General features: G+C 42.8%; 2 protein-coding genes across 4 annotated transcripts; one reads left to right on the top strand and one right to left on the bottom strand.

Annotated features, from left to right (window-relative positions):
* Positions 1-109,373: 109,373 nt before the first annotated feature.
* On the bottom strand, positions 109,374-248,862 carry TRMT11 (tRNA methyltransferase 11 homolog). 3 transcript variants are annotated; one of them, XM_073627208.1, is made up of 13 exons: positions 248,737-248,862; positions 243,997-244,062; positions 235,470-235,543; positions 212,532-212,613; positions 212,363-212,455; positions 208,162-208,296; positions 190,709-190,865; positions 165,565-165,645; positions 161,383-161,547; positions 152,205-152,274; positions 143,240-143,371; positions 135,233-135,353; positions 109,374-112,935 (listed from the first exon to the last, which is right to left on the bottom strand). In XM_073627208.1, the coding sequence occupies exons 1-13, from the start codon at positions 248,818-248,820 to the stop codon at positions 112,735-112,737; spliced, it is 1,461 nt and encodes a 486-aa protein (XP_073483309.1). In that variant the 5' UTR covers positions 248,821-248,862; the 3' UTR covers positions 109,374-112,734. The 3 variants fall into 3 exon arrangements, with proteins under 3 accessions (XP_073483309.1, XP_073483310.1, XP_073483311.1); XM_073627209.1 differs by lacking the exons at positions 243,997-244,062; positions 248,737-248,862 and adding an exon at positions 236,145-237,452; XM_073627210.1 differs by lacking the exons at positions 212,363-212,455; positions 212,532-212,613; positions 235,470-235,543; positions 243,997-244,062; positions 248,737-248,862 and having other exon boundaries at positions 208,166-208,296.
* Positions 248,844-272,083, top strand: HINT3 (histidine triad nucleotide binding protein 3). Its single transcript, XM_073627211.1, has 5 exons — positions 248,844-249,076; positions 255,482-255,596; positions 261,408-261,477; positions 266,815-266,941; positions 271,007-272,083. The coding sequence occupies exons 1-5, from the start codon at positions 248,969-248,971 to the stop codon at positions 271,052-271,054; spliced, it is 468 nt and encodes a 155-aa protein (XP_073483312.1). The 5' UTR covers positions 248,844-248,968; the 3' UTR covers positions 271,055-272,083.
* The last annotated feature ends 16,275 nt before the right edge of the window (positions 272,084-288,358 follow it).

The raw sequence follows: 288,358 nt of genomic DNA, 5'->3' as shown, positions 1-288,358 counted from the left end.
TTGTTGCCAGGTGCAAATTCAATTATGCAGAAAAATGTGCAATGGTAGGTCCCTTCTTTACTGAATCTCATTTGATTCATGAATGTCTTCGTTTCAACAATCATTGTGGATCAGTTAGCGTTGCAGCACTCTCATCTGGATGAGCTCAATGGAAAATTAAAATACTTTCAAATGAAAATACATATTGATCCAGCTGCAAAGCCAGTCATGTAACTATGCAGTAGAATTCCATTCTAAGTAAGGTGAAAAGTTTCCACAGAACTGGAAAACCTTGGAGTGGTGGTTTTGATTGCATGCATTACTGGGTTCACGCGATGGATAGCACCAGTGGTCTCCAGAAGTGGACATGTGACAAGCCAACACTGCCATCATCAGGAGAGATCATGTCACCTTAACTACTTTTATTCATGACCTGAGTCATTCTAGAAAAATGTCAAAATTGAAATTTCAAAAAAGTCTGCTATACATTATCCAGAAAAAAATTATGGTTTGCTATTAAATATATATATATATAGATATATACTGTATATCTATATATATATCTCTCTATATATATATATGTAAGAGAGAAAAGTGATCAAATAATGAAACCAGGTGCTGTCCTCTAAAACTTTATCATCTTAGCCTGGCCATAGACAGAATCATGGAATCCAGAGTCATGGATAAAGAGACATCTGCCTGCCCTTGGACAAATAAAAGTGTTGCTAGAACCTGTCTTAGTTTTGGTTGATGGATATTCAGAACATATACAGTATTTATCATCTTTGCCTCTTCTCTTTAAAAGAAAAAAGGACTGGGTCCACTCATTGGGACATCTTACATCAAAGTAACCTGAGCGATAATGAACAAGTTCAGAACGTGAAGACACTTGCCACCATTTCCTGGAAGTTCAGAAAGGCCAGACACTTTAAACATTTCACAGGGAATGACTCTAGATGAAATGTGACCATTAGACTGACGTATGTGTGACCCTTCTCTATATCCAGGTGTATTCAGGAAATATGACAGTTTTGAGTGTGATTGTTATGTTTGGGCCTGTCTTATGCCGCGTACACACGGTCGGACTTTCCGGCATACTTGGTCCGGCGGACCAGAGTGTGCCGGACAATCCGCCCGTGTGTGGGCGGCGGCGGACTTTTCCGGCGGACTTCTTCCCAAAAGCCCGCCGGACCTAGATTTGAAACAAGTTTTAAATCTTTCCGTAGGACTCAGTTTCGGGCGGAAAGTCCGCTCGTGTGTTGGTCTGACGGAAAGCCCGCTCGTGTGTAGGCTGGTCCGACGGACCAGATACGACGCGAGGGCAGGGTATTGCATCTCGCGCTCTCTGCAATAGGAAAAACAAATCTTCCTATTGCGGTGAGCGCGGTGCATGCCAGGCCCTTAGGTCTGGTATGGATTATAAAGGGAACCCCGCTACGCCGAAAAAACGCCCCCCTAAAATCCATACCAGACCCCCGATCCGAGCACGCAGCCTGGCCGGTCAGGAAAGGGGGTGGGGACGAGCGAGCGCCCCCCCCCTCCTGAACCGTACCAGGCCGCATGCCCTCAACATGGGGGGTGGGTGCTTTGGGGGAGGGGGGCGCCCTGCGGGGCCCCCCCACCCCAAAGCACCTTGTCCCCATGTTGATGAGGACAAGGGCCTCTTCCCGACAACCCTGGCCGTTGGTTGTCGGGGTCTGCGGGCGGGGGGCTTATCGGAATCCGGGAGCCCCTTTTAATAAGGGGGCCCCCAGATCCCGGCCCCCCACCCTATGTGAATGAGTATGGGGTACATGGTACCCCTACCCATTCACCTAGGGAAAAAGTGTAAGTAATAAAACACACTACACAGGTTTTTAAAATATTTTATTAAACAGCTCCGGGGGGGGATCTTCCTCCGGCTTCGGGGGTCTTCTTCCGGCTTCGGGGGTCCCTCCGCTTCATCTTCTCCCGGCGTCCGGTTGGTTCTTCTCCGCTCTCTTCTCCCGGTGTTCCTGTTCTTCGGCCGGCTCCTCTGCTGTCTTCAGGTAGCTCTCTTGCCAGCAGAGATCCGGACTTCTGGGCCTCTGGGCTTCTTGTCTTCTCTTCCCCAGATGTTGACACGACGCTCTCTCCGGCTGGACTGCTCTCCGAGGGCTGCGTTGTGACTTATATAGGCGGAGACCCCGCCCCCTTTTGATGTCACAGTCCCTGGGCATGCCAGAGTGTGCCGGACAATCCGCCCGTGTGTGGGCGGCGGCGGACTTTTCCGGCGGACTTCTTCCCAAAAGCCCGCCGGACCTAGATTTGAAACAAGTTTTAAATCTTTCCGTAGGACTCAGTTTCGGGCGGAAAGTCCGCTCGTGTGTTGGTCTGACGGAAAGCCCGCTCGTGTGTAGGCTGGTCCGACGGACCAGATACGACGCGAGGGCAGGGTATTGCATCTCGCGCTCTCTGCAATAGGAAAAACAAATCTTCCTATTGCGGTGAGCGCGGTGCATGCCAGGCCCTTAGGTCTGGTATGGATTATAAAGGGAACCCCGCTACGCCGAAAAAACGCCCCCCTAAAATCCATACCAGACCCCCGATCCGAGCACGCAGCCTGGCCGGTCAGGAAAGGGGGTGGGGACGAGCGAGCGCCCCCCCCCCTCCTGAACCGTACCAGGCCGCATGCCCTCAACATGGGGGGTGGGTGCTTTGGGGGAGGGGGGCGCCCTGCGGGGCCCCCCCACCCCAAAGCACCTTGTCCCCATGTTGATGAGGACAAGGGCCTCTTCCTGACAACCCTGGCCGTTGGTTGTCGGGGTCTGCGGGCGGGGGGCTTATCGGAATCCGGGAGCCCCTTTTAATAAGGGGGCCCCCAGATCCCGGCCCCCCACCCTATGTGAATGAGTATGGGGTACATGGTACCCCTACCCATTCACCTAGGGAAAAAGTGTAAGTAATAAAACACACTACACAGGTTTTTAAAATATTTTATTAAACAGCTCCGGGGGGGGATCTTCCTCCGGCTTCGGGGGTCTTCTTCCGGCTTCGGGGGTCCCTCCGCTTCATCTTCTCCCGGCGTCCGGTTGGTTCTTCTCCGCTCTCTTCTCCCGGTGTTCCTGTTCTTCGGCCGGCTCCTCTGCTGTCTTCAGGTAGCTCTCTTGCCAGCAGAGATCCGGACTTCTGGGCCTCTGGGCTTCTTGTCTTCTCTTCCCCAGATGTTGACACGACGCTCTCTCCGGCTGGACTGCTCTCCGAGGGCTGCGTTGTGACTTATATAGGCGGAGACCCCGCCCCCTTTTGATGTCACAGTCCCTGGGCATGCTGGGACTGTGACGTTTTAGGGGGCGTGGTCAACATCACCCAGTGACCACGCCCCCTAAAACGTCACAGTCCCAGCATGCCCAGGGACTGTGACATCAAAAGGGGGCGGGGTCTCCGCCTATATAAGTCACAACGCAGCCCTCGGAGAGCAGTCCAGCCGGAGAGAGCGTCGTGTCAACATCTGGGGAAGAGAAGACAAGAAGCCCAGAAGCCCAGAAGTCCGGACCTCTGCTGGCAAGAGAGCTACCTGAAGACAGCAGAGGAGCCGGCCGAAGAACAGGAACACCGGGAGAAGAGAGCGGAGAAGAACCAACCGGACGCCGGGAGAAGATGAAGCGGAGGGACCCCCGAAGCCGGAAGAAGACCCCCGAAGCCGGAGGAAGATCCCCCCCCGGAGCTGTTTAATAAAATATTTTAAAAACCTGTGTAGTGTGTTTTATTACTTACACTTTTTCCCTAGGTGAATGGGTAGGGGTACCATGTACCCCATACTCATTCACATAGGGTGGGGGGCCGGGATCTGGGGGCCCCCTTATTAAAAGGGGCTCCCGGATTCCGATAAGCCCCCCGCCCGCAGACCCCGACAACCAACGGCCAGGGTTGTCGGGAAGAGGCCCTTGTCCTCATCAACATGGGGACAAGGTGCTTTGGGGTGGGGGGGCCCCGCAGGGCGCCCCCCTCCCCCAAAGCACCCACCCCCCATGTTGAGGGCATGCGGCCTGGTACGGTTCAGGAGGGGGGGGCGCTCGCTCGTCCCCACCCCCTTTCCTGACCGGCCAGGCTGCGTGCTCGGATCGGGGGTCTGGTATGGATTTTAGGGGGGACCCCACGCCGTTCTTTCGGCGTCCCTTTATAATCCATACCAGACCTAAGGGCCTGGTATGACCCGCGACGGGGCTCGCAAGGTGTCAATCTCGCCGATAAAAGCGGCAAGATTGACATCCTTTGCTAGTCCCGTCGCACCTGAGTCACGTTCAAAATGAACGGACTTGTCCGTGTGTGGGCAAGTCCGTTCATTCTGAAAGTCCGCCGGAACTCCGGCGAAAGTCCGTCGGAAAGACGTGCGGACTTAGCCCGCCGGAAAGTCCGGGCGTGTGTGGGCAAGTCCGTCCGTTTTAAAGTCCGGCGCACCTGGCGGACAAAGTCCGTCGGAAAGTGTGCCGGACCAAGTAGGATAGAAAGTCCGACCGTGTGTACGCGGCATTACTTTTATATTCATTCACTCTGGTACAGAAGGTCTCAGAACAACAGGTTACTTGCAACCTTTAAATTCTATTGACCAACTTAGCCTGGAACACAGAATACACAGAAAAGATGCTGGAGTGAAAAATAAAAAAGGTCATACTCCTCATGACCACTATGCTCAAAAAAAAAAAGGTCATACTCCTCATGACCACTATGCTCAAAAAAAAGGTCAAACATTACAAACAAGACAGTTAAAGTAAACCTTGTAATATGAGGGCTGCTGTTGCTGACCTTTTGAGAATGCTAATTATTTAGCTGTTAAACTTCAATACCTTCTGAATTACTTATAACACATATACAGTTCAAGAAAATCACTCAACTCCTAAACTGCACTGCATTTTCAGGCCAATGTCTTAAAACATTGAAACAAGAGACTCAATATGACAGTCAGGTAAGTAGAAGTCTCAAAAGCAGCAACCAGCAATGGCAGCATTCATAGTTCACGTGTGAAACTTTTTTATTTACATGCAAAGCAAACCATGATAAATGTAAATTGATAGACAAGCTTGCATAAGAAGCGGCAGATCAACACAAGAAGTCATTCTCTCCTCAAAGTTAAACAAGGACAGTTTTTGATTAGCACAGAAGAAAAGAACTAAGTGGAACTCTACTGGTACCAATTTCAAAAGAACATGACTAGAAGCAGGTACTAGAACCTAAAGCTGTATCAAGAATATCAGTAAATAAACCCAACCTAAAACCCAACCTAAAGGAAATTAAAGTTGCTCACCCTAACAATGTACCATGAAACCTGCATAAAGTTCCTACACTACTTCCGGTTCCTATTCCTTTGTTACTACAGGAACAAGAAGAATGGCTTTTTTTAATCAATCTAAGAAAAAGGTGACTTATCCAGATGTTGGGGCTGACAAAGAATTGGCATTCCTAATGATGTAGTTAAAGTGATAACTCTTACAGCACTTAAACACTTTTTTTTTAATATCTGCCTTTGCTAAATGTTGCTGAATTGCATAGTCCTCTGTAAGTTGAGCTGCTAAGGGAAAATATAGCTCTCGGCCACATCAAAACGATGTCTATTACAGACACCATTGTTGGCATTGTGCCTACACCCCCTTTCTGTGCTCAGCCATGATTGAGGCCTGATGGCCGAAATGTGTTGGCGTTTTTGACTGTTATTCACCTGCACTAATAAAACAATGTTTTACTTCCACTGCTTCCTCCAATGCTGTCGACTTCCATGGCACCAGCTTTTATCCCTGTTTTGGAACTCTCTGTGCTGTGCCATTCACAAAGTACAGCCTGTGATAACATTATGGCCATCATTGGTTGTTTTTTTTTCTTAAATTGCACTAAGGCTGTATTATGTAGCTATTCAAACAGTGTTGAAGCTGAACTCCAGGTATGATTGCATAGTTACTTTGGTTCAGTTTGGACCTTAGAAGTATGCATATCTAATACCTGAAGGACCACTGTGGAATCTGGAAATCACTGTAGTAGTCAGGGTTACTACAATGATTGCAGCCATCTTCCAGGTCTGGTGCCAAGCAGATGCCTCACTACATACTGACCAAAGGGGGGCGCTTGTTTGGCACTCTCACACCACTTGTCACCATTCACAGAACTTGAACACAAGGCATTCTTCTGATTGGACGAGGTGCGGAGGAGGGGGTGGTGACATCACGATCTCCACCTCATTCATTGAGAAAATACAAAGCGTTCTGTGAATGGCAGTGGTGCCAAGTGAGTGATCCCCTATGGTCAGCATGCAGTGGGCAGCCGCTCAGCACAGGACCCAGAAGATCACAGTAATCACTGTGGAAGCACCAACTACTACAGTGATTTCCAGTTTCCACAGCCGTCCCTCAGGTATGAAATATGCATACATTGGTCCAAAGCTGATCATTCCTGAGGTTCAGCTTTATATTTAGCAATTCCACAGAGTAGATTTGCTATAACTGTTATTTATTTCAATGTATTATACAGAAATTGCACTCAGCATCTTTGTTGGAATTCCAGTGCTACTGAATAGATGCTCCAGCTAAATTTAGTCAGGGAATGTTTGCTTGCATGATAGCTTTTATATAGCAATGCATATCACTAGCTATAAATCACAAAAATATCTTGATACAGATGTGATTCCATGGGGGACTGAAAACAGTGATTTAATAGACTTGTAGTGATTTTCACAGCCTTGTCTATGCTGTATGTTAACAGATGCTGAACTCATGACCACATTATTACTGGAGAAATATTAAAAAAATGTATTTACAATTCCATAATTGGAGATGGGTCTTCTTCAGGGCCCCCTAATATCAGCTTCTAGCAGTATAAAATGCCATCTGAAACTCATTTTAAAATGTATCTTTTGGCATTGTCCCTGATTTCCAGTTTTTACTGCCAGCTGTATTGTTCAGTTTCCTTTATTTTCCTTTATTTTCTTCTTCTTCAAGAAACAGCTTGTATGCATACAGTGCATCCGGAAAGTATTCACATCGCTTCACTTTTTCTACATTTTGTTACCTTGTTTCCCCGAAAATAAGACCTAGCATGATTGTCGGTGATGGCTGCAATATAAGCCCTACCCCCCCAAATAAAACCTAGTTAAAGTCCTTGTAGGTCTTATTTTCAGGGTAGGTCTTATTTTCGGGGAAACAGGGTAAGGCTTATTTGGGGGGTAGGGCTTATATTGCAGCCATCACTGACAATCACTCTAGATCTTATTTTCGGGGAAACAGGGTATGTTACAGCCTTATCCCAAAATGGATTAAATTCATTATATTCCTCAAACTTTTACAAGCAATACCCCATAATGACAACGTGAAAGAAGTTTGTTTGAAATCTTTGCACATTTCTAAAAAAAAAGAAAATCACATGTACATAAGTATTCACAGCCTTTGCTCAATACTTTGTTGAAGCACCTTTGGCACCAATTACAGCCTCAAGTCTTTTTGAGCTTGGCACCTATTTTTGTGCAGTTTCTCCCATTCTTCTTTGAAGGACCATTTTCAGATCTCTCCAGAGGTGTTCAATCGGGTTTCAAGTCTGGGCTCTGGCTGGGACACTCACGGACATTCACAGAGTTGTCCCATAGTCACCCCTTTGTTATCTTGGCTGTGTGCTCAGGGTCGTTGTGCTGTTGGAGAATGAACCAGCCTGAGGTCCAGAGTGCTCTGGAGCAGGTTTTCATCAAGGATTTCTCTGTATATTGCGACATTCATCTTTCCCTTGATCATGACTAGTCTCCCAGTTCCTGCCACTGAAAAACATCCCCACAGCATGATGCTGCCAACACAATTCTTCACTGTAGGGATGGTATTGGCCAGGTGATGAGCGGTGCCTGGTTTGCTCCAGACACAACACTTGCTTGTTTTATCAGACCAGAGAATTTTGTTTTTCGTGGTCTGAGAGTCCTTTAGGTGCCTTTTGGCAAACTCCAGGCATGCTGTCATGTGCCTTTTACTTAGGAGTGGCTTCCGTCTGGCCACTCTACCATACAGGTCTGATTGGTGGAGTGCTGCAGGGATGGTTGTTCTGATCACAAAAAAACCATCATAGATAGTATCTCACCCCCGTACAAATGCACAAATTTGCAAACCTAGACCATGACTAATGTTGGAGGGACTGTTCACTCAAGGGCTTCCTAATCCATATTCTATGGGAATGTCCATACATCTATCCCTTCTGGAGAAAAGTATTCTCCTTGATATCAGATATCACAGGTATTATTTCCAAACCCGCTCCATCCCTAGCCATCCTAATAGGAATAGAATCCTTCCCACGCAAATTCAGAACACTAATAATAGATATTCTGTTTGCAGCCAGATTACTTATAATGCGCAAATGGAGAAGTTCCTTAATCCCTAACATCTTGGATGTTAAAATTCAACTGAATCTAATTATAGAATACAAATTCACCTCTGCCTTACAAACAGGGCTGTCTTTAATATTGATTGGACCCTGGGCAAAAATTTTCTTGGGCCCCTCCATGCAGTTTTGCTCTCCACCTGCTATGAGACATACAATAAACAGCAGCAAGATGCAAAATCTGTTTACTGAATCAGATCAGACAGTGATTGCAATTGGTTGCCAGAGGTTACAGTGTATCATTACTGCTCACTGACTGGTTGCTAGAGGTTACAGCAAACATTTCGGCTTACTGATTAGTTGCTAGAGGTTACAGCACATGATTTCTGCTTGTTGATTGGTTGCTAGAGATTACTGTGCTCCAATCTGCTCACTGATTGGTTACTGCACATCATTACTGCTTACTGATTGGTTGCTAGAGGTTACAGCACATCATCTCCTCACTGCCTGCACACCATGGACTGGGCAGGTTAGGGGGCCCATTAATAGACAGAAAACGCCTAGGGATCCTAGGACTCCTGGGATCAGTGGCAGTGCTGGGGGTAGGGGAGGGTGTAATCAATGGCAATGCTGATTTTTTTACCGACTACCAATATAAAGAGGAGTTTCAACACTGGCCACCAATGTAATAGGGGTTTACACTGACCACTAACGTAATAGGGGTTTACACTGACCACTAATGTAACAGAAGCATTCACAGTAACCACCAATGTAAGGGGGGACATTGACATTCACCCTGGCCACTAATGTGAATGAAAGGCCTCTACACCAAGCACCAATGTAATGAGAAGATTTACATTGACCACCAATGTAACTGAGACATTTAGCCTGCGTTCACATTTGTGTGTGTTGGGAACACATGCAAAATTGCTTTCCTGACACCACAGAAACGTGTTGCCCTTTAGCAGATATACAGCAGTGCCATTATTTGTTAATAACACCCTTACGCATCTGCTGACATGTGCCTTGGCACCGTGTGATTTTGAAAAAAAGTTTGGGACTTTCTTCCGCATTTGTAGCGCATAGAGCAGCCCATTGAAATGAATGGGCTGCCCTACACGCGACCTACATCTTTACCCTGTCAGTACACCTTTGCATCCTAAAACCCATGCTAACCTCTGCACCCCAAATCTCCCCTATCCTCTCCACTCAAATCCCCCTCCCCTTTAACTCTACCTGCCTTCTCTGCTCATCTTTGCACCAACCTCCTTACCTCCATGCATCCCCTCCTTGCTCACCTGTGCACCCCAAACTGTAATTCCTTCTCTGCCTACCTCTGCACACCCCACACTACCCTCCCCCCCCACTAATTTGCTTACCTTTGCAGAACAGGCTGATGGTAGGCTTAGTGACCACAGTTGTAGGCAGGACTTTCAAGCATGTCCCTTTATCTCCCCAGTGGGTAGCATTCAGTATAGGTGATGGTGGATATGACCTCAGGGGGGCATGATATACATATGAATACCACCTCTGTTTACATAGAATGCTGCCAGTCTGCCACTATTTACATATGAATGCTGCTGCTAATTACATATCAATTCTGGTATTTACATGTAAACACAGGGTCTGCAGGTGAGTCATCTGTACTCAATAATCGGGCAGAGCTGGGCAGCATTAGTAACAGACCTTCATACTGAGATATCAGGACACAGCATGAGACTAAAACCTTAAGGGATGAGGGAATTTACACTGGGATAGTTGGCAAGTATGAGGCAGCTGCTTTGGGCCCCGCAACAATGACAGGGCCCAGAGCAGCTGCCCCTTTTGCCCTGCCTTAAAGACGGCCCTGCTTACAAAACAACAACCTTGCAAAGTACACCAACTCCTGGAAGCCTTGGCTGAACATCCAAGGGTGATTGAGGGTTATACTTTCCACCTTTTTCTTTTTTTTATAATTCATACTCTGCAATCTTTTGCGACTGAGTTTGTTCAGACTGAAATAACAGACTGTATTTTATTATTCGTTCATGTATGTACACCTGTTATCTATAGTACAACAATTTGTTTCTTTCCCTGTAAATGGAAATCCTAATAAAAATCATCTTGGAAAAAAAAATTATTAAATGGTAAGAGTTGGACATTATCAATAGATTTTGCTAATGGATTATATAATGGCATATAATATTTGTATATGCATTAAATGTTTGTTTATCTTGTAATTTATGTCTTGTTAATGTACCTCCATTGATCTCTTGAGGTCGCACCAATAGGAGGCTACAAAACACATTGGGTTTACTAAAGGTAAATAGATTGTGCACTTTGCAAAATGCAGTTGCACCAGAGCTTAGTAAAGGAAGTAAAGCTTCACTTTGCAAAGAATACCCAATCACATGCTAGGAAAATTGAAAAAAAATGCATTTTTGCTTTGACATGATTGGATGATGGAAGTCACCAGAGCGTCTGCTCATTTACTAAGCTCTGGAGCAACTGCACTTGCAGAGTACAACTGCATTTTGCAAAGTGCACAGTCTATTTGCCTTTAGTAACTCAACCCCATTGAGTCAAGTCTACCCTGATTCAATAGGATGATTTCATTGGGATGATCTCTTGTTATATCTCTTTTGTTGAGTAATTACAAGATATGTATATGAAAATGGTTATATGCCATATGTAAGGAGAGGCATTGATGGAGGTGAGATATTACTGTTTAAACTAAACATAAAGTTTTTTATATGCTTCAGGCATTTTATTCTATTATTTTAATGGAAATATGCAATAAATGGTTATTTTAATCAAGTTGTGATTTGTGTACTTGGTGCCTTAAAAATCTGTATTCTTTTTAAATAATGTATTTATTTTACAATGCTTATTACTAACTGAAAACTAATCATGGCACATGTATGCTACAGTCATTGGTTTTTGAAAACATGAATATTTTCCAGCCAGGTGCTTATAAAGATCATAATCTCCCACAGTCTGCCTAGACTGCCCGAATAACCTTTTAGAAGAAACACTGCATTTGAAAACGTACCTCTTATTTAATGTATGTGTAATAAATTTCTACAGATGGACATTACACCTTTATATGGTTGTATTACATCCTTTTTGGCATTACTTTATCTAGCTGTGAACTATTGATGGCCATGTTCCAGACAGCAAGGTTTCATTAAACATTCTACTTGACATTGGTTATTTTACAAATTACATCCTATTTGTATTCATTTTAAAGTTTTAATACAAAATATTGTATCAATTAGATGAAAGGGTGAGAATATGACTGTACGATAAAAAAGTAAGATTCTGTGTGTGTGGTAGGATTACCTTGGATACACTAGTTAAGACAGTAGTTATTAGCAATAGCAGACATCTTGTAGAATAAAACAGTGGTAGCTGCAATTTGTATGTCATACAATATTTGTGCAACTGTTTATATATTAATCTATATTTTCAATAAGTATTTTTCAATTAATTTTAGTGCACATAAACACAATATAATTCCTGAATTTGCTGCAGCTGGGTTTGTTTTAACCATTTCCCGGATGTATCAAAGAGCTCAAGCCGTTAGGCCACCCATTTTTAATATTTTAGATATATATGGAATTACGTGTAAGTTAGGGATGGGCGAACGGTTCGGCCCGAGTGTAAGTTCGGGCCGAATTTTGGTTGTTCGGATGTTCGGGCAAGCACCGAACAATATGCGGTGATCGGGGGGAAATTCGAAAGCCGCCAGAACACCATTAAAGTCTATAGGACAAGAACATGAAAAATCAAAAGTGCTAATTTTAAAGGCTTATTATTATTATTATTATTATTATTATTATTATGGCTTATTAAGTTATTGTCATAAAAAGTGTTTGGGGACCTGGGTCCTGCCCAGGTCCCCAAACATGTATCAATATGCACATGTATCAATGCAAAAATATTTTTTGAAAACTGACGTTTTTTTTTGGGAGCAGTGATTTTTTTAAATGCTTGAAGTGAAACAATAAAAATGAAATATTCCTTTAAATATCGTGCCTGGGGGGTGTCTATAGTATGCCTGTAAAGTGGCACATTTTTCCCGTGTTTAGAACAGTACCACAGCAAAATGACATTTCTAAAGGAAAAATTATCATTTAAAACTGATCGCGGCTGTAATGAATTGTCGGGTCTCGGCACTATAGATAAAACTCATTTAAAAAAAGAGCATGGGATCCCCCCCCGTCCATTACCAGACCCTTTGGGTCTGGTATGAATATTAAGGGGAACCCCGAACCAAAATGTAAAAAAAAAATTGCATAGGGGTCCCCCTAAAATCCATACCAGGCCCTTCGGGTCTGATATGGAAATTAAGGGGAACCCTGCACCAATTTTTTTTTTTAAATGGCGTAGGGGTCCCCCCAAAATCCATACCAGACCCTTCAGGTCTGTTATGGATTTTAAGGGGAACCCTGCACCATTTTTTTTTTAAATGGCGTAGGGGCCCCCCCAGAATCCATACCAGACCCATATCCAAGCATGCAACCTGGCAGGCTGCAGGAAAAGAGAGGGGACAAGAGAGCGCCCTCCCAAACTGTACCAGGCCACATGCCCTCAAAATGGGGAGGGTGCTTTGGGGTAGCCCCCCAAAGCACCTTGTCCCCATGTTGATGGGGACAAGGGCCTCATCCCCACAACCCTTGCCCGATGGTTGTGGGGGTCTGCGGGCGGGGGGCTTATCAGAATCTGGAAGCCCCCTTTTAACAAGAGGACCTCAGATCCCGGCCTCCCCCCTGTGTGAAATGGTAATGGGTACAAGTACCCCTACCTTTCACAAAAAAAGTGTCAAAAATGTTAAAAAACAACAAAACACAGCTTGGGACAAGTCCTATTAAAAAAAAAATGTCCCACGATGTCCATTCATCTTCTTCTCTCATGCCGCCCGGACCGAAAAAAAAAAAAAATCCGCCACTGACCGCCTCCATGGGAGGCTCCTGCCATCTGACACATCTTGGCTTGTGACAGCTCTTTTATAACTGAGGGCAGGGCCACCCAGTGACCCCGCCCCCTCTGAAGCCAGGGACTTCCCCATGGCTTCCCTGTGGTGTCAGAGGGAGTGGGGGTCACCCTTTTAGGTAACCGGGTTGCCCCGCCCCCCTCTGAGCCACGGGGAAGCCATGGGGAAGTCTCCAGGTGGCCCCCGACCTCAGTTATATAAGAACTGTCACAAGCCAAGACGCGTCAGATGGCGGGAGCCTCCCATGGGGTCGGGTCGGTGGCGGATTTTTTTTTCTTTTTCAGACTTCGACAATGGACATCGTGAGACATTTTTATTTTTTAATAAAGGACTTGTCCCAAGCTGTGTTTTGTCGTTTTTAACATTTTTTGACACTTTTTTTGTAAAAGGGTAGGGGTACTTGTACCCGTTACCGTTTCACACGGGGGGAGGCTGGGATCTAGGGGTCCCCTTGTTAAAGGGGGCTTCCAGATTTCGATAAGCCCCCTGCCTGCAGACCCCCACAACCATCGGGCAAGGGTTGTGGGGATGAAGCCCTTGTCCCCATCAACATTGGGACAAGGTGCTTTGGGGGGCTGCCCCAAAGCACCCTCCCCATGTTGAGGGCATGTGGCCTGGTATGGTTCAGGAGGGGGGGTGCTCTCTTGCTCCCCCTCTTTTCCTGCGGCCTGCCAGGTTGTGTGCTCAAATAAGGGTCTGGTATGGATTTTGGGGGGGAACCCTATGCCAATTTTTTTTTAAATTTGGCACAGGGTTCCCCTTAATTTCCATATCAGACCCAAAGAGCCTGGTATGGATTTTAGGGGGACCCCCACGCAATTTTTTTTTCAATTTTGGTTCGGGGTTCCCCTTAATATTCATACCAGACCCAAAGGGCCTGGTAATGGACTGGGGGGGGATCCCATGCTCTTTTTTTCAATGAGTTTTATCTATATTGCCGAGACCCGACAATTCATTACAGCCGCGATCAGTTTTAAATGACAATTTTTTCTTTAGAAATGTGATTTTGCTGTGGTACTGTTCTAAACACTGGAAAAATGTGCCATTTTACAGGCATACTATAGACACCCCTCAGGTACGATATTTAAAGGAATATTTCATTTTTATTGTTTCACGTTAAGCATTAAAAAAATCACTGCTCCCGAAAAAACGGCCATTTAAAAAAAAAAAAATTTGCATTGATACATGTCCCCTGGGGCAGGACACAGGTCCCCAAACACTTTTTATGACAGTAACTTGCATATAAGCCTTTAAAATTAGCACTTTTGATTATTCATGTTTGTGTCCCATAGACTTTAATGGTGTTTGTGTGTTCTGCTAAATTTTTTGCCTGTTCGGCATGTTCTGGTGCGAATCGAACCGGGGGGTGTTCGGCTCATCCCTAGTGTAAGTTAGTCCCTGTCTTATTACAAACCATGACCGCTGTAACAACAAGATCTCACTGTCATATTTTTCAGCCCTTTTTTTGTCAATGTGGGACTTTTTAGGTGTTTCCTGTCCATCTTTAGGTGTTCCGGCATTTCTCGTTGCATTCTGCATTGTTGCGCCCTACCTATGGTGTATTTTTTCTGTTATTGCATTACACTGTGTTGTTTTTCATGTTTTGATGTATGCTGACATGCTCTGAATACACTGTTCTGCCCTCCTGTTTAGTTAGTTCAGTCCTAGCAAGACCCTCCCTGCTTTCTTCCATGTTCCCTCAGCCAGCTAGTCATTGTAAGGCGAAGGTATAGAAAGTCATGGGGTTTGCTTTACTAAAAGGCAAATAGACTGTGCACTCTACAAATGCAGTTGCACTCTGTGAATGCAGTTGCTCCAGACCTTAGTAAATGAGGTAAAGCTTCACTTTACAGAGAAAACCAAAAAAAAAGCATGCACATGATTGGATAATGGACGTCAGCAGAGCTTCCCCCTCATGAAGCTTTGGAGAAACTGCATTTATAAAGTGCACAGTTTATTTTCCTTTAGTAAACCACCTCCATTGCCTTCTTACATTTGAAAAGACTGGGAAAAAACCTGTGCACTGCACTTATCTAGGTAAAATTGTTTTGGATTCAATGTCTGTGTCTGCTAAGCTGCTTGTGGATTTTACCGAGTCAGCAAGTGGCCATACTGTCCACATAGACCAGTTCTAGGGGGTATGTCTTTGCATATTTTAGCATTTTAAAGAGAACATGCATAATATAAAATAAATAAATAACTCTGACAATAAGAGCAAGTATTCAGGAACACCGTGGGATTTTAACAGTAGATCCCTAAAAGATAGAAGCAATTGTAATATGTTTTGGATTTCCAGCATCTACCGAAAACTGAAATATCAGTTTTGGGTGGAATGTTCTTTGTAGTTTTTTTAATGCAGAAATTTGTTGTATATTACTAATGGTGTGCAATAATAATAATAATCAGGATGGGAGTCTTGAACACAGGTCAGACTTTTCAAAGTTTTTGCTGTCTGAAGACCCCTGTTTGAACTCTTCTTTTGACACCTGTTACTCTATTCATAATAAACAGGGGTTAGCGCTTAATTCAAGCATTTTCCCCAACTAAGAAAAGGCAGACAACCTCCCCCACATTCAATATGTGGAATTCTATTCACAGCCATGTGTCTGCTGCTTATGTCTTCCAGCTCATCTTCCTATGCAACAGAATAGTTAGAAATCATTCTTAGCTAAAGTGTTTTTCTACAATCATTTTTATTAAAGAGATTAAATAAAAGCATAAGAAATGTGCAAAATATGAAAATCACAAATAGATTAATTGAAAATGTATTCCATGAACAGTAACATTTATTTTTTGGGAATATATAATCGTTTTTTTTAAACATTTTTACACTTCTTTATTATGGTCATAACAACATAAAATAATATTTTATCTTTTATATTAGTAAGGTGAATATAAAATATTTCATGTGAATAGTATGCAGTCTTTTACCCTGCCAGCATATGCAGCTCTGGGCTACCTTCATTTCTGTGTCCATCTATCATGTGCTGAAGAAAGCTGGTTTATTATAGAGATTGATAGGTCAATATGAAATTTATTCATGGATCTGATTACCATAGAATAGTGACTCAAGGGTTCATAAAGGTTTGTTGAGAGACAGCTGTGTCTGAAAGGGAGCTACTTCTACTGTGTTTTCTCTTTAGCTAACCCATATTGCTTTGAGAATGCTTAACATATATTAAATAGTTGTTTGTAAAGCAATTATTGCATTTATTTATTAACTGCTTTCTGTATTGTATTGAGTATACAGCTTGTATAACAGTGTAAATTTGCTGTCCCCTCAAAATAACTCAACACACAGCCATTAATGTCTAAACCGCTGGCAACAAAAGTGAGTACACCCCTAAGTGAAAATGTACAAATAGGGCCCAATAAGGAAATTTCCCTCCCCAGTTTCATGTGATTCATTAGTGTTACAAGGTCTCAGGTGTGAATGGGGAGCAGGTGTGTTAAATTTGGTGTTATCGCTCTCATTCTCTCACACTGGTCACTGGAAGTTCAACAAGGCACCTCATGGCAAAGAACTCTCTGAGTATCTGAAAAAAAGAATTGCTGCTCTACATAAAGATGGCCTAGGCTATAAGAAGATTGCCAAGACCCTGAAACTGAGCTGCAGCACGGTGGCCAAGACTATACAGCGGTTTAACAGGACATGTTCCACTCAGAACAGGCCTCGCAATGGTCGACCAAAGAGGTTGAGTGCATGTGCTCAGCGTCATATCCAAAGGTTGTCTTTGGGAAATAGACGTATAAGTGCTGCCAGCATTGCTGCAGAGGTTGAAGGGTGGGAGGTCAGCCTGTCAGTGCTCAGACCATACGCCACACACTGCATCAAATTGGTCTGCATGGCTGTCGTCCCAGAAGGAAGCCTCTTCTAAAGATGATACACAAGAAGGCCAGAAAACAGTTTGCTGAAGACAAGCAGACTAAGGACATGAATTACTGGAACCTGTGGTCTGATAAGACCAAGATAAACTTATTTGGTTCAGATGGTGTCAAGTGTGTGGCGGCAACCAGGTGAGGAATACAAAGAAGTGTGTCTTGCCTACAGTCAAACATGGTGGTGGGAGTGTCATGGTCTGGGGCTGCATGATTGCTGCTGGCACTGGAGAGTTGCAGTTCATTGACGGAACCATGAATGTCAACATGTACTGTGACATACTGAAGCGGAGCATGATCCCCTCCCGTCGGAGACTTGGCCGCAGGGCAGTATTCCAACATGATAACAACCTCAAACACACCTCCAAGATGACCACTGCCTTGCTAAAGAAGCTGAGGGTAAAGGTGATGGACTGGCCAAGCAAGTCTCCAGACCTAAACCCTATTGAGTATCTGTGGGGAATCCTCAAATGGAAGGTGGAGGATCGCAAGGTCTCTAACATCCACCAGCTCCTTGATGTCGTCATGGAGGAGTGGAAGAAGACTCCAGTGGCAACCTGTGAAGCTCTGGTGAACTCAAAAAGCGTTAAGGCAGCGCTGAAAAATAATGGTGGCCACACAAATTATTTACACTTTGGGCCCAATTTGGACATTTTCACTTAGGGGTGTACTCACTTTTGTTGCCAGCGGTCTAGACATTAATGGCTGTGTGTTGAGTTATTTTGACGGGACAGCAAATTTACACTGTTATACAAGCTGTACACTCGCTACTTTACATTGTAGCAAAGTGTCATTTCTTCAGTGTTGTCACATGAAAAGATATAATAAAATATTTACAAAAATGTGAGGGGTGTACTCACTTTCGTGAGATACTGTATATATATATATATATATATATATATATATATATATATATATATATATATATATACTTTATATTGTTTACAGTATTTACACACACATTAACTTTAATGGTATCCCAGTCTTAGTCCGTAGGGTTCAATATTGAGTGAGCCCACCCTTTGCAGCTACAAAGTTTAGGAGTATTTCTATGGAAATGTTTGACCATTCTTCCAGAAGCGCATTTGTGAGGTCAGGCACTGATGTTGGACGAGAAGGCCTGGCTCGCAGTCTCCACTCTAATTCATTCCAAAAGTGTTCTATCGGGTTGAGGTCAGGACTCTGTGCAGGTCAGTCAAGTTCCTCCACCCCAAACTCACTCATCCATATCTTTATGGACTTTACTTTGTGCACTGGTCATGTTGGAACAGGAAGGGGCCATCCCCAAACTGTGCCCACAAAGTTGGGAGTATGAAATTGTATAAAATGTATTGGTATGCTGACACCTTAAGAGTTCTCTTCACTGGCACTAAGGGGCCAAGCCCAACTGCCGAAAAACAACCCTACACTATAATCCCGCCTCCACCAAATGATTTGGACCAGTGCACAAAGACTGGGATGCCATTAAAGTTCATGTGCGTGTAAAGGCAGGCGTCACAATACTTTAGACAATATAGTGTATATAGCAGCTACAGGTTACAACATAAAAAAGACATTTTAAATAAAAAAAAAATAAAAAACATGTTAAAATGCCTCCGTCCCCCTGTGTTAACATGCAAATGCGCTCATAGGTCCCACATGCATATGTAAAGGTAATCACACCACACATGTGAGGTATTGCCCCAAGCGTCAGAGCAAGAGCTATAGTTCTAGCACCAAAACTGAGAGGTTTATGTACTAACTAAGACGAATGTCAGCCCATCCTGTTGAAAAGGTGGATATTCAGCCTGTGTGTACTTAGCTTAACTTTAAACTGGTAACCTGTCAAGGCTTTTGAAGCATCACCTATGGATAATTTAATGTACTGGTAACCTGTAAAGGCTTCTGAAGCATCATCTATGGATAATTTAATGTACTGTAGCCTGTCTTCCTCATCTTTAATATTTTACCAAAAATTAGGCACTATATTGTGGTTGTGTTCCCTAGAATTCATTAAAGTGTATCTTTTCCAAAAAAATAGCATTTCAAAAACCGCTGCACGAATATATCTAGAGCCTCTACTTCAAAAATATATAATGTTTGGGGGTAAGTAATTTTATAGCAAAAAAATGATGATTTTTAGGTGTATGAGATAAAACATTAGAATTGGCCTGGGGGTCAAGTGGTTAACAAAGATCAATTTGGTAAATTTTCTCTGCACACTGTGTCACAGTGATTGAGAAAAAAGAAAAAAAACATTTGCAAGCTGCATAAAAGAGCAGGGCTTGTGGCCTTGGGGTGTGGCCTGTTTGTGCTTGCGACTTACGGTGCTACATTTTCTGTGCCTATAGGCTCCCAAGATTGAACTCTAGCCCTGCAGGCGCACCACAGTAAGCAACAAGTAGAATATGTATCCAAACAAAAGAAACAAAAAAACACATTAGCGTCATAAAGGCATTTTTTTCTATGAAGGCCTCAGAAAGTAGGCTGCAAATGACTTCCTTCTGAGTAAACCCTTATGCACACTAACCCTAAGATATATTTTGGTAGAAATAACAGTTTACATATATGTAGTTCAACTTTGTATTTAGCTGTTGTATTTAGCTGCTGAGCTGCACTTTAATAGTCATAATGAATCTATAAGAGCTAAGAGTCAAAGCAAATGGTAAATTTAATCCATATCCAGATTGCAAAACTTTCTGTCACTCACGAAGTGCACTGTGTATTTTAAAATACATACCAGATGTAATGCATATTAACCTATTCTTGTCTTGTCCTCCAAAATCTCATACTGCATACTAGTTTTCAGTTATAGGATCTCATTTATCAAAGAAGTTATTTTTATAGCTGCCCAGCAAGCCTTTTTAAATGAAAGAAAAAAAAAAAAAAGAAGTTGATAAGGGTGCTTTGTAATTAAATTGTAAAGCTAAAAAACTAAAGTGGGTTTATTATAAGAACACACACTTCACATGAACTACTACTTGTGCTTCTAGCTCTGGGCAAGTCGGGCAGCAGACCAAGGCAAAGGCAACTTACCTTAGATCGAAGCTGTTGCAGCGGTCCCCGCACACCGCTGTGACCAGTGACATGTCTCCCGGAGTTATTTCCAGGTTCGCGGGCTCCGGCCCTGTGATTGGCTGCAGCTGTGATGATGTCACTCCCGCGCATCTGCTGGTCACGGTGCGGCTACTAAAGTAACGGCACGAGCAGGCCGTTTCTTCAGTGTGCATGTGCCGTTGACGTCGGCACATGGGGATACAGTGAATATCTCCAAATTTAGGAGATATTCACGGTACCTACAGGTAGGCCTTATTATAGGCTTACTTGTAGTGAAAAGTGGTGTAACACGGTTTACAACCACTTTAAAAACATTGTTCCTATTTAAAATGTGTAACATTTTGTGTAGAGAAGTAGCCATATTTGCATCACTGGGTGTTATTTAATAACACTGCAGCACTAGGGTCATCGGTTCAAATCCCAACCATGGCTACCTGCCTGGAGTTTGCATGTTCTCCCTGTGCCTGTGTGGGTTTCCTCACACACTCCAAAGACATGCTGGTAGGTTAATTATGGCGTCACTAAGGTGGGGCCTGAGGGGGCCATGACCCCCCAATATTATAGTGTGCCCCCCAAGTATAATTTATTAAAACGACCGGCGCCACAGCTATCCGACTGACTCGTCACTTGTCACAAGCCGCTGACTCGAGGAAGTCGGGGCTAGGTGACATCACGTGATAGCCCGCCGGCCGCCGCTGTTGTTTATGGGAGTTGTAGTGCACGGCGGCGGTGGGTGCGCGCTGAAGTTCCCTGCTCCAGGTGGGTGGAGTCTGGAGAACAGCGCAGCCAGCCTGAGATAGCTACAACTCCTGAATGCAGCAGTTGGATCTCTTGGAGTTGGACAGTGGACACACGTGGCTGGCCTGGGTGCGCCACTGGGGGCTGCAATACACTGTTCACGCACCAGAAGTTGACCCCAGGAGACAGGAGCATCACCCACCCCCCCAGGACTGGAGGAGGCCATGCAAGGAGGAGGACCTGTCCTGCTGGCATCTGCCGATTCGGCCCATAGCTGTGGTGAGAGATCCTGACACCCAGCTGACCCCCACATGATCATCCCATCTATCTCCCCCCATACACCTCATTTATCCTGCCCCAGTGCCCATGGCCTGTGAATCCTGCTCGGAGCTGACCGCAGACCTGTGGGTCCTGCTGGCCATGGCCTACAGGCCAGCGGCCAGCAGGACCCATAGGCCATGGCCAGCTCCCAGCAGGACCCACAGGTCAGTGGCCAGCACGAACCACAGGTCCGCAGCCAGCTCCCAGCAGGACCCATAAGCTGTGGGTCCTGCTGGGAGCTGGCTGCGGACCTGTGGGTTCTGCTAGCTGCTGGCCTGTGGGGCCTGTTGGCCCCTAGCCCAGGGTGACCAGAAGTCTCCAGTATCCAGGGACAGTCCCTGAACTGAGGACACTGTCCCCGGACAAAGTCTGTCCCCGCAATCCTACCATGGGTCCCACTGGGCTGCCTCAGAGAGGAAGGGGGGCGAGCCCCACCGGATTACACAGATCTCTTCCTTACACGGCACGGTCATTATGTGTAATCATAGGAACCCGTCCAGGAGGCGGAACTTCGTATGGCAGCGGCTGCCTGGTAAGTGGGAGATCCCCACTCTGTGTAATCTGTCGGGGCGCGCCCCCCCCTTCCCTCTCCTCTCTCTAATCACCATGCACTGGTGAGGCTGCATTGATGGGCACTGATCAGGCTGCACTGATGTACACTGGTGAGTCTGCATTGATGGGCACTGATCAGGCTGCATTGATCTACACTGGTGAGGTTGCATTTATGGGCACTGATGAGGCTGCGCTGATGGGCACCGGTGAGGCTGCAAAAATAGGCACTGGTGAGGCTGCATTGATGGGCACTGATGAGGCTGCGCTAATGGGTACTGGTGAGGCTGCATTGATGGGCACTGATGAGGCTGCATTGATGACCTCTGGAGTGCATTCTATTCTATGTATATAAATTGCGGTTGATGGTTGGCCCCCCTACTTTTGTCCCTGTCCCCCCATGTGCCCCCCCTAAATATGAAAGCTGGTGACGCCACTGATTGGATCCTGTCTAAATTGGCCCTAGTATGTGCATGTATGAATGTGAGTTAGGGACTTAAGAATGTATGTGTAAAGCACTACATAAATTGACAGTGCTATAAAGGTACCTGTAAGAAATAAATAACAAATACCATGCACAGCTGCACCATTTTAGTAAATCCCCCCTACTGTGCCTAAATATCTACAAAACTGGATGTGAATTAAAGGGGTTCAAATTAAATGATACATTAAAAATCTATTGAAATTTGGGCTGAGGGTAGCCCTTGCAGCACAGCAAAAAAAGTTAATTTTAAACGTTGGTGAAAATTGTCAACTGTACAGTGACTGCATCCAATCAGATGCCAAACTGTCTGTCTAAATACAATAGCCAGCCCTACAGATTGCACCATCTATACTGTTAAGCGTAGATGGGAGAATCAAGTAATTTATTTTGTTCAGCTCATGGGGCGAAACAAGAGAAATCTAGCAATGTACAGCTAGCCTGAAATCAGCTTACATTCTGTCTGAGCTCAATAAGTTCATGTTAGGAAACTGCATTACAGGCTAGGAGAAATATGTGTTAAAGGACAATCTTTTTTAATACACCATAGCCTCCTATTACCTTCCATCATTTTTTTTAAACTCATTTGCAGATAAAACTATAGGGCATGTATGTAAAGCAGTGAATCAGACATTTACCAGATATTCAAATGGATATTCCAGGTGCATGTATTTTAAATGGCAGTGATTGGTTCACCATCAGTGAATGTTTAGTGAAAGTCACATTTACTGCTCTATACACATGTGTGATCACCATCCCTATAATGAAGAAGAACCTGTGACAGTTCATTTAATTGCTTTTGCCGTATTTTGTGAAATGTGTCCACTGTGCTTTTTTTTTTTTTAAACAAAAATGATTTTCTATATGATGGCCTCATTGTCTGGACAACATGAGTATTTGGGAATCTGATACAGAGCATGACCTTTTCCCATTAAAGTAAACGAAGCATTCTCTCAACAAGTAGTGGACATTTATCTCCAGGAAGAAGAAGGTGATACTGAAAGAATTCTGCTGGCCTTGTGCAAGAGGCTCCTCATGAACCTCCATTTCCCACGCTGTAAAATCAGCATCTTGCAGGGGCGGCTTAGCAGCCTACTTGAAATGTTGTGACTCCTTTATCCTCACCTTGTCACAGCTTCACTGAGTGACAGGCCAGGCTGTGAATAGTCAGTTATCTCTACACAAATGCTGTGTCAACATGGTTCTAATTTTCAAATTTGGCCAGACTTCAGAAAGGTGATTTAACCTAGCAAAATATTTCATTTTATATAAGCATCTCTAATAGTCAGTCTGCAAACAGCACTTGCATTTTCATTGTGTATAGAGTGATAGACATAATGCATGCCTATGCATTTCCTAAAAAGGGACTCCATTAGTCATTATTTGCATCTAGGCAAGCCATATAATATCACTGCAGTTTCAATATCAACTCTGGAAAAACACTTTTGTATAGTGTCCTCATAGCTATAACTAATTTCTAAATTTCTTCTTCATGCCTATCATCTTATAAGGACCTAGAACACACCTAGTATATTATAGAATACTTCCCAGCAGACCACACATCCACAAGTGTAGCTGATCAGACTTGCTGTCAGTTTGACAGCTGAGGTCCCAATCTCTCTATCAAATCTGCTATATGTATCAATTTTTAGCACTGATTAGCATAAACAGGCATTTCTAAACTCTAAACAAATACAGGTAGATTCTAGTTAGCCTTGGTTCTCAGGAGTAGCTTATTGTATATAGTAAAACCTTGGATTGCGAGCATAATTCGCTCAAGAAACATACTTGTAATTCAAAGCATTCGTATATCAAAGAAAATTTCCCCATAAAAAATAATGGAAACTCAGATGATTCGTTCCACAACCATTTATTCATAAGTCCTTCACTTTATAGTCCATATAAAAAAATTATAGCAATGTGATAGGTTATGTAACCATAAAATGTCCATCCACAAATGGCAGCCTCCACAAGGGGATTAGAAGAAAAATCCAGCAAGAGCTACAGAGTATAAAAGAGAAGAGAGACGCCTCTAAGTGTAGCAATATGGTTACATTTAATGAAGGAAAAACATTTAGCAACTCACATGGTTGACGATTAAAAGAGGCACATCTAAGTATGCAGGCATCTGGGGTAAGGCTGTCCACATAGACAATCCTCCGCACCACCGGCTCTCACTGCTGTCAGTCTGCAATCATTACCAGGAAGACTACCCTGCGGTAGAGCGATCTGAAAGTGAGGCTTGAATCGCTCGTGGAGCACAGCATGGAAGGATGATGTTGATGGCAGTGAGGAGGATGGTCTCCGTGACTTTCGTCCTCAACACTCCACAGAAACTGCTCTCCTAAAACTAACAAACGATCGACACTATTCTGTACTCATACTCCTGGACCCCTCTGCTGCCTTTGATAGGGTTGACCACCCCCTTCTCAAAAAAAAACTCCACGCCTTTGGTCTCCGTGACTGTACTCTTTGCTGGTTCTCTTCCTATTTATCCAACCGCACCTTTAGCGTTTCTTACAACTCTACTTCCTCCTCTCCTCCTCCTTTCTCTGTTGGGGTCCCTCAAGGTTCTGTTCTTGGACCTCTCCTATTTTCAATCTACACCTCCTCCCTGGGTCAGCTGATTGCCTCCAATGGCTTCCAATACCACCTCTACGCTGACAACACCCAAATCTATTTTTCTACCTCTCAGCTCACTCCCTCTGTCTCCTCACGTATCACTAATTTACTATTAGATATATCAGTCTGGATGTCACACCACTTCCTCACTCAATCTATCCAAAACCAAAGCTATAATTTTTCCTCCCCCATATGCCCCTTTCCCTTCTCCTGATCTCTCTCAAAATCGATGGCATAACTATAAGCTCATCCAAGTTTGCCAAGGTTCTAGGTGTAGTCCTGGACTCTGAACTCTCCTTTAAGCACCACGTCCAATCACTGTCCAAATCTTGCCACCTCAACCTCCGCAACATCTCCAAAATATGCCCCTCTCTAACCAATGTCACAACAAAGCTCTTAATTCACTCGCTGGTCATCTTTCACCTCGACTACTGCAACTCCCTTCTCATTGACTTACCTCTACATAGTCTATCACCTCTTCAATCCATCATGAATGCTGCTGCCAGACTCATCCAGCCTTACCAATCGCTCTGTGTCTGCTACCCCTCTCTGTCAATCCCTCCACTGGCTTCTGCTCATCCAGCAAATTAAATTCAAAATACTAACAACTACTTACAAAGGCATCCACAATTTAGCCCCCAGCTTCATCACTAGCCTAGTCTCTAAATATCAACCTACTCGTTCTCTTCGTTCCTCTCAAGACCTCCTGCTATCTAGCTCCCTCGTCACCTCCTCCCATGCTCACCTCCAGGACTTTTCCAGAGCCTCTCCAATCCTATGGAACTCCCTATCCCTCGGGGGGTGAGGTATATTTTATATATATATATATATATATATATATATATATATATATATATATATACATACAGTATATATATATATATATATATATATATATATATATATATATATATAGCATTGTGTAAATTGATTTTCATTTTCTCCATCAGCTCCTGCCCCCACCCACACACACAGTTACTACCTTTTGTTCCACTTGACCCTCCCTTCTAGATTGTAAGCTCTAACAAGCAGGGCCCTCCGATCCCTCCTGTATTGATTTGTATTGTAAGTGTACTGTCTGCTCTCATGTTGTAAAGTGCTGCGCAAACTGTTGGTGCTATATAAATCCTGTATAATAATAATAATGTGGACTGCGTTTACCCTGGATGCCTGCATACTTAGATATTGTTGGTTTCATCATCTATGTGAGTTGGTAAGGCTCGGTTCACACATGGGCGGCACGACTTGCAGGTCGCCTCAGCGAGGCGACCTGCAAACGACTGCGGGGCGACTTGCGAGACGACTTCTGCATAGAAGTCTATGCAAGTCGCCCCAAGTCGCCCCCAAAGTAATACAGGAACCTTTTTCTAAGTCGGAGCGACTTGCGTCGCTCCAATTAGAACGGTTCCATAGCACAGAACGGGAGGCGACTTGTCAGGCGACTAGGTCGCCTGACAAGTCGCCCCAGTGTGAACCGAGCCTAAATGTTGTACCTTCATTAAATGTAACAATATTGCTACGTTTAGAGGCACCTCTCTTCTCTTTTATACTCAGTTGTGACGTGATGCTACTTGTATATCAAGACAGCACTCGTTTATCAAGTCAAAATTTATAAAAAAAATTTGCTTGTCATGCAAAACACTCTCAGACCAAGTTACTCTCAATCCAACTTTTTAATGTATATATTTTTTGTTTACAGGAGTTGCTTGAGGCTGAACTCCTGCTGACATAAAATGAATATCCCAAGAATAGTGGGGGAAAAAAAGCTTTTACAGCATTGTTCACCATCAATCCAGAACTATCCTCCACAGTAATTTTTGATTGCCACTAGATATTTTCAAATGAATGGGCTTCTTTAACACATTTCTGAGGAAAGTCTGGTGAGGGAGGGTTCAGTAGCAACAGCGAGCTGGCTAAGTGATATTGACGCAGAAGAGAACATATGTTGCTAGCACACCATGGATCCCTAACACATAGTCTAATGCCTTGTACACACCATCAGATAATCGGATGATAAAAATTTGCTTTCGGATTGATCGCACGATAGTCTGAGTGTTAGTACACAGCTTTTCACAGCTGATCACGACAGTCCGTCCAACAATATCCGAAGGGACTAACACAAAACTTTGCTTGGACGATAGCCCAGCAAACGACAATTGTTTTATCAGTACAGTATGCGTTCTCTAAAAATAAACAAACACCACACGTGATCGGAAACATGAAAATAACCCAGAAGGAGATGGGAGAACAATACGAACGGAAATAGCTAAAAGTCGTGGCAGACACAGGGGTCACACGTATTTGACATCATTTCCAATACGTAGATATGCAAACAGGAAGGTTTTCCAGAAGCGTACGACAAAAATCGTACATTTCATAGAGCGCATTTTGCATCGTTGTATTCGATATTAGTATTATGCAACAAAATACAAACAATAAGTTGTACGATTATCTGATCGTGTGTACGAGGCATAAACATTTGCTGAATGAATCTAATCACAATCAGTATCAGTGGGCAGAGAATTCACCAGGTTTATGTAAATAATTTTAGAAACACAATTAACCATATCATGCTTGACAGTAGGTATGTAACTCTCAATAAAATTAAACTGTCCTGGTGGAATGAACCTTCTTTTAAATTTAAATAGAACCTGTAAGAGTTAAGACTTACTGGGGGGGGGGGGGGGGCAGGGGGGTCGGGGGTGAGGTATATTATATATATATATATATATATATATATATATACATACAGTATATATATATATATATATATATATATATATATATATATAGCATTGTGTAAATTGATGGTGCTATATATAATTACCCTCCATAAAAACGGATCACTGGCACCAGCAGTAGCAGCAGTCATATTGCCTCTGATGTGCAGGGTCTAATGTCTGTTGAAGGGTTCTTAGTTGAGCATTTGCAGCCAGATCAGATGAAGATAACTGCTTCTTCTTATGGATGTTAACCATTTGACCTCCGGAAGGTTTTACCCTCCCTCGTGACCGGACCATTTTTTGCTATTCAGCACTGTGCTACTTTAAGTGACAATTGTGCGGTCATGCAACATCGATTGCAAATGAAATTGATACAATTTTTTTCACACAAGTAGAGCTTTCTTTTGATGGTATTTGATCACGACTGGGTTTTTTATTTTTTTACTTTCTAATGCCGCGTACACACGGTCGGACTTTTCGGCTACAAAAGTCCGACAGCCCGTCCGACAGACTTTCGGCGGACTTTTGGCGGACTTGTGGCAGACTTTCTAACGAACGGACTTGCCTACATACGATCACACAAAAGTCCGACGGATTCGTACGTGATGACGTACACCGGACTAAAATAAGGAAGTTGATAGCCAGTAGCCAATAGCTGCCCTAGCGTGGGTTTTTGTCCGTCGGACTAGCATACAGACGAGCGGATTTCTGGGTCCGGCGTAGTTACGACGTAAAGATATGAAGCATGTTTCAAATCTAAAGTCCGTCAGATTTGCGGCTGGAAAAGTCAGCTGAAAGTCCGGGGAAGCCCACACACGATCGGAATGTCAGCCGGCTTTAGTCCGTCGGCGTCCGTCGGACTTTTGTAGACGAAAAGTCCAACCGTGTGTACGCGGCATTACATTTAGAAAATCAAATTTCTTCATGAATTTAGGCCAACATGTATTCTGCTAAAGGGTCTTTGGTAAAAGAAAATCCTAAGAACTGTATATTGATTGGAATGCATGAAAGTTATAGCATCTACAAACTATGATATACAGTGGAAACGGAAAGTATTCAGACCCCCTTAAATTTTTCACTCTTTGTTATATTGCAGCCATTTGCTAAAATCATTTAAGTTAATTTTTTTCCTCATTAATGTACACACAGCACCCCATATTGACAGAAAAACACAGAATTGTTGACATTTTTGCAGAATTATTAAAAAAGAAAAACTGAAATATCACATGGTCCTAAGTATTCAGACCCTTTGCTGTGACACTCATATAATAATGAAATTAAAAATAAAAATAAAAATAATCAAAAACTTGCACTGAGGAGAGGCTTCCGTCGGGCCACTCTGCCATAAAGCCTCGACTGGTGGAGGGCTGCAGTGATGTGCTGTCCATTTCTTCTGATTATCCTTGAGATGGTTCTACACCTTCATTTGAGTCCAGCTGTGTTTGATTATACTGATTAGACTTGATTAGGAAAGCCACACACCTGTCTATATAAGACCTTACAGCTCACAGTGCATGTCAGAGCAAATGAGAATCGTGAGGTCAAAGGAACTTCCTGAAGAGCTCAGAGACAGAATTGTGGCAAGGCACAGATCTGGCCAAGGTTACAAAAAAAATTCTGATGCACTTAAGGTTCCTAAGAGCACAGTGGCCTCCATAATCCTTAAACGGAAGATGTTTGGGACGACTAGAACCCATCCTAGAGCTGGCCGTCCAGCCAAACTGACCTATCGGGGGAGAAGAGCCTTGGTAAGAGAGGTAAAGAAGAACCCACTGTGGCTGAGCTCCAGAGATGCAGTCGGGATATGGGAGAAAGTTGTAGAAAGTCAACCATCACTGCAGCCCTCCACCAGTCGAGGCTTTATGGCAGAGTGGCCCGACGGAACCCTCTCCTCAGTGCAAGTTTTTGATTATTTTTATTTTTATTTTTAATTTCATTATTATTTTATTTATTATTTTTTTATTTTTATTTTTATTTTTATTATTTTTTTATATTTATTTTTATTTTATTTATATTAATTTTAGTTTTAGTTTTCTCCCATATGCTAATTTTATATTGGATTCCTATTAGGCAAATTATGTTGATGATGCGAGACGTATTTATCAATTTGTCTATGTTTTTTAAGTGTTTTTTATATACAACTTGAATGTTGTGTTTATATTTTTAACAATAAAGTTTTTTGGTGTTGCAACAGGATATGATGAATCAGGACAAAGTGGGTGATACACATCCACTAGCCTTGATTGGCTGTCACTTCTTTCATCCCCTTCTTGGGAGGAGTTTTACACACCATATATATCTCAACATCCGTGGGCTGGATGTTATGTCTTTGATAACGCCCTGGAGGAGGGGCGAAATGCGTCGACGCAACATCCGTCTCACATCCAACCAGTGACGCTTCTTCCTGTTCCCGTGGAACGCACGCTTACAGCGGCGATCGCAGAAGTTTTTCTGATATGCCTGATTGCAACCCTGAATCTTGTGAGTAGCACTGTGATGCGCAAGTGATCTCTTTCTCCACAATACTTCACCATATTGTTTTTCCTTGTCTTTTGGGTTTGATTTGATGGTCTACGCCTCCAAGCTTTTATCCCACCTACCACGATTTTAAGCCATCCTTATTGCATTACATCAGAGTCATCTAACTGCAGTGCTCCAGGTGACTGATTGTCAGCATAGGTTAAAGAGATGCTATTTTCCAGTGGGGTCGCTACCAAGAATCTTGCACAGTAGTTCAGCTTATGGCACCTATCTGGGATCAATCACTGTCATTTTATTAATAATTTATGTCAGCACATAAATTTATATATTGTTTTTATATATTCGGGACCAATCATTGTCACTTTAGCAATTGTCTTTTGCCAGCACTTAATATTTAATATTTTTAAAATGTATGTATTCATGATCATAAGATCATCGCACAGTGCACTTTTTATCTAGTATCACATTTATGGTTGTAGTATTTATTTTATTTTGCCAGCGCTGTATGTATTTGTTTTTTATCTCAGTGCAAGACACATGAAAGTCCGCATGGAGTTTGCTAAAAAACACCTAAAGGACTCCAAGATGGTGAGAAATAAGATTCTCTGGTCTGATGAGATCAAGATAGAACTTTTTGGCTTTAATTCTAAGAGGTATGTGTGGAGAAAACCAGGCACTGCTCATCCCCTGTCCAATACAGTCCCAACAGTGAAGCATGGTGGTGGCAGCATCATGCTGTGGGGGTGTTTTTCAGCTGCAGGGACAGGGTGACTGGTTGCAATCGAGGGAAAGATGAATGCCGCCAAGTACAGGGATATCCTGGACGAAAACTTTCTCCAGAGTGCTCAGGACCTCAGACTGGGCCGAAGGTTTACCTTCCAACAAGACAATGACCCAAAGCACACAGCTAAAATAACGAAGGAGTGGCTTCACAACAACTCTGTGACTGTACATGAATGGCCCAGCCAGAGCCCTGACTTAAACCCAATTGAGCATCTCTGGAGAGACCTAAAAATGGCTGTCCACCAACGTTTACCATCCAACCTGACAGAACTGGAGAGGATCTGCAAGGAGGAATGGCAGAGGATCCCCAAATACAGGTGTGAAAAACTTGTTGCATCTTTCCCAAAAAGACTCATGGCTGTATTAGATCAAAAGGGTGCTTCTACTAAATACTGAACAAAGGGTCTGAATACTTAGGACCATGTGATATTTCAGTTTTCCTTTTTTAATAAATCTACAAAAATGTCAACAATCCTGTGTTTTTCTGTCAATATGAGGAAAAAAATGAACTTTAAATGATTTTAGCAAATGGCTGCAGTATAACAAAGAGTGAAAAATTGAAGGGGGTCTGAATACTTTCCGTCCCCACTGTATATACTGGAATTTTTTTTTTTATACTAGTAATGATGGTGATGGGCGACTTATAGTGGGACTGTGATAGTGTGGCGGCCAATCTAACACTAGCTGACGCTGGCTGGGGGGTACACTAACTGACTAACTGACACTGACATCAATAGTGACACTACTACAGTGATCAGTGCTAATACTATACACTGTTAATGTACTAATGTGTGCCTAACAATGTGTAATGTGTGTAATATGTGCTGCTTTTACTAAGCGATCTTGTTGTTTTTTTTAAAAACAACAAGATCGCCTGTCAGTGTACAGAGATCTCTTTCGTGAATGACGAAGATGATCAGTGGGTCCCAGCAATCAATCATTGGCTGATCGGCTTATGCTGTAACAAATCACAGCATTGTTAGGGCAGTGGGTGCGCACGCCTTACCCGGAAGGGCTGATCAAATACCAGATACGTGATCCAGCGCTCAGCGGCTGCCCTGCCGCAGTAAATGTACGTGGGGCGTTCGCTAAGCGGTTAATCCATGGGTGGGTATGGGATTTCCACCTGGGTTTATATATTTATTTTTATTAATTTATTTCAAGGTTCAGTTCAGCCAAGGATATACTTTCCCTTCTTGGGGTAATTCTGGTTCAGCTGCTTGAATTTGTCATGTTTTAATTTTTTTAGTTCTGCTGCTATCTCGTTTTTGATTCTCACAGCAAAGGTACTTCTTTGTCTCCGTCCTGGGTCTTATCCTGAATTGAGAGCTGAAGTGCAGCTAGCAAATACAGTGGTTAATTTATCACCAAAAGCCACCACAGCTGGTGAGTATGAACTCTTATCTTAGAGAAATAGTTTTAGTCCTATATCTTGTTTATAAAAATTAGCTTAGTAGTAGTATTTAGGTTTGAAAGATCACTCAAAATCAGTATTTTTTATTGCACAACCTGTGACTCTGGGGTTGGTTTACTCAAGGCAAATAGGCAGTTCACTTTACCTATTTTGCCACTTTGCCTCACTGGCTGCAGTGAGTTTTGCCTTTGGAAGATCAACCCCAAAGTTCCAACAGGTCCACCCACTACAGGCTCCCTGCAAAAGTCTTTTGTATTTAGATTACATTTGCTTATCTGGGAGTTTCATTAAATCCAGTGTGGCTAAAGCTAGAATTCTCCTCAGGTGTTTCTTGACTGCAGCCTCTCATCACATGATTTTTTGGTATATAGTATTTCCTCCATCCTCCTCCATTGTGTCTAGGTGATGCTGCAATGAACGCAGATAGTTCAGTAGTTGAGCCTTGAAACATACGGATCCTGCATTTTCAGTAGCTGTATAGTAGAACATCCAGGTGGACAAGATGATAGTGGAAAGTAATAACCAAACAGCTAAATAGTCTGTGTCCTGTAAATATGTTTAACTCCAGAATGTTCATATTTGACTAAACTTGACATTTAACCAGTTTGCTATTTTCTTTGTAGTGCTAGTAAATTGTCCACAAAAACAGAACATTCTGACACTAAAATGTGCTATGTGTACCGCATACTTATGGGACTATAAACATGCCAAATGTTCACTGACTTCTTGCCCAGTCTTATAATTAGTTTACTGACTACACTGGTTTGTTGGATATATCTTTTTAAATTTATCAGTATTACAAAAATATGTTTCTTCTACCAAGCAAACTGGTTTCTATTACAGTGCTGTTATCTGTCTGCAGAGCAGTGCAGAAGAATGCCAGAGCGGGAGAAATTTGTGGCTGGGAGATACTTTTTCTTCTTTAGCAAGACATGTAAAGATGTGTGGTCTGGTGCACTAAAAATGCTTGTCTGGAATTTTTCAAAAATACAATAGTAAAGTCTTTTAGGCTTCATCCAATCTGGAGTAAATATATTTTCTAAAATTAGGACAAGAACTCTGCCCCTCCTTTACTGGTGAGCAGTACTGTATTTCGAGAGAAGGCTTTCTCCTGCCATCCCTTCAGCACCAGTGAAGCAGCAAACCGAAAGCCAAAGTGAACCCGGGGCCAGGCTATGGACATTCAACAATTTATATATTTTTAACAGCAGTACATGAGCTTAAAATCAATTCTTCACTGACCTCTGTAGCTGTAGACACTGTAGAGCATTTCATCCTCAATGTTTACATCAAAAGTACTATTCTTAGCAGGTCATCTCACCCTGCCTCCCTCCCAGACCATATACTCTACATTTACATGAAAAATTAGAAAGATAGAAAGCTGATGAGTCATTGCTGGTAAGGGGAGAACAGGGGGAGGTTAGCTGCTTGAAAGAACAACTTAAAATACTTTATTGCTACTGCTGAGAATTTCTCTCTCTTTCTTAATATAGACCTATGATAAGAAAAAAAAGAGAGAAACAAGTAAGATATTGAGATATGTAAAAATGGTTCTATATCCTGCATATAGGACCTGTTGCTGTGACCATATAATCAGTGTTAGATTGGTCAGGAGAGAGAATGGGAGGGTGGCCTGGAGAAGAGGTAGTTCGTTATTTGCTTGTTTGGTTAAATGTTTGGAGCCATGGAGAGAAACAAAAGGTGTTGAGAGTTTGATTTTGTTCTCTTTTGGAAAGAGTTTTCTTGATGTAGCACCACCATTTGGATATGAAACCTATAGATAAAGAATGAAGGTTTATCTCTGCGTTGAGTCTTTCATTTGGGTATACATATTGAATTGTTGCTCTGATGTCTGTGATGGTAGGAGCATAGAGAAATGTCCACTTCTTTATGATAGCGCGCCTAGCATCTAGCAGAAAGACACGTGTCCATTTAGACCCCACAGAGTGGATTTTGGAATGATGGTGGATAAGAGGATCTTCATATCCAAATAGAAGAAATAGGGGATCATTGAGAGGCAAGGTTTGAAAAATTGACTGAATGCATACTCTTACCTGTTTCCAAAAGTATCTAATAAAATAACAGGACCATAGCCAACATGTTAGAGAAGGTTTGGGTTGTCCACATTTAGGGCAGTGGGATGTAGTGTTGGCGAGACTAGAGTCCTTGGTAACACAGAAGAAAACATAAGTCTGGTGCAAAATTTTGAACTGTATTTCTGCCTATTCAATTTTTTACCACTGAGGTTGTAGTAGCCATTGTAGTAGCCTTTCAGTAAGTTTTCCACTAGGTTGTCAGTGGGAAAGTCTTTGGCACATTTAAAGACTTTTGATCCCTCTAATGTTTTAGTGAACATCCACAAGACATGGGTATATACAGCTGGTATAGACGTGGAGCTGCAGTTCAGAAAGATATCAAGAGGTTAGATTTTAAGTCTTTATTTATGACCTTTTGCATCCTTTCCAAAAACTACTACTTTAGCATGGAGGGAGGTTGAATTCCTGAGATAGTATCTAAAAAGTTTTCAGACGAAGACTGTCCTTCGCAAATAGAGAAAGTACCTTACATAGGCCTGCGGTGTTCCATTCCTGAAAATCTCAATATTCAGAGCCTTGTGTTACATTGGATTGTTTTGTAATTGACTATAGTGGGAAATATGTGGAGAAAGACCCATAGCTTGCCTAGTTTCCCTCCGTGCAATGGCTTTTGTTTGTTTTTTTTTTCTTCTGGTAATCCTGCCATTATCACACTTAATTTTCTAGCTTGACAACAGCACTTACTTATTTTACCAAATCTGTAGAGGAACAGTGTTGTTACGCTAGAACAGAACTTATGTTTCAACCGCAGAATATCCTCTCTCCTGCTCTCCATAACATATAGGGGATACATAGTTCACTAACTAGAAGTTGTAAGAAAATCAGTTTAATTGTATATTTAGCAGACCAAAAGGCAGCAAATAGGCAGCAAATAAGTTCATTGTTAGTGGCTTATATACATGTAGCACCCTGATGTTTAGGCAGGGTTGCTCCTAAATTTACCTGCCAGGTGTAGCTACCTTGGCTCATTGTTAGGGATCAATTGAGTTCCCCTGCCTCAACAACTATCCCAGGACCCAGCGCATCTGTCGCTCCTCGAGGCCGTGGGGAAAAGAGTACCGGAGCCGGGTAAGCCTGCCAGGAGTGAAAGCAGTGTGCCTGTAGGGGAGGTGATGCCTGTGGCCATTAAGGGGGATGACGCAGTTGTGCCAGTTAAGGCAAGTGCCAATCGAAATTATATCCCGGCCAAAGAGTGTTCTACCATAATAAATTCAGACATTCAGTCTGATGGGTTTCCAAAGGTAGAGTGACAGTGATGAGGAGCATTAGCTAAAAAAGTGAATCAATAACGTGTCAAATTATTAAACGAAAAATATTGTAAAAAAGTGTACACAATAATAAATTCATATATCCATAAAAATCACCGGGCAAAAGTGTACACAATAATAAATTCATATATCCATAAAAAACACAGGGCAGATGATATTGAAATATTGTTAGTCTCTAAACCACATTAACCAAAGAAAATGTCCAAAAAAAGCAAAAATGTAAAAAAGGAGATCCAATGTGTGACTGGGTGGACAAGGAGGAGTTAAAATCCCATCAATTAAGTTCACAAAGCTCTCACCTTCATCTATGTTAGGTTAGCATATGATGATGATTTTAGGTCCGTTATGGTTATGTTGTACCAGCCTCTACCACCAGGGGATCCTCCGTGCCCTCATAAGCAACAATGTAATTGTCTGTAGTGTCAGCATATATCCATAAACATAAATGTCATCCGTTATATTAGTCTCTTCCACCAGGGGGTCCTCTATTACATCAAACAGATCTCTCACATAACACTGCGCATCCACATCTTCTCCTAGCCTCGTATCCTCCGCAGAGTGGGGGGGGGGAGAGGGGTGGAGATAAACAAGGGTGGGAGAGAGAGAGAAAGCCCCAATAGTGTAGTAGGTTAAAATAAACAAATTTTATTTTTTAGAGGTTAAAAAATGGACTCTTACATTTGTGAATTAAAAAACAAGCATAAACAATTGCTAAGGCGTCTGAACGCCGCTCTCACATTACTTCCGGTATCGCTCAGTCTACGGCCACGCCCTACGCGTTACGTCATCACGTGACTTCTTCAGGGAAATCATCATCATATGCTAACCTAACATAGATGAAGGTGAGAGCTTTGTGAACTTAATTGATGGGATTTTAACTCCTCCTTGTCCACCCAGTCACACATTGGATCTCCTTTTTTAAATTTTTGCTTTTTTTGGACATTTTCTTTGGTTAATGTGGTTTAGAGACTAACAATATTTCAATATCATCTGCCCTGTGTTTTTTATGGATATATGAATTTATTATTGTGTACACTTTTGCCCGGTGATTTTTATGGATATATGAATTTATTATTATGTACACTTTTTTACAATATTTTTCGTTTAAATAATTTGACACGTTATTGATTCACTTTTTTAGCTAATAGTCTTTACACTGTAGCGCGGAATCACTTTTCAATTATTATTTATGGAGAGTGGATTGTGATACACTGTAGATTCTGCTGCAGGCAGTTTTTGTTTAATTATTTGAACACACTATAATGCACTATATGCACTTTGGTATTTGATCACGTTGAGATAAGTTTTTATTAAGTTGATATATTCACCATATATTGTAGTAGCGCGAAGGCTTCATAGTTCCACACAGTGATGAGGAGCAAATGAGTGATATGGAAGAGGATGGAGTTCCCTCTATTGCTGCCGCTAATGTGATTTTCTGAAACTGTCACCCAAGGTGGCCAAAAGATATTCCTCCGTGCTACACACCTGGGGCTACGGCCGTAAAATCAATCTGGACAGTGTGGTTATATGTAGGCTAGACAGGAAAGACTTTAAAAGCTTTATCACTACGGTGAATACTAAGGGAGAGTCCTTAATATTGCCGATCCCGGTTACTACTGGTGAATTCCATGACGATGCATATGTTCTTTACCCCTGTGGATTAAAAATATATGTTGCGTGATGTTAAGGACGCTATGCTGGGAGCCACTTCACACTCACATACAAGTTGTTGCTAGTGGAGAACATTCCTGAGGGCTGTACTGCTAGGATTGTGCTGGACTGAATGCTGCTGGAAGATACAGGGAGTGCCCACCTGAGCCACATTGGCTAGGTTTGAAGTTGTTGGGTGCTTCACCCTGAAAAGTGACCTGTGATCTTTCGCAGGTTGTTGTTTCTTCAAATGAGGAAGGAAATCTTCTCAGTCCCTGGCTGTCATACAGGCAGATTGAGGATATCGTTGCAAGGGGACCTATGTCCCAAAGTGTGGTCCCTTGCACCATGGCCTGGCTGTTTGCTATCTGAATGCAGCTGTGTCTCCTTGTCCCCGGAGTTGTCCCTAAAAAAGAAGGGAAACTGCTGGGAAGTGTTGTTCGCCCCAAGTGAAAAAAATTGATGGACTATGACATGTCAAGGACACTGGGGAGGTGTGTAGCTGGTTAGGTGGGATGAGCTGTGGCAAAGGGGCAAATTCTTACCATCCATGTGAATAATGGACTAAATTCATGCATCAGGACTGTTCTCTTGATATAAAAGTATTATGAGGGGTCTAGATAGGATAGTTCAATTCTAGTGAGGTATAGTAGAAATTGCCCGCATCCCTGATATGGAACACAAAAAACAAAAGGAGACCCTCTGGTGGTAATTTGAAGGGCAATGACTCCAAATAGGCATATGCAAAATAAGTAAAATTGAATTGTTTAATATTGCAAAATATAAAATATAAGACACAGCATTGAATATGTCAGACAAGATACAGAAGTGCTTTAATTTATTTAATTTAAATCACTCTTGTACTAATAGACAGAGTGATACCCAACGCGTTTCGAGGTCATGCGTTATTCCTCTTCATCAGGAGCAAGTGGTATGGGTGTCTATGATATCATGTAGAAGCAGGTGTCTTGATATGTCACATCAAGAGTTTAAAGGCAAGGAGATATGGCTGTGCTGGCCCTGCAGCACCCAGAAGAAACTGGAGACGAGAGCGGCTGCCCTGAAAGACGACCAAAAGGGGGGGGGCAAGGAAGAGAAAACCCAACCCAAGAGGAGGACCCACACCAGGGATCAAGTAGGCAGAAATCTCAGTCAATGGGTGCGCAAATAAAAAAATGGAGTAATTCCAAGATGGAGGATCCAGAGACCAAAAAGTGGGAATCTTTCTATTGGCCTGGCTTATTTAGAAACAGCGTGGAATGTTGCAGGCAAAACAATGTCCACTGAAAAGGAACCTGGGTGGTCACCTTTGTATATGCCAATAGTGGGATATACCATATAGACTGCCTTTAACATGGATGTCCCAAGATCTTGGAAGGTTTGCTCCAGAAAGCCAGCAAACAAAAATGAAAAAAAGTATTTTGATTAGTTAAAAAGGGGGTGGCATTCTCTGCTGAGAATGGGGCCAACTTTCATTATGTATAGGATATAACTGCATTATAGGGTGTACTTATACTGCTATGCTGTTCTCAACTGAGGACAATTCCAAACCACTTAATCACGTATGTACATATTGCGCCATATTATTATAGGATAGGATGCATTTGCATTGCTGTTTATTTCTCTTTCAGGTGTTGCTGCATCAGTACATCTTCCTTGGACAAGGAGAGACATGGATTCAACCTGATGACAACACTAACCCTTTTATACCCTCTTATCATTGTATATATATTAGATAGATAGGAAAAAAAGTCATTGCTTATGTACATAATTTTTTTTATCTATCTGTCATATATGACCTACCATTTCTCATGTGTCTGATAATCATGTTTGTTTCATGTAGTACGCCACACGTACTGTTGTCATTGTTATTCTTTCCTTGTTTCCCCACCCATCCCAGTTTTTGTCAAGACTTTCGGTATCAGGCTCATTTTTTTCTACAAGTTTTTTGCAAACTTCGAGATGTAGTTTTTAGGCAGGGAGAGGATATAGCACCCTGATGTTTAGGAAGGGTTGCTCCTAAATTTACCTGCCAGGTGTAGTTACCTTGGCTCATTGTTAGGGATCAATTGAGTTCACCCTAAGTCTGGAATTGCTGCACTTCTCTCTTCTGCCGCTATGCAAAGCAAGGACAGATTAGGAGTATATGGGGTATCTCAGCCAATGGGCTGAGAGTCAGGTAATCAGGGTTCTGTGCCCCCTGGACGGCTGTCTGGGTGGACATGTGTTGTACTGCCCTGGCTGCTAGGCCAGAGTTTGGGCCTATCCCGGGCACATCTGGCTGCTAGGCTGTCTGAGGGCCTATCCAGAAGCAAGAGAGCAGCATAGGGTTGGGATTGCAGCTTGAAGTCTAATTGCTGGCCAGAGAACCTGTCATGGTCGGTGGTAGAGGGGAAGCTGTCTCCACTAAGGGACCAACCACCTTATTACCAGGGAACACAGTGAGTAGCTGAAGCAAGTACCGGAGCAGTATTCTCACCAACCGGGGATGGTGAAGAATTGGGAAACTTCAGCAGGTGTCATGCCAGTGACCCAACCAGCGGAGGTGGCGCTTGCAGAGCAGCCTTGTGTGTCAAGCCAGGGACCGAGCAAGCCAGTGGGGTGACACTTGAAAAGTATCTGAAGTGCCAAGCTAGGGACCCAGCAGAGAAGCAGGGGTGACGCTTTGAGGAAGATAATACAGTGAAGATTGGAAGAGCTCATGGCATTCAGGGGCAGTGAATCAGCAAGTCTAGAGAGGGACAGACTGGGTGCTCAATGGGTTGAGAACCTGCAAGAATTGATTGTAGAAAAGTAGAGGAATTCATTACAACTTGTGTTAGGAAATGTTCTAAGAATGTTGCCATAGGTGACAGCATTCCTACACATGCAGAGGTGGTGTCTTGCTGGATGCTTTTCCCTGCATAGCTGTCTAGAAGTCTCGGAGTCTGCCAATTAACATTGCAACGACCTAATGGTGTCCTTGCCCTAAACCCTTTCTCCCACAGTTCTGTTCAAGAGAAATAAAATCTCTTTGCATTCAAGAAGTGTCTAGCGCCCATGAATCTATCTTGCATTACACCCACTATGCCTTGTAACCCACTCTACACAGAAGGATGTCAGCAGCTCTTGGCCCTGGAGGTTCTCATTAGACTAAAGAAGGCCTGGGATCTTGCTACACACACTTTAGAAGTTACTGAATAAGATTCTCGGGTTATTCATTGTTTTGTACTTTATTGATCTTTTATTCAGATTGTTTCCATGTGGATGAAAACATGTATCTCAAATCCTTAACTGACACATTTTTATATCAATATGGCAATTGCTTATGGGAGTATCCCTCAGTGTCTGGTTACTGGTTTAAGGTTGCCAGCAAACACTTAATCTTGCCAGTGAACACACCAGTTAAAGAAATGATTGGCAATTCGAAACATAGGTTTATTAATGGACTTTTGTTTTCAAATAAAATATATTCTAGCAGAAAATAAATCTGTCATTGAAAAAATATAACTGACTCCAAACTAATTCAGTTCTCCAATTATGTGCAATAGTAATAAAAAGGTGTACCCAAACACCAAATAAAACACAAAGCCTTTATTACATAAACGTCCCAAAGTGCATGTTGTAGCATTATAAACCCTATCCACAATATTTCCCTTTTCTTCAAATATATCATTCTTCAAATAACACAGTTCTCCACATCATTGATCAGCCAAGAGTTGAGGCAGGAATAATCATCGACTAAATTAAAAATCCTGCGAATATTGGAGGTCTGCTCACAGGAAGTATCAGCAGTCCTCCCAGAGGTTCATTATCAAATGTACAGCTGACTTTACCCAGTCTCACTTCTTCCATATGTTTCAGCCAGTTGCATACTATAAGTTTAAACATTCACATATTGTTTGATAAAAAATGTCTTTGCCATATATCACAGTATATCTTTTATAGCTAGTCAACTTTTTCCTTTAATCAAATATGATGCACCCGTGAAAATCATTATAGACACCCAAAGCTGCTTTAATTACAAAGAATCCAACAACATATTCAAAGATGCGCTGGGAACATCTAAACTTCCATGTATAGTCAGATGAAGGAAAACTTCTAATAAGCTCAATAGCTCTGTCAAGGCCACTCCCACACTACAAGGATTCCTTCAATGGGCACCCAATAGTAGCTGAAACCGTAGAAATACAGAAGCACCAGACCAAAACCAGATAAAAGACTCTGAAAAAATGTTATTTGTTAGTTAACAAACCCATATAAAATCAGCAAACGCAGTTTGGGTCAACACCACTCCCCCTTCATCAGAGTTCAACACAGAATAAAACTTGGATGAACTCAGAGAACACTGTGACTTCACAGATCTCTATTAGAATGAATAATCAACTCTCCATATGGAGTAGCAATTTGACAGGAGTCGATGAGCAGAAATTACAGAGAGGGTAGGGGAAGGTGATCTATCCGTATTAAAGTCATATTTAGGCTACAGGCTGCCTTGGCACTCCTGAAATAGAAATGAAATGACAGGTGTTTGTACAAGATCCAGTAATTCTATTATGTGACTAGTTTAGTAAAAACTACTGATAACATGATTTGTTGGAGTTAGGATCTTGTCTGCTTTATACTCATAGCTACTTCTTAAAGTGGAACTAAACCTTTCTATCCTTTACAGCCAAGAAGCTGCCTTCTTAGCCTCACTTTAATCTGCAGTTGCCATGGTGTTGAACATGTGATCGGTTATGACAGCAGGCATTTGATGGCTTGCCCGTTCAGTTTAGAGCACAAGCAACTGCAACAGTTATTATTTACAGCATGCCTTGAATGTAACTGTTTTGGGAACAATGGAACTAAACCCTCCACTCCTATACAGCCAAGGAATCTGCCCTCTTAGCCTCTGTTTGATCTGCATTGGCCATGGTGCAGTGATCAGTTATGACACCAGTAGCTTGATGAATTGACAGTTCAGTCGAGAACTAACATAAGCAAACTAGCTACTATAACAGATATCATTCAAGGCACGCCCTAAATGTAACTGGACTCTGAACTCTCCTTTAAGCCCCATGTTCAATCACTGTCCAAATCTTGCCACCTCAACCTCCGCAACATCTCCAAAATACGCCCCTTTCTAACCAATGACACAACAAAGCTCTTAATTCACTCCCTGGTCATCTCTCGCCTCAACTATTGTAACTCTCTTCTCACTGGCTTACCTCTACATAGGTTATCCCCCCTCCATCATGAATGCTGCTGCCAGACTCATCCACCTTACCAATCGTTCTGTGTCTGCTACTCCTCTCGGCCAATCCCTCCACTGGCTTCTGCTCACCCAACAAATTCAATTCAAAATACTAACAACTTCTTACAAAGCCATCCACAACTCTACCCCCAGCTATATCACTAGCCTAGTCTCTAAATACCAACCTTTTCGTTCTCTTCGTTACTCTCAAGACCTCCTGCTCTTTAGCTCCCTCGTCACCTCCTACCATACTCGCCTCCAGGAATTCTCCAATCCTATGGAACGCCTTACCCCAATCCGTCTGGTTATCTCCTACTCTATTAGCTTATAGATGATCCCTGAAAACACTTCTCTTCAGAGAAGCCTACCCTACCCACACCTAACTACTGTATTTCCGGAAGGTATAGGCTCCGCCCCCCTGCCTCCAGCACTTAACTCATATACATTTGAGCCCACCTACAGCCTCTGCGTTCTTCTTTTTTCCTCCTATGCGCAGGACCTAGGTGTGCTCCTCTTCCTGGCTGGTCTAAAGGGCTGGCCGTCCGTCCATGTGTGTGGATTAGGCTGGACGCAGTCCCTGGTGTCTCGGCTAAATGACCCATAATCCAGGGAGCCCCGCTGCTGGTCCTTGGGCGGCTTTTATCATGGCTAACAGCCTTGTCTAGGGTCCGCTGGGTCCATGTAAAGTGGGCAGCAGTGTTGGCAGAGTCTCCCCTATGCACGCGCACCCTCTCTGTGCCTGTGTTTACGGTCGGATGACGGAGGTTGGCTGAGCTAAAATTGAAAAAGCTTTGTATCCAAATGAATGCTGCATTGCTGGGTATTGTTGTGCCTTGCTCCCTGTAGCCACTATGCATATTCTGAGACCTTCCACAGGTAATACTCTGCATAACAGGTACAAAAAGTAATACTTTGTCTGTTCACACATGGCAATAACTTGCTGGTGGCTTCTCATGTTTGCTTTACTATTGTGCCATTGTGCCAACCCCCTCAAAAGACCAGCATTTCCAGAGAAGGTAGAGGAGTCACCTGTGGATGACTACTGGAGCCAGCTATGGCCTGTTGAGATATGGGATATCCTTTTATATTTCTATGTGTTCTCCAGTTTTTCACAAAAAAAAAGGGAGGGGGAGCATGTTTATGATGTCTACAATTCCCTTGGTTTGTGTACATTGCAGAATATTATTGTAATTCTGTTGCAAATTCCTACCTTTTTGTTGCTGTTCTTAACAATCTTTTTCATTATGTCCTGATTCCTGGCAGGGCAAGGTTAGCTCATTAACCACCTGGTGAATCAGGGCTGTAGATGGAGGCTTCAGTGGTTAACCCTTTAGGATTTGTTACTAAGCAAACAACTTTACTGCATTTAATTATTTCTATGAGCTGGTTTGTTAAATGGCACGCAAAACCCTGTGGAAAGGTTATCTATTGGTAATTACCAGTCTCAGAGCAAACAGCCCTTTTCAGGCTCTTCAATAAAGAAGACGTGGATGACATGGCTGTATGAGTCTTTTACATGGTTATATGTTCTGGCACAGACCAGTCTAAAACCTCGTACACACGATCAGATTTTTCACATGAAAACCTCGGACTTTTGTCCAAAGGGCATCCGTCAGGAACTTGTCTTGCATACAAACGGCAAGGAATTGCCGGTCAACAAACTTGAATGTAGTGACGTACTACATGGTTTTTCAGCTCTTTAGCGCCACCTTTGGGCTCCTTCTGCTAATTTTGTGTTAGTAGAAGTTTGGTGAGTGTTGATTCGCTCTTTTCATTTCTCGCTTTTCAGTTCGTTTCTGAATGGTCATTCGTCAACCAGCCATGTTTTGGAATCGGAGGAGATAACGTGTTATTTATTATTGGCCATATTGACCCAAGTCCAGTCCAGGAACAGGAGGAGGAGGATTTCTTGGACCAAAAATTGGTTGCTTTATTAATTGTGACCAAATATGTCAAATGCCTTTGCTGCGGGAGCTTCAGGAGAATAATCCAGATGATTTTCGGAATTACCGTATCTCCATATGACGGACCCCTGCTTAAGAAGCAGGACACATGCATGAGGCTTTTATTTTATTTTTTGGTTGAATAATGATTTGATTTGGTATATTTTCTATATTTTTGCATGCATAGAATACACTTTTTTGTTAAGTTCTATTGGCAGATAGCATGTCTAATTTTATTTTTGTTTTCTTTTTTTAATGCACAATAAAAAAATTGTGTAGAATAATACTTGGCTATGTGTTTTACTTCAAATGACAGTTTGGGAGTAGGCAGTTATATTTTAAAAAATACAATGTAAAATTAACAAGGGACACCAACATAATTGCATCTTTGATCTTAAAAACTACGAGATAATGGTGTTGTGGTAACTTGCACCAAAAAAAAAAAAAAAATAACAAGCATAATAATAATATTATTCTTGATATCACTAGAAAAAAAAAGCCTTTGAACATTTGTTTGCAATAACTCCATCATTATCACCAGCAGAGCAGCTTCATTATTATCCCATTAAAGAAGAAGAGAATGTGCGCTGCCTTTCGAGATTTCATAATTTGCCGCGTCACGAATGTTAATTCTCCATTACAAATGCTAGTTTACAAGACCGACCGCTTCTGGCTCATCCTTGCTTCCGAGCATGCGTGTTTGTACTTTGGACTTTTGTCCGACGGACTTGTGTACACACGCTCGGAAAATCCGACAACAGACATTTGTCCGTGGAAAATTTTAAAGCCTGCCATCCAAAATTGGTCCGCAGAAAATCCGACAACAATTGTCCGATGGAGCGTACAAACAGTCGGATTTTCTGCCAACAGCCTGTCAACACACAATTCCCGCCGGAAAATCCAATCATCTGAATGAGGCTTAATAGCCTTCCCAGGCAAATCAGCCTCTTCAGACTCTCCAAAGGGGAAGATGTGGAGAAACATGACTAGGGTTGCCACCTCATCCCTTTAAAACCGAACACATAATGATTACACAGGTTCTGTGGCTGATTAAGATGGTACTTATACACACTTGGTGCCTTATCTGAATTAAATTAGCCTCAGAACCTGTGTAATTCATATGTGTTTGGGTTTAAAGGGATGAAGTGGCAACCCTAAACATGACTGTGTGAATCTTGCTTTGATTAAGAAACCAGAGATGAGGATGATGATGATACCTAACAGGTTGTCTTATTTATTAAACAAGTGGCCAATACACTCAAAGGAGTTATTCCCACCCTGTGAAAGGGTTAAATTCTCTGACAAGGAGCAGTCTCATAGCTTTCCCAAGCAAAACATCCCTCTTCAGACTCTATAAAAGGAATACACGAATGGGCATGACAGTATGTATCCCACTGGCTCAAGCAGCCAGGGATAAGGATAACACCTAATAGGATGTCACATTCAATAAACACATTGCCAATACGCTCTAAAGGAGTGGTTTCTGCTCACCCTTTGAAAGGGTTATCTGCTCTGGCAATGAGACTCTGCCTAGCCATACCAGGTGAAACAGCCCATTTTCCAAATTTTCGGATGGACATGACAGCATGTATTCCACTGGCTCAAGCAGCCAGGGATAAGGATGACACCTAAAAGGATGTCACATTCAATAAACACATTGTCAATATAGTCTAAAGGAGTGGTTTCTGCTCACCCTTTGAAAGGGTTATCTGCTCTGGCAATGAGAAGCTGCCTAGCCATACCAGGTGAAACAGCTCATTTTCCGAATTTCTGGATGGACATGACTGCATAAATTCTGCTTTATTCAAGCAACCAAGGATAAAGATGAAGACACCTAACAGTTTGTCACATTCATTAAGCCTGTGGTCAATACACTCTAAAGGAGTGTTTCCACCCACCCTGTGAAAGGGTTACCGAGCAGTCTCCAAGCCTTCTCAGGCAAACAATCTGCTTCAGATTCTTCCAAAGAGAAGACAGACGAACATGACTGAAAGAATGTTGCTGTGTTCAAGCAACCTAGGATAAAGATGACGATGACACCTAGCTGGTTGTCACATTCATTAAGCATGTGGTCAATACACTCTAAAGGAGTCATTTCCACTCATTCTGTGAAGGGGTCATATATGGTGCCAATGAGTAGTCTCAGAACCTCCTCAGGCAAATTAACTCTCACTCCAGAGAGTTTAGCTTCTGTATTTCTGGCTGGGATTCCAGGAAAAACTGGAAAGCCAATGCATAAACCAAGAAGTAAGTAAAGAGTTCCATGTCAGGATGCTTTTTGTTATTTTGGGATTGTGACACCCATACATGCCTTAGGGACACTATGTGGCTCCTCTGTGGACATAGGTACGGATTTCCCTTAAGGCAAGCATTTTAGACCATATTTGCAGATCTTTCATCCTTCACATCTCAGATTGAGCCATAGAAATTGCCTCGCTCCAGCAGCTTAGGTAGGCTCAGTTTAACTTTTGCTCGTTCAAGTCGGGTTTCTGGACCAGTGGCCTAAACTTGTGGTTGAAGAAACTAAATCGTTTGCAATGTCTTTCCCTTCTGACGACCTAGTAGCTGGTGGTGCAGTCAGACACCAGCAAAGTAGTAGGGGAGCCCTACTTCAAGAGCAATGGGCTCAGGGCCAATGGTCTTTTTCAAGGGTCCAAGATGGTGTCCAACGTCCTGGAGTTGAGAGCAGCATTTCAGGCTCCTAGCCTTTGGTCACCTCATCCGGGGTAAACCTGTCCCGGTAAAGTAGTACAGCGCAACGACTGTGGCCTACATCTGGAAAGAAGGCTCATTCTCTCCCTTCTGAAGGAGGTTTCTCTAATTCTAGAATCTGCCAAAGGCAATCTTCTGCAGCTATCTGCGGCCTATGTGCCTGGTCAGAAGAATCTTCAGGCAAACTTTTTGTCCAGGACAAGTCTGGACGACAATAAATGGTCCAGACTACTGTGAGTCTTTCGAGAACTAACAGAGCTTGGTATTTTTTTTCCAGAGGTAGACCGCTCACATCCCCAGTCAACACCAAGTTGCTAAAGTTCCATTCCAGGGCCCAGAATCCGCAAGCAATCGAGGGGAGGTGCTGACCGCAAAGTGTTTGTATATTCTCTTTTTATTGGTATAGGTTATTCAGGTTAAACAGCCTTGTAAATTATTACATTTTTACAAAAGTTGGTATCTCCGCCTTACATTTTCAATACATTAATCTATATTAGACATACTATCCCTCATCACAAAACCTGAAAAGAAAAATTCAAAGTTTAGTAGATAATTAAATAAATCCCATAACCACCCCTCCCTCCCCCCTTCTTTCTCTCTCTCTTTCCCTCCCCCCCCACCCCCCATGCATCCACCTTCATGACTCCTCTTAACACTCTGATGATTTTTTAAACTCTAGCCACCTCTCCCATACATTGTTATATGTTTCCATGGAGTCTTCACTTCCATGTATTGTTTCTTCTATTGATCTCAACCAATCTATTTTTACTCTCCATTCTTTCATTGAGGGGGGATCAGGAGTTCTCCACACTCTTGGGATCAGGCTTTTGGTTGCATTCAGAAGGTGGGGTACCAAGGTATTCTTGTATTGAGCTACTGCCCTATCCGTATCATGGAACAGACATATCTAAGGCTCTTTCCGAACATGCTCTCCTGTTATTTGGTAAATGTTATCTATGATCCTTTCCCAATAAGGCTGGATCTTCACGCAGTCCCACCATAGGTGTGCAAAGGTCCCCAGGGCGCCACATCCCCTCCAGCATGTTGGTGAGGTCTCTACACTATACTTCTGTACTATTTGCGGGACAACATACCGTCTCGCCATCAGTTTATAACACATTTCTATTGTCTTAATATCCCTAGAGGTAGAGCACGCTACCCTAAGAATCTTACACCTATGTTCCTAGTCCCGCAGGTCACCTATTTCCTCTTCCCATTTTCCCAAATAGGGTGGGTATTTAGGTTCTGTTTCTTCTACCAATATTTTAGATATTTTAGATATACTCTGGCCCAAGCATCCCGGGAAAGAGAGTAGCCTCTCCATAGGCCTTATATTACCTCTTCCCTGTAGTGGCTGGGGGAGTGTCTGTGAAAAGTGCTGTATTTGTGCATATCTCCATCTATCTAGTGGTCTATTTCCCCATTTTTGTGTTAATTTAGAGAAAGTGCATAAGCTATTTCCTGTCATTACATCTTGTAAAGTTATGTCACCCTTCTTTGCCCATCTAATAAAATACATGTGCTCATCTTTCCCAGGTTTAAAATAATTTGTGTCTAGTAAAGAAATTAAAGGGGAGTTATAATGCCAGTGATATAATCTACTCAAACCATGCCATATCCTAAAAGTATTTTTTGTTAGTGGATTTGTGCTGTTTGATAATTTGCGATATTGATGTGGGATCCACACCCTTTTCCCTAAGTCTACTTTGCTTTGGGCTTTTTCAATATTCACCCACCCTTTACCGTCTTTATCATGTATCCAACCTGTTATCCGTGAAATAATAATTGCCTGGTAATATTTTTTAAAATCCGGTGCTGATAATCCCCCTAATTGTTTCCCCTTTACAAGTGTTGCATATGAGATTCTAGGGTGTTTGTGCCTCTATATATATTTTATTACTAGAGTTCTTAATTTCGCCAAGAAATCTTCTGGGACTCTTATTGGGATCATTTGGAATATGCATGTTTATTTGGGCAGGATGAACATTTTTAAAGCATTGATCCTCCCTAACCACGAGAGGGGTTTGTGTCTCAGATAGTTTAGTTGGTCTTTGACCTTATTCAGTATAGGGATATAGTTAGCCGCATAGAGAGTTGACAATGATGCTGTAAGTTTTACGCCCAAATAGCCAAGCTCTTCTCTACACCAAACGAAAGGAAATGTAGGTTGAATTGCCTGCTGTTCTTCTTTTGACGTAGTTATGTTTAGAATCTCTGACTTTGATGTATTTATTTTAAAATTTGTCATCTTCCCGTATCTACTCAGTTCCTTTATTACGATTGGTATTGTTGTCCTGGGGTTTGTGATATAAAATAGTATATCATCTGCGTATGCAGCTACCTTATATTCCTTATCACCTACTCTTACTCCTCTTATGTCGGTATTTTCCCAGATCACGACTAGCAGGGGTTCCAATGCAAGTACAAATAGCATTGGTGAAAGGGAGCAGCCCTGTCCTGTACCGTTAAACAGTTCCAGGGAGGGAGAGAGACTTCCATTTATTTTTATTTTAGCTGTTGAGTGATAGTAAAATGCGGATATCCATCGCATCATCCTTTCCTTTATTCCCAAATGCCTCATTGTTCCCATCATGAAGCCCCAGACGACTCTGTCGAAAGCCTTTTCGGCATCTATCGACAGTAGTACGACCGGGTCCCCACTCTCTCTAGCCTCATGTATCAGGCACAGGGATTTAAGACTGTTGTCTTTCCCTTCCCTCCCTGTTACAAACCCCACCTGATCGCTGTGAACCCATCGAGGCAGAAGTGGTTTTAATCTTCCCGCTATTATTTTTGCAAAGATAGATTTATGTCAGTGTTTAGCAATGATATTGGTCTATAGCTCTCCGGTTCCCTTGGGTCCTTGCCCTCTTTTAAAATCAGAGTAATATAGGCCATCAATGCCTCTTCCCGAAGATTTTCCCCTTCTGGTGGAGTGTTCAAGTAATCACATAGTTTAGGGGCCAGTAGCTTTTGTAACCTCTTATAGTACCTAATAGAATACCCATCGGGGCCAGGACTCTTCCCCGTTGCCATATTGTCAGGAAATGATCCATCCGCTGGTAATATCTGTTATTTGGCACGCAGTACTGAGGTCCACCAGCAGGTGTCTCCTGGCAGTTTGCAACTGTCAGGAGAGCTTTTCTCTGTTAATGTTATGTCATCTTTGGGCCGCAGTACTGGCGTCCACCAGCGGATGGATCCTGGGAGTGTGGAGCAGACAGTACCTCCTACAATCAGGTGTCACTTGAGGCCAATTACAGGCCTATAAATAACCAGCAAGCACTCACATGTTTGCCTTGATTTCTTCATTGCCTCCTGACCTGCTAGCGATCTGATCCTGTGCCCTGAACCTGATCCTGTTTCCCTGTCCAGATCCTTATCCTGCCCCACCTGTTACCTTGCATCCCTGCCTGCAGTCTGATCCGTCCATCCATCCATCCTCTCCCTGTCCTGTGTTCTAACCCCATCTGCTGATCTCCCTGTGTATGACCTTGGCCTGGCTTACGTTTATGTCTCTGGAAACATCCCCTGTCCATCTGCTGATCTGCTGTGTATGACCCTGGCCTGGCTATTGTTTATGATCCTGGCATTTCCCATTTATTGTACTTATCTGTCTGTTGTTATTTGTGGGTCTCTGTCTGTGGTTGGTTATTGCACTGTGTCATATTGGAGTTGGTTGTTCTATATTACTCACTTACTTTAATAAATTATTATATTTTCACTTATTTACGTTTGGGTGTTCTCTGTCGCAGATCACACAGTTCCGGTCACACCTGTTCATGACCCATATCCTTAATTGCTCTTAGGACGTCTTCCCATGTTATTGGGGCATCTAACAGCTCCAATTCCTCTTCAGGGACCACTGGAAGGTCAAGCCCCTGCAGGTACTCTGGGATTGCTTCCTTACTCCCTCTGTTTTCTTCTGTCTGTTCCACATTATACAGCTGACTATAATAATAATGGAAAACCCCTGCTATTTCAGGAGATGAATGCACTATTTACCCTTACATATTTTGGATTTTAGCTATAAAAGATGCAGGTTTTTTTCTCCTTTACTGCCCTTGTTAACCATTTCCCAGGTTTATTGCCCCACTGGTGTTTCTCTTTATCCACTATATGAAAGGCCCGTTTCTTCTCCTGCTCTATTTGTACTACCAGTTCTTCTTTTTTGTTCTTAAGTTCTACCCTCTCTGAGATGCCCTTGGGTCTCGTCTGTTGTTCTAATTAATGTATCTCTTTACGGAGATTAGTGATCTTTTTTCCCTTTTCCTTTTTTTCCCTGTCCCAATGCTTATTAGAATACCCCTTATATAGACTTTGTGGGTCTCCCACAGGGTGCCCTTAGAGATTTCTGATGTGTCGTTTATAAGAAAAAATTCCTCCAACTCCTGTTCTATTCGCCTATTCACCTCAGAGTCTTGGATCAAGGAATCATTCAATTTCCACATCCTACCCGTGGGAGGGCCTGATGTTACCTCCAGTCGTACTATTACTGGGGCATGGTTGGATAAAGAGATGTTTTTTATTTCCGTTTCTTTGAGTGAGGGAAGCAGTTGATGCTCTATCAGTACATAGTCTATTCTAGAGAATGTCCCATGTACTGATGAATAGGATGTGTAGTCACGGGCTTCTGGATGTCTAATTCTACAGACATCCACAAGCTGATGCTCTAATAGTAGCTTCCTTATTCTATTCTGTCTCGGAGCTGACAATCGGGGAAGGCTTGCCGTGGTATCTACTTGTGGGTCTATGCACATATTGAGATCTCCTGCGACTATCAGTTTCCCCTCCTTAAATTCTGACAGTTTTCCCAAGGTTTTCCTCAAAAACCTATCTGGGTCTCTATTTGGAGAATAGATATTTGCAAGAGTACACTCCATGTTAAACAGTTTCCCCTTTATGAAAAGAAATCTCCCGTCTTGGTCAGCCAACTGCTCCCTTATTACAAACAGTGTATTCCTGTCGAAACCTATTGTCACCCCCCGTGAGTAACTTGATGTTGAGTCTCCATAGAACCATGTAGGGAAGAGCCATGAAGATAGCCTACACCCCGAGGCATGTGAGATATATGTCTCCTGAAGGCAAGCCACATTCGCCCCATAATACTGTAGTTCCTTATTTACTATAAACTTTTTCCTTGGGGTACTTGAGCCTCTCACATTATATGTTACTAAATTCAGTGTAGTCATAGTTCATATTGGATATGGCTACCTCCCCTCCCCCCGTGGGGATCCAAGTGTCCCCACCAGGAGAGAGGTAGATAGAGGGGAAAAGAAAAGGGAGAGAGAGAGACCCGAAAAAAAAAAACACAACCCCCCTGCCCCCCTCCCCCCCAACTTCTCCCCCCTTCCAGTACTCCTCTCTGTTAGGGGGTGAACAAATTCCATATTTGCTCCGTGTATGGGTACAGCGGCATCTATATTGATGTTGTTTGGTCGCCATACCTTCTAAGGGGAAACAGCTCTCCAGTTGCCGACCCCCCCACCAGCCCCCCACCCCCCTCCACCCAACCATCCATCCATTTTCTCTTCCATTCTTTCTCCCTTTTTTTTCCCTTTTTTCCCCTCACTCCTTCCGGAGTGAGGACGATAATCACACTCTACCCCTCCCCCCCCGTCTGCGTATCCAGTGCATATTACTAAAAGGTACCACTACTCCATTATTCTCCTCCCAGCCCGGCAAGGCCGGAGGAGGGAGGTCCAGTTTACTGCAAAAGTCTGGGAGATTTTCAGGAATCTCAGAACTGCACTGCGACCGTCCCTTTTCCCTTTGAGACAAGCTGGGAATCCCCATTGGTATGGTACATTTAATGCCCGCATTTGTTCTGTTAATGGTTTAAGGAGTCTTCTTCTTGCCAACATTTCTCCCGATAAATCTGAGAATACTTGCACTTCAGTTCCTTCATACGAGATTCCAGCCATCTTCAGGATATTTTCTATAATTTTAGCTTTCTCTTCATAATAGTGGAACCTTACTATTACGTCTCTTGGATTGTCGTCTGCCTTGGGTTGATATCTTGTGATTCTATGGACTCTGTCCAGCTTCAATGTTTCAACTTCCTCTCTCCTTAACATGGGGTTAAACAAATCCTGCATCACTTTACTTAATTCATCATTTTTATATTTCTCTGCTATTCCTCTTATCCTCAGGTTTTTTCTTCAGCTTCTATTTTCTTGGTCCTCGATTTTATATAGGAGCAACCTATTCGTTGTTTGGAGGGATTCCATTTGCACATTTATTTCCACCAGTTTTTGGTCATATTTATCCATTCTCTCCTCTATTTCTTCTACTCGACCGAGAACCTGCCCAATATCTGCTCTCACTGCTGCTATATCCCCTTTCAATGATATTTCAACTTTAGATAGTGTCTCGGTCAGCATCTCTTTAATTTGGTTTCGATTTGCTTGGGCCACGTCTGGCCCTAGGTCCTCTTCAATCCCAGGGAACGTCCCTCCTTTCCTCTTCTGGTCCCCATTAGGTGTCTTAGCGCCTCCTTGGGAGCTTTCCCCCGCATTTCTTGACCGTGTGACAGACGTGTAATTAGTTTTACCCACTTTAGTCTCTTCAGCTGTCACTTTGGGTTTACCAGCCCCGGCCCGTGTTGCAGTTGCCTGTCTAGGGCTACTGTGCCCATTCTCCACCAGGCTCGTATCTACAGTCATAAACCTCTGAATACCCCCTGGGCTAACAGCAGGTGGGCCCCCTTTTGCTGTTTTGCTTGATTTCCCCCTCATTGTGATTATCTCTACCTTGACAAAATTCCTGTTAAGATAGGGGTTGGGATTTCTCCACCGAAGTACCTTCACTGAATAATTACCGGTAGGTGGTGTTCATCCACATAGATTATCCGTGGGCCATTATGCTTTTAAGATCCTTGGTAGAATTTGTAGAATATGTAGCAATAATTATTCATGGAGAATAGCAATACATATTACCCCCACCAAACTTCGGACCCAGTAAAGAGTAGAAGAAGTAGGTAATCCTTCGGTTCTCAGCCCCAGTTATACTTAACATGTAGCCATATTTCTCATCCACCTTCTAGTAATATTATTCCCCCCAGAAAAAAAGGGAAGGAAGCTGTATTTGTCATTAAATGATGGCAATCTTCAAAAAACAAAACAAAACACCACATCCTTTTATAGCAGGTAAAGCAGGTAGGTGTCCACAATCCTCCACCCACACAAAGCTAAATTGAGTGACAAATTGATTGACAAAGATAATGGTGGTTATTAGCAGCCAGCAATAGCTTTGCTAGGGGGGAAAAAAATGTTGCCAGAGAATCGCAGCACATATCAGTCAATGGTGTTCACAATGGAATGACTGCTGGAGGTACTCCTCAATCATTGCTGGTAATAGCAGTTATTAATGAGAGTTTCCAGCAATTAGAAGCGCTTTATCTGTAATAGGCAGAGACTGGAGCAGCAATTTAACAGGTAAGATCAGATCCCTCAGCACCTTTATAATCAGTCATTTAAGAAACCAAAGGGATTTTCCAGAAATAGGGGCATTTAGCCTCTTGCTAAAGAATACAAACCAGCAATTTGTGAAAAACAGGACCAGATAGCCCATCAATAGTTAGCGATTAGCAAGCGGATAAGCAGGTAGCAGCGATTTTTTGAAGTTCTAGGCACATAAATGTTTCACTGTATAAGTGAAAGTACCGTACTTATCTGCAGCAGGCAATAGCAGGAGCAGCAACTTGCAAAAGAAAATCAGGTCACTCAGAAGCATTTAATCACAGTTATTTAAACAGTCATTTAAGAATCCATGAAGATTTCCAATGGTTAAAGGCACTTAGGTAGTTAGCCATAGCAGGTCATGTCAGAAGCAACAGATTGCAGATAGCTCAGCAGCATTTAGCAAGCAGACAATCAGATGTCAGGTGTCAGTTATTTTCCCATGCAGTTTTAAGCAGACAGATCGCTTAGTATGTTATTTGTATTTCAGCTTTTACATTACCGCATCCTCTCAGCCGATGGGGAGGTGAAGGGGGGGCAGCCGCCCAGCATCCATGTCCTTTCTGGGTCTGTACCTGCGTCCCATGCCCTTGGTTTTCCTTCATACAATGAGAGGTACTGTGCTGCCAGTTGGAGTCAAGATGATAGAGAGAGAGCCATGAGGCTCAAAAATGGGAGAGAGAGCTCTCTGACTCGTTCAGACCTTTTATACTTCAATCATACAGTGTTCAGACCCAACCCCATTGCTGACCCATCTGGACCTTTGATGAATCGCAATATTTACGGGGCAGTCCTACTCAATGTATTATATTACTGTCCGTCCTGCTTTATTGGACTCTAGGGGCAGCATTGTCCATGTATCATGTCTATGTATCCTGGTCAATCTTCAATGCCTTTGATCTCTGTAACCCACCTTCATCAATCATCCTGCCAGCCATGGCCCTGCATGGTTGCATAGTGTTATCACACAAGATAGATTAGAGCCAAGCTTTTGTTCAGTCTTTGCTTCTTTCAGATGAATAATCTGATATGCTACCAAGCTTTAATGTGCAACTTGTTACGTTCCAAACAGCCCCCAAGAAAACTAAGGCTTGGTTGTATCAACCCGAAAGAAATTCCAGAAATATGATAATAAATCATGTTGCCTTCCAACAGACACCACTTTGTGCCTAAAGGGCGCATATCACCCTTCTTCAGACACGGCTCCTATGGAACTGTCCATAACTGTCTTAACGCGTTGTGCTTCCCAACATGTCTCCAAACCAGTTCCTATGGAACAGTCTATGACTGTCTTAACGTGTTGCGCTTCTCAACATGTGCTTCAGAAACAGCTCCTATGGAACAGTCCATAACGGTCCTAACGTGTTGTGCTAACCAACATGTGTCGCTTTGCCACTGAGTGACACACCACCATCATTCTTCCACAACATTCTGTGTCTTCTCCTTTCTGGTATTTTCATGACGGGGTGCATTACAGGCAAGGGGTGTCCATTCACTCACCATTCACCAGCACAGACTCAGAGGCACATATTAACCAGCTGCTAGATACAGAGTCTCGGGGAGGGCCTTACTCACCCATATTACTGACCTAAAATACACATGTGTCACACTATAGCATAACATAAATCAACCCATTACCATAATATATACATATATATGTGACCCATCAAATTACGCATCCCGCTCCCAACCTCCTATAACCCTTTACTGTAAATACGGGTCAGGATTAGGCAGGCTTGCTCACAATGGCCTTTCCTACCACAATTTTGGCACGTCAGCGGTATCTTAGGGCTCTGAATTGGCAGCAAAGCCTCTAACTTGTACGAAGAGACCCTACCGTCAATTCGTCCCTCAACTTGCAAATTTTGAGTCCAACACATATAAACCTGAAACAATGACAAATCACAACATTCCATCCCTGTGCCAGAGACCATGCCCAGGGTACACCATGCATCTCTACCTACTGTTAGGTTCATAGAACATCCTAGTTCCATGACTAACGTTACATTGGTATCCCTTAGAACAAAGAAACAAACTTTCATATGTCCCAAATAATATACCAGCGTTCCCTTCCCAGCAATGTTCTCCCCATCCAGAACACCGAGTGAGGCATCTTCCCAACATTTTTCGTTCACCGCCGTGTATTGACCTGGTACACAGAGGACATCATGGTTATGCTCCCGACAGAAAGAAATATCAACCTGCCTCCAGCTTCCATCCTCACTGATCACATGTGTGTAATTTAGCCTCAGATGCAACAAGGTAGAATCCCCAGTCAGTAAGCCCATTGATGCCACCAAATATACAGACCAAGTCTGCACTTCTGTATATGGGACCAATGAGGCAGCATAACACCTTTCACAATCCAAACTAGCACAGCCCATCCAGGCATTCGACCACCACTTTGGATTAGTGTAAGCGATGTGTAATCGATGTTTCACCTGGCACCCTCTAGTCTGGCCAACAGACACCTTATTATGCATAAGTGCCTCCTCCTGGGTACCTGCACCATATTAATTCAGTTATGTCAATATATGTCACACATTAAAAACATTTCCTTCTTTCAATTCCTCCCTCCAACAAAAAATAACAAACATATTTTACATTTCTTGTTGTGAAGGATTGGATAGATTATATTCCTTCCCCAACCTCCAACCCATTGTACTTGTATTCACAGTAAGTTTGCATTCCTAAATGACAGGAGAGACTCCGGCAAAATGTTTCACAAGTCTCGTTGCTGGGCAAAGTCTTTCAGATTTAGCATTAGCGCTAAATTGTCCATAAGAAAAGAAACCTTATATTGCAAGTATTAATCTGAATCTTTTAGTTTGTCCCTTCTTTCCTGAATGTTTATCAGAACAAATTTGCGGTGTGGTATGGCACAAACTGCCAACCAGATGAACATCTTTCATCTCTGTTCCAGAAACCTCTCCAATCTCGCTCCACCAGGATTCTGGAAGTGAAAAACAAGAGCAGAATCAAATTCTTATCCACAATATCTGGTCGCTTGCTATGTTTACTTATAGTTCCCTCCTTGGAACCCAGGAACCTAGCATTCCTGGCTTCTACAACTTTGAACAAATAATCAAAACAACCATGATTTCTTTAGGATGAACCCACTCTAAAATGGATCCCCATGGTAAGAGCAAAAAAAATAAAAAATGAACGTCAATGTTGCTTTTCAAAAATTCTCAATTAAAACGCTAAAAAAAAACAATGCATTTATCTATACCTTAAGGCCTATGCACTAACTTCTCTTTCAACAAAGCCTAAACCTTTTGGAACTTTTTCCACCTTAATGAAAATAAAAACAAAGAAAAAAAAATGAACTCCAGCGGCTAGAATGGCTTCTTACCAACTCTTGTCTTAAACAAAATGTATTCAGCTGCTAACTGAGAACATATCCAATGACCCCTCTTTCAGGTGGACTAAGCCCAATTGAAATAAATATTGAAATTGCAATTAAAGCTGCAATTGGAATAACTTCTAAACTAAATATTATATATATCCGAGGGTGGTCATAGATACTCTCTATTTATTCAATATATATTAACTTGTCTATTCCTATAGTTAGCTAGTTTATTAAAACTCTGATCACATGTGACTGTTGATATTACAATAATATAAGGTTAGGTATGAAAACAAACACACTGCTTAATAAAACAATGTCTTATTTATTTCCCAAGAAAATAGGAAAACGCTAACATGAAAATACTATAGAAAGATATTACACAGCATATAACAAAAGAACATATAACACAAGAACATCAAAGATACTTATCGCACGGTCTCCTCAGCTGGGCTCAAGATGATAGAGAGAGAGCCATGAGGCTCAAAAATGGTAGAGCGAGAGCTCTCTGACTCGTTCAGCCCTTTTTATACTTCAATCATACACCGTTCTGACCCAACCCCATTGCCAGCCTATCTGGACCTTTGATGAATCACAGTATTTACAGGACAGTCCTACTCAATGTATTATATTACTGTCCGTTCTGCCATATTGGCCTCTAGGGGCAGCATTGTCCTAGTATCCTGGTCAATCTTCAATGCCTTTGATCTCTGTAACCCACCTTCATCAATCATCCTGCCATTCATGGCCCTCTTTGAAGCTCGCTTGCATAGTGTTATCACACCAGATGGATAGGTGCCAAGCTTTTGTTCAGCCTTTGCTTCTTTTAGATGAATAATCTGATATGCTACCAAGCTTTGATGTGCAACTTGTTACATTCCAAACAGCTCCTAAGAAAACTAAGGCTTGGTTGTGTCAACCAGAAAAAAAAAACTCCAGAAATAAGATATTAAATCATATTGCCTTTCAACAGGGTGGTACTCATGCCAATGCTCAAATTTTGTGCCTAAACTGACCTTAAGAGTCCATATCACACAAGAGGTTGCCCTCCTACGTTCCTTTTGGGGATTACTCAAGAAATTAGCCCAACGGATGTGAGCCAAGCTATAAAATGTTTAATCAAGGCGACTTCTGCCATCAGGAAGTTGGAGCATCTGTTTGTCATCCCAGGTGGAACACATAATGATTTTACGGCTTCCAGCAAGATTATTGCTCTTGGTTGGTAAAGCTCATCTCCTTGGCCTACAAGTTGAAAGGGTTGGCTGTACCAGGAGAATCACGGCACTCTTCACTGGAAGGGTCTCGACTTTGAGAGTGGCAGCAGGCCGAGTGTCTGAAACCATCTGCAAGGCAGCTACATGGGCATCAAAATATTCACATTCATGGCTTAAGACAGTTGAGTTTGGCAGAGGCATCCTGGCTTCTGTTTTTTTTAGTCAGAATACCACCCAGCTTGGTAAGACTAGTTACAGAACACAGAGGCTGAAGGTGGGCTCAAATTTATATGAGTTAAGTCCTGGAGGCATGGGGGGGCCGAGCCTATACCCAGCTGTGCTGCCACGGAGCTCATCAGGAAAGAAAAATTACGGTAAGTATTTGAATTCAATTTTCAGTTTTTCATTTTCTCCATCACCTCATCCCTCACAGCTATTACCTTTTGTTCCACTTGACCCACCCTCTAGGTTGTAAGCTCTAACGAGCAGGGCCCTCTGATTATTCCTGTATTGATTTGTATTGTAACTGTACTGTCTTGCCCCATGTACTGTCTGTCTTGCGCTGCGTAAACTGTTGGCGCTATAAAATCCTGAATAATAATAATAATAATTGTTTTGGGAAATAGTTGAATCATGAGTTTAGATCCACTTTGAATTGATGGGGTGATTTAACTGTACGGACCATCAGACAAAAGAAATTAGAGATAGTTGAACTTAATCCTCTAAACATCTTCTGCACCGCCTTTTTTTCCCCTACAGTTTCTTTGATGAATTTAACTACAAATTTACAGAAGTGGGCAGAAGAAAAAAATAAAATAAGTGTCACAAACTGCAAATGTCAGTGCTACCTCCTCTAGCCCCACTGTCCAAGGCACTGCCCCCCTGAATGGTATTATGACAAATTTAGCCTTGGCCTACACCAAGGTTTCTATCATTTCTCTAACTGACAGAACTACTTAGCGTACATGTAGAACAGTGCTATTTTTTCACTTGTGAAAAGTCTTTTTGCATATAAGGATATTGAATGCACAGAAGAAAGGCGTTCTGATATCATGCTGCATCCTATATAACTTAATTCAGTCTGAGAACTGTAGCTGGCTTCTTGCATGTTCCAATTGTATAAGTCAGTACCACTATTGTAAGTAAGATTTGTAGTATATGTATGCCATACAGGTATGCGTATTTTAATGACTACTTTCTGTTGCACTGGCCTGACAACTGTACTAATTTCTATTATCAAATGATAGACCCCAGAGGTTTGTAAAAGAGCTCTCCACTTATCAGCTGTGTTCCACATTGTAAACATGTGTTCCCTTTTGGGCCTGGCTTAACAGATTTCCAGGTGGTTCCTGCTTGTAAAAAGGAGACTCAGACTGTGGGCGGCCCATTTTAACAGCCCACAGCTGCTATAAAACTCTTTTTATTAAACTAAGACCTCTTCTCACTTGTTTGATAATTTATATACACTAAACAAAAGTGCCTTCGGTTACCACGGCTGTATAACACATTAGCACAGACGTTATAACATTCATATTCGGTATTACTTAACAATCAAAAGAAATCTCAAGGAATACATCACCACTGACCTTAATACATTTTCCAAAAAGAATAAAATTTGCAGAAAATACATACATTTTATCCTGAGTGGTTAGCAGAACAGTTTTCCTTCAAGCTGCTATAGAATCAGAACTGATGGGGTTACATAGGTACCTCTTTGTTTTGTGTAGGAAAATGTAGGTCGGTAGCTGTAAAGTAAACCTGAGCAAAAACCATTGGCAAATAAAAGATGGCACCACAATCTGCTAGTAAAAAAATACTGCTGATTTTAATTTTAGTTCATTCACTATGCCCCCCAAATTTGCTTAGCAAGCAGCGCCCCACCCAGGGAAGGACTGGGCCAAAGAGAGGCATTTATATATATATATATATATATACATATGTATATATATATATATATATATATATATATATATATATATATATATATATACATATATACTCTGCATCCAGTGTAGCCTTTATCTACAGTGCATTCTGTGGTGTACTGTTTCTAATACACTTCAGGCGGTGTACACAGTATCTAATACAGTGTAGTGTGGTGTTGCAAAACAAGAAATACATCATGTCCAGAAGGCCACCAAGGAGAGGCAGACAGTCACAGGCCACTAAAAGAGGGCAAGCATCCTCTGTGTCTACAGTCAACAGTGGTGGTCGTGGACATGATGCATTATGTGCAGGTGGCCATGGGGTGCGTTTGTCCTTTTATTGAGCCACAACACGAAGAAGAGTTGGTGGAGTGGATAACAAAGCCATCCTCATCCCCCTAATCCTCTGTCACCCAGGCTCAGAGTAGTTTGCCTTCCAATGTAGCTGCCAAAGTGTCCTGTACCCCAGCTGCAGCATACTGACAAGTTTGCTCCAGTGACGAGGAGGGAGGGGATGATGAGGTCACTGACTGTACTTGGGTGCCTGAGAGAAGAATGGAGGAGGAGGAAGCCCAACTCCAAGGAGGCAGGATGCCCTCTAGGGGGCAGCTTAAGGGCAGCCATCCTATTGCATAACACTGCAAAGCTCCATAGGTGCAGGGGGCTGCTGACTCCCTGCTGACTTTTAAAGTCCCTGAAGGACTTTAAAAGTTTCTTGGTGTGGGCCTTTTTTGACATGTGTGCAGCAGATCGCACCGTTGCTGTTTGCAACCTATGTCTGAAGCGGATCAAGCGTGGCCAGAACAGCAGCCGATTGGGCACCACATGCTTGACCAGACATATGACGACCTGCCATGCAGTCTGTTGGCAACAGCACTTGAAAGACCCACATCAAAGAAAAAGGCGGACTTCTCATTGCTCCTCATCTGGGATCTCCAACCCTACTATACCTCCAGTCCTCTCAAAAACCTGCACTGAGAGGAATGAAGGTATAGCAATAGGTGTCCCAAGTACTTGCATCCAATCTGCTAGCAGTACACCACTACTTGATTTTAGCAGGCAAATTTCCCTACCCCAGTTGCTGAATCGTAAAAAGAAATTCTGTCCCAGTCATAAACATGCTCAGCATCTAAATGCTAGCTTGGCCAAATTGCTAGCACTGCAACTTCTGCCTTTTCAGCTGGTAGACTGCCCCCTTTCGTGAATTTGTGAAATGTGCTGTACCTCAGTGGCAGGTTCCATGGGCAGGGACATTACCTTTCCTTCACGGCGCATTGGGTAACTCTGCTGACAGCTGGGAAGGATGCAGGACAGGATTTAGTGTTGTTGGAGCTTGTTCTGCCACCACGCCTCCAAAATGCTAGTGGTGATTCTGCCACAGCTCTCTCCTCCACCCCTCCTCTTCTTCTTCCTCTATGGCCTTTTCTGCAGATTTGTCCTCTGAACCAGTGATGCTCCATAAATGTTCAAGGGGCTACGCAAGCAGTCAGGCTAAAAGATGGCATGCGGTGTTTGAGTTGGTCTGGCTAGGGGACAGGAGCCACACTGGGGTAGAGATTCTGTCAGCTCTGCAGGAGCAGGCTCAGAGGTGGTTGACGCCATGAGAGCTTCAGCCAGGAATGGTTGTATGCGACAATGGCACCAACCTTCTCTTCGCCCTCCGACAGGGACACATGTTCCATGTTTGGCACATGTCCTAAATTTGGTGGTGCAGCGGTTCTTCAGCAGGTACCCAGGCTTAGAGGATCTCCTGAGGCAGGCCAGAAAAATCTGTGGTAATTTCTACAATGCCAGTGCTTGGCTGGCTGACATTCCAAGGGAATGCATCCTGCCCACCAACCACCTCATTTGTGACATGCCCTCCAGGTGGAACTCAACGTTGGCAATACTGCAGCAGCTGCCCACACAGCAGAGGGCCATCAATGAGTACGTGTGCAAGTATGGCACCAGGACAGGGTCAGGGGGAGCTTGGCTTCTTTTCGCCATGCCAGTGGCTACTGATCAAGGATGCATGCACTGTCCTGGCACCATTGGAGGAGGCCACAAGGATGGTGAGCAACGACAATGCATGCATCAGTGACACTGTCCCTCTAGTCCTCCTGTTGGAGCACACACTTCGTGGAATCATGGACAGGGCACTTGGGGCAGAACAGCAGGAGGAAGCGGAGGACTTCCTTACCTCTCCAGGCTCCTTTTATCCAGATAGCATTGCTGCGGGCCCGCCAAACACACAGGAAAAAGAGGAGGAGGAGGAGGATTGTGTCAGCATAGATTTAGAAGATAACACTCAGCAGCAGTCTTCAAGGGATGGTTTTTGGTTCCCAGAAACCCAAGGAGTTGTACGTAGCTGGGAGGAGGTAGTTGCATGTGATCCTTAGTGACCCAGAGGACTTAGAATCGAATGCCTCTGCAAACTTACGCTGCATGGCCTCCCTGATTCTGCAATACCTTCGAAAAGGACCCTAGGATTCGTGGTATCAAAGAAAGGGATCGTTACTGGCTGGCAACCCTTCTTGATTCACATTACAAGGGTAAGGTTACAGAACTCATCCTGCCTTCGCAGAGGGAGCAGAGTATGAAACATCTTCAGGAGGCCTTGAAGAAAGGTTTGTGCAGCACATTTCCAGACCCTGGGAGGTTACAATTTCCTGGTGTTGGACAACGTGTTGCTGAGGCTTCGTTCAGTCAGAGGAAGAGTGGTGGAGAAGGTGGCCGGCTGACTGATGCCTTTAGACTATTTTTCAGTCCTCAGCGCCAAGGTCTGATCGGTTCAAGCAACCATCGCCAGCGTCTGCAATATATGGTGCAGGAATATCTAGGGGCAAGAGCAGACTTGGAGACCTTTCCAACAGAGCATCCAGTGGGTTAATGGGTCTTGAGAATGGACCACTGGCCAGAACTTGCTCAATATGCAATTGAGCTACTGGCCTGTCCTGCATCCAGCGTGCTTTCTGAATGCACATTCAGGGCTACTGGAGGGTTTGTAATGGATCAAAGAGTGCGCCAGTCCACAGATTCAGTTGATACCCTCACATTCATAAAAATGAATAAGTCTTGGGTCAGCAGCTATCAAGCACCTGATGCTGATGTAACTGATTGAATTTGCTATTATAACTATTAATATTATTTAAGGTACTTATTTAGCGCCAATTTACACAGCACTTTACATATATACGTTGTACATTCACATCGGTCCCTACCCTCAAAAAGCTTAAATCTAAGGTCCTAACTCACATTCATATACTAGGGTCAATTTGGACAGTAGCCAATTAACCTACCAGCATGTGTTTGGAGTGTGGGAGGAAACCAGAGTACACGCAGGAAACCCATGCAGGCACAGGGAGAACATGCAAACTCCAGGCAGGTAGTGTTGTGGTTGGGATTCAAAACCAGTGACCCCTTTTTACTGCTAGGCGACAGCGCTACCCACTACACCACTGTGCCGCCCGATGTGGAATCACTTGAAGACTGCCTATGCTGACTATCCTATTCCTCCTCAATCTTGATGATGCTAGCTTCCAACAATATTTTTGGTTTAGGGCACCACCACCACCACCCAAGGCCCAATTTTTCTTCCCCTGTTTAACAGGGGCATGTAATTACAGTTTTTGATCTAATATTTCAGAGCAGGGCCCATTCCTGTACCCAACAAGAGTATCTGTGAGGGGTTACAGTGTTGTGGCACCACCCCCACCCAAGGCCCAATTTTTCTGCCCCTGCTTAACAGGGGCATGTAATTACAATTGTTGATATAATATTTCTCAGCAGAGCTCGTTCCTGCGCCCAACAAGAGTATCTGTGAGGGGTTACAGTGTTGTGGCACCACCACCCAAGGCCCAATTTTTCTGCCCCTATTTAACAGGGGAATGTAATTAAATTTTTTGATATAATATTTCACAGCAGGGCCCGTTCCTGCACCCAACAAGAGTATCTGTGAGGTGTTACAGTGTTGTGGCACCACAACCACCCAAGGCCCAATTTTTCTGCCCCTGTTTAACAAGGGTAACTGTGAGGGCTTACAGTGTTCTGGTACCACCAACACCTAAGGTCCAATTTTCTGCAGTATATAGAGCAGGCCCTGTAGTATATATACTGCTGTTCAGAGTATATAGTGCTTGGGGGCCTGGGGGAACACCACGCCATTTTTTAAAATTTGGTTGCAGGGTTCCCCTGAATATCCATACCAGACCTGAAGGGCCTGGTATGGATTTTGGTGGGGGGGACATCCACGCCATTTTTTTTGTGGAATTTTGGTATTTATAGCTATATTGCCGGGATCTGACAATACATTACACCCGCGAACAGTTTTAAATTACATTTTTTCCTTTAGAAATGTCATTTTGCTGTGGCACTGTTATAAACAAGGGAAAGATGCGTTATTTTACAGGATTACTAAGGACACCCCCCAGGCACGATATTTAAAGGAATATTTCATTTTTATTGTATGGTAAAGATACCGCGCTAGCAAAAACAGTGGCAAGAAGCAGCAGCATACAGTGCGATAACACCAAGAATTTAAGAGATATAGAAAGCTGCGCTAAAAATTAGACTCCGTAATAAATGACATCAAGGATAACAAATGTCCATTGGGAGCATAAAACAACACCACAGTGTGCAAATAAAAATAGTGTGCCCAACCACCGTAGCTGTTGATTCAACTTACCAGACGGCAAGCTTAGAAAGGCAAATGGCTTTAGCCCAGCCAAGGCCTTTAAGCTTGCTAATGATCCCGGTGTTCGGATGGCGGGGGGTAGATCTCTAGGCTCACTTGCGGTATCCACGTATCCACATACTCAATGGAAAACCCAGGTAGCTCAGAAGAAAAGAAGACTGGCCATAGTGTGATATCTTCCGGCAAATCAAAAGCACCTCCTCCCTCTTTATTGTTTTACTTTAAGCATTATTAAAATCACTGCTCCTGAAAAAACTGCCATTTTTAAAACTTTTTTTGCATTCATACATGTCCCCTGGGGCAGGACCCGAGTCCCCAAACACTTTTCATGGCAATAACTTGCATATAACCTTTAAAATGAGCACGTTTGATTTTTCATGTTCGTGTCCCATAGACAAGTTTTCGCATGTTTGCACATGTTTGCCTGTTAGCATGTTCTGCTGTGAACCGAACCGAGGAGGGTGTTCGTTTCATCCCTACCCAACATAAGTATTTCATAAGAAACCTATTTTGTATTGTAAATTCCATACCAACATTTGCCTAAATATCCAACACTGACTTTTTATTAACCTGAAGTGCATTAAACATTACTCATGTTCATATATCAACTGATGTGTTGGTAAAAGGAAAGAAAGAACAGTTCAGTTTTTAGAAATCATGTGCTAATACTAACAAAAGGCTGAATTGAAAAAGATTTTCATTTTTATAATAGAAAGTATAAAATTTGTGAACAGCAAAGGATTGGCTCTCCATATACACTAAAGGCTTGAATATTACGTTTATAGATTGGCACACAAAGCTGAGGGTAACTCATTGCAATTTAACTGTACAATCTCCTCTGGATTTAGCATCAATTAGGGTGTTAGTCCTGGATAAAAATGATGTGATTGCATAGGAAGGCCTTCACACTATATATACCGTAGTTAATGATAAATATATTGGATATTGTATTACGATTATTCAATCAAAATGTAAGATGTGTGGCCAGCTGAACTCCAAACACAGCTAAATAGAAATTTCAAATACACATATGCGATCTGCATTATCTGCCAAAATATTTACAATTAGGTTGAGCCATTCTTGTTGTTTAGGCACCCTACCATATCAAGGTCAAAGTATAACTTTTTTTTTTAGTTTTGGAGAGTGGAGTGGAATTACAACACCTGTCAGTTTTTATTGATGTCTGTGCTCCCTTTAAGTAGCTTCACTCTCTTTATTTGTCCTGTTTACCATTATTATTGAAGGTGAAAGTAAAAGAAAATCCCAAATTTTGGGTTGTCCCCAGAAAAGTAATAGTAGGGAAATCTTCTAATGGGGACACTAGTTCTGGTGACCTGGGGGTCCCCAAGTAATTCCCTTAATTTGCCGGGATTTCCTCTCACTTCCTGCTTGGCTATGGTACAGGAAGTGAAGTTAAATCTCCGCAATGGGACACAGATGGCGAAAAAAAACCTGACAGGGGTTATATCCCTCCTTTGCTCTATCCAAAATGAAAAAACAAGTTTTGCCTATAGTTCTACTTTAAGATTGGGTTGTTCTAAACCAGCCCTCCTCCAGTTTGCTGACTGGGTAATGAGGAGCAGCAGCAAACTGATGTGGTCATCTCTCTGATCTCTCCTCCAGTTAGTGTATTCATGAAAGGAAACTGACAGAACTGTGTATTGCAGTACCGCCTGATTAGCTCAGTTTGCCACTTTTTCCATTCTTAGCCAGGTACCATAGGAGATTGATATTAAAGTTCTCATAATAGATATACATATTGAAAATAAATAAATAATAATAACTGGAGTAAAAGGTGCAGGTTCTTAATGCCATGGGCCCACAAGAAATGTGTTAAATGATACCAAGCAGAGGAAGGGGTGCGATTGAACATTTTTTTAAATTAACATACGTGTTTGAATTTGGCCCATCTCTACCCTAGTAAACTCTTCCTGCTCAACCTCCTGAATAATGCCTAAAAGGCAACATTTAGGGTCTAGCGGGATGTTTACCCGAAACATCATTTTCAAAGTTTCCAGCACTCTCTTCCAATAGAGCTGCAGTTTGGGAAAGCGCCACAATAAGTGAATCAAATCCATGTGATCTCTCTTCATCGAGCACAACAAGGATCCCCAATCCAGGCCATTTTTATTATCTTTAAAATATAAGCAACAGTTTTTCTCCTTGTTACACTTTCTTTGCTTTACTTTATGACATATCAAAGACATGCATATACAGTTGTGCTCATAAGTTTACATACCCTGGCAGAATTTTATTTCTTGGCCATTTTTCAGGAAATATGAATGATAACACAAAAACTTTTCTTTCACTCATGGTTAGTATTTGGCTGAAGCCATTTATTATCAATCAACTGTGTTTACTCTTTTTATATCATAATGGCAACAGAAACTAGCCAAATGACTCTGATCAAAAGTTTACACACCCCAGTTCTTAATCGTGTATTGCCCCTTTAACATCAATGACAACTTGAAGTCTTTTGTGGTATTTGTGGTATTTGTGGTATTTGTGGATGAGGCTCTTTATCTTCTCAGATAGTAAAGCTGCCCATTCCTCTGGGCAAAAAGCCTCCAGTTCCTGTAAATTTTTGGGCTGTCTTGCATGACACTCCAGAACCTCCATTTTATTCTGCTGTAGCCAATGACAGGTCAACTTGAACTTGTGTTTTGGATCATTGTCATGGTGGAATGTCCAAGAACGTCCCATGCGCAGCTTCCTGGCTGATGAATGCAAATGTTCCTCTAGTATTTTTTGATAACATACTGCATTCATCTTGCCATCAATTTTGACCAAATTGCCTGTGCCTTGGTAGCTCACACATCCCCAAAACATCAGCGATCCACCTCCATGTTTCACAGCAGGAATGGTGTACCTTTCATCATAGGCCTTGTTGACTCCTCTCCAAATGTAGCGTTTATGATTAAAATATACAATGTCATGTGAGCCTCCACTAACTATAATTGAAATATAAGACCAATAATTACTCTTTGAATCATCTGCAAGCGTTAAACATGTCTCATACAGCACGCAAGAATAAACAAATCAAATATGTACGCTGAGCTATCAAAAATATAAGCATAAAATGCTAGTGGGTAAAATACTGTGGAATAATGAATATCCACTATAAAGTGATATTAGTGCAATGCATAAAAGGCATATACAAACATATCATGTGATAAATAAAACCGTTTAAGTAAAGTGACAGTGTGCATTCATGTGAAAAAATATCTGTATGTTTAAAACATAAAAGTCCACAGGGTCGTGAATAACAACTGATCAAAAAAACTCAAAAATAAAAATAAAAGGAAAAAGAAAAAAGAAAAGAAATGGAAGTGCTTCTGTGTGCTGTGCAAAATTCAAACTATGTCAATCCATAAGTGCTCCAAAATCCATGCGATTTAGTAAATGCTGTGTAGGTGATCCAAAAGCAAGATGCTGTGTTCTCACTCAGGTGCTCCCCCCTAGGTATTGAACGCTCACCTTAGAGCGAGCGACCTTGCTGTTAAGCTCGTTCAATACACCCATTAGAACCACTTCTGGGTTTAGCAGTACAGTGGGGATGGAAAATATTCAGACCCCCTTAAATTTTTCACTCTTTGTTATATTGCAGCCATTTGCTAAAATCATTTAAGTTCATTTTTTCCTCATTAATGTACACACAGCACCCCATATTGACAGAAAAAACAGAATTGTTGACATTTTTGCAGATTTATTAAAAAAGAAAAACTGAAATATCACATGGTCCTAAGTATTCAGACCCTTTGCTCAGTATTTAGTAGAAGCACCCTTTTGATCTAATACAGCCATGAGTCTTTTTGGGAAAGATACAAGTTTTTCACACTTGGATTTGGGGATCCTCTGCCATTCCTCCTTGCAGATCCTCTCCAGTTCTGTCAGGTTGGATGGTAAACGTTGATAGACAGCCATTTTTAGGTCTATATAGAGATGCTCAATAGGGTTTAAGTCAGGGCTCTGGCTGGGCCATTCAAGAACAGTCACGGAGTTGTTGTGAAGCCACTCCTTCATTATTTTAGCTGTGTGCTTAGGGTCATTGTCTTGTTGGAAGGTAAACTTTTGGCTCAGTCTGAGGTCCTGAGCACTCTGGAAAAGGTTTTGTCCAGGATATCCCTGTTCTCGGCCGCATTCATCTTTCCCTCAATTGCAACCAGCTGTCCTGTCCATGCAGCTGAAAAACACCCCCACAGCATGATTCTGCCACCACCATGCTTCACTGTTGGGACTGTATTGGACAGGTGATGAGCAGTGCCTGGTTTTCTCCACACATACCACTTAGAATTAAGGTCAAAAAGTTCTATCTTGGTCTCATCAGACCAGAGTATCTTATTTCTTACCATCTTGGAGTCCTTCAGGTGTTTTTTAGCAAACTCCATGTGGGCTTTCATGTGTCTTGCACTGAGGAGAGGCTTCCGTCGGGCCACTCTCTCATAAAGCCCCAACTGGTGGAGGGCTGCAGTGATGGTTGACTTTCTACAACTTTCTCCCATCTCCCGACTGCATCTCTGGAGCTCAGCCACAGTGATCTTTGGGTTCTTCTTTACCTCTCTCACCAAGGCTCTTCTCTCCCGATAGCTCAGTTTGGCCGGACGGCCAGCTCTAGGAAGGGTTCTGATCGTCCCAAACGTCTTCCATTTAAGGATTATGGAGGCCACTGTGCTCTTAGGAACCTTAAGTGCAGCAGAAATTTTTCTGTAACCTTGGCCAGATCTGTGCCTTGCCACAATTCTGTCTCTGAGCTCTTCTGGCAGTTCCTTTGACCTCATGATTCTCATTTGCTCTGACATGCACTGTGAGCTGTAAGGTCCTATATAAACAGGTGTGTGGCTTTCCTAATCAAGTCCAATCAGTATAATCAAACACAGCTGGACTCAAATGAAGGTGTAGAACTATCTCAAGGATGTTTAGAAGAAATGGACAGCACCTGAGTTAAAGCGGGGGTCCACCTATCTATCTTTTTTTTTTTTGAGTTTATTCACAAACTTTTCTTCTCAGCATTACATTACTCACATATTGTGTGTAATATGTCCGCCTGTGTCAGATTTCGTCGGAAAGAATAACTTATATTATTCACTGCAGGCGGTTTCCATCTTCATTGTGGGCATTTGAAGCCCACAAGCATTTATTTCCTGGATGTGGTGAATGCTGTGCTCCCAGCATTCACTGCTCGTTCCTGCACATGCTCAGTGGCATCCTGGGAAGCCTGAGACTAGCTCCCAGGAGTCTGGGAGAGGCTAGAAACACGCCTACTCCCACGGGAGGAGAACCAGGAAGTGCAAAGAAGAATAGAAAAATAAAAGGTAATTACGGCGATTAAAATTTTTTTAAACGGCATGTCAGCATCTAGGCAAGGAAGAGAATACATACAGATATTGTTCAAAATTTGGGTGGAACCCCGCTTTAAATATATGAGTGTCACAGCAAAGGGTCTGAATACTTAGGGCCATGTGATATTTCAGTTTTTCTTTTTGAATAAATCTGCAAAAAAGTTTTTTTCTGTCCATATGGGGTGCATACAGTAAAAAATCACACACAGGGTACTCACAATAGCCAGGCACGTCAGTGTGCCACTCAATATCAAACGTAAATGGGTGGGAAAATCCGGCCGATAATGGGATGGTTTGCTGATCGTTCCTGGCAGATCCTCTGCCAAACGTACCGTTCTGTACCCCCCCAATGCATGTCGATACAAGGGGTTTCCGTATCTTCCTCCCCCCCGAGGAAGATACGGAAACCCCTTGTATCAACACGTGTTGGGGAGGGGTACAGGATGGTACGTTTGGCAGAGGATCTGCCAGGAACGATCAGCACACCATCCCGTTATCGGCCGGATTTTCCCACCCATTTACATTTGATATAGAGTGGCGCACTGACGCGCCTGGCTATTCTGAGTACCCTGTGTGTGATTTTTTTACTGTGTTTCATTAAATTGTTTAACCACTTGAGCCCCGGACCATTATGCTGCCTAAGGACCAGAGGTCTTTTTCCAATTTGGCACTGCGTTGCTTTAACTGCTAATTGCGCGGTCATGCAATGCTGTACCCAAACGAAATTTGCGTCCTTTTCTTCCCACAAATAGAGCTTTCTTTTGATGGTATTTGATCACCTCTGCAGTTTTTATTTTTTGCGCTATAAACGGAAAAAGACAGAAAATTTTGAAAAAAAATGATATTTTCTACTTTTTGTTATAAAAAAAAATCCAATAAACTAAATTTTAGTCATACATTTAGGCCAAAATGTATTCGGCCACATGTCTTTGGTAAAAAAAATGTCAATAAGCATATATTTATTGGTTTGTGCAAAAGTTATAGCGTCTACAAACTAGGGTACATTTTCTGTAATTTACACAGCTTTTAGTTTATGACTGCCTATGTCATTTCTTGAGGTGCTAAAATGGCAGGGCAGTACAAACCCCCCCCAAATGACCCCATTTTGGAAAGTAGACACCCCAAGGAAATTGCTGAGAGGCATGTTGAACCCATTGAATATTTATTTTTTTTGTCCCAAGTGATTGAATAATGACAAAAAAAAAAAAAATATTTACAAAAAGTTGTCACTAAATGACATATTGCTCACACAGGCCATGGGCCTATGTGGAATTGCACCCCAAAATACATTTAGCTGCTTCTCCTGAGTATGGGGATACCACATGTGTGAGACTTTTTGGGAGCTTAGCCGCGTACGGGGCCCCGAAAACCAAGCACCGCCTTCAGGATTTCTAAGGGTGTAAATTTTTGATTTCACTCTTCACTGCCTATCACAGTTTCGGAGGCCATGGAATGCCCAGGTGGCACAAAACCCCCCCAAATGACCCCATTTTGGAAAGTAGACACCCCAAGCTATTTGCTGAGAGGCATATTGAGTCCATGGAATATTTTATATTTTGACACAAGTTGCGGGAAAGTGACACTTTTTTTTTTTTTTTTTGCACAAAGTTGTCACTAAATGATATATTGCTCACACAGGCCATGGGCATATGTGGAATTGCACCCCAAAATACATTTAGCTGCTTCTCCTGAGTATGGGGATACCACATGTGTGGGACTTTTTGGGAGCCTAGCCGCGTACGGGGCCCCGAAAACCAATCACCGCCTTCAGGATTTCTAAGGGTGTAAATTTTTGATTTCACTCTTCACTGCCTATCACAGTTTCGGAGGCCATGGAATGCCCAGGTGGCACAAAACCCCCCCAAATGACCCCATTTTGGAAAGTAGACACCCCAAGCTATTTGCTGAGAGGCATGGTGAGTATTTTGCAGCTCTCATTTGTTTTTGAAAATGAAGAAAGACAAGAAAAAACTTTTTTTTTTTCTTTTTTCAATTTTCAAAACTTTGTGACAAAAAGTGAGGTCTGCAAAATACTCACTATACCTCTCAGCAAATAGCTTGGGGTGTCTACTTTCCAAAATGGGGTCATTTGGGGGGTTTTGTGCCACCTGGGCTTTCCATGGCCTCCGAAACTGTGATAGGCAGTGAAGAGTGAAATCAAAAATTCACGCCCTTAGAAAGCCTGAAGGCGGTGCTTGGTTTTCAGGGTCCCATACGCGGCTAGGCTCCCACAAAGTCTCACACGTGTGGTATCCCCGTACTCAGGAGAAGCAGCAGAATGTATTTTGGGGTGTAATTTCACATATTCCCATGGCATGTTTGAGCAATATATCATTTAGTGACAACTTTGTGCAAAAAAAAAAAAAAAATTTGTCTCTTTCCCGCAACTTGTGTCGCAATATAAAATATTCCATGGACTCGACATGCCTCTCAGCAAATAGCTTGGGGTGTCTACTTTCCAAAATGGGGTCATTTGGGGGGGTTTTGAACTGTCCTGGCATTTTATGCACAACATTTAGAAGCTTATGTCACACATCACTCACTCTTCTAACCACTTGAAGACAAAGCCCTTTCTGACACTTTTTGTTTACATGAAAAAGATATTTTTTTTTCCAAAAAAATTACTTTGAACCCCCAAACATTATATATTTTTTTAAAGCAAATGCCCTACAGATTTAAATGGTGGGTGTTTCATTTTTTTTTTTCACACAGTATTTGCGCAGCGATTTTTCAAACGCATTTTTTGGGGAAAAAAACACACTTTTTTAAATTTTAATGCAAAAACACACTATATTGCCCAAATGTTTGATGAAATAAAAAAGATGATCTTAGGCCGAGTACATGGATACCAAACATGACATGCTTTAAAATTGCGCACAAACGTGCAGTGGCAACAAAATAAATACATTTTTAAAAGCTTTTAAAAGCCTTTACAGGTTACCACTTTAGATTTACAGAGGAGGTCTACTGCAAAAATTACTGCCCTCGATCTGACCTTCGCGGCGATACCTCACATGCATGGTGCAATTGCTGTTTACATTTGACGACAGACCGCCGCTTGCGTTCGCCTTAGCGCGAGAGCAGGGGGCGACAGGGGTGCTTTTTTTTTTTTTTTTTTTTTTTTTTTTTCTTTATTATTTTTTTGCTTTTTTATCTTATTTTTAAACTGTTCCTTTCATTTTTTTTTTTTAAATCATTTTTATTGTTATCTCGGGGAATGTAAATATCCCCTATGATAGCAATAGGTAGTGACAGGTACTCTTTTTTGAAAAAATTGGGGTCTATTAGACCCTAGATCTCTCCTCTGCCCTCAAAGCATCTGATGACACCAAGATCGGTGTGATAAAATGCTTCCCCAATTTCCCAATGGCGCTATTTACATCTGGCGAAATCTAAGTCATAAAATGCTCGTAGCTTCCGGTTTCTTAGGCCATAGAGATGTTTGGAGCCACTCTGGTCTCTGATCAGCTCTATGGTCAGCTGGCTGAATCACCGGCTGCATTCTCAGGTTCCCTGTTGAGACAGGAGAGCCAGAGAAAAACACGGAAGACGGTGGGGGGGGGGGGCATTCCCTCCCACGGCTTGTAAAAGCAGTCTAGAGGCTAATTAGCCACTAGGATTGCTTTTACATGAAAGCCGACCGCTGGCTGAAAAGAATGATACCAAGATGATACCTAAACCTGCAGGCATCATTCTGGTATAACCATTCAAAGTCGTGAATGGCGTACCTGAAGACAAAAAAATGGTTAACAATAAAGCACAGTAAACGGTAAAGTATAAATAATTACATACCTGAAAAACAAACATGATAAAACATAATAACAATAAAACATTGCAGAATAGAATACAGTAAAAAAGAGCAGAACAAGAGAGAGAGAATAGAGAGAGAGAGAACAATAAAACGACAACTATTTTTTTTTATTTTATATATTTTTTTTTTTTTTTACACTTTTTTTGTAACTAACTTTTATAACGGTAACCGGTTCCAGGTTCGGGTCTCTCAAAATGTGATGGCATCTTGGGAGACCCTGTGAAAGTGTGCCTAGTCTGTGCAATGCTGTACCCTACACTAATACTCAACTAGTGAATGGTAGCGTTCAAAACATTCACCAATGCAAAGACCAGGATTGTCAGGACAGGAGGGACAATAATAGCGGGTGTCACGCCTATATACGCGCTTGCTGCAGACACAACATCTTTTTTGGGGGGCGTTGGGTAGGGGTACTCGGGAGGACATAAAGAAAATGCCTCTCTTGCAGCCGACTGCATTTGGTAGGGGATATGAATGGGGGAAGTACGGGCGCTGCAGAAGTGGTGGGTTCCCAATTAGGATTGGCGAATGCAGCAGGAAGGGCACTATGGGCACGACGGGCCTGTGTTTGTCTTCTTGGTGGCAGCGCGACACTACTTGTGCTTGCCACCTCACCAGCTTGAACTGCACTTATGGGACTCGCCACGTCACCAAGTGTTACTGCAGTGCTGGTTTGACTACGACCGGGGTGTACTAGGCCGCTGGTGCTTGCCAGTTCACCAAAACGCTACCAAAAAAACTGTTAGCGATCGCAGGGATCAGGCCTGACTCTGCGAATGCTGCAGTTTAGTTTAGTGTTTTGTAAGTGACAGTGATCGATCGATACTGCACTTGGGTGGGCTGGGCCGGGCGGAGGGGCAAAATGCAGGTGCTAGCAGGTATCTGGGCTGATCCCGCTAACACTGCGTTTTTGGGAACCCTAAACTGCTGGGGACGCTAGTATAGATCTGATCGGATCAGATATTGATCCGTTCAGATACTATACCACTAAGGGAGGCGTATGCTGCATGCGTGGGTGTTAGCGGTACTGGCGCTAATCTGACGCTGCTTGGGGCTGGTGCTTGCCAGTTCACCAAAATACTACCAAAAAAACTGTTAGCGATCGCAGGGATCAGGCCTGACTCTGCGAACGCTGCAGTTATGCATTTAGTGTTTTGTAAGTGTCAGTGATCGATCGATACTGCACTTGGGTGGGCTGGGCTGGGCCGGGCGGAGGGGCAAAACGCAGGTGCTAGCAGGTATCTGGGCTGATCCCGCTAACACTGTGTTTTTGGGAACCCTAAACTGCTGGGGACGCTAGTATAGATCTGATTAGATCAGATATTGATCCGATCAGATACTATACCACTAAGGGAGGCGTATGCTGCGTGCGTGGGTGTTAGCGGTACTGGCGCTAATCTGACGCTGCCTGGGGCGACGCATATCACCGCCGGGCGATCAGGGGGCTAAACCTTTATTCGGTAATAAACGGTGGGTGCCCTCACACTAAAAAAAATAAACAAACTAACCAGCGTCACCCGTAACAGTTATACGGTGATCAGTGGTGAAAGGGTTAACTAGGGGGCCATCAAGGGGTTAAAACATTTATTAGATAGTATATGGGGGTCCCTGTCGCTATAAAACGCTGACGGCGAACCTAAATATTTACCTCACTAACTAGCATCACCAGCGACACTAATACAGCGATCAGAAAAATGATCGCTTAGCGACACTGGTGACAGGGGGTGATCAAGGGGTTAAAACTTTATTAGGGGGGGTTAAGGGGGTATCCTAGACCTAAAGGGGGGTAATATTCACTGTCCCAACACTGTAACTGTCACAAACTGACACCAATGCAGTAATCAGAAAAAAAAAAAAAAAAAAAAACTGCTGGTGTCAGTTTGTGACAGGGAGGGGGGGGTGATTGGGGGGCGATTGGGGGGGGGGGGGATCGGGGTGTTTTGTGTGCCTGGCATGTTCTACTGTGTGTGTAGTGTTAGTGCACTCACAGTGATGTCTTCTCTCCTCGGCGCTGCAACGGAATACCGAGCCGAGGAGAGATGACATAATTTCCTTTGCTGCTGTTTAGCATACAGCAGCAAAGGAAGTTATCTGATTGGCCGGCGGCGATCGCGAGGGGGGGCCACGAACGGATGGCCTCCCCCTCACCTCCGATCGCCGGGGGACCAAAGTCGACCGCCTCGGGCACCGGGGGGGGGGTCCGATCGGACCCCCCACCCGCGGAAGGCAAATCACGTATATATATATATATATATATATATATATATATATATGTGATTTTGCCTGTCCGTGCCACCTTGCCGACGTAAATCGGCGTGAGGCGGTCGTCAAGTGGTTAAACATACTATTCCATGAAGTCCTCCTTTCTCTATTGATATACCGAGGCATAATGGTGACCAATCCAGGATTCCGGATATACTGCTGAACCCAGAAGTGGTTCTAATGCATGTATTGACCGAGTTTAACAGCAAGGTCGCACGCTCTAAGGTGAGCGCTCAATACCTAGGGGGAGCACCTGAGTGAGAACACAGCATCTTGCTATTGGATCATCCACACAGCATTTACTGAATCGCATGGATTTTGGAGCACTCATGGATTGACATAGTATGAATTTTGCACAGCACACAGAAGCACTTCCATTTCTTTTCTTTTTTTCTTTTTTCTTTTCTTTTTCTTTTTGAGTTTTTTGGATCAATTATTTTTCACGATCCTGTGGACTTTTATGTTTTAAACATACAGATATTTTTCACATGAATGTACACTGTCACTTTACTTAAACGGTTTTATTTATCACATGATATGTTTGTATATGCCTTTTATGCATTTCCCTAATATCACTTTATAGTGGATATTCATTATTCCACAGTATTTTACCCACAAGCATTTTATGCTTATATTTTTGATAGCGCAGCGTACATATATTTGATTTATAGCGTTTATGGTTGTGGCCAAAAAGCTAAATTTAGGTCTCATTGCTCCAAATGACTTTGTGCCAGAAGGTTTGAGGCTTGTCTCTGTGCTGTTTGGCGTATTATAAGCGGGATATTTTGTGGCATTTGCGTAGTAATGGCTTTCTTCTGGCAACTCGACCATGCAGCCCATCTTTCTTAAAGTGCCTCCTTATTGTGCATCTTGAAACAGCCACACCACATGTTTTCAGAGAGTCCTGTATTTCACCTGAAGTTATTTGTGGGTTTTTCTTGTCATCCCAAACAATTTTCCTGGCAGTTGTGGCTGAAATCTTAGTTGGTCTACCTGACCATGGTTTGGTTGCAACAGAACCCCTCATTTTCCACTTCTTGATTAGAGTCTGAACACTGCTGATTGGCATTCTCAATTTCTTGGATGTCTGTTTATATCCCTTTCCTGTTTTGCACAGTTCAACTACCTTTTCCTGCAGATCCTTTGACATTTTTTTTTGCTTTCCCCGTGACTAAGAATCCAGAAACGTCAGTGCAGCACTGGATAAAAGATGCAAGAGTCTGTCAGGAGTCCAGAAACTCATTGACCTTTTATACACACACTAATTACAAGCAAACAGATTACAGGTGAGGATGGTTACCTTTAATAGCCATTCAAACCCCTTTGTGCCAACTTGTGTGCATGTTATCAGGCCAAAATCTCCAGGGTATGTAAACTTTTGATCAGGGTCATTTGGGTAGCTTCTGTTGCCATTATGATTTGAAAAGAGTAAACATAGTTGATTGATAATAAATGGCTTCAGCCAAACACTAATCATGAGTGAAAGAAAAGTTTTTGTGTTTTTTTTCTCTGAAAAAAGGGCCTGAAAAAAAAGGCCAAGAATTCATAAATTCTGCCAGGATATGTAAACTTATGAGCACAACTGTATACATGAGACAACTGCTTTTAATTCCAATGCTTTTCAGGAGGAGTGAAGCATTGGGTTGTAAGGGTACCAACACATTTGTCCATGTTTGTAAGTGAATACCTTCTGTTTTCACTGTAAACTTTTTAGGAATAATTGTAAATGCACAGACGTGTTCCAGGTTCTAAATTATTGTCATGCAGTCAAATATGATACTTCTAGAAGGCCATTTTTATGCATTTTGGCTTTGTGTATGCCATTACAAGGGAATGCTTATTTGCAACTGGTCAAATAAGGACATTTTTTCAGAATGAACCTTTGATCATGGTTGTCAAACTAAATTTTGGGCAGCTCATTTCTATGGAGCAAAAGAAACAATGTGCCAGGTTCATGGTGAGTTTTCCAGCCGACTGTTTAGGTTAAACAGAGTGAGCTGATCATTTTAATTACCCCTGCTAGAGTTAAAGTGTAAGTAAACCCCCCTATTGTTTTCAGCCAAGGAAGCTGCCATCTTTGCCTCTGTTTAATCTAGAACTGCCATGATGCTTCATATGTGATCAGTTATAACACCAGCCATTGCATGGTTTGACAGTTTGGTTGAGAGCACAACCAATGGGAGTGTTACATTTCTGGCACATGGGTTTACTTCCGCTTTAAGTATTTGTCTCATCAATGTAAACTGACACCGTCTGCTGGAGAGCTTGTGCTTATTGAAAACAACAGACTTGCTGGCTGGATCACTAGATGAAAAATACTTAACACTAGCAGGGGTGATTAAAATGATCAGCCTTTATTTATTCATGCAAAACAGGTTAACACAGGAGGCTCAATACAGCCTACAGAAGATCTTTATGGTCAAAACCACCATCAGCTGAGGCCTGAAAGTCCACCTTGCAAAATTTGAAGTGGAATTCCAGCTTAACGCCAAATTCTCCTTTGCTGTGTTGCCTACTCCTCAGTTGGACTAATTTTGGATGTCCCTGAATTGTTTCATCCTGTGTCCCTTAATGTACGATTAAGAAAACAGGATTTTTAGGTACCAAAAAATCATTTTCTTGGAGTACAGTGATGCCGCATACACACGAGCAGACTTCTCGTCGGACTGAACTCCAAAGGACTTTTCGATGGAGTTCCGACGGAGTTTTAACAAAACGGACTTGCCTACACACGATTACACCAAAGTCGGATTGTTTCGAACATGATGACGTACGACCTGACTAGAATAAGGAAGTTGATAGCCAGTAGCCAATAGCTACCTTCTTGAAGAAAATGGTTAATGATGGAACTGACCATTTTGAGTTTCTTTCACCAAAACATTCCTAACATTATGATATTGCATTATATGTATGGCTAGCATTAGAATTTGTTGTTGTGTTTGTGAATTTAGTGAATTTAGTGGAGAATCCTTCAACACCAAGGTAGGCATTAGTATGTATACAGAGGTGCACTGAATGTTCAAATTATAACTGCAGAAGCATATATAATTTTACATATAGTTTGCTTAACATCTCCCACTACACACAACAAAAGCATACTGCAGTTAGGCACCAACATTTTGGAGGTCTTATTTTGGGCTGGTCTAATTGTCATTGGCATTTTTTTTTTTTACCTGTCTACCGGGCTAGGTAAAACCCTTTAGATCAGTGGTCTCCAAACTGTGGCTCAGGGGCTCGATGCAGCCCTTTGCTTGTCTTTATCCTTGGCCCTTGGGGCACTATTCCTCTCACTAACACCAACAATGGGGATAATACCTGCCTCTGGCACCAACAATGGGACATTATCTTCCCACTGACACCAATAAAATATCCTTATCTTCAGATTGGCCACCTGAGGCCACTGCAGCCACACATGCAAGCCCAAAGTTTTGCAGCACAAATCGCATGTAAAGAGGCTGTAGTGCCACCCACATACACTGTGGGAAGCTTGACAAAATTGACTGCAATGAATCCTCTGACAATTATACAGATAAAGTATTTTTTCTATTTAAGCACAGTTGTCATGTTTCTTCAATATCATTAGCAGTTCTCTGGTTAGACATGTTGAATGCAGTGTAACTAATCTGCATGCTTTTTCTAAATTGGTCACTCGGAAAGTGTTATATACCCAAAGGATTAGCATAACAGCCAGGCAAATACAATTTTCAGAAGGCCAGCAATGGCAGTCCTTGTATTTCTCTTATAAAAGGTGTTTATTAACAGATTTGGATGGAGATATTCTTTATATGTATTTTCCTCACCAGTCATGTATTTCACTATCCTATAACAAAGAGGCAAATGTTTCAGCTTTTATACTGGCACAAATTGTAGCCCGATGATAGTAATATGCATAAATAAAAAATCATAGGAAGAGTGCAGACTAGGTGCATCAAGTGGTTCTAATCTGCTGCTCACTTCCGTGTTTAAAGTATTGCTAGAAACAATGTCAATAAATTTAAAATCTTTAGATCATGTCGTATTGTGTTCATCATCTGTTATCTTTTGAGCTTCAGTTCACTCTGTTTAACCTAAACAGTCGGCAGGAAAACTCACCATGAACCTGACACATTGTTTCTATTGCTTCATAGAAATGACCTGCCAAAAATTTAGTTTGACAACCATGATCAAAGGTTCACTCTGAAAAAATGTCCTTATTTGACCAGTTGCAAATATGCATTCCCTTGTAATGGCATACTCACAATGTTACAGTGATCCATCAAAGCCAAAATGCATAAAAAAGACCTTCCAGAAGTATCGTATTTGAATTCATGATAATAATTAAGAACCTGGAACACGTCAGTGCATTCACAATTATTTCTTAAAAGTTTATAGGGAAAACAGAAAGTATTCACTTACAAACATGAACAAATGTGTTGGTACCCTTACAGCCCAATGTTTAATTCCTCCCGAAAAGCATTGAAATTAAAGGCAGTTGTCTCATGTATACATGCATGCCTTTGATATGTCATAAAGTAAAGCAAAGAAAGTGTAACAAAAGGAGAAAAATTGTTGCTTATGTTCTAAAGATAATAAAAATGGCCTGGATTGAGGATCCTTTTTAGTGCTCGATGAGAGATCACGGGGATTTGATTCACTTATTGTGGCGCTGTCCCAAACTGAAGCTCCTTTGGAAGAGAGTGCTGGACACTTTGAAAATGGTGTTTCAGGTAAACATCCCGCTAGACCCTAAATGTTGCCTGTTAGGCATTATTCGGTAGATTGGGCAGGAACAATGTCTGTTATTTTCTTGGATGTCCCTGATTCCTCATTGGTGTTAGCCTTTGCTGGAGGAATGTTAGACAAAAATGTATAAGTGCTTTACTGTTGTGTTATTACATGCTTACTGAAGATTGTATTTAATGTCCTGGAATGCCGTATTCCTATTTATTCAATAAACTTCTCTCGATTTAAAGAAAAAATGGCCTGGACAGATGCTGGTACCCCTAGAAATTACTATGAATAATTAGATCACAGTGATATTTCAAACAGTTTTCTTTAATTAGGATCACTTCTCCAACCGTGTAATCAGTCAATCACCAATTTAACAATTTAAATAGAGAAAAACAGTCACTCTGATGTTTGGTATCATTGTGTGCACACCACACTTAACATGGTCCAGAGAAAGCACAGAAGAGACTTCTCTGAGGAAATCAGAAAGAAAATTATAGACCAGCATGACAAAAATAAAGGCTTTAAGGCATCTTCAAGCAGCTTGATGTTTCTGTGACTATAGCTGCAAACTTTATTAGGAAGTTCAAGGTCCATGAGAGTGTAGTCAACTTCCCTGGGCATGACTGCAAGAGGAAAACTAACCCCAGAATGTGCAGAAGGATAGTATGACTGGTAGACAAGCAACCAAGGAAAAGTAATACAAGCTGAATTCCAAGGTACATCAATGTCCAATTGCATCATTTGTTGTTTTTTGATTGCAAGACCTAGGAGGAATCCACTATTAGAAAAAGAAACTAGGGACCCTAATCAAACATAAATAGAAATTTGGGACTCGCTCAAATATTCTTCTGGCCAGTGGTGGCTGGTGCTCAAAATTGGGGGGGGGCAAGACCGTCACAAACTAACATCACCCTAAGACTCTGCTGGCCATTAGGGGCTTCCTGTTTGGAGAATGAAGATTGGAGAATGAATATTCATTCGCTATTTTCACACAAGTGGGTGTGCTCTGGGCGCAGTGTTCTGCTTCCCGAACCCACCCTTTTTAAAGCCTATTATAGCCTCTGGCTCTATTCACGTGCTTACAAAAAAACCTTTGAATCCATGTGTTCGGTGCCCTGCATGTAGATTAGTATATTAGAATAGAAAGCCTAAAAAGGGAACTAATATAGCCATCATATCTATGAATTGGTAAGCTGCAATGTAATACATGTTTGTTTTTGGGTTTAATACTCCATTAATTTATAGGATTAAGGAGCCCTTCTGTGTTTTTGGAGCTTGGAACTGAGATGCCAGGTAGGACTCTGGAGTATACAGTATCTCACACAAGTGAGTACACCTCTCACATTTTTGTAAATATCGTATTATACCTTTTTATGTGACATCACTGAAGAAATTATACTTTGCTACACTGTAAAGTAGTGAGTGTACAGCTTGTATAACAGTGTAAATTTTCTGTCCCCTCAAAATAACTCAACACACAGCCATTAATGTCTAAACCGCTGGCAACAAAAGTGAGTACACCCCTAAGTGAAAATGTCCAAATTGGGCCCAATTAGCCATTTTCCCTCCCCTGTGTCATGTGACTCAGTGTTACAAGGTCTCAGGTGTGAATGGGGAGCAGGTGTGTCAAATTTGGTGTTATTTCTCTCACTCTCTCATACTGGTCACTGGAAGTTCAACATGGCACCTCATGGCAAAGAACTCTGAAAAAAAGAATTGTTGCTCTACATAAAGATGGCCTAGGCTAAAGGAAGATTGCCAAGACCCCGAAACTGAGCTGCAGCATGGTGGCCAAGACCATACAGTGGTTTAACAGGACAGGTTGGACTCAGAACAGGTCTCACCATGGTTGACCAAGGAAGTTGAGTGCAGGTGCTCAGCGTCATATCCAGAGGTTGTCTTTGGGAAATAGACGTATGAGTGCTGCTAGCATTGCTGCAGAGTTTGAAAGGGTGGGTGGTCAGCCTGTCAGTGCTCAGACCATACGCCGCACACTGCATCAAACTGGTCTACATGGTTGTCATCCCAGAAGGAAAGATGATGCACAAGAAAGCCCCCAAACAGTTTGTTGAAGACAAGCAGACTAAGGACATGGGTTACTGGAACCATGTCCTGTGATCTGATGAGACCAAGATAAATTTTATTTGGTTCAGATGGTGTTAACCATGTGTAGCGGCAACCAGGTGAGGAGTACAGACAAGTGTGTCTTGCCTACAGTCAAGCATGGTGGTGGGAGTGTCATGGTCTGGGGCTGCATGAGTGCTGCCAGCACTAGGGAGCTACAGTTCATTGAGGGAACCATGAATGCCAACATGTACTGTGACATACTGAAGCAGAGCATGATCCCCTCTCTTCGGAGACTGGGCCGCAGGGCAGTATTTCAACATGATAAGGACCCCAAACACAGCTCCAAGACAACCACTGCCTTGTTAAAGAAGCTAAGGGTAAAGGTGATGGACTGGCCAAGCATGTCTCCAGACCTAAACCCTATTGAGCATCTGTGGGGTATCCTAAAATGGAGCGCAAGGTCTCTCACATCCACCAGCTCCGTGATGTTGTCATGGAGGAGTGGAAGTGGACTCCAGTGGCAACCTGTGAAGCTCTGGTGAACTCCATGCCCAAGAGAGTTAAGGCAGTGCTGCAAAATAATGGTGGCCACACAAAATATTGACATTTTTGGCCCAAATTGGACATTTCATGTAGGGGTGTACTCACGTTTGTTGCCAGCGGTTAATACATTAATGGCTGTGTGTTGAGTTATTTTTTAAGGGGACAGAAAATTTACACTGTTATACAAGCTATACACTCACTACTTAACCTTGTAGCAAAGTTTAATTTCACATGAAAAGACATAATAAAATATTTTCAAAAATGAGAGGGGTGTACTCACTTTTTTGAGATACTGTGTCTTTTCCCTTTGATGGCATGGTGTATGGGTTTTATTGATATTTAAAGAAGTTTTAGGATCAAGCTGTGTGGATATTTTTGCATATTCACAAATTCATGTAAGCAATGCACAGTTTGTATATTAACCCCTTCGTGCCCTAAGGGTAAAACAAATCTTCATGCCTAAGCACAATATTGCAACTTTGACATGTGTTAGTAAAACTGTACATACAGTATCATCACAACTACTTTGTGCATCCAGGTGGATTATACCACTTTTTTAAAGCACAAATTGGGCTTTCATTTGGTGGTAAATGGTAATGGATATCTCCTGATTTTTTTTTATTATTATAAATAGAAAGCTGACCCAATTTTTTTTAATTAAGCTGTATATTTCTTGCTACTACCATAACCTTCTACCAAAGATCAACCCAAAATAAATGCTCCTGTTTCTGATGATCGCAGCGATACCACATATGTGTAAGTTAGTTGTTGTTTGTTCCCGTAATACAGCCTAGAAACAATTGTGCACCTTTTGCTTTTTTTATCCTACCACCTTACATTTTTTTTGCCGTCGTTGGCCTGTTGGTTTGGGAGGGATTTTATCGGGAAAGTGGCGTTCGGAGAGTCGACTTAGAACATCTGATCGGATATTTTCTGGTGGGCTGTTCGGGAATGTAAGGGCAGTGAAAACTTCCTCCTGGTAGCCAAGGAAGCGTTTGGGGTTTTGGGTGGAGTTACGATAAATGACATATGAATTGTAGATGGCCAAATGAAAAAAATAAATTGCGACTTTCTTATACCAATGGTATGTCCGTCTTGTAGCAAGGTACGGTTCCAGCATCTGGTCATTCAAGTCGACTCCCCCCATAAACAAATTAAAATCATAGATGCATTTAGGTTTCTGTATGGGGCCATTTCTTCTGGGGATTTCCATGAAGGTATCATCGTGGATTGAAGACAACATGTACACATCTCTTTTGTCTCTCCACTTCACTGCCAAAATCTCATTGTTTCGTAGACTTGCCGTTTCTCCTTTTCTCAATTTCTTATTGACCAGACTTTGAGGAAAGCCCTTCCGGTTCTTTTTAACGGTACCACATGCAGGCGTCTTCTTCCGATGAAGGTTGTGGAACAGGGGCAGAGATGTGTAGAAGTTGTCTACAAACAGGTGGTAGCCTTTCTCCAGTAGGGGGTATGTGAGGTCCCAAACAATTTTCCCGCTTGATCCCAAGTAGTCTGGGCAATTAGGGGGTTGCAGCTGGGAGTCCTTCCCTTCGTTTACTTTGAAGGCATACAAGTAACCTGTGACTTGGTCACATAATTTGTATACCTTCAACCCATAGTGGGCCCTTTTACTGGGAATATATTGTTTTATTTTAAGCCAGCCACTAAACTTAACAAGGGACTCATCCACACATATGTTTTTGTCCGGGGTAAACAGCAGGGGGAATAGTGCAGAAAAATAATTTAAAAGTGGCAGAATTTTGAAAAGTCTGTCATAGTTGGGGTCATTTCGGGGAGGGCACTGGGTATTGTCATTGAAATGAAGAAACCTCAATATCATGAGGTATCTGTTTCTGGGCATTACCTTGGAGAATACTGGCATGTGGTGGAGGGGGTGGGTTGACCAATAGGACAGCAAAGTGTTTTTTTTTGTGAGTCCCATGTTAAATGTGAGCCCTAAAAAAACCTTCAACTCCTCCACCGTTAGGTCTCTCCACTCATAGGGATGGGCACAGTAGGACGTTGGATTATTCAAAATGAATTGCTGTGCATAAAGGTTGCACTGGGCCACAATATTTGACAGCATGTCCTCGGTAAAAATTAAATTAAAAAAATCTATTGGGGAAAAATTCTCCGTGTTCACCTGGACTCCTGGCTGGGCAGTGAAAGGGGGAATGTTGGCTTCTCCTAAATTAGGAGGAAGTCACAAGGGGTTCTGCAGGGCATAGGGAAGGCTGGCATGGGTCCTTGGCCTTTCTTGCCGAGGCACTGCGGTGCTGGTGGATGGCACTGCGGTGCTGGTCGATGGGACTGCGGTGCTGGTGGATGGGACTGCCGTGCTGGTGGATGGCACTGCGGTGCTGGTAGATGCCACTGCCTCCCCACCAGAACGCCTTCGTTTGGCGGGCCGAATCTCTTCCTCCTCTGAGTCACTCAGTGTTCCACTACTGAGGACTGGCTCATAATTTATGTCCGACTCAGAATCGGAGTCGGAAAGGGAATCCGAAAAAGAGAGCTTCCCGTTGCTCTGGTCGGCCTGGGACAGTATTTGGTACACCTCCTTGGCGGAAAAGCTTCTTTTGGACATGGTTGCTAAGCCTGCATTGATGGGCACTGATGAGGTGGCACTGATGAGCACAGATGGGCACTGAGGTGGCACAGAGGGGCACTGATGAGGTGGAACAGATGTGCACTGATGAGGTGGAACAGATGTGCACTGATGAGGTGGAACAGATGTGCAGATGTGCACTGATGAGGCGGCACTGGTGGGCACTGATGAGGCGGCACAGGTGGGCACTGATGAGGCGGCACAGGTGGGCACTGATGAGGCGCAACAGGTGGGCACTGATGAGGTGGAACAGATGTGCACTGAGATGGCACAGATGCGCACTGATGAGGTAGCACAGATGTGCACTGATGAGGTGGCACAGCTGGGCACTGATGGGACGGCACAGATGGGGCGGCACAGATGGGGCGGCACAGATGGAGCGGCACAGATGGAGCGGCACAGATGGAGCGGCACAGATGGGGCGGCACAGATGGGCACTGATGAGGCGGCACAGATGTGCACTGATTGCACAGATGTGCACTGAGGCAGCACAGATGGGCACTGATTGGCACAGGTGGGCACTGATGAGGTGGCACAGGTGGGCACTGATGAGGTGGCACAGGTGGGCACTGATTTTGCAGATGTGCAGCTGGACACTGATCACCGATGGGCAGACAGGTGGGCACTGATTGGCACAGGTGGGCACCGATTGGCACAGGTGGGCACCGATTGGCACTGTACTGATGGGGCACTGTACTGATGGGGCACTGTACTGATGGGCACTGTACTGATGGGCACTGTGGGCACTGTAGGCACAATAAAATGCACATTAAAACACTCACAGATCGCTGACAGATCTCTCTCTCCTCACACGCTGTCTCTGTGTGAGGAGAGAGAGCCTGCAATGAGAGATGTTCTCAAATGTTTACATTTGAGGTCATCGCTCATTGGCCATGGCAATCGCGCTGTAAATGGCCACTGTGATTGGCCATTTACAGCGATCTGTGATTGGCTGTGTCCAAGGGACACGGCCAACACAGAATTTCCCCGTTGCGTGCTCGTGAGCGCGCACGGGGAGCGAGGAAAGGGGAGGCCGTCATATGACGGCCTCCCGGGAATTGACATCCGCGCTGTAGCCGTCATTCGGCTACGGCCGGATGTCAGGTGGCTAGGGTATCTGCTAAAAAATATATATATAATGTTTGGGGGTTCTGAGTAATTTTCTAGCAAAAAAATGATTTTTACATGTAGGAGAGAAATGTCAGAATTTGCGCGGTATGGAAGTGGATAAGGACCTGTGTGTGTCTAAGACAATGAGTGGGATAACCATGACAGTGGGAAGTTAGTCCAAGCAGAGACTTCTGGCAGCCCATCTCTGGCCATGAGAAAACCCTTACCCATCCAGCCACCCATTGAAGAGCTTTATTTATTTCTTTAGAACAATCATCTATAGATAATATTTCTTTTTTTTTTTTTTTTTGTTTCTTTTTTCAGCATTCCATTTTTATTGAAAATTTTAAATTTACATAACAAACAAACAAAAAAAAAAAAAAAAAAGGAGAAAAAAAGAAAGAAAAGACAAGCATTAATCTCATCCAATGGGTGCCCAAAAAAACAAAAAAAAACAAAAAATCCACATATATATATATATATACATACATATATATACATACATATACATACACACACACACATATACATACATACATAAATATAAACATAAACACATACATATATTTATATATATAAATACCACATTACGATAATATATAAAACATAAAACAAAGATATACCAACACACTGAAGGGGTCTCTGAAAAGAGAAGAGAAGAAAAAAAAAAAAAAAAATCATAAACAAACAAGGGAGAGAGACAACCCCTGATCATACTCCAGATCCGTGATGGCGGACCCCGGGACCCCAGACACTCCCCTACCCTCCCCACACTCAAGGGAGGCATGGTCCCAAAACATCCCCTGCACCAAGTTCTGCCACCACCGCCCAAGACCATATATCCCTAAACCCTAATAGGGATATCCCTGCCTTATTTTCTTTCATTAATTTAGAAAAATAAAATATATAATTTCCTACTCCCTTTCTTCAACTCCCACAGTAATATTAGCTATAATCACACAAAACACACACACACAGACACAACACAGAAAAAAAAAATGAAGAGAAAAAAAAAAGAGACCGTAATGTTCTGATTAAATACACTACCCGAAGTAGTTACTCAAACCAGGATCGCCTCACTCAAAACACCTCTCCACCAGTTTCATATCCTACCTCCAAACCACATACAGATTCCGTAGTTCAGGGGACTCCCTTAGCACTTTCCAAGGAAGCCAAGTTTGACGACATTGTTCGTACGTGTCCAATTCCTGTGATAGAAGAGTCTCCATCCTCTCAACATGGTCCATCTCTAGAATCCAATCAGTCAACGATGGAGCATGTGCTGACCGCCAGTGGCGCGGTATTACTGCCCTTGCAGCTGTCAACCAGTGTCTTAAAAGGCCTTTTTTAATGCTTTTGTACGAGCCAGGTAAGATGGATAACAAAGTAATTTGAGGTATGTTGGGAATAGTCACCCCAGTTGCACGGGTATGAAGCTGCAGTATCATGTCCCAAAAATTATGTACCGAAGGACATTCCCACCAAATATGTAATAAAGAACCTTTGGCAGAATGACAGCGCCAACACAGGTCTGAAACATTTGGATATATCCGGTGAAGCAACAACGGACACCTATACCACCGAGAGAGAAGCTTAAAATTCGTCTTGTGGGCCTTGATTGCTAATGACATACTATGTGTAAGAATAAATGCTTTTTCCCATTCCTCTGGCTTAATTTCAACATTCAAGTCCATTTTCCACTTATTTGTGAACTCCGGGAGACATGTATGGAGTCTAAGAATAAGAACCCCATACACTGCAGACAGAATATGTTCTGGTGTATTTTGTTGCAACAGAAGAGACTCAAAGGTATCTGGTTCTCTATTAAACACATCTATAGAAGGAAAAGAAGAAAGAAAAGACGTTATTTGCCGATATTCCAACCAATGTTTAATTGATTGTTGCTGAGTAGGGATCAAATTTGAACGCAATGGGAGATCTCCCTGATAAATAATTTGGGATATTCGACGATTTGACTCCTTACTCCATACCAGAAAATGTCTCCGTGCCATTGCCGGTAAGAACCCTGGGTTACCAAACAGGGGTGTCATTAATCCCACTTTAGACGAAAGTCCTAATTGGGTTTGTAGTTTATCCCAGGTACGCAATAAATGTGCTGTAAGAAAGGATACCGAGGAAGGTGGGCCCCGGGCAGAGATATCTAACCAGGGAAGCGCCTGGAGATCCAAGGGAGCAATTGACTGTTCTATGTGTACCCATTGTTTAAGATGGGAGTGATGGAACCAATTTACTAGTCTAGTTAACACTGCTGCAGCGTGGTAGTAATATAGGTTGGGTGCCCCTGCGCCCCCCTTTGTTTTGGGGAGAGATAAAATTCTCCTTTGCAATCTAGGTCTATTACATCCCCAGATAAACCTTGTAAAGGTAGATTGTAGAATGGTAAAAAAGGAACGGGGGACCGCTATAGGTATGGTTTGGAAAAGGTAGAGAAAGCGTGGTATTATATCCATTTTTAATATATTGATCCTCATAAACCATGAGTAATGGGCTCGCTCGTATTTCTTAATGTCCTGTATTGTACGCTGCATAAGAGGATAATAATTTTCCATATATAGCTTAGTAAGATCTTGTGGAATTTTTATGCCCAAGTATTGAAGTGTCAAAGTACAGATCTTGAATGGGAAATTATTCCCTAGAGCTTGAACTTGACGTGGTGATAGAGAGACATTAAGAATTTCTGATTTGGACAAATTTCTTTAAAATTGCTCAGAGCTCCAAAACGCTGAAATTCATACAGAATAGATGGCATGGAGACATGTGGGTTGGTAATAAAGAGTAGCAGATCGTCAGCAAATACTGCCAGCTTCACCTCCTGTCCGTCTAATGGTATGCCTGAGATACAAGGATTTTGTCTGAGAGCAGTTACCAAATGTTCCATTACTAAAACAAACAGGATGGGAGACAGCGGACATCCCTGACGTGTACCATTTTGAATAGGAGAGTTAGGGGATAATAATTGATTAATCCGTATTCTTGCTCTTGGCTTGGTATAGAGTGCCATCATTTTTCTTAACAGAATTGGTCCTAATCCTATTTGAGTCAAAGTTTGTTCCAAAAACGGCCACCCAACACGGTCAAATGCCTTCTCAGCATCCACAGAGAGAAGGCAAGCTGGTATCTTTGCTGATTGGGTATATTCGATGAGTAAAAGGGATTTAAGCGTGTTATCGCGTGCTTCTCTCCCCTGTACAAACCCAACTTGGTCTGTATGTACCAAATTGGGAATATGGGATTGAAGACGTGAGGCAATCAATTTGGCATATATCTTGATATCTACCCCAATTAAGGATATAGGACGATAACTAGAACACAAGTTTAAATCCTTATCAGGTTTAGGAAGTAGTGAGATGTGCGCTTCTAATGTCTGGGGTACAAGCCCATTAATATCAGATATGCTATTAAACACTCGAAGCATAAATGGTGTAATAGAATCCTTGTAGGTCTTATAAAATTTCGATGTAAAACCATCGGGGCCGGGACTTTTACCTGATGGTGCATTCTTAATCACTTCCAGTAATTCCTCGAGTAAAAACGGGGAATCCAAAGAATTCCCACTATTTTCATCTAATATTGGTATAGCAGTTTCGGACACATATTCCTGTATACAACGACCAAGAGAGTCTGGGTCGCAGGATGATGGGGGAGTTAGATTGTACAACGCTGTGAAATAATCACAGAATGCCTTTTGAAGAAGGATTGGATCTGAAGTAATTTCTCCAGATGGTAACGCAATGCTAGGTATAAAAGTTACTGGGGGTCGGGGATGCAAAGACCTTGAAAGTGATCTCCCAGCCTTGTCTCCAAACCGGTACTTTCCCAGGGCATATCTATATTGACTTTTACAGTGGGAAACCTCCAAAGACTGCAGCAAAGATGATCGTACCAAAGATATATCAGCCAATAGCTCCGGAGTTGGGGTCTTTTTGTGTGAGATCTCCAACACCCGAAGTTTTGACAGGTCGTCCTGTATGGTTGCTGATCTTTCTTTTTTTAAGCAAGCTCCATGTTGGATAAATAGTCCTCTTACTACTGCTTTCAAGGCCTCCCACTGTATAGGTAATGGGGTCTCATCATGTTCATGGTCAGCGATAAAATTCTTAATCGCTGCCAAAACTGCCTGATGACATAATGGATCTTGCATAAGGGTTTCGTTTAAACGCCATGACCAATCAAACCGTGGGATCTGGGGAGTTTGTACTGTCAAAAAAAGAGGAGAGTGATCAGACCAAATGAAAGACCCAATGTCCATTATGGGGTTCCATCCCAATAGTTGTGTTCCCGTGAAAAAATAATCTAGCCTACAATAGGATTGGTGGACTGGGGAATAGTATGTATAGTCCCGCTTTTTAGGATTTAAAGTACGCCATAAGTCCAGCAATCGGTGTCCAAACAACTCTTTTTTCAGGGCTCTCAACCGACTGTAGGAGATATTTGATCGCTGAGAGGAGGTGTCCAGTTGGGGTTCTAGAACCATATTAAAATCTCCTCCTACAAGGATTGTACCTTCTGCAAATTCTGTCAAGAGATGAAGATATTTTGTAATTGCCGTTACTTGATCATAATTAGGAATATAGAAATTGGCGATTGTATAAACTCTATTCCACAGCCTGAGTTTGAGAAAAAGATGCCGGCCATTGGGGTCAGTCACATGCTCCAAGACCGATACTGGTAAACGTTTATGGATAGCGATGGAGACTCCCCTACTCCTGGACGAGGACAAGGTACTATGAAACCAACTTGAATAGTATCTTCGTGAGCATGCTGGGATACAATTTTCTTTAAAATGGGTCTCTTGGAAAAGTATAATATCTACCCTAGCTTTATGTAGAGCATATAAAATTTGACCTCTTTTTGATTGCTTATTGATACCCTTAACGTTATATGAACAGAGTTTCAATGAAACTGGCGAAGATTGGTCGTCATTTCCTGGCTTGTGAAGAAGAGAAAAAAAAAAAAGAAAGGAGGGAAAAAAAGGTGAAAGAAAGGGACAAAAAAATAAAATAATGAGAGAGGTAACTCTCTCTTTGGATCTGGTCCGATACCAAATCCAACAAAAAAATTAAATTAGTATGCTTTACAAAAAGTATAGCACACCACCATAACTAGAAAAACACAAACAAAAAAAAAAAAACAAAAAAACAAAACAAAAACAAAACACACCTCAAACCAATCCCTACCAGAGGGCTGGTATACCTACGAGGGGGAAGTGGATACACACAGAGAAGGTCTCCAAGTGAGACCCAAGAGAAAAACCTGCTTTTATTGCGATCTATAATATATAGGAAAATAAACGCAAACTATTTCTGCACTCTAAAGAAGATGAAGGAAAGAAAAAAAAAAAATATTGGTACTCATACCTTTTATAGGGTGTACCTCTCCGCCCCCGAATTCCCTTATCCCTAAACCTACTTGTACACACGCCACGCGTATCCTACACCTATACGCCACTATTTGTCATAATGTGGTGACACCATCAGGGCAACAGGTTGATAAATACACAACAAACATTAATTGCCTACCTAATGCCTATCCCTCCTCCCCACCTACGAAAACTCATACTGCAGCTGCGTATTGTGCATCTAAAGTCTCTCTCCCTTCCCTTACCTCCTCCCCAAGTACAGCTACATCTCAGGAGGGGAGTCCACCGTCGTGGGGGGGAGGAGGAGGGGGAGATGGGGAAGAAGAAAAAAAAAAAAACCCAAAACCCGTTCCTATAGGGGAGAGTAAAGAAATTGGCACCAATACATTCTATACGATATGCCTTTCTCCCCCTCTTTGATCCCCATATCGATATGTATATGAGTGCTCACTAGTGGGCACCCTACAGCTACAGGCTCACATATCCGCACGGTCATGCATACTCAACTGGAGTCCCAGGAGCCATCACCACCGGTAGACTGATTCCACAAACATTTATTTGTCGTGTGCAGGCGGCATGGTCAGAGAAACATGTTATAAAAGCACTACAAATGCCATCCATCTACATATTACCCATTCCGACCCGCCACGCATGACAAATAGCCATATTGCAGCACAATTTTGTACACCACTTCCCCAAAAAAAAAAAAAAGGAATAGTGCTATATATATACACATTTATCCTGGCTATAATTGAGCTGATATATCTTTTTAGGATATCCACATCCAAAACTTTAATAAAATTCCTTACTCTTCTCCCCCCAGGTGCAACCTATCCCTCAAAAGTGGCGCACCCCACCCTGCTGGAGGGAGAGAGGAGAATGGGAGAAAAAAAAAAAAAAAAGATAATGCTCAGGGTGGGGGAGGCCGGTATTTTCTTCCTTCTAATAATATCAGGAACCTATCATCTGCATCCCTGATAGAAAAACTTCTGACAAATATCATCAGATGTCATTTAGCATAGATATATATTCCATACAAATATGCATATATAAACACATATATACCTCAATATTTAATCGCTGGCACAGTATATAATACAAAGGCATATTTTAATCAGGAATTGATAAAGGAGAGAAAAAAAAAAAAAGGAGGGGGGGGTGGAGGAAACAAGCAACAAAAAGTTTGTAGAAAAAGTCCACCAATGTTATTGCTACTGAAAACCTTTGATTAGGCTATGGGGGGGGAGGTTCCTGATCTGCCGGGGTATTTCCCCAATACAGGGGCTCGACGCCCTTCACCCCGAAACAAAGAATATGACTGTGGCCACTCCAACGGTGGGAGCTCTGGTAGCTCCAAGGCTGTTACTACTGCTGGGATATCCGATGGACCACGGATACTTAACCACTTTCCCTCCTTCCGGATCTGTAGTTGAAATGGAAAGTTCCATCGATAAGAAATAATTCGGTTTTGTAACAAAACCAGGAGAGGTTTTTCATTTATTCATATTTCATAAATTATTAGGGCCCTTTCACAGGGTTTTCCGATCAGGTCTGCAGATCATGGACCTTATTGGAAGCTTCATGCAGCTCTATTGGCAGACAGATATAAAAGGTACACTCACATTCCTTTGAGTCTGTCCAGGTTCATAAAAAAGAAAACAAAAAGGACTGCCTCCTTTTCTAGACCTAAATGTGACATATTGGAGGTAGCCTGACGTAAAGGTACATTGGAGTCCATTTACATCCAGTTGCCCATAGAGCTATCGTGAGTCCATCCATGTCCAATGGAGAACACACAAACTGAACAAGCCATGGATGTAAAAAAAACTAACATCCGTCGCATTCAGCTGTGATTCAGCGGGGAATGCTTACAGATCCTCTGCTTATTGGGGAGGACCAAACTCTTTGTGATAGAGCCCTAGATCTGCATTGTTCTCTGGTGCCCCCTCTGGGTGACAAGACAGGTTGTCTGTCCCGAATATAATCAGCTGCTGTACCCTTCAAAAAGACCCTGCTGCTATATCAGAAGTGTCTAGGTCCCCAGGCTCTTGGACACCCAAAGAAGGACCCTTTTCCTCTGTAAAGAAGATGGAAAGCTCTCGCTCATTTAGTTATTTTGGCATTTACAATTTAACTACTTGCCGACCGCTGCAGGCCAATATACATCAGCACAATGGCAGCAGTGGGCAAATGGGCATACCTGTACGTCCCCGTTAATTGTCAGGGTTAGCGGGTGCAGGCGGCTGCCGCCTACAGCGTGACTGTGCCCGCGGGACAGACGGACTCGATGTCTGCCGGTCTCCTGGCAATCGTGTCACGGAGCCGCAGAACAGGGAAGTGCCTATGTAAACAAGGCATTTCCCCGTTCTGCCTTGTGATATGACAGAGATCACTGCTCCCTGTCATCGAACACACTTAACCCCTTCATCGCTTCCCTGCCAGTGTCATTTACACAGTAATCAGTGCATTTTTATAGCACCGATTGCTGTATAAATGACAATGATCCCAAAAATGTGTAAAAAGTGTCCGCCATAATGTTGCAGTCACGATAAAAATTGCAGATCGCCGCCATTACTAATAAAAAAATGTATAATTTTTTTTTTACCAAAAATATGTAGAAGAATACATATCGGCCTAAACTGAGGAAAATATTTTTTTTGATATATTTTTGGGGGATATTTATTATAGCAAAAAGTTAAAAATATTGCGTTTTTTTCAAAAGTGTTTTTGTTTATAGCGCAAAAAATAAAAATCGCAGGTGATCAAATACCACCAAAAGAAAGCTCTATTTGTAGTAAAAAAAAGGACATCTATTTTTTTTGGGTGCAACATCGCACGACCGCGCAATTGTCAGTTAACCACTTGCCGACCGCCGCACGACGATGTACGTCGACAGAGCGGCACGGGCAGGCAAAAGGACTTACAGGTACGTCCTTGCCTGCCCGCGAGTGGGGGGTCCGATCGGACCCCCCCCCCGGTGCCTGCGGCGGTCGGCAAATCTCCCCCGGCGATCGGTGGTGAGGGGGAGGCCATCCATTCGTGGCCCCCCCCTCGCGATCGCTCCCAGCCAATGGGATCATTTCCCTGCCTCTGTATTGTACACAGAGGCAGAGGAAATGATGTAATCTCTCCTCGGCTCGGTAATTTCCGTTCCGGCCCGAGGAGAGAAGACAGGTATGTGAGTGCACCAACACTACACACACAGTAGAACATGCCAGGCACACTAAACACCCCGATCCCCCCCCGATCGCCCCCCGACCCCCCCCCCAATCACCCCCCCCCCCCCGTCACAAACTGACACCAAGCAGGTTTTTTTTTTTTTTTTTTTTTCTGATTACTGTATTGGTGTCAGTTTGTGACAGTTACAGTGTTAGGGCAGTGAGTGTTAGGCCCCCTTTAGGTCTAGGATTGCACAGACTAGGACACACTTTCACAGGGTCTCCCAAGATGCCATCGCATTTTGAGAGACCCGAACCTGGAACCGGTTACAGTTATAAAAGTTACAGTTACAAAAAAAGTGTAAAAAAAAAAAAAAAAAAAAACAAACAAAAATATAAAATAAAAAATAATAGTTGTCGTTTTATTGTTCTCTCTCTATTCTCTCTCTCTCTATTCTCTCTATTGTTCTGCTCTTTTTTACTGTATTCTATTCTGCAATGTTTTATTGTTATCATGTTTTATCATGTTTGCTTTTCAGGTATGCAATTTTTTATACTTTACCGTTTACTGTGCTTTATTGTTAACCATTTTTTTGTCTTCAGGTACACCATTCACGACTTTGAGTGGTTATACCAGAATGATGCTTGCAGGTTTAGGTATCATCTTGGTATCATTCTTTTCAGCCAGCGGTCGGCTTTCATGTAAAAGCAATCCTAGCGGCTAATTAGCCTCTAGACTGCTTTTACAAGCAGTGGGAGAGAATGCCCCCCCCCCCACCGTCTTCCGTGTTTTTCTCTGGCTCTCCTGTCTCAACAGGGAACCTGAGAATGCAGCCGGTGATTCAGCCAGCTGACCATAGAGCTGATCAGAGACCAGAGTGGCTCCAAACATCTCTATGGCCTAAGAAACCGGAAGCTACGAGCATTTTATGACTTAGATTTCGCCGGATGTAAAGAGCGCCATTGGGAAATTGGGGAAGCATTTTATCACACCGATCTTGGTGTGGTCAGATGCTTTGAGGGCAGAGGAGAAATCTAGGGTCTAATAGACCCCAATTTTTTCAAAAAAGAGTACCTGTCACTACCTATTGCTATCATAGGGGATATTTACATTCCCTGAGATAACAATAAAAATGATTAAAAAAAAAAAAAAAATGAAAGGAACAGTTTTAAAATAAGATAAAAAAGCAAAAAAATAATAAAGAAATAAAAAAAAAAAAAAAAAAAAAAAGCACCCCTGTCCCCCCTGCTCTCGCGCTAAGGCGAACGCAAGCATCGGTCTGGCGTCAAATGTAAACAGCAATTGCACCATGCATGTGAGGTATCGCCGCGAAGGTCAGATCGAGGGCAGTAATTTTAGCAGTAGACCTCCTCTGTAAATCTAAAGTGGTAACCTGTAAAGGCTTTTAAAGGCTTTTAAAAATGTATTTATTTTGTTGCCACTGCACGTTTGTGCGCAATTGTAAAGCATGTCATGTTTGGTATCCATGTACTCAGCCTAAGATCATCTTTTTTATTTCATCAAACATTTGGGCAATATAGTGTGTTTTAGTGCATTAAAATGTAAAAAAGTGTGTTTTTTTCCCCAAAAAATGCGTTTGAAAAATCGCTGCGCAAATACTGTGTGAAAAAAAAAAATGAAACACCCACCATTTTAATCTGTAGGGCATTTGCTTTAAAAAAATATATAATGTGTGGGGGTTCAAAGTAATTTTCTTGCAAAAAAAAAAAATTTTTTCATGTAATCAAAAAGTGTCAGAAAGGGCTTTGTCTTCAAGTGGTTAGAAGAGTGGGTGATGTGTGACATAAGCTTCTAAATGTTGTGCATAAAATGCCAGGACAGTTCAAACCCCCCCCCAAATGACCCCATTTTGGAAAGTAGACACCCCAAGCTATTTGCTGAGAGGCATGTCGAGTCCATGGAATATTTTATATTGTGACACAAGTTGCGGGAAAGAGACAAATTTTTTTTTTTTTTTTTTTTTTTTTTTGCACAAAGTTGTCACTAAATGATATATTGCTCAAACATGCCATGGGAATATGTGAAATTACACCCCAAAATACATTCTGCTGCTTCTCCTGAGTACGGGGATACCACATGTGTGAGACTTTTTGGGAGCCTAGCCGCGTATGGGACCCCGAAAACCAAGCACCGCCTTCAGGCTTTCTAAGGGCGTAAATTTTTTATTTCACTCTTCACTGCCTATCACAGTCTCGGAGGCCATGGAATGCCCAGGTGGCACAAAACCCCCCCAAATGACCCCATTTTGGAAAGTAGACACCCAAAGCTATTTGCTGAGCGGTATAGTGAGTATTTTGCAGACCTCACTTTTTGTCACAAAGTTTTGAAAATTAAAAAAAGAAAAAAAAAAATTTTTTTTTTGTCTTTCTTCATTTTCAAAAACAAATGAGAGCTGCAAAATACTCACCATGCCTCTCAGCAAATAGCTTGGGGTGTCTACTTTCCAAAATGGGGTCATTTGGGGGGGGTTTGTGCCACCTGGGCATTCCATGACCTCCGAAACTGTGATAGGCAGTGAAGAGTGAAATCAAAAATGTACACCCTTAGAAATCCTGAAGGCGGTGATTGGTTTTCGGGGGCCCGTACGCGGCTAGGCTCCCAAAAAGTCCCACACATGTGGTATCCCCGTACTCAAGAGAAGCAGCAGAATGTATTTTGGGGTGCAATTCCACATATGCCCATGACCTGTGTGAGCAATATATCATTTAGTGACAACTTTGTGCAAAAAAATAAATAAATAAATAAATAAATTGTCACTTTCCCGCAACTTGTGTCAAAATATAAAATATTCCATGGACTCAACATGCCTCTCAGCAAATAGCTTGGGGTGTCTACTTTCCAAAATGGGGTCATTTGGGGGGGGTTTGTGCCATCTGGGCATTTTATGGCCTTCAAAACTGTGATAGGTAGTGAGGAGTAAAATCAAAAATGTACGCCCTTAGAAATCCTGAAGGCAGTGATTGGTTTTCGAGGCCCCGTATGTGGCTAGGCTCCCAAAAAGTCCCACACATGTGGTATCCCCATACTCAGGAGAAGCAGCTAAATGTATTTTGGGGTGCAATTCCACATATGCCCATGGCCTGTGTGAGCAATATATCATTTAGTGACAACTTTTTGTAATTTTATTTATTTATTTATTTTTTTGTCATTATTCAATCACTTGGGACAAAAAAAATGAATATTCAATGGGCTCAACATGCCTCTCAGCAATTTCCTTGGGGTGTTTACTTTCCAAAATGGGGTCATTTGGGGGGGTTTTGTACTGCCCTGCCATTTTAGCACCTCAAGAAACGACATAGGCAGTCATAAATTAAAGGCTGTGTAAATTCCAGAAAATGTACCCTAGTTTGTAGGCGCTATAACTTTTGCGCAAACCAATAAATATACACTTATTGACATTTTTTTTACCAAAGACATGTGGCCAAATACATTTTGGCCTAAATGTATGACTAAAATTGAGTTTATTGGATTTTTTTTAGAACAAAAAGTAGAAAATATCATTTTTTTTCAAAATTTTTGGTCTTTTTCCGTGTATAGCGCAAAAAATAAAAATGGCAGAGGTGATCAAATACCATCAAAAGAAAGCTCTATTTGTGGGAAGAAAAGGACGCAAATTTCGTTTGGGTACAGCATTGCATGACCGCGCAATTAGCAGTTAAAGCGACGCAGTGCCAAATTGGAAAAAGTGCTCTGGTCAGGAAGGGGGTAAATCCTTCCGGGGCTGAAGTGGTTAAAGAGACGCAGTGCCGAATCGCAAAAAGTGCTCTGGTCAGGAAGGGGGTAAAATCTTCCGGGGCTGAAGCGGTTAATATATTTTTTTATTTTTCTTAAATTTTTTAGCTGGTTGGTTAGTTAGTTGTGTAGGGGTGAGTTGTGTTGTGCTTGGAGTCCAGTGTTAATACTGTGGCACAACAGGGATACAAACAATGGACACTGGCTTCAGAGTGCACAAACTATGGTATATACTGTATCGGTCAGAGAGTGTATATATCTGCCAGGACAGTACAAATACCCCAAATGACCCCTTTTTGGAAAGTAGGCAGTCCCAGGTATTTAGTAAAAGGCATGGCGAGTTTTCTGAAGTTGTTATTTTTTGTCGCTATTTTTTTTGAAAATTAAGAAATTAAAATAGTTTTTTTCACAATTTTTCTTTTTACATATGGTCACCAGTGCTGTACAGCATCATCATATGACTGGTGTGGCGGTGATCAGGGACACTGACTGATGACAGTATGTAAAAAAAAAACAAAACAAACAATTATGAATTTTTTTTTGCATACTGTGACCATAGTAACTGTACTATGGAGAGGTGATCAGGTTTTTTCTTTTTTCTTTTTTTTACACACTGATTGCTTATGACAGTGAATATCACTGCTATAAATAAACATGTTTTTTCTGAATGAAATCCATTCATTCAGTGTTTACTATTGTGATTAGCTGTGACTGGCCACAGCTAATCACACGGTACAGATTAGCTGTGATTTGCCTTGTTTGTGCCATGTGATTACTGTGTCCAATCACAGAGAACAACACAATAGTACACAATAAATGGCATGAATGAAAGCCATACACTGTGTACAACTGTCATGTGATTTGCTGCGATTGGTCACAGCAATCACATGGTACCGGCAGTGGGTGGGTACACTGATTTGTCATCTGTTGTGTCTGGTGGACACAGCGGGTGACAGATCACGCCGCAGCACGACCCATGGGATGTGCGTGAGGCATGTTCTGGGGAGCATGTCATGTGACGTCCACCCAGAATGAGAGAGCTGTTAAAGTATTTTATAAAGCTGGCCATAGATGGAGCGAATCGTGGCTGCTTCAGCAGAGACTGCCCAAGATTTAATCCATCTATAGGCAGGCTGATTGTAGCCAAGTCGATCCATCAATCCACTTGGGTACAACCAGCATGTTGGATTTTTAGCATGCAATTATTGCTGCTAGCAATAATCACTGTGTTCTCCTAGCAGGGATAGCTCCCAGCCAGGAGAGCACAAAAGTTCCACTGACTGTGTTGATGGGGTAATCTAGCGTGGTTGCAGGAAAGAAAATTGCATATTTTTGGCTTGCTCAAGACTCTCTTTACTGTTAAACTTAACTGTTAAAAGCAATGCATTGCTTGTGGCTGTGACTGATATGTTATCTTTTTAGGTTTGCAGCCACACAAACATACATTGTGAGAAGGAGCAGTAAAGTAAAATCAATGTGCAGCATTGCCAAACAGGAAGCAAATCTAGCGGAGTATGTAATGAGCAAATATGACTGACAGGTAAAGTGAAAAACAATAAAAATGGGTGGAATATATTAGGCAGCAAGTGAACATGTTGTTCCTGAATCTGATGTGTTGAAAGCAGAAAAAATGGGCAAGCATAAGGATTTCAGCAACCTTGACAAGGGCCGAATTGTAATAGCTGGATGACTGGGTTATATATATATATATATCCCAGCTTAGTGCAGCTACAGGCCATTAGTATGTCTGGAAGGCCAAGAAGGAGAGGCAGACAGTCACAAGCCAATAAGAGAGGGCAAGCAGGCTCTGTGTCTAGTGCTGGTCGTGGAGACGGTGCATCCTCATCAGCACGTGGCCATGGGACACGCTTGGCCTTTTTTTCGGCAGCTGGCCATGTTGAGCCGCAACATGCGGAAGACTTGGTCGAGTGGATGACCAAGCCGTCCTCATCCTCCTCATCCTCTCTCACCCATGCCCAGGGTACTTTGTCTGGCAAAGCAGCGGCCTCTTCCCTCAGCTCAATGTCATCAGTGACTCCTTCCCTAGCCCCACCATGTCCTCCTGAGGAGTCCCTTGAACTGTTTGACCACAGTGTTGGGTACATGCTCCAGGAGGATGCCCAGCGTTTGGAAGGCTCTGATGATGATACTGAGCTCGATGAAGGCAGTAACACGAGCACGGACAGAGGGGGTGCCCAAGAAGGACAGCAATCTGGCAGTCATGCTCCCCTGCTGCAGCATACTGCCAGGTTTGCTCCAGTGATGAGGAGGGAGGGGATGATGAGGTCACTGACTCAACGTGGGTGCCTGATAGGAGAGAGGAGGAGGAGGAGGAGGAGGAGGCGGCACATCACCAACGAGGCAGGATGCCCTCCAGGGGCCAGCCTAAGGGCAGCACATTGACTGCATCACACCCCAAAGCTCCACATGTGCAGGACGCTGCAGTCTCTGCGCGTTATTCAAAAAGTTCTTTGGTGTGGGCCTTTTTTGAGACGAGTGCATCAGATCGCACCGCTGCTATTTGCAACATATGTCTCAAGCGTATCTCGCGTGGCCAAAACATCTCCCGCTTGGGTACCACATGCTTGACCAGACATATGTTGACCTGCCATGCAGTTCGTTGGCAAGCGTATCTAAAAGACCCACACCAAAGAACAAAGAGGACCTCTGCTTGCTCCTCATCAGCTGAGATTTCCAACCCCACTAGACCTTCAGTCCTCTCTGAGACCTGCACTGAGAGGAATGAAGGTGTAGAATTAGGTGTGTCACAGCCACGTACTTGTGGGCAATCTGATTTTGGTACACCGACGTCAGATTGTACCAGGCAAATTTCCCTGCCCCAGCTGCTGCACCGCCGAAAGAAGTTTGCTCCCAGCCATCCACATGCCCAACGGTTGAATGCTAGCTTGGCAAAATTGCTAGCACTTCAACTGCTGCCTTTTCAGTTGGTAGACTCTGCCCCCTTCCGTGAGTTTGTGGAAGGTGCGGTTCCTCAGTGGCAGGTACCCAAACGCCACTTTTTCTCACGGAAGGCGATTCCGGCTCTCTACCAGCATGTGGAAGGCAATGTCCATGCCTCGCTGGACAGGGCGGTCAGCGGTAAGGTGCATATTACCGCTGACTCATGGTCCAGCAGGCATGGACAGGGACGTTACCTAAGTTTCACGGCGCATTGGGTGACTCTGCTGGCAGCTGGGAAGGATGCAGGACAAGGTGCAGTAGTGTTGGAGGTTGTTCCGCCACCACGCCTCCAAAATGCTAATGATTGTGACACACCTCTCTCCTCCACCCCCTCCTCTTCTTCTTCCTCCATGGCCTCTTCCTCGGAACCAGCGGTGCTCCGTAGTCGTTCAAGGGGCTACGCAAGTACGCAGGCCAAAAGATGCCATGCGGTGCTTGAGCTGGTGTGCTTGGGGGACAGGAGCCACACTGGGGCAGAGGTTCTGTCAGCTCTGCAGGGGCAGGTTCAGAGGTGGTTGACGCCACGCCAACTTAAGGCAGGAATGGTGGTTTGCGACAATGGCACCAACCTCCTCTCTGCCCTCTGACAGGGACAAATGACCCATGTGCCCTGTATGGCTCACGTCCTTAACTTGGTGGTGCAGCGGTTCTTGGGCAGGTACCCGGGCTTACAGGATGTCCTGAGGCAGGCCAGGAAAGTCTGTGTGTATTTCCGCCGGTCATATAATGCCAGTGCTCGGCTGACGGACCTCCAAAAGGAGTTTAACCTGCCCAAGAACCGCCTAATCTGTGACATGCCCACCAAGTGGAACTCAACGTTGGCCATGCTGCAGCGGCTGCACATGCAGCAGAGGGCCATCAATGAGTACCTGTGCGACTATGGCACCAGGACAGGGTCAGGGGAGCTTGGTTTTTTTTCCCCACGCCAGTGGGCCATGATCAGGGATGCATGCACTGTCCTGTCACCATTTGAGGAGGCCACGAGGATGGTGAGCAGTGACAGTGCATGCATCAGTGACACTGTCCCCCTTGTCCACCTGTTGGAGCACACGCTGCATGGAATAATGGACAGGGCACTTGAGGCAGAACAGAGGCAGGAAGAGGAGGACTTCCTTAGCTCTCAAGGCCCCCTTTATCCAGACAGTGTTCCTGCGTGCCCGCCGATCACACAGGAAGAGGACGAGGAGGAAGAGGAGGAGGAGGAGGAGGAAGATTGTGTCAGTATGGAGGTGGAGCCTGGCACTCAGCATCAGCAGCAGTCTTTAAGGGATCAGTCCCAAGAAACACATGGACTTGTACGTGGCTGGGAGGAGGTGGCTGCGGACCATGTCGTCCTTAGTGACCCAGAGGACTCCGGACCGAATGCCTCAGCAAACCTACGCTGCATGGCCTCCCTGATCCTGCAAAGCCTGCGTAAGGATCCTCGTATTCGTGGTATCAAGGAGAAGGACCAATACTGGCTGGCAACCCTCCTTGATCCACGTTACAAGGGTATGGTTGCGGACCTTATCTTGCCATCTTCGGGAGGCCTTGCAGAAAGGTCTGTGCAACGCGTTCCCAGAGACTGGGAGGTTACAAACTCCTGTTTCTGGACAACGTGTTGCTGAGGCTTCGGTCAGTCAAAGAAGGAGCGGTGGAGAAGGTGGCTGTCTGACCGATGCGTTCAGACAATTTTTTGGTCCGCAGCCCCAAGGTATGATCGGTTCCAGCAACCATCGCCAGCGTCTGTTTTACATGGTGCAGGAATACCTAGGGGCAAGATCAGACTTGGACACCTTTCCCACCGAAAATCCTCTGGGTTACTGGGTCTTGAGGATGGATCACTGGCCAGAGCTTGCACAGTATGCAATTGAGCTACTGGCCTGTCCTGCATCCAGCGTTCTTTCGGAACGCACATTCAGTGCTGCTGGAGGCGTGGTAACCGATCACAGGGTGCGTCTGTCCACTGACTCGGTCGATCGACTGACCTTCATAAAAATGAATGAGTCTTGGATCACCACCAGCTACCAAGCACCTGATGCTGATGTAACCGAATAATTTTTTTTGAAATCTCAGATCCCTTCAAAGACTACCTATGCTGATGCTGAGTGACTATCCCTGAGTAATTATCCTCTTCCTCCTCAATCATCACGCTGATAGCTTGTAAGAACATTTTTGGTTCTGGGTGCCACCACCAGTGCCTAAGGCACAATTTTTCAGCCCCTGTTTAACAGGGGTGTGTAATTACGATTTTTGATGTAATACTTTGCAGCAGGGCTCGTTCCTGCATTCCAACTAGAGTGTCTGTGAGGGGTTGCAGTGTTGTGGCACCAGCACCAGTGCCTAAGGCCTAATTTTTCAGCTCCTGTTCAACAGGGGCATGTAATTACAATTCTTGATCTAATATTTCACAGCAGAGCCCTGTGAGGGCTTACAGTGTTGTGGCCACAGCAACACCTAAGGCCCAAATTTCTGCTGAGTATATAGGGCAGGACCCTACTTTCAAACAACTAACTTACAAACGACTCCTACTTGCAAACGGAAGGAGACAACAGGAAGTGAGAATAAATCTACCCCTAGGAAGGGAAATTCTCTCCTGTAAGAGTTAATATGGGAAAAACATTTCTCCTTTCCACTGATGCTTTCCAATCCATTGGGACAAAAAGTGAGGTGAAATCTTCTGAAGAGGAGGAAAGACAGCAAAACAAATGTCACAGGGGTGATAACCCTTCCCTATGTTTTCCAAAAAGCTTAAAAAAGATTTTTTGGCTGGAGCTAAACACGTTAAAAATGTACCCGTTCAAAATTACAAAGAGATTCTACTTAACAACAAACCTACAGCCTGTATACTGCTGTTCAGAGTATATAGGGCCTGGTGGCCCCACACCTTTCCTTATTTTAATTTGGGTGCGGGGTTCCCCTTAATATCCATACAAGACCCAAAGGGCCTGGTAATGGACTGGGGGGTACCCATGCCATGTTGGAAAAGAGACTGGGGAAATTGGCGCTGCCCTACTCTAATAAATTTGCCCAAACCTTACAAATAATGCATATATATGTGAAACAAAAAACAAAAAACAAAAAAAAAAAAGGGGGGTACTATTGTGAATGACTTACCCCTACATATGTGCTAAAATTATAATAGCGTAGAAAGATATTTAAATATTTCTTAAACGTGAACGTGTGACTCCTCTGTGTATCTTAAATAAATATCAAATTGTGCAGATTTGATTAAAAAATGCTCCACCTCTATTACAACGTTCAAAAAGTGTCAATCAAATACCGCAAAATTAGGGGTTACCATTAGTCATGTGGGGATCTCCTCATAATCCCCATGGCCATAGTAACAAAAGTGCACTGTGCAAAAAATGAAACAAGGTACATTAAACTAATAATTGCTAGATTACATATAGACTCAATTCATAAGAGCAAAACCATAGGAGCATAAGTCCGAACTTTAGTATTCATGTAAAAAGTCCAAAAAGATGCATTTGTGAAATGAAAAACCAAACCAAGGAAAAAACTCTTAATAAAATCTTATTTAAAAAAGGAATATTTAGGTGCGTCAGGATTAATAATGCATTCCCAGCTATCCAGGGGGTGATATTCGGTGACTTCTGTGCATACAGGAACTGGTGACTTCAAGTGCTCCCCCCCGTGCTCCCCCACTCACCGGATTCCGTCACCCTCAAAGGGGTATTAGGCAAGAGAGTGGGTGCCTCAGGATGGCTGCTGCTGTAGGGTGTCCTTCTCCCGTTCTGATTATTCGTTCATAGATCCCTCCTTCTGTGCTGATGGTAAAGTTTCCCTTATCTGCATCTGGATGTTATCACTAATTACCACCTCCGTGCTGTTTGAGACTCTTTAGACCTCTTGATTATCTTGTCATCAACATCTGTTATTACCATCACCATAACAACATTGATGCCAAAGAACTGGGTCATAATCCTCCGAATTATGTCAAATCGAACATAGGAGCATGCATGCCCGAGATGTGCGTGATCATAAACTGTAGGCCCACAGCTATACCACGTGGCTGCAGCCGCTGAGTGCAGTATAAGTCTTATGCTAAAACCACAGGTGAGCTTTTTTTTTTTTTACCTTTTGCTCAGCAGAATGTATTTTGGGGTGTAATTCTTGGTTTGTACATGCTGTGTTAGAAGCCTGGAGGTGCTACTTGTATGTTGGGCCTCTGTATGTGGCCAGGTAGTGGAAAAGTCTCACACATGGGGTATCGCCATACTCAGGACGAGTAGCAGAATGTATTTTGGGGTGTCATTTTGGCTATGTACATGCTATGTGTAAGAAAGATCTTCTAAATTGACAACTTTGTGAGAAAAAAAATAGGTTTTCATTTTCTTTCCACATTTTCCAAAAACTTGTGGAAAGAAATGACATGTTCAAAAGACTCATTATGCCTCATAGAATATACATTGGGTTGTTTTCTTTCCAAAATGGGGTCATTTTGTGGATAATTCAATTGTCCTGGTGCTCCAGGGCCTTCAAAAATGTGATAGGTACTCAGGAAATGAAATGTGTAATTTATGCCTTTAGAACGCCTGATGGTGCTATATGGATGTTGGGCCTCTGTATGTGGCCAGGCTGTGGAAAAGTCTCACACATGGGGTATCACCATACTCAGGACGAGTAGCAGAATGTATTTTGGGGTGTCATTTTGGCTATGTGCATGCTATGTGTTAGAAAGATCTTCTAAATTGACAACTTTGTGAGAAAATAATAGGTTTTTATTTTCTTTACACATTTTTCAAAAACTTGTGGAAAGAAATGACATGTTCAAAAGACTCATTATGCCTCATAGAATATACATTGGGTTGTTTTCTTTCCAAAATGGGGTCATTTTGTGGGTAATTCCATTGTCCTGGTGCTCCAAGGCCTTCAAAAATGTGATAGGTACTCAGAAAATGAAATGTGTAATTTATGCCTTTAGAACGCCTGATGGTGCTATATGGATGTTGGGCCTCTGTATGTGGCCAGGCTGTGGAAAAGTCTCACACATGGGGTATCGCCATACTCAGGACGAATAGCAGAATGTATTTTGGGGTGTAATTGCAATTATGCCTGCACCGTGTGTGAGAAATAACTTGTAAATATGACAATTTAGTGAAGAAAAAAAAATCTATATTTCTTAATTTTCCAAAGCATTGTGGGGAAAAAATTTCAACTTCAAAAAATTCACTATGCCTCTTACTAAATACCTCAGACTGTCTTCTTTCCAAAAAGGGGTCTTTTGGGGGGTTATTGTACTGTCCTGACATTTTAGGGCCTCAAGAAATGAGATCAGTGCATTAGGCCATCAGTGCATTAGGATTGATACATTTTCAATAATGCGTAGCATGGCTTGTAGACTCTATAACTTTCACACAAACCAATGATCATACAATTATCAGGATTTTTTTTTTACCAAAGACATGTGGTAGAATACATTTTTGCCTAAATTTTCGACAAAATTTAATTTTTTTGGTTTCTTTTAAAAGAGAAAGTAGAACATTTTGGTTTTTTTTCAAAATATTCGCTCTTTTTTCGCTTATATCACAAAAAATAAAAAATGAAGTGGTGAATAAATACCACCAAAAGAAAGCTCTATTTGTGTGAACAAAATGATAAAAATGTCATTTGGGTACAGTGTAGCATGACTGAGTAATTGTCATTCAAAGTGAGAGAGCACTGAAAGCTGAAAATTGGTCTGGGAAGGAAGGGGGTGAAAGTGCCCAGTATTGAGGTGGTTAAAGTATCTGCTGCTGATGGCTTGGTGCTAAATACCACAACATAGCTCCAGAGGTCTAGTTCATACCTTGACGAGTTATGGTGGGTGGTCAAAATGTTATGGTTGATTATACATAGAAACAAGGTTTTTAAAACTGTAATGATACACATAAAATCATTTACATCAAACCAATTTATTTCACATTTATTAAAAAAAAAGACATATTTAAAATACAATACATTCGTTAAGATTTTCTATTTACAATTTATTATATGCTCAAAATGCAAGGTCAGCTTTAATGCGTGATGTTTAATGGGAGTTTATCAAGGCAAAAAACACCTGTAGAATCTTCAGATATAAGTTACCAATCTATCAACTAAAGGGATGCTTACAATTCCTTGGAAATGAAGGTCAGCCTGTTCAATATGCTGAGGGACATCACTGCACTGGAACAATGCCTGAGAATCAGATAATGGCAGCTTCCATTTGACACTTGAAACACAGATATTTTGATTTGAGAGATTCCCTTTCAGAAAACAATTTAAAAACTACCTTTATTAAATGTCAAACATAAAAAAAAATGTTTCAGATTACAAAAATCAAAGTATCAATCTGTATTTTATTTTTACATGCCAGCATGCAGGATCTCAAATGCAGGCAGTATCAGGTCACTATGTAGGTCATACGGTCACTTTGCACATTTCACATTTGGTTTCTCATTCTCTTCCAGTTTATACAATTTTAAGTACCAAATGTATCGGGCTTCCAGAGTGCACTGGGTAGTTGACTAATACTGGAGTCATCAGTTCACTTCAGTCCCACACTTTTCTTGTCCTTTTCACCTACTGTGTGCTGGACTAGTGTAATAGGAACCAACGCCCTACTAACCGCAGAACTAACTTTTAGTGATTCATCTTTATGGTTAGCTGCCCCAGTGTGACAAGGTAAAATCAGCAAAGTATTACCTCTGAAGAAAAATAGAAGAACACAAAAGTCTAAACACAGCTTCGGTTTCAAAGAAAGTGTTTCAGTGTCAACGTAAGTAAAATCCCACACCTTGTTTTGACTCCACAAAAAAAATTGTAATGAAAGAAAAAAAAAAACCAACATAAACTCAGTTGTCTTCAGAGAGACAGATTTTAGGAATGTAAAAACAAATGAAAAGGAACAGATGAGCTTCAGATGTGGACAGGCTCAACTGAATACCATAGCCTTCCAAGCCTTAGTCAGTCCTTTGGGCTTAACATAACTGGCCTGGGTCAGACCAATAACAAACCACAAAGGGCCCTTTGCATGCAACACTATTGTAGGAAGACAAAGCAAGATTGTGTGTGTTTTATGTGTATCAATTACAAACAAAAACAAATGAAAGCAATCTCTCTAATGAGGGACACTTCATCACCCTTACATGTTGAGAACAAATTCCAGAGGTCCGAGACTGAAAAGCAAACAGTACAACTTCCTTCTGTGAAAGACAGACGCAGCAGCCAGTGAGCTCCAGCTCTGTGGCCACTTAGCAGTGCTAATTCCTATTAAAAAGATCATAAATACACATCGCAGGTTTATATACAATAAAAAAGGCAAATGTAAACCAGAAACCTCAGAGCTCTCAAAACCACCATGAAATGTTGTTTCTTTGCTGTTACCTTAACCCCTTGGTAGCCCTTAGTAGGAGTCAGTGCAGATACTTTAGATTCAAAGGCAGGTGTCAGGGTCTTGTACTGCACATACTGCTATTCTTTATTCTTTTTACGATTCTTTGCTGTTATATTTATTAAGCAACCTCCAAAGGCTTACCATAACTAATGTACAGAACTCTATACAAATTACTGGTATCAGTCCAGCTTCTTCAAAATAATGATGATGATGATGATGAAAGAAATAGATGAAAATATCAGTAGTTAAAAATTTGACCTAGACATTAAAGTGTATTTCCACTTTGCAATCAACTTTGAGAAACCCCCACAATATGTTTACTTTGTGTTCACACAGCATACCTAGAAAAAATTTTAAAAATATTTCTCACCTAAGACTGCTTTCACACTGAGGCACTTTGCAGGCGCTAAAGTGCTAAAAATAGCGCCTGCAAAGCGCCCCGAAAGAGTCGCTCAATGCACTCCAGTGTGAAAGCCCCGAGGGCTTTCACAATGGAGCGGTGCGCTTGCAAGGTGGTCAAGAAAGTCCTGCAAGCCGCATCTTTGGAGCGCTGTAGGAGCGGTGTACTTACCGCTCCTAAAGCGCCCCTTCCCATTGAAAACAATGGGGCAGCGCTGCAAACCCACCCGCTAAGCGCCGCTGCAGGGCGGTTTTAACCCTTTTTCGGCCGCTAGCGGGGGTTTAAAATCGCCCTGCTAGTGCCGCTAAAACAACGGTAAAGCGGCACTCTATTTAGCGCCCCTGTACCACCAGCGCCCGTATGCCTCAGTGTGAAAGTACCTTATAGTTTCTTTGGAGTAGGTTTCCACAGCACACTCTGCAAAATAGTTTAAAATGTGCAATTAAGGGACAGATGTAGGGATAGTTTTTTTTAGGTGCATAACATACAATTTATCAAAATTGGAGAAAGAGGATGGAGCAATGGTGCATGGCATCCAATCAGCTTCCATCTTTCATTTTTAAAGCTTACCCTTACAGTTGCTCCACATTCTCCAGTTTTGGTAAATTCTCCAAATGTACTACCGAAGGTCTTTAACTTTGTTAGGGCAGACGGTGTGTACATCTAGTTTAGAACTGATAATGAGCTCTGCCAGCACAGTACAGACAAGGTTAGTTATAATAAACTCCCCAGGCCCCTCCTTAACATTACATAGAAGGTGAAAGCTAGATAGTATTTTTATACGGAACTTTATGCTAGGAATGAAAATCGGTGAACAGGTAGGATTTTTTAATGTAGAAGAGACATGCTTTGCATTAAAGCTACTTACCTGCCTGTCTGATCCTGTACATTAAGCTGCGCAAGCGCAGCAATGCTGAATGTGACGAAGCATGAATATGCGTGGGAGTGACGTCATCAAGACCAGGAAGCCAGCTGCCCGATGATGTCAGCGGCAGGCAAGGAGTTCCTGGGATGACGCATCGCTGGATTCACAGCGAGTATAGTTTCCATTTAAGTAAAAAGGTATGCAGTCATTTTAAATATATTTTAAGTTATGTTATGTGAATGGGAACATGTAACAAATATAAAGTAGGTGTTATTCCAATTTACCTGCAAAAGTGGAATATACTTTAAGTCTATTGAGAGGTAAATAAACACATTCAGTATGTGAACTGCACACAACTGTCAAATCTTTTACATTAAAAAAAAATTCTGGGAATTCCATAATGTTTAGCTTCTGTCACTTGCTAAGCAATTATCTTTCTACAGCACAAAAAAAAAAGCATTAAAAAAGTTTACATTTGTCACAGAACAGAGTAATATTCCCTTAATACTGCACTGTGTGCCAATCCAGCTGACAGTAAGAGTTCTATACATATCAGTCAGGAATGTCAAGTCACTGACTATATCATTGAGCTTTTCCTGCACTTAATTTTTTTTTTTTTATGGGTTGGTCGATTGCCGTTTGGTAGCATTATGTGTCACTTGGGTAGATCTGCAATCTGTGGAATTCTCTCCCACTTTGGCTTTTTCTTCTCTTGCAATTCTCTTTGTTAATCCACTAAAATACTTTTCACGGAAAGAGTTGTGGCCATGATATGGTAAATACTGTTCATCCAAAAGATGAGCACGCTGATCTTGTTCCTGTAAGAGAAAAATAAATGTGTAAAAATGCATATAATATAAGGCCTCTTTCAAACTGGGGCGGCGTCGGCGTTAAAGCGCCGCCATTGTTAGCGGCGCTTTACCGTCGGTATTCGGCCGCTAGCGGGGCGGGACTTTTTTTCCCATCCTGCCAGCGCACCACTCCAGTGTGAAAGCCCTCGGGGCTTTCACACTGGAGACAAAGCAGCGGCACTTTCGGGTCGGTTTGCAGGCGCTATTATTAGCGCATTAGCGCCTGCAAACCGCTCCAGTGTGAAAGGGCCCTTACACAGTGAAACAAAACAAGTTCCAATTTTTCACAAGCAGGGCATATGGTATATCCTGGTTTTTATCCTGGTTTTTAAGAATGCAAATGAAAGACCTCCAAACTAGATCTTCTGCAAAACAGTCTACTAAAATGCTCACAGGACACATAATTTGAAGTATTTTTAGTTTTAAGATGTACTGTATTTAAATTCTAAAATACTCTGGAAGAATTACATAGATGAGCTAACGCTATCTCATGCAAGCCAACATTCATGACAACATAGATTGAAGGTTACTGAAAGACAAGTTCAAGTTGGATATGTCATATGTAGGAAAATGTCATTTCACTAGTAATCAAAGAGACTATGTTTTTATTTTTTTTTAAAGATATTTTTATTGGGTTTAAAGACAAACCAACATACAAAAAAAAAAACCTTTGTTCATTGGTATATAACAACAGGCAGTACACTCTTTCAGTTAATAAACAAATGGCAATGCACCTATCACGTGTGATTAATAACCATTTCCGGACCAGCCGCCGCAGTTATACTGCGGCAGGTTGGCTCCCCTGGGCGAACCACCGTAACTCTACGTCGGCCCTTTAAGACATGGACTTTAAGTATGCCCGGAGCCGATGCGAGTGCCCGGCGGGAACCCACAAACACTCGTGACAGAGAGAGAACCGGGATCTTGTGTGTAAACACACATCCCCCCTGCAGTTAGAACACATCTAGGGAACACAGTTAACCCCTTGATCGCCCCCTAGTGTTAACCCCTTCCCTGTCAGTGACATTTATACAGTAAATCAGTACATTTTTATGGCACTGATCGCTGTATAATTGTCAATGGTCTCAAAAATGTGTCAAAAGTGTCCAATTTGTCCGCCGCAATATTATAGTCCTGATAAAAATCGCAGATCACCGCCATTACTAGTATATATAAAAAAAAAATAATAAAAATGCCATAAATCTATCCCCTAGTTTGTAGACACTATAACTTTTGCGCAAACCAATCAATATACGCTTATTGCGATTTATTTATTAAAAAAAATGTAGAATACATATCGGCCCTAAACTGAGGAAGAAAATTTGTTTGTTTTTTTTTTTTTTTTAATTGGGATATTTGTTATATCAAAAAGTAAAAAAAATTGTGTTTTTTTCAAAATTGTCACTCTTCTTTTGTTTATAGTGCAAAAAATAAAAACCGCAGAGGTGATCAAACACCACCAAAAAAAAGCTCTATTTGTGGGGAAAAAAAGGATGTCAATTTTGTTTGGGTACAACGTCGCACGACCGCGCAATTGTCAGTTAAAGCAACGCAGTGCTGTATCGCGAAAAATGGCCTGGTCATTGAGCAGCCAAATCTTCTGGGTTGAAGTGGTTAATTGCAGTACAGGAATCGATCATATTATCAGTGTGAACTTCCTAGAGCAACAGTGGAGATCAGCACCATGAAGTTCGCAGCATGACCAGGAATTAACATTAAAAAGTATTCACTCTGGGGTAAGGGTCAGAGGACTAGCTATCCATCTACCCCAGATTTTGTGGAATGTCTTATTCCGTTTCCGGAGTTCAAATGTAGGTTTCTATAGTGGTATAGAATCATTAACTTTAACCAGAGGGATTTCAGAGGGGTCTGTGTTCCCTTCCAAGACATCAAGATAGTTTTTTTAACATAGAAATACAGAATGCGGAGTAGTCTCTTAGCATGTGACGATATGTGTAACTCACCAAAGATGCCTAGAAGGCAGTTCTTGGAATGAACAATATTCGGGAAACTCATCGCTGAGGAAATGAAGAAGCCTACCTCTGCCCAGAAGTCTTGGACATGACCAGAAACCACTGGACATGACCAGAAACAGTGTAGGAAGTCAGCGGTTCGGCCACAGCCTCGGAAGCACCCAGCTGAGGGTATGTTAGTCCCATTTTATATAACCTAGCTGGAGTAAGGTGTGAGTGATGAAAGATTTTGATGTGTATAATTCGGTCCATAGATGAGAGAACTGAGGTTATGTACATATCACTAAATTCGGACCAGTCATCATCCGTGAGGGAAATGTCCATAGAGGTCCATTTCGTCTGAGCCTTACGGAATCTAGGATTAAAATCAGTCATGAGGGCAGCATAGTAAGTGGAGACAAGTTTAGTGGGGTCAGGGTGTCTTAGCAGTTTCTCCAGTGGGGGTGTAATTGAAGGGTCATCTAAAGAACCAAACTGGGCACGAGCAGCATGTCGAAGCTGATAATAATAGAACAGGTAGGAGCGTGGTAGGTCAAAGTCAATGCGTAGTTGATAGAAAGATTTAAAGCCCTGTGCATTGTATAATTGACATAAGCATTTAACCCCCTCAGAGTACCAGCGATTGGGATCGGGTAGGGAGTACAGTTGCTGCAAATTGGGATTGAACCACAGAGGGTTATTGGGGGAGGTAGACCAGGAATGTTTAGATATCTTTGAAACAATGGAGCAAAATAATGAAAGCCAGGTAGCCAATATGGATGTGCCGGGACGAGCTGGGACCCGGCCTCTATAGATAATGTTATGGAGGGTCTTTAAGGAAGAGGCAATGGCTCCCTTAGTAGTAGTACATGCATTCGCTGCAACCGGGTGCAGCCAATCACGAATATGGACCAGCTGAGATCCTAGATAGTATAGATAAAAGTTAGGAAATGCCAAACTTGCCAGATGTGTCGGAAAAGAGACTATTTACACCTAAATTGTTATAGCCTCAGTTAGCAACAAAGTAAAGTATTTCAAAATAAGAATCAGTATTTGTCAATATGCCTGAAATTGAAAATTGGGCTAAACAAATATTCTGCAAATATAAGAGGCATGTGTAATATTATTTAAATCTTGGTATCCTTTGTGTCTTTCTTTCAGTTCTTTGAAGTAATTTGGAATGAACCTCCTGCACTTTGATCTGAGAAGTTTCTCTTAATAAAGATCGGTCACTGCTGCTCACTTTCCTTGTGCAGTGTGACAGGTCTTATATCCTTCCCCTATAGATTTCTGCAGGCAGCCTGCTTTAGGTGGAACTGCTATGTTCCATCCACAGTTCTCTCAATACAGGTGTAGCACCCTCCTAGTTAGGCTGCTAGGTAAATTGAGTTTTAGCTCTTTCTGTAATCAGGGGAGCAGAGATTGTTTGGTCTGGTCTGGTCAATGTTTCAAAGGCTGCGAGTTTGATTGCTTCCGCCTAGCTCTAGAAGAAGCTTTGAGGTTTGTCTCTGTGATGTTTGGCGTATTGTAAAAGAAATACTTTGTGGCATTTGCGTAGTAATGGTCTTCTTTTGGCAACTTGACCATGCAGCCCATCTTTCTTCAGGTGCCTCCTTATTGTGCATCTTGAAACAGCCACACCACATGTTTTCAGAGAGTCCTGTATTTCACCTGAAGTTATTTGTGGGTTTTTCTTTGCATCCCAAACTATTTTCCTGGCAGTTGTGGCTGAAATTTTAGTTGTTCTACCTTACCCTGGTTTGGTTTCAGTTTGAACACTGCTGTTTGGGGCGGCACAGTGGTGTAGTGGGTAGCACTCTCGCCTAGCAGTAAAAAGGGTCGCTGGTTCGTATCCCAACAACAACACTACCTGCCTGGAGTTTGCATGTTCTCCCTGTGCCTGTGTGCGTTTCCTCCAGGCACTCCGGTTTCCTCCCACACTCCAAAGACATGCTGGTAGGTTAATTGGCTTCTCTCCAAAATTGGCCCTAGTATATAAATGTAAGTTGGGGACCTTGGATTGTGGGCTCCTTGAGGGTAGGGACCGATGTGAGTGTGCGATGTATGTGTGGAGTGCTGCGTAAATTGACGGCACTATATGGGTACCTTAAATAAATACGAATAATTGTAGACACGCACCCACACTCACTCAGGTTGAACTGGATGGACTGGTGTCTTTATTCAACCTTACTAACCATGTAACTGCTGATTGGCATTCTCAATTCCTTGGATATTTTTTATATCTCTTTCCTGTTTTATACAGTTCAACTACCTTTTCAATTCTTTTGCTTTCCCCATAAATCAGAATCCAGAAACGTCAGTGCAGCACTGGATGAAAGATGCAAGGGTCTGTCAGGAGTCCAGAAACTCATTGACCTTTTATACACACACACACACACTAATTACAAGCAAACAGATCACAGGTGAGGATGGTCTTTAATAGCAATTCAAAACCCTTTGTGTCAACTTGTGTGCATGTTATCAGGCCAAAATCACAAGGTTTCTGTTGCCATTATGATTTAAAAAGAGTAAACACAGTTGATTGATAATAAATGGCCTCAGCCAAACACAAACCATGAGTGAAAGAAAGGTTTTTGTGTTATCATTCGTATTCTCTGAAAAATGACCAAAAAATCATAAATTCTGCCAGGGTATGTAAACTTATGAGCACAACTGTATATATATCTCTCTCTATATATAAAACAAAATATCAAAGACCATCCTAAAATTAGCCACTTGTCTTAATACAACTCTTATTTCACTAGGTACTAAGAAAACCCTAAAAGCATGGCAAAAACTTGCTCTGCTTTGGTGTTCACGCAAATGAGATCTAGTGGAGAAAAATGTATTACGGGTAGAGATTAATATGCAAAAAATTACACTTACCAGTTAATTTGATATTAAAGTTTGTTATTTTTAAATAAAAAAAAAATTAAACATGATATACTTACCTGCTCTGTGCAGTGGCTTTGCACAGAGCAGCCCAGATCCTCCTCTTCACTGGTCCCTCGTCGGCGCTCCTGCCCCCTCCCTCCTGCCCCCACAGCAAACAGTTTGCTATGGAGGCACCCCAGCCGAGCTGCTGCTCGTTGTGTCCATTCAGACACTGAGCCCGTAGTTCGGCCCCGTCCCCTCCCTCTCCTCATTGACTCATCCAGCCATTGAGGAGGAAGAGTCCCGGGCAGCCATGAGGCTCATGCAACATCGCTGGATCGAGAGGGGTTCAGGTATTAGGGGGGCTGCTGCACATAGGTTTTTTTTTCTTAATGCATAGAATGCATTAAGATAAATAAAACCTTCTGACTTTACAAGCACTTATGCCCCGTACACACGATCGGAATTTTCGTCGGAAAAACCATCCAAGGTTTTTCCGACGGAAATTCCGATCATGTGTACGGGGCATAAGTGCTTGTAAAGTCAGAAGGTTTTTTTATCTTAATGCATACTATGCATTAAGAAAAGAAACCTGTGTGCAGCAGCCCCCCTAATACTTACCTTCCGCTCAAGCTTGCCTTGCATACACACGGTCACACAAAAGTTCTCTGAACTTTTGACCGTCAAGAACGCGGTGACGTACAACACTACGACGAGCAGAGAAAATGAAGTTCAATGCTTCCGAGCATGCGTCGAATTGTTTCTGAGCATGCGTAGGAATTTTGTGCGTCGGAATTGTTATAGATGATCGGAATTTCCACTAGGAACTTTTTCCGTCTGAAAAATAGAGAACCTGCTCTGGCGGAAATCCTGCCAGCAAAAGTCCGATGGAGCATACACATGGACGAAATTTCCGACCAAAAGCTCACATCGGACTTTTGCTGGCGGAATTTCCAATCGTGTGTACGGGGCATTTGAGTCACACTACTGTAGTAAAGATTTTCCACCATCAAATCTTGTAGCTATATAGTATTTTGTAAAAGTTTCCCAATGACATTTAAATGTTTGACACAAAATGGCCTAAGGCAGTTCTACAAAACTGTTTTTGAGGGCCATGAGGCTTGTACAGCATTCAACTTCCTCTGCCAACTAACTGTACATGGGCCAACAAATACTAATACAGCCTGGCAGGAAAATTGAATAATTTGTGGACCACATTGGTGACAACCCTGCAGGGTTCCCTGAATAGCATTTGGCACCTTTTAGGCTGCCAATATCTGTTCAAGGTGACCATTATCATACATAGCCAAATATGGAGATCAGGCTGTATCAAGCAAAAAAAAAGTGCTTTGAGTGACAATCTCTGCACATGCTTGGGAAGTAGTATCCCAGATAATGAACTGGGATTGTACACCCCAACGCGGCCCTGAAATACAGGCCAGAAGACTGACAGCACACTATCAAAACAGCAAATATGATAATCATCTTATACACAAGATCTCAATCATGTTTCTCCCCAAACCACTGAGTATTTAAGTTTTAAGGGGAGCTCCCTGATTTCTGATCTGATACTTAAAAGAAAATACATCTTTTTTATTACAATCTTATTCTGTGGCGATAATTCCATGGTGTGCACAAAGGATCTCTATGTGTCAGGGCTCTGTAAATAAGATAATAATCTCTGTCTTATAGTGGGAAAATAAGTACCAGGTGTGAGGAGACAGGAACCACTTCAGCTAACAATCTACAGCAGACAGAAATATATACGATCCCTTGTTTAAAGTTGGTATAATTGGGAGCAAACAGACAAGAAATGGTCCAAAGTAAACTGTTGTTTTCAATAAAAGTTTTTTTAGATTATAAAGGGTCATGAAACTCTTAGAACCCAACAGACATAATTCCCTATTTAGTGGAATAAGAGAAAGTTGGAAACGAAGTCTTGAATAACGGTTTTATCCTGCAGTCAAATCAACAACTCTGAAATTAGAGAGTGTGAGGGAGGAACACTGCTGGAAGCCAACTCCAAAGTGTGTCTAAAGATTTGGATCTTGACAAAAGACAGACGAGAAAGTTTCTACACTAAGTAAATGGTTTCCAAACAATCTGGTGCTAACAAATGTTTAAACCTACTGCTGTTAAAGTAGTGCAGTCAATTACCAGTGGAGTCACACAAATCTCACTTATTTTTAAAGCCAGATTAAATTGTGGCAATATTAAAAAGTTAATGCCTTCTTAGGTACTGATAAAAAAAAAAATTAAAAAGAAATCTGCAATGCCGAAGCATTACAGCAAAAAATTAAATCTGAAATTGAACTGAGCAATGGTGACCACTCAGAGAGAATCCCAATCTAATAAGTAACAGTATAATTGCTCATGTGTGAAACCCACTATTTACTGAAAAGCTGTAAGGCAGTGGTTCTCAACTCCTATCCTCATGACCCACTAACAGGCCAGATTTTAAGTATTACCTTGGGGAGATGCAGACTAGACTACTGAAATCACTTAGCAGCAAATGATATCACCTGAGGACCGGAGTTGAGAACCACTGCTGTATGGTGTAGGGACTAAGCCCACGTGCAGAGCCCGCCAGGAAGTCGGCACTGCGCTAATCACAGGCAGTGAAACATTGTCCTGATGCGCAGCTGTAGAGATCGGGAAATGTCTCACTGCCTGTGATTAGAGCAGCGCAGTGCCGACTTCCTGGTGGGCTCTGCACGTGGGCTGCACGAACACACCGGAGCTCATCCTTAGTAGGGACAGACCTAATACAACGAAATACAATATTTGACTGTGTTACAAGTGACTGGGCTATTAATAGAGAAGACTATAATGTGCACAACTGATCAGCCCATTTTTCAGGTGATCAGAACTGTGGATTAAAGTCCAATGTCTATATGGTGATACAAAATATGTATAGTTCAGAAAAGGACTTTATTTCGTTGTATTAAAGTGGTTGTAAAGGCTGAAGGTTTTTTACCTTCACCTTGTGCTGCTCCCCTCACAGCCCCACCTAATACTCACCTGAGCCCCCTCTTGATCCAGTGATGTACACGAGTATCTCGGCTGTCCCAGGACTCCCTCTCCTCAATCACAGCCAGTAAGCCAATGAGGACAGAGCGGGGGAGGGGGCCGAACCAAGGCTCTATGTGTCATAAGGACACAGAGCAGGGCTCGGGAGTGAGCACGCACCAGTGCCCCCATAGCAAGCGGCTTACTATGGAATGCTGGTCAAGGGGGAGGAGCCAGGAGCACCAGTAGGGGACTCAAGAAGAATCAGATCGGAATGCTCTGTACAGAACTACTGCACAGAGCAGGTAAGTATGACATGTTTGTTTTTGTTTTTAAAAGCCGAACCTTTAATACCACTTTAAGCTTAAAATGCTTTTAGTTAGGTTGATTGGAGACCCAGAAGACCTATGGTTGCTATATGTTCAGTCTTTAGGATGCTGGATACTAAAGGGAAGGGTAGTATAAATTCCTTCTCCTTTCAATGTCTTTAGTAAGGTGCCCCAGGATTTTGCTTCATCTCATCAGTCTGGCATCCACTGTCAAAATTATCCATTGTAATAAATAGTATTTATCTGAAAGCAAAAGTACTGGAGTAACTAGAGGGCAGAGAGCTTTAGGTATACCAGAAGAGAAACCCTCCTTTCCAGAGGATTATCTTTTTCAAACTGGACACAATGTCTACCCGAAGACTGGCTGATTGAAAAAAAAAAACTATGCGTGCGTACCCAGCTTTAGACTGGCTTGTATCTCCTCCGATTTCTGCTGAATCCACCAAAAATTCGAGCCAAGGGGAGCCCTATCAACACTACTTGGCTTAAGAAACTTTGACAGAGTCGGTTAGGAAATTGCCAGCCAAACAATGACTGTATAATCAGATGCAGTCACTGTTCAGGTATTCGGACAGTCACTGGTACTGCAAATTCAAGTGATTTATCTTGTTCAGCCATGAAAATGTACACGTGTATGGCTAGCTACACAATAGCATAGACAGAAGGCAGATGAGCAGGACTTGTGCAGATAAAGAGATTTTAAAAACAAAGTCATTTTCAGACAGGTAGACATAGTAATGCATGGTACACACAGACTGTATGTGAATGGCACGGGCAGGTGCAAAGTTCAATACATTTCACATGTATAATCCAAGACATACGTGATTAAACTTTCTTGATTAAACCAGGTATGTACTGCAGAGTCCTGAGCTACAGTGCTAAGTAGTGTGCAATAGGTAGGTGATGAAGGCTGAAGACTTATCAGTACAGGTGTAAAACCACCAGGACAACTTTTCGGAACCTCTTTTGGTAAGAAAATCCTTTCTGTGCATCTTGAGTTTTGTTTCAGAACTTGAGAAGACAATATTCAGTGATCTGGACTCTAGTGGAGATCACAGCAGTGTCTGAACTGAGGCTGTTATTAAACACATTTTCCCAGAGAAACAGTCTGTTCACAAAAGACAAACTATGGACTGTTTAACACATTTACCAATAAAAAGCAGTTTGGACAAAGTGTGTCTATTATATAATGCAGAAACATCAAAGCCTGATTCCAAAAGACCAGAAAGACTCTATACACTTAAAAAGGGGAAAAAAATAATGATTTCTAAATATGGCAGAATTGAACTAAACTTTTCCCCCGGCTTTACGCAGCGCTTTATACATATATTGTACATTCACATAAGTACCTGCTCTCAAGGAGCTTACAGTCTCAGGTCCCTAACTCACATTCATACATACACATACCAGGAACAATTTATACAGGATCCATTTAACCTACCAGCATGTCTTTGGAGTGGGTGAGGAAACTCACACAGAAACAGGGAGGACATGCAAACTCCAGGCAGGTAGTGAATAAAAGGGAATTAGTGCCACAGAACCTGCTGAATAATTGTGGATTTCAGCTGAGTGCTGCTACTCAGTCCTCAATCTTAGACCCCATTCACACAGGGACGACTTGTCAGGCGACCTAGTCGCCTGACAAGTCGCCTCCCGTTCTGTACTATGGAGCCGTTCTAAGGGGAGCGACGCAAGTCGCTCCGACTTAGAAAAAGGTTCCTGTACGACTTCGGGGGCGATTTGGGGCGACTTGCATAGACTTCTTCAGAAGTCGTTTTGCAAGTCGCCCGGGCATTCGTTTGCAGGTCGCCTCGCTGAGGCGACCTGCAAGTCGTGTTGCCCCTGTGTGAATGGGGTCTTAGTGAATCATTAGTAGGAAATCAAAATGAACAAAAAATAGCGTAAATCTATAGAAATTCCACAATTGTATAAACCATTTTTAAAATCAACAATGATGGACTCCTAAATATTATATATATCTATCTGAGAAGATAAAGAGCCTCATCCGCAAATACCACCAAAAGACTTCAAGCTGTCATTGATGTTAAAGGGGGCAATACACGGTATTAAGAACTGGGGTATGTAAACTTTTGATTAGGGTAATTTGACAAGTTTCTGTTGCCATTAGAAATTAAAAAGAGTAAACATAGTTGCTTTTAATATACTGTCTAAAATGCTAGTTTGGCTGCTGTGCTGAACCTTATACTGCTGCATGCTTCTCTTTATATTGCAGTTTGCCAAAACTTGGCTCTTGACATTTGACATGATAACCTCACTGAAACTTGTTAATTTTTTTTTTCCCTTGAACAAAAGTTTTTATTAAACAATTTGTGCATACACATTAAGCTTGCATATTATATGTACGATACATCCATCATATGAGGATCGACATATGCATTACAGATACAGTGTAGGTTTCAAACTATTTTTTAATAGTAAAATTTCCATCAGGGTAAAAACGTTGAGCTCTTCATAATAAAGGAGATGTAATGTAAACATACTTTGGATTATATTTTTCCAAAGAATCATACTATTTTCATGTGCAGGTTTCTGATTCTTGTAGCCAGCAGTCCCAGATTTTATTGTACTTAGCTGGGCATCCCCTATTAATGTATAAGAATTTCTTGTAAGGTAGGGTAGTGTTTACGTCCACCTTCTAATCTACAAAGTTGGGAGGTAAAGGTCTCATCCATTGTCTAGCAATAATTTTCCTGGCCGAGAACAAAGTTTCATGGAGGAATATCTTTTGTGTATTTATCAATAGAATCGGGAAATATCCAGAGTAGGCACTGTTTCGGGTCTAGGGCAAGAGCGGAACCCATGGTGTAATGTAGAAAGGCTACAATCTGTTTCTAAAGGCCTTGTATTTTGGGGCAGGCCCAAATTATGTGGAAAAACATGCCCGCCTCTTGGTTGCACATAAAGCAAGAGGTAGACCGGCCACGGTTATATCTAGCCAATCTCAGGGGAGTGAGATATGCTCGATGGAGTATATAAATTTGGGATAGTCTATCTGAGAGCTTGGGAGACACAGCCTTGCAGGAATCCAGTGCCTCTTCCCATTCCTCATCCCCCATTGGTCCTACCTCCCTCTCCCAAGGGTGTTTAAGATCATACGCTAGTTTGGTAGAAGCAGGAGTAGAAAGCATACTGTAAAAAATCAATATCAATTTTTGGGGGTCTGTGCTTTTAACTACTGCCATAATGGCATTGGGGGTAGGTTGTGGAAGGGATTATGGAAATTGTGATTGGACAGCATGTCGGACCTGTAAAAATCTGAAAAACGTGGTTCTGAATGAATGAAAAATTTATAAAGCGCTGCAAATGCGAACTGAATCGCCTCAAGGCCCTAAATGCATTTGGTGTTGTCAGCTTCTAGAAGAGGAAGGTCTTGAGTTTTTTCCTGAAAGCCAGGTGGTTTTCTTCCATGCGGATGTGGGTCGGAAGTGCGTTCCATAGCCGAGGTCCTTGGACTACGAATCTTCGTTCTCCCTTTGCTTTGTAACGGTATTTGGGAATGAGAAGGAGGTTTTGGTTAGATGATGGAAGATTGCGATTGGGTAGTGTTTTATTTTCTCTCGAAGGTATTGAGGCGCGTTTCCTTGTATGCATTTGTGGGTGAGGCAGAGGGTCTTGAATGTGATCCGATTCTTTACGGTTAGCCAATGTAGGTTCCTTAGGGATGGGGAAATTGACTCCCAGGGTTTTTTTCCTATTAACAGTCTTGCTGCCGTGTTTTGGATGACCTGTAGGCGTGCAAGCTGATATTGGGGTAATCCTATGTAGAGCGAGTTAGCGTAATCGAGCCTGGAATTGATGATTGTTCCAACTACTGCTGCTTTGTCCTCTTCTGGGATGAAGGGTTTAAGTCTACGTAACAGGCAGAGGAGATGGTGAGATCCGCTAACTACCGATCCTATTTGTGCATCCATTGTCATTTCTGAGTCAAAGATAACTCCGAGGCTTTTGGCTTTGGTGCTCGGAGAGATGGTTTGTCCTAAGATGGTGGGAGGTGTCCACGGAGTCTTGTTTTTGGCATTTTGGTTAGCGTGTAGGACAGTTGTTCTCAACTCCTGTCCTCAGGGCCCACTAACAGGCCAGGTTTGCAAGATAACTGAAATACAACACAGGTGATATCATTTGCTGCTCAGTGATTGCAATATTCTAGTCTCCATCTCCCCCAAGGTAATACTTAAAATCTGGCCTGTTAGTGGGCCCTGAGGACAAGAGTTGAGAACCACTGGTGTAGGAGAAGAAGTTCTGTTTTTGAACCGTTGAGTTTGAGGGAGCTAATGGTCATCCAGTCATCTATCAGAGTAAGGCATTTCTCTAATTGCTGATGGTGGTCTTTTTGTCCGGTGATGCGAAGGTACAGTTGGGTGTAATCAGCGTATGAGTGGAAGCAGAGGTCCGATTTTCTGATGATTTTGAGGAGTGGGCGGATGTAGATGTTGAATAGGACTGGTGACAAGGGTGAACCTTACGGGACTCCACAGGATATTGTGCGGGTTTCAGAGGTGAATGCTCCCAGTCTCACTGTCTGAGAGCGATTCTCTAAGAAGGATGCAAACCATTTTAGACCAGAATCTGTGACTCCTGCTACTTCTGTGAGGCGGACGAGTAGAGTATTATGGTCCACTGTATCAAATGCTGCACTGAGGTCTAATAGTACCAGGAGACATGATTCTCCGTCTTCTGCTGCTTCCAGGGCATCGTCCCCTATTTTGAGAAGTGCTGTTTCTGTACCATGCCCTGGGCGAAAGCCTGATTGCAGAAGATCCAGGAGTTGGTGTGTGTCCAGGTGGCGCTGTAGCTGTTGTACTACTGCTTTCTCCATAATCTTGGAAATGGTGTTGAGGCTTGTTATCAGTCTGCGGTAGTTAGGGTCCTTAGGGTCGAGATTGGGTTTCTTTAGTAGGGGTTTGACGATACCTTGCTTGAGGGTGGTTGGCACAATCCCCTCTTTGAATGACTGATTTATGAGGTGTGTTATGAAGCGTGAATTCGTCACAAAGTGCGTCATAGGTCTTATGCCTCATACACACGATCGGATTTTGTTGGCCAACAAAACCGTGGAATTTTGTTCGAAGAGTGTTGGCTCAAACTTGTCTTGCATACACACGGTCGCACAAATGTTGGCCAACAATTACGAATGTAGTGACGTACTACATGGTTTTTCAGCTCTTTAGCGCCACCCTTTGGGCTCCTTCTGCAAATTTCGTGTTAGTAGAAGTTTGGTGAGTGTTGATTTGCGCTTTTCTTTTCGCATTTTTCATTTAGCGATTTTCAGTTTGCACTTTTCAGTTCGTTCCTGAACGGCCGTTCGTCAACAAGACATGTTGCACAATCGGAGGAGATAACATGTTATTCATTGCTGGCCTTGGAGTTATTGCTTTGACATTATTTTTTTGGTTGAATAATGATTTGATTTGGTATATCTTTGGATGCACTTTTTGGTTAAATTCTATTGGCAGATAGCATGTCTAATTTTATTTGTTTTCTTTTTTTAATGCACAATAAAAACATTGTGTAGAATAATACTTGGCTATGTGTTTTACTTTAAATGACAGTTTGGGAGTAGGCAGTTACATTTAAAAAAATACAATGTAAAATTTACAAGGGACACCAACATAGTATCTTTGATCTTAAAAACTACAGGATAATGGTGTTGTGGTAACTTGCCCAAATAAAAAGAAAAAGAAAACATAATAATATTATTCTTGATATCACTAGAAAAAAAAAAGCCTTTGAAACTTTGTTTGCAATAACTCCATCAGTATCACCAGCAAAGCAGAAGTCCAACAACACACATTTGTTGGCTGAAAATGTGAAAACATGCTAGCCAACATTTGGTTGTCCGACGGATGGAGCATACACACGGTTGGATTGTCCGCCAATAGCCTGACATCCAACATTTCCCGTCGGAAAGTCTGATCGTGTGTACGGGGCTTGAAGCTTTCCATCTGACAGCAGGTGGTATAAGTAATATATTCCCTGAGTGCTCCAAACCCCTGCATTCTGTAGCTGGAAGAATTCAGAGAGAAGTTTGTTATGCCATAGTGGAGTATGATCATTATATTGTGGTATCCCTAGTTTGTTCAAAGCGAGGTCCCATATGCGCCTATTATAATGATACAATAGGGTCTGTCTCCCCCTGATTCTGCTCCCCTGCAACCTACTGCTATCACACCCATCGGATCCCAAGTGTGCCACACCCAGGCTGGGCACAATAGGGTACCAAATCTGTCACTATTGGTTTTGTAGTATAGGTTAAAATCAGGTAAGGCTGTGCCCCCCAGGTCTGTTGAGTTCTTAAGCGTTTGCCAAGCAAGTTTAGGGTAGCCTGGATCCTTTCCTGGTTTTGTATAAGGACTATTGTTGCCTCTCTCATGGAAGGGGGTAGTGTGAAGGTCTCGAAAAAGTGGTTATATAAGGCTAGCAATTTAGGGGTAAGTATCTCACTGAATTGGGAATAGAATTCAAGGGGTAAACCATCCGAACCCAGAGATTCGGACCTGGCAAAACTAGCTATTGCAGTCACTATTTCATCGGTGGTGAGAAGTGACTCTAGGAGGACTACCTGGTTGCTTAACAATTGAGGAAAGGTAACGCTCTCTAGGAAGAGGTTCATCGGTTCTAATTCTGTAGAAACTGTTGACGTGTACAATCCAGCAAAAAAATCTCTGAACATAGATGTTACACTGGGTGGGTCTGTGATCTGTTGACGCCCAGGGCCATAGAGAGAAATAACAACTGGGGGGCTGTCTTCACTATGTACTAAGTATGCCAACAGTTTGCCAGTCTTCTCCCCGTGTTCGAACAACTTTTGTTTAGCGAAAAATCGTTTTTGTCTTGCTCTCTCAAATTGTAGCTGGTTCACCACTCTAGTATGTAGTTTGAGTTGGTCTGCCTTTGCGGGGATGGGTTAAAGGCATATTCCTGTTCTGTGGAGGACAACTCCGCCACCGCCTTATCAAAGGCACCAGCAGAGTCTGCCTTGATGCTATTAATGTGTGAGATCAGAGATGTGCAAGTGTGTAGTTTAAAGGAGTCTCAAACTGCCGATGGGGAAGCAGAATGATCATTCTCTGCAAAGTATAACCTCTATTTATTCATAATCTCTTAATCCTCTGGCAGTAAAGAGAGCCAGAATGGTGCCAGGATCATGGTGGTTTGTCAATGGGGATACTTAAAGTAATTCAGTAAGGGCTATGGTCTGATAGTAGTAATGTAGTACTTTGTAGTAATGTAAAAAAGGAATGGGGCAGTAAGAAACAGAGTGGCAATGAGGAAAGACAATTGGGCAGTGGTAGGGGACAAACAGCCATAGAATCCTGGGCTAGAAAGGTGAAAATTTGAATTTTGTGAAATTATTTCCCAAATAACCCTAAACACTAGAGATTTGTGCATGGGCAAGATGTGAAGGGCATAGGCATTCTATTTAACTAGACAACTATGGATCTAAAAAAGTTATAAACTGTTTAATTGTAGTGTAATTGCTAGTAATGAGAAGCTTCCTGCTTTAAGATGATGAAAATTTTAGGGATGCTTCACACAATATGAAAAAAGGACATAAAAAAATGTCACATATCTGATATAAGCAGCATCCTAATCCAAAGATCCAACTTTGACAGTGTGAACTGTACTGCACTGCTAACAAGTGTACAGAAGGCTGGAATCACAGAAAAAAAAGTGCTTGTGCTCCAAAACTACAGAGCACAGCTGTATCTGTGTGCAGGAACCAAAAGGAAGTCATTCATAGCTCCAAGTACCCCTTAGCAGAGCGTGCAATGTAAAGTTCTGGTGTCAATGTGAAAATTATCTGCAAAACATCTGCTCTGTGAATTAGAAGCACCTGCCTGTTTGCCTGCCAAGGAGCAGTAAGTCATTTGTCTCTGTGCTTCGGTCAGGTGCTGTAATCCAAACTCTTGAAACCACAAATAGATGCTTGGATAAACAGCCAAAATTGCAAAAAAAAAAAGAAAATATTGGACTGAAGAAGCGGGATTGCATGCAGTGCTCAAGGGGTTAATGAGCAATAAACTACCAAATGTGGCTATTCTAAAAAGATGCTTCATTTAAAACCTGCTTGTGGATTACAAACAAAAACCAGAAAGAAAACAAACATATGCCAAGGGTTTAAAGTAGGGGAAAAAACAGAGCAAACCTTTTGTTTGTGCCAAAGTCAACACTGTTGATCTGAGGAGTAACAAGCACAATTTGTTATGTTAATGCTAGGGCTGTTTATCATTCTTGTTCTTGTTTTATCCAAGCACTGCCTGAGATTTGGTCGCTTGTTGTGCACATCATAGATTCTTATGACCTTGTAGTGGCTTCCCTCAAGCTGTGATGTTTTGACAAACCAAGTATAAACCACAGATGGTTAGATCCATGCATTATGAACACATTTAGGCCACATCCTGGAAATGCAACCATTTAGGACAAACAGAAGGAGAAAAATCAAATTTTTGATGTCAGTTCTGTCGCTAACTATCAGCAGTTAAAGGGGACCTAGCTACAGAGATATGTTTTGTGATAAGGGCTTGCATGCCAAGTAAGGTGTAATTGGAATGCTTGCAATGATTTACTAACTTTCCCCTGACAGTGCCTTCACCTTTATATTATGTCAACCCCATCATAGTTGCAGGGTCAGAATCTTTTTTCTGGAATGAGTTGCTGTCTCAGAGGGGGCAGTCATGTTAAAGCGGCTTTCTGCACAGTAGCTTGGTTCCTAGCTGAGTGTATATGTACACAGCCCCATGCTGCTAAAAAGTTACAATGGAGGAAAAGTTTGGGTGAGTAATCACTAGTGAACACTTAACAAATGCTTCCTCCTGCCTGCAGCAGACATCATTCTGCCAAAATACTCCTCTTAGGTCGATGCACACTTGATTTGAACTCAAGGACTAGCAATTAAAGCATAGAAGATAAAATTATATGGTTTGTATATATTGCAACATGTCATGTAGACTTGTAAAGTTATGTTAGGTCCAAGAACGGTGCATCTTCCAAAGACACTGAGCACATATGAATAATAATGTTTTGTCAGGCCATCTACATTCAATAATACAGCTCATTGTTTTCTATGAATGCATATGTTTGCCTGTGGATGAGTTTTAGAATAGAATGTAATGCTTCACAACATTTTGAACCTTAAAAGAGAAGTATAGGAAAGAATTTTTTTTTTAATCATACTTACCTAGGTGGATGCAGCAAAAGATTGCCGCTCCAATCTCTCAAATCCGTATCAAGAAACCCGCCCTAATGGAACTCACAGGTGCTGGCTCTGCACAAGCTTGAGGAAAGAGAAAAATATCCTGGACGGCCGCACACCATAGAAGACATCTTTATTGATATGAAGAAATAAAATCCAAATGCAGTCACCTCATGTACAGGGAGGAACAGGAAAGATAGCTAACATGTTTCACGCCCCATCATGGCGCTTATTCATAGCTATGAATTAGCGCCATGATGGGGCATGAAACATGTTAGCTATCTTTCCTGTTCCTCCCTGTACATGAGGTGACTGCATTTGGATTTTATTTCTTCATATCAATAAAGATGTCTTCTATGGTGTGCGGCCGTCCAGGATATTTTTCTCTTTCCTCTAGGTGGATGCAGCCCCCCTGCCGGGTCTAACAGAGAAACGAGTGATCAAACACCTCCGCTCTCACAGCTACGTGAGCAGAAAGCTGGTGACTGTCAGTCACCACTCACTAGAGTGCTGGGTTGTGTAGGGGGTGGGAGTGTCCGGCTCAGGCTCTCAGCGGCTCGCTAAGGGGCTGAGCCGGGTGGCGGTCCAGGCATGTGGGCGGATCCTGACCATATGATCGCCATTTTTCCCCGAGCCTGGACCGGCTCTGTGACGTCAGCCGATAGCGAGCTTCACAGGAGTGCAGAACGAACTGCAATAATGTGAGCAACAGGAAAAGTATAGCCAAGCAAGCTTTGGCTGTACTTCTCCTTTAACCAGAAAATGAAGCGTGTCATAAAAAAGTTCCTGTGTCTGAGTCAAGTGTCCCAGGGCACATGTAAAGGTAAGTTTATAAAAATGTTTATTGTGATTGGAGATCTATAAGCAGACTAACTGGTTTTCTCTTCTGTTCATTTACTTTACATTTGGTTAATTGATAAAAAGATAAAACTATTAACACTTCTATTTTGGAAAGTGTTTCTTAACTTACAGATCATTTTTACACCTGCCTAAAACTTTTGCACAGTACTGTACATATACATAGGCTAAATCTGACAGATCTGTACTATTAAAAACTCTGCATTTATTTCCATTTTATCCATCATTTCAGCATTAAAGGTTAACTTCTGAGATCTTTCATCCACTAAACGAGTTCTAATTCTAAAATTATTAAATAAATATAGTAAAAACTAAAACGATTTACCTAAAGTGTAGCTTTTATTGACATTAAATATCTACCTGAATATATTTCTGACATATCACTGTATAGAGGAGCAATATAATAATAATAAAAAAAAGAGGCGTAAAGTGTATCTACTATGGTCAAAATTTTTTAAAATATAAAATGATTTCCACATTGAATCTATCCTACATCTATTAATCCGAATGAAATCCTACTTTGCAAAGAGCCCCACACATTTATTTGATTCCTTGATTTCTGTGATACGTATTCACTATGCCTTGTGAATATGTGCTGCTGTCTGAACTACAGAGGCGGTGAAAAGGTAGAGTTTCAGGAGGCACAGTCAGTACAGAAAATACACTTTACCACTTCAAGGCAGCAAGGTACAATGGGATATGTAGTTCTTAGAGATCAAAAGCAAACCAAAGGAATGAGCAGAGGAAAAGCTACAAAGCATGCATGGAATTCAGGAAGTTGTGGAAAGAGATGGCCAGCAATTTTACAAATAAGCTTATCTTGGATTGCCAAAAAATAACTATTGTTTGTACTGCAATGCTGATGTTATAAAATGTAGGTGTATGCTGTGACTTTGAGTGTTTTGAATTTCCCTCAATTAGCCCCATGGGCTAAAGGACAGAGATCCATTGATTCACCCATTCATGCTAGGCAGCATAGATAAAGGATTGTCAGCTGCTAGTTATTGCATTTAGCAGGCGCTGTTAAACTCCTGAACAGTGCTTGCATCTGACTGTACGCTCCTTTGACAGAATTGAATTGAAAATTCAACTTTTGTTAGGTGGGGAAAAGGAAGGAAATCACAGACTCAGATGTTGCTGTCCCACAGAACCTGGGCTTCAACAGCCATCCTGTTAAAGCCAGTGCCTGAGAAACAGGACAGTAAATCAGCCCTTGGGGCAGAAGATCCTGACAATCTGGGAGAGTCCAGAGCATTGCCAGAATTCCCTTCATTTTGATCCTACAGAGCAGACAAGGGAGACATGTTTGGAGACAAAAGGCATACAATTAGTATGTACTGATACCACTGAGCCATCAGACCATCCACTGCTTCCACGAGAAGGATCCCTGTACCTGTATACAAACATGTCTAGTTTTTTCTTGAACCTGGAGGCCAGGAGATCCACGTCCAGTTTCCCCCATGACACAAGTCCTGGAACATCTTTGGGTGGTGAAGCCACTTTCCTGGGTCCATGCACTGCTGGCTGAGGAAATCTGCCTGCTGATCATCTAGTTCTGCCCAAGACAGGATCTTCTACACCTCAACAGCCACAGCGAGACTTCTGGGGGGCCTCGTGGTTGATGTATGTCACAGCCATGGTTTTGTCCAACGGCCCTTCCAACAGGGTGATCCATTGCTGAAAATCCCAGAATGTTTATCAGGAGAAGTAATTCCTACTATGACGAAGGCACCTACACTGACTCATCCAGACTGACAGGCTGCTGTCTGTTAAAGCAGTAGTAAACTGCAATTATTTACTTTCAATTATTTTAACCTGCAAGGCAACATTATAATGTGCTAGTACTAGCACATTATGTGAAACTTAACTTAGAAGCAGGGCTTCCATCTTCACCCGTCTTCCTTCTGGACAGTTTGTGGACTTCAGGTGTGTGAGTGGCAAGACGGGTGGCCATTCCTTCAGAGCGCATGCGCTGGTGATGTCCCCGGCTGCATGTACAGTAAATATCTCCTAAATGGTGCACATTTAGGAGATATTTACAGTACCTATAGGTAAGCCTTATTATTACCAGTGATCCAAAGCAGCTACTGAGACAAGCTGCTTTGGATGAAAGAGCATGCTAAGTCGTCGTTGTTAGTCACTGACCCTACCTTCGGGACTCTATGGCAGTGCATATTTTCCATCCCTCCAGGAGAAATATTGAGGATCTTTTTCCATATGCTGGGCTGATTAACGGATATACTATTGGATGATAACAAGGCTGAACCCTCTACGGATGATATCTTATCCCTCCTGATAGACACAGGGACGTGTGGAGACCAGAAGTGATTTTGATCTCTATCACTTGAGATCCAGATTCTCTGGTAAAAGGTGTGAGTTGATGTGGGGAACGATCTTGTATGAGCACCCTGACACTTTTTGTTTTGCTTGTTTTGCACATTTAATCACTGGGATACCTGTCATCTAAACGGACTGTAATTTCTTGGATCATGTGTTCATGTATCATGTTGATGGACTCTTAGAACTATTAGAAGGTGTGCTACAAGCAGTCCTGGAATTCCCCAAGTGTCTACAATTCTACAGGTTGCAGCGATGGTGCATTAAAGGAGAAGTATATGTATTCGTTTTGCATTCCTGTGACCTGTTTTCAGCAGAGAGCGGCTCAGCCTCAGCCTCGAACCGCAGAGCAGAGAGACATCAGCTCTCTGGTCACGGAGCTGTCAGAACCGAGCGACCGGCAGTGTTTGATCACTCGGTTCTCAGTGTAGAGGCGCCGGGGGACAGATGCATTATTGAACCGATGCTCAATCCACCTAGGTAAGTATAATATTGAAGAAAAAACCCAACCCCATACTTCTCTTTTAAGGCAATATACAGGCTCAGGGTAAGTAAGAGGCATGCTCAAATACTCATAAAACCGAGACAGCTAGTAGCATGTGAGGATCAGATGGCCAGAGGTGACCACAAGGAAGAAGGAAGGAAGCAAAGATTAAATGTGCACATTTCCCTTTGCAGCAGAAGATAGTTCCTCAAAGCAATATGGTTGGAAAAAAGTGAAGAGAGAATGCACAACACTCCACCCAGTGGATCACAACAGAACTTCCACAAAGTAAAACCCTTCTGAGAAGAAAATGCCAGAAATGATGAACAATGTAATGCATTTCTAGGCTATTGCACATTCCTTGAGATTGGGGTAGCTCTATATATTGTAGATTTGGGCTTATTGATTATTTACTTTAATGTGCCAAGCCCAGCCCTCTGATACAACTAATTGTATAGTTAAATTGTAAAAATAATTTTGAACAACTATAATGTGAGTGGCACAGTGGCTGGAGTTTGCATGTTCTCCCTGTGCCTGTGTGGGTTTCCTCCAACACTCCAAACACATGCTGGTAGGTTAATTGGCTCCTGTCTAAATACGCCCCACTATGTGAACGCATGAATGTGAGTTAGGGACCTAAGATTGTAAGCTCCTTGAGGGCAGGGACTGATGTGAATGTACGATATATATGTAAAGTGTTGCGGAAATTGTTGACGCTTTGTAAGTACTTGTAATAAATAAAATAAATAAATAATGTAAGTGAAGCATAAAATGGTTGTTTTGACATGGTCTTTGATGTTACAAGTGTCTTAATTTTAAATGTTTTTAAACTGACTTGAACCAAAAATGTGAAGTGAACTAAAAAATGTTTGATAGTGTTGGATGAAAATTGGAATTTATCTTTATCTTGATGTACTGTATATTGTTTTGTGGCCCGATTAGCTTTTAAATTTATATACCCTTTAACAAAAGATTTTAAAATTGATCTGTATTCTGTTTACTGGCAGAAATACAGTCTGGAAAAGAGCAGTGACAGAATGTAACTGTTGATATATGAAAAGGAGAAATTTGGTTTCCTGCTGTTAAATGGCACACAGTATGATGTCATACAGAAAGTGAGACAAATGCAAACATGCTGAATGGCTGATTCTGACACAGGTAAAAATATATCCCTACTCTGGCTTCTGCTCTGTCTCAGCACCCTTACCTCAAACTCCTTCACCTTTTCCATTGTTATGAGGCGGCGAGACGTGTGGCTGGAAAGCATCTGTTCACAGTTGCTAATAAGTTTCAAGCATGGGTGCCGAGGTACAGCCTCGTCTGTATACCTAAAAGAAATAAAGCAGAACTTTAAAAATTGGGCAATGAACCATAAGTATTAGCCTTTCAAGAGCATTTCAGAGGCCGTTCAAACCAACATTCCATTGTGTTTTACATATCATTAGGATGATTTACTACATCAAGTACATATTGTGAAAAGGGCAGGCTCAGCTAAGGAAACTGGCAACAAATAAGAAATGCGCCACAGAGTGGTAACTTTATGGTCAGTACCCAGAAGAAAAATTCTACATCAAGTGTCACAAAACTGATATTTAAATAATTATATTCTACATATATTGAAAAAATACTTAAACACGTCCACAATAAATGCTGTAAGTATAATATATCTGTTGCAGTTGGTTATGTGCAGAAAGAATGGAAACACATCTGTCAGTTAATCAGCCTACTGTACGTACAATCTATTCTGACCTAATAGCAGTAAACATTTCAAACGCTTCCCAGAAATGCTTGTACTTACAGATGTAACTCAGACGTCTCTCTTAGCTTGGGTCCAATGAGCAAATTTTGGTAGTGCAATGGCAATACTAAAATTGCCTCAGATTAATTCTGCTAGTAATTAGCAACAGATTGCTAAACATAGGATACAATGGACTGTACAGTGTAGGAACAATTTGCGCAAGTGATCGCTAAAACAGATAAGGCAACCATAAAATTCATTTAGAGGCTACATCAGGAAAATCTAATGAATCTGTCTGCAATCAAAAAGCCTGGAAATGCAATATGATGAATGAATCACAAGAACACATGCATCTCTCTCTCTCTCATTACTATTAACTATTCCTGCTATCTAATACAATTTCCTGTTATGCATGTCTGATTTGTATGGGACAGAGCCATTAAAACAGGAACAAAAGGGCTTCTGTTTCCCATAACAACCAATAAGGTTAATAATAAAATGGCACTGGGACTCCAGTTGTAGAGTTGCACAGCATACACTATATTACCAAAAGTATTAGGACACAAGTGATTCAACCCCTTCTATGATGCGATTATTAGTTTGAACTATTTGGGACTTCTGTTCATGGGTCATCCCAGGCATAGGACTTGCCACCAGCATTGCTTGTGGTCTCCCTTTCACCATTAGTGATTTATTCCGCACAGTGACTTTGTATGCAGACAGCTTGATAGAGTGAAGGTTTTGGATCCTCCTGTCAGATCCTCTGTCTAGGACAGGGGTCCTCAAACTTTTTAGACAGGGGGCCAGTTCACGGTCCCTCAGACTGTTGGGGGGCCGCACTATAGTTTAAAAAAAATATGAACTAATTCCTAAATTCCTATGCACACATCTTTTTTGTAGTGCAAAAGAATAAAAGAATGAATAATAAATAATAATATATATATAGGGGATGGACAGGGGGACAGAAGGATGGACAGGGGGACAGTGGGATGGACAGAGGGGTGGACAGGGGGACAGAGGGACAGAGGGGTGGACAGGGGGACAGTGGGGTGGACAGGGGGACAGAGGGATGGACAGGGGGACAGAAGGATGGACAGGGGGACAGAGGGGGGGACAGGGGGACAGAGGGGCGGACAGGGGGACAGAGGGGCGGACAGGGGGACAGTGGGGTGAACAGAGGGGGGGACAGTGGGGTGGACAGGGGGACAGTGGGATGGACAGAGGGGTGGACAGGGGGACAGTGGGATGGACAGGGGGACAGAGGGATGGACAGAGGGATGGACAGGGGGACAGAGGGATGGACAGGGGGACAGAGGGATGGACAGGGGGACAGTGGGATGGACAGGGGGACAGTGGGATGGACAGGGGGACAGAGGGGTGGACAGGGGGGTGGACAGAGGGGTGGACAGAGGGAGAGAGGGGTGGACAGAGGGGTGGACAGGGGGACAGAGGGGTGGACAGGGGGACAGTGGGGTGGACAGGGGGACAGTGGGGTGGACAGAGGGGTGGACAGGGGGACAGTGGGGTGGACAGGGGGACAGTGGGGGGGACAGGAGGACAGAGGGGGGGACAGGGGGACAATGGGACAGAGGGGTGGACAGGGGGACAGAGGGGTGGACAGGGGGACAGTGGGGTGGACAGGGGGACAGAGGGGTGGACAGAGGGGGGACAGTGGGGTGGACAGGGGGACAGAGGGGTGGACAGGGGGACAGTGGGGTGGACAGGGGGACAGTGGGGTGGACAGGGGGACAGTGGGGGGGACAGAGGGGTGGACAGGGGGACAGTGGGGTGGACAGGGGGACAGTGGGACAGTGGGGTCCTCACTTGTTCGTAGGCTGTTGCTTGAAGCCTCCGCTCTCGCTGTCACTCTTCGCGCCTCCTGTCTCCGTGCGGGACTGTGCTGGGAACTACACTTCCCAGCATGCAGCGCGGCACACGGAGCCCTCCATTACTGGTGTGGGGGAGGAGGCTTGAGCGGAGCGGATATGCTCCCTGCCGAAGCCGAGCCGACCTGGCCCCGGCCCGAGCCTGGATTGTCGGGAATCCGGCCCTGGGTGGATTGGGCCGGATAAATGTCCTCGGCGGGCCGCATGTGGCCCGTGGGCTGTAGTTTGAGGACCCCTGGTCTAGGAGAACAAGGGGCAGCAAGGTAGATTGTAAGCTCTAATGAGCAGGGCCCTCTGATTCCTCCTGTTTTGAATTGTATTGTACTTGTATTGTCTGCCCTAATGTTGTAAAGCGCTGCGTAAACTGTCGGCGCTATATAAATCCTGTATAATAATAATAATAAATAGTACCATCATCAAATCTTACTCCAATTCTCTTTAGTTTAGTGCAGTTAGAGGCAGCATTGCCTTAGATCTCACACTGCAGATTTATAGCTAGCATGCTGTAAGTACAGGAGTGCACGGAAACTACAGACAACTGTTACCTGCAGTAACATACCAGTCAACTTTAAACTTTCAACATCCTTACACTTTCTGAATACAAGAGGTGAAAAAGCAGAAAACGTTATGGATTCATCAAGCAAGAATTTCCCTTTTTTTCCTTTTTCCACAAAAAATGACCTCAGTTTAAATAGATGTATTAATTCTTTTAGAGCCTAAATAAAACAAGTACTATGAGATGGCAGTCGCAGGCTTAAGAGAACTATTAGGCTTCTAATTAATTTTACATTTCACACAGAGGAATTTCTGGTTATGAGAAGTGTAAAATATCTCCAAATAGGACATGTTTGTAGCCTTTCCTCGCTGTGTCATAATACTGTCTGCTCTCTGGATTTGCTCAGTGCACGTTCTCAGCATCCCATATCCAAACTGATTTCTAACTCTCAGCAATAAACCAGAACAAGTACCTAATCCCTTTATCCAATACTTGTCAAACAATATTAACTTCTAAAAGCTGTTGAAAATGAGTGTTTGGTTTCAAAATATAGCAACTTGTCACAGGGTGAAGTTCATGGATAAAAAATTTAACCGCTGCCAGGTTTAAAATTAAAGGAGCAAGACTCTACCCCTCATATTGTTAATTACCATTGAACTGTGCTCTTTAAATGTTTCCAAGTACTGAGCGGATGATGCTTATGTTGTCAGTGCTGCAGGTATACTATGTATACAACTCCACATGTGTACTGTAAAGGAAAGTTAAAGTGATACTAAACAGAGAAGTGTAATTTGCCATAATTCATTCACATTAATCATATATTTCATGCAACTGTATTTTGTTCTTGTTTTTTTTAAATCCTCTAAGTCACACGATATTTCCCTGTTCTTTTGCATCTGCAGGGAAAGATTTTTGGGAGGGGCTTCTATTACTCTGCTGATGTATGTTCTCCGCAGCTTGAGTCTGTGTCTGGCCAGCCCTGATTGGTGCTGTGCCAGTCACATGACTTTAAAAAAAAATTAGAATATAAATATCAACTGTTTTATAGCGCACTATAAATCTTTAATGAACATCAAAATGTGTATTATTTGTGCATTAATATTATGTAGGTGAAGTCAGAGTTGATTGATACTAGCCTTCATTTTTTTCAGATGGCATCTGCATTCAAGGCTCTTTTTTACTTTAAAGGTATTAGCAATTACATTTTCTATATTTAAAAGAAAAGTTCTGGAATTTTTTTTTTTTTTAAAGAATCATATTTACCTAGGTCAGGGGTGTCCAAACTTTTTTGAAAGAGGGCCAGATTTGATGAAGTGAACGTGCGTAAGGGCCGACCATATTGCCTGACATTCTTTGAATCATTAAAATTTGGTCTAATGCCCCGTACACACGGTCGGATTTTCCGATGGAAAATGTCCGATCGGAGCGTGTTGTCGGAAATTCCGACCGTGTGTAGGCTCCATCGGACATTTTCCATCGGATTTTCCGACACACAAAGTTTGAGAGCAGGATATAAAATTTTTCGACAACAAAATCCGTAGTCGGAAATTCCGATCGTGTGTACACAAATCCGACGGACAAAGTGCCACGCATGCTCAGAATAAATAAAGAGATGAAAGCTATTGGCCACTGCCCCGTTTATAGTCCCGACGTACGTGTTTTACGTCACCGTGTTTAGAATGATCGGATTTTCCGACAACTTTGTGTGACCGTGTGTATGTAAGACAAGTTTGAGCCAACATCCGTCGGAAAAAATCCTAGGATTTTGTTGTCGGAATGTCCGATCAATGTCCGACCGTGTGTACGGGGCATTAGTGTGTTCGTCCGAGCACTCATACACTGCCCAACAAGAATTCTCTTGCCTTTGGGGCTGTGTGTGGTGAAAAGATGAGCTTGGCGTGATATTTGGCTATACCGTATTTATCGGCGTATAACACGCACCTTCACTTTAAGAGGGAAGTTTCAGGAAAAAAACTTAAATTTTAAATAAAGTACTGTGAAGCAAAATAAGGGTCGGTGCCCATCTGCAGCACCACCGTTGCCATGAATGCAGACCCACCGTTGCCATGAATGCAGACCCACCATTGCCATGAATGCAGCCTCACTATTGCCATGCCTTACTATTGCCATGCCTTACCATTGTCAGGAATGCAGCACCCCCATTGCCAGGAATGCAGCACCCTCATTTCCAGGAATGCAGCACCCACATTGCCAGGAATGCAGCACCCCCATTGTCAGGAATGCAGAATCACCATTGCCATCAGTTCAGCTTGACTGATGCACATCTGCAACCTCGGATGGGACAGGGAGGGGGCGGGACGAGCGCCAACAGATTACATAGAGCAGAATCTGTTTTCTCGGTGGCCTCTTTAATACTAAAGTCCCGCCTCCTATGATGGACGGTACAGTCATCCAATGGCAGCGCATGAGACGAGACTTCCTATTACAGAGGCCGCCATGCAAACAGGAAATTCACCTGTATGTACAGCACTTGTCGTCTCCCTGTCCCCGCCAAGGCAGCCAGCATGTATATCTTTTGTGGCCCCCGGCGCTCGGGGATTCGTTGGGGGCCACAAAAGATATAAATGTCCAAATCACCAGGCGGACCATTTGAAACCGGAACGTGGGCCGCAATTGGCCCGTGGGCCGGACTTTGGACATGCCTGACCTAGGTGGATGCAGCATCAGTCTGATGCTGCATTTGTCTCCCACCAGCTCTATGACTGAGAACCGAGCAATCAAACAGTGCTGATCACTCGGGTCTCAGTGCTCCGTGAGTCCGGTCTGTCAGTCACTGCTGCCTGCTTTGCCATCCTCCCCCCCGCGCTTACTGGAGTGCTGGGCTGGGAAGCGGCTGGCCCAGGCTCTCAGCAGCTCACTGAGAGGCTGAGCCAGGTGCTGGTCCAGGGTTCTGGGCAGATCCTGATCATATGGTCGTGATCTTTCCCCAACCGGGACTGGCTCTGTGAGTGCGGAGGGATTAGAACGCTTGTCCGTTTTTATTGCTGTCTGTGCCCCTGTTAAGTAGATTCACCCTCTCTATTTGTCCTGTTTACCATTATCATTGAAAGTGAAAGTAAAAGAAAACCCCACATTTTGGGCTGCCCACAAAAAAGTAATAGAGGGGAAATCTTCCAATGGGCACACTAGTTCTGGTGCACTGGGGGTCCCCAAGCAATTCCCTTAATTTCCAGTAATTTCCTCTCACTTCCTGTTTGGTTATAGGACAGGAGGTGAAGGGAAATCTCCAGAATGGGACACAAATAAAAAAAAAATTGACAGGGGTATAATCCTCCCCTGCTCTATCCAAAATGGAAAACAAAAAATGTGCCTATAGTCCTACTTTAAGGACTAGCATTCTTTATCAAACAAAGCCGTTTATACCAGTAGCGCACATCATAAACAGCGCAGAGCAGGAAAACCTCTACAGATTTGCTTCAGCATGGTTATGGCCAGCCAGAAGTTTCATCATATTTATGACATTTATACAGGCAAGCCAGGGATACTTTGTGTGTCAGGGTGTAACCTAAAACAGGAAGTGCAGGGAAATCTCCTCAGCTAAAAAGACCACAATTCTACACCTGATAGAGCTTCAAACCCTTCTCAGCTCTTTCCAAATTTAAAAAACAATAGGCCAGAGGATTGTTTTAAAGCTGGTAATAAATTGTACAGTATGAGATCAAGTGGGTATACCTCACAAATAATTTTAGAAACATGATCAGAAGAGACATTAGCTTGCTCAGTGATACCACAAAGGAAATAGTCTATAACAGGGAAATGCAATTAGCGGACGTCCAGCTGTTGCAGAACTACAACTCCCATGAGGCATAGCAAGACTCTGACAGCCAAAAGCATGACACAAAGAGGCAGAGGCATGATGGGACTTGTAGTCCTTGTAGGACTTGCAACAGCTGGAGGTCCGCTAATTGCATATCCCTGGTCAATAAGAATGTTTGTCTATTAGTTATACTTATAGCAGTTCTTAAAGGTCCACTATATCTAAAACTGGCAAGCCAGTTTGTTTGGTTGGTGGTAAAATGAACCAAGTGCTAACTCCTTATACCTCATGGCTTCCAGTTGTGAGGTACAGTCATGCTCACCAAGATGGATTCTACATAATTCAAACAAACTTGGAAAATCAGCCACAGGAGAAGGACACCTTTGTTATGGTCTTTTGGGGGAGGCACAAACTTCTGTGAGGAAATTGTATCCCTGGTGTTACTGAGAGCTATGCAAGAAATACATGGATAATTTAACCCCCCAGCATCCTTCTGAAATACATTTGGGACTTGAAATGCAGCATTTACAACAAAGTTTACTCTGTGACATTTCTTTAAACTATCAGTGGCAAATATATGGTTAACTACTGTACTAAAGCTGCACTGCAAAGCCTCACTATAACTGGGATGTCTACAGAAATACATACACACGCTGAAATTTCTATTTCACTGCACAAGGGTTACTATCGGAAGAATGTTAAAAATTCAGACACAACAATGATGTTAATGTGAGATTAAACAAATAATCTTTGTAGTTTGATGTTATCTTTCAGACAGAGATGATTATCGCTTCTCGCTAAAACACAGCCTGCCTTTCGCTTATGGTGCGCATAATATTGTTTGCTTGGTGAAAATCATATTTAGAGGCTCAGCCTAAAGGATAATAAAAAGAAGCAGGTGCATTGCTAATGATATTCTACCATCCACTGGTGCATAAGTCTACAGTAAGGAATTATCTTCTAAGAATTCAGATATTTTGGACAAATTATATTGGCTGACTCCCACAAATTAATGCATTTTATTATGAATGCTTTTCTATACAGTTTAAAATATTCTTTTATCTGTCAAATGTAACAAAAATCAAATATTGGCAAGAAAATGCACTGTTTACACTGGCACCCTTCAATAGAATAGTATATCTGAACAATAAATACTAAAATATAGTTCTCTATTCCTGCCAATAATAAAATTATTTTGCTATACGTATTTTAAAGCCATCAGAACACGCATCATAGCACAGAAATGCTGCAATCGTATTAAAAGGCACACAACTACAATCAAAATATAACTCAACATAGAGAGTTGAAACACTTACTCTGGACGGTACACAGGTAACCAATAAACTAATCTTCCTCCTATAACAAGAAACTCAGCTGCAAAGTTCAACAGGTCCAAGAAGATATCACTCAGATGATAATTTAATTGAACAGGAACGTGACCTTCAGGGCTGAAAGACACAGAATTTGGTGTGTAGTATTTTAGTATAGAATATTCACAAATACTATTGTACAGTACATGTAAACAACTTGCATCAAGTGTATTACTACTACATCCTATATATAACATATCTAAAAAACAAAAAGGAAAAGGCAAAGGAACTTTAGTTGAGATTCCTACTACTGAATTCTCTTCTGAAGATGTTGGACACAGTCCATTGCATTGCAGCTGCTAAGCCCTATAAACACATAGACAATCACATATTTGTATGCGATAAGCATCATATCACAGGCTGAACTGTGTTCTAAAATACACAGTGGGGGTTATTTATAAAAGGCAAATCCACTTTGCACTACAAGTGCAAACTACAAGTGCAAAGTGCACTTGGAAGTGCAGTCGCTGTAAATCTGAGGGGTAGATCTGAAATTAGGGGAAGCTTTGCTGATTTTCTTAGCCAATCATGTGCAAGCTAAAATGCTGTTTTGTTATTTTCCTTGCATGTCCCCCTCGGATCTACGACTGCACTTCCTAATGCACTTTCAGTGCAATTTCAAGTGCACTTTACACTTGTAGTTTGCAATTGTAGTGCAAAGTGGATTTGCCTTTCGTAAATAACCCCCAATACCTCATATGTAGATTCCATATGTATATACACTATATTGTCAAAAGTATTGTGACGCCTGCCTTTACACACACACACACACACACACACACACACACACACACACACACACACACACACACACACACACACACACACACACACACACACACACACACGAACTTTATTGACATCCCAGTCTTCGCCTGCAGGGTTCAATATTAAGTTGGCCCACTCTTTGCAGCTATAACAGCATCTCTTCTGGGAAGGCTGTCTACGAGGTTTAGGAGTGTGTCTATGGGAATGTTTGACCATTCTTTCAGAAGCGCATCTGTGAGGTCAGGTGCTGATGTTGGACGAGAAGACCTAGCTCGCAGTCTCCACTCTAATTCATCCCAAAGGTATTCTATCGGGTTAAGGTCAGGACTCTGTGCAGGCCAGTCAAGTCCCTTCACACCAAACTTGCTCATCCATGTCTTTATGGACCTTGCTTTGTGCACTGGTGTGCAGTCATGTTGGAACAGGAAGGGGCCATCCCCAAACTGTTCCCACAAAGTTGGGAGCATGAAATTGTCCAGAATGTCTTGGTATGCTGACGCCTTAAGAGCTCCCTTCATTGGAACTAAGGGGTCAAGCCCAACCCCTGAAAAACAACCCCACACCAATTTCCCCCCCCACCAAATGATTTGGACCAGAGCACAAAGCAAGGTCCATTAAGACATGGATGAGCAAGTTTGGGGTGGAGGAGCTTGACTGGCCTGCACAGAGTCCTGACCTCAACCTGATAGAACATTTTTGGGCTGTATTAGAGTGGATATTGCGAGCCAAGCATTCTCGTCCAACATCAGTGCCATTATTGATAGAATAAATTGGGTCATGGATTCTTTGCCAAAATTGGCATTTTTATCTTGTCATTGTATTATGACCCACACTTGCAGGACAACAGATAAACCACCCCAGTGTTTTACAGTATATAATGTTTAGAAATAAAAATGTCCTCATTGGGCAAAATAAAGCGGTAATAATTACTGACATATTGACAAGAACTACATGCACCACACTTAAAAAAGCCTGCCCAGCCTACAAGTTATTTGAACTTTCTTAAGTCAAAGCCGTAAACAATGAGAATACACTGCACGTCCCTACCTCTGCACCATGGTCCTGGGGGTATTGGGAGCACCCAAAAGGTGAAAACATTATGCATCAAAATAAATGCCAGATGCTCCAGCACAAACTCATTGTATTCCCATTGTTCATTGCTTCTCTGGCAAAGTTCAAAGAACTTGTAGGCCTTTGAAAAGAGAGATGATACTATCAAGGGCTTCAATGTCTAGCACTAGCAACCAGGTTGGAAAATAGATATACCCTCAATATTCCTGTGCTACATATATTCCAAAATTGACAAAAATGATGGTGGCTATAGAAAGCAGATCGCAGGATAGCCAAATCAAAGATTGTGTATAGGTGTCCCCATTCTACAAAAAATAGACTAGTAAAAAGCCAATACTCTAAGGGAGGGACAGAGTTATTGGCAATATATCAATGATTGTAATTGCTCTGTTTTGTCCAATCATGAAGCTCTTAATCCTAAAATGATCCATCTTAAGCATCATTGATAGCATCAGATTGTATCCATTCTGACTCCAGAAGTGGCCAATTTGATAAGCGAATATTACAAAGTGGATTGTCATATTGTGTAATCACATCAAAACCGTGCTGTGCAATATACAAAAAAAAATTTCATACATACAGAGAGGGAAAAAAGTATTTGATCCCCTGCTGATTTTGTACGTTTGCCCACTGACAAAGAAATGATCAGTCTAAAATTTTAATGGTAGGTTAATCTTAACAGTGAGAGACAGAACAACAACAAACATATCCAGAAAATTGCATTTCAAAAAAGTAATTCATTGATTTGCATTTTAACGAGAGAAAGAAGTATTTGACCCCTTCGCAAAACATGACTTAGTACTTGGTGGCAAAACCCTTATTGGAAATCATAGAGGTCAGATGTTTCTTGTTGGCCACCAGGTTTGCACACATCTCAGGAAGGATTTTGCCCCACTCCTCCAGTCGAACCTTCAGCTCCCTCCACATATTTTCTATGGGATTAAGGTCTGGAGACTGGCTAGGTCACACGAGGACATTAATGTGATTCTTCTTGAGCCACTGCTTTGTTGCCGTGTGTTTTGGGTCATTGTCATGCTGGAAGACCCATCCACGACCCATTTTCAATGCCCTGGCCGAGGGAAGGAGGTGCACTCCCAAGATTTGACAGTACATGGCCCCGTCCATCGTCCCTTTGATGCGGTGAAGTTGTCCTGTCCTCTTAGCAGAAAAACACCCCCAAAGCATAATGTTTCCATCTCCATGTTTGACTGTGGGGATGGTGTTCTTGGGGTCATAGGCAGCATTCCTCCTCCTACAAACACAGCGAGTTGATGCCAAAGAGCTTGATTTTGATCTCATCTGACCACAACACTTTCACCCAGTTCTCATCTGAATCATTCAGATGTTCATTAGCAAACTTCAGACGGGTCTGTACATGTGCTTTCTTGAGCAGGGGGACCTTGCGAGCACTGCACGATTCCAGTCCTTCACGGCGTAGTGTGGTACCACTTGTTTTCTTGGGGACTATGGTCTCAGCTGCCCTGAGATTATTGACAAGATTCTCCCATGTAGTTCTGGGCTGATTCCTCACCGTTCTCATGATCATTGAAACTCCACAAGGTGAGACCTTGCATGGAGCCCCAGACCGAGAGAGATTGACAATTATTTTGTGTTTCTTCCATAATCACACCAACTATTGTCACCCTCTCACCAAGCTGCTTGGCGATGGTCTTGTAGCCCATTCCAGCCTTGTGTAGGTTTACAATCTTGTTCCTGACATCCTTGGACAGCTCTTTGGACTTGGCCATGGTGGAGAGATTGGAATCTGTTTGATTGCTTTTGTGGACAGGTATATTTTATATAGGTAACAAGCTGAGATTAGAAGCACTCCCTTTGAGAGAGCGCTCCTAATCTCAGCTCGTTACCTGTATACAAGACACCTGGGAGCCAGAAATCGCTCTGATTGATAGGGAATCAAATACATTTTTCACTCATTAAAATGCAAATCCATTTAGAACTTTTTTGAAATTCATTTTTCTGGATATTTGTGTTGTTATTCTGTTGCTCACTGTTAAGAAAAAAACTACCATTAAAATTATAGACTGATTATTTCTTTGTCAGTGGGCAAACATAAAAAATCAGCAGGGGATCAAATACTTTTTCTTTCACCGTAGTAAGATCATAGAAGGTGGAAGAAGTATGTAATTCTAAAGTCAATTAAATTTAGGTCCTGTGCATAATGCTCAGAGAGAGGTCTAAACTGTTTCCAGCACGGCAATAAAGATTCATGAAAACCCTGTACTCTAACATGCTTATTCGAAATTGGATTTTTGTACTCGCAATTAAATTCTTTTACTGTGAGTCGTCCAATGAGGGACACAACTCTTTCACCTTTAGGTTACAGTATATTGAGGCACCAAGGGGGGTCGGGCAGTGGCAAACAAAAAACTGCAGTCATAGGAGGGGATAACTCTGATCATAAGCCTGATCATAAACTCAGGGGGTTGTCCCTCAAGGGATTTTGCAGTAGCTAAAAATAATCCTATTTTCTTCCATTGAGAAACACAGGAAGTAATTCACCTTTGGGGCATCCAAAAGCAGTCCAACTGAGGGGTGGGCAACACAGCAAACAAACACTAACAGGATCTATTAAAAAAACAACAAACTGGGCACTGCTTGCAGTTCAAAAAGCCTGCCACCTAAAATACCTTACACCCACAGGTGAAGTCGGATAAAGCAACAACATCCACCCGGTGTCAACAGAAGACTAGGTAGCTGCCTTTCAAATCGGAGAAACAGTTAATGCCAAACACCCAAGAAGCACTCACAGATCTAGTAGAGTGTACACTGACAGGAAAGGGTGTAATCCACTGCTTGAAACCATGAGCTTGAATGATGGTATGTCCAAGTCATTTATAGATGGTGCAAAAGTCTGTGTATCTTTAGAGATGACAAAAAGGGAATTTTAGTCTTTGTAAAAAAAAATAGTAGTAGCTGAAAGTTAGACTCTCACAGCCTGAACCCCATCCTGATAATGGAGGGAAATTCCTGGTTAATGTGAAAGGCAGACACTACCTTGTACAAAAAGGAAATCCTTGCAGGACAAGGCCGCTAGTTCAGACATTTGCCTCGCAGAGCCAATGGCTACAAGGAACACCATATTATAGGAGAGATTCGAGAGAGATACTGGGTTCAACAAGGTGGTTTCTGAAGAGCAGAGAGAACCAGATTATGATTCTACAATGTAACATGAGAACGAACCAGGAGATCTGCATAAGAGACTTCCCAAAATAAGGTGTGGAGTTAAAATGGTATTAAACCCAAAACCAAAATGTATTATACTGCAGCTTACCAGTCATTAGATGCGGTGGCTGCATCAGTTTTATTTTCTTTGGCTTTTTCCACCTCTGTTTTCACTTGGTGATCTGGCCAGTAACACAATGCATGTATTAGTGAGACACAACTCTGGATGAAGGCACACAGGAGGCACATCAGGCAGCAGCATTGTCAGTCTGGGGGGAGGGCAGTGTTAAATATTTTAGCAAATTAAGATACACTAAAAAATGGAAGCCAAACTCCAGCTCACACTTTATAAGCAGTTACAGGAAACATTTTTTCTATTCCCATTTGGGGTAAAGGTTTTTGCATGAATAAATAAAAGCTGATAATTTTAACACCCCTATCAGTGATAAGTGGTTTGTCTAATCAATGTAAACTGATACATTCCGCTGGAGAGCTTGAGCTTGTGAAAAACAACAGACTTGCTGACTGGATCACCGATAAAAATATAAGAAAGGAAGTCTAAAAATAGAAACTAAAACAGCCATCACATCTAAGATTTGGTAAGCCTGCAATGTAATAAATGATTGCTTTTGGGTTTATTACTGCTTTAAAGGAGGCTAAGGAGTGAGAGGCCAATGGTCTCCGAAACAAGAAAGGAACAGAAGAAACCTGACCTTTGATGCTGACAAATACTAGCCTAAACCCAGCTGTGGAAATGAGAATTTGTCCGATTGAGAAACTCCTAGAGGGGAAGCCCCGAGACTTACACCAAGTGAAATATGCATTTCATGTCCAATAATAGACCTTTCAAGAAGTAAACTTCTAGCTTTTAACATTGTAGGAATCACTGATGGCCCTGTCTCTCAGAACCTGGGCTTCAACAGCCATGATGTTAAAGCCAGGGACTGTGAAGCAAGATGGTAAATCGATCCTTGAGAGAGAAGATTCAGATGATCTAAAGCCCACGGTCCATCCGCCAGGGGTCTGACAAGGTCAGAGTACAACAACCACCTGTGCCAAGCCAGAGAAATGAAAATGTCTGGAATGCCCTCCACCTTGATCCTGCAAAGCAGACAAGAAAGGACTTTTAGGAGAGGAAAGTCAGAGATAAGTGTGCCAATTCTATGGAGTTGCCAGAGTTCCACAGCTTCTGCTATAGGATCCCTGCAGGCAAACCTGTTCAGTTTTGTTGAACCTGCAGACCAGGAGGTCCTCATCTGATGTCCATGGCCTGGTACACAGGTCTAGAACACCTTTCAGTCCTGGTACCACTCTCCTGTGTCCAGTGAGGAAACCTGCCTATCAATTGTTTACACCTGGACAGTACATGTCCGACAAGGTTGGAAGTTTAAGTTTTGTCCATGACAGGATCAACTCTACTCTTATTGTATGAAGACTTGGGTTCCTCCATTAAGGTTGCTATATGCCACTTCCTTGATGTTATCTGACTGGATCCATGTTGGATGATCCTCCATGATCCTCCAGCATGTTGGTCCAATGTGATCACAAAATAAAAACAAAAATGGGCAACAAGGAGGATGCTGAAAGCGCTTTCAGCATCCTCCTTGTTGCCCATTTTTGTTTTTATTTTGTGATCACATTTTTATTGTAACCAGGCTTTTTTTAGAAATAAAAAACCCACCGTGCTTATCTACACTATGTGGAGCCCGTTTATTTTTTCTCCACATACTATCTGAGAGAAAATCCAGCTCCCACTTCAGTCGCATGCGAGACGCACCACCTCTTCTGATCCGTATCTTGGATATCCTTTTGTGAGGACCTACCTGGTGACCCCGGGAGATCCATGCAGAGTCTGACCTAGAACGTTTCCAGAGTCGTGATGTCCGCTTCCAGGCCCTGAGAGGCTATCCGCTCGAGTGGTTCCCTGTCGCTGACATGGGAATCCAATGCATCTGGTAAGAGTTTCTTACACACTATTTCTATCAAGATTTATGCAGTTGCTGGATACAGTTCCCCTGGAAGATTCAAAGATCTATCTGTGTTTGAACATTTGCTGCTGTACACATTTACTTACCATTCCCAGTGGGACACTTTACATATATTTTTTATTCATTTTTTATTCACTTATTGGACTTTATATATCCATGTGGTTAGACCTATGAGTCATTTTTTGATATGGACACTATTTATTAAGTTTATATTTTTCTAGCTGTTTCCCTGATTGGGGACTTTTCTCACAATTTATGCGCTACATTTTCCCTTCACAGTTTTGGTTTGGTTGTTGTCACTTCGTATGTAGCTGCTTTTTATTATTATTTTTATATTTTATTTTTTTTTAGCGCAGTGTATATATCTAATTAATTTTGCACCAGAATCAGACATAGTCTCAGCAGCTGATGGCTCACATACCCTGGACAGATCAGATAGAGAATGTGCAGGGAAAGGCAGGGAGTACATTTGTGGCCTAAGTGATCAAAGTCAGCAAATAACTGGGTGATTTGGAACATAAAACTATTGCAATCCTGTAGTAAAAATCTCAGCTGAGCCAGCCACACCAGACAGGGCAAACACTGTAAAGACAGAACTTACTCTAGGAGCAGATGGCAAAATGAACTGAGGCTGGAAACATTGGCTGCATCAGTAGGTGCAACACAAGCAGCACCAGAGGAACTGCTCCAAAGGCTCAGGGTACAAGGCAAAGTCTTGGGTATTTAAGAAACCTGAACAATTGGTAACAGGTGAGGGTCAGACATCTGAAGGTACCCAAAGTCACAATGGGCAGGCAGCAAAATGGATTAAGTATGGAAGTTCCTCATAGCTCTTTGCAAAAGCAGTAGCAGGAGATGCTTCCTCTATGCTGTATGGTGCGAAAGAGAGCACATGCGCACAACATTCCACCCAGAGCATGACAACAGAACTCCACAGAGTAAACCCCTTTTCTACTGGAAACCAGAGGAAAATAGGGTGTCAAGCAACCTTTGTACATGAGGTGGCTTCCAGTGCTCAGGCCTCATTCACACCAGCATACGTAAGAGTATACCCATGTGATGTGTCAACTGGGACTCAACAACTGCACAGACACAGCTGCTGTTTCCCAACTGACATCCATGTGGGTGTGGGTCCCTGAACAGTGTGTGTTCAGGGACTCACACCTGCACCCACACGAATGTCAAGGCAAATAGAATGAAAAGAAAATTTTGTTTTTTGGTACTCTTTGTAAAATCTTTTTCTCAAGTACAACAGAGAACACATAATTTCATATATAAAACTATAAAAATGGTTGCATTAGCAGATGTTAGCTGTGGATTTATGGTTCGGCAGGCTATACTGCAATTTGTTACATTAAATCTAAATCTAATACATGTTTGCCCTTTTTTGTTGGTGTCCTCTCATTTTAGGTAACTGCTCTTGAGATCCCACATGTTATGCAGTAGAGTCCTGTGTTCAATGAAGGCTGAGAGAAAACCCTTTGCTCCAGTAGTTCACTGAGAACATAGATTCCTATCCTTTGATAGATTCTTTTTATGTTGCTGGCCACAGTCAGGAGAATGTTATAGAAGGTTGTAATTCCTTGTGCCTTTTATGTCAACTTGTGCTGTTTTAAGAGAGAACAAACCTACCAGATTATTTCCCACGGAACGCAATAGATAGATTCAAGTGTCATCACTTGTACATGAAAACTATACAGACAAGAAATGCTATTTATAAATTAGAGGACTTAACTGATTTGCCTTACGCTCACATTAGTCACAAAGGCAAAGCTGGGTTAAAACTCATAGCAAAACACAGAAACAAAGATAATATCACACTAAGCCTATCTCCACTTGTAGACTACACAAACATAGTGAAAGGAACCCGCTCATCAGTCTTGGTAAATTAGGGAACTTACTACTGTTCCGTCTTCATGATTTCCTTCTGTGTGCCGGTTTTTCTCGTAGACTCTCGAATGCCATAAGGAGCTACACATGGAAAAAAGAATTACAATTATTCTGCCAATAGCACGTAAGAGGTTTATTTACAAAGCTCGATCATGATTTCTGTCAGACCCTACTGCTCCGATTTTCTCTTTTTCTCTTATTGAAATTAAGTTAAAGTCTTTGATTTTCTGTCAGCATCTGAAGTCAAGGTCATGCTTCGGCCAGACATCAGCCCCCACAAGAGACAGGCTCCTTAAACGGTGAACAGCCCCAGCTGTTATACAGACTTATCCCTATTATATCTCCCACCAGCACCATTTAATATAAGTGACTTCATCAGATAAAAACATCATCCAAGGATTGGCTCATAACAGGTGTGCACAAGACTCATTTATACTGTTCTACATAGACCGTCATCTCAGCTCAGTGAGAACATATGGTCAGGTGCTTAACTGTATCAACACCTTTTTACTTCCCATACAAATATTAGCCATTGCTAAGGCATTCAAAGCAGTCATTTTTGGCGACTATTGTTAATAGCTGTAGCTGGCCAACATTCTGGGCAAAATCAACTCTCTTGCTATGCAAAGTTTTGACACATCACTTAGATCTCAGCTACGCAGTTGTTTAGTCTATGTAACAATTTTACACATTTAAGAGTCAGATGGCATCACAATATTGAGGGAAACTTAGATTAGGTAATTAATAATTAAGCCTTTAGTTGCTAGAATATTACTAAAATAATTTATTGTGTGCAATTCAGAAGCCAAATTAAACTAGGTCTCGGTTTAGTTATCTAAGACCTAAGGACTAGCTATCTATTTTATTGTCCTATATATATATATATATATATATATATATATATATATATATATATATACATATATACACACACACACACACACACACACAGTGAGGGGAAAAAAGTATTTGATCCCCTGCTGATTTTGTACGTTAGCCCACTGACAGAGAAATGATCAGTTTATAAGTTTAATGGTAGGTTTATTTTAACAGTGAGAGACAGGAAAACAACAAAAATATCCAGAAAAAACGTATTTCAAAAAAGTTATAAATTGATATGCATTTTAATGAGTGAAATGAGTATTTGATCCCCTCCCAAATCAGCAAGATTTCTGGCTCCCAGGTGTCGTCTATACAGGAGCTGAGATTAGGAGCACTCTCTTAAAAAGAGTGCTCCTAATCTCAGCTTGCTACCTGTATAAAAGACACCTGTCCACAGAAGGAATCAGTCAATCAGATTCCAATCTCTCCACCATGGCCAAGACCAAAGAGCTGTCCAAGGACGTCAGGGACAAGATTGTAGACCTACACAAGGCTGGAATGGGCTACAAGACCAGACGCCAGACAGCTTGGTGAGAGGGTAACAACAGTTGATGCGATTTTTCGGAAATGGAAGAAACACAAAATAACTGTCAATCTCTCTTGGTCTGGGGCTTCATGCAAGGCCTCACCTCGTGGAGTTTCAATGATCATGAGAACGGTGAGGAATCTCACCAGAACTACATGGGAGAATATTGTCAATGATCTCAAGTCAGCTGGGACCATAGTCACCAAGAAAACAATTGGTAACACACTACGCCGTGCAGGACTGAAATCCTGTAGCACCCGCAAGGTCCCCCTGCTCAAGAAAGCACATGTACAGACCTGTCTGAAGTTCGCTAATGGACATCTGAATGATTCACAGCAGAACTGGGTGAAAGTTTTGTGGTCAGATGAGACCAAAATTAAGCTCTTTGGCATCAACTCAACTCGCCGTGTTTGGAGGAGGAGGAATGCTGCCTATGACCCCAAGAACACCATCCCCACCAAACATGGAGGTGGAAACATTATGCTTTGGGGGTGTTTTTCTGCTAAGGGAACAGGACAACTTCACCGCATCAAAGGGACGATGGACGGGGCCATGTGCCATCAAATCTTGGGTGAGAGCCTCCTTCCCCTAGACAGGGCATTGAAAATGGGTCTTGGATGGGTATTCCAGCATGACAATGACCCAAAACAGACGGCCAAGGCAACAAAAAAGTGGCTCAAGAAGAAGCACATTAAGGTCCTGGAGTGGCCTAGCCAGTCTCTAGACCTTAACCTCATAGAAAATATGTGGAGGGAGCTGAAGGTTCGAGTTATCAAACATCAGATGACACTGCTGCACACAGGAAGTGAGGTGGGAACCTTTGTATCCAGCTGACCACAGATGCTGTTTGTTTTCAGCTTAAATGTAAGTTATTATTTTTTAATAAATACCTATTTTGAAATTACTAGAGTGGAACAAATGAGGAGGAGCAGGTCAGAGAAGGCCACCGTGTATACCCCAGCATATAGGGGAAGGTGAAATTTGAGCTAGTAAGAGAGGTCAAACTTAGAGGTGAGCGCATTAGTTAAGAGGTGGTGGGGATCACTGAAGCACAAGCACGTTTTTGATTACCGATTATTATTTATATGGTCTCACTTATGAACTGCTTATAAGGATTTTTCAATGTATGCTGTGATACTGTGTTTTTGCAATTATGCCATTTTGCTGCGATTTTTTCACATTACACATTGTTTCACATTTATTTGCACTGTTATTATTTAGGAACCAGTTTGATTTTATATATATGTATATATATATTCACTCATATATATACACTATTCACTAAGGACAATAAGGAGGAAGATTTCATATTTTGTTTCACTTATGTTTGGTAATATTATGGACTCACTTATTAATTGCATAAACATGTTGCACTTTTAAGGACCTTTTCAGTTTTAAGCAGTTTTATTGTGTGATTGTGATTTTGCCATTTTGCCATTTTGTTGCGATTTTTTTCAAAGTACACATTTTGTTTCACATTTTTACTTATATTTGTGTATTTACTTATATTGTTTACCAAGGATGAAGGTTTCAGATTTTTTTGCACTTTATACTTTAACACAATTTTTATTGACACCACTAATGGCACTAGGCGCAACAACAGCATACTCTCATCATTATCAAGTTACCAAACATCAGTCTCGAAACCTTAATGACTTGGAGAGGATCTGCAAAGAGGAGTGTGACAAAATCCCTCCTGAGATGTGTGCAAACCTGGTGGCCAACTACAAGAAATATCTGACCTCTGTGATTGCCAACAAGGGTTTTGCCACCAAGTACCAAGTCATGTTTTGTGAAGGGGTCAAATACTTATTTCACTCATTAAAATGCAAATCAATTTATAACTTTTTTTGAAATGCGTTTTTCTGGATATGTTTGTTGTTCTGTCTCTCACTGTTAAGATAAACCTACCATTAAAATTATAGACTGATCATTTCTTTGTCAGTGGGCAAACATACAAAAAATACTTTTGGATCCGGGTGCACTGCAAAGACTGCAACGCATACACATCAAAAAAGAGAGCGGCACCCAAGGGTCTTGAAAAGGTGAACGCACGATGATGGTTTAATTTGCCATGTCGACGAGGCGCAAGCTGAGGAAGACAAGCTTGTGCCTTGTCAAAACAAACCGCCATCGTGCGGTCACCTTTTTAAGACCCGTAGGTGCCGCGCTCTTTTTTGGTTTATATACACATATATATTTACAGTTGTGCTCATAAGTTTACATACCCTGAGAATTTATGATTTCTTGGCCATTTTTCAGAGAATATGAATAACACAAAAAAATGTTTCACTCATGGTTAATGTTTGGCTGAAGCCATTTATTGTTAATCAACTTTGTTTACTCTTTTTAAATCATAATGACATCAGAAGCTACCAAAATGATCCTGATCAAAAGTTTACATACCCTGGTGATTTTGGACTGATAACATGCACACAAGTTGACACAAAGGGGTTTGAATGGCTATTAAATGTAACCATCCTCACCTGTGATCTGTTTGCTTGTAATTAGTGTGTGTGTATAAAAGGTCAATGAGTTTCTGGACTCCTGACAGACCATTGCATCTTTCATCCAGTGCTGCACTGACGTTTCTGGATTCTGAGTCGTGGGGAAAGCAAAAGAATTGTCAAAGGATCTGCGGGAAAAGGTAGTTGAACTGTATAAAAAGATATCCAAGGAATTGAGAATGCCAATCAGCAGTGTTCAAACTCTAATCAATAAGTGGAAAATGAGGGGTTCTGTTGAAACCAAACCACTGTCAGGTAGACCAACTAAAATTTCAGCCACAACTGCCAGGAAAATTGTTCGGGATGCAAAGAAAAACCCACAAATAACTTCAGGTGAAATACAGGACTCTCTGAAAACATGTGGTCTGGCTGTTTCAAGATGCACAATAAGGAGGCGCTTGAAGAAAGATGGGCTGCATGGTCGTGTTGCCAGAAGAAAGCCATTACTACGCAAATGCCACAAAGTATCCCGCTTACAATACGCCAAACAGCACAGAGACAAGCCTCAAACCTTCTGGCACAAAGTCATTTGGAGTAATGAGACCAAAATTGAGCTTTTTGGCCACGACCATAAACGCTACATTTGAAGGACAGTCAACAAGGCCTATGATGAAAGGTGCACCATTCCTACTGTGAAAACACGGTGGTGGATCACTGATGTTTTGGGGATGTGTGAGCTACAAAAGGCACAAGAAATTTGGTCAAAATTGATGGCAAGATGAATGCAGTATGTTATCAAAAAGTACTGGAGGAACATTTGCATTCATCAGCCAGGAAGCTGCGCGTGGGACGTACTTGGACATTCCAACATGACAATGATCCAAAACACAAGGCCAAGTCGACCTGTCATTGGCTATAGCAGAATAAAGTGAAGGTTCTGGAGTGGTCATCTCAGTCTCCTGACCTCAATATCATTAAGCCACTCTGGGGAGATCTCAAAACGTGCAGTTCATGCAAGAAAGCCCAAGAATTTACAGGAACTGGAGGCTTTTTGCCAAGAGGAATGGGCAGCTTTACCATCTGAGAAGAGCCTCATCCACAAATACCACAAAAGACTTCAAGCTGTCATTGATGTTAAAGGGGGCAATACACTGTATTAAGAACTGGGGTATGTAAACTTTTGATCAGGGTCATTTGGGTAGTTTCTGTTGTCATTATGGTTTAAAAAGAGTAAACACAGTTGATTGATAATAAATGGCTTCAGCCAAACACTAACCACGAGTGAAAGAAAAGTTTTTGTGTTATCATTCATATTCTCTGAAAAATGGCCAAGAAATCATAAATTCTGCCAGGGTATGTAAGCTTATGAGCACAACTGTATATTATCTGACTGCCTCAAGTGAAGTTGCTGTTGTCCCAGACAGGGTACCACAAAACCCACAATGTATATAACCTTGAAGGAATGTCATCCAGGATACAAAAATCCAGGATACAAAAATGCAATTGATTCTAGTGTCCATCCAAAAGAAATGGCAGGTCTTACATGCAGGCAGTCCAAAATTTGGGATGAAGGGTGGGAGCTTAGTGCTGACATGCACAGCAAGGAGCATTGCAACAGAGTGCATTCCCAAAAACCAGAAATGTGTCCTACTGGCTGCAAGGGTCTTACTGTATATATGCAAGGCTGCACTTCCTCTTTGGCCCATCCTGCAAAGGATTGGTTATGTTTTTTCTGGATTGAGTGGTATTATCCAACCACTGAAAAAAATTATTGATTGACAAACGTCAACCTTTTTGTTTTAGCATTATCCCCCCCATTTGTAGGATACCAACTATTTTCTTTCCAAACTGCTTGAGATTTAACAGATTGTGCTTTGGCCACTATGGACATCAGGCACACTCCAGGTGCAGCAAGCTAATGCAGGTATAAAATAATAATGGAATGTTTAAAACTGTATAAGTGAATATGTTCCAAACACATTCCTGGTTTACTCTACAATGTATACTATCCTATATACTAGGATACACATAAACAGTGTTAAGCACATGTTTCATACCTGCTGTGGGACTACAGCAACGATCAAAGAAACAGGGAGGCTGTCTCTTACCTGTCCATGTCCCTGTACAGAGTCCAGGCTTTGCCCGTCAAGGTGGGTGTACCCCCAAACAGGTCTTAAGGGTCAGGTTTCCATAGGGATGGACCATGGCCCTGGACCTGTATAGAACCCTGAAACTACAAACATTGCACCAAGTGCCAAGTTGAGCATCCATGCAGGATGCAGTGCCCAAAGCAACATTACAGGCCACCCCCAAGGTTTTTCTGAGGTTGCACAATTCCTGATGCACTGGTTATATTGTTATATTATTGTATTGTAACTGTACTGTCTGCCCTCATGTTGTAAAGTGCTGCACAAACTGTTGGCGCTATATAAATGTATTATAATAATAATAATATTAGAAGAGAGTGAAAGAGTTGATTGAAGAGGTGATTGAAGAACCCGAAGATAAAACAATAAACTAGTTAAGCTAAGAGTGATTTCTCCAAATGGGAGCCGAGGTTCATCACTTTAGGATACTAGGAAAAAACGAAGGACTCACGCAGTGGGTTAGGGTTATAAGTGAGGCACCTGGGTATTGTCCTCAAAAGCCTGTCAGTGTCTAATCACCTGAAGGTATCAGCCTATTGACCACTCTATTCTTTCATTTTGTATTTATGTTTGGTCAAGCATCGCCTATAGAATTGTATACATAACCACGGTTTTCAGTAGAAAATATTTTTCTTCATTGTATTTTATCTATATTAATATCAGTTACTTATATACAAATATCCCATAATGAAGCAGAATCAATGCAGCAAAATACTTTTTTACAAGGCATCCAGTCATGTTCCTTCGCAGAGTTTATTCTGCAAAGCCTTGAGTTTGCTTTAGAAAGTTACTACTTCAAATTTGAGCATACCTTTATAAAAACTAAATTTGGCGGTACAAAAAGGGTGAATTCCATGGCTCCCGCTCAGGCTAACCTTTTTATGGGTCTTCGTGATGAGGGATATGTTTTTTGTTCATCTATTTATCAGGATTTTGAACAAGCATAGTACTGATGCATAGTTATTTACAGTATCTGGAGGGCTCTGCCACTGAGTTTGAAGCATTTTTACATTTTCTGAATTCTTTACCAACTCATATTTAGTTTTTTCTAGAAGCTCTGTGTTTTTTCTGGACTTGTCTATGTCTGTTGGTGAGAATGGTAAAATCTCCACAAATTTATACTGAAAACCTACAAGCAGAAATACCATCCCTCACTTTTCTAGGGATTATCCTAAATACCTTAGAGAAAATCTCCCTATTTCCCAATCCATTCACATACTAAGGGATTTGTTGTGATCCCAAACAGAGAACTAATAAGGAACAGATTTTTGGAGATGGGTTACTGTTGCCATATTCTGGATCATGCACTAACTAAACTTTACAATAGGTGAGAATACAATTTAACATATAGAAACCATCAAAAGCATTCCTTTTTTAAAGACACACAGTTTCCCTTTGGAATATATTAAAAAATCACCGGCAGACATGGACATATCCTTACTGGTGGTAGGGATTTGTGCCCTGAGGTTAAGCAGCCTCATTTACATACTTACAACAGCAGTAAGATTTTACAAGACCTGCTCATTAGAGTGGATCACAAAGAAAAATATAACAAAACATCCCTTAAGGTTTTTCTGAAAAAAAGGATTTTACAGATGTTTTAACTGTAATATCTTGATTCGAGGCCCTTCTTGTATGCACCCTCATGAAGGACACAAATACCTCCTCAACAATAAATTTAATTGCATTACTGAATTTTGCATATCTACTTAAATGCCCTTGCACTTTGCTATGTATTGGAAAATCCTTGGGTTCCTTTAAAGCAGAACTTCACTCAAAAAAGTGAAGTACCACTAATTCTCTCCCTTATTTTTATTTTTTTATTTATTCTTTTTTCTCCAATATCATGTTTTATGTTGTACAGTTTTACATTATCTTTTATTTATTACTCCCATCCCCAAAATCCAATTTTTATAATTATATCACCTGTCTATCCTTTTTTCTGCAACCAGAATCCCCCAGCATGGCCCAGAGAGAAATTGTGGCCATGTGCATACGTGGTAAGACACTTTCGAACAGTGGAATGCATTTCAGGTTGCACCACTCCTTGCTGCATACAGGTAAAATCTGTCATTTTTTTCAGCTGCAGTTACCTTTTGTATGGAAATTTTGTATGTTGGATAGCATTTCTCCAGGGCTATACATGCTGTGGGTTTTGTGGTATTCTCCCTGGGACATCAGCAAATTCAAATGAGACCGTCAGTTGATCTTGCATCAGTTGTCTATTGGTATTTGTGTGCGTGTGTATGTGTATAATATATATATATACATATATATATATACACATACATACACACACACAGATATACACACACCCTTGTGTTCTGTTTGTCACCTTGATAAAGGGGACCTTCATTCTCCCAAAACAATGCTTTTTCTGATATGGGAACTTGAGTAAATTTCTCCGCTTGGGTTTTATATTGTGAGTGCTGGCTTTCCCTGCAGTTTAGAGTTTCTGTTATTGAGCCATGCACCTGCTCCTATTTATTGCTTAGGAAATCTGTACTGCATGGTATGATGTATGGTATTATGTCTTTCAGATTTTCATTACTGTCTGTACCCCATTTAAAAGATTTCTTATGTCCTGCCTGACAGGTGTCACACAGAACAGGAAGTGCAGAGAAATCTCTCCTATTGGGGGGGGGGGTATCAATAAAACATATCTAATGGGTACCTCTGTCAAAATTTTATAGTGGTCTGTGTCCCCATTAGGGAAGCCTTCCTATATGACAAGTGTCAGACCAACTGGGATTATAATACAGATCTCGTCTAAATCTCTTCTATTGGGATACATACAATTAAAAAAAAAAAAACAGTTGAAAAAAATATATCTGTTAAAATTTGACACATGCACCATTTAAAACCTGACAAAGCTTCTTACCCATCCCACTCTGTCCAAAAGCAAAACTATGTTGGGCTTTAAGTTTTGGGACACCTGATGTGTTTCATGAAAGTCAATGACTCTGAAAGAGATTTTGAACTTCAGCTCAGCTAATCAGGTTCTTTCTTTGATTGTTATATTGAAGACCGGAAAATTAAATAAAAAAAGACAACAGTTCCTCTGCAAATCTCTTAGAAATGAAAATACATTTACAAAGGTCTTCTTTTTTTGCCCTCCCTTTCTGAACAAGCCTAAACATTTCTCTCCTGATCCTTAATTTTTTTACTTTGTATTTTACAGACGTACGGTCTGTGATGATGGCATCAAATAATGGCCCTTTTCTCCAGATGGGCTTGGATGCATCAGATACAAGGACATCAAGATAGTGTTTTTCTAAGCCATACTGCCGTAGGTTGGCTTTTATGTTCTCATCGGGCCCACGCCACTTCTGGTTCATTCTGGTAGCTTTACCTGGTGAAAACATTATTAATTACCATGCAGTCCAAGAAAAAGTATCAAAGAATCATAAACACTGAATGAATATGCCCAAGTGCATAACTGAATAAAAGACATAAAACAACCTGTTTTCTAGGACTAGTATCAAATTAGCTATGTTCTGTTAATACCAGTATAGTCTGAAACATACAACCATGCTCTTCAAAGCCCTAATGCAATAAATGTTTCCAGCAAGCTTTCCTATAGCTCTGGTAATAATTACTGTGTACGGTTCATGACAAACACTCAAGACTGAAAATTGCACAGCAAAGATTTTTTTCCATACATTAAACAAACAGAAATAAAGTGATTATTTAACTGTTGGCCTCATCAGGAATCATAAACCCTAATGCTCAAATCAGATTCATATTTAGAAGCCGTGAACAGAAAAGGAGCACAAATATGTCAGCAGTGGTTAAAGTTGGTAATTTGCTCAATTATAAAACTCTGTGTGAAGACATTAGTTCACATTCTACAGCGCTCAAATACTACTGCTAAACAGGGCTGGATCTAGATTGTTTGATGTAGGGGTGCAGTAAAAAATGTCAGGAGGGCAGAGGATGGGAGGTGAATAGGGTCAATAGTTTGTAAGGCAGTGTACAGAGGCCATTTGTTTGTAGGGCAGTGTACAGGGGTCAGCATGGCAGAGGACAGGGGTCAGAAAGGCAGTGCATGGGGTCAGCAGGATGGAGGACATGGGTCAGAATGGCAGTGCAAACACATTCTGCTATTACTCCCGAGTATGGCGATACCACATGTGTGAGACTTTTACACAGCGTGGCCACATACAGAGGCCCAACATGCAGGGGAGCACCTTCAGGCGTTCTGGAGTGCCCAGGCCAATTCTGACATTTCTCTCCTACATGTAAAAATCATCATTTATTAGCTAGAAAATTACATAGAACCCCAAAACATTATATATATATGTTTTTTTAGCAAAGACCCTAGAGAATACAATGGCGGTCGTTGCAACTTTTTATCTCGCACGGTATTTGCGCAGCAATTTTTTTAACGCGTTTTTTTTGGAAAAAAAAACTGTTTTGTGCTTTACAAAAACCAAAACAGTAAAGTTAGCCTAATGTTTTTGCATAATGTGAAAGATGAAGTTACGCCGAGTAAATAGATACCCAACATGTCACCTTTCAAAATTGCACGCGCTTGTGGAATGGCGCCAAACTTTGCTACTCAAAAATCCCCATAGGCGACGCTTTAAAATTTTTTACTGGTTACATGTTTTGAGTTACAGAGGAGGTCTAGGGCCAAAATTATTGCTCTCGATCTACCGATCGCAGCGATACCTCACATGTGTGGTTTGAATACCGTTTTCATATGTGGGCGGGACTTACGTATGCGTTCGCTTCTGCATGCGAGCACACAGGGACAGGGGCGCTTTAAAAATTTTTTTTTTTTTATTGTTCATTTTACTTTATTTATTTTAGTTTGATGCTTTTTTTACAAAAAAAAAAAATTTTGGACCACTTTTATTCCTATTACAAGGAATATAAACATCCTTGTAATAGGAATATGGCATGACAGGTCCTCTTTACAGTGAGATATGGGGTCAATAAGACCCCACATCTCACCTCTAGGCTGGGAAGCCTGAAATAAAAAAAAACAAAAAAAAAAAACGATCCTGGCTTCGATCGTAGCGGTGAGTCGGTAGAAGCGCGGGAGGGGGGGACATCCCCTCTCGCCTCCCGTAAGAACGATCAAGCAGTGGAACAGCTGCTATGATCATTCTCATGGTGTAGGGAATCGCCGGCTGAAAAAGATGATATCTGAATGATGCCTGTAGCTTCACCCATCATTCAGATATCCCCGCACAAAGTCAAGGATGTTGTATCACGGCCGACGGGCGGGAAGTGGTTAAAACGCTTTTTTTTTTTTTAACACAAAGTTGTCCATTTACACAATATTTCTACCACATAACATGTACATGTATGGCGGGGTATTGCGGAGTATGGCGGGGTATTGCAGAGTATGGCGGGGTATGGCAGGGTATTGCGGGGTATGGCGGGGTATGGCGGAGTATGGCGGAGTATGGCGGGGTATTGCGGAGTATGGCGGGGGCATGGCAGAGTATGGCGGGGGCATGGCAGAGTATGGCGGGGGCATGGCAGAGTATGGCGGGGGCATGGCAGAGTATGGCGGGGGCATGGCAGAGTATTGTGGGGGCATTGCAGAGTATTGTGGGGGCATTGCAGAGTATTGCACAGCATTGCAGAGTATTGCACAGCATTGCAGAGTATTGTGGGGGCATTGCAGAGTATTGCACAGCATTGCAGAGTATTGTGGGGGCATTGCAGAGTATTGTGGGGGCATTGCAGAGTATTGCACAGCATTGCAGAGTATTGTGGGGGCATTGCAGAGTATTGCACAGCATTGCAGAGTATTGTGGGGGTATTGCAGAGTATTGCACAGCATTGCAGAGTATTGCACAGCATTGCAGAGTATTGTGGGGGCATTGCAGAGTATTGCACAGCATTGCAGAGTATTGTGGGGGCATTGCAGAGTATTGCACAGCATTGCAGAGTATTGTGGGGGTATTGCAGAGTATTGCACAGCATTGCATAGTAGTAGGGATGGCTGAGCATGGATGGATGGATGGCTGGATGTCTCTGTGCAGCGCTGTGGGCACTACACATCCAGCCCACAGCGCTGCAGCCAGCCATCCATCTCCCTCTCCTCCACAGTGTACAGATTGGTACACAGGAGGGGAGGAGAGGAACCGGCGTCATCAGATGACGCCGGTCTGTTTACATGTGATCGCGCCGTCACATGGTAAACGGCTGCGATCAGCGGCCATTTACCGGGATCCGTGATGGGCCGGGTCCTCTGGACCTGGCGGTCACGGATGTGTTCGGGTGCGCGCCCCAGGGGGCGCGCGAGAGGGGAATTCTGGGAGGACGTCATAGTACGTCCTCCCAGAGTTATCCAACCGTCCTGCAGCCGTCATTCGGCTATGGGCCGGTTGGTAAGTGGTTAATAACTTAGGAGCTGAAGCACCAAATTTGACAATAAGAATTTGCCAAACCTTGCCTGAAGGCTCATATTCATATCTGTGCAACAGTTAAAAAAGGAACGGATTCTGGAAGTTGCACCCAAAAAGGACAGAGGACAATTACTAGTATTGCGTATGGTCTCCCAGCAGCTGAACTTTCTCTCATTACTGATTTACCATGCCGTGCCTTGTTCTTCACGGTTTGTATGTGTGAGGCAGCTATAATGGTAGAGGCAGGGCTTTGCTTCCTTATGTAAAAGCCTCCAGCAAGGAGAACAGTGGGCAGCAAAGTACTGACATCAACAAATCTCATCCCAAATCTCCTAACACTAGCAGTCAGAAAGTGAAGTATCTTAGATCTCACACTGCAAAAAATACAGCTATGATACTGTAGACACTGGAGTGCCTTTGCTTACCAGGAAGTGCACTGTTATTTTTCAGGAGGAATAAAAGACAATAAATTAAATAAAAATGAAAATATCTTTCAGGGTACTGCTTAGGCGCAAAAAATATTTCTAAGTCCTCCCTATGAGATAGCAAATCTTCATTTTGATTTATGGTCCACTTTAAAGTTACTGTCACACACAGCACCCTACAAAAGATGATTAATAACATTTACTATTCCAATTGGCAGTGGCTGCTTTCAAGAATTTTCAGCATCTGATGCACTCATGGGCGTCGCATGCCATTGTCATCACTATAGGACACAAGAGTTATCACCCATGTATATCATGGACTATCCCAATGTACAAAATGGTTACACTTCTTGTATATTTTTGAATCACCTTTAAATGACACCCTTCTGAAAAAGTTATGTAATCAGAACTCTGACTTCTCAAATCTACATTTTTTTTTACATTTAAAAAGTCAGTAGAGATTTTGGATTGCTGTTCCTTATGCTTGGGCTACACACAGAAAATACACAGAATTTTAAAAGATACAAAAACCTTGTTATTTTTAGACATAACTTTGAACGGAAAGTAGTCACTCACCTCGACCATGAGTTGTGTTGTAATCAATTTCCGTGCCACATACATAAGCACCAAAGTGAGCACAAGGTACCAAAAGACCACCTAAAAGAAATAATAATCCAGACTCATCTACATGTGATATAACTGATTTATTGAAACTGCAGTATATATATTAAACAAGTAAAGCAGACGTACACTTTTTTGTAGTATTAAGTATTAGAAGAGACATAAAATGTGGCAAAAGCTTTTTAGCTGTACTTCGCTTGAGGGGGAGTAGGTTTAATTTTGTTCACCTGTGACCCAGAGTCAGCTGATAGCAGGCTACTGCCTGCTATCAGCTTACGGGGCAGTCACTCCAGGCTCGGGAAAGATCATGACAATATTATCGGAATTTACCTTTCTGCAATATGACAAGTGGCCCTGCCTTTCAGCTCGCAGCAGACAGCTGGAGCCAGCCATGTTTGCATTCTCCCCAGTCAGACACTCCAGTGAACACTGAAGGATTAGAGCGGAGGGCAATGACTGAATGTAACTGCTCTCTACTCGGAGCAATACTCGACCGACAACTGAGCGATCAGCACTCATGTGGTTACTGTGTTTTCCGTCTTAGAGCTAGCATGCGGAAGGTGCAGTGTCACATAGATGCTGTAGCATGGAATTGGATGTACATTTTCATGGAATTGGATGTACATTTTATTTTTAGTATTTCTAGATTTCTACTTTAAAATAAAGTGTGCTCTTATGCATGCCATTGTAAACCAGTCACATCTTAGCCTGTCACATTCACAATATAAGGGTTTTTAAACTTACAGGAAAAATATGTTTCTTGCAGTAGAGTATTGGGAACAGGATCTTTAGTCTTCAACCATGGGTTGTATGAAGCTACCTTCAAGGCACTGGCAAAAAAGAAAGCTACAGGGACATCCCCCACTTAACCCCTCCCACTCCATGCAAGCCTCAGTTCTGTAGCAAGCAATAGGGAGATCCTAAAGAACAGAGGAGAGAATCCAGTGTCCTTTACTGTATTCCAAAGAACTAATTTTACTGGCAAGTCAAAAATTCTGTTTTCTTAGACTAAGTTCATACTGCAGCCGTCTCTTAAAAGTGATCAGTAGGAAGCCTCCAGAATATGTTTTTTTTTCTTTGACAAATGGAGATTTTGAATGGAACTAATGTGTCACAACCGTGAGTCAAGCACTTGGAAAGTGTGTTCCAGACCTGCACTTGGAGTCCTGAGAGGGATAAAAGGAACTTTTCCAAGTCTCAGAAATTCTACCTGCAGGAGTGCAGCCTTCTTTTTCTGGGGCTGGAGAGTTCTCTAACTCCCTGTAATCTCCTTAATGTACTTGTCAAAGGAAGGACCAAAAAATATTCTCCCTCAAACAGCAGCTGTTTTAGGAACTTCTTAGACAAGAATTTAAGCCAAAGGATGGATTGGGGGATCATCCTGGAAATCAGTCAAAGAACATCTCCAAGCTGTTTACCACATAGCATAGTACCACAGCGAAAGCTCTAGATGGTGGTGAATGAAGTGATTTGTTAAGATGAAGCTAGGGTTTCACCCTGATCAGAATAAGAGGGGGAATTTTTACAGTCTAGCTCGTCCCTCCACAGGCAGAGTATCAACCGCAAAAGCAAAGTCAGAAAAAGACACAGGAGGGCAGACCGAAGGGATGGAGTGCCCAGAGCAAGAGAATCAGACTAGAGGCAGCAGTCAGAGAGGCTTTCTGTACAACTAAGAAAATGGATTTAGCAACCAAGACCTATACCTCAACTTCCCTGTGAGGAGAGATGGCTTCTGGCCAAATTCTGAGATGCCCAGCTGCCAATGAGGACTGAACTATGCATGCAAATTATATCTTTTAGGCATTTAATGACAGCTTTCGCCTTTTGTTCTGCCTACTTAACTCAGCAATAAGGCAACGTATTCCCACACACCAATGACCCATCCGCAGCTTGCGGATTCATATCAGGGGATGACTCACATCATTCCAGGATCCGGTATCCATCCTAAATAGCATTGCTATATTACCTAAACTCTTAAACAGCCTACTATACAGTGCCTTGAAATAGTATTCATACCCCTTTTCCACGCTGTCATGGTACAACCAAAAAAATAAATGTATTTTATTGGGATTTTATGTGATAGACCAGTGATGGCGAACCTTGGCACCCCAGATGTTTTGGAACTACATTTCCCATGATGCTCAACTACACTGCAGAGTGCATGAGCATCATGGGAAATGTAGTTCCAAAACATCTGGGGTGCCAAGGTTCGCCATCACTGTGATAGACGAACACAAAGTGGCACATAATTGTTAAGTGGAAGGAAAATACATGGTTTTCAGATCTACAAATTTACAAATAAATATATGAAAAGTTTGGTGTGCATTTGTATTCTGCCCCCTTTACTCTGATACCCCTAACTAAAATCTAGTGGAAGCAATGGCCTTCAGAATTCACCTAATTAGTAAATAGAGTCTTCCTGTGTGTAATTTAATCTCGGTATAAATACAGCTGTTCTGCAAAACCCTCAGAGGTTTGTTAGAGACCCTTAGTGAACAAACCGCATCATGAAGGCCAAGTAACACACCAGACAGGTCAGGGATAAAGTTGTGGAGAAATTTAAAACAGGGTTAGGTTATAAAAAAAAATCCCAAGCTTTGAACATCTCATGGAGCACTGTTTAATCCATCATCTGAAAATGGAAAGAGTATGGCACAACTGCAAACCTACCAAGACATGGCCATCCACCTAAACTGACAGACCGGACAAGGAGAGCATTAAATCAGAGCAGCCAAGAGGCCCATGGTAACTCTGGAGGAGCTGCAGAGATCCACAGCTCCGGTGGGAAAATCTGTCCACAGGACAACTGTTAGTCGTGCCCTGCACAAATCTGGCCTTTATGTAAGCGTGGCAAGACGAAAGACATTGTTGAATAAAAGCCATAAGTAGTCCCATTTGCATTTTATGAGAAGCCATGTGAAGGACACAGCAAACATGTGGAAGAAGGTACTCTGGTTAAATGAGACCAAAATGAAACTTTTTGGCCTAAAAGCAAAACGCTATGTGTGGCGGAAAACTAATTGCACCTCACCCTGAACACACCTTTTCTGCAGCAGGGACAGGAAAGCTAGTCAGAGATGATGGGAAGATGCATGGAGCCAAATACAGGGCAATCTTAGAAGAAAACCTAAATTTAAAGTCTGGCTGAGCAACCCTTGGTGTAATATGACACCTCATCCCAATAGTTTGAAAATCAAATTGGAGGGGGAAGAAATATAGGGATTATGGCAGTGCCAAGAGAAACAGAATACAAAACTTAAAAGTAAAAAATTATATTTATTTAACAAAAATCAATAAAATTAGACATGAAAATCACATAGACAAGGTGTGCGGAAAATTCGAAAATCAATTCTGTAGCAAAAATATTTCACATGACTTGGCCTGATGATTGTGGCGGCCAGTTCAGTGAGTGGGTATTCAGTTGCCCGACATGTTTCGCCAGTATTGGCTTCTTCAAGGACAGTTGTTTGATACCTAAAGCTCTACAGAGCTTTCTATGAAGAAAAATATAACAATCAATAAATGCTTTAGAACAATTGATACACTAAAGTACAGAAAAGTATATATATCCATATGTTTGCAAGCTGTCCGGGCAGACTACCCCCCACCACCCAAAGTAGTCCCAAGGAGCCCACCCACACCACAGGGTGCCAAAAAATACCCCAACCAGGCTATCCAAAGATGGTAAGATACCTGCAATTCACCAGGAATGCTACACGCCTCCGGAGCAAGGCCTCAAAAACAGAGATCACAGTAAATAGCTGCAGGGGACAATAAGAGGGACCTGGCGGAGAGTATGCCTAAAGAAATATATATACAAACAATTTATGTACATATAACGGGGCCCAATGACTACACATCAATTTAAAATAAGAAATTTAATATCGGACTAACATAGTCTCTATTTTACTTACAAGTAAGCTATTCAAATTAGGAGACAGGACACCGGAAAACAGCCATTATTGGAAGTGGTTCATCATAGGATGAAAGATGTAGAAAGTATCACTGGAAAATGGTAAAAAGAGGGGAGGGGAGGGAGGAAGGGATATTTATATGCCAGATACTGCTATCCAAAAACACAGGTCTGAAAACGCTAAATGCGATTCAGCTGTAGCCAATAACAAATCTAAGTATAAACGGATTTACACTGTCCCCATCTTGTCACCACTCAAGTCAGTTAAAATGAAAATGTAAGCAGCCCAGTCTTTTTTTTTTATGACATTTAGCCCTGGCCTGGGCCATGATCTCCTGGTTTACTTCTAGACTGAATTGTTACCAGTTATGAGGGTCCTCCTAAGGACATGGCCAACGTCCCCCGCGCTACTGAAAATTCCCAAAGTGATATTGTACAGTCCAATTACCTTACGCCCCATTTACTATGGGCGTGTACACTATGTCTGTGTAGCAGGTTCTTTTGGACCAGTTTTGTGCAATGCAAATCACAACCTTCTGCCCTATCTTGTGAAATAGAAAAGTAGACTGTAGAGGTTTGTTGTTGAATATGGGGCCCAGATGTCCACATTCAGAGCCCCCCATCTTTGACATATCAGGTTGAAGATGTCTGACTGAAGGACCCATTTCCCTTGATTCAGGTGGTGGTGTCTGAGATAATGTGCATTCCAGTTGTCCATTTCTGGGATGTGGACTGCAGAGATCACTGGACAGACAGTCCTCATCCATGAGATTATCTGGCCTGCTTCCTTCAAGCCTGCATGACTCCTGGTGCCCCCTTGGTGGTTGAGGTAGGACACAGCCCTGGCTCTGTCTGAATGCACCCTGATTGGGTTTCCTTGCAGGGGGGGGTACAGTGTTGCAAAGCCATCCTTATTGCTCTGAGCTCCAGGATGTTGAAGGGGAGCTTGAATTCCACTGGTAACGATATTCCCAGGACTGTGAGAAACTGGAACACTCCTTCCCAGCCTGAAAGACTGGCATCCGTTATCACTTACCAGTGATAAAGAAGGAAAGGCTTCCCTGTTGCTAAAGCTGGGCTAAAGCTGGGCTAGGTATCCACAAGTTAGGGAATTCCATGCCTGGCTGGATAGGAGCAGGGGTAATTAGAGAGAAAGAGCACCTGTGTTCCAGATAAAAAAAAATGTAATGAAGTGGTCTCAAATAAAATTGGGCAAGTGGTACAACCACAAAGGAGGCTACCATGCAGCTTAGAACTCTCATTGAGAATCTCACTGTGGGATCTCTCTTTGATCTCCATTGTCGAGCATGACCTCTGAAAGAAAGAATTTTCTTCTCTGATGGGAAGACTTGCTTGGGATGTTTCCAGGACCAGACCCAAGTATTCTAAGCGAACAGAAGGCTGGCGATCAGATTTTCAGAAACTGATCACCCAACCGAAAGCCTTGAGCATCTGAATTGTCCTATGATTGTTTGTAGACAGCTGATAGGGAGCTAAGTCCTTTAGAAGAAAGTCAAAGATAACCTGTGACCTGTATGCCCTGAGTTCTGAGAAGGGCAAAAAGAGGTGCTAGGACCTTTATGAATACTCTGGCAGCAGAAGATAGGCCAAATTGGAAATGACTGCCACTGTAAAGCACAGAAAATGCTGAAGTGGATAAATAGGAATATAAATGGGAATATACAGATAGGCATCTTGGATGTCTACAAACTCTAGGTACCCCCCTTGTCTCAGAGAGGCAATAGCCAATCATGTGGATTTTAGGTAAAATTTTGGAATTTGAAGGTGTTTATTGAGAGGTTTTAGGTCCACAATAGGATGAATACTCTATTTCAGATTTGGAACCATGAACTGGTTTAAATACAAGTCTTTGAATCTGTCTTTTGGAGGTACTTGCAGAACTACTCCCTGAGATTAGATGATTCAGGGCATTCTGCAGATTTGACCGTCCTTGGGTAGTTTTTGGTTGATTGAGTCAAGAAAGCGTTAAGGGGGTAGAGTTTCCACTTTCCAATTCTATTTAGTATCCCTATTAAACCACAGATTGAACCCACAGTCTGGAATGTCTGTGACCCAGAGACAGAGTATGCATCCCCTCCCCCCAGTCCTGTGAATCAGGGCACCCCTTCATTGCGAAGAGGGTTTTGCGGAAGACTTGTTGGGCTTTGTGGGCCAAGTATTGGACCAAAAGTAATGGCTGAAGGTTTTGAAGATGAAGTTTGGGTAGAGCGGTTAGGTGCTCTGAGTTTGGAAGAGGCTCCTGAGCAGGGGGGTGGGTTTGGAATCTGACACTGTGGCAGGAAAATCTTCTACTACCGTGACATCTTTTATGAATTGATTGATTCCCAGAAAAGATGTCTGCCTTGAAAGGGCATACGTGTGAGGGATTTTTTACAGGCAGCCACAGCTGTCTGAGCTTTGAGCTCGTAGATTCTGCGCAAGTGAAGTGCCCAAACTGCAACACAAAACCAACTTATTTATTTCAAAGTGCCAACATTGGTGATGATCGCCCACCCCAAGAGGGATTGCAGTCAGTTCAGCACTCACCCGGCTCCAGCGTCCAGTGTTCGTGTGCGTGGCAGCAGCTACTCTTTTTGTTGGGGCCTGTGATTGCCCTCCTCACCTTTCTCTCGCTCCTCTCTAGATGGTTCAATTCCAGGGACTATTGTGGCTTGGGCCCTTCTGAACCACCTCAGCACCCTCTCACTCTTGCCTCCACACTCCGCTCACCCTTCACAGGGCATGCTGGGGCTGTAGTTGTCCTTTAATTAATTAAAATGGAGCCATAGTCTTCCGGGACTACATGTCCCATGGTGCACTTGTCCTGGATCCTCATGGGTCCCTGGCTGCAGGCAGTGAGGAGGCAGGAGGAATCAGGGCGGGCAGCAATCCCTGCAAGCACTGCTCTGTCCCTGTCCCATGCTGCCTGACAAAAAGGGGTGAGAGGGGGAAATAAACTGACAGCCCGCACTCATTTCCCCCCTTGTCACAGCACCGCTGCACTTCTCACTCCTGCAGCTGCTGTACGTGTTCCCTCATGCGGAGGGGGCGGGGGAGGATTACAGCGTGTGGGCAGTGGCTGGCACCCGCTATGTAGTTCTATGGCTGATCAGTGTGCGTTCTTTTTCCGAGTATAGCTTGCGTGCCCACAGAGAGGGTTCTGCATGCCAGCTGTGGAACGTGTGCCATGGGTTCGCCATCGCTATTCTAGGGCATCCTCGCAAAAGAGCAGAGCAAAAAGGTAATTGCTGTAATTTCTTTGGGCTTCTCAGGATTGTGTTGCACATTGCCCTAGTACAGTTAGCTGCAGTTTGACATACTAAAATTGCAGCGAGAGCTGGCTGCAGAGCTGGGCCTGCAAGAGTAAAGAGAGCCTTTAAAAGTGTCTCAAACTTTCTAACAGTAGAATCTTTGAATGAAGAAATACCTTCAATTAATGGAGTGAGACTGCAGGATTAACTACAGCAGGGATCTCCAAACTACGGCCCTCCAGCTGTTGCGGAACTACATGTCCCATGAGGCATTGTAAAACTCTGAAATTCACAGACATGACTAAGCATGATGGGAAATGTAGTTCCTGAACAACTGGAGGACCAAAGTTTGGAGAACCCTGAACTACAGCAACAGACTACTTTTTCATTACATTTTTTTTCACTGGATAGAGTTCGGTAAAGACTTTTGGAGGAGTGAAAAAAAATCTCTGAAGTGATCCAACTGTCATAGCCTTCCTATTCTGTTTGTTCATGAACAGGGACTGTCTTTTTGAATATTTCAGGTCTCTTTGTACTCAAAGGGTCATGGCGAGACACAAGAGAATCAAGTGCGACAATACTAGGGCTTTTGCACACAGCAGAAGTGAGCATATCCACATTAGTCAGCATCCACAGCCTCCTATAACAATGCATCTGTGTCCTCTTCATTCACCTCATCAAGGTCAGGCATATTGGGATCTGACTCAGGTAGAGACAGGGAAGCTAGAGAAGGGGTTTGGCATTCTGTAGCCCTGGAGAGAGATGGCTGTAAAAAAATCCATTAGCTGTCCCAGAAATTATGACATACAGTAGATGCAGAAATATCTGCTTTTGTCAGGTAGGCCGCCTGCTGCAGGCCTGAAATGAAATCAGAGTCGGAAACAGGTGTTGATATCAAATCCTGCTCTTGTGTGCAAGGGAAGCATCATCTAAGGTTAAGTGTACTGCAGGCCTTCATCCGAGCGAATGTTCATCTGAGATTTTGCCATGGTTCCATCTGAGATTTTGCCATGGTTCCACTTTGGTGCGTTTTCCCCCATAGCTCCAGATGAGGGTATTTTCCTGTGGGCTTCTCACGGAGTAGTGTACGGAATATAGAGTGTAAACTGTCCTGTAGTGAAGTCCTTGTGGTGAAAGGGCGAGAGGAAGCAGACCTGGACCTGTATAGCACCCTGCAGCTGTCTACACACATTGCACCATGTGCCAGGGAAGCGCACATGCAGGATCTAGTGCCCGATCAACATTACAGGCAATACTCAAGGTCTGAGTATGGGAGAATGATTTTACCGAGGTTGCATTGATCTGGATGCACTGCTTCTATAGTTGTATTAGAGGACACTGAAAATGTTGATTGCAGAGATCACTGAAGAATTTTTAAATAAAATAATAAACTAGTTAGGCTAGGAGTGATTTCTCCACAAGGTAAAAGAGGTCCATCTCTCTATGACACGGAGTGGGGTAGGGTTATAGGGGAAGTGCCCAAAGAACACATCCGTAATAGCCTTCTAGTGTCCAATCACCTGAAGATAAGAGGCTATAACTCAGGGTCTATGAATACTTAGCCTGTGTCCTGTACCATACGATTAAGGAGGCTTATGAATTTGGCAATTAACATAAGGAAAAAATTGAGTTTATGCAGAGTGCAATCATATATAACTCATATCACCTTACGCTTCTTTTAAACATCACTATAGCTTCCCCTATAACCTTCCACTCCAACTTAACACACAGCAAACAACTCCTTCCACACTTACAAAACTGTGGACTCCCTTCTCTACTATTTGATGTTTGCACTCAGCTTGAAAGTCCCTTGGCTACTGAAGAACTCCAGAATGGCATTCATTCTAGGTATCAGTGTCCCAATGGTCTAAACTTCAATTACTTCAAAACATTCATAACAATGCTCATGCACCACTTCCTTAAGGCCTTCAATGCTCTAGAGCCTATTTCTTCCAAAAGACTCTCCCAGACACCCCTTGCTTTGTCCCAATTATAGCCTCATCTGCCTTTGGAACTGCGAACCTAAGGCCAACATACACGGTTCGAATCTCGACTGGTTCCGCAGGAACCAACCGAGATTCGGACCGTTAATGGACAGGCTGAATGTGCCAAGCTGATTGATCGATAAACTTGGGTACAACCAGCCTGCTGGACTCTCGTGCGATTATCGCAAGTGGCTACTGTAGCCTCTAGTGATAATCACTGTCTACTCCCCCCCAATGTGTGTAGATGCATGCATGTTTGCATTGGGGCGATAGGGGGCAACAGGGGTGCTTTTACATTATTTTTTTATTATATATAATTTCTAATTTTTTAAACATGTATATTTTTTTTACTTATTGGCTCTCACAAGCCCTCTGGGTTACAGCATTGGTAGGTGACAGGTCCACTTTATGAAGACAGCAAAGGTCTATTAGACTTCCAATGTCTCCCCTGCACACCACTTCAGCTAATCAAGCACAGATCAGGGCCCCATAAAATTGATGGGGCAGACTATAGAGCCACCCCGATCACAGGCTATACACCTCAATACCAAGCTCATGGCTGTAGCCCCTTGAATACCAGGAAGTTTATAAACCTACCTTGGTATACCAACTGGGGTATATTCCTCCCTGAAAAGGGTGCATCCTTGGAGGATGGTATTTTATTTTTTTGTTAATAACAATCTGCACCCCTACCACTCACACCCCCTCTTTATTAAGCTCCTGTATCCTAAACTCTCAACGCTAGAAACATAGAAGTGTGACAAAAGGAACAGCAGACTGGTCAATGAAGTCTGCACCTTTTTTATTTTTTTGCCCAAGCATAGAACTATGTTTTTCCCCAAGCATGTTTACATTTACTTACTGTTGACTGACTATCGCTGATGGAAGTCTGTTCCAAGCATCAACTACTTAATAAATAATACTTTATAAGCTCAGTCTTGGACTTTCCTTTGTTATTTTGGGACTCATTCTATCTTATCAATATCTTTTAGTTAGTGAGGGTTTTGTTTGCCATGCACCCTTTCTACATGAGTAATGGTATAGCAGCAATAGTTATATGCCTCTCATTCGCTTTTATCTCTTAAACCAGGGCTTTATCTTTTTTTGCCACATAAACTTGGGTAGCTATTATCTACATGACCTTATAAATCCATGCACCAACCATCTAGCTTCTGACAAATAGCACAGATAAGAACACGAGTACTTTAACTGAATTGTCTCTTTATTAAGGTATGGGAAGGAAGATGGGAAGGTTAATGAAAGAAGGAATGTTTTGCTGTAACTGTAATCACAAAAACAATTGTTTAATGAAAACTACTTAAAGCGGAGTTCCAGTCATTTTTTGTGTTTATTAAAAGTCAGCAGCTACAAAAAAGTAGCTACTGACTTTCAATAAACACACTCACCTGTCCCAGGATCCAGCGATGTGGCCGCCCTTACCATCGATTCTCTCCCTCTCCTGTCCGCGGCGCCGGCATTACAACTGTGGGCACCCAACTGTGACAGCATGCGGCTTCACAGCTGGGTGCATACTCCACATGCGCGAGTTGTGTTGCGCCTCCTAAATGTTTGGGCAATCTTCTGAGACCTGTGGCCAGTCCCAGAAGATTGCGCGGGGGGGGGGATGGGGGGGGGGTCAGAGGTGAACTTCTGCTTGGATTGCCTAGGTGGTCCGAGGAGAAGGGGGAGCAGGTACCTGTCAAAACTAGGTAGCCACCCCCCCTCCAAAAAAATAACATGCCATATGTGGCATAGGAAGGGGGGGAGAGTGCTTAAAGAACTTCCCCTTTTGAGTGGAGCTCTGCTTTAAATTAAAATAAAATCTACATAACTGACACCTGATAAGCTTATTTACTTGTTGTTTAAAACTGAACTCCAGACAGCTTTAGAAAACAGTTCTACTGTATGCAGTAGAGTACATTATAAAAGCCATTAATGGATTGAAATTCAGCCGGATTAGCAAGGAACAGACAAATTTCGATCCATGTATGGGCAGGCTGATTGTACCCATGGACTTCGGTACAACCAGCCTGTCTGATTTTTCACTGGCAATTACTGACGGCAAACCCCACCCCCCGCCCCCAGCGGCAGAACACAATAGGGATTCCCCCATCAACACTGACTGTGTTGAAGGGGGAATCAAGCTATTTTCTTTCCTTCCACCCCGTGATAGAAGGAAAGCAAATCGAATCATCTATGGGCTGTCTAAGGAGGAAATTAAAATCACATTTTATTTCCTGTTTTTTTTTGTTTTTTGTTTTTATAAGCAACCACAGGGTACAGCGAAGTAATAATATAATAGTCACTTTCATTCTCCCTCTATACCGAGCAAGAAAAATCTAGTTGCTGTGAGGTGACAGATTGCTTGGAACGTTGCTTTCCTCAGACCTTTTGATTAATGAGGCCTGTTGAAGCTTACGTACAATAATCAGAAGAAAGGTTTGTGTCTGTAGTGTCAATAGCAAACTTTCTGTTTCCCGCTGTCATTTTTTTCAGCACGGGCTATAAAGATAAAAGAAATGAACAGACTATATGGGCAGTACAAATCGTTTTCTTTCTTCCAGCTTTAAATACATGTCATAACAAAACATGTATATAAAATGTAATTTCTTGACTCAAACTTACAAACAGTGTTAATAAAGTAAAAAAGGGAAACTGTTTAAATATTTGGGAAACCTGAATGCACAACAACACAGTAACAACTTTAAATCTGCTTGTTTTTTAGACATTTTGGTCAGTCATCTGCTGCTAACACTATAGCCACAGAAAAAAAAAAAAAGAGGCCCACCCAGATATACTCATAACATTTTATGTCTTTGTGATTAATACATAACATAGGTGCTGACAAATATGTTTACATCTATATTTCTGTTAAAGGAAATAAAAAGATATAATGAGCTGATGAGAGGTGTACTTGAAAGATCGACAGCAAATAAGTGTAAACGTATCCAATATTGTCTTACTTACATATAACTGCTTATGTGAGACTTAACAAATATATAAATATAGAATACACATCGTTTTTATTAAGTAATGCTCTTACGATTATATTAAGAAAGATTATTTCAAATAAATATGCATATAAGGCACATCTGTAAAATGTGTCTTATTAGGTCTAGTGTGTGAAACTGAGCAACGATGCTTCAAGTCCTCCAATTATATTAATTTGTGATACTTGCTCTACGTACTGGTCTTCGCAGAATCAAATAATGAGACTATTACACCTTTGCTGACTTCCAAGATTTATTACACTTATTGTACAAAACTGCCCTCTTGTGGCCAGCCAGGTGTACAACATACAATATGTATTTTTTTATGCTCCAAGGTAAAATTAACAAATATTTGGGGTCTTGCAGTGACCTAAATATTACATATACTAGATAAAAACTTGAATGTAGCTGGTTATTCAGTTAAAGATATTTAATGTATTTTTAAAGGGGTAGCCCAGGTGTGCATCGTGCACAAGCAACCTGCTGGAAGGGGAAGAAGCAGAGGGATGAGACCATCAGTGTGCTGTTGCTGCCTCATTGTCCAATCACAGGCTGTGGGTAAGGTGGTGTATTGATGTTACTGTAGTACAGAAAAGCAGGGCACCAGGCCGGCTGTGCTGTCTGACAAGGCTGGGTAAATCTCCAAAATGTCTGGACAGAAATATAATTTCTATGACCTGTAAAGCATTTAGCTGTCTGCCTGAAGTTCAGCTTTAAGGAACAGTTAAGGAACAACTCTAATGCCCTGTACACACGACCAGTTTTGCCGCCAGAATAAACTCCGAAGGTTTCTCCGACGGAACTCCGACGGAATTCCATTCAAGCGGTCTTGCCTACACACGGTCAAACCAAAGTCCAACCGTCAAGAACGCGGTGACGTACAACACGTACGACGGGACTAGAAAAAGGAAGTTCAATAGCCAGTAGTCAATAGCTTCCATCTCGTACTTGCTTCAGAGCATGCGTCATTTTTGGTCCCTCGGAACAGCATACAGACGAGCGGGTTTCCCGATAGGAATTGGTTCCGTCGGAAATATTTAGAACATTTTCTATTTCTAGGTCCGTCAGAATTTTCTAAAAAAAAAAGTTCGATGAGGCATATACACGATCGGAATATACGATGAAAAGCTTCCGTCAGACTTTTTCTGTCGGACATTCCGCTAGTGTGTACGCGGCATTAATGATATCTTTGGTGAAACTGCTTAATCCATTAACATTTTTTGCAGTTTCTGAGTCTGTTAATGCTGCTACTATGCAAATGCGTTGATCTCCAAAACCAAGCGCCCAGAACAATTTGTTGTCCATCAGACCCAAAGAGCAAGTGTAAAGCTAATTGTACACAAACATACATATTGTAAAGAATGAATAAGTTAAGGTGTTATTGTAAAGTGAAAATCATAAAATAAAGGTTCATGCAGGAATTCCATTTGCTGAGTGGCCAAAATGTGCAAGAATGTTACAGGCATCCTAGAAAATGGCCTCCACCGTGTCTCCCTTTCAATATCACCAACAGTCTCACATACAGTGCATCCGGAAAACTATTCACATCGCTTCACTTTTTCCACATGTTAGGTTACAAACTTATTCCAAAATTGATTAAATTCATTATTTTCCTTAAAATTCTACAAATACCCCATATAATGACAACGTGAAATAAGTTTTTTTTAAATCTTTGCAAATTTATTAAAAAAAAAAAAAAAAAACATGTACATAAAAGTATTCAGTCTTTGCTCAATACTTTGTTGAAGCACCTTTGGCACAAATTACAATCTCAAGTCTTTTTGAGTATAATGCTATAAGCTTGGCACACCTATTTTTGGGCAGTTTCTCACATTCTTCTTTGCAGGACCTCTCAAGCACCATCAGGTTGGATGGGGAGCGTTGGTGCACAGTCATTTTCTGATCTATCCAGAGATGTTCAATCGGGTTCAAGAATGGGCTCTGGCTGGGCCATTCAAGGACATAGTTGTCCCTTAGCCACTCTTTTGTTAGCTTGGCTGTGTGCTTAGGGTCGTTGTCCTTTTGGAAGATGATCCTTCGCCCCAGTCTGGAACGGGTTTTCATAGTTACATAGTAGTTACATAGTTAGTCAGGTTGAAAAAAGACAAAAGTCCATCCAGTTCAACTTTAAAAACAATAAAATAAAAAATATCGTACAATCCAATATACCCAATTTTATACCCTCAGTTGAACCAAAGGAAGGCAAAAAACCCCAGCAGAGCATGCTCCAATTTCCTTCAGCAGGGGAAAAAATTCCTTCCTGATCCCCCAAGAGGCAATCGGATTTTCCCTGGATCAATTTTATCTATAAATGTTAGTACCCAGTTATATTATGTACATTTAGGAAAGTATCCAGGCCTTTCTTAAAGCAATCTACTGAGCTGGCCAGAACCACCTCTGGCGGGAGTCTATTCCACATTTCCACAGCTCTTACTGTGAAGAAACCTTTGCGTATTTGGAGATGAAATCTCTTTTCCTCTAGACGTAAAGAGTGCCCCCGTGTCCTCTGGGTTGACCGTAAAGAGAACAACATCACCAAGTTCACTATATGGACCCCTTATATATTTGAACATGTTGATCATATCCCCCCTTATTCTCCTCTTCTCAAGAGTGAATAAATTCAGTTCCTCTAATCTTTCCTCATAGCTGAGCTCCTCCATGCCTCTTATCAGTTTGGTTGCCCTTCTCTGCACTTTCTCCAGTTCCCCGATATCCTTTTTGAGAACTGGTGCCCAAAACTGAACTGCATATTCCAGATGAGGTCTTACTAATGATTTGAACAGGGGCAAAATTATATCTCTCTCTCTAGAGTCAATATCTCTCTTAATACAAGAAAGGACTTTGCTCGCTTTGAAAACCGCAGCTTGGCATTGCATGCTATTATTGAGCTTATGATCTACCAAAACCCCCAGATCCTTCTCCACCACGGATTCCCCCAGTTGTACTCCCCCTAGCATATATGATGCATGCATATTCTTAGCCCCCAAGTGCATAACTTTACATTTCTCAACATTAAACCTCATCTGCCACATAGTCGCCCAATTAGACAGTGCATTGAGGTCGGCTTGTAAATTGGAGACATTCTGTAAGGACATTATTCCACTGCATAGCTTAGTGTCATCTGCAAAGACAGAAATGTTACTTTCGATCCCAGACCCTATATCATTTATAAAGATATTAAAAAGTAAGGGTCCCAGCACTGAACCTTAGGGTACACCACTGATAACCTTAGACCATTCAGAGTAAGAATCATTAACCACTACTGTCTTTTAGCCAGTTTTCTATCCATTTACACACTGATATTTCCAGGATGCATTAAGGTGAAAAAACACGAGGGTTTAGAACCCCTTTAAGCCAGGCAAAGACTCTCTCCTTCCGCATTCCTACAGGCCCATTTCATTGTTAACGGCGGACGTGAAACATTTCGCCAGAGTATTGGCTACTTGTCTAGCGTCTGTCTTTCAAAAACTCATTCACCATGATCAGCCAGGGTTTATTTCCTCTAGGTCAACAGCGTAAAAACATAAGGTGTTTATTCCTCAACCTGCAGATCCCGGGGAATAACCCTGGCAATCGGGCGGTGCTACCACTCAATGCTGCCAAAGCTATGGACAGCGTTTAGTGGTCGTACCTGTGGGAGGTCCTGGGGAGGTTTGGATTAGGGGATAATTTCATCAGATTGGTCAAGTTGCTCTACACGAATCCCACTGCTAGGCTACGCATTAATGGTGATCTCTCTGACCCTTTCCGTCTGCACAGAGGCACGAGACAGGGGTGCCCATTTTCGCCCCTGTTGTACGCATTGGCCCTGGAACCTTTGGCAGAGACTGTGAGAGTGTCGCCATTGATATCTGGATCTATAGGAGGCCCTGCAGAGGATAAAATCTTGTTAAATGCAGAGGACACTCTCCTATATTCACTCCTATTAACACAATTCAGTACCTTTTCTGGCTTCTCCATAAACTGGAAAGTTTATGTAGTCAGCTCTCCTGCTTCTGGATGAGCTGCCAGCCTCCTTACCAAACTGTGTCCAGTCTCTCCAGATTGTCTCCTCCTTTAAGTATTTGGGGGTTCAGGTCACTCCAGACACTTACAGGTATCTAACTCTTAACTTACTCCCTATCCTTACTAAACAACAATTAAATGCACTGCCTGGTGTAAGCTGCCTATTTCAGTCACCGGTAGAGCCAACCTTATAAAGTTGGCGTGGGCACCTCAGCTACTGTACATACTCCCAAAACACCATTTCAATTGATATCTCCAACTTCGGCATGCTTTACAATCACAGGTACAACAGTCCAGGTTAGAACTCATAGAACATCCTTTAATAACTGACATACTCACCACACAGAATAAAAGAGGCATGATCTCACAGATATATAGTACTCTCTCCTCAAGGACAGGGGATGCAGCTAGACTACCGTGTAGATGTAGGTGGGAACAAGACCATGACGAGATTTGGGGTGAGGACTGGGAATTGTTTGCAGTATATGCCAGCCATCTTAGTCTCACACTCGTACATGAACTCTCAGCTATTCATCCTGCACAGAACCTACCATACTCCGGTGATGCTTCACAGATGGGGTAGGAGGGAGTCCCCTCTGTGCCCCAAATGTAAGGGAGCTAGCGGGGACCTCATACATTTGCTGTGGCACTGCCCCAAACTCTTCAGATTTTGGAAAGCTGTAACCGATATCATATCGTCTGTTTATCAAATCACTGTTCCGTTACACCCAGTTACTTGCTTACTAGGAGCGGCTGATGAGGAATTTTTTACCCGTAAGCAGATAGCTCGTTTATGGCCATCACCGAAACAACAACAAAACAGTTGATTGAGCAGGTAAATAACATTCTTATTAAAGAAAAGCTAATGTATCAACATAGAAACGCTGCTAATACGTTTTATAAAATATGGCAACCTTGGCTAGACACCCCAGGCCTAGCACCCTCCTAACTAGTCCTAAGTCGACCTCTTCAAATGTAATCTCTTAGCTCCTTGAAACAATTGCTAATTACTCTCAATTAACGATTAACGATTAATCTAAGTATCCCCTCTCTCTCTTGAGTGTCATGGCAAAGGCTGTGAATACTTATGCACATGTGATTTTTTTCTTTTTAATAAATTAGCAAAAATTTCAAACAATCTTATTTCACATTGTCATTATGGGGTATTGATTGTAGAATTTTGAGGAAAATAATGAATTTAGTCTATTTTTGAATAAAGCTGTAACATAACAAAATGTGGAAAAAGTGAAGCGCTGTGAATACTTTCTGGATGCACTGTATATGGAAAGAGAAAGAAAAGGAAGAGCCAAGTGCTTCCAATAGTATAAAATCCATGGTAACGTTTATTTAAAAAAGGTTAATAAAAAGCTCACATAGGCCGAGACTTCAAAAACACCTCCTGTTGTTTACCCAAACATGGAGGGCTGGCTACACCGGACGTCCAAATATACCACCAAGCCGCAAATCTGTGAGGTATCATTGATTGGTGCTGTCATTCTGAATTAAAGCTCTGGCCACAGATTGAGCAGGCACAGAGCTCAGTCCCACTAGGCAGGGCTGCCTGGTATTACGGGGAATTGCCTGCTTTTCTGAAACCTCACCCAATTGGGTCCCACGTTAAAGATATACACATACATATGTACCAACACATGCATGTCCTCTGACTGTTATCCTCTTTTTTCCATTATAGGCAATCCGCATTTCCCCTCCCAGACTTCAAGACAAGCCTTTTCATATGGCTTTCCCATTTACAGAAATGGGAAAACTAGCTGGACAGGGAATTTACAGAAGAGCAACAGTGCTGTATCGTTCGTTTTGCCCTGAAGTCCTCTATTTGCACGCGGATACAGGAAAACAGCTTTAAAAGTCCCACCAGGTGGTACCGTACACCAGCGGTGCTTCACAAGTACTTCCCGACTGTCATGGATTGTTGCTGGCATTGCCAGGTGGAAAGGGAGAACATGCTGCATAATTTTTGGTCTTGTCCGAAGTTATCACATTAATGGTCGGAAGTCCCAAGGATATCTCAGAAATGTACTGATCATACTCTCCTGATTGACCCTGCCTTCTTCCTTCTGCATGTCTTTAATATGGCAGTTAAAACCTAGAAAAAATCCATTATACGTCATCTCCTAATGCCGCCAAAACCAGTATCACCATGAGATGGAGACCCGCACCCACCCTTTGTTTCCATGTGGTTGACGAGGGTGGAGGAGGTAAATAATATTGAGGACATTGTCCTTTCTGCCCGTAAACCAGCAAGAGCTTTATTTTAGCACGTGTATTTGCTGGAATATGTTCAAATTTTCTGATGAAGGTACAGTCCTCTTAGACCAAAATGCTTGATGTGCTCTATTACTCTATCCTGCAGTGCCAGTGACCCGCTCCCCTTTTTTTCCCTCTACTTCTTTCTCACCAGTTAATCACGATCCGATCAGTACAATTTCACATGGGTGATGACATCACGATATTGTCTCCTTCCTACGCGTTTCATCACAAATTACTTGATTGGGGACTTTGTGTGACAAAATGATTAGGGAGAAGCCAGATGCCATGACACCTCCCATGCAGAAGAGTATAGGAAGTGTACTAGTTGGGTCTCATTTAACTGGTGCTACAAAGCGCTGTTCTTCTTTATTTGAGTTTTTAACATTTTTAAATAAATGTTACCTTGGATTTTATACTATTGGAAGAGCTTGGCTCTTCCTTTCCTCTCTCTTTTTAAATATGTGAAACTCTTGTTGAGATTGAAAGGAGGACACGGTGGAGGCAGTTTTCCAGGATGCTTGTAACATTTTTGTGCATTTTAACCACTCAGTAAATGGGTATCATGGCTTTCTGGTAGCCCTTTTAATATGGTACAGTGGTGTGTGGAGATCACATTGCTGCGCACATTTTTGTGAAGATCCTTTTATTTTACGCCACATTGTGACACAGGAAGAAGTGTGGGATTATTGAACTTTTATTTTATGTTTTTCACTTTACAATTTTTTCAATTCAATTATTTTTCTTTCATTGATTTTAGGCAAGAGGTAATACATGTATATGGCCCAAGCAGAGGCCCTAAGCATAGTACTAAAAACACCTGGGAGGCCAAGGAAGGACAACCCATCAAAGGCGCTTCATTAGAGGACCAACCAATGTAACCAGTAGTAAAATTTTATTGAGATCACATATCAAAAAACAGCATTTAGCCATAAAGGCATGAATTGTCCTCCAGTCACCATTAAACTCAAGGATTGATAACGTTGTCACCATTAAACCACTTGAGTCCGTAGCATTTTACTAGATCCAGAAATGAAAAGGATCAAACAGTAAGTGTAAACAGGTCCCAAAGCAATAATCCTTGAGGGGGTAGCAAATAGCTCAGAAACCAGAGACTGGTAAACTCACAGAGGGGGTTGGAAAAACATACAAGAAAAGAATGAAAATGGGAAAAGAAGAGTAAGTTAAGGGGTGATGGTTATAAGAAGGGGAGGGGGGGAAGGGCAGGGCCCAACCCCCACAGACCCTGGTCAAGGGCAACTGCAACAAGATTATAAATAGCTCAGACAATTCAGATTCAAAGACGATAAGGCATAATTAAAGCCAAGGATCCTAGGTTTTCAAAAATCTGGATTGGGAATTATTAAGGATACTAAACATTTTTTCTTTAATTATGAAACAGAACTGTAGGTTTCTTCCAGGCTTTGGTCTTGGCCTCGGCTATTGTTTGTTTGGCTGCTAGGAACAGATATGCAGCCAGGTTCTGTTGTCACCAGGAGAGGCCTGGGATTGTGACGTAAAGGAGAGCCAGACAGGCATCCCTAGGGTTGGTCCAGGACAGGTGGGAAAAGTGGAGTATCGAGGACAGCAGCAGAGGAAGAAAAGGGGACATCAGCTTGCCAAAAAAAGCAAATTGAGTCCCAGTCCTGCAGGCTATGTAGCATTAACGTGTTTGTAAAACCTTCCATATATCTAGTGAAGTGACTAGCCTCAGGTGATAGACAAATGAAAAAAAATCCTCCTACATAAGTTGTACCTGTTAATCTGCTGTCCTCTCTACTCTACAGCATTCAAAGCAACGTGTATGAGCTTTCACATAGCAAGGGCAGAGAGCTGAAGTTACACTCTGCAAAGCTCAGTTAAAGCTGACTGGAGGGAGAGGATACACCATACCTCAGACAGTACACAGTAACAGAGCTGAGGCTGTCAATCACATTCTGTGTGCTGAAGCTCCCTACTCGGTTACCTTTTTCTCTTGGTGTCAGGGAAACTTATCAGAAGTGACACAGATAGCAGCGGCAGTAGACAAAAATTACACTTACTGCTCTGGACTGAGACAAGTACACAGTATAGAGGGATATGCTTTGTTCATATTTCATGTCATGTCTACAACCACTTTAAGGGGCTTAGGTCAGATGGGCAGGCCTTATTTGGGTGTCACAAGAAAGCGGTAACAGGAACAGTATCAGTTGGGGGATCTCCAAAAATACCCATAGGGTGACATCAGTGGTGACATTAGGAAGAGCTGGGAGATTTGTGCTGATTTATAATATTTACATATGTTAATCACCCCCAGTACCCCTTGTAGACTAGGATAAGGAGGGTGAGGCGAGGGATTCTCAGATGCCTATAAGCCCAAACGAAGGAGATAATTCTGTAAAGAACACAAAAAGAAGGCCGAAACATGAACCAGGAGAACACGAAAATAGTAAAGGGCTTTAGAAAGAATCGTCATTTTAATTGCATTGACCTGATCCACCCAGATTAGGGAAGGAAAGTTCCAGCTTTGCATCAGGGAGGTAAATGAACGCAGGAGAGGATAATAGTTTACAGAAAAGAGCATTTTGTAATTAGAAGTTAAATTCACATATAGATAATCAAATGTTGAGGACAACCAAAGGTAAGGGAAATCTGGTTATGAGTTCTCAACGTCTCCGGCAGCAGGTAGACATTAAGAGCCTAAGTTTTAGCAGGATTTACCCGAAGGCTTGGGGTATCTAAACATAGGGTAGGAATACAGTGAAGATTAGGAAGGGCCATATGTGGGTTAATGAGTGCCAACAGGGAATCATCAACAAATAAGTTATTTTTATAGACACAGCCTGCATTTACAATACCAGTTACATCCAAATTGTCCCTAATCATGATCGCCACCAGTTCCATAGCCAGAATAAAAAAAATTGGGGAAACGGGGCATCCTTGTTGTGTCCTTTGCAAAATATTAAAAGAAACGCAGAGCCAGACAGCTCTGCTTTTGCACTAGAGAAAGACGAAGATTTAGCATATGAGGAGGCCAGGAAGTCTGCAAACTGAGGCACTATTTTAGATTGGTCAGAAGTGAGGGTTCCGCTGATGTTTAGAAGTTGCATTGGTTTAAAGGACTTCCCAACAGAATTGAGCTTTCTGGCCAGCATCTGACCAGGCTTTTTTGCACAAGTATAAACATGTTTAGACCAACGAATAGCGTTCTCAGCCCTATCAGTGAGTAGGATATCTAGTTCCATGGCAAGAGGTTTCCATTTTTCATCTGCTTGTGTGAAAAGGGAGAAACGTTTTCTGATCCTTCAGTCTCGCAAGGCCTTTCTGCGAGAGGCCATTTGGATCAAGTTTCCCCTAACGTTGAGAATGCCCTGTGACTCCTGGGGAGACGCCCGGTCAGACTCTGTGTATTTCCTCCTTCCCACTTCAGGGATTAGACCAGTGCAACAACCCAGCAGCACCTGATAAAGCAGCAGAAGGAGCAGAGAGCGGATCCCAGCTACCATGGTCAACCTGGAGTAGAGGCAGGAAGAGACACAGACATAAGTAACTGCCATGGGCCAATGCAGTGAGTATTAGTTCCAGATTGGATTTCCGGGTCTGCCAGTCCTTGAAACACCACGGATACCTGAGGACACCTGAGGATACAGACGCACAGGAGGTTCATCTGTCCCTGCAGAGGGCTGTATCTGCCTGCGAGTTAGACCTTGCTCTTTAGGAGGTCCACCGTTTCCGGTAAGGGCATAGATTCATCGATCTGGATTCATCTTCAATCCTGGGATCTTTTCTACACTTCTCTTTCCTTTTTTTTTCCCTTCTGGGTGAAGGCGGATGAACTTTTGGATGCTCAATTTCCTTTTTTATTGGTCACATCTGTTCTTCTTGAGCTTTTTCTTTTTTTTGACCTATGTATGGACATTTTTTACACTGTATCTAAGGTTTACCCGACTAATGTATGAATGTCACTTTTATTTATTATTATTTTTTACATTTTGTCACTTCATTATTGAATATCACTTTTCATATCCAATTGTATTTTCACTACGAGCACACTTATTTTTATACTTATGCTTTTTGCCACATAGATATTTGTTGTTTTTTTTGTTGCAGCTGAAGTGTTTTTCTAGCATTTTGCTCTTTAGCACGGTTTACACCTCCCTTTTATTCCCCTAACGTTGGCCTTCCCAGAATACACCAGGGGAGTCAACTGAGCCCATGTTTTCAGAGTGAAAAAATTTGGCCATGGATCTGGAGTTGATGCCTGGTCTCCTTAGTAGTGAGAAAGGAACCAATCAATCTCTAGTGGAAACTGGAGCGATCAAGACAAGACAGCCAACATGTCAAAAGATGGTCTGAATAGGGAGTAACCAAGTTCTTAACGTCAAGCAGGGGCAAATGTTGCATGATCAATCCTGCATGGTGATAACTGAAGAAAAAGGTAAAGTCTTGCAATCATAGGTGCTGTTCTCGCCATACGTCCATCAGATAAAACGGTTGGAGTAAGGAGCACATTTGGGCTTCCTGAGAGGTGTCATGGGGAGGGCCTCTCCTAGCTAGGACAGAGATTATAGCAATATTAGAGTCTCCCATTAACAGTAGGGTACCTTTATCATGATGAGAGATAAATCTATGTTGAAATGTACTGGGCACATAATAGGTAACTAGGGTGACTTCCTGAGGGGGAAGCCGAAAGAAAGTGAGGAAGAGAGAACAGAGGGAAGGGAAACCAGGGGAGTATGAGGTACCAGACATAGGATGAGGAAGGGGGGTTAGGAGAAGAGAGGAGAACTAGAAGGAAAGAAAAGATGAAGGGAGGAAAAGGTAAGATTGATGATAACATTGCTGACAAGCAGAACAGGGGAGTTACAAAAAAGAACATGTATAAGAGCATTTTAAATTCAACAGGCTCACCCATCAAAACCATAAAAAAAAGGGGAAAAGTCTAATGCGTAACCTGAGAATTATGAGCCCACTTTAGGCGGAAATACAATAACACATAATCCAAACTCCTCAGGGGTAACCAGGCATCCACAAATGTCTCCAGTCACCATAGGGAAGTGAGGACTGTCATGAATAGTAGGGATCCACAACACCCAGTTTTGCATACAATAAACACAATGCAGAAGGATATGCCCTCCTAACATATGAGTAGGCAGGGAAAGGGCTGACTGAGGTGGGGAGGCATAGAGGTTAGATCCCTAATACACCAGACCCAGAAAAACAGACAAACCTTATAAGGCAATAAACAACTAGAACTCATGTTATCAAATGTATTTAGGAACACGCACTTAAACTTAAAGCAGGCAGCATTAAACATGTTTTCTGATTCCCGACAGCCACATATGAAATAACTAAAAACTATATTGTGCGCCCTGTTTTTCTAATTTTTTTGCATGCTGATGGATACAGTAATTTTAGGCAATGCAGGATTGGCTGCAAAGAGAAACAAAACATTATACAGAGAGGCAATTGGTTAAAGTGAAACGGTCATGAAAGAAATAAAGAAGCTGCCATTACTGACATTTTTTTAAAATATCTTTACTCATTTTGGACTTATGGCTTCAGGGCCTAACTCAGAAGAAATAAGCAGTTAGGGCTGGTCAGGAGTTTCAGCCTGCATGCTTATTCCAATAATTTCATTACAGAATACAGCATGTCAGCCAAGAAGGTGGCAATTTAAAAATAATAAAAATAATAATAACTCCAAAGTCATGCTGGTAGGTTAATTGGATCCTGTCTAAATTGTCCCTAGTATGTATGAATGTGAGTTAGGGACCTTAGATTGTAAGCTCCTTGAGGGTAGGGACTGATGTGAATGTACAATGTATATGTAAAGCGCTGTGTAAATTGACGGCGCTATATAAGTACCTAAAATAAATAAATAAAAAACAAAGTGATCTTTTTGTAGAACAAATGCAAAATCATCTGACCATGGACCTTACTGATGACGTGAAGCATCCTCCAAAAAACTGGATATTTCTAACAAACAGATTCCTTCCTATTCTACCATCTTTTATTTTGATGGGCCCATGAGGACGGGAAATCCAGCCATAATGCAGACCATCAGTTTCAACATGTCAACCCAGTGAGGTCCCTACATTTCAGGACTGAGTACGTTACTGATCTAATACCAAACTAATCTCTCTCTCTGAGGACTTCAAACTGCTTACAGACTGATCTTTAAACTTTGCCAGCCCACCCATGACTTCATATCCAGCCAGATGTCTGCCAACTATTTAAATTCTTCACTGGATATATGAACATCCAAACCTGCCTAAGCCCTGCACAGAAAGAAAATTCATGATACTTCTTCTATTTCTTGGAAGAAAATAGCCATCTGTTTGTTCTCAATACAATGACTTTTACATAACTAACTTCAATAGGGGATTTTCAACATATTAAGTGGAATATTCACTTTTAAAATGTTCTTCACGTTTAGAGAATTGTGCCCACCTGTGTATTACAAATGTGGTGTCTATCCCATTGCAGGAGCTGGTGAACTGCTGGAGCTATACACTGGAAGAGGAATCAATTCAAAGAACTTAAACATATTGCTGCATGCAAACACAGTAATCTCCTGTTAATGCAAATTACATTAGTGCCAGTAAAATCTGGACCAATGAAGATGAGCAAATCATTTAGATATGCTAGAAATGTTTGTTTTTTGTGACCAATTCGATTACATTTGGTAAAATTGAAGATTTTACTCACCAGTGCCAACAAATGGATCAAACACTAAATCATTAGGCTTAACTCTTGCATGGTTAGCCATAATGAAGGACAGGCCGGCCTCCATACTCGTGTTTCCAATAAAGTGCCGTTTTTTTACACTGTACGAGTTGATTAATTCCCGCTGTCCATCTGCAATCTTAAACAGTGCTTAGAATTACACATACGATAGGTATCATATACTTGATGACTATTGGGGTCTAAATACATGTGGAACCCCCCCCCCCCTTTTGGTACTTATGTTTATGAACCCTATAGTTTTAGAACCATTCATGCACATATACAAATATACATCTAAAACATGAAAAAAAGAAGGAGAGAGGACAACAATAGCTTCCTGACTTGAGGATACACTGGGGGACCATAACATATTTAAATGAGCATGGTATCCTGGGAACATACAAGAGGACTATTAAAAAAAAAAGGAGCTGCATATTCTTACAAAAAGGACTAAGCGCAATATTTCATTAAAATGCCATATTTGGACCATATAGAATAGAATATATTGCACTTCAAAGTTTTCTATCTGTGCAGCCATTCTCCTAAACTGGGCTGTGTGGGTTCATAGATTCAGGCCACGCCTCCTCACAGGATTTGGAGCCTATGGCTCCAGCTGTCCTCAGAGTCTCCTGTGAGCTCAGGAAGAGAGAGAATTGGCGGTGTAGCCAGGACAGTGCTGGAGCATGGGAGGACTCAGGTAAGTGCTTAAGGATGGAGGTGGGCAGGTATTTGAAGGTTTTTACCTTAAAGGGGCTGTAAACACTCATGGTTTTTCACCTTGATGCATTAAGGTGAAAAACCTTCTGTGGTGCTGCAGCCTTCCCGAGCCCCCGTTTTACTTACCTGACCCTGATCTTTTTCCGGCCAGGAACAAGCACACCAGCTCTACCTGGTGTCTTGTGTCCTGATTGGATAGACTGATAGCAGCCACTGGCTCCCACTGGTGTCAATCAAATCCAATGACGCAGCGTCCAGGGGGTGGGGCTGAGTCCTGCATTCTGTGTGAATGGACACAGATGCGGGACTTGCCAGAGCGCCCGCACGGGTGTCCACCAAGGAGAGCTCTTCTCGAACGTGAACACTCGATGCAGGGAGGAGCCACCAGCACCTCCAAGGGACCCCAGAGGTAAATCGGGGCCACCCTGTGCAAAAACAAGGGTTTTTTAAACGAGGGTTTACAACCCCTTTAATGTAGAGAATGCATTAAGTTTTGAGTATACTTTAAAGTATAACTAAAGGCAAAAATTTTTTTTTAGTTTTTGACAGAGTGGAGATGGATTAGAGTACATGTCAGGTTTTCATTCGGTTATACAGGTTTCTGCTAGGTAGAGTCTCTCTATCTCTCTATTTGTCCTGTTTAGCTTTATCACTGAAAGAGAAAGTAAAAGAAAATCCAAAATGGTAGAAAGTCCCCAGAACAGTAATAGAGGGTAAGTCTTCCAATGAGGACACTAGTTCTGGTGACCTGGGGGGCCCCCAAAAAATTCCCTTAACCACTTAGACTGGAAGACTTGCCTGCTTAATGACCAGGTCATTTGTTTGCCATACAGAACTGCATTGCTTTAACTGACAATTGCACTGTGGTGCGATGCTGTACCCAAACAAAATTGAAGGCCTTTTTTTTTCACAAATAGAGCTTTCTTTTGGTGGTATTTGATCACCTCTGCGATTTTTATTTTTTGCGCTATAAACAAACGACAATTTTGAAAAAAAAAATAATATTTTTTACTTTTTGCTGTAATAAATATCCCAAAAAATGTTTTTAAAAAAATCTAATTTCTTCACCACTTTTGGCCAATATATATTCATCTACATATCTTTTGAAAAAAAAAAAAAATCTCAATAAGCGTATATTGATTGGTTTGCGCAAAAGTTATAGCGTCTACAAACTATGGGATAGATTTATGGCATTTTTTTTTTTTTTTTTACTAGTAATGGCAGTGATCAGCGATTTTTAGTGGTACTGCGATATTGCGGCAGACAGATTGGACACTTGACACATTTTTGGGACCACTGACATTTAAACAGCGATCAGTGCTATAAAAAACACACTGATTACTGTATAAACGTCACTGTCAGGAAAGGGGTTAACACTAGGGGCGATCAAGGGGTTAATTGTGTTTCCTCGTTTGTGTTTCTAACTGCAGAGGGATGGAACTGACTAGAGGAGGAGACATATCGTTGTTCCTAGCTAGTAGGAACAGACAATCTGTCTCCCCTTTCCTCACAGAACAGGGATTTGTGTGTTTACACACACACACACACACACACACACACACACACGTCCCTGTTCTGGGTCTCGTGCCCACGATCACACGTGGCTGGCGGTCATCATGACCGCCGGCCGCACGCATCGGCTCCCCACCGTGCAGCAGACGCGCCTGCTATAAGCATTTAAAGGGCTGACGTACAGCTACGACGGTTCGCAGGATCGTGCCAACCTGCCGCAGCAGTATAATGACGGCGGCTGGTTGGCAGGTGGTTAATTTGCAGGGATTTCTTTTAACTTCCTGTTTTGGCAATGGGGCAGGAAGGGAAATCTACCCAATGGGACACAGATGGCAAAAAAACTGACAGGGCTTATATCGAGAGATGCACCGATATTTTGTCGGCCGAAACCTATAGTCCAAAATGGCGTTATCTGCATTTTGCCTATATAGGAAAGAGCCTGATAATGGCACCAAAAATGCATGTGATTTTGCCGTGACTTTACCACAATTTTACTATGCTTATGGTGTGTTTTGCATAGGTCATGTGTGTCAAAAAATGCATCAAAAAATGTACCACTGGTCCGTTATTGATGTGTTTTCAATGCATTTCAAAGGGGAGGTGTGTTTTTGGTGCGTTTTTTCAGCCGACCAAAAATGCAGCAAGCAGGATTGTTAACACCACAATGGAAGCGCAACAGAACAGTGTGAAGACATACATAGAATTTAAAGGGATACATTTTTCTTGAACTTTTCTTGCACTAGAGGTGCCAATAATGGCCCACAGTAAATTAATAATCATTTAAATTCACGATGATAAATAAAAAGTTGAATATAAAATACAATTCTATATAAAAATACAGTATCCCACAAAAGTGAGTACACCCCTCACATTTTTGTAAATATTTTATTATATCTTTTCATGTGACAACACTGAAGAAATTACACTTTTCTACAATGTTAAGTAGTGAATGTACAGCTTGTATAACCATGTAAATTTGCTGTCCCCTCAAAATAACTCAACACAGCCATTAATGTCTAAACCACTGGCAACAAAAGTGAGTACACCCCTAAGTGAAAATGGCCAAATTGGGCCCAAAATGTCAATATCTTGTGTGGCCACCATTATTTTCCAGCACTGCCTTAACCCTCTTGAGTATTGAGTTCACCAACCATTATTTTCCAGCACTGCCTTAACCCTCTTGGGTATTGAGTTCACCGGAGCTTCACATGTTGCCACTGGAGTCTCCTTCCACTTCTTCATGACAACTAGATGGAGCTGGTGGATGCCCTTGAGCTCCTCCGCCTTCCATTTGAGGATGCTCCACAGATGCTCAATAGGGTTTAGGTCTGGAGACATGCTTGGCCAGTCCATCATCTTTCCCCTCAGCTTCTTTAGCAAAGCAGTGGTCGTCTTGGAGGTGTGTTTGGGGTCATTGTCATGTTGGAATACTGCTCTGCGGCCTAGTCTGCAAAAAGAGGAGATCATGCTCTGCTTCATTATGTCACAGTACATTTTGGCATTCATGATTCCCTCAATGAACTGTAGCTCCCCAGTCCCGGCAGTACTCATGCAGCCCCAGACCATGACACTCCCACCACCATGCTTGACCGTAGGCAAGACACACTTGTCTTTGTACTCCTCACCTGGTTCCCGCCATATTGACACCATCTGAACCAAATACGTTTATCTTGTTCTCATCAGACCATAGGACATGGTTATAGTAATCCATGTCCTTAGTATGTTTATCTTCAGCAAACAGCGGGCTTTCTTGTGCATCATCTTTAGAAGAGGCTTCCTTCTGGGACGACAGCCATGCAGACCAATTTGATGCAGCGTGCGGCGTATGATCTGAGTACAGATAGGCTGACCCCTCACCCCTTTAACCCCTGCAGCAATGCTGGCAGCACTCATACATCTATTTCCCAAAGACAACCTCTGGCTATGATGCCGAGTACGTGCACTCAACTACTTTGGTCGACTATGGAGAGGCCTGTTCTGAGTGGAACCTGTCCTGTTAAACCGCTGTATGGCCTTGGCCACTGTGCTGCCACTGTGCTGCCACTCAGTTTCAGGGTCTTGTCAATCTTCTTATAGCCTAGGCCATCTTTATGTAGAGCAACAATTCTTTTTTTCAGATCCTCAGAGAGTTCTTTGCCATGAGGTGCCATGTTGAACTTCCAGTGACCAGTATGAGAGAGTGAGAGTGATAACATCAAATTTAACACACCTGCTCCCCATTCACACCTGAGACCTTGTAACACTAACGAGTCACAAGACACCGGGGAGGGAAAATGGCTAATTGGGCCCAATTTGGACATTTTCATTTACGGGTGTACTCACTTTTGTTGCCATTGATTTAGACATTAATGGCTGTGTGTTGAGTTACTTTGAGGGGGCATCACATTTACACTGTTATATAAGCTATACACTCACTACTTTACATTGTAGCAAAGTGTCATTTATAATAAAATATTTACAAAAATGTGAGAATGTGTATTCACTTTTGTGAGATACTGTATATATGTTTTTTTTAAAAACTGTCATTTTCAGTTTTGGTTTTCGGCCAAATGCATCCTGCATTTTTGGTACCAAAATTTCCATTCAGTGCACCTCTACTTATAACCCTAACTTACTCTTTCCAAAATAAAAATAAAAAGTTTTGCCTGTAGTTTTATTTTAAGAATATATTGGGAAGAACTAGTTTTTGCACCACAACATTCATTGCAGTCATTCTCCAACAAAAAGAAAGGCAATCAGCAGAAAGTACAAAAGGCTTTTTGAAACAAGTTTGAGTCCTTAGAAAAATATCAATGCTCTATACACATAATAGTCTCAAGTCCTTAACACTCATATAAAAAAAAAAAAAAAATACTATTATAAATAAGAAAAAAATAAAAATGTGTTTTAAAAGATTACCCCAGAAAGGCAAGACATTGGAAACCCAAACTGAGATTACATATTACATACTAAAGATTGATGATATAGTTCCACTCATGAGCCTAAAACTTCCTTCAAGACCTACAGGTCCACTTAAAAATACTAATCCCTCCACACCCAAAAGAACAAAACTGGGAATATAAACAAGACTGTCTCTGGCAAATCTTTTTCACCAACAACATACCACCTTTCATAGGGCTGAAAAAGTCCTTCCTTCCTCTCATCAAACTTAGGTTAAATGATATTATACAGAATTCTCCCATACAAAGTCCATGTAGCCAGCAACTCAATGAAACGACAGTTCCCTCAAGCTGGTATACAGCATTCCTACCTCTAATAGTTTCTGGACCCTTGCAACAAGAAAATGTAAACTTTGGTTGTACAAACACCAAAGTTACAGAGAATCCTAAAATGACTGTTATTTTTTTAGTATTAAAGCGGAACTACACTGCATTTGAGCACCACAAACCAAAAATGCTATTGAATTAATTTTTAATATTTAAAGCAAACTCATCCATCCATCCATGTCGTCTCCAGGCTTTATTATGCTGCAAAATCACTTTGAAAAAGACTCCCCTAGTATTTCTGGACTTGGCCATCTTGAGAAGAATTTATTTCCTGGAATCCATCTGCCCTTAGCTCAGACACACAGGCAGGAGGGTGTGCTTAGCTGAGAAAACCCCTCCTCCCCTCCTGAGGACTCCTGGGATATATGATATCATTTGCCTAGGCTCTTCTGGAGTCCCCCATTGGTGCTGTATGCTCCTCTTCTCCTCCGAGTGCCTGTGTGTTGGAAGGGCACCCACACAGGTGTACACCCAAGCCTGGCTGTGTGCCGCTATTGACACACACAGCACAGCTCACAGGTTTTGACTGACAGCAGCAATAGCCTAAGGCTCCTGCTGCTCTCAGAATCTCCACTGAGAATAGGAAAAGAGAACAGTGTTAGATCGAGGGAGGAGTCAGGTAAGTCTTTAGAGGTGGGGGAGGGGGGAATGTGGACAGTGAGTGGGGTTTTAGTTTTTACCCTAATGCATAGAGTGCATTAAGGTAAAATAAATTAAAAGAAAATAAAAAAAACAATTGCTGTAGATTTAAAAAGGTGCTCCAGCCTGGATAAAAAAAAAATTAAAAAAGGCAGCAGCTACAAATACTGTAGATACTGACTTATTATATGGTCACTTACCTGTCCAGGGAGCCTGCAATGCTGGCGCACCAGCTGATCTTTGGATCGGCTGTCGTGTGCTGCCAGTGCTATCTCCACTAAGGGAAACCAGCAGTGAAGCCTTTAGGCTTCACAGACGGTCCCCTACTGCTCATGTGCGAAGCGCGCTGCACTTTCTAATCAGAGAGAAAGGAGGCTGAACTTCCGAGGGATGAAGCTGCGGCCCCGTCTCCCATAAATGAGGACAAGGACCTGTCAAAAACAGGTACCCCACCCCCACAAAATATGCCAAATGTAGCACCGGAGGGGGAGAGGAAGAAAATATGGAGAAGTTCCACTTTTGGGTGAAACTCCACTTTAAGAACTACATTAAAGTCATTATAAGCCTTCCTACCTTTCATGGTGTGATGTGTTAACCTTTGCACACAGCCTACAGTAGATTCAATCATATTCCTCTGTCAAAGTTCAGTTTGTTTGAAACATGAGGCATGCAGCATGGCACTTCACAGGTTAATGCATGATCCCTGTAGTCCAACAGCCAACACTTCCAGTGAAGAAATTACATATCCTAAATTTTCATGGTTCCCCAAGTCTAATGCTGGTGCAGGTGAAAGCAACTGTCAGAGCTTAGCATGCTGGAAGAGATGTGTGTGTTTCATAATTAGCACGCATTTGTGATGCAACACAGAGAAATGGCTACATACATGTTACCAGGAACAGGAAGTTGCTTGTCCCACTGGTAAACAGGGACAACGTACAGTGGGGATCGAAAGTTTGTGCACCCCAGGTAAGAATGTGTATTAATGTGCATAACGAAGCCAAGGAAAGATGGAAAAATCTCCAAATGGCATCAAATTACAGATTAGACATTCTTATAATATGTCAAAAATAGTTAGATTTTATTTCCATCATTTACAATTTCAAAATTACAGAAAACAAAAAAGTGGCGTCTGCAAAAGTTTGGGCACCCTGCAGAATTTATAGCATGCATTTCCCCCTTTGCAAAGCTGAGACCTGCCAGTGTCATGGATTGTTCTCAATCATCGTCTGGGAAGACCAGATGATGTCAATCTCAAAGGTTTTAAATGGCCAGACTCATCTGACCTTGCCCCAACAATCAGCACCATGGGTTCTTCTAAGCAGTTGTCTAGAAAACTGAAACTGAAAATAGCTGACGCTCACAAAGCTGGAGAAGGCTATAAGAAGATAGCAAAGCGTTTTCAGATGTCAATATCCTCTGTTCGGAATGTAATTAAGAAATGACAGTCATCAGGAACAGTGGAAGTTAAAGCAAGATCTGGAAGACCAAGAAAAATATCAGACAGAACAGCTCGCAGGATTGTGAGAAAAGCAATTCAAAACCCACGTTTGACTGCACGATCCCTCCAGAAAGATCTGGCAGACACTGGAGTTGTGGTACACTATTCCACTATAAAGAGATACTTGTACAAATATGGTCTTCATGGAATAGTCATCAGAAGAAAACCTCTTCTACGTCCTCACCACAAAAATCAGCGTTTGAACTTTGCAAATGAACATATAGACAAGCCTGAGGCATTTTGGAAACAAGTTCTGTGGACCGATGAGGTTAAAATAGAACTTTTTGGCCGGAATGAGCAAAGGTACGTTTGGAGAAGAAAGGGCACAGAATTTAATGAAAAGAACCTCTGTCCAACTGTTAAGCAAGGGGGTGGATCAATCATGCTTTGGGGTTGTATTGCAGCCAGTGGCACAGGGAACATTTCACGAGTAGAAGGAAAAATGGATTCAATAAAATTTCAGCAAATTTTGGATGGTAACTTGATGCCATCTGTGAAAAAGCTGAAGTTAAAGAGAGGATGGCTTCTACAAATGGATAATGATCCTAAACACACCTCAAAATCCACGGGGGATTACATCAAGAGGCGTAAACTGAAGGTTTTGCCATGGCCTTCACAATCTCAACATTATTGAAGATCTATGGATAGACCTTAAAAGAGCAGTGCGTGACAGACAGCCCAGAAATCTCAAAGAACTGGAAGACTTTTGTAAGGAAGAATGGGCAAAGATACCTCAAACAAGAATTGAAAGACTCTTGGCTGGCTACAAAAAGCGTTTACAAGCTGTGATACTTGCCAAAGGGGGCAGTACAAGATATTAACTCTGCAGGGTGCCCAAACTTTTGCAGACGCCTTTTTTTTGTTTTCTGTAGTTTTGAAAGTGTAAATGATGGAAATAAAATCTAACTTTTTTTGACATTATTAGAATGTCTAATCTGTAATTTGATGACATTTGGAGATTTTTCCATCTTTCCTTGGCTTCGTTATGCACATTTATACACATTTTTACCTGGGGTGCCCAAACTTTCGATCCCCACTGTAGGTGGCTTAATGACACTAAAAACTGCAACCACAACATGTGAATTGGCACAGTGGTGTAGTGGGTAGCACTCTCGCCTAGCAGTAAAAAGGGTCGCTGGTTCAAATCCCAACCACGACACTACCTACCTGGAGTTTGCATGTTCTCCCTGTGCCTGCGTGGGTTTCCTCCGGGTGTTCCGGTTTCCTCCCACACTAAGACATGCTGGTAGGTTAATTGGCCCTAGTATATGAATGTGAGTTAGGGACCTTAGATTGTAAGCTTCTTGAGACTAGGGACCGATGTGAATGTACAATGTATATGTGAAGCGCTGCGTAAATTGACGGCACTATATAAGTACCTTAAATAATAATAATAATAACCCATCATTACAAGCTAAGGCAAACAAATCACAAGGGATTTTAACTAAACTAAGTTAAATTGTCATTAAGCCCCAACATTTTTTTATGTGGCATGTAGAGTGACAGCTCCTCCCTCTCCCCTTGCTGAAGTGTGTCAGGGGCTGTCCATCTAGATCTAAACTCTGCCTCCAAAATGTAAATAACTCTTATTATCCAAAAGAATAACATTACAGTTATTATCAATGTTACAAAAAGTATTTCCTGTTATTTACAGGTTTATTTTTTTTAGCAAAACTTTTTTTTTTTTATGCGACTGCCATACAGCCCCATACAGCCTGACAGGCAACTCCCCCCCCCTCAGGCCAAAAGTGACCGAAGACATAGATTTATCAGTCCCTTTCTCTACAGCCTCAGCTATACAGATGGATGAATAGTGTCACGGAACGTTCCACACTCCACTTGAGTGCTTCCGCCAGTATACCACTTCCTTCCAGTCTGGATACAGATATCAGATATTCCAACCGCTCATAAGCACAAAACAAGGCGAGACTTGTTTCACTGCTAACATGGACTGTTTATTTAAAATCAAAATTACAAGACTTTATATGCTGTTAGAGGAGGTTCCCCCCTCCTGCTCATATTATTCTAACAATACAACTGTAACCTAATTAACATGAGCTAGTTTACTAAATCATTTACCCAGACTAGGTGACTACGTCTCCTAGCTCATTGACTATTCAAAACACATTACCATAAACATCAACACAGGGTTAATTAGAACAAACAACAATGTGTGGAATACCCTTAGAACCTGTGATAAGCCAGACTAGACTCATTTACATTATACACATTATAGCAGAAGCTAATTACAATAAACAATACAAACAGTGATCTCCCCCCTCCTCAGCCTAGTCATCAACAAACTATAGTAGGAGTAGACTGACCTATTTTAAGCAAAGACATACCCTCCAAGTCACCATTTCCCATATGGCATACACAGGGTCCCCAGAGTCTGTGTGTCCTGGGGGACAAGGACCTAATTCCAAAGTAATACCACCTCATGGGTCCCCAGGCATACAGCACACAAAGAGCACCGTTACCCCAAATGTCAGGGCCCATAATCTGTCGGCAAGAGGCTTGCATTCAGTCCCCTCCAAAAGCCTCTGTCCTGGCTAGGTCTGTCACATTTCTCCCCTTTCGGCAGAAGATTAACACAGGAGGAGACCCCAGACGGGTTGACTCCGAAGTTAGTCCATAGTTCCAGTCCTCTACTGCCTGTACCCACACAGTACCCCAAACAAATTGTTCCAAACAAAGCATTACTTACCCAGCCAACCTCTGCCTCTCTCAGAGAACATGAGCGCCACTGGGGACAGGCCTGGACTGACCCTTCTCCCTGGAGTCCTTTCAGCTGCTGGAGAGAAGACAGGGTGACTGGGTTCACTCCGTCATGCTGTTGGGGATCTGGGTCGACTGCCCAGCATCCGTGGGGTAGACAGGTGTAGACTGAAGTCCCATCCACTTTTACAGGAAATCCATCTTTTGTTAGTGGAGGGCAGGGGCCAGCAGCGCTCTGTTCCGTTGCCAGCAGTTCAGTTGGGCGTAGGAGCTTCCCTACATCATCTGCTCCAGCTAACTGTTGGGGAGAGAGGCCGACTGCCCCAGCTCCCTGGAACTCTGCAGTTGTTGCCAGTGCTGGGCAGAGGTTGGTAGCACTCTGCCCGGTTGCCAGCACTTCTGCTGGTTTTCTGTTAGTGGAGGCCACAGGCCCATCCACCGACACCAAATCAAGCTGCAGTTGTGAGGTGATGACTGCATTCTCTCCTTGGATCCTGATCTGCAGCTCGTGATAGACTGCCACCTCCTCACCCTGGGCCTCCAGAATTGCTGCAGGTGTGGGGCAGAGGTCTTGGACCCTCTGTCCGGTTGCCAGCACTTCTGCTGGGGGTTTGCTAGATGGTTCCTCCTCTACAGAAACATTTATTAAATCCCCAGTCTCTGGAATTGCTAAAAGTGTGGGACAGAGGTCTTGGACCCTCTGTTCAGTTACCAGATCTTCAGCTGGAGAAGTTTGTTGTAACTTCATAGATGCTGCTGGCAGAAAATCGCATGTCCCTGTCAGTGTTGTGGAAGAAAGGCCGACTACCTCTTCTCTCAAGAAGGCCGAAGCCACTGTTGGTGCTGGGCAGAGCACAGTGAACTTTGGCCCAGATAGCAGCTCTTCTGCTGGAGGCTCATCATGTTGTTCTTCCTCTGCAGAAAAGTCTATCAAATCCCATGTCTCTGAAACTGATGTCTGGGGATAGAGGTTCACCATCTCCTGTCCATGGAACCCAGAAGATGCAATCAGTGCTGGGCAGAGGTTAGCAGAGCTCTGCCCTGTTGTCAGCACTTCAGGTTTGGGGCTGGCAATCTCCAGATTTTCCACTGCCGACTCTCTGGCATGCTGCTGAACGTGTTCTAGCAGTTTCCTGTATGCCCTTTCCAGATGCTGTTCCTTCCTTAGCAAATGGTCCATATCAGGTTTGAGCTCTGAGACCCCTGCAAGACCAAGCATAGCCTCTCTATATTCTCGCAGGTCCTCAAGGGCAGGTTCCCCTTCATCGCCAAACACAAACGATCTGTAAGGCTCTCCCACAGCAATCCAGGGCCTCCAAAGTCATATCCCTCCGGAGAGCATTCTGTTGTCTCCCCTAAATATTCCTCCTCCGCGTGCCATTGCAGAGCCCGATAATGATTGTCCAGCTCTATCTCCTGCTGGACCAGCCTGTCCAACTCAGTCACCCATTGCTCCTGGGGCCGTTCTCCCAGGAATGCCATCCGCAATGCCCGTTGGTCACTGGCCCGTTGCTCTTGGGTCGGAAAGCACTTGCCGTGTTTTATACCAGCGAGCTGGAGGGCTCCAATCCAGAGCTCCACCCGAATTTGCTGCCTAAGCTCCAGGTATTCATCCTCAGACACAGTCCTGGTGTATGTTGAAAGGAGGTTCCCCCCTCCTGCTCATATTATTCTAACAATACAACTGTAACCTAATTAACATGAGCTAGTTTACTAAATCATTTACCCAGACTAGGTGACTACGTCTCCTAGCTCATTGACTATTTAAAACACATTACCATAAACATCAACACAGGGTTAATTAGAACAAACAACAATGTGTGGAATACCCTTAGAACCTGTGATAAGCCAGACTAGACTCATTTACATTATACACATTATAGCAGAAGCTAATTACAATAAACAATACAAACAGTGATCTCCCCCCCTCCTCAGCCTAGTCATCAACAAACTATAGTAGGAGTAGACTGTCCGATTTTAAGCAAAGACATACCCTCCAAGTCACCATTTCCCATATGGCATACACAGGGTCCCCAGAGTCTGTGTGTCCTGGGGGACAAGGACCTAATTCCAAAGTAATACCACCTCAAGGGTCCCCAGGCATACAGCTCACAAAAAGCACCGTTTCCCCAAATACCAGGGCCCATAATCTGTCGGCAAGAGGCTTGCATTCAGTCCCCTCCAAAAGCCTCTGTTCTGGCTAGGTCTGTCACAATTAGGAAGCGCTCTGAGGTTTCCTGATCATTTATAAACTGAGGCACATTAAGCACAGCCTACTATGCTTCAGTGATGAATAGACACAGAAGTGATTGGTACTGAACGCTCACTGTGTTCATTCAGAAAGGGAAGGGGCCAGTAAATGACATCCCCCTGTGTGCCCACAGCAGGTGCCAGTCGGAGAGTAGCGAAGCCGGCAGCGATGCGGGGAAAGGGACACACAGGGGGTTCCGGACAGCAGATGGAAGGGGCACATGTGCTAGAACCAATTCCCTTGCAGTGAAGCTGGAGAGAGGAAGAAGAGGGGAAGCTGGCAGTGCTGCAGTGGGAGACAGAAGAGGATCAGTGTCTGCAATAAGATAGTAAAGCTGGCCCTCCTGCTCAACAGGTGCCCGAGCCCCCCTTTTGAACTGATGGGGCCAGGGCCCAGTACAGGAGGGATGGTTGTTCTGCCTTATCAGCGGCCCTGGTGACTGCAACAGCATCACTGGGCTCTCTGCAGTCAAGGAAAAAGAAACCTAGGAGCTAAAGGAAACTCTCCCAGAGTGAAAGTACCCCTACCTTTCAGTGCAGTGGGGAGGGAACTCCTAATGTCATGTGATTGAGGTGCATGGGGCAGAAAAAAATTGGATTTTTTCTTCATACTTACCTGTATAATCCATCTCTTTGAGTACATCACGGGACACAGAGTAGCCATATACACTACTACCTGGGTTATGCGCTACCTATAGGTGAATGGACACTGACAGAACAAAAAAAAGACAGGAAGTCCCCCTCTATATAACCCCTCACATACAGGAAGTACTTCAGTTTTGTAGCAAGCAATAAACTCCCAAAAAGATTACATCTTTGATGTACTTAAAGAAATGGATTTTACAGGTAAGTATGAAGAAAAAATCCAATTTTCTTTTTCGTACATCATGGGACACAGAGCAGCCATATACATTACTACCAGGGACGTCCTAGAGCAATACCTTTGAGGGGAGTGAGACACATTGTATGAATACCACCATCAGATTTATACAGCAGCCTGTAAGACACTACGGCCAAAAGCCAAGTCCTCCACTGCCCTAACATCCACCTGATAAAACCTTGTGAATGTATGAACTGAAGACCAAGTAGCGGCCTTGAAAATCTGCTCCACTGATGACCGGATGGCGAAAAGCCCAGAAGGTACCAACACCCCTGATAGAATGAGCTCTTACACCAAAGGGAGGAGCTTTACCCTTCAGGCCATAGGCCTGAGTGATTAACTGGCGAATCCAAAGTGAAATGGACGCCTTGGAAGCCGCTTGCCCCTTCCTGGGGCCTTCAGGCAAAACCAAAAAGTGCATCAGAACTTCTGATGCTTGCAGACCTTTCCAGATAGACCCTGGACTGCCCGCACCACATCCAAAAGGTGCAACTGTTTCTCCTCTGGCGAACCAGGCTGAGAGTAAAAAGAGGCTAGAACAATATCTTGATTTAAATGAAAACCAGAAACCACCTTAGGCAGAAAAGACAGAAGAGGGCGTAGCACCACCTTATGGTGCACAATCAAATACAGCTCTCTACAGGAAAGAGCTGTCAGTTCTGAAACCCGTCTAGCCTAAGTAATTGCAAAAAGAAAAACAAACTTTCCGAGTCAAAAGAACTAACGGAATTTTGTAAATCGGTTCTAAGGGTTGCTTGTGTAGCACCGATAGAACCAAATTCAAATCCCAAGGACAAAGAGGCATCTTTACGGGAGGCAACAACAGATTTATTCTCTGAAGAAAAGTTTGGACCAGGGAACGCAAAACCAAGGGCTTCTTTAAGTACACTGACAAGGCCGAGACTTGTCCCTTAATTGTTGCCAAGGATAACTTCTAGTCTAAGCCTGACTGAAGAAAAGAGAGAACTCTCCCTACCAAATATTTGGGAGAATGCCAACCTCTGGTCTCACACCAAATGTAGGCCTTCCAGACCCTGTGATAGATCTTCCTGGTGACCGCCTTTCTGGCATTCACCAATGTAGATATCACTGGTCCTGAGATACCACAATCTCCAAATACTCTAGCCTCAATAGCCATGCTGTCAAATTCAGCAAGCGTAAATTTGGGTGGAAGTAAGGACCTTGCGATAGCAGATCGAGCTGGAGCATAAGCGTCCAAGGCTTATCTACTGCTAACCTCACTATCTCCGGGTACCAGGCCCCCCTGGTCCAGACCGGAGCTACCAGAATGACAGATGTCCTTTCCTCTCAGATTTTGCGCAAGAGATGTGGCAGGAGAGGAATAAGGGGAAATGCAAAAATTAGGGAGAACCGGGCACAGGGGACTACCAGCACATCCTCCCGATCGCAAGGGGATCCCTTGCTTTGGATACAAACTGCTGAATCTTGCAGTTGAACCTGGATGCCAAACAGATCTACCTCCGGCGTGCCCCACAGCTGGCAAATCTGCAAAAATACCCATGGGTGCAGAGATCATTCTCCTGGATGTATTTGTTGGCGGCTGAAATAGTCTGCCTTCCAGTTCTCCACCCCCAGAATGTGGACTGAAGACAGCACTGGCACATGCTTTTCTGTGCAAGACAGCACATGGCTGACTTCCATGTGGGCCAGATGACTTTTGGTGCCGCCCTGGTGGTTGACATAAGCCACCACCATGGCACTGTCAGTTTGTACCCTTGCTGGGTGACCCTGCAACCTGGCTGTCCAAAAGCTCAGAGCGAGGCGTATTGCCCGAAGCTCTAAGATGTTGATAGACAATGTCTGTTCCCCGAGGGACCATTTCCCCGCCTGGACTGCGGAACCCTCCATGACCGCGCCCCAGCCAGTCAGACTGGCAGCCGTGGTCACTACCTTCCATACCCCCGGAAGAAAAGACCTTCCTTGTACCAGATTCTGGTCGATTAACCACAAAGTGAGAATTCCACAAGCCTTGGGAGTTATGATCATGCAGGAATCTAGAGCCTGCATCTTCTTGTTCCATGTAGACAGAATGATCTGCTGCAATGCTCTGGAATGGAACTGGGCATAAGGAATTGCTCCGAATGAGGACATCATTCTTCCCAGAAGACTCATACAGAGTCGGAGAGAAGGGTGTCTTTTTCCCCTTATCTGTCGAACTTGCTCCTTTAGAAGCATTGACCCTTCTTGGAGGTAAGAACACCTTTGCCTGGAGTGTGTCCATAACCAGACCCAAGTATTCTACACTCTGAACTGGCTTCAAAACTGACTTCTTGACATTTATGATCCAGCTGAGGTGTTCCAGGAATTGAACCGTAAAGGCCACATTTCGTATCGAAGTCTGCAACGACTGATCCCCGAGTAGGAGATCATCTAGGTATCCTGCAATCAGGATCACCTGACACCTTAGCAGACCCAGCACTGGCGCTAGGATCTTTGTGAAAACTTGGGGGCGGTTGCGAGACCAAAAGGCAGAGCTACAAACTGAAAATGCTGCTCCTCTATTACAAACGCAAAAGCTTTTCGTGAGGCTGAAAAAATTTGGCACGTGCATGTATGTATCCATGATATCTATGGATAACAGGAAATCTTGCAAATGGAGGTTTACAAGCTCTTTACGTTTGCTGTCTAAAAATTCTGGTTCCCTAGCTGTCATGACAACCCTTTGGCTTTGAAAGAAATATGAAAAGTCACTCACTCAGAAAAAGTATGCAGAACAAATGTTCTAAGTTCACCTGACCTGCGCTATACTTGTTATTTTACTCAGTATTTAATCCAGAGACAGTCAGGCAATTCATATTTTCAAAAGCAAATCAGAAAAGGCAGCCCTGGTATTTGACCAATAATTGGTTTTCTTTAAGAAATTATTACTAAGATAAACAAATAAATGTACGCACATGAAAACCCACACAAGAGCATGTCCCCCATTATTATTGGCTTTTGCTCTAACAATCAAAAACTATGCCTGAGTGGATCGCATGTGCTCCGGCTACTGCAGACTCTACCTCTAGCTCCGTAACTAAGGGTTTGCACCTTGGTACAGGCCTTTAATTACATAGCTGGTGGAAGATTTAAGTGTGGTGATGTCATGTTCCCCATTGCTGCGGGAGAAAAGCTGGCGAGGAGGGTGGGGGGTCTGTTGACTCTTACATGAAACATGGTCTTAAAATTGTAGTTAACATTTAAGCTTAGAACTTAAAAACACTGGAAAATAACAGGGAAATCGTCTAGGAGTGCACCAAAATGACGAGTATCTCACAATGCATTAATCTGACAAGAGACATCAAAAAGTACCCTGTGATGTTGGGCTGTTCTGATTACCTCCATTCGAGATTGAACTTCAGGGGCTCTTGTACTGCCATGTAAAAAGACATGTCCATGCCACTGTCAAAATTAGCATTCATGTCTCTTAGAAAACCTGGTGTTGCAGTATGCATTCTCACCTACTGTTGAACTGAACATATTTATTTGTTCTACACATTTGATATTCGTCAGTTTGACACAGATTGAGCAGTTTAACCACTTTAGTACTGTGCTATAGCCAAAAGATGGCTACAGCACAGCTCTCTGGGAGGGTGTCCATGAATGTCCTCCCAGAACCCCATCCCCTGGGTACAGCTGATCGCAATCACAGAGGCCCTTTACCATGTGACCAGCTGTGTCCAATCAACATGATTTTCAGCAGGATATCATAGGCACATTCACAACCTATTAACCTGAAAAAATGCATTTGTGTACCATGCATAAAAAAAGATTCATAATAACTCAAATAATATTCATATGTAAATAGGAACATGCTTACCAGTGATTGTAGAGTGAAAGTAAAAAGGAAGTCTGACTCTAACCAAACATACTTCAAATGCTATCCAGAGTGGAAAATTAAATTCTAATAATGATAGTAACAGTCTAAAATGGTTATATAACCTGTGGTACTCACCCACCGGCCAAAGTAGATCTGCAATGGGGCTTCAGGTGCATTGTTTGGGTCTTGACCATAATCCTCCAACAGATAGAATATATGTTCTGCATTCTGTAAACTCACTCTTCCTTTAAATGGTATGAATTCCATTCCCTGTTTTCATTATGTGAAAATAACAGATATGTATTTACAGTTATTCCATATTCATTACAAAATGTATGCGCGGGTCTAAAACTGGTACTTAAGGAGGAACTGCAGTCTGCTCACATAATTTGTAATAAAAACATCTTTTCCATTCTGAAGCTTCCCTCCAACCACTTTGCATATTATTTTATATATACTGTAATTCTGTACTTGCCAAATATGCTGCAGAAATCTCCCTTCACTGAGTCTGGCTGCAACCATTTTAACTGTGGGCAGCTGAAGCTGCTGCCTGTTCACTTCCTGGATTTACACACAGAGGCACACCTCCAGCTCTGCAGCTCTCATTGGCCCTCTTATGACTCATCCCCCCTTCCTTCCTGGCAAACTCTCGCAAGAGTGAGAGAGAGCTGTGCATGATGTCATAAGCCTAGGCTTTTTACCAGACAAGAAACAGGAATTGGGCTGTATAAGTTATATACTGGCAGAAAAAAAAATGTTTTACTATCCAAAGTTAAAACAACAAGGGTAGAAGATTTAATAGATAGAAAGATGAAAAAAGTTCAGCTTTAACAAGTGCAATTAATATTTGGTTGCAGAAGACCTACTGTTAACATTTTACACACAAGCTTAAACAGAAATCTTGGGTTTCCTCTACGATGCTGAACACATGTATCTTCCGACATCTGCTCACCAAACAAGACACTGTGTAATACGTCACAGTACAATATGTAGCTAAAAAACATAACCGGGCTCTTTCACCAAGCACGTATCAGGAACAAGGCGAGTCATACTGCGTAAATTCCACGTAAATGTCCCAGGCTAAAGCTGGGCATACACATAGGAACCAGCTGACTTTCAGAACATGTTTACTGCTGTCTGCATTTGATCTGCACTGTTCTGTATATTCTGACGGGGGGACCAATTACTCAGACCAATTAAATTTGGGTTATTTTTTTCACACAAATAGAGCTTTCTTTTGATGGTATTTAATCACCACTGGGTTTTTTACTTTTTACCAAAAATTAAAAATAATTTTCTTTGCTTCGGTTATAAAATTTTGCAAACAATCTTTTTTCATAAATTTAGGCCAAAATGTATTGTGCTACATTGCTTTGGTAAAATAACCAAAATCAGTGTATATGATTTAGTCTCTATGAAAGCTATAGAGTCTACAAACTATGATATATATATATATATCTATATAGATATATATCTATAGATATATTTATATACCGTATTTATCGGCGTATAACACGCACTTTTTTCCCCTTAAAATCAGGGGAAAATCGCGGGTGCGTGTTATACGCCGATCCCCTGCGATCCTGACCTGTCAGAATTAAAAAATCGCTGACCGCGATTTGAAAATGGCGCCGCCGGCGCCGAAATACACAGTGCCGGTCCTCGGCTCTTCTCGGCGGCTTTCGGTTTCACTCGAGCGCCGCCCGAACCTAGCCGAGTATACTCGGCTAGTTTCGGATAGCTCCGCTCACCGTCCGAGTGGAACCGAAAGTAAACGAGAGCCGCCGAGAAGAGCCGAGGACCGGCTCTGTGTATTTCGGCGCCGGCGGCGCCATTTTCAAATCGCGGTCGGCGATTTTGAAGCTCACAGGCTTCAGCAAGGCTGGACTGGGGCAAGGCTGGACTGGGGCAAGGCTGGACTGGACACTGGGGAAGGCTGCACTGACATGGCTGCACTGACATGGCTGCACTGACATGGCTGCACTAGCAAGGCTGCACTGACATGGCTGCACTAGCAAGGCTGCACTGACATGGCTGCACTGACATGGCTGCACTAGCAAGGCTGCACTGACATGGCTGCACTGACATGGCTGCACTAGCAAGGCTGCACTGACATGGCTGCACTGGCAAGGCTGCACTGACATGGCTGCACTGGCAAGGCTGCACTGGCAAGGCTGCACTGACATGGCTGCACTGGCAAGGCTGCACTGACATGGCTGCACTGACAAGGCTGCACTGGGCAAGGCTGGACTGGGCAAGGCTGGACTGGGGCAAGGCTGCACTGAGAAGGCTGCAATGATGGGCATTTAAATGTAAGTTTTTTTCCCTTCAACTTCCCTCCTAAAAGTTTTTTTTCCTTAAAATTCCCTCCTAAATTGAGGTGCGTGTTATACGCCGGTGCGTGTTATACGCCGATAAATACGGTATATTTAAAAAATTGATCAGTCCTGATGTACTGACGACCTATTTCATTTCTTGAGGTCCTAACATGCCAGGACAGTACAAATACCCTCCAAAAAAACCCTTTTTGGAAAGTAGACACCCCAAGGTGTTTAGTAAGAGGAATGGTGTTTTTTGAAGTTGTAATGCTTTGTCACAAAATTAAGAAATTTAATAAAAAAACATTTTTTCAATTTTTTTTTTTTTTACATACTGTCACGAGTACAGTACAGCGTCATCATACGACTGGTATTGCGATAATCAGAGAGCTGATTACCATAGTGACATTGTACTACTCGGGGGAGGTGATCAGGATTTTTTTTTTTACACTAGGATTGCTTAAAACAGTGATGATCACTGTTCTAAGCAGTGATTTCTATGAATGGCATCCGTTCGTGTGCCATTATGTACAACTGTGATAGATATGATTGGTATCAGCTATCACATGATATAGATGCGCAGTGATTGGCCTTGTCTGTACGATGTGATCACTGTGACCAATCACAAAGATCACAATAATAGACAATGAATTGCTATGAATGAAAGCCACTCCATGTGTACATTTGACATGTGATGCTGTGATTGGTCATAGCAAGAGTGTGCAGCAGGCGCACGCCTGGTGGACTTCATATGAAATCCACCCAGGATTGGAAAGCCCCTGCTTGGACTTCATTTGACTATAAGCCGAGAGGGAGAAAAAAAAGGTTTTACACTATGCAAGCCTCTTCTTTATTTTTTCTGAGTTACTGAAAGGAAAGCCTGCACTCTGGGAGGTGGAGAAAGGAGTAAGGCCCCTTTAACACATGGCATGTCAGTTTTGAAAGACTCCGCTCAGTGGGGATAAATCCGTTGATCTCTGCTGAGCAGGCAGATGACAGGTCCGTCTCCGCTCACTGTGCAGAGACAGACCTGTCAGAGCCCTGCTGTCCTCTATGGGGGATCGGATGAAAATGGATCGCTAGTTCGATTCCATCCGATCAACGGATGGAAAACAGAGTTTCCATTTGTCTGGATTTGACCGGATCCGATCAGATAGTGCTGCATGTCAGCAGACATGTCACAGCTGACATCCGTCGTTTCATAGAGGTGAATGGAGTGTCCGAGCAGGTCCGCCAGAAAAACGAATAGGCAGACCTGATCGGACAGCATGTGTGAAAGGGGCCTAAAAAGAAAGTGTATCCAGCTAAAATGCTAGTTTTCACCAACTTATGGATAAGTGGTCAAAATCACCTGGTGAGTGCTTATTCCTTAGGGTGCACTGTGGTGAACAATTCAAAAAATGGTGGAAGACAAAAAGGAATAATTGAAAATTGTTTAAACACATTGTGCACTGGGCACTTTCTAAGGACACTGTTTTGGATTAGGAGACTCATCTTTATGACATGGACAGTTTTATTTTTATTTGTACTTATATATGGTCATGGCAGATTATAACTCTTACAAATCCAAAGTCTCATTTGTAATAATTGTATGATGGTTGAGACACTATAAACACATACTTTGTATCTATTTTATTTGAGAACATTAGGAGCGCTGAGCAATACACTCACAACTTTTATACCTCTTTCACACTGGGGCGTTTTTCAGGTGTTTTTGAGCTAAAAATAGCGCATGTAAAGCGCCTGAAAAACACCTCCCTTGCAGCCCCAGTGTGAGAGCCCAAGTGCTTTCACACTGGGGCGGTGCGCTTGCAGAACGTTACAAAAAGTCCTGCAAGCAGCATCCTTCAGGTGGTGCGGTAGCGGTGTATACAACACTCCTCCACCGCCCCTGCCCATTGAAATCAATGGGCACCGCTGCCGAAGCACCTGCAAATCGCTTTGGCAGCAACTTGTACATTCTCCTTATCCCTTCTTCACAGAACAATGCATGTCAGAAATAAAGAAGCATTACTTACATCAATCTTCACAAGTTTTTCTGTCTGTGTTAAAGTCTTATTAAAACTGTGAATGCTGATTTTGTACGTCGAGTTAGGTTGAAGATAAGGTACCTAAAAGAAATAGTGAAAATTACTAACAGAACACAGGCAGAAATGCAGATAAATATATGTCATTATATTTTCTTACCATCCTTTCCGAATGATAGCTCTGGATGGATTGCTTTAGTTCTGTTAAACTTCTACCATGACCCCACAGCTCAAACAGAGATCTAAGGGGATTAAACAATTCTGTGTTTACTGACTAATCATCTTGAAATTGGTATACATAGGCTAAAGAGCAATAATTAATTGGACTTTTCAATAACTTTACAAGCATGAGTAAATGTCTGACAAGTCAAAATATCCAGCAACATTATTGTGTTTTTAAAAAGCTGCACCTTTTGTCATTCAAAAGCAGTCTTTCAGCTCTCAAATATGACTTTTTTTAGGCTGAGAGGATATTATCAGAATGCTGCAGGCAGGAGGAAGCACTTCCTCAGTCTCCCTTGGCCAAAGAAGGAGATTACCACAGCTGCACTCTGCTTCTGAAACTGCTGGTTGCCCGGGTGTCATACTGACCCTAGTGCTTTGAGTCATTGACCTGAAATGCATATGCATTATGAAATGTATATAAGGCCTTCTGAATATTCTTTGATCTGCATACTTAATCCAAATAATCCACTCAAAGTACTGGAGCCTGTTGTCATCAAAACAGCCAGATAACTAGCATTTTCAGAAGGAGATCAGAAAAGGGGAGTCCCTGCCTTTAAATTTACTTTAAATGACAATACAATTTACCAGTAAACAAACAATAATGTCTAGCTGGTCTGTGGCTTATTACTGAATTGTCTTTTTAACCACTTCAGCCCCGGAAGGATTTACCCCCTTCCTGACCAGAGCACTTTTTACAATTTGGCACTGCGTCACTTTAACTGCTAATTGCGAGGTCATGCAATGGTGTACCCAAACGAAATTTGCGTCCTTTTGTTCCCACAAATAGAACTTTCTTTTGATGGTATTCACCTCTGGTGTTTTTATTTTTTGCGCTATAAACGGAAAAAGACCGAAAATTTTGAAAAAAAATTATATTTTCTACTTTTTGTTATAAAAAAAATCCAATAAACTCAATTTTAGTCATACATTTAGTCCAAAATGTATTCGGCCACATGTCTTTGGTAAAAAAAATGTCAATAAGTGTATATTTATTGGTTTGCGCAAAAGTTGTAGCGCCTACAAACTAGGGTACATTTTCTGGAATTTACACAGCCTTTAATTTATGACTGCCTATGTCATTTCTTGAGGTGCTAAAATGGCAAGGCAGTACAAAACCCCTACAAATGACCCCATTTTGGAAAGTAGACACCCCAAGGAAATTGCTGAGAGGCATGTTGAGCCCATTGAATATTAATTTTTTTTGTCCCAAGTGATTGAATAATGACAAAAAAAAAAAAAATTTACAAAAAGTTGTTACTAAATGATATATTGCTCACACAGGCCATGGCATATGTGGAATTGCACCCCAAAATACATTTAGCTGCTTCTCCTGAGTATGGGGATACCACATGTGTGGGACTTTTTGGGAGCCTAGCTGCGTACGGGGCCCCGAAAACCAAGCACCGCCTTCAGGATTTCTAAGGGCGTAAATTTTTGATTTCACTCCTCACTACCTATCACAGTTTTGAAGGCCATAAGATGCCAAGATGGCACAAAACACCCCCAAATGACCCAATTTTGGAAAGTAGACACCCCAAGCTATTTCCTAAGAGGCATGTTGAGTCCATGGAATATTTTATATTTTGACACAAGTTGCAGGAAAGTGACCAATTTTTTTTTTTTTTTGCACAAAGTTGTCACTAAATGATATATTGCTCACACAGGCCATGGACATATGTGGAATTGCACCCCAAAATACATTTAGCTGCTTCTCCTGAGTATGGGGATACCACATGTGTGGGACTTTTTGGAAGCCTAGCTGCGTACGGGGCCCCGAAAACCAAGCACCGCCTTCAGGATTTCTAAGGGCGTAAATTTTTGATTTCACTCCTCACTACCTATCACAGTTTTGAAGGCCATAAAATGCCAAGATGGCACAAAACCCCCCCAAATGACCCCATTTTGAAAAGTAGACATCCCAAGTTATTTGCTGAGAGGCATGTTGAGTCCATGGAATATTTTATATTTTGACACAAGTTGCGGGAAAGTGACACATTTTTTTTTTTTTTTTGCACAAAGTTGTCACTAAATGATATATTGCTCAAACATGCCGTGGGCATATGTGGAATTACACCCCAAAATACATTCTGCTGCTTCTTCTGAGTACGGGGATACCACATGTGTGGGACTTTTTGGGAGCCTATCCGCGTACGGGGCCCCGAAAACCAATCACCGCCTTCAGGATTTCTAAGGGCGTAAATTTTTGATTCACTCCTCTCTACCTATCACAGTTTCGAAGGCCATAAAATGCCAAGATAGCACAAACCCCCCCCAAATGACCCCATTTTCAAAAGTAGACACCCCAAGCTATTTGCTGAGAGGAATGGTGAGTATTTTGCAGCTCTCATTAGTTTTTGAAAATGAAGAAAGACAAGAAAAAAAATTTTTTTTTCTTTTTTCAATTTTCAAAGCTTTGTGACAAAAAGCGAGGTCTGCAAAATACTCACTATACCTCTCAGCAAATAGCTTGGGGTGTCTACTTTCCAAAATAGGGTCATTTGGGGGGGGGGGGTTGTGCCACCTGGGCATTCCATGGCCTCCGAAACTGTGATAGGCAGTGAAGAGTGAAATCAAAAATTTACGCCCTTAGAAAGCCTGAAGGCGGTGCTTGGTTTTCGGGGTCCCGTACGTGGCTAGGCTCCCAAAAAGTCTCACACATGTGGTATCCCCGTACTCAGGAGAAGCAACAGAATGTATTTTGGGGTGTAATTTCACATATTCCCATGGCATGTTTGAGCAATATATCATTTAGTGACAACTTTGTGCAAAAAAAAAAAAAGTGTCTTTTTCCCGCAACTTGTGTCACAATATAAAATATTCCATGGACTCTACATGCCTCTCAGCAAATAGCTTGGGGTGTCTACTTTCCAAAATGGGGTATTTTTGGGGGGGTTTTGCATTTTATGCACAACATTTAGAAGCTTATGTCACACATCACCCACTCTTCTAACCACTTGAACTTTACTTTAAACCCCCAAACATTATATATTTTTTTAAAGCAAATGCCCTACAGATTAAAATGGTGGGTGTTTAATTTTTTTTTTCACACAGTATTTGCGCAACGATTTTTCAAATGCATTTTTTTGGAAAAAAACACACTTTTTTAAATTTTAATGCACTAAAACACACTATATTGCCCAAATGTTTGATGAAATAAAAAAGATGATCTTAGGCCAAGTACATGGATACCAAACATGACATGCTTTAAAATTGCGCACAAACGTGCAGTGGCGACAAACTAAATACATTTTTAAAAGCCTTTAAAGGCCTTTACAGGCTACCACTTTAGATTTACAGAGGAGGTCTACTGCTAAAATTACTGCCCTCGATCTGATCTTCGCGGTGATACCTCACATGCATGGTGCAATTGCTGTTTGCATTTGACGCCAGACCGATGCTTGCATTCGCCTTTGCGAGAGAGCAGGGGGGGACAGGTGTGCTTTTTTTTTCTTCTTTATTTTTTTTTGCTTTTTTTATCTTATTTTTAAACTGTTCCTTTCATTTTATTTTTTTTAAATTATTTTTATTGTTATCTCAGGGAATGTAAATATCCCCTATGATAGCAATAGGTAGCGACAGGTACTCTTTTTTGAAAAAACTGGGGTCTATTAGACCCTAGATCTCTCCTCTGCCCTCAAAGCATCTGACCACACCAAGATCGGTGTGATAAAATGCTTTCCCAATTTCCCAATGGCGCTGTTTACATCCGGCGAAATCTAAGTCATGAAATGCTCGTAGCTTCCGGTTTCTTAGGCCATAGAGATGTTTGGAGCCACTCTGGTCTCTGATCACCTCTATGGTCAGCTGGCTGAATCACCGGCTGCATTCTCAGGTTCCCTGTTGGGACAGGAGAGCCAGAGAAAAACATGGAAGACGGTGGGGGGGGGGGGATTCCCTCCCACTGCTTGTAAAAGGAGTCTAGAGGCTAATTAGCTGCTAGGATTGCTTTTACATGAAAGCCGACCGCTGGCTGAAAAGAATGATACCAAGATGATACCTAAACCTGCAGGCATCTTTCTGGTATAACCACTCATACCAGTACGTTGCTGGTTCTTGTTGGGCATATATTGTAATCTTTTTTTTCATGCAGCCTGTGGGCTGAACGAAAAAAAGAGATTGATCGTGGGTATGCAATCGCTCCTCCGCCCTCTGCTGCCCCCATGCTTCGGCATATATGCTGAAGTATGTAACTGTGGTGGTGAAATCACCTCCGTCAGCGCTGGAGTCACGGCTTTATGTATCGTGGGAGCAAACGCTGTTGCTGTCAAGATAAATAAATCCGCGCTGCAACTGAATGGCATACCTGCTAAGCAAATGATGGTTAACAATAAAACAAAGTAACTTTACAGTGTAACAGTAATGCCGCGTACACACGAGCGGACTTTACGGCAGACTTTGCCCGGCGGACTGGATTTCGTCAGACAATTCGATCGTGTGTGGGCTCCAGCGGACTTTGTTTTCTCAAAAGTTGGACGGACTTAGATTTGAAACATGTTTTAAATCAATCTGTCAAAATCGAGTCCGGTCGAAAAGTCCGCTCGTCTGTATGCTAGTTCGATGGATAAAAAGCCACGCTAGGGCAGCTATTGGCTACTGGCTATGAACTTCCTTGTTTTAGTCCGGTCGTGCATCATCACGTACGAATTTGACGGACTTTGGTGGATTGTGTGTAGGCAAGTCCGTTCATTCAGAAAGTCCGTCGTAAAGTCTGTCGAAAAGTCCGCCGAGCAAAGTCTGCCGTAAAGTCCGCTCGTGTGTACGCGGCATTACAAAAAAAACATAGTAAAAAATAAAACATTTAACGCAACCTGTGCCTAAAATATACATATGCCGAAGCATGGGGGCATCCTCCCACAAAAGGCAGGAGCAAATCGCTCCTCCACCCACTGCTGCCCCTACGCTTCGGCATATATGCTGAAGTATGTAACTGTGGTGGTGAAATCACCTCCGACAGCGCTGGAGTCACGGCTTTATGTATCGTGGGAGCAAACGTTGTTGCTGTCAAAATAAATAAATCCGCTCTGCAGCTGAACGGCGTACCTGAAAACAAAAAAATGGTTACTAACAAAACACAGTAAACAGTAAAGTATAAAAAAATTGCATATCTGAAAAGCAAACATGGTAAAACATAATAACAATAAAACATTGCAGAATAGAATACAGTAAAAAAGAGCAGAACAATAGAGAGAGAATAGAGAGAGAGAGAGAGAGAGAGAGAGAGAGAGAGAGAGAGAGAGAACAATAAAACGACAACTATTTTTGGTTTTTTTATTTTATATTTTTTTTGTGTTTTTATTATTTTTTTTTATTATTTATTTATTTATTTTTAGTAACTTTAACTTTTGTAACTGGTACCAGGTTTGGGTCTCTCAAAATGCGATGGCATCTTGGGAGACCCTGTGAAAGTGTGTCCTAGTCTGTGCAATGCTGTACCTGACGCTAAAACTCAACTAGTGTATGGTAGCGTTCAAAACATTCACCAATGCATAGAGCAGGATTATCAGGACAGGAGGGACAATAATACCGGGTGTCACGCCTAAATCCGCACTTGCTACAGACACAACATCTTCTTTGGGGGGCTCGTTGGGTAGGGGTACTCGAGAGGACATAAGGAAAATGCCTCTCATGCAGCCGGCTTACTGCATTTGGTTGGGGAAGGTGAGGTGGAGCACCGTCTGGAAACAGAAGGGCTCTGACGATCTCTTCCTGGAATTTAAGGAAGGATCCATTCCGTCCTGAAGCTCTGTATAGCACATGAGCGTTCAGCAAAGCCAATTGAAATAAATAGACACTTTTTTGTACCAGCGTCTGGCCTTACGGGCAACTAGGTATGGCGCCAACAACTGGTCGTTGAGGTCCACCCCTCCCATATTTTGGTTATATTCGTGGACACAGAGGTCGCACGGTGCCACATGCTCCAATCTGTTAATCAAAAAGGTGACTAAAAAGGGGCACGCTCTTGTAATAATTGTCCACGTACAAGTGGTACCCCTTTCCGAATAAGGGTGACACCAAGTCCCACACTATCTTGCCAGCGCTTCCTATGTAGTCAGGGCAGTTTGTCGGCTCTACGTGACTATCTTTGCCCTCGTAAACCATAAATCTACATGTATAGCCTGTGGTGCTCTCACAGAGCTTATACATCTTGACCCCGTATCTGGCACGCTTGCTGGGAAGGTACTGTTTGAATGACAAGCGGCCAGAAAATTTAATCAGGGACTCATCAACGCAGACAACTTGATGGGGAGTAAACAAGTCTGCAAAACGCTGGTTGAAGTGGTTTATGTGGGGGCCGAATTTTGTAGAGCCGATCGTATCCAGGGTCTCCACGAGGACGACAGAGTTCATTGTCATTGAAGTGCATGAACCGCAAAATCTGCTCGTATCGTGCCCTGGCCATGGAAGCAGAGAACACGGGCATATGGTAAATTGGGTCACTCACTCCGCAACTCACTCTTTTTATTTATGCCCATGTTGAGGGAAAGGCCCAGAAAGATCTTAAATTCGGAGACCGTAATTGGTCTCCAATCTCTGGCAAGGGAGGACTGGGGATTAGCGGCGATGTGTTGACCAGCGTATAAATTGCTTTGGTCCACAATAGATCTATAGAGATCTTCGGTGAAAAACAGCGAATAAAAATCCAGTGGCGTAAAATCAACTGTTTCCACCTGAATTCCGGGTTGGCCAGTGAATGGGGGAAGTAGGGGTGCTGCAGAAGTGGTGGGTTCCCAAATCGGATTGGCGAATGCAGCAGGAAGGGCACTATGGGCACAATGGGCCTGTGTTCCTCTTCTTGGTGGCAGTGGGACACTACTAGTGCTTGCCACCTCACCAGCTTGAACTGCACTTATGGGACTCGCCACGTCACCACGTGATACTGCAGTGCTGGATGTACGACCAGGGTGTACTAGGCCGCTGGTGCTTGCAAGTTCACCAGAAGGAATAGCGGCGCTAGTACTGCTCTGCTCCATACGAGGGACCTGCGGTTCTTGCACTTCAAGGACAGAAGAAGAAGTTTGGGGTCTGGTATGCCTGACCTTAGCAGGGACCACAACTCCGTCATCAGAGAGCCGCTGTCCTCTACAGGTTCGTATTCTGAGCCTGAATCTGACAGATGAGTGACTTCCTCTTCATTATCTGTAATTCTCAGAAACGTGTAGGCCTCTTCACTAGTGTACCTTCGATTTGCCATTTTGGGCTCTAAATTTAGGGGTACACTAGTGAGACTCACAGGCAAAAAAGCTCCTGACTGTTAGCGACTGATTCAAAACGCTACCAAAAAACTGTTAGCGATCGCAGGGATCAGGCCTGACTCTGCGAACGCTGCAGTTATGTGTGCTTAGTGTTTTGTAAGTGTCAGTGATCGATCGATACTGCACTTGGGTGTGCTGGGCAGGGCTGGGCCGAGGGGCAAAATGCAGGTGCTAGCAGGTATCTGGGCTGATCCCGCTAAACACTGTGTTTATGGGAACCCTAAACTGCTGGGGATGCTAGTATAGATCTGATCGGATCAGATATTGATCCGTTCAGATACTATAGCACTAAGGGAGGTGTATGCTGCGTGCGTGGGTGTTAGCGGTACTGGCGCTAAACTGACGCTGCCTGGGGCGACGCAGACCTTATCTGACCCTAAAAACGTAACTTATATCACCGCCGGGCAATTAGGGGGTTAAACCTTTATAAGGTAATAAACGGCAGGTGCCCTAAAACTATAATAACCTATAAAAAACAAACTAACTAACCAGCGTCACCTGTAATACTTATACGGTGATCGCTGGTGAAAGGGTTAACTAGGGGGCAATCACGGGGTTAAATCCTTTAGTAGGTAGTATATGGGGGGTCCCTGTCGCTATAAAACGCTGACGGCGAACCTATATACTTACCTCCCTAACTAGCATCACCAGTGACACTAATACAGCGATCAGAAAAACGATCGCTTAGTGACACTGGCGACGGGGGGTGATCAAGGGGTTAACCTTTATTAGGGGGGGTTAGGGGGGTACCCTGGACCTAAAGGGGGGTACCACAGACCTAAAGGGGGCTAACCCTAACACTTATAACTGTCACAAACTGACACCCCATCCGGTGCCCTCCGCCGCTTACCGGAGCCATCGGTAGCGGCGGAGGCAATCGCGTCTGTCCCCGTCTGTGCCTGGAGATGAGTGAGGCTAAGATGGCGCCCACTCGTCTCCATGACACTGCTGGGTGGAAGCGTCGTCAAAACGTCACTTCCGCCCACGCCTCTTAAAGGCACATTTTTTTCAATGTCATTTTTTTAAATGACTTTTTTTTTTCATTGTAGTGTAAATATGAGATCTGAGGTCTTTTTGACCCCAGATCTCATATTTAAGAGGTCCTGTCATGCTTTTTTCTATTACAAGGGATGTTTACATTCCTTGTAATAGGAATAAAAGTGACACAATTTTTATTTTTTTTTTAAAACAGTGTAAAAATAAATAAAATCATGTAAAATAAATAATAAAAATAAAAAAAAATTTTTAATACCCCCCGTCCAGATGAGCTCGCGCGCAGAAGTGAACGCATACGTGAGTAGCGCCCGCATATGAAAATGGTGGTCAAACCACACATGTGAGGTATCGCCGTGACCGGTAGAGCGAGAGCAATAATTTTAGCCATAGACCTCCTCTGTAACGCAAAACATGCAACCTGTAGAATTTTTTAAACGTCGCCTATGGAGATTGAGGGTAAAAGTTTGACGCCATTCCACGAGCGGGCGCAATTTTGAAGCGTGACATGTTGGGTATCAATTTACTTGGCTTAACATTATATTTCACAATATAAAAAAAAAATTGGGCTAACTTTACTGTTGTCTTATTTTTTTATTCAAAAAAGTGATTTTTTTCCAAAAAAAGTGCACTTATAAGACCGCTGCGCAAATATGGTGCAAAAAAAAGTATTGCATTGACTGCCATTTTATTCTCTAGGGTGTTAGAAAAAAAACAATATATAATGTTTGGGGGTTCTAAGTAATTTTCTAGCAAAAAAAACTGTTTTAAACATGTAAACACCTAAAATCCAAAACGAGGCTGGTCCTTAAGTGGTTTAAACAAGTTATCTCTAATAAAGGCAAACATAGGCCAGTATCAATGCTGTTTAGTTTTATAATCCTAGTCTTATTCATGCCAGAATGTCCTGGCAGAGCTATACATTAAAAAAAATATTTAAATCTATAACGTGTACTAAGTGCGATGCACCCCACGTGAAGAATTAAATCGTGGCGCTATCTCTCAAACTTTTTCCACCTCTTGTGGTGAAATAACTAATCTAGTGACCACCCATTTATTGGTGTGTATCTACATATGAATAAAAAAATATATATATAAAAATATATATATGTATATGTGCAATAGTAATAACACACTAGTGATAAAACCAAATGATTATAAAACACCAAATAAACAGTACATAAAGTGACTATGTGCCAATACAGCTCAGATGCTAGTGTGCATCAGTCCCCATGCAATAATTACATAAGGGCCGTGCACACCATCCCAATTAATAACAATCTTAAAGTGTCATAACAATGCCTATATAACTACAACAATAAAGGTATACATATATAAATAATAAAATAATACACTCTGTGGGAAACACACATATGTGCAAAGTGTCCGTGATCATGATCAAAGCAACTTCAAATGTGCAACAGCAAGTCCCTCTATTTCAGGAGTGCAAGCTCTTCTACCAAATTCTTCCACCACACCTCTGTGTTCAGTGACCACTCTCCCAATGGACAGCCACTCACCAGCTCCTCAACTTTCGTATGAGGCTATAAGGCATAGATATCTGCAGCTACTGGCAAGGGTTAAACCATTTCCATCCGGAGGATTGTTCCATATGAAAATGAAAGAAAAACTCCCAATAGTGTGATAACGTAAAACACTTTAATGATTCACACTGCAAATAACACTCCAACTGTTCCACTCACATTGTGTATAAAAATAAACCGCACAGCAAACTTCACAGCAATCTGTCTGATGCAATATGAATATAGCAGCTTAGATCAACCTTCTAGGGGGTATGCGGTCACGGCGGACCCTTTAACAGCCGGCGTTTAAGAAGTTCTCTCTCACCCTCTCCCCGCCTGCTTACTAGATGGGTCAGCCGTCTCCCCCGCTCGGTAAACCATACAGCTCGCTTCCTCCTGTCACTTGTACGTGGTGTTTATCCTTCACTCGGCCACGCCCCCGACATGTTTCGTTACGCCTGTAACTTAATCATGGGATAGGCCGCTCTAGACATCCATCACTACTTATATCCCCTCTTGTCTCCAATCAAATGGGGATATCCTCGTGCGCATGCGCAACCTGTCTGTTCGGTGCCTGCGCTCTAGGAGTGTCCCCGTGAGCGCAAACCCCCGCTGATCGCAATAACTAGACATACGTTGCTGGTATACTCCGTAGCGCTGTCAGATTGTCCCCACCGCTCCAACCCATCACCACTATTCATGACGATATCTAAGAATGGCGGGTCATCCGACAGCGTTACTCAACCCTGACATGTCAGTTTACAGAACTCACACTGTGCTTTTCACACACCAATACGGTTTTAACATATAAATTGATTAAAATATTATACTTGTCAACTCAGTTATTGTTATCACAACCCATTGACATAAATGAAATAAATATCCACACGATGATGCAAATAAATTACATCTAGAAATGGCTATAATCAAAAGATACAGTAAATTCTTGGAATCACTATAATCAACGAATATATGGAAATGGCTGAAATATAAAAAACAATTAAAAATGTCATATCTTAATTCTTAATGAAGAATGGAAGATACCAGATCTTTAATATTAATACCTACAAATCAATCTGACACTAAAATCACCAGTAATTATTAATATTACTGTGAATCACTGGCTATCCAAACAAGTTGCTAATATTATTCCTCTTTATTTCTTAATTGAATCATCAAAAAGTAAAATCATCATAAGGTCCATAATTAAAAATTATATAAAAATATAAAAAAATGTTTATGTTAACCTCACACTCATTACAGCGTGGGTACATATATAAAAATGAGGAACCCTGTATCTAGCATAACTAAAAAAATCTGTCTAAAAGTCATTAATAAAACAATTCAGGTCCAGTTCAATGTTGAGGCCTCTCGGGGTTAAACTCTTAAAAAGGAATATCCATTCCGTTTCCCTCCGTGACAGGTCTCTTACCCTGTTGGAACCCCTCCAGGAAGGATGGACCACATCAATGCCACAAAATTGTAGCAGAGATGGGTCCTGTTGGTGTTTGTCCTTAAAGTGCATGGATACACTATGGTATTTGTATCCATTTTTTATGTTGGTCAGGTGTTCACTAATGCGGATCTTCAGCTGCCTTTTGGTCCTCCCAACATAATACAAGCCACAGGGGCACCACATAAGGTATACCACATGTGTAGTGGTACAAGTGCTAAATTCCTTGATCTCAAAACTATCACCTTCTCTGTTAGTGACACTCGTAATACCTCTATTGCTGACCTTCACTGTTTTACAACAAATACACTTCCTACAACAGAAGAAACCTCTAAAATTAAAGGATAAAGATCTCGGGTTTGGTGGATCAAGAATTTTCTTCACTATTTGGTCTCCTATGCTTGGGGCCTTCCTGTATATGAACTTTGGGTGTGTTGGTAATATTCCCCCCAAGTGTTTATCTTTACAGAGAATATACCAATACTTTCTATAAATGTTCTCAATCTCTCTGTACTGGTAGTGGAAGCCAGAGATGAAGCTCAACTGGTGTTGGGTGTCCCCTCTTTGTGCTTCTTTTTCCTTTAAACAATGTTCCCTGGGGATTTTGGCTACTTCTTGTGCAATTTTTGTTAATTCTTCATTCTTATATCCCTTCTGGATGAATTTCTCCTTCAAAATGTCCGATTGGACAACGAAATACGGTGAAGAAAAATGAACAGGGATCTACAAACATCACCCATAACGGGGACAATCAAGTGAGGAACTCCAATTATAATGGTGGATATGCTTACTCCCCTAGACCACTACGACAAGGAAGGGGAGAATATAACTACCAAACACCTAGACCTTATAGGGGTAATACCCCTCAAGGAAGGGGAGGCTACAATCACCATATGGAGGGGATGCCCCAAGAGGATACCCCCCTCCACAGGAACACCAACAGTGGAGACAATACCCCCCACGGAACCATTACCCAGAGGTAAATAATGGGGTTCCACTGTATAATAGATACGCAGGCTTGGAAGAGGAAGGCTACTATGACCAACAGTCGTACAACCATTCTTTTTTAGGACAACGGGGGAGGGGAGGGAAGCGGGACACTCCAAGAGGATATCCCCGGACACAACAACAGAGAGGTGGAGGAAGGCTTGGACCCCCACACGCACAAAATATGAACACAAAGCCCCCACCAAAAGAAGGAGGGGATGCAGGGGAGGAAGATCCAAGCAACCCAAAAAATAGGATTTTTTAAAACAGCTTACCTGTAAAATCCTTTTCTTTCGAAGGACATCACGGGACACAGAGCCACAGTAATTACTGATGGGTTATATAGGTATCACTGGTGATTGGACACTGGCACACCCTATCAGGAAGTTCAACCCCCTATATAATCCCTCCCCCTTGCAGGGATACCTCAGTTTTGTAGCCAAGCAATATAGTGTATTAGAAGAGGGGCGGGACCTCTGTGTCCCGTGATGTCCTTCGAAAGAAAAGGATTTTACAGGTAAGCTGTTTTAAAAAATCCTATTTTCTTTCTCGAACATCACGGGACACAGAGCAACAGTAATTACTGATGGGATGTCCCAGAGCAATGCTACCTGAGGGGGGGGAACCACGACCAAGTAGGGTGCAATCAGACCTGAGGACCCTGTACCGCTGCCTGCAGCACACTACGCCCAAAGGCGATATCCTCATGCCTTCTCACATCCACCTGATAGAATCTGGTGAATGTATGAACTGAAGACCAGGTTGCGGCCTTGCAGATTTGAGCCATAGAGGCCCGGTGATGCACTGCCCAAGAAGCACCAATAGCCCTTGTGGAATGTGCCCTGATCTGAAACGGAGGAATCTTCTGTTTCAAACCGTAAGCTTGAATGATCAACTGTCGAATCCATTTAGAAATGGTAGCTTTTGACGCTGCCTGTCCTCTATTGGGACCCTCTGGCAGCACAAACAAAACATCCGTCTTGCGGATCTGAGTAGTTGCCCCTAGATAGGCCTTAACTGCTCTTACTACATCCAACGAATGTAGAGATCTCTCTTCCGGAGAACAGGGATCTGGAAAAAAGGAAGGTAGAACAATGTCTTGGTTTAAATGAAAATCAGAAACCACCTTCGGTAAAAAACTAGGATGAGGGCGTAGTACCACTCTATCCTTGTGTATAATCAAATAAGGCTCCTTACAGGAAAGAGCTGCTAATTCTGATACTCTTCTAGCAGAAGAGATGGCCACCAGAAAAATTAATTTCCTTGTCAACAAGACCAAAGGAATCTGACTTATTGGTTCAAAAGGCCGTTTCTGTAACACAGCCAGGACCAAATTCAAGTCCCAGGGGTTTAGGGGCGCTTTAACCGGAGGATTAAGACGCATCACCCCCTGCATAAAGTTTCGGACCAAAGAATGCGAAGCAAGTGGCCGCTGAAATAATACTGATAAAGCAGAAACCTGGCCCTTGATGGTACTCAAGGCCAGCTTCATCTCTAATCCCATCTGTAGAAAATCAAGGATTCTACCTATGACATATTTCCTGGGATGCCAACCTCTGGATTCACACCAGGTTATATAAGCCTTCCAGACTCTATGATAAATCATCCTGGAAGCTGGCTTCCTTGCATTAATCAAGGTAGATATGACAGGACCTGAGAGCCCACGACTCTTCAGAACATGGGTCTCAATAGCCAAACCGTCAAATTTAGCGTTTGTAAGGCAGGATGGAACACTGGACCTTGAGATAACAGGTCTGGGCGTACCGGTAGGGTCCACGGGGAACCCACCGTCATCCTTACTATTTCTGCATACCAAGTCCTTCTGGGCCAAGCGGGGGCCACCAGAAGTACCGACTTCCTTTTCTGCCTGATCCTGCGAAGGAGTCATGGTAGTAGCAGAATAGGCGGGAATGCGTAAATCAGTGAGAACCGATGCCACGGAATCACCAACGCATCCGTCCCGCATGCAAGAGGATCTTTTGTCCTTGCCACAAATCTGTCTATCTTTTTGTTGAATCGGGATGCAAAGATACATCTGGAACCCCCCATCTTTGGCATATGGCCCAAAAGACGTCGGGATGCAGAGACCATTCTCCTGGAAGTAACTCCTGGCGACTTAGATAGTCCGCCTGCCAATTTTCTATTCCCGGGATGAAAACTGCCGATATGCATGGCACATGCATCTCTGCCCAGACTAAGATCTGGTTCACCTCTTTTTGAGCAGCTCGGCTCTGGGTGCCTCCCTGATGATTGACATAAGCCACTGCTGTGGCATTGTCGGACTGGATCCTGACCGGACAACCCTGTAGCCTGATAGTCCAGGCTTTTAGAGCTAGATGTATCGCCCGGATCTCCAGAATGTTGATGGGTAAGGTCCTCTCTGTCTTGGACCATACCCCTTGGACCGCAGCCTGTTCCAGAACTGCTCCCCAACCTGACAGACTGGCATCTGTTGTTACCACCGTCCAGGTAACCGGTAGAAAGGATTTCCCCTTATGCAGGTTTTCGGGTATGAGCCACCAATTGAGACTCTGACGCACCGCATGCGACAGGTGCATCGGAAAGTCTAATGCCTGAACCTTCTTGTTCCAGGTCGACAGAATACTGTGTTGCAGCATTCTTGAGTGAAACTGAGCATAGGGAACTGCTTCGAATGAAGACACCATCTTCCCTAGTAGCCTCATACAAAGGCGGACTGAGGGACCCTTCTTGGTCCTTACTGTCAGAATCAGCTCTCTCAAAGCAGTGATCTTTGCCTGGGGTAGAAATATCTTCTCCTGGCTTGTATCTATAATCAGACCTAAATACTCCAGTCTTCTTACTGGTTTTAGGAAAGACTTTTCTAAGTTGAGGATCCAACCCAGGTGTTCTAGATACCTGACCGTGGTCCTCAAGTTTCCCTTCAAAGAGGCTACCGACCGGTCTATCAAGAGCAGGTCGTCTAGGTATGCTATGACAGCTATACCCTGAGCCCTTAATCTGGCCAGAGGAGGAGCCAAGATCTTTGTGAACACTCGAGGTGCAGTGGCTATCCCGAAAGGCAGAGCCACAAACTGGACATGGCGCCCTCCTACCTCGAAGCGCAGAAACTTCTGATGAGCAGGAAAAATGGGCACATGCAGATATGCATCTCTGATGTCTATTGATGCCAGAAATTCTCCTCCCTGCAGGGTGGGAACTACTGTTCGAATTGATTCCATGCGGAAGGATTGAATCCTTAGGAATCGGTTCAGATCCCTTAAGTCCAGAATGGGCCTGACATCCCCATTTGGCTTTTGGACCGTAAAAAGGTTGGAATAGAAGCCCAATCCCTGGTCCTTTGCGGGAACTATCATAATGACCTCCTGCGACAAAAGTCGCTCTAACGCTAGAAGGAGCGACTGCTTCTTCTCTGGGTCTCTGGGAACATTTGATCTGAGGAACCGAGGAGAGGGGAATTCCTGAAACTCCAGCTTGTACCCTAAGGTTACCGTGGAGATTACCCATCTGTCCTGGAAGTCCTCCTGCCAGAGCTCTGAGAACTGTCGCAGTCTTCCCCCCACTCGAGTGAGCGGGGGCGCCCCCTCATGCAGAGGTCTTAGTGTTTTGCCTAGTAGGCTTCTTTCCCCAGGACTTCTTTTGTCCCTGGGGTTGACTCTTGTCTCTGGACCCCGATGGAGGCGGCCGTCGAGACTGCCTGGAGGCTGAAGCCCCCGGCGCTGGGGAAAGAGTCCGTTTGAAAGAGGGACGCTTACTCTTCTTCTTGACAGGTAAGAGAGTGCTTTTCCCACAAGAGAGTCTCTTGATATAGTTATCCAAGTCCTCTCCAAACAACCTTGCACCACGAAATGGAAACCCAGCCAGTAGCTTCTTACATGGTGCTTCGGCTGACCAATTTTTCAACCATAGGATTCTACGTATATGCACCAACCCCAGTGAAAGACGGGAGGTTTGCACGATAGAATCTCTAATGGCGTCAACCACAAAGCATAAGGCCGCTGGAAGGTTAGCAAACCCCTGGGCCTGCTGTTCAGGTAATACTTTGATGATCTGCTTAACATGGTCTCTTAAGTATTGACAGACTCCAATCGCTGCTACTGCAGGTTGGGCCACTGATCCTGCTAAGGAGAAAACATCCTTCAATAGGGATTCCATCCTTTTATCTACAGGATCCCTGAGCATCTGAGCATTGTCTACAGGACAAGTCAGGCTATTATTTACGGAGGAAATGGCGGCATCAATAGCCGGTATTCCCCACATTTTAATAAACTTTTCTTCCATCAGATAAAGTGTTGAAAACTTTCTCGGCGGAAAAAAACGTTTGTCTGGGTGATCCCACTCAGAATAAATAAGCTTTTCAAGTAAAGTATGAACAGTAAAAGCATGTGCTGCTTGGAAAGGTTTCAGTGACCCCAAAGCAGAAGAGGATTTTTTAGCAGTTTCAGGTATGGGCAACTTAAATGTGGAGCGGACCAATCCAGTGAGGATCTGCACTAAGACTTTCTCCTCTTGGGAAGTCGCAGAGGGTCCCTCTCCACCTGAATCCTCCGAAGAGGAATCATCCATCCCATCCCGATCCTCTGAAAGGGATTCATCTCCTTTATCCCAGAGCTCCTCTGTCTGAGGGTCTTGGGGAACAGAGGAAAGCCTAGTGCGTTTTCTTCCACTGAGTGAAGACGTAATCATGGCCATTAATCTTTCCTCTAGACCATTAATGGTTGAGGAAAAAACCTCTTGTGTAATATATACAGGGGCTGAAGTGCCAGAAGCAGGTGTAGCCCCTGACCCCGATGGCTCTCCCTGGCTAGCCGTCCCTGGCCCATCTTTAGGGGGGGAGGATGCTGCCGACAGGGGGCCCTCAGAACCTGAACGAGATCCCCTAGTGTCTCTGGTTCCTGGGGTGCTTGAACCTCTTCTACCCATAGTGCAAAGCAACAAGGTGTGAGGTATACAAATGAACACTGCCCGCTGAGCGATGTAGTCTGGCTAAAAGCCTTGCTACCCAATGCTCAGTCTGGTGTTACTTCAGTAAATGCTGCCTAGAAGAATGCCTGTGTCCCACCTTACATGTGACCGTCAGCTCTGTGTCTCTCAGAAGGCTGAGTGCACCTGTACAGAGTGCCTTTAATAGCCTGCAGCTGGCCTGAGTGGGAGTCTAAGCACTCTGTGCTGACGTCCCGCCCCCTCCTCTACCGACCCCCCCCCCCTCGAGTTTTGAAAAAAACGAGCGCTTCCCGCGCTGCCGACTCTCCTGTCATGCTTCCGGAGAAAGGCTGGGGATGGGGGGGGGGAGGGAGGGAGGCTGGTAACAAGATCTGCCTGAACGGCTATCTTGAGAGATGGTGGCCATTAGGCCGCAGAGCCCGGGTGGTATAACCACTTTCTAGACCCCTGTGGCCCCTCTCTAGCCTGGGGGGGAACATTCAAACATGAGAAATCCCCCTTTCCACCTTACCTGTTTGCAGCCTGCTTGAGACGCTGGGACATAAACAGCGATTACAACACCTGAGACAGAGTCAGCATGTGTAGGTTTGTGCTCTTGGCAGCCCCCGGTGGTCACAATAGGCATAGCATGCATTTACCTTAAAGGAGAAAAGCCACTAGAACTCAAAAATTCTGTGGAATCTCCTCTTACCTTATCCAGCCGCAGGGTGCTGTTTACACAGACCCAATCTTCACCTCTCACGGTGGGCTCCGTTTGAAAAAACCGTCAGAGACTGGGGCCCCCATCAGTAGGGGGATCCAACAGTTCTGGGACCGTAAAGCACCTCGCCAGAAATTAGGACGTTTAAAGCCATTTTCTGATCTGCGAGGTCCAGCTCTCTAAAAAGAGAAGCATTACGGGTAAAACCTCGTTTCTTCGGACACGAGGCCCGGGTACGATTCAATTCGGCCATGAAAAGACACTTTGAATGGATCCAGTTCTCCTGGCTTGCCCCAGTATAGGATCTTAGAATATTCCCTTTGGAGCTCAGCACAGGACATCTTTACACGTCCATCACCTAAGACACTGGCGTAAAAACTGAGGTATCCCTGCAAGGGGGAGGGATTATATAGGGGGTTGAACTTCCTAATAGGGTGTGCCAGTGTCCAATCACCAGTGATACCTATATAACCCATCAGTAATTACTGTGGCTCTGTGTCCCGTGATGTTCGAGAAAGAAAAACGGCTGAGGGACATGTAAACACGGGAATTTACAATTTGAGTGGAGTGGAGTTGGATCACAAGGAAGTTAATATCTTAAATTTAGGCCTTAAATGTGCACCGAAAAAGAGAATGAATAAGTTTCAGGTGTACATTGACACACATAAGTTCATTCGTTCGATGAACATAAAAAAGCATTTGTTGAGTCATCCGGTGGAAGCAGGAATGAGAGCTACAATGGCATTGGATAAAATAGATAGTGGCCTAAAAAACAGATCAATCTTTAATCCCCAAATCCAAAACAATCATTATGTGGAGGTGTTCAAGAACTTGGTATTGAAAGATATTGAGGATCTTCCAGTGAGGAAAGGAGTGAACCCTCAGTATATCAAGGAGGGGATAGAATCCTTGGAAAATAGGAAAAACATTATTATTCGTCCAGCTGATAAGGGTGGAGGGGTGGTAGTCATGGTAAAAAAGTTCTACCATGAACAATTGGTGGAGTTATTAAGTGATCAAAATACATATAAAAAATTTAAATCAGATCCCACAGACTCGAACAGTGTTCAGTTGGCTGCACTAGTGGAGTGGGGTTTTGGGGTGAAAGCCCTAAACCCTAAGGAAAAAAGATATCTCGTACCGAGTGCGAGTCGCATACCAGTGATATACACGCTGCCCAAAGTGCACAAAAACATCCAGAACCCACCCCCGCGCCCTATAGTCAATGGAATCGGATCCGTAACTGCAAGGCTTGGCGAATATTTAGATAAATTCCTCCAACCCAGTGTGAAGGTAACTAGAGCATATCTGAAGGACACCTCGGATCTATTGCGTTTGTTAGAACAAGTGAAGTTTGACCCTGCAACAACATCTTACTTGGTAACGGCAGACGTGGCTTCTCTTTACACTAGCATACAACATGAGGATGCGTCACTAGCCCTGAATTGGGCATTAAGTAAGAGGGACGACATCCCATTCATACAGAAGAAATTTGTGGGACATGCACTAGATTTCTGTATGTCCCACAATTACTTCTGGTTTGATGGACAGTTCTACTCCCAGCAGGTTGGTGTAGCAATGGGGGCAAAGTATGCCCCCAGCCTCGCCAACCTGTTTATGTCTGAATGGGAGGATAGACGAGTGTTCAATATCAATAGACCTCAATTGATTTTCTATCGGAGGTTCATTGATGATATCTTGTTGATATGGAAGGGATCCAAGGAAACTCTGGAAGTATTCCTGGAACAGTTAAATAAGAATACAAACAATATCAAGTTGGAATACCTTATTAGTGATAAAACAATTAACTTTTTGGATGTCACCATAGAGAAAATGAACGAGACATTAAAAACCAAGGTGTATTTTAAACCGACGGACCGCAATAGCTATTTGTCCGTGGCAAGCGGGCACCATCCATCATGGACAAAAAACATTCCGAAGGGCCAGCTATTGCGGATCCGTCGGAACTGTACTCATATGGAGGATTTCGTTGTCCAATCGGACATTTTGAAGGAGAAATTCATCCAGAAGGGATATAAGAATGAAGAATTAACAAAAATTGCACAAGAAGTAGCCAAAATCCCCAGGGAACATTGTTTAAAGGAAAAAGAAGCACAAAGAGGGGACACCCAACACCAATTGAGCTTCATCTCTGGCTTCCACTACCAGTACAGAGAGATTGAGAACATTTATAGAAAGTATATTCTCTGTAAAGATAAACACTTGGGGGGGAATATTACCAACACACCCAAAGTTCATATACAGGAAGGCCCCAAGCATAGGAGACCAAATGGTGAAGAAAATTCTTGATCCACCAAACCCGAGATCTTTATCCTTTAATTTTAGAGGTTTCTTCTGTTGTAGGAAGTGTATTTGTTGTAAAACAGTGAAGGTCAGCAATAGAGGTATTACGAGCGTCACTAACAGAGAAGGTGATAGTTTTGAGATCAAGGAATTTAGCACTTGTACCACTACACATGTGGTATACCTTATGTGGTGCCCCTGTGGCTTGTATTATGTTGGGAGGACCAAAAGGCAGCTGAAGATCCGCATTAGTGAACTCCTGACCAACATAAAAAATTGATACAAATACCATAGTGTATCCATGCACTTTAAGGACAAACACCAACAGGACCCATCTCTGCTACAATTTTGTGGCATTGATGTGGTCCATCCTTCCTGGAGGGGTTCCAACAGGGTAAGAGACCTGTCACGGAGGGAAACGGAATGGATATTCCTTTTTAAGAGTTTAACCCCGAGAGGCCTCAACATTGAACTGGACCTGAATTGTTTTATTAATGACTTTTAGACAGATTTTTTTAGTTATGCTAGATACAGGGTTCCCCATTTTTATATATGTACCCACGCTGTAATGAGTGTGAGGTTAACATAAACATTTTTTTATATTTTTATATAATTTTTAATTATGGACCTTATGATGATTTTACTTTTTGATGATATAATGAGAAATAATGAGGAATAATATTAGCAACTTGTTTGGATAGCCAGTGATTCACAGTAATATTAATAATTACTGGTGATTTTAGTGTCAGATTGATTTGTAGGTATTAATATTAAAGATCTGGTATCTTCCATTCTTCATTAAGAATTAAGATATGACATTTTTAGTTGGTTTTTTATATTTCAGCCATTTCCATATATTCGTTAATTATAGTGATTCCAAGAATTTACTGTATCTTTTGATTATAGCCATTTCTAGATGTAATTTATTTGCATCATCGTGTGGATATTTAGTCCATTTATGTCAATGGGTTGTGATAACAATAACTGAGTTGACAAGTATAATATTTTAATCAATTTATATGTTAAAACCATATTGGTGTGTGAAAAGCTCACTGTGAGTTCTGTAAACTGACATGTCAGGGTTGAGTAACGCTGTCGGATGACCCGCCATTCTTAGATATCATCATGAATAGTGGTGATGGGTTGGAGCGGTGGGGACAATCTGACAGCGCTACGGAGTATACCAGCAACGTATGTCTAGTTATTGCGATCAGCGGGGGTTTGCGCTCACGGGACACTCCTAGAGCGCAGGCGCGAACAGACAGGTTGCGCATGCGCACGAGGATATCCCCATTTGATTGGAGACAAGAGGGGATATAAGTAGTGATGGATGTCTAGAGCGGCCTATCCCATGATTAAGTTACAGGCGTAACGAAACATGTCGGGGGCGTGGCCGAGCGAAGGATAAACACCACATACAAGTGACAGGAGGAAGCGAGCTGTATGGTTTACCGAGCGGGGGAGACGGCTAACCCATCTAGTAAGCAGGCGGGGAGAGGGTGAGAGAGAACTTCTTAAACGCCGGCTGTTAAAGGGTCCGCCGTGACCGCATACCCCCTAGAAGGTTGATCTAAGCTGCTATATTCATATTGCATCAGACAGATTGCTGTGAAGTTTGCTGTGCGGTTTATTTTTATACACAATGTGAGTGGAACAGTTGGAGTGTTATTTGCAGTGTGAATCATTAAAGTGTTTTACGTTATCACACTATTGGGAGTTTTTCTTTCATTTTCATATGGAACAATCCTCCGGATGGAAATGGTTTAACCCTTGCCAGTAGCTGCAGATATCTATGCCTTATAGCCTCATACGAAAGTAGAGGCATGAGGAGCTGGTGAGTGGCTGTCCATTGGGAGAGTGGTCACTGAACACAGAGGTGTGGTGGAAGAATTTGGTAGAAGAGCTTGCACTCCTGAAATAGAGGGACTTGCTGTTGTACATTTGAAGTTGCTTTGATCATGATCACGGACACTTTGCACATATGTGTGTTTCCCACAGAGTTTATTATTTTATTATTTATATATGTATACCTTTATTGTTGTAGTTATATAGGCATTGTTATGACACTTTAAGATTGTTATTAATTGGGATGGTGTGCACGGCCCTTATGTAATTATTGCATGGGGACTGATGCACACTAGCATCTGAGCAGTATTGGCACATAGTCACTTTATGTACTGTTTATTTGGTGTTTTATAATCATTTGGTTTTATCACTAGTGTGTTATTACTATTGCACATATACATATATATATTTTTTTATATATATTTTTTTATTCATATGTAGATACACACCAGTAAATGGGTGGTCACTAGATTAGTTATTTCACCACAAGAGGTGGAAAAAGTTTGAGAGATAGCGCCACAATTTAATTCTTCACGTGGGGTGCATCGCACTTAGTACATGTTATAGATTTAAATATTTTTTTTATTGTCTTACATACACTAAGTGGCAGCTGCAGGTAGGTGCTACTAACCTGGTACGAAGTATCATCGTGGTTGACTTTCCAAGGCGCAGTGGGGGTTAACCTAGTATAGGGTGGATATTTTACCTAGGAAAACCGTTCATTCACAGAGCTATACATTGCAGGAACAGAGCCAAGACAGTGACAGTAAAGCAATCCTGTCATTCACTTTCCCTTTACACTCCCCATTGTCCATCTACAAAACATCTTGTATTCTTTTCACAGAATCCTGACACTAGGTACAGTGGAAGATAGCCATTTACCAAGCCTTACTTTGCACAAACCGTCCGCTTCATTATTTTTCTTGCTAATTCCTCACAAGGCATATTGAGCACACAGAATGGAGACTGTGAAACAAAAAAAATACAGAAAAATTGGTAAAAATTGTAATGCTCAACATACACATCCTGCAATGCTAAGAAAACTATTTAATAGATCCAAAAATATTCTACACTTCTCGACCAGATCAGCATAGTTTAACTATTGAATTATAACCATTTAATTCATTTTTTATCATACGTATCCAGGGGCGTTGCTAGGGGCAAAAAGACCAGGGGCTTCAGCCAAGACCGGCACGGGGGGGGGGGGTTCTAGTGGGGTTTTTTGGCTGGGTGGTGGGGTTGTGTGGCAGGGGGTAAGCTCACTTGCTGGTTGCTGCTTGGCTTACCAGTGCCCATCAATGCTGACCACTAAACTGACCTACCTACCTATCTGACACACACTGACCTACCTGACACACACTGACCTACATACACTGACCTACCTGACATACACTGACCTACCTGACACACACTGACCTACATACACTGACCTACCTGACCTACATGACACACACTGACCTACATACACTGACCTACATGACATACACTGACCTACCTGACACACACTGACCTACCTGACAGACATACACTGACCTGGTACCTGACATACACACACTGACTGACCTACCTGACCAGGAGGAGACAGACTTCATGTGTCCAGGTCCTGCAGCTGCAGCTCAGCCGTGGTGCTGGTGGGTGAGGCAGCCAGAGGAGAGGAGGAGAGCCGCCCATCCGAGCGCTGAGTGGGGATGGATGTGGCACGGCAGGCCCCTTTGTAATTCCCGCCTTCTGGAGCCTTCTTCCTGTTCCACTCACAGCGAGCTGGGAGAGGGCTGAGATTGAAGGAGTGCAGGCGCTGGGGATGCTGCTCAGGGTGGCGGTGTCTTCTCTCTCTCTTCCTCCTGGGCTCTTCCCGGCTGCCGAGGTATCCCCCTCCCTGCTGCTCTGCACTACACGCCACCACCGGACCAACGGCAGGACGTTCCAGTACAGAACTCGCAGGCCAGGCCCCACTAGCACTAGCGCGGAGGAGGAGGAAGTGCAATCCTCCTCCGCTTTGAATGCTGGGCAGTGTGGGCACAGTGGGCAGTAACGTCACTGGTTGCTAGGTGGCTATAGCAACCAGTGACCAAGAATAGAGTCAGGCGGGGGCGGAGCTGGAGCCGAAGCCAGCGCTACCACGGCTCAGTCCGCCCCTGTCCCCTGCATTCGTCCCTGGACCGGACAAGAGACTCGGGGCTATTGGCCCCAGGCTCGGGGCTGTAGCCCCAATAGCCATCACCTAATGACGCCTCTGTACGTATCTAATCCCACTCAGTACATGGTTATAGATTTCAAATATACAGCCATAATATATATGTAAACCAGTTGTAAATGTGTAAGGGGAAGGAAGGAGAGGGGGTAAAATGTACGATTTAGAGAAATCTAAACTGTCTGTGTTGCCAAACGTACTCCAATGTGAAACCCCTTATGCAGCTGAGAACAGATATTATGTGTTTAGAATGTTTTTTATATTATATACAAATGTTTTGCCTTTCATTTCTATTTTAAACTGAATGAGGGGAGGATTTACATAAACTTTAATCACTTTACCTCTGGAAGGTCCCCCTCCCCCTTCAAGCCCAGGTCATTTTTTGTTATTCAGCACTGCACTACTTTAACTGGAAATTGCATGGTCATGTAAAACTGTACCCAAATTAAATTTTTATAATTTTTTCACACAAATAGAGCTTTCTTTTGGTGGTATTTGATCACCACTGGATTTTTATTTTTGATTGTATAAATAAAATTTTAAAAAAAGACAGGAAAAAAAAAAAAAACACAATATTGTTTACTTTATGTTATGAAACAATAATTTTTCTTTTTTAAGCATCTGATTAGAGCCAGAGGCTCTAATAGGCTTCAAATAGGGTGGGCTCGGGGCGCAAAGAGTGCGCCCGATCCCACTCAATTGTGTGTTGATAACAAATGAATTTTTCGCTATTTTCACATATCGTTCCTCCCCGCCAATCAGGAGGCAGGTCAGTGAGACCTGTTTCCCGATTGGCCAAAGCGCCAGCTAAGCTAATAGGCTTAGAAAGAGGAGGCTCCAGCAGAGGACACACGTGCTGGACTCCAGGAAGGACACCTTCACCGCTGCTGCTCTGGAGGAGAAACAGTCAGGAGGCAGGAGCACTAAGAGAGGACACCACAGCCCGGCGGAAAGTGCCGGACCTCCCGCTAGGGGAGGGTGGGTAGCTGTCAGAGCCGCGAGCCCCATGGGGGGGGTGGTGAGATGTGTGCTGTCAGAGCCGCGACCGGGCGGGGAGTACTCTCAGAGCCAAAGCCGCTGAGCTGTGTACACTGACCTGTGATGCTGTGTACACTGAACTGTGATGTTGTATACATTGACCTGTGATGCTGTATACACTGATCTGTTATGCTATATACACTGAACTGTGATGCCGAGCTATATACCCTGATCTGTGATGCTGTATACACTGATCTGCGAGGCTGAGCTGTATACACTGATCTGTGATGCTATATACACTGATCTGTGAGGCTGAGCTATATACCCTGATCTGTGAGGCTGAGCTATATACACTGATCTGTGAGGCTGAGCTATATACCCTGATCTGTGAGGCTGAGCTATATACCTTGATCTGTGAGGCTGAGCTATATACCCTGATGTGTGAGGTTGAGCTGTATACCCTGATCTGTGAGGCTGAGTTATATACTCTGTACTCAGCCCTGTGATGCTGGGGCTGTATACTCCTGACACCATGGGTGGAAGCAAGTGGAATATAGGGGACAGAGTGGGTGGATTCTATAAGGGGTGTGGTTTATGAAAAGTGGGTGGGGTCAAAAAGGGTGGGGCCTGGCACCCCCCCTTCCTAAAACATCACCAGCCGCCACTGGTGTCTGACAATTTGTAAAATGTGCATTTTGTGCTGCTTTTACTTTCTGATCTGGCTGTTTTTCCTGCCTGCTTTTTTAGAGAGAAGAAACAGCCAGATCGCTGTTCCCCGTTTACAGAGTTCTGTGTTTTTGTAAACACAGAAGTGTGTGTGATTGGACGGAGCCGACCAGCAGGTTTCAGTCAAAACCATTGGTGAAAGCTGCTACCACATGCGCCGCAAACCCGAACAATGGCCGGTCCCGTACATGTACATGACTGTGCCATTACCTGCCGCCGCCGCTCGCAGTATACATACTATGAGCGGTCGGTAGGTGGTTAATATAGCGGTGAGAAGGTAACAGTAATGAAACAACTGATTTGCAAGCATAAACCTGCCACTGACACCTCTGTAACCTTCCAGACCAACTGCTCACTGTAAGGAAAAATTGTGGCAAGGTCTTCCTTTCTACTAGTGTGAGATCATCAGCCCCTCAGTTCCCATCCCTTGAAATTATATATCCCAGAATTTCTAGAACTGATCCTCTCAATATACGCAACACAAGGCAGAGGCACTGCTGTGCAGTTTCCTAGTTTTAGCACAGGAAGGGGAAATGTACAATGAATGATATGACATACATATGTAGTTGTGTCTCCCGATCTCCCTAAGGCTTCAGTACAGGTATGCATACACTCCTAATAGGGTAATAAAATTTGAACCACTACAAGAAAAATAGCTCAAGCTTCCAGATTCACCTTAAATGAACTTGTCTTTCAACAAATCACATCCACCCATCAGTGTCCATCAGTGCCAGCCATCAGTGCTGCCTATCAGTGCCCATCAGTGCAGCCTTTCAGTGCCCATCAGTGCCAGCTATCAGTGTTGCATATCAGTGCCAACTATGAGTGCCTATCAGTGCCACCTATCAGTGCCCATCATCAGTGCCACCTCATTGGTGTCACCTCATTGGTGCCCATCAGTGCCCGTCAGTGAAGGAGAAAACGTATTTACAAAATTTTATAACAAAAAATAAAAACTCCAGAGGTGATCAAATACCACCAAAAGAAAGCTCTATTTGTGGGAACAAAATGATAAAAATTCTGTTTGAGTACAGTATTGCATGACCGCGCAATTGTCATTTAAAAAGCAACAGAGCTGAAAGCTGAAAATTGGCTTGGGCAGGAAGGGGGGAATGTGCTTTGTATTGAAGTGGTTAACTGACAATTGCGCAGTCGTGCGACGTTGTACCCAAATTAAATGTATGTCCTTTTTTTCCCACAAATAGTTTTCTTTTGGTGGTATTTGATCACCTCTGCGTTTTTTTGGGTTTTTTTAGCTATAAACAAAAAAGACTGACAATTTTGAAAAAAAAAAACCAATGTTTTTTACTTTCTGCTAGGGCTGAGCTTCGAGTTCGAGTCAAACTCATGTTCGACTCGAACATCGGCTGTTCGCCAGTTCGCCGAACAGCGAACAATTTGGGGTGTTCGCGGCAAATTCGAAAGCATATATATGCATGGTATTGTCATAAAAAGTGTTTAGGGACCTGGGTCCTGCCCCAGGGGACAAGTATCAATGCAAAAAAAGTTTTAAAAACGGCCGTTTTTTCGGGAGCAGTGATTTTAATAATGCTTAAAAAATAAAAGTGTAATAATCCTTTAAATTTCGTACCTGGGGGGTGTCTATAGTATGCCTGTAAAGGGGCGCATGTTTCCCATGTTTAGAACAGTCTGACAGCAAAATTACATTTCAAAGGAAAAAAGTCATTTAAAACTACTCGCGGCTATTAATGAATTGCCGGTCCCGACAATACACATAAAAGTCCATTGATAAAAACGGCATGGGAATTCCCCACAGGGGAACCCCGAACCAAAATTTAAAAAAAATGATGTGGGGGGCCCCCCTAAATTCAATACCAGGCCTTTCAGGTCTGGTATGGATATTAAGGGGAACCCGTGCCAAAATTTAAAAAAAAAATGACGTAGGGGTCCCCCTCAAAATTCATACCAGACCCTTATCCGAGCACGCAACCTGGCAGGCCGCAGGAAAAGAGGGGGGGACGAGAGAGCACCCCCCCCCTCCTGAACCGTACCAGGCCACATGCCCTCAACATTCTTCCTCTTCTGGTTCTTCTGGTTGTTATGGTTCTTCTGGTGTTCTCGTCCAGCATCTTCCTCCGCGGCGCCTCCTTGTCTGCATCTTCTTTTCTTCATCTTCTTCTCGGGCCGCTACGCATCCACGATTGGATGGAAGGCTCCCGCTGTGTGACGCTTCTCCTCTTCTGATGGTTCTTATATAACGGAGGGCGGGGCCACCCGGTGACCCCGCCCCCTCTGACGCACGGGGACTTCCCTGTGGCATTCCCCGTGATGTCAGAGGGGGTCACCCGTTACGTTACGGGTAACCCCGCCCCCCTCTGACATCACAGGGAATGCCACAGGGAAGTCCCCGTGCGTCAGAGGGGGCGGGGTCACCGGGTGGCCCCGCCCTCCATTATATAAGAACCATCAGAAGAGGAGAAGCGTCACACAGCGGGAGCCTTCCATCCAATCGTGGATGCGTAGCGGCCCGAGAAGAAGATGAAGAAAAGAAGATGCAGACAAGGAGGCGCCGCGGAGGAAGATGCTGGACGAGAACACCAGAAGAACCATAACAACCAGAAGAACCAGAAGAGGAAGAAGATGGAGGAAGAAACCGAAGCATGAAGGAAGAAAGAAGTTAGAAGAAAGAAGATAGAAGAAATAAAGGAATTGTCAAAAACTGTCTCTTGTCATTTTTAACATTTTTGACAGTTTTTTTGTGAAATGGTAGGCCCTTACCATTTCACACAGGGGGGAGGGCCGGGATCTGGGGGTCCCCTTGTTAAAGGGGGCTTCCAGATTCCGATAAGCCCCCCACCCGCAGACCCCCACAACCACCGGCCAGGGTTGTGGTGATGAGGCCCTTGTCCTCATCAACATGGGGACAAGGTGCTTTAGGGTGGACCCCAAAGCACCCTCCCAATGTTGAGGGCATGTGGCCTGGTACGGTTCAGGAGGGGGGGCGCTCTCTCGTCCCCCCCCTCTTTTCCTGCGGCCTGCCAGGTAGCGTGCTCGGATAAGGGTCTGGTATGGATTTTTGGGGCAACCCCGTGACAATTTTTTTTTACATTTTGGCACGGGGTTCCCCTTAAAATCCATACCAGACCTGAAGGGTCTGGTATGAATTTTGAGGGGGACCCCAACGTCATTTTTTTTTTAAATTTTGGCACGGGGTTCCCTTAATATCCATACCAGACCTGAAGGGCCCGGCTTTGAATTTAGGGGGATCCCCCACGTCATTTTTTTTTTAATTTTGGTTCGGGGTTCCCCTGTGGGGAATTCCCATGCTGTTTTTATCAATGAACTTTTATGTGTATTGTCGGGAGACTCGGGACCGGCAATTCATTAATAGCCACGAGTAGTTTTAAATGACTTTTTTCCTTTGAAATGTCATTTTGCTGTCAGACTGTTCTAAGCATGGGAAACATGCGCCCCTTTACAGGCATACGAAATTTAAAGGAATATTACACTTTTATTGTTTGACTTTAAGCATTATTAAAATCACTGCTCCTGAAAAAACGTCCGTTTTTAAAACTTTTTTTTGCATTGATCCATGTCCCCTGGGGCAGGACCCGGGTCCCCAAACACTTTTTAGGACAATACCATGCATATTAGCCTTTAAAATGAGCACTTTTGATTTCGAACGTTCGAGTCCCATAGACTTCAATGGGATTCTAAAGTTCTTGCAAAGTTTTGGTCTGTTCGCAAGTTCTGGTGCGAACCGAACCGGGGGGTGTTCGGCTCATCCTTACATTCTGCAATAAAAAATACCCCCAAAAAATTGTACAAAAATCTAATTTCTTAATCAATTTAGGCCAATATGTATTCTGCTACATATTTTTTGGTAAAAAACCCCAATAAGCGTATATTGATTGGTTTGCGCAAAAGTTATAGTGTTTACAAAAAAGGGGATAGATTTAGGTCATTTTTATTTTTTTATTTTTTACTAGTAATGGCGGCGACTGCGACATTGCGGCGGACAGAACGGACACCTAACTGACATTTTTGACACCTTTTTGGGAACCAGTAACATTATTACAGTGATCAGTGCTAAAAATATGCACTGACATTGTATTAATGACACTGGCAGGGAAGGGGTTAACATCAGGGGGGATCAAAGGGGTAACTGTGTTCCCTTAATGTGTTTACTAACTGTATGGGGGATGGGCTGCTTGGGATAACACACAGATGATCCATCTTCCTGCATATCACAAAGACAGGATCTCTGTGTGATCCCTGTCAGAATGGAGATCTGCTTTGTTTACACAGGCAGATCCCGTTCTGTCTTTGCGGGGAACGATCGCGGGCGACCGGCGGACATCGATTCCGCCGGATCCGCCGATTGGCTCCCCGGCGCGCCCAGAGTGCCGTGTACGAGCTCGCGTACACCTGCGGCAATTCGCGCAGCCGAGCCAACCTGCCGAAGTATAACTGCGGCGGATGGTCGGCAAGCGGTTAAAGGACAACCTGTGGGGATTACATTTTCTATCAAGATTCTGTTTTGTACGTGACCCCTTTGGGGAGAATTTTCCTTACATCCTGACGTGGTGATGTCCATACAAGAAATGTGGGGCACAGTTTTTACAGCATTGATGCCAGTGGGCACAGAATTAACTCTCAGCACAGGTGTCAGTATTATTAACCCCCACCCCAACATTGGTGGTCAGTGACATTGAAATTTAACCCCTCTTATAACCACAAATGCAGAAGAGGGGTGGGGAGTTAAAAACTTCCCTGCCATGAGGATCAGTGAAAGGTGGGGGGGGGGGTGAGGGGTTAACACTGCCACTGACCACCAATGCAGGGGAAGGGGGGGGGGTCATTGGCAGTAAAAGTTATCCCCCCACCTTGCACTGATCCTCATGGCAGGATCCCCCATACGCCACTTGCAATGGCAATGTTAAGCCCCTCCTCAATTCCAAACTGCTCCAATCCCAAATTCCCCTACTTCCTGTACTCTGGTGATGGACAGGGAGCAGCAGCAATGGCATAAAATATCAACAGCTGAGCTCATCTGAGCACACATCGATCCTGCTTAGCTCACATCTCCCTCTTCCACGCGAGCCGGTGAGCAGGTGGGATCTGAGGCCAGCCGCATCCCCATCCCGCCAACACAACAAACAGCAATAGCCTACAAAGAGGAGTCTCTGCCTCCAGGTTGTTCTGCTGTCCTGCACCAGAGCCCCTGAAACTGCTGGAGGAGATCCAGTCCAACAGCTGGAGGGAGGATTTTACTTTGTTATTGCAGCCCTGCACTGTGCTCTGTTCTGAATGACAGGAGTGACAGGACTGACTCCTATCACTCAGGTAGCTGGAGAGGGGAGCTCTTGTCGGCTCTCAGTGCCCCCTCTCCACATAGCGCCTCTGCACCCAGGGAAGGTACCCCTTCTGCCCACCCCTTGTCCTGACCCTGCCTGTTCTATCCAAAACAAAATTAAAAGTTTTGCCTGCCTTTGGTTTTTAAGACAAAGCTTTAGGACAAAACAGGTGTCCTGACAAAGATAATTAAATGTAAATGACATACCTTTCCATGGTCATCTGGAATATTACTAAAATTCCCCCCATAAAGAGAGATTAAAGAGTGGATTTCCTGTGGGAGAAAAAAAAGGGATTTATATATTTAAAAGGTGAAAAGAAAATCTTTTAGAAATGAGACAATGCATGTTAATATTTAGTACAATCAATATTAGGGCAATCTAATATCCCTACATTTTACATGCATTAACATTTACTACTAAAAAGGTTCAGACAAATTCATAAACCATGTCTGACACTATTTAGGATTCAAGTATGCCGTTGCACAACAAATATTGGTGCTTGCCCCAAATTCTTGCTAAATACAGGTACATGAATTTGATGCCAGCCCCACACGGAGGTGCAATGAGGCTGGAGTGTCCATAAAGACATTCCATCTTTAGTGAGGCTGAGCTCCCTCCTGATGTCACATAGACAATGCAGCTGTAGAGGAGTAGCTGGGTGGATGGAGTCTGATGGGGATTCAGAGACACTACTTTCCAATCACGCCTGCTACCCTTGTGATTGACAGCATGCAGTGGCAGACCCATAGCAAATGGACAGCCTGCTATTGGCTATAGAATCTGCCCACTGCATGCTGACAATCACACGGAGAGAGCGGACCTGATGGGAAGTTAGTGTCTCTGAATGCCCATTAGGCTCCACCCACTGTCGGCATCACTGATTGCTAAGAGGCCTTCAGTTCTGAAGCAGACTGTGTCTTTGACAACCGGTGGCAGTTGAGGAGGGGAGAGGGTAGTGGTGGCAAACACAGGCCTGTCTCTATAAGCCAAACTAAGTGTTGGTCCTAAGAACTTTCAGTTTGCATTGTTTTTGAATACAGTCCAGACAATGATGCACGTTTCGGGAAAGCTTTTTGAATCTGGTGCAGGAACTTTTAAAGGGCTATACCTCCTGAAAGGCGGACATTCTGTGAATGGATGAATGTCACAATCACAAGACGGCTTGGCTTGCATTCAGTGTAAAGAATACAAGGTTTTTTATGAATGGCTGAGGTGCTGAGCGAACAACCTCCTGTGAAATCTGTACTACAAGTCTCAGCTTTGGATGTTTGGTACTAAAAGGAGATTAAGGGCTGTCACAGTCTGGGAAAATTATCGTTTGAAGTAGGGCTACGCCTGCATGGCAAGGGGTAATTGCTCATTTAGGTCTGGGGGACCTGTTAACCACTTGATCTTGGAAAGGTTTTACCCCCTTCCTGATCAGGCCATTTTTTGCTATTTAGCACTGTGCTACTTTAACCACATAACAACCGCACTATAGCCGAATGACGGCTACAGCGCGGCTCGATAACTCTGGGAGGGCATACTATGATTTCCTCCCAGAATCGTGCGCACAGGGGGTATCCGTGACCGCAGGGTCCCGAGGACCCGGCGCATCACGGTAAATGGCCGCTTACAACGGCCGTTTACCACATGGTCGCTCCGTCAAATAATCACTCACTTCTAAACAAACCGGCGTCATGTCCGGTTCTTCTCTCCCCTCTCTGTACCGATCGGTACAGTGTGAGCGGAGAGGGGAGAGATCGGGTACAGCAGTGCTGTGGGCTGGATCTGTAGTGCCCACAGGGCTGCTCTGTGCCCATTGCAGCCTCATCCATCCATCCATGCTCAGCCATCCCTTCATGCTCAGCCATGCCATCCACGTCACAGTCTGTTACTAAGGCAGTATAGATTTCAGTGCAGCTCCTGTGTGCCAGGACGACTGAGCTCCTGTGCATGTGCAGCTCACTATATAGTGGGGACGGAAGGTATTCAGACCCCCTTAAATTTTTCACTCTTTGTTATATTGCAGCCATTTGCTAAAATCATTTAAATTCATTTTTTTCCTCATTAATGCACACACAGCACATTATATTGACAGAAAAACACAGGATTGTTGACATTTTTGCAGATTTATTAAAAAAGAAAAACTGAAATATCACATGGTCCTAAGTATTCAGTACCTTTGCTCAGTATTTAGTAGAAGCACCCTTTGATCTAATACAGCCATCAGTCTTTTTGGGAAAGATGCAACAAGTTTTTCACACCTGGATTTGGGGATCCTCTGCCATTCCTCCTTGCAGACCCTCTCCAGTTCTGTCAGGTTGGATGGTAAACATTGGTGGACAGACATTTTTAGGTCTCTCCAGAGATGCTCAATTGGGTTTAAGTCAGGGCTCTGGCTGGGCCATTCAAGAACAGTCACAGAGTTGTTGTGAAGCCACTCCTTCGTTATTTTATCTGTGTGCTTAGGGTTATTGTTGGAAGGTAAACCTTCAGCCCAGTCTGAGGTCCTGAGCACTCTGGAGAAGATTTTCATCCAGGATATCCCTGTACTTGGCCGCATTCATCTTTCCCTCAATTGCAACCAGTCGTCCTGTCCCTGCAGCTAAAAAGCACCCCCACAGCATGATGCTGCCACCACCATGCATCACTGTTGGGACTGTATGGGACAGGTGGTGAGCAGTGCTTGGTTTTCTCCACACATACCGCTTAGAATTAAGGCCAAAAAGTTCTATCTTGGTCTCATCAGACCAGAGAATCTTATTTCTCACCATCTTGGAGTCCTTCAGGTGTTTTTTAGCAAACTCCATGCAGGCTTTCATGTGTCTTGCACTGAGGAGAGGCTTCCGTTGGGCCACTCTGCCATAAAGCTCCGACTGGTGGAGGGCTGCAGTGATGGTTGACTTTCTACAACTTTCTCCCATTTCCCGACTGCATCTCTGGAGCTCAGCCACAGTGATCTTTGGGTTCTTCTTTACATCTCTCACCAAGGCACTTCTCCCCCAATAGCTCAGTTTGGCCGGACAGCCAGCTCTAGGAAGGGTTCTGGTCGTCCCAAATGTCTTCCATTAAAGGATTATGGAGGCCACTGTGCTCTTAGGAACCTTAAGTGCAGCAGAAATGTTTTTGTTACCTTGGCCAGATCTGTGCCTTGCCACAATTCTGTCTCTGAGCTCTTCAGGCAGTTCCTTTGACCTCATGATTCTCATTTGCTCTGACATGCACTGTGAGCTGTAAGGTCTTATATAGACAGGTGTGTGGCTTTCCCAATCAAGTCCAATCACTATAATCAAACACATCTGGACTCAAATGAAGGTGTAGAACCATCTCAAGGATGATTAGAAGAAATGGACAGCACCTGAGTTAAATATATGAGTGTCACAGCAAAGGGTCTGAATAATTAGGACCATGTGATATTTCAGTTTTTCTTTTTTAATAAATCTGCAAAAATGTGAACAATTCTGTGTTTTTCTGTCAATATGGGGTGCTGTGTGTACATTAATGAGGAAAAAAAATGAACTTAAATGATTTTAGCAAATGGCTGCAATATAACAAAGAGTGAAAAATGTAAGGGGGTCTGAATACTTTCCGTCCCCACTGTACATTCTGGCACAAATGCCTGACCTCCTGTGCACATGCAACTCAGTCAGTATACATTCCAGTCAAGGTGGATAAAAATCTACGATTTAAAAAAATAAATCGCATTTTTTTGATTTTTATCAAAATTTTATTATGCTTTTATTATGTTCCGGAATGCCTGAATTCCTGTGCATGTGCAGCTCAGTATACATTCCGGTACAGATCCTGTGTTCCGGAATGCCTGAACCACTGTGCACGTGCAGCTCAGTATACATTCCAGTACAGATCCTGTGTTCCGGAATGCCTGAACCACTGTGCACGTGCAGCTCAGTATCATTCCGGTACAGATTCTGTGTTCCGAAATGCCTGAACTCCCGTGGACGTGCAGCTCAGTATACATTCCGGCACATATCCTATGTGCCGGAATGCCTGAACTCCTGTGCACGTGCAGCTCAGTATACATTCCAGTACAGATCCTGTGTGGCGGAATGACTGAACTCCTGTGCACGTTCAGCTCAGTATACATTCCAGTACAGATCCTGTGTGGCGGAATGACTGTACTCCTGTGCATGTGCAGCTCAGTATACATTCCAGTACAGATCCTGTGTGGCGGAATGCCTGAACTCCTGTGCATGTGCAGCTCAGTATACATTCCAGTACAGATCCTGTGTGGCGGAATGCCTGAACTCCTGTGCATGTGCAGCTCAGTATCCATTCCAGTACAGATCCTGTGTGGCGGAATGACTGAACTCCTGTGCATGTGCAGCTCAGTATCCATTCCAGTACAGATCCTGTGTGGCGGAATGACTGAACTCCTGTGCACGTGCAGCTCAGTATACATTCCAGTACAGATCCTGTGTGGCGGAATGCCTGAACTCCTGTGCACGTGCAGCTCAGTATACATTCCAGTACAGATCCTGTGTGGTGGAATGACTGAACTCCTGTGCACATGGAACATTCTGCATCCCATGGCCTAGCAGAAGCTGGGTAGAACATGCCAGCGCGGGCGAGGGACCTTGGACAATTTTAGGTGAGGTAAGCATTGCAAGCTTTTCTTTGCTTTAACCCTTGCAGCACAAGCACAGTTCCCAATTCCCCAGAGTCAGGCTGTAAGCACTGCAGCAGCCATAGAAGGGCACACTTCATTAGAGGGAACCTATTTTTACTGTACAAAATATGCACAAAAATCGTTTTGTTGTTAATTCAGCTTTAACAAAGAGAAGCTATGCTCCGTGAAAACAGGGAGTATTAGGTAATATAATGAAATGTGCACAATGAGGGAGCAGACACTGGCACACCATGCTACCCCTCATACACAGCTCAGGGTCCAGCACCCCCCTGCTCTATTGATGATGCATGCTGACTGAACTGAGCACATGTCTCACCGGCAGACGGAACTCGCAGTTCTCCTGAGCCAGCAGCAGCAGATACTTCTTCAATGCAGCACCGCTCTTACAGGACAGCGCCATCTTCCCTGGTGACGTCACGACAGGAGGGTGCAGGAAGTGTGCTAGGACAGGGAATGGGCGGAGCCAGACACAAAGCGAAGCCCAGGCAGGGCGGAGGCTGAGCTGCAGCTGGTGTGTGTGTGAGGGGACAAGAGGACAAGGGGACAGCATGTCAGCGGAGGGCGAGGAGCAGAGCCCAGACAGCTATGACAGCAGGTGTATCTTCTGCAGGATCTCCAACAACCAGGAGAGCGGCTCCGAGATCCTCCACTCTGATGTGAGTACAAGGACTGCACTATATCATTACACTGCACTCTATGGGGACTCTATGACATTACACACTCACAACACTGCACTGTATGGGGACTCTATGACATCACACACTCACAACACTGCACTGTATGGGGACTCTATGACATCACACACTCACAACACTGTATGGGGACTCTATGACATCACACACTCACAACACTGCACTGTATGGGGACTCTATGACACCACACACTCAGAACACTGCACTGTATGGGGACTCTATGACACCACACACTCAGAACACTGCACTGTATGGGGACTGTATGACACCACACACTCAGAACACTGCACTGTATGGGGACTATATGACACCACACACTCAGAACACTGCACTGTATGGGGACTATATGACACCACACACTCAGAACACTGCACTGTATGGGGACTCTATGACATCACACACTCACAACACTGCACTGTATGGGAACTCTATGACATCACACACTCACAACACTGCACTGTATGGGGACTCTATGACACCAGACACTCACAACACTGCACTGTATGGGGACTCTATGACACCACACATTCAGAACACTGCACTGTATGGGGACTCTATGACATCACACACTCAGAACACTGCACTGTATGAGGACTCTATGACATCACACACTCAGAACACTGTACTGTATGGGGACTCTATGACATCACACACTCAGAACACTGCACTGTATGGGGACTCTATGACATCACACACTCAGAACACTGCACTGTATGGGGACTCTATGACACCACACATTCAGAACACTGCACTGTATGGGGACTCTATGACACCACACATTCAGAACACTGCACTGTATGGGGACTCTATGACATCACACACTCAGAACACTGCACTGTATGGGGACTCTATGACACCACACACTCAGAACACTGCACTGTATGGGGACTGTATGACACCACACACTCAGAACACTGCACTGTATGGGGACTATATGACACCACACACTCAGAACACTGCACTGTATGGGGACTATATGACACCACACACTCAGAACACTGCACTGTATGGGGACTCTATGACATCACACACTCACAACACTGCACTGTATGGGAACTCTATGACATCACACACTCACAACACTGCACTGTATGGGGACTCTATGACACCAGACACTCACAACACTGCACTGTATGGGGACTCTATGACACCACACATTCAGAACACTGCACTGTATGGGGACTCTATGACATCACACACTCAGAACACTGCACTGTATGGGGACTATATGACATCACACACTCAGAACACTGTACTGTATGGGGACTCTATGACATCACACACTCAGAACACTGCACTGTATGGGGACTCTATGACATCACACACTCAGAACACTGCACTGTATGGGGACTCTATGACACCACACATTCAGAACACTGCACTGTATGGGGACTCTATGACATCACACACTCAGAACACTGCACTGTATGGGGACTCTATGACACCACACACTCAGAACACTGCACTGTATGGGGACTGTATGACACCACACACTCAGAACACTGCACTGTATGGGGACTATATGACACCACACACTCAGAACACTGCACTGTATGGGGACTATATGACACCACACACTCAGAACACTGCACTGTATGGGGACTATATGACACCACACACTCAGAACACTGCACTGTATGGGGACTCTATGACATCACACACTCAGAACACTGCACTGTATGGGGACTATATGACATCACACACTCAGAACACTGTACTGTATGGGGACTCTATGACATCACACACTCAGAACACTGCACTGTATGGGGACTCTATGACACCACACATTCAGAACACTGCACTGTATGGGGACTCTATGACACCACACATTCAGAACACTGCACTGTATGGGGACTCTATGACATCACACACTCAGAACACTGCACTGTATGGGGACTCTATGACACCACACACTCAGAACACTGCACTGTATGGGGACTGTATGACACCACACACTCAGAACACTGCACTGTATGGGGACTATATGACACCACACACTCAGAACACTGCACTGTATGGGGACTATATGACACCACACACTCAGAACACTGCACTGTATGGGGACTCTATGACATCACACACTCACAACACTGCACTGTATGGGAACTCTATGACATCACACACTCACAACACTGCACTGTATGGGGACTCTATGACACCAGACACTCACAACACTGCACTGTATGGGGACTCTATGACACCACACATTCAGAACACTGCACTGTATGGGGACTCTATGACATCACACACTCAGAACACTGCACTGTATGAGGACTCTATGACATCACACACTCAGAACACTGTACTGTATGGGGACTCTATGACATCACACACTCAGAACACTGCACTGTATGGGGACTCTATGACATCACACACTCAGAACACTGCACTGTATGGGGACTCTATGACACCACACATTCAGAACACTGCACTGTATGGGGACTCTATGACACCACACATTCAGAACACTGCACTGTATGGGGACTCTATGACATCACACACTCAGAACACTGCACTGTATGGGGACTCTATGACATCACACACTCAGAACACTGCACTGTATGGGGACTCTATGACACCACACATTCAGAACACTGCACTGTATGGGGACTCTATGACACCACACATTCAGAACACTGCACTGTATGGGGACTCTATGACACCACACATTCAGAACACTGCACTGTATGGGGACTCTATGACATCACACACTCACAACACTGCAATGTATGGCAACTCTGACATCACACTCACAACGCTGCACTGTATGGGGAATCTATGAGAGCACACACTCAGAGCATTGCACTGTATAGGAACTTTATGACCTCACACACTCAGAGCATTGCACTATATGGGGACTGTATGACATCACGCTCAGAACACTGCATTCTTTCTGATAACACAGGTTTAGCCAGTAAAGCGTGATCAATTACAGCATTGACCAACCATTGCTAGCTGTCAGATTCATGCACAGTTATAGCCTGCGCTCTTACCAAGTCTTCTCATCACCCAATTAGAGATCACATACACTCACTGACCACTTTATTAGGTACACCGTGCTAGTACCGGGTTGGACCCCATTTTGCCTTCAGAACTGCCTTAATTCTTCATGGCATAGATTCAAAAAGGTGTTGGAAAAATTCCTCAGAGGTTTTGGTCCATATTGACATGATAGCATCACACAGTTGCTGCAGATCCATGATGCAAATATTCTGTTCCACCACATCCCAAAGGTGCTCTATTGAATTGAGATCTGCTGACTGTGGAGACCATTGGAGTACAGTGACCTCATTGTCATGTTCAAGAAAGCAGTGGTGAGATGATTTAAAGCTTTGTGACATGGTGCATTATCCTGCTGGAAGGAGCCATCAGAAGACGGGTGCACTGTAGTCATAAAGGGATGGACATGGTGAGGAACAATACTCAGGTAGGCCGTGGAGTTTAAACAATGCCCAATTGGTACTAAGGGGCCCAAAGTGTGCCAAGAAAATATTCCCCACATCATTACACCACCACCACCAGCCTGAACCGTTGTTACAAGGCAGGATGGATCCATGCTTTCATGTTGTTTACACCAAATTCTGTCCCTACCATCTGAATGTTGCAGCTGAAATCAAGAATCATCAGACCAGGCAACGTTTTTCCAATCTTCCATCGTCCAACTTTGGTGCCAATTGTAGCCTCAGTTTCCTGTTCTTGGCTGACAGGAGTGACACACAATGTGGTCTTTTGCTGCTGTAGCCCATCTGCTTCAAGATTCGATGTGTGGTTATTTGAGTTACTTTTGCCTTTCTCGAACCAGTCTGCCCATTCTCCCCTGATATTAACAACTCATTTTCGCCTACACGTGAAAAATAGGTGAAACCTGCGCTCTGGCTAATTAAACAATAAATAAGCTGCTCCCCTCGAAGTGCAAAATGCTATCTTTGTGAACTGTGGGTTGTATAATATAAGAGGGCGCTTAAACAATAAAATTAACAATAAACTTGAATATTATGGAAAATAAAGTGCAAAAGTGCTTAATATTTCATATTCATCACTAGTAAAAATATTCAAAGAAGGTAGAATGCAAAATGAAAGCAAATAACTTAGTGAAATAAATAGCAAGAGTGTCCATGAAATATATAAAGCAATTTCAGGTTTTTACACCGTCACCACTGGAAACGATCATGAAAACAAAATCCACAGTGAAAACAGCTAACTGGATGAATTGTATAACAGAAGTGTCCATAAACCATATGAAGCAATTCAGGTCTTTACACCATCACCACTGGAAACGATCATGGAGACAAATGACACCCGGTGGATAAGGGTAAGTATCCCACTTACCAAACCACCATGACCCCCTTAATTAAAAAGACAGGTCAGGTGAAGCTTTAACTGGTTTTGGTACTGTAGTTTGTACTGATGGACACCAATGGGATAAGCCTGGGAATCGCTCCACTTCAAAATTGCTCAGAAAACAGATGGGAAAAAGCAGGACCATAGCATAATTCCATTTTATTTAAAATGAACAGATAAAAACAGCAAGCCAAATGTCCTCTTACTTTAAAAAGTGCCTTTCCTCGGCACTGAAGGAAAGCCGCATGTATGGCCAAGTGGATCGTGAGACAGCTGTCCCGCTCGCACTGTGGTTAGTCGGCGTGCGTTCCGCCGCCTCGGAGATACGGAAACCGGAAGTAAAAACAAGACCGGGATAATGCCTCAAAGTACGTTTTGTTGTAATGACGTTGTCGCTTCCTGGCCACACAGGAAGCTAATTGGCTACCATGCACAGCTGCACCAGTATTTGCACTCTCTGGTTTTGTTAAATCAGCCCCATTGTAGGTCACTTCTACAATAAGGAGCCTGTCTGCTGGCAGTATTTTTTTTTTTTTTTTTATTTTGGACATTAGTTAACGCTTTAAAGCTGAAGTCCAGGTTTGTTTGGGCCAAGCTATTTCCTTTACTAAGGCTCAGTTCCTTTTGGGCAATTTAGAATCGTGCGTAGAATCGGCAATTAAGATTACCCCCACGCATCTCCTAGACTGCAGTGCATTTTTGCCTGTGGATGGTTGCAGTTGCTGGAATATGAGCGCTCCCACTACAGCAACCACCCACACAAGTGTGAATCTAGACTTAGAGAGCAATATATCTTGACCACGTTAAAGACTAAAGGTAAACAGGTCTCTACCAAATCACCTGTTTGTCTAAGTGCCTGAGGAAGACTCCAGCGCATGACATTCTGAACAGTATGTGAAGTCAAACCAGTAACATTTTCCTTCCCATTAATCTCATGTTTGTTCTATGAATCAGTTAGGATATATGTACCCATCATATTTGCCCTCTGACACCAGGTGTCTCCATAGCATCATTACATTAGGTGTCCCCATCACAGTGTCACCATCAGAGCCCCCTTACATCGGGTGTCCCCATGGGAGAGCCCCCTTACATCGGGTGTCCCCATGGGAGAGCCCCCTTACATCGGGTGTCTATATGGGAGAGACCCCTTACATCGGGTGTCTATATGGGAGAGACCCCTTACATCGGGTGTCTCCATGGGAGAGCCCCCTCACATCGGGTGTCTCCATGGGAGAGCCCCCTTACATCGGGTGTCTCCATGGGAGAGCCCCCTTACATCGGGTGTCTCCATGGGAGAGCCCCCTTACATCGGGTGTCTCCATGGGAGAGCCCCCTCACATCGGGGGTCCTCATGGGAGAGCCCCATCACAATTTCCCCTTACAACAGGTGTCCCCATCATAATGTCACTGTCAGAGTGCCCATTCCATCAGGTATTCCCACCAGGGTGCTTTCTTACATCAGTTGTCCCGATCAGATTGGCTCCTTACATCAGGTGTCCCCATCAGAGTGCCCCCCACTGCCTGTGTAATAAAGATAAAGGCAGACATGTTTCAGGAACCAGCTTGGGTGACATTCATGACTTACTCTATAGATACAATGGAGTAGAGAGGCGTAGACACCCTAGTACAGGAAGTGTTATTCCCAGAATCAGGTGAAAATAAAGGGGAAAAAATGCCTGAAACCAATAAAACTAAAACCGCCACTACTTCTACTGACTGGTAAACTGCAGTACAACACATTTTGTTTTTGGGGTTAGATAAACTTTAAGTTATGCAGGAAATATGAAGATTTGTAGATGTACTGGATCTAAAGTCATTGCTTTTCACAAAAGGTAACTTCTCCATGATTTTTTTTCTTCATATGTTCAGTTTGAATTACCCTGGTTAGAGGCATGTTTTAATTTAGTGCTCCTTTATAAATTGACAAGTTTGACAACAATAATATTGGTATCCCAACTTGGTTATTTTTGTACCTTTTTGGAACTTTTGTTGGGTTCTGTTTATAATAGTGATTGATTCTGTTCACAGGAGGATCTGGTCTGCTTTAGAGACATAAGACCCGGAGCACCATATCATTATCTAGTGGTACCCAAGAAGCATATAGGGAACTGCAAAACCTTAACCAATGAACATGTACCATTAGGTAAGACCACAAGCTGCATATATGATTAGCATCAGCCTTAGCTATTTGTTTCCAGATCATCTTTCATGACAACCTTGAACATATGAAACATCTCCACCACCTACCTCATAGAATAGAAAATGGAGCAATTAAAGCCCTTGGCCTTCAACACCTTCTCATTGTCCCTTAGTCCAAAGGATATGTAGCATCAGTATGTTTGTTTCTGGTGCCACAGTTGAGTACCTGTTCTAGATTGATCAGCATTCAAACTGAACATGAAAGGTTTTTTACCTTAATGCAGAGAATGCATTTAGGGTAAAAAAACCTCCTGCTTTTACAGCCACTTTAAAGCCCAACGCCAGGATATTTGCCCCCTTTCACCCCCCCCCCCCTCTCTAACTAACTAGCTGCTAGTATGAGAAATAAAAATATATATATAAATGCCCATTTTACTTACTCGAAGCAATGGTCACTGGACGATCCTTCTCTCTTCTGTTAACTGCCCGGAGTCCCCCTTCAGGTGTCCACATCACTGCCTGCGTGATGTGGATGTCTGCTATTGGTGAAGGTGACACTTCTTCGTCCAGGTCCTTTCTCATATACTTCAGAGGCAGAGGAACTCATAAAGGGGGGGGGAGACCAGTGCCCAAGAAGAGAACCAGAGGGAAAAAAATGTCAGAAAATTAGTTTGGCTCATAGAGGTAACTCTGACTTTGATCCATTACACTGCAGGATGGCTTAGGAAGAGGAGTTTGAAATCAAGACTCAGGAGTGAGGTCATTATTGATGCACAATTAAATTTATTTTTTTTCTGGAGTTGGGCTTTAACAAGGACTGATAATAAAGTTTTACTGAATTACATTAGGTTGTATTTTAAAAAGGTCAGTATACCAGAGTCTTATATTGTGATGGATGCTGGTATATTGATTCATCTATTTATCTTTTTGGGAGTCTTAAATGCAAGTTTTTTTTTTTTTAGCAGTATACTGTATGGTTCCATCTCTAACTGACAGTTTTTGTAAAGCAGGTTAAATGCAAACTACAACAGTTTGTGTGAGTCCTCTAAGACAGTGGTCATCAACCTTGTCCTCGGGGCCCATCAACAGGCCAGGTTTTATGTATTACCTTGGGGAGCTGCAGACTAGAATACTGCAATCACTGAGCAGCAAATGATATCACCTGTGATGTATTTCAGTTATCTTGCAAACCTGGCTTGTTAGTGGGCCCTGAGGACAGGGTCGATGACCACTGCTCTAACGGTTGTGGCAAATAGGTTGAAACCAATACAAATATTCTAATGCTGGAATCGATGGGGATGCCTCATGCTGAGATCCAACCAAAAATGAAATGATAGTTTTGATTACATTGACCCTCTAAGAAATACCCACACATATGCTGTGGTAAGAGCATTTACATGAATATGTACAGAAGCGTGAATTGTATCTTTGCCCTGGAAAGTTTCATGCTAACATTCATAGTCACAATGAAAGACTGAGTTCAATACATATCAAATTAAAATAGAAGGTTATAGTAGGTTATCACCTCTGTGTGATGTTTATTTGCCATATGGGCTCCACTGGGGATATTTCCCTTCACTTCCTGTCCCATAGCCAAAACAGGAAGTGAGAGGAAATCCATCTAAAGTGAGAGCATCCCTGGTTGTCACCAGGTTCACCAGAATTAGTGTCTCCATTGGATTTTGGGATTTTCTTTCACTCTTGGTGATAGCAGTAAATAGGATAGATAGAGTGGGCGAATGATAACAATCATGGTTCATCACTTTCTATTCCAACAATTAGAGCCCCCCTCAAGGTCTTGTACAGCCAGATCAAGTAGTCTCATAGCCCAAAAAAGAAAAAATATTCAGATAATGTTTCCAATTCTAGACCGTGCACTTGTTACATGAACCATTGATACATATGTTGCAGAAGTTATACTATAAAGAATATTACATGCGATATTTGGGTCATGCGACACGTTTAATCCAAATATCACATGCACTATTGAAAAATCTCACTTCACTACTATAAGTTTGTGCGGTATTTACCACAAAAATAAGTAATGCTTGGTAAATATTGCATAAACCTGTGTCAAAGTCAATTCACAAAAAAAAAAGTAAAATAAGTCGTATTCTAGCCACGCGCTATTTAACAAACATATTAAATTACTAGCCAGTTGTTAAGGAGCTGGCCCCCACTGACATCCTTAACAACTAGTGAATAGTGGCACGGTCAATGACATCATTAGGTGACCCCTGGGAGAAGCAAAGTATCAGTTGGTGGGAATCTAATGATGGAGCGCTGGGTGTTGGTGGGCGGCATTTATTTTTCCTGGGTGGGTTGGCAGGAACTTACTTACTGAACCCAGTTGGTCAGTCACTAACCAGACAGCATCCCAGGGTGGATAATAATCGATGATTTAAAAAAAAAATGTATTTTATTTAAATCTGATTTTTGGCTTTTTATCAAATTTTATTTTAATAAAATGCTTTTGGAGTAAAAATCTATCTAAAGTTAGTTTTCTATTTAAGATACATTAATAATTTAGTTTATTCAGCAATAAATGGAGCTTAGTTATTAAGCATGAGGCTGTATATTCCGCAATATTTACATTTTTGGTAAACTCATTCAATGAATGCAAGCTGAGATAACATGCACTGCATTGATGCATTCACACAATTTCACAGTAACCATGAGATAAAAAGTTCAGGAACATTCCTTATCCCATTGCTTTGCAAATCTATGTACACTACAAACTGTATGATTGTTTGAAGAGAAATGCATCTGTACCCCACTCTACAGTGTTGTGAAAAAGTATTTGCCCTTTCCTGATTTTTATTTTTTTTTGCATATTTCTCACACTTAAATGATTCAGATCATCAAACAAATTTTAATATTACAAAAAGATAACCCAAGTAAATCCAAGATGCTGTTATTCAATTATTATTTCATTTATTAAGGGAAAAAATCTGTTCAAACCAGCTTGGCCCTATGTGAAAACGTAATTGCCCCCTCCCATGCTGAATTGTGAATGAACTGTGATTAACCACATTTTTTTAGAAAGCTGAATTAAATTTCACTTGCCACACCCAGGCCTGATTACTGCCAGAACTGTTGAATCAAGAAATCACATAAATAGAAGCTGTCTGACAAAGTGAAGCATGCTAATGCTCCGTACACACGATAGGATTTTCAGGCAGAAAATGTTTGATAGCAGCTTGTTGTCGAAAATTCCGACCGTGTGTAGGCTCCATCGGACATTTTCCATCGGAATGTCCATCACACAAAATTTGAGATCTGGTTCTCAAATTTTTCGACAACAAAATCCGTTGTCTTAAATTCCGATCGTGTGTACACAGTTGCGACGCACAAAGTGCTATGCATGCTCAGAATCAAGCAGAAGAGCAGCACTGGCTATTGAACTTCATTTTTCTCGGCTCGTCGTATGTGTTGTACGTCACCGTCTTCTTGACTTTCGGAATTTCCGACCAACTTTGTGTGACCATGTGTATGCAAGACAAGTTTGAGCCAACATCCGTCGGAAAAAAAACATGGATTTTGTTGTCGGAAAATCCTATCGTGTGTACACATAACCGATCACAAAAAGCCACACATCATGCCACAATCTAAAAAAAATTCAAGAACAGATTAGAAACAGTCATTTACATGTATCGGTCTAGGAAGGGCTTCAAATCCATTTCTAAGGCTTTGGAACTCCAGCGAACCACGGGGAGAGCCATTATCCACAAATTGAGATAACTTGGAACAGCGGTGAACCTTCTCAGGAGTGGCCGGCCTACAAAAATTACTCCAAAAGCATGACGACGACTCATCCAGGAAGTCAAAAAGAACCCAGAACAACATCTAAGGCACTGCAGGCCTCAGTTGCCTCAGGTAAGATCAGTGTTCATGATTCAACAATAAGAAAGAGACTGGGAAAAAATTGCATCCATGGGAGAGTTCCAAGGCCAAAGCCACTGCTGACCAAAAAGAACACAAAGGCTCACATTTACCAAAAAAAAATCTTGATTATCCCCAAGACTTCTAGGCAAATATTCTGTGGACTGATGAGACAAAAATTTTACTTTTTGGAAGGTGTGCATCCCGTAACATCTGGCAAAAAATTAATACAGCATTTCATAACAAGAACATCATACCAACAGTCAGACATGGTGGTAGCGTGATGGTCTGGGGCGGCTTTGCAGCTTCAGGACCTGGACGACTTACCATAATTGATGGAGCCATGAATTCTGAGCTCTATCCAAAAATCCTAAAGAAGAATGTCTGGCCTTTAGTTTGTGACCTCAAGCTCAAGCGCACTTGGGTTATGCAGCAGGACAATGATCCGTAACACAACAGAAAGTCCACCTCCAAATGGTTCAAACAAAGCAAAATTTAGGTTTTGGAGTGGCCTAGTTAAAGTCCGGACTTAAATCCAATTGAGATGCTGTATCATGACCTATCACAGGCCGTTCATGCTGGGAAAACCCTCTAATGTGGCTGAATTAAAACAACTCTGCAAAGAAGAGTAGGCCAAAATTGCTCCACAGCAATGTGAAAGACTCATTGCCTATTATCACAAACACTTGATTGCAGTTGTTGCCACCAAGGGTGGCACAACCAGTTATTAGGTTTAGGGGGCAATTACTTTTTCACAGCATTGTAAGCGTGAGGAGAAAGGGCAAGCAGTAAAAATTAAAGTGAAACCTTCTAAGCAGCTTATAAACCTTGTGATCTTTCTGCACATAGCTTAAGGTGCTTTATTCTTCCCTTGAGGAGCAAAATGGCAGCAGGCCATAAAAGAGACCCAGTTTGGGAATATTTACTAACCTGACAGCTTATTATTCTAAATAGGAAACCTTCATTTTGTTTGCAAATATTTAAAGATTCTAACTACCAGCAAGAATGAGTCCTTACATTTAAAGAGCACCTGTCATTTCAGATCCATTGTGGCAGCGCCTGTAAACGGGCATCCACTCATCTGCTGCCGCCATGTCCGTCACTGCGGCTTCATCAGCCGTCCCATTAAAGTGAATGGGATTGTCGGTGAGTCAACAGCTGGGCAGAGGAGGAGCCGCTGATGGACAGAGATGACAGTTGCTCTTTAAAAAATATGATTTAAATCAAGCCTTTCTACTAGTGACTTAAAGTGGTGTTCCGGACGAAATTATACTTTTTGAATAAAAATACCCCTATAATACACAAGCTTAATGTATTCTAGTAAAGTTAGTCTGTAAACTAAGGTCTGTTTAGTTTATAGCAGTAGTTTGTTATTTTATAAACTTACAGCAGGCCATGGCCATCTTAAGTGTGGGCATCTGAAGCCAGACTGTATTTCTTCCTGGATCTCATCCTTGCAGATCTCACACATGCTCAGTGCAGCACAAGCAGTGTAATAGGTTTCAGGTCAGGTTTCCATAGCAACGGCAGTGTCAGAGGAAGTTGCCGCCCCTTCCCAGAAGGCATTACAAACAGGAAATGATGCGATGGGCCACGGCCAGGGAGGAGGAAGTGAAAAATGAATACAGCAGATATACAGTAAGTGCTTAGGAAAAAAAATTAAAAATATCCAATTCGTTTACAGTGCACAGTTTAGTGAGGGATGCAGAAGAGTTGTAAAAGTGGGTGGAACTCCACTTTAAATCGTGATTTAAATGGACTTGATTTAAATCAAATCCACCCTGCAGCATCCTCAGAAGAGGTTTGGCAATGGCCACACCCATGTCTCTCAGGATAAGTCTGCTTTAACTAGGTAAACTGCTTCTGTTGGTACAAATCACTAGTTTTGATGTTTTTTTATGTTCTTAACCAGTTTCTTGTACTCATCTTCTAGTTCAGAATATGATGGAAGTTGGGAAGAATATGCTACAGAAAAATCATGTCACAGATTTGGAGGATACAAGGTAATCCTGTTCTGTTGAAATTACTAAATGACGTTTTGTAAGCGCTTTGGTGCCATTCATTCTGACTGTCATCTCAATGCACCTTTCCAGCACACCTGCATTGCAGTACAACACAACACGGCACGCTGTAATGCACTGCCATTGTTGGACTGCCTTGGCCAAAAAACTGCATGCACAGTTTTTGATCTGTTGTGGTGTGCTAGGCACACAAATGGGCTTCCCTAAAGACATAGTCCACCTTTTGCAAACATTTAATAAATACACCGTCCTTAAAAAAAAAAAAAAAATTTTAAAAAATGCAATTCATTAATTTGGCATTGTAGCCTGCAGAGCATTACAAGCATAATCAGTGCATTGCAGGTCCTGCAGACTGTTCCCCCTTAACTATGGAGGAGGAAGTAAACGGTGGACTACAGGTGCAGCGATTTCACTGCCTTTGTGCACCAATTCGATTTTCGTGTTCCTTGGTGCAGTGGCAAATAGGACTTGTCTTCCATTTACAGATCCCTGTGAATGGATAAGGCAACTGTGTGGGTGGAGCCATGCATAACTGTGCTGTTTTTAAAAGAAAACAGGCACGCGTACATAGAATGACCCCATGATTCGGGTAAGTTAAGAGGATTTTGAGAGTAGGGGCTATGGAATGTAAATACGTTTCATATTACACCCTAAATTTGGGTGTAACATGAAATATGGTCTATGGACTATGCTTTTAATGCAGGCGCGTTAGCATGTGATGCAATGCTTGGTGAGCTGCAGCCGTCTGGGGTGGTATTAATGTAGCAGAATATTTTTTTTTTCTTCAATGGATTTTTATTGATTTTTGCATTTAATACACAAGAATACATTGTGCACATTGTATAGTGGTAAACTATAAGTCAATTGGATTTAGACATATATTAAGATTATCTGGTTGTCGTTATAACATAAATGAAGGAACTGTTGTATTCTCAACCGTAATATCAAAAAAAGTTAGTTATTACATGAGTGACCCTCTCCCAGGAACCCCATTGCCAACTTTTTTGTTACCTGGGGGAGTGTTACTCCATGTGGACAGTCTCTAACAAAGAAAATATGCAGATCTGAAAGCAATAACAATAGCAAGTAATAGTATCAAGTAGTAACTCTAACAACTTGTTGCTTGTCAAGGGGAAAAAGAACATCAGGTTATTGGGAATTAAAGAAATGATGCAACCCCAGACCACAGCTCCCACGGCTCCCATTTTTTCCTTTCTTTGTGTAAGAGGCCTGTACTAGAGGCCATCATCAGTTCAAAGCTATAGTGGAGATTCACTGTGTCCTATAGTGTGTTCAACGGATGGGGGTTTATCAGTTTTCCATAACCTCGCAATACTTAATCTCGCGGCCAGTAAAATATGGGTCACTATATGTCTGTATGGCGGGAGAACTGATTCAATATTGAGGTTCAGGATAGCTAGATCAGGTGTTGGATGCAAGTCTTGGTGTAGAACGTCTGAGAGTACTTAAAAAATTGTGTTCCAGTACTTCTGTAAGTGTGGGCAGGACCAAAAGATGTGGAGTAAGTCACCCTTGGCTGAGCTGCAGCGCCAGCACTGATCACATGTAGAGGGGTTAAATTTAGTAAGTCTGGAGGGGGTTAGATACCGTCTAAGGTGCAGTTTTTGGGTGGTTTCCCAAAGCACAGAGCATTTTGTGGACTTGTATATTGACTGGAGCGCCTTCTGCCACTGGTGTTCTGTGTAGGTCTGACCTAAGTCGTGTTCCCAGTGTATATGGAGGGGGGGGGGTTCTTGGTAAATTGCAGATTGTGGTGCATGATGTTATAAAATAGGGATATTCCTTTTTGTTTGGGGGTGGAGGTCGTTAGATATTCCCATGCTTTGGGATGCACTGTGTATACACGGAGGTGGGAGTCTCTAAGGCAATGCGCGACATGCATGTATGTGAAGAGGTCTGTGTGAGGCAAGTTGAACTCTTGTTGAAGGAAGGTGAAGGGTTTGGGTCTGTCGTTTTGTAGAACATCTTGGATGGTGTGGATACCTTTTTTGGGCCATTGGTTCAAATATAAGTCTGGTGAGAGGTGGTGAAGAGATTCGATAGGGATTGGAATGGGAGGTGTATTAGGTAAGTCATAGCTGTTTTGTACTAGTTTTTTCCATGCTGCGATCGACGCCACCATGGTGGGAGATGTTGCCGATGTCATTTTTGGACCCCAGGGTGAGCTCATTACCCAAGATTTCAGATTTGGATGAAGTAGAGTTGAGTGTTCTATTGAGCTCCAGAGCTTGCTAGGGTTTGTTTGGAAAAACTCAGTGAGCTGGTCCAGTATCGCCGCTGTGTGGTAGTCTTCGAAGTCTATTGTCCCTGAGCCTCCTGCCGATCTATGGTATCTGAGTGACGAGTGTGCACATCTAGGTTTGGCACCAGGCCAGATGGTTTTGTTAAGCATGGATTGTAGTGATTTGAAGTAGTATTTAGGCAAGGGTATGGGGAGAGTTCTGAACAGGTAGAGAATTTGAGGTAGGTGGAGCATTTTGAATGCTGCGAGTCTTCCAGACCAGGAAAGGTTGTGTTTGGTTATGACTTGTGTTTCTAACTTTAATTTGACAAGGAGAGGCTTGAAATTGGCTGTAAATAGGTGTTTGAGTGATTTTGTGAGGTGGACTCCCAAATATGAAATGCTGTGGTCAGCCCAGGCAAAGGAGAATTGGGCCTGTAGCAAGTTTCTAGTGGTAGAGTCTAGCTTAATGTCTAAGACATGTGACTTTGTTACGTTAATTTTCTAGTATGATATGCGTCCGAACCAATCTAGTAGTTTTTGGGCTTCAGGGAGGGAGGAGGTCGGGTTGGTGAGTATTAGTATGACGTCGTCAGCAAAGAGACTGATTTTATGTGATATTCTGCCTATCGTTAGACCTGTGATTAGGGGGTTTGAGCGTATATGTTCCGCTAGTGGTTCCATCAACATGTTGAAAATCAACGGGGACAATGGGCACCCCTGGCGAGTGCCTTTAGTTATGTGGAATGGATGTGAAAGCATGTCTGCAGAGTATACTTTCGCTGATGGGACAGTATACAAAGCCATTGTAAATGAGGTCCTTAAAGCCGAGTTTAGTCAATACTGCTCTTAGGTAGGACCAGCGAACTCTATCGAACGCCTTCTCTGCATCCATAGAGAGGAGCAGAGAAGGCGTTCCACTAGACTCAATATGGTGTATTAGGTTTACCATCCGTCTCGTGGCATCAGGGAATGGTCTGCCCTTAATGAACCCTGATTGGTCAGTGTGGATGAGATCAGGCATAACAGCCATCAGGCATCTGGCAATCGTTTTGGCATAAATTTTTACGTCAAGATTGAGTAAGGAGATAAGGTGGAAGTTTTGGGGGGAGGTAGGAGCTTTACCTGGTTTCGGGATGGTAATTATAAGAGCATTAAGTGATTCGTCAGTGAACTTTGAAGAGGAGGCAGCAATGTTGAAAAATTCCGTCAGATGGGGGAGTAAGTGGCTGTAAAATTTTTTATAGTATTCTGCCGTTAGACCATCTGGTCCAGGGGCTTTGCCCGAGGGCAAGGATGATATCGTGTCTAGGATTTCCGGCTCCGAAAATGGTTCGTTAAGGGAGGAAAGTTGAGAGTCAGACAGCGTTGGTAGTTTAATTTGTTGGAGAAAATTATTAATGTAAGTAGGGGATGGTTGGTAAGTAGTATGATCATGCTTTATGTTGTACAGTTTGCTATAGTATTCACTAAAAGCGTTCGCAATGTCCTGGGGGTTAGTCAGTGTGTCATTGGATTGGGTATAGAATAGAATTGGGATTTTGGATTTGATCCTCTGTCCCTTGAGGCGTTGCGTCAGTCTCTTACCCGCTTTGTTGGATGTGGAGTATGAGTTAGCCTTAAGCCTGCGCAATGTAGCAGAATATTTAAGCACAGATTGAAAAAGTACTTTTAGCCCAGATTCACACTGATGCGGGTTTGAAATCGTGTGAGTTCAGCTGAATGCGCACAATTTCATACCCGCATGTCAGTCCGACTTTGGGAGCGATTTCAGAGACATCTGTGCAGGTTCATGCATAGATGTCTATTGAAATCGCCCCCGAAGTCACCGAAAGTAGTACAGGAACTACTTTTGGGAATTGGTGCGGTGCACATATCTCTTGATTACTTAGATTACGTTACAAGGTGGGAATTCTGGTATTTTTGTATATTTGTTTTAATGTGAAGTTCCCTTTTTAAGATATTCCTTACACAGTCTAAAACTGGTGCAGCTGTGCACAGAAACCAATCAGCTTCTAGGATTTGTCAAAGCTTAATTGAACAAGCTGAAGTTAGAAGCTGATTGGTTACTATGACAGCTGCACCAGTTTTTGTAAATCTCCCCCTTTGTCTTTTAACTGATCAAGCTTGCCAGACTGGACAAATGTTTATTTTGCTAATGCCAATAGGTTAAAACACCTCCTGGCTTCTTATATCTACTAGGGACTCCAGAAGGTATACCTCTGCACCTGAGCTCTTAGCTTATTCACTTGTCAGAACCATGACAAATGCTTTTCTTGCAAGGTTCAAAACAAAGGGTGCCGCTGGAGGGGGAAAATTCTTGACTCATCTTTTGTAATGTTAGGGGTGAAGGCAAATCTGGAAAACCTATTTAGCTGCTTGGCAAGAGATCCTATGGCTTGTGATTCAGCACTCGTGCATTCATCCAAAACTGAAAGTTATTTTGGGAGGATTTAACTTTTAATTGACAGTCCAGCTATATGTGATCTGTGACATTCTGTGCACTGTGTAAATGGAAGTGGCTAGAACTAAAGGCAAATCTTTTTTTGCATTTTGAATTTTTTTTTTATTTCTGCTATCTTTTACATTTGGGGATATTTCCCTTCCCTTTCCCTGACCCATAGTCAAAACAGCAAGTGAGAGGAAATGCCACGAAAGTCAAGGAATCAATCCCTGGTTGTTGTTACCAAGGTCACCAGAACTAGTGTCCCCATCAGAAAATTTACCCTCTATTACTGTACTGGGGACAATTCAAAATGTGGTATTTTCTTTCACTTTCAGTGATAACAGTAGACATGACAAATAGAGAGGGTGAATCTCCAGACAGACAGCAATAAAAGCCCGACAGGGGTTATAATCCCTCTCTACTTATCCAAAACCCCAAAAAACGTTTTACCTTTAGTTGTACTAAATAAAAAATAAAAGGAAGACTGTGGATATATAAGGGGTTAAATGTTGAACATCTGGTAATACTGTGGTCAGCATCCTCTGCAAAGTGCTTTGCATTAGACATCCTTGATTTCCTAATGCTTACCACACATTGATTTATTTTTTTTTTCCTATTCTTTTAATATCAGGTTAGGCTTCCATTGGCCTCCTTTCTGCTCAATAGGCCATTTACATCTACATGTTCTGGCTCCAGCCAGCCAACTGGGATTTCTTTCAAGAATGATTTACAGAATCAATTCTTACTGGTTTATCACGGTAAGTGCAGCAGTCCTGCTGGAAAATGTTATAATCAACACAGTATTCCCATCTGAGCCAGGTGAAGAGATATGCTCACAGCAGCAATATCGTTATGGCATTTCAAGCCTTAAAGAGACACTGGGATTGATTTACTAAAACTGGAGAGTGTGAAATCTGGTGCAGCTGTACATGGTAGCCAATCAGCTTCTAACTTCAGCTTGTTCAATTAAGCTTTGACAATAAAATCTGGAAGTTGATTTGTTTCTATGCAGAGCTGCACCAGATTTTGCACACTCCAGTTTGAGTAAATCAACCCCACTGTAAATATGGAAAAACACATTAAAGTGGATGATCTTGTTATCAACCCTACTGTTACCTTGCAGATGCAGGTAAAAGTGACAGTGTCTCTGCTAAGGGTCACATTACAGTCATTCCCTTGCTTCTTCTTCCAAAGCTAGCTACAATACCTTGTCAACCTCTTTCCCTGTGATAGTGCTTGGTCTAGCAGCCAATTCTTAGACCCAAACATCTGTCACATGACTAGGGGAGTGATGTCACCACTTCCCCTAGTCACCAAAACCAGTCGTTTTTAGTGCTGGCTGCGGAAAGGGAAGGAGCAGCGAGGCAGTGCTAGTAAGGTGAGTAAAGGGGTGTGGGGTTTCTTTACAGGGGCACTGTCACTTTTATATGCATTGCATAGACAAGGTGACAGTACCTCTATAACCACTTTCTAACAACGCTATGGCCAAATGGCAATCTCTTTACCACGTGATCAGCTGTGTCCAATCACAGCTGATCACAATGTAAAAACAAGCTAGTTATCGGCACTTCTTTTCCTCATGCTGACAGCCTGAGGAGAGGAGAGCTGATAACCGACTTGTGTGAAAGGGACATCTATCGGTGTCCTGATTATTTGTGCAGTCCCAACAACAGTGCAGCCTCATCAGCGCTCATCAGTAAAGGAGAAAAATGATCTGTTTGTAAAATTTTATAACAAACTATAAAACAATTTGTTTTTTTTTCAAAATTTTCATTTTTTTTTCCCCGTTTTTTTTAGCAAAACATAAAAAAACACAGTGGTGATTAAATAACACCAAAAAGAAAGCTCCATTTGTGTGAAAAAAAAAAAGTGATAAAAATTTCATATGGGTACAGTGTTGCATGACTGTGCAATTATCATTCCAAGTGTGAGAGCACTGAAAATTGGCCTGGGCAGGAAGGGTGTAAGAGTGCCCAGTAGGCAAGTGTTAAAGGAGACCTTTACTGAAGGGAAAATTGAGTCTGTTAGCATTGTCAACCTTCTGGGAGTATGCTGTTTTTCTGCAGCAGCTACTAGTTCAGCAAGAGAACTTTTGTTCAGTTTTTAAAGTCAAAACTTTTTGTTTAGTGTTGGATAAAGTGGGGTAGTATTAGGACCCCTGTCGGGTTTTTGTGCTGTCTAGGTTAAAGGTTTCATAAGGCAGGAAGCAAGAGAAAATCTGCAACAGGGACAGAGACCACAATAAAAGGCTTACAGGGGGCTCTAGTCTTTCCCTTAAAAAAAAAAAAACAACCAGTTCTAGTTGCCTCTCTGACTTCCTGGCTGGTGAAACTATTTTCACCTGGACAATAACAGAGGCCTAGATAGTAATAAAAACGTGCAGGGGTGCTAATTCTCACCCGCTGTATCCTAAATGGTAAAAAAAAAAACACTTGGATGATGGTACCTTTTTGCACAAGCTACCTCTTGCGCGTGATTATTTGTGTTAAGTACAGAACACTATTGATTTGATTTTAGCTGGCAACAAACAAAACGGATAAAGATTCTGTGTCCCCAAATTAATAGAGGAGTCTATTGAGCTCTCACTAACAGGGAGAATAGCCGATTGTTTGAATACGTCATTTTTTTTATATGAAACAAAAATACCCTTGTCCTCTGACCCCTCTAGCAATTCCTGATAAAGCAATAAGGCTCTGTAAAGGCAGCCCCATGCAGTGAACATGTTTGCCACCTAGTGGCAGTGAAAATATTTGTTTAAAAAAATTCAAACGTAACCATTGTTGAGAGGAATATGACGGCTGTCATTGCTGACCTCTACAGTGCATCCGGAAAGTATTCAAGGTGCTTCACTTTTTCCACATTTTGTTATGTTACAGCTTTATTCCAAAATGGATTACATTCATTATTTTCCTAAAAATTCTACAAACAATACTCCATAATGACAACGTGAAAGAAGTTTGTTTTGAAATCTAAAAAACAAATAAAAATCCCATGTACATAAGCATTCACAGCCTTTGCCACTCAAAATTGAGCTCAGGTGCATTCTGTTTCCACTGATCATCCTTGAGATGTTTCTACAACTTAATTGGGGTCCACCTGTGGTAAATTCAGTTGATTGGATATAATTTGGAAAGGCACACACCTATCTATTTAAGGTCCAACAGTTAACAGTGTATGTCAGAGCACAAACCAAGCCATGAAGTCCAAGGAATTGTCTGTAGACCCCCCAGACAGGATTGTATCAAAGCAGAATTCTTCTAGAAGGGTACAGAAACATTTCTGCAGCAGTAAAGGTTCCAATGAGCACAGTGGCCTCCATCATTCATAAATGCAAGAAGTTTGGAACTACCAGGGCCTTAGTCAGGGAGGTGACGAAGAACACGATAGTCACTCTGACAGAGCTCCAGCGTTTCTCTGTGGAAAGAGGAGAACCTTCCAGAAGATCAACTATCTCTGCAGCACTCCACCAATCAGGCATGTATGGTAGAGTGGCCAAATGGAAGCCACTGCTCAGTAAAAGGCATGACAGCCCGCCTGGAGTTTTCCAAAAGGCACTTGAAGGACTCTGACAACGAGAAGCAAAATTCTCTGGTCTGATGAAACAAAGATTGAACTCTTTGGCCTAAATGGCAAGCGTCATGTCTGAAGGGAACCAGGCACCGCTTATCACCTGGCCAATACCATCCCTACAGTGAAATATGGTGGCAGCAATATGCTGTGGGGATGTTTTTTCAGCACCAGGAACTGGGAGACTAGTCGTGATCGAGGGAAAGATGAATACAGCAATATACAGAGACATCCTTGATGAAAACCTGCTCCAGTGCATCTTCCAACAGGACAACGACCCCTAAGCACACAGCCAAGATAACATAGGGGTGGCTACGGGATAATTCTGTGAATGACCTTGAGTGGCCCAGCCAGAGCCCAGACTTGAACCCGATTGAACATCTCTGGAGAGATCTCTAAATGCCTCTGCACCGACGCTTCTCATCCAACCTGATGGAGCTTAAGAGGTCCTGCAAAGAAGAATAGGAGAAACTGCCCAAAAATAGGTGTGCCAAGCTTGTAGCATCTAATTCAAAAAGACTTAAGGCTGTAATTGGTGCCAAAGGTGCTTCAACAAAGTATTGAGCAAAGGCTGTGAATATTTATGTACATGGGATTTTTTTAGTTTTTTAATTTTTAATAAATTTGCAAAGATTTTAACCACTTCAGCCCCGGAAGATTTTACCCCTTTAATGACTAGAGCATTTTTTGTGATTCGGCACGGGATCGCTTTAACTGACAATTACGCGGTCATGCGACGTTGTACCCAAACAAAATTGACGTCCTTTTTTTCCCACAAGAGAAAGAGTGAAGCCGATACATGCCCGGGTCAGAGGCCCCTCCCCTCTCCACTGTATACATTCGGAGAGAGAGTGGGGGGGTACAGAGATGTGCTGGGGGTCCAAGGTGCTAAACGGACAGCCAGGGGTGCAGGGGGAGATGCCGGCATTACTGGATTTCCAGAGACTGGATATAGTGAGTCTTGCTGCTATTAGTGTGTGGAATACAATTGTTCTGAATTCTTTAGGCTATATATCCAAATTAATACCTGGTAAGGCTGTGGCAGGGCTTAGTTTATTTAGGATGCCCGTAAGGTCTTCTATGAAGGAAGTTATTGAATTCCAGAAGCTTTGTAAGAATCTATGATGTTTTATAATGTATTGAAGGTGCATCTATATATGGACCACTGTTCTATGTCATTTCCTATGACCAGTAGCTAAAGGCAGCAGCTGCTGTGCCATATAATGGAGTTACATATGTTGTCTTATATTCTACAGGCTGACCAGCTCCTGGAGCGCCTTCAAGCAAACACAACCACAAGCTGAAATATCATTTACTTCATATTCTTGGATATCATTCCAGATGGATGAGTCGCACTGTGCCAGTCCAACTAAGATAGAACACTGGATAGAATCTCACAATCATTTAATAATGAATGAATGGGGTGTGTTTATTCTTTGAAAGCAAGCTGGGAAATGCATAATACACTTTATATAACATGCCCATTATTTTGTGGAGAAGCTGACAAAGAGGCATATGTATTTTTCAGAAGGTCCTGTGAAGTCTAATGCATGTTATTTATTTTATAACTCTTATGTATATTTAGTAGGATGCCTGTTAATAGAAGTATGGATTACCAAATAGCTGGTTCTTACAATATAGGAGGCACAGCATTGAATTCTTGTATATTTTGCAGTAGGCCCCTCAGCCAATTTTAATTATGGAAGATATTGTTATGCTGAAGACACCTTATCGTGCATGAAATATTGCATTATAGACTGTACTAGGTTTTTTTTTTTTTTTATCCTAATACAAACTTCACTTCTGATTAAATATTGCATATCTTCCCATCTGTTTCAGTGCTCAGTTACCTGGCATCTATTTCTATCTTCATGCTTTTTGGTTTTACTGAATTATGGTTCTGCTCAGTAGTGGGACATTCAGGCCATGCCTGCAAGATGGTAACAATTCTCTCCAGTTGGCTGCTCAGTAATTGGGAGGCTTTCACGCATCAATAAAAAATATCTACATCATTTGATAAGCAGTCCCAAAATGTACAACCTCAAATCATGCTGGTGCTTTAAGGCTGCTCATCTGTAGTTTAATAATCAACAAATGTCCATAAGGCTGCAGGATTTCTTATGAAGCCATTTTATAAGTCTTTTTAATCTTCTAACAACCTTTTAACTCTGCCTTGCTCATGGCGTTTTACAGTTATCCTTTATATCTTCTGCTATGTCTTACTGTATATTCAGGTTGGTGTGACATCAATACAACATGTTACCCTCCAGCTAATGATTTCCTCTTTCTTGATTTGTAAACTATATTTGCCATTAAATAGTAAATTATTGTGCTGTTTGTGTTTTTTATTAAAGTAGATTTTCAGGTATGTCAATATGTACAGGGATGTAAGTATACTCTCTTCTTTGGCTTTAAAAGTGAGTGTGTGTGTGTGTGTGTGTGTGTATATATATGTGTATGTGTGTGTATGTGTGTGTATGTATGTATATGTGTGTAACACACACTTTTTCCCCTTAAAATCAGGGGAAAATCGTGGGTGCGTGTTATACGCCGATTCTCCGCTGATTGTGAGCGGACCGGACCGATCGCGCCGATATACACATAGCCAAGTGTAGTCGGCTCTTCTCGGCTCCGCTCACAGTCACGCCCAGCCCCGCCATTGGACCTGTGTTATGTCCATCATAGGGCGGGACTGGGCGTGACTGTGAGCGAAGCCGAGAAGAGCCGAGTACACTCAGGTATGTGTATCTCGGCTCCGCCCAGTCCCTGCGATCTCCACGGCGCCATATTTAAATCTGGACAAGGCTGCAATGGACACTGGGAAAGACTGCAAGGCTGCACTGGGGCAAGGCTGCAATGGACACTGGGGAAGGCTGCACTAACAAGGCTGCACTGGGGCAAGGCTGCAGTGGAGACTGGGGAAGGCTGCACTAACAAGGCTGCAGTGGAGACTGGGGAAGGCTGCACGGTGGCAAGGCTGCACTAACAAGGCTGCACTGGGGCAAGGCTGCAATGGACACTGGGGAAGGCTGCACTAACAAGGCTGCACTAACATGGCTGCAAGGCTGCACTGACAAGGCTTCAATGACACTGACAAGGCTGCAGATGGACACTGATACTGGGACCAAAGAACCCCTTTAACTATCTCCCGCCTGGCCTATTATCATATTACAGCTGAGCAGGAGCACCGTTATCCCACGTGGACAGCATATGATGTCCTCCCACTCACTTGCCTTGTGCACGCCCTAGGGGTCACCCTCGATCTGTGACTCACTGTGTCCACTGGACACAGAGGAACAGAGATTGTTGTACTGGACCAGCCCTGGTACCATGTGATCACTTTGTCCATATGGTGACACTGTACTGCAAAAAAATGTTTTTTTTTTGTTGTTTTTTTTAACATACTGTCCCCAGTGAGTAAAAGAAAAAAAAACTTTATTTAATTTCTTAATTTTCCAAAAAACTGTGACAAAAAAATGACAACTTAAAAAAAACTTGCCATGCCTCTTACTAAATACCTTGGGGTGTCTACTTTCCAAAAATGGGTCATTTGGGAAGTATCTGTACTGTTCTAGCATTTTAGTGCCTCACGAAATGATATAGGCCGTCAGTACATTAGGATTCATCGATTTTCAAATATATACCAGCTGTCATTAATTGGTTCCCCTCACGATATGAAAGTGGTTAACCTTACTCAGTTCCCACTTAATGCTCACCATCTTTCACTATTGAAGAAAGGCCTCTCCTTCTCCCCCAAATCAGGGATGAACGAATTTGAGGTCTACAAGGACATCTCTCTCTACCTTAGAAAGGTAATTTTCAAATATTGGCACTCTTCAAAACACGATGAGCTCCAATTAAACCAATCAAATAGGGAGGAGGGAGACGCCCTAATTGCCCTAATCTCCCTCTTACAGGAGAATGTTGATTCTGACTCAGAGGTAGACGCCTCTGGTCACCAATATGAAGTGATAGGTTCTGCTAACATGCCTATTAGATCAGTTAAAATGCCTCCACGGTCTAAGTATAAACCGATTGAATTCTTCTTGACGCAAGTCAAGAGGGACCTCTCAAAAGTGAATTGGAAATATAAGGGCCTTGATAATCTGACTCGGGAGGAGAGGAAAGCACAAAAGGAACTAGAAGAGGCCCCAGGTATTGTTATCAAAGGCAGTGATAAAGGGGGGGTAATGTCGTTCTCCTCACCGAGGATCAATATGAGAATGAAGTAAGGAGATTGCTTGGTGATGAATCTACTTACCGCAAACTCCACTCTAACCCCTTTCCTGCCATTGTCAATGCTCTCAACTACCAGGAAGGAATTTAATTTTCTGCGGGTACTGCAGTTCAATGTCCCGACATTCTACATCATACCCAAGCATTATAAATCTTTGCATAACCCACCTGGCAGACCCATAGTGTCCGCTGTCAACGGTCCCCTCGAAAAGATTGGAAAATTCATTGATGGACTTATAAAGGAATTGGAACAGGATTTACCTTCCTATGTACAAGATACCAGGGATGTACTGTTGCAGCTGGACACTATGGCTCTGCCGGCCGTTGCTCTGCTAGTAGGAATTGACGTGGAATCCTTATACACTTCAATCCCCTACATTTGGGGACTCAGGGCCATTCAGTTTTTTCTTGAAAGGAAGTTCCCTCTTCTCGGACAGCAGAATGAATTCGTAGGTGAGATTCTCACCTTCCTATTGGAACATAACTGCTTCCAGTTTATGGGAACCTATTATCAGCAGATCAGGGGGACATCAATGGGAGCGCCATAAGCCCCCTCATATGCCTGTCTCCACTTGGGCATGTCGGAGGAGGAACTGGTGTACCCGTCGCCAATGTACCTCGGCCACAGTCGTCTGTGGCTGAGGTACATTGATGACGTACTTATGATCTGGGAGGGCTCTGAACAGGAACTCCTGCAGTTCATGAATGAGCTGAACACCAATGATCGTAACATCAAACTTTCTTTCACTGTTCATCCCCACACCCTCTCATTTCTTGTTTTAACCATAGAAGCCAAGAATGGGCTGATTAATACAAAAACTCACTGGAAGTCCACAGCAGCTAATACCCTTCTTCAGGCCACTAGCGATCACCCTAGGTCCATGATTAGGGGAATACTGGTAGGTCAATTCCTTAGAACTCGTAGAAGCTGTTCCAATCAACAAGACTTCATCACTGAAGCTAGGGACCTCTACAGCAGATTCAGAGAGAGAGGTTACTCTCACTCGTGCATCAGGGAAGCCAAAAAGAGGGCTATCCAGCCAGACCGACGGAGACTCCTTATTAAAAAAGACTCTAAATCCAAGAATGACACACAGGACCCTCTAAGGATTATTACCAAATTTGGTGCCCACTGGGACCAGGTTAAGGCAATACTGACCCAACATTGGCACATCCTGTCGGAGTCGCCCACTTTGGGTAACCTAGTGGGTGTACATCCCCTCCTCACTGCCCGTCGCTCCAGGAATTTGAAAGACCATCTCATACATTCAGAATTTAAGAGATCACCTACCCCTAACTGGCTTACCCAACTTCCACCCTTAAAGGGTATGTTCAGGTGCGGGAGATGTTCGGTATGTAGATATGTGGAACGCACGGACGTGTTCACCGATTCTGACGGCACAAAACAGTTTAAAATTCATAATTTCATCAATTGCAATACCACATCTACATGCTTACTTGCCCCTGCGGGAAGAAGTATGTTGGTAAAAGGCAACTTAAAATCCGAATCGGTGAACACGTCCAAAGCATCTTAAGTAAGGATTATGAGCGCCCTATCCCCCTGCACTTTTTGAAATTTCATGGTGGGAATCCATCTGGACTGACTTTCAAGGGCATCTATAGACTGAACCTCCCCCAGAGAAGGGGTGACTTTGACAGAATTCTTTGTCAAAAAGAAAAAATATGGATATACAATTTAAATAGCATGCACCCCCATGGGTTGAATAATGAATGTAACCTCTCTGTGTTTCTCACACCTTAATTTTTATTAGCCATAAAGGAATCTTCCCATAATCCCCCCCCCCCCCCCCTGTAATTTATCGGTACTGGACTGCCTATTTAAGCTGTAAGCTTTAAATTCACCCTTAGACGCTGATGATCCACTCACATAGCTATCATGTGTAGCCTGTTCCACCCCTCATCAATGGTCTACAGCTTCTCGTAGTGCCTCATAGTTGGCGTCTGTGTCCCCTGGGATTACAAGTGTATGGTGAACACATAGGATAGCAGTGTTCACTGCTGCAGCAACAAGCTGTCAACAATCAGTTCCCCCTGCTCCCCATACAGAGGACGTGATTCCCCTGTGGCTGTTTAAACCATCCATCTCCTCCCCATACATCACCAGCTGCAACTCAGCTACTTATTGGGACTCTTGGCTACATACCAAATGACTCAAATCAGAAGAGATCTTCTAACACTTATTGATTAGGAGGTGTGTATGGTTTATGTCTGTGGTGGCCATCTGTGTTTTGTCTATGACAACGTTGTCAATTTTAATATTGGTGGTGGTACCTGGTTTTTAACCAAACATTTTTTGATTGGTGTTCAAATGTATTTTCAATAAATAAATAGCATTTATACATTTTCGATAAGTTGCTCGTTCCTCCCTGATGAATTCTTTTTCTTCCTTTTTTGATAGTCATTAATTGGCATCCTGCGGTCTGAACACGGACCGAGTGACGTTCCTGTCCGGACTGTCAGGCAGCCAGTGTAAAGTAGAACATCGCCGCTCAGCAGGAGCGCAGGCATCCCAGCAATCAATAACGTGTGTGTGCCCTGCCCTCTGCTGCTAACTATCTCCTGGATTTCACTCCCTGCCGGGCTGCGAGGTATGGCATGATGTCACATGCAGGCCCTGCTGCTCACTATCTCACTCCCTGCCAACCGCGAGGTATGGTGCGATGTCATATGCGCACCTCGCCCCCTTCAGCAAGGTTCCTGGTGCAACTCCTGCCCCCTGCAGCTTGCTACCTCTGCTGGCTCCCACTCCCTGCCTGCCCTCAAGGTATGTGGGGTGTGTACTTCATTGATATTTATAGGGGCACACTTTCTGTTAAAGGGCACTCTGATGGGCACAATTTATGTTCGGGGGTAAACTGATGGGGACATCTGATGTAAGGTGGCACTGTAATGGGGGCACCTGATGTAAAGGGGCACTCTGATGAGGACACCCTATGTAAGGGGGCCCTGTGATTGGGGAACCTTATATAATGGGGCACACTGATGGCAACAAATGATGTAAGGGGCACACTGATGGGAGACACCAGATGTAAGGGGGCTTTCTGATGCAGAAACCTGATGTAAGGTGGCACTCTGATGGGGACACCTGATACAAGGGGGTACTCTGATGGTGGCAACTGATTAATGGGGGTAGTCTGATGGGGGCATCCAATGTAATGTATTACTCTGGTACGGCACCTGATGTAAGGGGGAACACTAATGGGGGCATTTACATTTACAGAGTATGTGGAGGAAACGGTAACATAATCGCCAGAGAGCGTGGCCTGTGCCAAAAAAAAAATTTATTTAATACCCCTGATGTATACCATGGATTGTAGACTCTATAGCTTTCATACAGAGTAAATAATGTACACTGATTTGGGTTATTTTTTTGTACCAAAGAAAAAAGCAGAATACATTCTGGCCTGAATTTATGAAGAAACAATATTTGTTTGCAAAATTATATAACAGAAAAACATGGGGATTTTTTTTTTCAAAATTGTCGGTATTTTTTCGTTTATATGGCAAAGCAATAAAAAAAAAACAGTGGTGATTAAATACCACCAAAAGAAAGCTCTGTCTCAAAAAAAGTACAAAAAATGTATTTGGGTATAGTGTTGCATGACTAATTATCATTCAGGCTGGGTTCACACCTATGCGACTTGGATGCGGGTTTCTTCCCATAGCAGGAGAATGTGACCAACTCTCTATGGACTACTGCACAGAAACACTGCGCCTTTGCCTCCGTTTCCGGGCCAAATTCAGGCAAAGATTCTGCCCTGATTGGTCCCTGAAACAGAGAACAGGGATGGACAGCGTTTTTGTGCGATCCGCGGCCGGTTTAGGTGTGAACTCAAAGTGTGACCGCACTGAAATGTGAAAATGGGCCTGGGCAGAAAGGGGGTGAAAGTGTTCGGTAATCGAAATTTTCTATAATCCACAGCACGCTTTGCAGGTTCAAGTGGAGTAATATACTTCCTAGATTCTGTGCGTTGTAACTTCCTGTTCTGCTTGCTTCCATCAAATGCAGGATTGACTCAACAGATGACTAAAAGAATAATATTGGTACTGGCATTTTTTTTTTCATAATCACGTAGCAAGAGGTAACAAGGAGGGTGTGCCAGTATCAAAGAAGTCACAATCCAGGATAACAAGATCACAGACCAAAGGGATGGTCCAATACATCAATTCCAAATGAAAGGCTGTCCTACTTGTATGCATCCTAAGGCTGGGTTCACACTTATGAGAATTGTATGCGGATTTCCGCGCATCTAATTTGCATGACAGGTGACTGTGACCGGCTCTCAATTAAGCCAGTTTACACATCTTCAGGATGTGCAACTTTGGCTCAGTTTAAGGTCCGAATTCAGGCAAACATTCGGGCCTGATTCGTCCCTAAAACGCAGAACAGGGATGCACTGGACCCCCGTTGGATGCTGCATCTGTTTTAAGTGTGAACCCGACCTTAATGATGGTGTCAGACATTCTGCAGTGCAGTATACCCCTATTCCAAAACTGAAATGTTAGTTTTGTGATGAAAATTATCTGACAATTGCAAACTTTTGAAATCATTTCAAAGCAAACCCCCCCTTACTGTAGTACAATAATCCTGTTATTGTAAGTGAGGCGGGGTCATGTTAGAAGCACTGTTTTCTAGCACATGTTTACTCTTTTTTCTGAAATGGAACAATCCTGAGTTTGCTGGAAGGTATTAACTTCTAGATGTGTGTAAGCTTCAAGATCCTGTTGTGCAGTGCATATGATGAGGTGCTAAGGGAATGACCATGCATTAATGGTGTGTAAGAGCTACCAGGTCTTCGATCAGAAGCTTTCTGGCGTCCGGAACCTTCTTCAGAGAGTTCTACCAGCTTATAGTTATTCAGGGTGCCAAACCCATGCAAGCCTCCTGGCACCAGATGCTAATCTACCACTTTGGAATTCAGCAAGTTGCGCAGTTAAAATTGGTTGACAATAAAATAAGCATCACTCTAGCAAAGTGATAACAACCTGGTCATCCCGTCCTTGCCACAGCATCTCTCCCTCAAACTGCAGTAGCCCGTGCTTTCTGGCCCTCAGTAAAACACCCACAAGCTTGTTGGATATAGTCACATAAGCTTCAAACAACCTCCCAAATGTGACCCTAGTTAGTCCATCATCTCCTTTCACTCCAATTGTTTTCATGACAAGACACAGATCCTCCACTTCTTTTCCTACATGTCTGTGAGCATCCTTGCCCCTCTGCTCTGTTCGGGAACCAGCTTTTGGCTTGCCGTAGTCTGGATGTTGTGTGTCTAAATGGGCAGCTCCAGGCCGTATGTCATTGCTAAAAGGGTTTTGTTTCTGATAAACCTCATGTTCCTTTGCCCAGGTTTGCCACGTCTTCTTAAGATTACCAACAGAGTTGCATCCTTGCTCTTTGCTTTTCTGTTGTAAATGATCCATGACTTATTCCTGGTTGGTTCCATTCACTGGTTGGTCAAACTACGAAAAACAGACACATGCACTTTTAGTTGAACAACCATTGCAAAAAATAAACTTTACTTTTTATACTGCCATAACCCAGTGGTCAACCCTGTCCTCAGGGCCCACTAACAGGCCAGGTTTGCAAGATAACTGAAATACATCACAGGTGATATCATTTGCTGCTCAGTGATTGCAGTATTCTAGTCTGCATCTCCCCAAGGTAATACATAAAACCTGGCCTGTTAGTGCGCCCTGAGGACAGGGTTGATGACCACTGCCATAACCAATGCGGACTACCAGGGCTTTGGTTTACCAGTTCCCCTCAATCTGCCCAATAAATAGTTTTTTAAGTGTATGTCAAGCCAAAAATGTTTTTGCTAATTTTGGATAGTATGAGGAAGGATTAGAACAGCTGTCATGTTTCTACTCATTTGGAGGCCTCCCTAAGGCTCCATTCACACTAGCGCGTTTTTTGATGCATTTTGCATTTTGCAGAAATGCATGGGAATTTTTTAACATGGGTTCCTATGGAACATGTTCACATCAATGCTTTTTTGTATCTCTGCGTTTTTGGAAAGGGTCGGGGACTTTTTTTCATGCAAAAAGCAGCGTTTTGCATGTAATGGATTTCAATGGACAAGCATCAAAAACGCAAGTGCACCGTTTTTGCAGCGTTTTTGGTGCGTTTTTGGTGCGTTTTTGGTGCGTTTTTGCCGTTTTTTTTTTTTGTAATTTTTTTTTAAGACTGTAAAAAAAAATGAAAAAAAAAAAAAAATGCAAAACGCAAATCGCGGCAAAAACGCCGCAAAAACGCTACAAAAACGCTGCTCAAAAACGTGCCAAGCATGAAAAAAAAACCTCCAAAAACGCTCAAAAGCAACATGCATAGGTGTGAATCGAGCCTTAGTCCTCGTACACACGGTACAAAAATCAGAAGGGAAGAGTCTGAAGACGAGCTGTCTGCGGATTTTCGGATCATTAGTACGGTGCATTCGACAGATGATTTGACTTTTACATCAGACAAAAGCTGGATGTGCTGATTTTCTGATGGTCAGTACAGAAATCTTCACACAAAAGTCGAAAGTACAAACACGCATGCTCGAAATCAAGGAACGAGCCGGAAGAGTTCTGTCTTGTAAGCTACCGTCTGTAATCTAGAATTAACATTCGTGACGTGACAATTGATGAAATGTCAAAATGCAGCGCACATTCTCATCTTCTTTAATGGGATAATAATGAAGCTGCTTTACTGGTGATACTGATGTTGCTATTCCAAATGTATTTTAAAAGGCATTTGTTTTGTACGATCAGAGAATCGCGAATCGACGCTCACCAAAATTCTACCAACACGAAATTAGCAGAAGGGGCCCAAAGGGTGACACTTGAGAAATTAACTTTCTCTTTATACTCTCATAGTACGTCAATACGTTCATGTTTGTCAAACAACAATTTGCGGATCGTTAGTATGCTAGACAAAATCCTGCACACGCCCTTTTGACAAAAATCAGACGCTCGGTCATCCAACAATCAGACCATGTGTACGAGGCCTAAGGCTCTTTTCACGATAGCCAACTCCAAAGTTACATGATTTTCAGTGCAACTTTGGAGTCCCACTTTGATAAGAATTTTATACTTTTTGGCATAGAATTCATGTCAAAGTTGGATCAAAGTAGTGAAGGAACCTTTTCTGAAGTTGCAGCAACTTCAGTAGTGTCAATAGAAAGGTCACTCAGAGATACATGGTGACTTGGGGTCTCACAAGTGTAAAGGGGCCTAAGAGAGATTTACCCTCACTTCCTGTCCTGCTGACAACCATTATCTCTGCCACGGAGCACCAAATAACTGTAAAAACCTGACAGGGGACCTAATCATTCCCTTTATTGTTGATTACTTATAATTGCACAAAAAAAAAAAATGTTTTAGCAATTAGCATCCTCCATGGATTTGAATAAGATTGGTGCCAATTATCTTTTCAATCAAAAGGGAACTCAGGCAGACAGCCTCATACATAGCCAAAATATATTCATACAGTGTGGCAAAAAAGTATTTAGTCAGCCACCAACTGTGCAAGTTCTCCCACTTAAAAAGATGAGAGAGGCCTGTAATTGTCATCATAGGTATACCTCAACTATGAGAGACAAAATGTGGAAACAAATCCAGACAATCACATTGTCTGATTTTTGAAAGAATTTATTTGCAAATTATGGTGGAAAATAAGTATTTTGTCAATATCAAAAGTTCATCTCAATACTTTGTTATATATCCTTTGTTGGCAATGACAGAGGTCAAATGTTTTCTGTAAGTCTTCACAAGGTTGTCACACACTGTTGCTGGTATGTTGGCCCATTCCTCCATGCAGATCTCCTCTAGAGCAGTGATGTTTTGGGGCTGTCCCTGGGCAACACGAACTTTCAACTCCCTCCAAAGGTTTTCTATGGGTTTGAGATCTGGAGACTGGCTAGGCCACTCCAGGACCTTGAAATGCTTCTTATGAAGCCACTCCTTCTTTGCCCTGGCGGTGTGTTTGGGATCATTGTCACGCTGAAAGACCCAGACGTGTTTCATCTTCAATGCCCTTGCTGATGGGAGGAGGTTTGCACTCAAAATCTCACGATACATGGCCCCACTCATTCTTTCATGTACACGGATAAGTCGTCCTGTTCCCTTTGCAGAGAAACAGCCCCAAAGCATGATGTTGCCACCCCCATGCTTCACAGTAGGTATGGTATTCTTTGGTTGCAACTCAGCATTCTCTCTCCTCCAAACACGATGAATTGTGTTTCTACCAAACAGTTCTACTTTGGTTTCATCTGACTATATGACATTCTCCCAATCCTCTTGATCATCCAAATGCTCTCTAGCAAACCTCAGACGGGCCCGGATTTGTACTGGCTTAAGCAGGGGGACATGTCTGGCACTGCTGGATCTAAGTCCCTGGCGGCGTAGTGTGTTACTAATGGTAGCCTTTGTTAAGTTGATCCCAGCTCTCTGCAGGTCATTCCCCCTTGTGTGGTTCTGGGATTTTTGCTCACTGTTCTTGTGATCATTTTGACCCCACGGGGTGAGATCTTGCGTGGAGCCCCAGATCGAGGGAGATTATCAGTGGTCTTGTATGTCTTCCATTTTCTAATTATTGCTCCCACAGTTGATTTCTTCACACCAAGCTGCTTGCCTATCGCAGATTCAGTCTTCCCAGCCTGGTGCAGGTCTACAATTTTGTTTCTGGTGTCCTTCGACAGCTCTTTGGTCTTTAGTTGAGGTATACCTATGATGACAATTACAGGCCTCTCTCATCTTTTTAAGTGGGAGAACTTGCAGAATTGGTGGCTGACTAAATACTTTTTTGCCCCACTGTATGTAGCGGCTAGAAGATTTGACAGATAGGTTCACAAAACTGGCAGAACATTAACACTCCTTCCAGACAGCACAGCTTGGTGACTGCTTTTTTCAACAGCGCTTAACAGCTTAGTCAAGGCACATTCCCAGCTTGCTGATTAGATAATGAAGCTCCCAGTGTAAGATTGCTAGTATTGTATGTAGTACAGCCTCCCAGCCGCCTCTCTCAGTCTGAAGCCTGGTTTTCGTGCAACCCAGCGGGTTGCTATAGGGGCACTCATGCATACTCTCTCCTGAAACCCTGCTCTATGTGCCCATAAGACACACAGAGTGGGGCTCGGCCCTGCCCCCGCTCCCTCGTCACTGGCTGTGATTAATAGCAGCAGGAGCCAATGGCTCTTGTTACTGTATCTGAGCCAATGAGGGATAAAACTGCTGCTGTCATGCACATGGCTGGATCAAGATCAGGCCCTGGTATGTATTTTGGGGGGAGCTACATGCAGAAGGTTTGTTACCTCAGTGCATAGAATAGCATTGCATATGGATAACTTTGTGAAATGCACGGTTTATTTGAAGAGTTATAAGTTGTTTATATCCTACTTGGCACATATAAAATTAAAACATTCATGCATTTTTTGCACTAGCACATATTTATGCGCAAGGCGCAGAGCAACTTTATTACTTTCCTGTGATTGGACAATGACAAAAATCAACAGTAGACTAATTTGCTCTCATGTGTGCTGTACAAGGCAGAGGCTGCTATGTAAGGGGCCCAAAGCAAGCAAAATGTTTCCTCCCTCTCCTCATACCTATCTGCTTAACCTGTATAAAAAATATCTGTGTACTTACTGGTACCTGTTTTTCCATTTACTACAGTCAAGTCATGTGATCCTGCATCTCTAGCTCAGGGAGTGCTCAACAACAGCTTGGAATTCTGGGAGCCGTCACATCACCCATAGGCAGTCATGGCCCAACCGTTGTCGGCATTCTATTCCCATGCAGCAGTCCCTCACTGACACAGGGAAAGCAGAGCTGCAGGATCACATGACTGGACCAGAGTGGATTAAAAATAGGTACACACATTTTTTTATACAGATTAGGGGGAAGGAACATCTTTAAGTATAGATAGCGTTAAGCCTCGTACACACGATCCGATTGTTGGCAGGGGATTGTCTGTTGACAGACTGTCGTCCTAAAATCTGACCGTTAGTACGCTCTTTCTGACAATTGTTGTCCAACTTTCGGCCAACAAATGTTGGATGGCAGACTAGTAAATTTTTGGCGGACAACGGTCTGTTGTCTGATTTTCGAATTGTCTGTACACAAGTCTGTCACACAAAAGTTGAAAGTACTAACACGCATGCTTGGAATCAATGCTCACCAAACACAAAATTAACAGAAGGGGCCCAAAGGGTGGCGCTCAAGAGCTGAAATTCCTCGTAGTACGTCACTACATTTGTGTTTGTTGGCCGACAATTGTGTGCAGTTAGTATGCAAGACAAGATCCAGGCACACGCCCTTTGGACATAAATCAAAAGGGCTTGGTTGGCCAACAATCAGATCGTGTGTACGAGTCTTTAGGCTGTTCTTCCTTTTTAGGGCCCCGTTCACACCTGAGCGTTTTGTAGCTCAAAGCTTCAGAACGCTCAAAATCCTATGGCTTTCATTTGTGCCTGTTTACACCTAGGTGTAGTGCCAAAAACGTACATGACCTTAATTTGTGCTTCAACTGTTTTTGGCCCCAATAGACTTCATTTGGAAACAAATGAAGATGCAAGGATTGCTTTTTTTTCTCCTCCCATTGGCTAAAAATAAAAAATGCTCAAGTTTTACACGCCTACAAAAACACTCAAGAAATTTTAAAAACCTGTAAAATGACCACAGACTCTTAAGTGTGAAAGTAGCCCTATAACCAGTATTATTTATAGCGGAACTTTACCCATAACAACTTGATACAAAAAAAACGTTCTTTAGCAAGGAACATACATTTCACATTAATAACTATGCTACCAAAATTAGTGTGTGCTGTAAATTGCCTCCACCATTTCTTCTGTTTCTGCTTGCTGGAGGCTGCCATTTTGCTAAAGCCCAGAGCCCCTGAACAGCAGTAAATCATAAAGTGGAACTAAACCCATCGATTTAACGGTTTCAAAAAACAGTTACATTCCTGGAATGCCTGGATTGTTAACTGTCACATTTGGTTGTGTCCTCAAACTGTCAAACCATCAAATGGCTGGTGTTATAGCTGATCACATGTGCAGCACCATGGCAGTTGCAGATAAAACAAACGCAGCTTCCTTGGTTATAAAGGATACCCGGTTTCCCCGAAAATAAGACCTAGCGTGATGTCGATGATGGCTGCAATATAAGCCCTACCCCCCAAATAAGCCCTAGTTAAAGTCCTTGTAGGTCTTATTTTCAGGGTAGGGCTTATTTTCGGGGAAACAGGGTAGGGCTTATTTGGGGGGTAGGGTTTATATTGCAGCCATCACCGACAATCACGCTAGGTCTTATTTTCGGGGAAACAGGGTAGGAGGGTTTAATTCCACTTTAAGGCTGTCAGCAGATCGGCCTCCACAAACTCAGCAATGCCTAAAATGGAGAACAACTGAGCATGTGCAGAGCAGGGTGAGACAGTGGCTTACTGGATTTTAACCACTTGCTGACCGCGCTATAGCCAAATGATGGTTAGTTCTGAGAGGCTGTCATGACAGCCTCCGGTGTTTGCAGGCGGCCCGTTCTGTGCTCACAGATTTCTAGTAAAAATCCAATCACAGCTGATCACAGATGTTAATAGAAGCTGACAGCATGGGGAGAGGAGAAGAGGGACGATTACTGGCTTCTCTAAAAGAGACATGGGCACGGATTATCAGTTCAGTCCCTATAGTGCCCTCTAGTGCTGTCATTCAGTGCCACCTATCAGTGCCCACCAGTGCAGCTCATTAGTGCCAGCTAATCAGTGCAGCCTCATCAGCGCACATCAGTGAAGGAGAAAAATTACCTGTTTACAAAATTTTCTAACAAACTATGAAAACGTTTTTTTTTTTCAAACTTTTTGGACTTTATTCGTTTATTTAGCAAAAATAAAAAAAAACCCAGTGGTGATTAAATACTACCAAAAGAAAGCTCTATTTGTGTGAAAAAAAAATGATAACATTTCATATGGGTACAGTGTTGCATGAAAATTGGCCTGGGCAGGAAGGGGGTAAAGGTGCCTAGTAGGCAATTGGTTAAAAATCGATATTTTTGATGATTTTCATAGCTATACCTGCAAAAGGAGCCAGCCTGAAGTGATCCGGAAGGACTTCATTTTCTTAATAAAGGTCCACTTTAAATAGTCACAGGGTCCGACTGAAATCTCTTGTAGCACAGAGGTATTATGCACCGTCAGGAGGACAGGAGTTAAATGCAGTGCTTTGCAGAAGAAAGACAAACTACCCCACATATAAATAGCACGTTCCGTTTGGAATTAAACTGCTCTGTATATTCTGATACAAGAGACTATGCTGAGCATTTATACAAGCAGAGAAACTGAACATACCAGATTGTTAACATGGTTGAAGCTGCAGCAGACTGTCACAGACTCTATGAACTTCCTGTTATCCCAGCTGTGCATTACAAAGCCTATAAGCTCACTTACACTACATTGTACAAGTCACATGCCCCTCAGCATCCAATCACTTCTGCAGCTACAGAATCACAATCCTTCCTCCAGATTACACTGCTATATAGAGACATGGAATTTGAATGGGAGAGGCCGCACTGATCTCCTCTCCGAGGGATGAGGCCTTTTATCATAATCCGCCTCTCTAATAAGAGCAGGGAGAGTCAAAGTGCATGCTTCTAGCATGGTTTATTGTTATAGTGTTAAAGATTCTTTTCATTGTCTCATGTAAATACAGTGCCTTGAAAAAGTATTCATACCCCTTGAAATGTTCCACATTTTGTCATGTTACAACCAAAAACATAAAGGTATTTTATTGGGATTTTATGTGATAGACCAACACAAAGTGGCACATAATTGTGAAGAGGAAGGAAAATGATAAATGGTTATCCACATTTTTTACAAATAAATATGTGAAAAGTGTAGCATGCATTTGTATTCAGCCCCCTGAGTCAGTACTTTGTAGAACCACCTTTCACTGCAATTACATACTTCAAGTCTTTTTGGGTATGTCTCTACCAGCTTTGCACATCTAGAGAATGACATTTTTCTTCTTTGCAAAATAGCTCAAGCTCTGTCAGAATGGATGTAGAGCATCTGTGAACAGCAATTCTCAATTGGATTTAGGTCTGGACTTTGACTGGGCTATTCTAACACATGAATATGCTTTGAGCTGAACCATTCCATTGTAGCTCTGGTTGTATGTTTAGGGTAGTTGTCCTGCTGCAAGGTGAACCTCCGCTCCAGCCTCAAGTCTCTTGCAAACTCTAATGCCGCGTACACACGGCCGGACTTCCCGACAGAAAAAGTCCGATGGGAGCTTTCACTCTGACATTCTGACCGTGTGTATGCTCCATTGGACTTTTTCTGTCGGCATTTCTGACGGACTCAGATATAGATCATGTTCTAAATCTTTCCGTCGGAAATGCTGACGGAGTTTAGCCCGTTGGCAAGTCCAGCAGTGTGTACGTGGCATAACATGTTTTCTTCTAAGATTGCCCTATATTTGGCTCCATCCATCTTCCCATAAACTCTGATCAGCTTCCCTGTCCGTGCTGAAGAAAAGCATCCCCACAATGTGATGCTGCCACCACCATGTTTCATGGTGGGGATGGTGTGTTCAGGGTGATGTGCAGTGTTAGTTTTCCGCCACACATAGCGTTTTGCTTTTAGGCCAAAAAGTTCAATTTTGGTCTCATCTCATCTGACCAGAGCACCTTCTTCCACATTTTTGCTGTGTCCCCCACGTGGCTTCTCACAAACTGCAAACGGGACTTCTCATGGCTTTCTTTCAACAATGGGTTTCTTCTTGCCACTCCATAAAGGCCAGATTTGTGGAGTGAACGACTAGTAGTTGTCCTGTGGACAGATTCTCCCACCTGAGCTGTGGATCTCTGCAGCTCCTCCAGAGTTACCATGCCTCCCTCTTGGATGCTTCTCTAGGCCCGGGCCTGTCAGTTTAGGTGGATGGTCATGTCTTGGTAGGTTTGCAGTTGTGCCATACTCTTTCCATTTTTGGATGATGGATTGAACAGTGCTCCGTGAGATGTTCAAAGCTTGGGATTTTTTTTTTTTTTTTTTAACCTAACCCTGCTTTAAAACTTTTCCACAATTTTATTCCTGACCTGTCTGGTGTGTTCCTTGGCCTTCATGATGCTGTTTGTTCACTCAGGTTCTCTAACAAACCTCTGAGGGCTTCACAGAACAGTTGTATTTATACAGAGATTAAATTACACACATTTCTAATTAGGTGACTTCTGAAGGCAATTGGCTCCACTATATGTTAGTTAGGGGTATCAGAGTAAAGGGGGCTGAATACAAATGCACGCCAAACTTTTCACATATTTATTTGGAAAACCATTTATCATTTTCCTTCCACTTCACAATTATGTGCCACTTTGTGTTGGTC

This window comes from Aquarana catesbeiana, linkage group LG04, assembly GCF_042186555.1.
Source record: "Aquarana catesbeiana isolate 2022-GZ linkage group LG04, ASM4218655v1, whole genome shotgun sequence".
Taxonomy (NCBI): Eukaryota; Metazoa; Chordata; class Amphibia; order Anura; family Ranidae; genus Aquarana; species Aquarana catesbeiana.
Note: the sequence above shows the minus strand (reverse complement) of the source record. Positions and strands in the feature narration are given on the sequence as shown.

Bases quoted from the DNA above. Each gene is read 5' to 3' on its own strand.
- HINT3 (XM_073627211.1), top strand. From the start codon at position 248,969: ATGTCAGCGGAGGGCGAGGAGCAGAGCCCAGACAGCTATGACAGCAGG. The intron at 261,478-266,814 runs GTAATCCTGTTC...TTTTAATATCAG, and splicing joins ACAGATTTGGAGGATACAAG to GTTAGGCTTCCATTGGCCTC. The intron at 266,942-271,006 runs GTAAGTGCAGCA...TATATTCTACAG, and splicing joins ATTCTTACTGGTTTATCACG to GCTGACCAGCTCCTGGAGCG.
- TRMT11 (XM_073627208.1), bottom strand. From the start codon at position 248,820: ATGGCGCTGTCCTGTAAGAGCGGTGCTGCATTGAAGAAGTATCTGCTG. The intron at 235,544-243,996 runs GTATGTCATTTA...TTTGTTTCACAG, and splicing joins TTCCAGATGACCATGGAAAG to TCTCCATTCTGTGTGCTCAA. The intron at 212,614-235,469 runs GTAAGGCTTGGT...TAATCCCCTTAG, and splicing joins AAGCGGACGGTTTGTGCAAA to ATCTCTGTTTGAGCTGTGGG.